Raw genomic sequence first — 288,358 nt, 5'->3', positions numbered from 1 at the left:
AACCTATATAGCCCTGTAACATAAATGTATTGGTTTCCCATGTTTCCTGCAATAGGATAATCTGGCATGGGGGTGGCATAGAATCTATGTGTGCATTATGAATCTTTGTTCCCACTCCATTTATGTTCCATGAACACATCGTCATTTTTCCCATCTCTTTTACGTTCATTGGGGGGAACTTGATTCTATTCCATCATTGATCATTATTGCTATGTAATGCCAGGGCAATCCATTTTTCATTTATTCGTGATTTTTTTTCTATTTTCCTTAGCGGCAATGTTACTCCTATTTTATGAGCAGATCTACCCCGGGCATTTTTTAGTACAGTACCCATTAGCATGTTGGTTTTTACCTTCTGTACCTGATCTATCTCACTAATGAGTGGTGTCGGATAAACCTTTGGAACTTGCTTACTAATTAATATGCCCCAGGCTTTAAATCTCTTATGTTCATTTAAAATTAGTTCTGCTATTGACATTGATTTTAATGTAATTAATGTAGGTGCCTGGAGACTATCCTTATCAGTCATAAATTCAATAGAGTCAAAATCCTCACTCACAGTTTTAGCTAGTGATGGGATTGATTTAAATAATCTAAGTATATTCCCTCTATTTAGTGTATCTTGTCTCCCTCTTGATTCGAATTCTGGTTTAAAAATAAGTTGTGCTTTCTCATTTGATCGATGGTTATCCTGGCTATCTGTTTCCATAGCTTGCTTTGTTTTGTAAGTAATTCTCTTTACCCCTTCCCGATTTTCAATAACAAGTTGATCCCAATTTGGTAATTTTGTTTTTGTCTCTACTATTTTTTGTGTATTCCTTTAATCTTCATCATTCACATTAGATTTAAAATATGTTTCTGTTTTTTCGTCAACATATTGATGTTGTTGATGACTTGTTTTTATCGTTACCTTTATAGGAGTGCTATCATTCCATCTCTGAGAACTGTAGATGATCGAGCAACTATCCTGTTCTTCCTCTTCTTTTAATGGCTTATCTTTAACTTGAGGTGGGCTAGCTATACTCCTTAGTTCCGCCGGCTCTTCTAGTTTTCTACTTTTTACGAGTAGCGGCGCTTGCTCTATAATCAGCCCTTCACCCGATGACTTTATTTTTCTCAGATTGATACCTTTCTCCATATTTTTTTGTTCCATCCCTATTTGGGTTGTTTTAGCACATTTAATAGCTATATTTCTTTGGGCCCTCATTTTTTCCATTGATGGTTCTCGTCCAAATATAGCAAAGTATTTATTATTCCCATTCTTAGTCGTTGATGAGATCTTTTTTTCTTCTCTTGGTAATTCATTTCGTAAATCATATCCTTTCGTGTCTATAGTTGTTATCAGGTCTTCATCCGATTGTATTACTACGCAGTTTTTGGATTTTACATTTTTCCTTGCTTTGCGTAATTTTTTCCTTTGGCGTTTTGACATAGTGAAGCCATGGGTGTCCTGGTCTTTACATTCCTGATCTACCCTTGTTTCTATACTGGTTGTTTCATCCCATTGTTTGGTCCAATAATTGTACGTCTATTTATGATATTCTTTCGCCATGTACATTTGATTTTGTCTGCGACTTTCTTGGTGGTGTTAATTCTAGCTCATCAATACTTTCAATGCAACTATTATACTCCTTATCAATCTTCATAATAAGTTTAGATTTGTCTTTAGTTTTTTCATACTCATTTCCATTTTCCTTTTGAATGGTCTTTTTGGTGTCTTCTATTATGGTATGCAAAACCTCTGGTACTGTTGCTAGCTTGTCTATAATAGGTGTACAGATACAGTCTGTGGCCATTTTTTCATTATCATTTTGAGCTCTAACTATCAGACCATTAAGCTGAGCAAGTTTATTGTCAATCCCCGCAACTGCATTTGCCATCATTTTAAGAAGATCAATTTGAATGTCCATTTTATTAGATTGACATTTTAGTGCTTCTAATGTGAGAGTCAAGGTTTGGTAAAAAATATCCCAACTCATCCCAATATCTTGTTCTTTTGTTCCTATTTGGTTATCTTGTATTGTCTTTACATTTTGACATTTATTGGTAGTGGAAGTTGCATATTCTGCCATGAAGATGTCATTTATTTTTGAGTCAGTATCTTCATTTGTTTTATTTCCTAAATTAACCCCCCCATTTAGATTGTCTTGCCTTATTCCATGAGGGTCATCGTCTTCTTGGATGACACTCCCAGTATTGCAACTTTGATTACTCAATTGTTTGGGCAATATTTCCTCAATTACTGTCTGATATCTTTTTTTGATTTCTACGTTTACTTCTATAGGAATCATTGACAGTTTTTGTTCCATCATACCTCTCTGGATTACCTGATTGACATGGGGATCCTTAGTTAATGCATCTGATATATCTGATACATCCATTTCTTTTGGTTTATCTTGATGACTTGTCCCGAAAGGTATAGTTACACCTAGTATATCCTGATCTGTGATTTGGAATTCATTATCCTTTTGTTCATTTATCTTAATTTGTGAGTTACACTCTCCTTTTTGCAGGCTACTTTGTGTGACTTGCATACTGGATTTCTCACTACTAGTCGGTTTGATTGGGGTTTGTAATTTATTATTTTCCGTATCTGTTTGCATTGTCATCAGAACTCCAGTTGGATCCCTCATAAATTGAAATTTGTCCGGGATTTTACCCGATTTCTCAAACATCCTTGCTATTGGAGAAATTAATGTCTGATTCACTCCTACGGTGTTTGCTTTAACCTTTTTTAACACCTTCGGTTGTTGTATTTTCTTTGTACGCCTTGCAATTGTTCCTGACGTCCTCTCTTTACCAGAGCGCATAATTCTCCTCTCTATTCCGTACGACTGAACCCTTTTCGTGTTTTTGAAGCGTGATCCTTGAAGAGGTACAAGGGTATATGGCTCAACACTGTTTAGATAATCAGTTAGAGGGTCCAAGCTCCAGCTAGATTTTATGCTATACACCCCCTCTGTTTTCCTCCACTCTCTTACTCTCTTACTCAGACCAACTGCTCACGAACTCCGGGGCTCAGTAACTTAGTGTCTCAAAGGTTCAGGGGACTTAAACGGTTCAAGAGGCTAAAAGGATAGTACTCTCCCCCCGTATTTCACTCAGCCACAGTTCCAGACATTTTTCTCTAGCTGACCCAGTAGCTCAGTTAGAGAGAGGGCTCCGCTAACCGTACAATCAGTCGTCCAGCTGACGGCTAACCATGAACCATAAGTCGCCACCAACTCTAATCCCCGGGGCGGGCTATCAGTAGCGCATGCCAGTCCATGCCTGGCTCCACATCTCCTAAACTCTCAAACTCCTGCTCCACTTTCCGGGCTCCTTGCTCCAAGCTACACGGAGAGGCGGGAGGGGGGTGCTCAGGCTCAACAAGCAACCCCAATAACTCCGCCAATGCCACTTCCAATATTACCCACACCGATACAGTCAGGTCTCAAATCTAAGGTCTCAATAAAAACGTGGCAGTTCAATCCATCTACTGTAGCTGTAGTCACAAGCCTCTGTCTGCCTCTGATCTACTAGTTTCTCGTGAGTTTCTCGTGAGTACAGTGAGTGCAGTGGGAATAGAGGGAGTAGAGGTCGGGTTCTCCGCTTATTTCAACACTCGCAGCTTGTGGCTCCGGCTGCCCTCTCACGGCCCCCCCTCACCAATCCCCACGGCACAGCTGCTCCCACCTCGCAACTCCACTGCCCCCTCACGGCTTTTCGCGGCCCGCGGCTTGCCTCACTGCTCCGCCGCCGCCGCTTACCATTTGCCTTCTGCCTCCTCGCGGCCCGCAGTTTGCTCCACTGCCGCCGCCTGCCGCTGTCTGCTGCCGCTTGCCGTTACTGTTTCCCTTTGCCGCTGAGAAGGGGGATATAATATCGGCTTTGTTCACTGCGGCCCCCCCCTCCCCGCAGATCGTAGCTTTAGTACTTCGGCAGCGGTGGTGGTACGCACTCCTCTCACTACTCTCGTCGCGGACTCGTCTCAACAGCGCCACCCAGTGTTCCCTGAACAGAGCAGGTCAGAACAGGATCACAGAGGGTAATATAGGGTTAGGACAAAGTTCCTCTCCGACTGGAGCAAGATCCCTTCATGTACGAAATATGCCGGGAATGACAAGTTTTACACAAATAAAAGAAAGGAAAGGAAATAGTGACTTGACACTCAATAAAACAGTAGCGAAGGGAGAAAACTGTTGGTATAATGTTGTCCCATTTACTAAGAACCTTGTGGGTGGGGTGGACAGAAGGTATGGTACCGCAGATGAAAGTGTGACCAAGAGCAGGATTCTTTGACCCTGAATTGATATATATGGCTGATTTGTATATTTTTCAAAGTTCTGGGGACCCAGAGTGGGATTATGAATCCATGCAACAATGTCTATGTGTGTGGAAGAAATATGCTATAAGGTCTAAGACACCTTATGAGGGATATGGTGGCAGGAATACTGCTGTAATGCGGATGCCGCTGGTGTATAAGACACAGGGAGCATAACCTGTCTAAGTTCCATTGCAACACATGGTTAAGAAAATCTTTAAAAAGGCCTGCCTCCATTACATTAAGGAGCAGTGAAATGAATAAAAACATTTGAAAATGCAACAGCTGGATACCTTTAGCTCTTGCAGATGTAAAGAGCCTGTTGAGCTCCATAGTAGGTGTTGAGGTGGACAGAATAATGAGAAGTGCAGGGATATAAGGAGTAACTATTACTAAAGGAAAACATGATGGGATCAGCTTTTGGAGTAGCACGGTGTAGGGTGTGGACTGAATTAAGAAATAGGTACCCAGACCGACCAGACATTGGGGTATTGATGACACAAACTACGTCTCCAGGACAGCCCTGTGCAGACTACATAACAAGGATGAAGAAAGAGTGTGAAGGGGTTGTGGGACCTGGAGACATGGGAGGTAGTTGTAGATTATTCTCGTTTTAAAACAGGGGCTACCAGGAGAAATATAAGACCATTTAGATCAGGTAGTGGCCTTTGATGTAAAATGCTGTGCAGAAATACAAGCACATATTATACATTTTTTCTCAAAGGAGAAAATGAGAGGAAAAATAAAGAGCAAAGTGACAGAGCCCAAGCCAAACTGGTGACCAAAACAATACAGAAAAATGAGAAAGAAAAGACAGGCAAAGAAATGACTGTGCAGGTTCCTGTTGCAAACTAGGAGCAAGGAAGGGGTCAAAGGAAGGGGAGACAGATGCAAGGAAGAAGACATTTTAAATGCCATTACTGCAGTAACATTGGACAATTTATTGCTGAATGCCGCTTTAAGAAGAGTGATGAAGCACTGGGAGTGATAGGAATAGGGAGAAGAAGGGGACAACAAAATGTGACACGTCAGGGTGAGCACCCCAGTATGGTCGCTATCAGTTTGCCCCCTACCCTCAACAACAAACAACCCCACTACCACAGTTTTATATGCCACAACAGCAATTTGCTAATGTACCTGTTCAAGCGACACAAGCACCTGTAATACAGACAGGAGGTTAACCTCAGGTGCAGACTACTGCAGTGGTGAGCACAGGGAGTCAAGGACAAGGGGGCGTGGTTGTTCAAGGTGGAAACCCCTTATATCATACAGCATGATGGGATGCACCAGGGAATCCCAATTGTTCTGTGGTAGCTAGGACTCTAGACCCAGAGGAAGAACTAATGGTAGAAATTATTATAATGCGAAGGAGGTATGCTTTCTTGGCTGATACAGTGGCAACACAATCTTGCCTCTCAGAAGGAAATGTTTCATTGTCTTCTGCCACCATGGATATGCTGGGATTCTGTGGTGAAGTACAGCGCCTTCCATACACAACACCTGTGCCCATAGAGGTGGCAGGAGTGCGAACGCAGGAGCGTCATCTTTATTCTCCAAATTCACCAGCAAATTTATTAGGAAGGGATATCGTGCCTAAATTAAACATGATAATAAGGTTTTCCTCTGATGGGTCCATGACATGTGAAATACCAGGTCAAGCAAAATGTGAGATACATCTGCTAAGAATACCAGAGACACATTTGGTTGGAAGGGCTGAGCCAGTGCATTATAAATTTCTAGCAGATGCAGTATTTCAGGTTCTGAAAACTGAGGAAATACTTTTAGGGAGATGGATGGAATTGCCACCTAGACTAATTTTCAGGAGGCAAGTTGGTGGTGATGAACTGGGACAGGTGAATACTCTTTACCTTGAGTGCATGGAAATAACCAGGTGGGGCACCCTGGTGGCATCAGATAATGATGGAGGAATTTGGAAGGTCCTGATTTTTCTTCTGCCTGGTCTGAGACCACGGGACATTTCTGACTCAGAACTCTCTTCAGACGATCCCACCAGGACAGAGATAGTTTATACACACACTGCACCCATGTTAGTGCGTGTTTATTGTGCACATACCATGTTACCAGTTGTGCCATTTCCCTCCCATGATATTGAAGTGCTTGCAGCGGTCCGCCTTATTTCTAGACATCAGCTCTGTAGTGTAGTTCCTATATTCCCAATAGGCTCTGCGCATTGGAATAGTATATACTATAGATTAGACATAGGACTGAGGTCGACTAGGTCTCTATCGAATATACTAAACTTAATAGTGAGTGCCAGCTAGCTCAGAGGTCACTAGAAACTTTCTCGAATAAACAAGAAGGGATTAGTTTCTGACAACCGCATAAACATAACAACTTTGTTTCCCAAGAATAAGAAATGTATCTCTAGAGACGTGGAAACAATAGATAAATATTTTACTCAGTCAAGTGCATGCTTCGTTTCATCAGAGGTGCAGAGAAATAGAGAAACGGGCATTTTCAATAAAAGTATTTATTGAACAGTCTTCTTTCTCATGCAGAAGAAATGAACTGCTACAATCGTAATACTGGCTGCAAAGTACAATATGTACAGCAAGAAAAGTATTATAAAATAATACTGTAAAAGCATGGTATGGTTTCTAAGCCATAAAATACATACATAAATAACAAAGACTAAAAGTACTCAACTGGTGCTTCTAAAATACGCCTACCCCCATGTACCTAACCTAAGTCTAGTACGAGGGAAGAAGTAAGTGTGGTGTAGCATAGGTTTAGTATTTTTTGGCAAGAATCTATCCAGGATTTCCCTTAGGGTCTCATCAGCTCCGTACCTTGGTTTTAGAATGAAGGAGGTCCAGTATCTCTGTCTCAAGACTCGATTTCACAACACCCCGCAATGGGAGCTTGGAAACACTGGAACTGGATTCTCGCCAAGAGAAAGGCAGCCTCTCTGTCAGTGCGTCAGCTGAAGGGTCGACGTCCTTCGGCACTTGCTGTAGAAAGCTGCGTCGGGCAAGTAGATAGTCGAACTGCTCCGGAACACCGTGTCTAGCTAGAGCAAGTGAAGGCATATTTATACCTTGAAGGTGTCTAGTTTGACGTAAAGTTGGACATAATAACGTCATCAAAGAAGCCCATGGGAATGGTATTTCTTTGAAAACTCCATGAGTTCTTGGACAAATCAATATTCAACAAAGGGAGGTTCCCTAGCAGCTTAAGCTGATTTTCCAATAAATCGTTGTGGCTTTTCGAAACTGGTGGAAGTAGCCATGCCTGAATTTGGACTGCATGGCCTATGTCTAAATATGGGTATGATTTCTATGCCTATATAAGGGCAAGGTGATTTGTACCTATATAAGGGCATGAATCGGGAAAATTATACTAGGGTCCTAAAACGCTATACAATACCCACTCCACTTTAAATATGTTTGACATTACTAAATTCTAAGCATTTAAAACATATCTAAAGCATGTGTTTACAACCCCACCCAAAATACATAAAATGCATTTGAAATGGTTGCACACGAAAAATGAACATGTGTGCTGTACGCATTTTAAAAGCAATGTTTTTCATTCAAGGCATATAGTATGGCATTTGCTATCCGAGGAATCACGAAATTACATTCATGAAATGGCTCTTAAATACAGAAGAAAAGTCGAGACCACTCTATAGCAGAATATATAAACTGTTTTGGTTTGTGGACAACGTCAAATATTGTCTCTAGGAAGTATTCAAAGAATTCTTGTTCTCTAAGTATAGTTCTACTTTAAGCAGATTACTTTGTGCCCCAAAACAAAATTCAATTTTGGATAAAGTCAAATCGTAGAAGTTTTGTTTTGAAAAGTGAAGGTCGAATACAGAGTTCATAGAACGCTGCGTGCCAACTTTTATAAGTCAGTTTCATTGTTAGGAGAAAACATCACATCTTCTAAGTCTGTGAAGAATTTGTCTATCATTGTAGGTGAGAGTTGGATTACCTCGCTTAGTAGACCGATAGTACACAGATGAGAAGCATCGCCGTCAGCGTCAGTCGCGTTAGCAGTGCTTGAAGTTGATGGTACCTGTGCGCCTGTTGCCTCACGTATCTCACTGGCAGTAATTTGCGTCTGTGAGATCTCAACGAAAGCCGTCATCATGATTGGTAGCCGCTGGGGACAACACAGTGCATGAGCCGTTACTGGTCCAAGCAAAGTATCAACATCTATAGGCATGACCGATGGTAGCGTAGGCCAGATGTCTAACATGCATTCTTCTCCACATAGCAGGCAGCGCAGAACAGGTAGGATGCAATCTTGCCAGATTGGTCTGAATGACAAAAACCATATGGTATTCAGCTCTCTTAAACGAGTTAACCCCAAAATGTTCAAAATGTTGATAATGCGCTCACGACACTTCATTGCTAGTAGAGTGTTCTCCACTGTGAACTGGGTGTCGTTGGTGAATTGGCTTGCCATATCGGAGCAGAAGGAGCAAAAACAGTATCCCTGCTGCGAGTCCCAAAATTAAAGGCAGTCCGCCAAACACTGAGTGCACGAAGTTTGGAAATATTCCGAGGACTGCTTCAAAGGATGCTAACAGTCCTGAAATAACTGTCTTAAATACATGTACAATACTACTCGTATCAGACATGTTAAAGATACGACCTAAAATTCCTGCGAAATGTATGGGGCAGTTTGTCGATAAAAGCGCTTGTATCTCTGCAGAAGTCCTTGCTTTTAGGAAACAATACTTGCATACAGCAACTGACCCTGGCTGACACAGTTACAAGATAGGCTATTCTTGGCCTCATTCCACAACAGCTGAGATCATTCAACATTATGTAGCTCCCATTGGAAAGCTGCCTAAAAATTGGATCTATCACCGCTGCCGGAGGAACTTGCAGGTGGCAGGATAAGTTGTTGGTAGAACCATCACTGGCTCCATGTAAGTTAATATCCTGACATAAAAGTGTACCACTTAGTGCGCTTTTGCAGTTTGTACCACTAAGAAATACTTATTTTCCCCCACTCCAACATCTGTGTGTATATGGTAAATCCCAGGTTGACTTGATGTATTCTTTACCCAACCTTTCATACAGGCCCGCTGGTATGTGTTTCAAGCAATACTGAAACTCGAAAATTGTCACTGGCAAGCTAATGGTGCCATGTATTATCCATTCTATTGCTGGTTTCTCAGAAACGGTCAATGGTAATCTTTCCAGTTTTTCCATGCTCAGCACCGTATAGTCTGCTCCCCTCTGTGCCAAAGAGATTTGTTTATCTGTAAGGTTAAAACAAGTAAACAATGACGTGGTGTTGATTAGATGCCAAGGCACATAGCCTGAACGAAGATTTTGTAACGTCCAGCGTAGCAGCATTATAGAACGCAATTGAGACTGTCCATGTTGTAACATGAGCAAGTCCTGTTCCATTATGTCTATGGCAGAGGATACAATACTGTCCAAAGAATAAATTCTGGAAGACAGAGGCGTTAACCCATTGTCAACTACAGAGAGTGTTTTCTCTAAATTAATACGATCAATTTCTCGTATTCGTTCTGCAGTTTCCATTTGCGTGATTTTCCATGCTTCATTATAAGCAGCATAGATACCGGCGTATATGAAACGTTTATGACGTGGTTTACAAAGCCCTAGTAAGAAGTCTCTTAAATCAACGCCATCTTTAAGTAAAGTTAAGTGTTGTTTTATATCTGGTAGTGTGGATTTTTGTAGCCACTCAAGGCATAGTTTTTCTATACTGTATGTTGTTACTATCCCTGGATGTTGTCTCTGGACATATCTTGGATCTGGCCTAGTGAATGTAAACCCTTGTGTCTTGTTCAGGAATCTATCTTGACAGTTGTTTATGTCTGTGGACCAGATTAAACTTAACATGTGTGTTCTGTAACTACAGGACACACTCCTTCCTTGCACTCCTTTTGCTTTTCATACAAATTTACTCCAAACATGTAGGTGACAATTCGTAGAATTTATTCAAACATCATTCTGTAGCGAGTTTTCAATTCATCAAAATTATATTTCATTCATAATTATTTGCATGATTATATCTCATCCCAATGCATTTCAAGCATAACGCTCTTCTTCAGGGGATTTGTTAGTCTGAAATCATAATACACAAAGTAAGTACTGGGGTCTATTCTTACCCATACATTCTAAAACAACATTTTGGTACGTTTCACCTTAATTGTACAATGTCTCAATGTGTACGTTCTCCATAAATCGTAACTTCGTGCACTATTTTGCACCTTATAACCCATAGCCACCTATTTGTTTATATCATATCCATTTAAGATTATTCACTGAATGCTTATGCCCTTATACATCTGTAAACCCACTGGTTCTTGTGATCGGAAACATGTGCAAACATTGCACCTTATAACCCGTAACCACGTTGTGTTTACTCACAAACCTTCATTATTTTTCTTTGCTATTCACGCGCTGTAAACCAAAAAACGACAAACCGTCAGTTTCTCCGTGTTTTTACAAAAATGCGTTACGCATTAAGGAGTTCTATATTCTAAAGCTCTGCTCTTACCCGATATGTCTTACTGCTCCTCTCCCCTCGCTACTCTGGCGTGCGTCGCTCTAGCTCTACATTCGTGTGCAACTCTATATCCTAGTTCCGATCACGTGACCACATCTGCGTCCGTGTTTACAATAAGGTAAAAAAACACCCTCAACCTCGGGCGTCTTCTGCAAACATTTATGAGCACCATGTAGCCTATGTAAAGGTTTTAAGGTGATTCCTACTGTAATCATGATACTTTGCCTAAATTACGGTGTGCACATACATTGAGTGACAGTCAAAATTTACATATCAAAAATATATATACATATCAAAAATATCAAAATTGTAAAGTCAGTTTATAGAAAACAATTAAGGTCCATCCTTTCATTAAGACCTTTTGGCTGTGTGGTGCACAAAAAATTAATCCAGAAGACTTCTCTCCTTAGTAACTGATTGTTATTGTCTCTTCCCGGGGTAATTTTCACTGTCTCCAATATACAAAATTTGAGTTGGCTCACATTGTGATTAGCTTGGTTAAAGTGGGTAGCTACTGTAGATTTCAGGTTTTTCAATCGTATGTTGCTCTTGTGCTCTATTACACGTGTTTTTATTTTCCTTTGCGTTTTTCCCACATAGGATAATCCACACGGGCACCGTAATAAATATATAACATTCTCTGTGTTACATGTTCCAGATACTTTCAAATGAATAGGAGTGCCTTTAGTAGGATGGTTGATAACATTTCCCTTAATAATAGCTGAACAATTTCCACAGTTGTGACAAGGTAGCGTTCCACTGTATTTCGTGAATTCTTGCGTTTTTGGTTGATTTAGTAACCCTTTGAGATTCTTAGTTCTTTCATACGCGAAGATTGGAGGTTTAGAAAAAATTCCTTTGAAGTCTTCTTCTAGTGCTAGTAATGGCCAATGATTACGAATGATCTTTTTTATCTTAGTGCTTTTCGTGGAAAATTTTGACACAAATACACATCTTTTTTCATCAGGTTTGGTTACTGATCTTAGTAAGTGTTGGCGCTGTAGTTTGTCTGCTCTGTTGGCAGCTGATTCCAGAATGGGATCAGGATATCCCCTCTTTTTAAACTTCTGTAATGTCTCCTGTTTGTGTTTTAGGTATAGTTCATTCGTGGATGCTATCCGTTTTATTCTCAAAATTTGTGAAAATGGCAAATGATGTTTGAGTGAAGGTTGGTGAAAGCTGTTATAATGTAGCAAATTATTTCTGTCTGTATTTTTGGTGTACACACTTGTTCTGATTTCACCATTTATATTAGTCAACAAAACGTCCAAGAATGACAATTCTTTATTGCTCATAATACTTGTGAACTGTATTCTTGCTTCTATTGCATTCAATTTGTCTATGGCTTCCTTCAATGTTGTTTCGGTACCTTTCCAAAGAACAAAGATGTCGTCGATGTATCTTTTATATACAATTGTGTTCTTCTTCGATATTTCATTCTCAAGTATGTGTTGTTCCTCAAATTTATGCATAAAAATATTCGCATAGGTTGGTGCGGCACAATTGCCCATGGAAGTTCCAGAAGCTTGTATATAGAATTTGTCTTCCCATTTAAAATAGCTGTGAAACAGCGTAAAGTGTAACAACTCCATTATAAATATTTTGAGATCTTCTGTTTTTTCTGTGGACCAGATTAACCATTTTTTCCAATCAGTATTAGTTCTGTTCTGTTGTAAAATATATTTCACGTCTACCTCCTCATCTGTAGTGTCATTACTATCAGGTGTGGATTTAGGTATGGACGGTTTGTTTAAATCTTTTATCTTAGCTAAGCCAAGGCAAGATGTTTGTTGAACAGTGTCATTTAAAAACATTATTTGTTCTGGGATGATGCAGGCTCTACATAAAGCTTCTAATCCCTGCCCATGCCTGTCTTTTGTGCCCTAGACAGTTTTCTTTTCATTCCTGTTTTGTTAACATTTTTAAAGTACAATGTTTCTGCATTTGAGACTTTAAAACCGGAGAAGTATGAACATTTTTCATACAATGTTTTTGAGCTACCCTTTGATGGCGTTAGACAATGTTCCCATTGATTATAAGTATAAACATTTCCAGGGTTTGCAGATTTGTGCAAATAATGATGACCATAATGATTATAACAATACATTTGTTCATAATCTGATGAACCTTCTAAGTATTCATGTTTCGTAAATTTTGCAGACATCTCTAAGTCTGACATCATATTATTAACAGTCTCAAAGTCCCAATCATCAGAAAATGTGCTGGGTGAAACAAAGTCACTCAAGGAAACCTTGAATTGATGTTGAATCTTTAACAGCTCCGCAGGACCGAAAATGTCATAATCAGTTCTGTCCCAGGCTATGCCACCAGGTATAGGAATGGCAGTGGTGTTCACTGATGATATAAGTCTCTTTGTTCACGATGAGATGATTTATGTGGCTTCAGGAGCAAGTTGAGGTTTTTACTTGCTGTGTCCATTTTATTATACTTTCCATCTATCAGCATTCCCAAAGTTAATACAAGAATTAGCCAAAGTAAGAGGAAATGTATGCCTAACACAATCCAAAGTTCAACCCATGGTGAAACCAGATACGTTTTTTCAAGTTGATGAAAAAGTTCTGTTACTTGTTCTTTAAAAGTCTTATTTGCTGGCATTGTTTCAGGCTCACTGGGATCCTCGGAAAAGTATCAAAGTTGATAAAATATCCAGAGGCAGTTCTGTCAATTGTAGGGATTGCATCAGGATTAGTTGAAATCGCTGGAGCTACCTGATCACTTGTCATATTAGTATAGTCAGATGCTATATCATTGTAGACAGGCATTTCTTGACAAACTGTTATTTGGGTTTCAAGAGGCACAAGTTCCATGGCTTTCTTGCATAGTCCTTCTTTTCGTACTGCAGATTCTTCAAAGGTGTTGAGTCTCTCAATTTGAACCTCTTGGGTAGTAGCCAGATTTGGTCGTCTGCTACAACTTTGGAGTCCACTGGGCCTACTACTTATGATCGGCCACATAGTGTGGTTTTACCAGGTCGATGGACACAAACCTGTTCTCCTTTCTTCCAGCAAGGGGCCGTAGCAACACTGTTCTTGATCCATGGATTGCTAAGACAGGTACTGGTTTTCTGTAAGAAGGCCCAAATTCCTTCTTGTCCGCGATCTTTTCTCTGACTAGATCCCCAATCTTTGGAATCCAGGCAGGTCTTGCTGGGACGGGTGGTTTTTCTTCAGTGGTCGTTGGCTTTTGTATTGTGTTGCTTAGACTTCTTTTTGTTTCATTTAAGTCCTGTAAAACAGCCAAATGGTCTTTGATATCAAAGCGTTTTTGTTCTACCACTGAAGTATGACAATCGAGGTCTTCGACAATCATTCTAGTTCCAAAAAGCATTTCATATGGAGTGATTCCACCCAGAGAATTTCTTGGCAGATTGTTTAGACTACGTTGGACACTTAGATGTTTGACCCACCCGTCACCCGAGCCTGATACCCTAGCTGTTATAGATTGTTTTATGTACCGTTTCTTTCTTTCCACTACAGAATTTCCCTCAGGATGGAATGGACTTGAGTACCGCAATGCAACGCCCAAGCTAGCCATGGCCTCCTTGTAAGCCTTTGAGCTAAACGCAGGACCCTGGTCAGAATGCAGTGTGCCGATTGCATATGTGCCGATAAAGAACCCAAATCTTTTATAACCGTGCGGGCGTCAGCCGAGCGCTGAGGCCACATCCAAATGAATCTGTCCTAATAATTGTGGGACCGCATTCGTCCATAGTGACGTCCGCGTGTAGAAAGTCTAATGCTGTCTAACAGTGGTATCTGAACTGGGCTGGCTACACTGTAGTCAGGTATCTGGCGGAGTTCTCTGCTGCGATCTTTATTACAGTCATGGCAATTAAATGCAAATTCGTGAATGTGGGCATTTATCCCTGGCCACTAGTATGTCTCTTTTAATTCTAGTATAGATTTAGAGATCCCTTGATGTATCAGACCCTCTCCCAAATGTGCTTTGTGTATTAAAGCTACTCTACGTTTCCTGTTTGGAATTACTCTATCCCCTACTCCAGGGATTTGAGCAAATGGAACGGAGTTTGCGTCAATTATGTATGAATACTCAAGTGGATATTTTAGAGATAACGCTGCACCGCTGCCTTTGCTTGTGACATTGACAGCTAGCATTATTTTGCGGTCTATTTTCGTTTTTGAACGAGTGATTGCAGCTACGGAAGCCGTTTGCACAGCTGCCTTCGCGGCTTCAGCAGCCAATGAATTCCCTGCAACATGAACGCCATCACACTGATGACTCAGTGTATGGATCACGCAAGTCTTTTGAAGTTCTATCTGTAATTGCACTACTTGTTCCCAAAGCAGCTTATGCTTGATTGTGCCACCTTTTGCATCTTTGAAACCGTTTTGAATCCAGTTCTGCAAGTATTCATTGTAAGATTGAATGCAGTAATAAGAATCGCACACTATGAGTGTGGGGAATTCGCGATCAGTATTTTCAAGCGCCATCTTGAATGCCTGTAGTTCAGCTCGCTGAGCTGTACTGTCTCCGAGAAATTGTGTTTTTGTGACCATAGGTCAGAATTTACCATCGCGCCAGTGATCTTTAACAATCGCACATGCAGCACTTTAAGCCTGTTTACCCCCAATTGCGGGCTGTGCTGATCCGTCTGTATAAATTATACATCTGTACTGTTCTAGAGGCAGAATCTCAGTAGGCAGAGGACATTCTTGTTCGTATTTTAGAAATTCTTGTGTTTTCAAGTAAGTGTCAAAAACCTATTCAACGTCTGTTGCAGCAAGAGAATTAACCCATTTTATCCATCTTGGATGTAAAGCCTTAGCATTTGGAATGCTTGCTTTTGTCACTGCCTCTAAGGCAGGTACAGGAGTAACGACCATTATGCATTTTCCCTGTGCGAGGGCTCTCTATTTTGCTACTGCAGTTTGAACCGCTGTGAGAATTTTTTCTGTAGAAGTGAATTTCATTTCAGCTTGTGTGTACAAGTGTGATTTATAAGCTATTGGTACTTTTTCTCCTTCATTAGAAGTTAAGTACGTGAATCCGCATCTCCCTGGGATGATTTGGATTACAAGGTTGCGTACGTTTACGCAAGTTTGTAAATGTTTTGTTGCTAACATGTCTGTTTGCACTTGTCAAGAACTAGAAGTGAAATTCTTACCACGGGCTTGCACAGGAACAGAAGTTGCTAATTTCCCAACTCTCTCCAAAAGATACCCAAGAGTCCATTCAATAACTAAACTCTCAAAAATCTCTCAGGGGGAGGGAGGAGTGGATAAAATAAGAAACAACAGAAGAGACTGGTCTGGAACTGTTCTATTTGCTTCTCTCGCCTTGTCTGTCCCGCAGACTGTATGCTTCCGAGAAACCTTAAATGATATCAAAAGACAAGAGTTAATAACTCCCTACCTACTCTAATTAGCTATTCCTTATTCAATTCTAGTCATACCTATTGTTCCAGAAAACTTGCTTCTCTTCTTTCTTTACTCTCTTCCACTATTCTTTGAAGAGATGCTTCTATTAAACAAAAGAGTTGTTACCTTATTGTCTATTTCTAATATTTTATACAACCTTACTGTGTTAATTTGTCCTTACCATTTCCTATTTCTTTTGTTGTTTTAAATCTTCCAATTCTTCCTGTATGTAATTTTAATATCCTATTCTATGCTAACTAAATGTATTATCTATCCTAACTATACTATATTCCTATAGCCTAATTGTCTTTTTATTTCTTGCAGGTTGCAACCTTGAAACACAATATCCGGTAAGTTTATTTTCTCATAAGTTCTTCTTTCTTAGATTCAAATATCACCTTTTATTCTCAAGTTCATTACAGTCACTTATTGCTCTTTCTTCTCCTCTGCGCAGGCTGCTGGTGAAATTCTTCGAAGAACGAAGCGCCCAGAATGGCTGTCACTCGAGAGGAAAGGGCGGAGCAGAAGAAGCGCCTCTCGTCTCGTCTCGTCACACTCGTTACCGCTGAAGTTCAGAATAAACACCAGGGTAGCCACAAGGATTTGCCTGCGTCGGAGGATACAGGGAACAGCTACGGAACCCGACGCGAGTCTAGGGAAACAGGGTTAATTGAGTTTGTAACGGAGCACTACGTACAAGGGTCCGTTCACGGATAAACTCTAGTGAAGTGTACAGCTGTCATTAAGCGCGCGCTTCACCAAGAATCCAGCACCTGTGGAGAGTCAGGCAACTAGACCGCAACTCTACTTTCGGAATCAGCGGCCATCCTCGAATTCCGCTCGTGATTCAGTGAACTCCATTGATTGCGGAAAAGGTAATTCTTTTTGTCAATAACACGTTGTTTGGTTCTCAGGGCACACACAACGTGAATTGCTTTACCAGGAGGTCTGACAGTACCCCCCAACAAAAGAGGTCCTTCCATTCTTGGCTTGGTAGGACATTTTTTATGAAAAGCCTTCACCAACCTGGGAACGTGAACATCCGACATAACCTCCCAAGATAGTTCCTCCGGACCATAACCTTTCCAATCCACCAAATAGTACAGTTGACCCTTAACCTGTTTAGAGACTAAAATTTCTTTCACCTCAAACTTTACTCCAGACTCAAATTGGATAGGTTTTGGAGGTACATTTTTTTGTAGATTCGGTGCAGTCTTTTTTATGAGAGAAACGTGAAAGACAGGGTGTATTTTCCATTTGGTAGGTAATTTTAAACGATAGGTCACTGGATTTATCTTTTTCTCGATTGGATAAGGCCCTACAAACCTAGGTAGAAACTTTCTATTTCCTTTTATCCTCAGGTTTTTAGTGCTTAACCAGACCTCATCTCCTTCTTTTAAATTAGGACCTTCTCTTCTTTTTTTGTCTGCATAAATCTTATACCTTCCTTTTGCCTGTTTTAAATTTCGAGAAGCAGTTTGATGAACCTTGTTCAAATGATTTACCAATTCTTTAACTGTTGGGACTGAAATTTCTGTGCGTCTTACTGTGGAATTTGGGTGCCTACTTTAGTATAGGTAGAAGGGAGAGTAACCTGTAGAGACATTTCTAGCATTGTTGTGTGCAAACTCCGCTGCCCAAAGATAATCTGGCCACTCCCCATCTTGCTTCAAAAGGAACAACCTTAGGTACTGCTCTAATTCTTGGTTCACCCTCTCGGTCTGCCCATCTGTCTCGGGATGGTAACTGGTGGAATATCTACCCTCAATTCCTAGACCAACGAAAAACACCTTCCAGAAATGGGACAAGAATTGGGAACCTCGATCTGAGATAATAACCTTAGGAATTCCATGTAACCTAACTATGTGAGTACTGAAGTAACTGGCAAGCTGTTTAGCAGTGGGAACCCCTTTTAAGGCCAGAAAATGCACCATCTTTGAAAATGCATTTACCACTACCAGAATTGTATTAAACCCTTGACTGGAAGGTAAGTCAACAATTAGATCTAGGGTAATTGTGTGCCAGGGACCAGGAGGGGTGGGCAGTGGTTGCAATAATCCTTTTGGTGCTTGCCGTTCCGGTTTTCCCTGAGCGCAGATTTCACATGTTTTAACATAGTTCTTTATATCTGTGGACATTCGAGGCCACCAGTAAAGTCTCTTCACCAATTCTTCAGTCTTGGATTCTCACTTATGTCCTGCTAAAAGGTTGTCATGACATTCGTGCAGTACCTGATCTTGTAGTTCCTTGGTGGGTAAATACAATACTCCTTTGTGATATGGCATTTGGTGTTGAATTTCTCTGCCGGCTTCTTCCTTGGCCCATTGTTGCATGTCTTCTGGTTTCATGGTCTGAACAATCTGTTCTTCTAAGGAAAGAGATTTAGATGCACAAATGATTTTTGAGGTTGGTATTGTCGTTTGACTTTCTGTCTGTGGTCTCTGGTTTTAAGTTCCTATTCTGGACAGAGCATCTGCCTTTCCATTCTGAGCCCCTGGTCTGTAAGTGATTACGAAATCATATTCGGCAAAATAGAGTGACCATCTGTGTTGTTTGGGTGTCAGAGTTTTAGCAGATTTTAAAAATGTTAAGTTTTGATGATCAGTAAAATCTGTCACTTGATGTCTGGCCCCTATAAGATAGTGTCGCCACTCCTTAAATGCATCCTTGATTGCTAACAATTCTTTTTCAGTTATTGTGTAGTTGATTTCTGCAGGTGTTAGCTTTCTCGATCTGTAGGTGACTGGATGCAATTGCCCCATTTCCTTATGTCGTTGCGACAGTACCCCATCAACCGATTGGTCAGAGGCATCGGTTTCCACGTAAAAGGGTTCTGACGGATCAGCATGCAAGAGTACTGGGGCCGAAGTAAAATCTTGTTTCAACTAATTAAAAGCTTCTTCAGCTTCTGTCGACCACAAACTCCTTTCCTCAGCAACCTGGTGAGAGGTAATATTTTTTGCGAGAACTCACTGATAAATCTCAAGTAGAAATTTGCAAATCCAATAAAACTCTGAACCTCTTTAACACTAGCTGGGGACTTCCAATCCACAACTGCCTTGATCTTTCGCTCATCCATGTTCATGCCTGTCGGTGAAAGAATGAATCTCAAAAATTCCACCCTTGAGACATTAAAGACACATTTTTCTAGTTTTAGAAATAATCGGTTTGCTCGGAGTCGTTGCAAAACTCCTCTCACTTGTTCCTGATGTTTACTCCTGTCATTGAAATAGATTAAGATGTCGTCAATATATACTATTGCACATTGGTCTATGTATTCACTGAGGATATCATTGATAAAGTGCTGAAAAGCAGCCGGGGCATTACACAGACCACATGGCATTACTTGGTACTCGAACAATCCAAATCTTGTTCTGAAAGCCGTCTTCCACTCATCGCCCTCTTTCATCCTGATTAGATGGTAGGCTCCTCTCAAGTCTAAGTTTGTATATATTTGTGCTCCTTTGACTTGATACAATAGAACTGAGATGAGAGTGAGTGGGTAACGATTTTTCTTGGTAATTTTATTTATGGTGCGGTAATCTATGCAGGTCCTCAGATCTCCCTCTTTCTTCGGCACAAAAAATAAAGGCGGCGATACTGGGGACTGGGACGGCCGTATAAAACCGTTGGCCAAATACTTATCAAGGTATTCCTTCAGGTGCTGGTGTTCCTTTTCCGTTAATGCATAGACTCTACTGCATGATAGATTAGCACCTGGTTCCAAATCTATTTTACAGTCATACACCCGATGGGGAGGCAATAGTTCCGCCTCTTTCTCGTTGAAAACGTCTTCGAAGTCTTGGTATTCCTGAGGTATTTCCTGAGAGATGATAATGCACACTGACACGCCGGTCAGACATAGGGAGTGAGCAGGATTATCCTCAGAACCTTTTACCTTATTTCCGAAACAATTCTCCTTGCAATAAGTAGAACTCATCGTTATCGCTCGAGTACTCCAGTTTATGGCTGGATTGTGTTCTGTTAACCACGGTAATCCTAAAATGAGTTGGAATTGGGGTGCATCGATTAAATTAAATTGGATTATCTCTTCATGCCCATCACTCAAAATCATTTGCAGTGGTTCTGTATGGCTCACAATAGGTCCCGATGAGAGATTGGTGCCATCCACCGCTCGCACAGGCTCACTTTTGGATTTTTGAATTGCTCTCAACCCTACTCTAGTTGCGAATTTTATATCGTAGAAATTTCCCGTGGCTCCGGAGTCGACCATCACAGATACTTCAGTCAAAGTGGTTTGTTGGAACTTGATAACCCTAGACAAGATCAAATGGGGTGAAGAGGACTGTAAGTATTGGCCAGCTGGTGCTCATTTGGAGTTGATTCTTGATTAGCATCCACCGGTCCAACTCCTCCTACAGGTGGTGCTGCAAGTTTTCCTTTGGTTTAAATGACGTCTTAGGCTTCTTTGGACAATTTCTTACAAAATGTCCATTTGAACCACAATACATGCACAAATTCCCAGCTCTCCTTTTCTCCTTCTCTTCCTTAGTTAAAGGCCCTCTTATGGTTCCAATTTGCATCGGTTCTGGGTTGGATGATCCTTCCAAAGTGCGATTACCTTCTGACTTGGCCCTATTGAACCTTGGTACGGCTGGTTTGAAATGTCTTCTTTTCTCGCCTCTTCTTTCTCCTTGACGCAAATCAATTTCTAATACCAAGTCTACTAGCTCTGAAATTTCTGTGGGTCTATTGGGGATTTGTGCTTGTACGTTCTTGAGCTCGTCACGTAACCCACGGTAAAAAACTGCAGCTCTTTTACTCTCTGGCCAGTCCGTTTCAACTACCAGTTTGTTAAACTGGGCCAAGTAGGCTACTAGGTCTCGATTTCCTTGACGTAGCTCCAATAATTCGTTGTCAACTGCTTGAGAGATTCTTCGTCTGTAAAAAATGCGAAGGAATTCTATTTTAAACTCATCATATTTCTGTAGTATGGGGTCATCTCTGGAAACTAGTGGCATTGACCATGATGCAGCATCGCCCCTCAAGTACGACAATGCAAACGCCACTCGTGACTGTGCATCGGGAAACATGGAAGGGCGACACATGAAGTGAAGGGAGCATTGGGTGAGGAATATTTGCGCCTTCTGTGGGTCTCCACTAAAACTTTCAGGAGGGACTAATGGAATGACTGGGACAAGGAATACATTACTTGAGTTGCCAGTCTGTTTGAAACTTCACCCAAAGGATTAACACTTTCTCTTCCTGAACTTAATGACTGCCCCATTCTCTGCGCCAACTCCGCTGTCTCGTTTCTAGAACTTGCCATTTCCTGTCTAAGACTCCGATTGTCTTCTCTAACGGCTACCAGTTTTTTGGGGATTGCCTCCAAAACTGTTCCCAAGGTTTGCAAATTGATGCCCTCAGCCATTCTGCTCGGGTGCAAGTATTGCTACGTGGGCACTTCACTCTGTCAAGAACTAGAAGTGAAATTCTTACCATGGACTTGCACAGGATCAGAAGTTGCTGATGTCCCAACTCTCTCCAAAAAATACCCAAGAGTCCGTTCAATAACTAAACTCTCAAGAATCTCTCAGGGGGAAGGGGGAGTGGATAAAATAAGAAACAACAGAAGAGACTGGTCTGGAACTGTTCTATTTGCTTCTCTCGCCATGTCTGTCCCGCAGACTGTTTGCTTCTGAGAAACCTTAAATTATATAAAAAAAACAAGAGTTAATAACGCCATACCTACTCTAACTAGCTATTCCTTATTCAATTCTATTCATACCTATTGTTCCAGAAAACTTGCTTCTCTTCTTTCTTTACTCTCTTCAGGAAATTATCTTACTCTATTCTTTGAAGAGATGCTTCTAATAAACAAAAGAGTTGTTACCTTATTGTCTATCTCTAATATTTTATACAACCTTACTGTGTTAATTTGTCCTTACCATTTCCTATTTCTTTTGTTGTTTTAAATCTTCCAATTCTTCCTGTATGTAATTTATTTTAATATCCTATTCTATACTAACTAAATGTATTATCTATCCTAACTATACTATATTCCAATAGCCTAATTGTCTTTTTATTTCTTGCAGGTTGCAACCTTGAAACCTAATATCTGGTACGTTTATTTTCTCATAAGTGCTTCTTTCTTAGATTCAAATATCAACCTTTTATTCTCAAGTTCATTACAGTCACTTATCTCTCTTTCTTCTCCTCTGCGCAGGCTGCCTGTGAAATTCTTTGAAGAACGAAGCGTCCAGAACGGCTGTCACTCGAGAGGAAAGGGCGGAGCAGAAGAAGAGCCTCTCGTCTCGTCACACTCGTTACCGCTGAAGTTCAGAATAAACACCAGGGTAGCCACAAGGATTTGCCTGCTTCGGAGGATACAGGGAACAGCTACGGAACCCGACGCGAGTCCAGGGAAACAGGGATAGAGCACTACGAACAAGTGTCCGTTCACGGATAAACTCTAGTGAGGTGCGCTGCTGTCATTAAGCGCACGCTTCACCAAGACTCCAGCACCTGTGGAGAGTCAGGCAACTAGACCGCGACTCTACTTTCTGAATCAGTGGCCATCTTAGAATTCCGCTCGTGATTCAGTGAACTCCATTGATTGCCGAAAAGGTCATTCTTTTTGCCCATAACACGTTGTTTGGTTCTCAGGGCACACATAACGTGAATTGCTTTACCAGGAAGTCTGACAGCTCTGAACGAAAAATGTCTGTGTGTTTTTGAGTCTAATTAGTTGTTTTGAAATCAGGTTTGATTAATTCGTAGAGAGGTTTAACCCTTTCTGTGTAATTTAGAATGTAAGTTCTTCTGAAGTTTAGGAAACCTAGAATTGACTGTAAGTTTTTCAGCGTTTTTGGAGGTTGGAGCAGCGCACACTTCTCTAAAAAGTTTGCTGCCAGGCTTTTGCCTTCACTTGAAAGTTCGTATCCTAAGAATAGGACGTTGAGATGGGCAATTCGTGAATTCTTAAAATTGAATCTATACCCTTCAGAGGCGAAGCCAAGTATTATGGTATTCACTCTGTTCAAGTCCATGTCCAAGTCATCGTCTGTTAGATAGATGTCATCAACATAAGATAATGCCTCACCATCATACGTTTGTAGTAGCTCTGTTACTCTAGCTGAAAATAACCCTGGACTATTCTTGAATCCTTGGGGGAGACGACAGAAGTGACGCTGTGTCCCCATAATTGAGAGAGCAGTCAAATACCTGCTTTCAAGTGCAATATTTTGGCAGAAGAAACCATTAGAAATATCTAATGTGGTTTTATATTTTTGTGCACGATGTTATTCATCAGTGCTGCACTGTGTGCATTTTGTACTGCAAAGGTTTTGCAACATGATTTTAAATGTCTGTAGTCCAAAACTAAACGATATGTATTGTCTGGTTAGGAGACAGGAAACAAAGGATTGTTCATGGACGAGGTGCATGTTTCAATCACCCCTTGGTATTCAAGTTGATATAAGATCTCCCTGACCTGTTTTGTAGCTTGTTGCGTAACTGGGTACTGCCTCTGAGCAGTTGGTTGAGTTTGTAACTGGATTTTGAGGTGAGGGGAATCCTCATCCCATCCTACATGATTTTTATATAATGATGGAGCCTGGGCTACAGCCCATTTTCTGGCTTTGGTGTATTTTTAGTAAATCAAAATATGATTCGAGAAGGCTGGCATAATGATTGTGAGAAGTTGGCCTGATATATGATGCTCACTAGTTCTAGTGATCACCTTGTATCAGTCCAAACGACCCTTATGGTGATTGGTTGTAAGTCAACCTTATAGACCAGCTATCCTAATGGTAGCATGGACAAAGCAGTCTTAGGCTAAACTCTTTTGGCATGTGAAGCCAGCTGTTTTACCACAATATAACCCCTTGAATACCAAGTGAAAGGACACCACACAGGTTGTTATGAAAATAAACAGTATATTTATTAATAACAACACCTCTGAACTCTTTATGAGGTCAGAGGGCTAAGCACATGACAATCTCTTACGAAAAACACTACAAGTTGCACAAAATTACAATGGTGCCCTAGGGGCACGACAAACCATATACTAAGTAAGTGGAATGTGAGAGTCGATAAAAGGAATGGAGCTGTCCAGAGGCTGTAGGATCGAGGGGACCACGCTATACTAACTTCAGGTAAGTACTAGGCGGCCCACGGAACGCGTGTGCAGAGTGTGAACTCACACGCGAGATGCGTAACAACGTCTATGGACAGTACAGGTCAAGAAAAAGGTGAGTACGGACAATCCTGACTAGATAGGACGACAACGACTGTGGAACTGGACACTAGGACAGTTAAACTACCCTTGAGCACCGAAATGCTCTTGTTACCTCACCCACGGGCCGCGGGTGCATAGGGTTCAAAGTGCGTCGGGTTCTCGCGTTGAAGTCAATGGAACCTGAAAGAAAAGATGCTGCAGGCGACCAGGAGGAAGATGTCCGGTGCAATCCAAGGGTGGATTGTTGAAGAAGGAGACCTGAAAGCAGAGGGGGCAATGTTCACAGTCACTAGCCAGTGACTGGAGTGGAACCAGGAAGGAACCAGATGTCGACGTCGCGATCAGGTTAAGAGTGGACGCTTGACTCTGCAGCCACGTGGACCAGGAGGTGTCTTCGACGACCAGGATGGAGGCACGAGCTGTCCCACGCAGGCTCTCGCTGTCGGCAGTGTTGGATCCGGGATTGGAGGCAACAGGCCTTGGCAAAGGCAACCCACGCGGTGAGGAGGAAAAGCGTCTGGTGCGGACTAGGAGAGTCCGGGGTGCCCCTCTTTTGGAAGGGAGCAAGGGCCAATCTGGAGCAACCAGATCAGCAGTGGAAATTCACAGGTTCGTCGTCTGGGAGGTCACTAGCCAGCCGGCAAGTGACCAGACAACGCATCGAGCAGCAACAAAGCAGAAGGGCCCCACGCAGGTCTCGTGGATGCTGGAGGGCTGATCTTCGGTGCAGGGGCTGCTCGGGGTTGGGGCTTCTCAGTCCCCAGAGCACTTGGTCGAGTTTACCTCGGGAGTCGTGCTGGAAGCGAAGTGCAGGTTCGTTCAAGATGGCCGGTCCCACGTGTCTCGTCGCACCCACGGGTCTCAGCTTTGCTGCAGATGTAGGTAGAGGTCGGAGAGGTCTGGGAATCCGGGTCTCGTCGGGCTCTGAAGTCTGGATCCTCGAGGGAAGACGACAAAGTGAAGCCGCTGGACGCTTGATGGTGCCTGCAGTTGCAGGGTGGACATTCCTTGTCCACAAGGGAGATTCTTCAGTCTTCTGTGGAGCAGAACGTCGAAGGCCAGAGTTTCTTCTTGTTGAATAGTTCAGGATAATCTAATTTGGAATGGGACCAGCTCCTACCTTTATTCTCCTAAAGGGGGCTGCACTACTGACTAGGGCCCAGATGTAGGTAAAATAGATTTACCGATTTTAAAATACCGATCCGTACCGAATCGGTATTTCAAAATCGGAAAACGATATGTAGGAAAAAATAGTCGGAAAAATACCGAATCGGTAGCATTCGGTATCGAGAGTCGATACGTACCGATTCGCCAAGTACCGATTCGGTATAGGCCGGGTCGGACACGTCCGAATCGGTAATAAAAAAATGCGGAACCAACCGATTCGGTAAACGCCGAATCGGAAATATAAATACGCCCCATGGGCCGAAAGGCCAATAGGAAGGCATTATACATTCCGATTCGGTATTTACCGAACATAATCGGAAAATACCGAATCGGAAAATACCGATTCGGAGAATGCCGATTTGCCGAGCAGGTTGAGTGACACTGAAGACATCAGCCAATGAGCTGTAAGCACCCTCCCCCACAGGGAGTGGCAACCCAGGCAGGTGCAACTCATCAGAACTTTCTGGAAAGCTGCCTGAGCTGAGCAATCACAGAGAGAGCAGCATTGTGAGCAGGATCCCTGTGAGACATGGATACCAGCACAGAGAGCCAGAAGGCAGCGCGTAAGCGCAATCCAAAATTCAGCACCATGGAGCTGCAAACTTTGGTGGAGGAGGTGGTGAGGGTGCACACCCAGCTATATGGAAGGCAGTCCCTCACTGTTCCGGAGAGCACCAAGAGGAGGCTGTGGATCGACATCGGGGAGAAAGTGAATGCAGTTGGTGTCACCCACAGGAGCCTAGACGACCTCAAGAAGAGGTTTTATGACATCCGTGGCGTGACCAAGCGCAAACTGGCTGACCTGCACAAGCAGGCTGGACTCACTGGAGGAGGAACAAACCGTGCGCCACCCCTCACCCAGCTGGAGGAACTAGTGGCGACCACCATCGAGAGGGCCAGTGTCGTGGGAATTGGGGACCTGGATAGCTCATTCCGAGCTACAGCTACAGGTAAGAAGCATGCGCAACTTGACACACCATACCAGACACCTCCCCTACAGACCCAATGCACAGCCAAACCCCAGGCCAGTACTGCTAGCAACAGACATGAGCAATGCATCTTGCTACATGTACTCTGCAAAAGTTACCAAAAATGCCACAGCAGAAGCATAAGATAAATAACAGTAATACAGCATCAACGTGTTTGTAATGAGATGTGCAATGCTTTAATAGTAGTGACTGGAACACATTAGCACCCACTTGACAAATGCTTCTTTATACCTAGGGGCACCATCAGGCAGGGGAGCAGCATCAGCTCCAGCACCAGCTCCAGCACCAACAGCCAGTGCGGCGGTGGCAAGCACCAGTGCAGCAGCACAGGAGGAGGAGGACAACAGCTGTGCCCTGGCAAATGAAGAGGACACTGGACATTCCCTCACAACTCCACACTCCCCCCGACTGTCTCAGTCTCAGTTGCCCTCATTGCTATTCTCCCCGGAGAACACACCACCACAGAGCCACCCTGCACCTGCCACTTCCCCGGCCCGGAGGAGAATTGTAGCTCCATTAGTCATCATGGAGGGGGCAGCGGGTCAGGCTCCTGCACAAGACCCCGTGACACCAGCGTCACCAGAGCACACACAGCAGGGCAGCAGAAATCCACGTAGGCCACGTGCAACCAGCAGCCCAATACCAGCACCGGGAGGCAGCGTCTTCGCAGGGCTGGAGACCAGCATGGTAACGATACAGAGGATGCAGGCAAAATCCATCCTGGCCTGCCATCGCCAGTTGCGTCTGCACAACCTGCAGATGGGTGAAATGACACAGGGCTTCAAGACCTTCGTTGACAGCAACAAGGAAATAGCGACATCTATTGGCCGAATGACCACTGCCATCACCCAGCTCTGCAACAGATTGGATGACCATGAGCTGAGTCGTCGCAGGGATGCACGAATACAGAACAGGTCACTCAACCGCCTTGCAGCTGCGACTGCCCAGCTATGCCAACGTGGGGCAAACATGGAGGCCAGCCTCACACAGAACATGTCCGAGGTCACTAGGGGCATGGGCCGTATTACCACCGCCATGGAGACACTACTGATCTCCAACACCGTAGTGAATCCCGTCCTGGGCGAGGCTGGGGACAGCAGCAGCCGCAGCAGCCCGGCCAGCGCTGCGTCAGAGCCGCGCCGGAGCAGCAGGCACTCAGCTGAGGCTGCAGGGCATTCAGAAGGGGGTGAGGCTCATCCTAGTGGGCCTGCTAAGCGCAGCAAAAAATAAGACTGCCACTGCGGGTGAGGCTACCCGGACATTGGACATTTCTACCCCTTCTTGTTTAACTTTTCTTTTGTTGCACATCAGTGCAGTAACGTTGATGCAACATTATTAAATTTAATTTCTGAAAACATACATTGACCTGTTTGTGCATCTGTACTCACTCAGAAATAGTTGTCTGTTATCTCCTGACGCCTGTATCTGCCGTCAGTTGGTGCAGGGACTCCAGCAGGTAGTGGTAGTGGCACAGCATTGTCATCATCAGGGTCCTCGTAGTCGGATAGCTCTACCTCAGTGCCTTTCCTGACTGCAAGGTTGTGCAACATTGCACAGACAGCAATAATCTTGCAGCAGGTGATGGGGGTATATTGCCTTGCACCTCCGCTCTTGTGCAGACATCTGAACCTGCTCTTCCAGATGCCAAAGGTCCTTTCCACTACGTTCCTCGTGCTTTTGTGGGCACGGTTGTACCTCCTTTGGCTGGGTGTTGAGGGGTTGAGGTAAGGGGTGAGTATGAACGAGCGTAGGGCATATGCACTGTCGCCTAGAAGGAGAAGGGGTAACATTACTCACATGCATACATGTACTTCACACTGCAATTTTGGTTATGGGGGTCTGACACTGTGTCTTACCTAGGAGGTATCCTTCGCCAAATTCCCCTGCCATCAGCCGTGCATAAATTTATTTTATTTATTTTTATTTATTTATTTATTTTTTATTTTATATGCTTATAAAGCGCCAGACTAGACTCCCGAAGGGGTATCTCCGCGCTAAAACTGCAGATGTGAGTGAGAATAAGAGTGTAGCCCAATGTAATATGACCATTAGTTGGTAGGAAACAGGTAAGTTTTTAAATTTCTTCTAAAGTTCATATGGTTGGTAATGGACCTTAGTTCCGGCGGCAGTGTGTTCCAGAGTGTGGGTCCGGTATGAGCCAATGCACGGCCACCCTGCCTGGCTTTCTTAACTCTGGGTACCATCAGCAATTGCTGGTTACTGGAACGCAGAGAGCGTCCTGGGATATAGGGCTGAAAGATGTCAGTGAAATATTTGGGGCCCATCCCTATTAGGCTCTTATGTATAGTACATAAGGTCTTGAACTGAACTCGCTTCTTCACAGGAAGCCAGTGTAGATGAGTCAGTAGGGGGCAGGAAGGTGTCCTTGGTGGAGCATTCATGACAATCCTTGCTGCAGTATTTTGAATAACCTGCAGTTTCTTGATTTGCTCCTCGTTGGCTCCAAGGAGCAAACCATTGCAGTAGTCTACCCTACTGATAACAAGAGCCTGCACCAGTGTCTTTCTGTAGTAGTCCAGTAAATAGGGGAAGACACGCCTTAACATCCCGATAGCCCGGAAGCAGGTGCCAGCTACTTGATTGATGTGATCCTTAAAAGTGAGTTGTTGGTCAAATAGTACTCCTAAGTTTTTGACCTTGCTATTAGGGGTGGGGACAGGACCTAGTTCTTGGGGCCACCAATCTGATGACCAAAGTGCCGTTGCTTGACCGAACAACATAACTTCGGTTTTCCCGACGTTACACTGCAGACAGTTTGATGACATCCAGTCTGCAATGGCTCTCATGCCATCTGCAAAAGATTTTTTTATAGCAGGTGTAAGATTTTTAAAAGGAAAAAGGAGTTGGGTGTCGTCAGCATACGACACGGGGGTGAACCCGAAAGATCTTGCTAGGTTGGCTAGGGGGGCCACATATATATTGAAGAGTGTAGGGCTCAGACAAGAGCCCTGTGGCACTCCCTTATTGAGCTCCCTGTGGGTGGATTTGTGGGAGCCCAGCCTAACCTCTTGGGAACGCCCGGCCTATTCCTACCTCCCTTAGGCGATGGAGAAGCACCTTGTGAGACACCGTATCAAAAGCGGCGGAGAGATCCAGCAGCACCAGAATCATAGAGCAACCATCATCCAGTGCCATTTTGATGTTGTTGGTCACTGTTTGAAGTGCTGATTCTGTGCTGTGGTTCGGCCTGAACCCGGATTGAGAATAGTCCAGGCCTTCCGTCGCTTCAAGATGTTGAGAGAGATAGGTGTTCACGTGCTTCTCCGTGATCTTGCCCAGGTAAGGTAGGAGAGAGATAGGACGTAGGTTGGAAAGGTCTGTCCAGGGAGATGATGCCTTTTTCCTTATCGGGTTCACCACTGCCTTTTTCCAGTCTGCCGGGACTTGGCCTGTCCTGAGGGAGATATTGACCACTTCAAGTATGTGAGGGCCTAATAAAGGGATCAGAGGACCAACCATTTTAGCTGGAACCAGGTCATTAGGGGATCCTGTTTTTATGTGGTTGCAGAGAGTAAGGAGCTCTGTGTGATCAATAGAGGGGAAAGACGTCAGAGAAGGTTCATTATGTATAGAGGGGGTTGTAATTGAACAAGTTTTGATGTTATTTTTGCTGATGTCATTAGCTACTACTATTCTCTCATAGATGATGTTGATTTTGTCTTCAAAAAATAGAGAGATTTTGTCACACAAATCCTGTGAGAAGTCGTCAGAACTTTCACATGCCGTGGGCTTTATGAAGTTTTGCAGAATATGAAAAAGTTCCCTAGAGCTGTTGCCTGCTTCTGCTATTTGTTGTGTTAATTGTTGTTTTCTAGCCAACTTTATATTTTTGTAGTACTCTGCTTGAACATTTAGAAAAATTTTCCGACTGTCTTCGGATTTTGTTTTCCGCCAAGCTTTCTCAGCTCGTCTGCATTTTTGTTTCTCTGCTCTCAATTCCTTCGTATACCATTTTTCTTGTTTTGACACTGGGTGTTGTTTATGTCTTTTTAGAGGAGCTATAGTGTCGATGGCTTTTTTGATAGACTCATTCAGCTTGGCTAAAGCTATGTCTGCTGTGTCGGATTTCAGAAAATTGGGGTCTGTCCATGCTTCTTGGGCAGTATTGATATTAACTTTATGCCATTGGCGTCTCCAGGAGGGGGGGGAAGGAACATTCTTTGTGGGTCTTACAGGGGTTATTAGTGTAAATTCCAACAAAGAGTGATCTGTCCAAGATATACTTTTAGCCGGTGAGCAGAATATTTTGGGAGAATTTAAGAAAATTAAATCAAGCATATGTCCTCCTACATGAGTAGGTCCCTGATTTTTCAGTTCTAAGCCCAGGTTCGATAAATCTGTGATTAGAGTCATGGATTCGGTCAACATAGGCTTGTCTGCATGTATATTAAAATCACCTAGAAGCAAAAAGTCTTCTTTAGATTTTATGTGCGGGGCTCGTATTTCTTGGAGAGTAAGTGCAAAATTAGGGTTTACTCCTGGGGGACGATAGACCAAGGCACCCTTCCAAGTGAAAAGATTAGTAAGGTGAATTTTAAAAAGCAGTATTTCTAGCTGCGAGTTTGAGTGTTGTTCAATAATAGTAAGTTGAATATGGTCCCTATATATAATTGCCAATCCACCTCCCGTTTTAATGTCCCTGTCTAGATGTTTAATCTTATAGCCAGAGGGAATCCCCATTGCAATGGCTGTAATTGTATGGGGTTTCAACCAGGTTTCCACAAGGAAACATATGTCTGGTTGAATGGAATGTATTGCGTCCCAGACCTGATGTTGATGTTTGGGTAGGGAGCGTACATTTAACAGAAAGCTCTTCAAACCCTTAGTAGAAGTGTAAGAATCGGGAGGGTGCGAAATGACGTTGGAGAGGCGCAAACACTGAGGACAGGAATAGGCATCCTCAATACGGTGCCAAGGTATGACTGTACTGCAACATGTAGGTGGTCTGAGACTACGTAGTGTAAGAGCGGAGTAAGAGAGAGATTGGTAGCCCTTACCAGTACAGGCTCGTGTAGAGGGACCAGGGTCCATCGCCCCTCGCCCCGTCCTGTCGCGGACGGGCGCAGACGGGCTTTTCTTCGGCGCTTCTTAGGCGCGCTCGAAGGCGCCCCCTGCGCGCAACCGCTGCGCGCTTGTAGGAAGGGCGTGGCTAAATAGCCCGGAGTGAGGTAGCCACTAGAGCGCTAACCTCAGCTCCGGCGAAACCGGAAGTGCAGCCTGGCTCTTGCCTGTCCGCCCTCCGCACAACGGCACTGCTTGCCGAGTCGGACCGGGGCGGGCAGGCTGCAATATTGAGCCCAGGTGTACCAGTGAAATGGGAGAGAATGCGGTATTTTTAAAAGACACGTTAATCTGTCACAATTTAAAAACAAGCGACTATTAAAATCTGTCCGCTGTTATTTGATATTATGTTGCTTCTCGCAGCCCAACCACTGGCGATGAACACACTCTGTAAATTACTCACAAATGCAGCAGCGGGTCCGGGAGAGACTGCCACCGTCTCCCTACCGCGTGCATCCGAGAGTCAGGGCGGCCTAAATAGCCCGGAGTGAGGTAGCCACTAGAGCGCTAACCTCAGCTCCGGCGAAACCGGAAGTGCAGCCTGGCTCTTGCCTGTCCGCCCTCCGCACAATGGCACTGCTTGCCGAGTCGGACCGGGGCGGGCAGGCTGCAATATTGAGCCCAGGTGTACCAGTGAAATGGGAGAGAATGCGGTATTTTTAAAAGACACGTTAATCTGTCACAATTTAAAAACAAGCGACTATTAAAATTCCGCTACTCTGGAAGATATAGGAGTCGTGGGTACTCCCCGGAAACTTTGCAACCAGGTCAGTGATCACACACTTGGCATTGCATATCACTTGCACATTTATGGTGTGCCGTGATTTCCGATTGCGGTATACGTATTCCGTGTCAGCAGGGGGGCAAATCGGTATGTGTGTGCCATCTATGCAGCCGATGATGTGGGGGAATCTTGCCATCTGATAGAATCCAGCTTTTGTCTGTGCCAGTTCTGCATGGGTGGAAGGGAAGGAAATGTAGTGGTCCATCCTCTGGATCATGGCATCAAGGAACTTGTGGAAGAACCTTGACAGGCTGCTCTGGGTCACCCCTCCTGCCACAGCAACTACACTTTGATAGCTGCCAGACGCCAGCAGGTGTAGGCAGCATAGCACCTGCACCTGCACAGGGATTGCGTGTGCCCTTGGGGTGGGGTGCTGCAACAGGGGTTGGAGGTCCCTGATGAGGTCTCTGACGGTGTCTGCCTCCAGCCTGTACCTCTGTAGGATCTCTGGATCTGTCAGCATGCACAGGGTGACCCTCTGTCTATAGACCTGCTCCTCTCTCTGCCATTCCCTCTCTCCTTCCTGCTGTAGCCGTAGCCGTCTTGCTATGACATAGAAAGCTGCCATGTTGCAAGTAGAACTGCATTTTGGGTCCTTTTTTATAGGTTGCACCTGGTTACCACCTGATTCCAATCCATGGTAATGTCCGACTCTGAAATACCGAATTTGAAGCAAATTCGGTATTTCAGTGCTTACCTACATCTCATTCTTCAGCTTTTCGCATCGAATCGGATTTTAACCGATTCGGAATTTATACCAAATCGGCGAATTTACCGAATCGGAAAGTCACCGAGTCGGTAGAATTCCAATTCGGAAAAAGGTCGGAATCGGAAAAATCTCCGATTAGGTATTCTACCGATTCGGAGATTTTCCCGAGTCCAATTTTTTTCCGATTCGGATTTCTACCGACTCGGTGACTTTCCGATTCGGTAAATTTGCCGATTTCGCAAGATTTCGGCCTCCTACATCCCGTTGTCTCTATTCCGATCGGTAACGGCCGAAAATACCGATTTTCGGCCGTTACCGACCGACCTACATCGGGCCCCTAGGTCTCTCCCCTGGGTGGAACCAGGAAGGGGGGTGGCTACACCCCCTATCCTTTGTCCGGTTTCCCGCTAGAGCTGGGGCTGGGATGCCCCAGCAACTGGTTTGAACTGGTGTATGCACAGGGCACCTTGTGTGCCCCAGGCATGTCTCATTCCTTTCAGGCCTCCCTACCTCAATACACAAAATCCTGTCTGGGGTGGTGCTAGCACCTCCCAAGGCAGGAAACCCTTTGTCCAAGCCATCCTCGCTGGAAGGACTCCCAGCAGCAGGAGGTCAGACTTGTGTCTGTGGTGGCAGCATCCATTTTGTGATGCTGAAGCTCGAGTTGACTTTAACCGGGGTTCACAGTTACATACATGTCGTGTCCCTCTAGAAGGGTGGAATGCTACCCCCGTCGCCAGAATTGGCGAGGGGGTAGGATTCGAAATTGTATGACACCTTACTCGACATGTTTTGATAATGTTATACCAGAGTTAGCATTTAACCGCGAGGTTGATAATGCCCTTAAGAGTATATGGTATAGCGTTATCATGGAACAGCTATTAGGACTTGGTTCCGCAAGCTGCAAACGGGCTCAGCTCATGCCAGAGCACCATCTCACATAATTCCAAGCACTCTTCCTTCAGGATTGTTAAGGCCTGCCATAGGAGTGACTGATAGGAATATATGTGTCTATTTTAGGGTTAGATATAGGTATACTATATCTACAGCAAAGGGTGTTTACACCACCTTGCCCCAGCTGTCATGCAGCCAGTTGTGTCAGATTTAGATGGCCAGCCAGGGGTGGCATAATACATGCTTCAGCCCCTGGTAGGCCCTGGGTACACCTATGCCCTGGGTACAGGGACTGATAAGGTGGCCCAGTACCAATTGGTAAATGCACCTAAAGTACATGGATGTCAATTTATAGAGAGAACAGCTAGGCTGTGGGTCTGATTAGCAGGCCCAAGCCAGGGAAAGTCGTAAACCAGTGAAGCAAAAAGCAAAAAATCTGGGGTGACCCTAGGATTGCAGACCCCACTCTCCTACATAACCCCCCCAAATTTAGGGACATTAAACTAACCTTGACCAGGTGAGTCTTCCTGTTCTAAGTGGAAATACCTGGAGAGACCATCTGCATTGCCATGGTCAGTCCCTGGTCTGTGCTCTACTGTAAAGTCCATCCCCTGTAGGGAAATGGACCACCTAAGAAGTTTGGGGTTTTCACCCTTCATCTGATTTAGCCATAAGAGGGGCTTATGGTCGGTCTGAATCTTGAAATGAGTTCCAAACAAGTATGGCCTCAACTTCTTCAGGGCCCAAACCACAGCAAAGGCCTCCCTCTCAATAGCTGACCAACGTTTCTCTCTAGGGGTCAGCCTTCAGCTTATAAAAGCAATGGGCTGGTCATGACCATCAATATTCAGTTGAGAAAGAACAGCTCCCACACCCAACTCAGATGCATCTGTTTGGACAATGAAGGTTTTGGAGTAGTCAGGACTCTTGAGAATAGGTGCGGTACACATGGCCTGCTTTAGGTCATCAAATGCCTTCTGTCCACTGAACTTTCCTTGGCATTTTCTTGCTTGTCAAGTCATTAAATGGTGTCACAATGGACCCATAATTTTTGACAAACTTCCTATAGTAACCAGACAGGCCCAAGAAAGCTCTGACCTGTGTCTGGGTGGTTGGAGGAGCCCAGTCCTTTATGGCCTGTATCTTGCTCTCCAATGGTTGAACCTGGCCTCCACCCACAAGGTGGCCCAGGTACACAACCTGACTCTGCCCTATCTGGCACTTAGTAGCCTTGATAGTGAGGCCTGCCTTTGCAGGGCCTCTAAAACTTTCCTCAGGTGGATCAGGTGATCCTCCCAGGTGGAGCTAAAGACAGCAATATCATCTAGATATGCTGCACAGAAGTCGTCCAACCCAGTGAGAACTTGGTTCACCAGCCTTTGAAAAGTGGCAGGTGCATTTTTCAAACCAAAGGGCATCACTAAAAATTGGTAATGACCTCCTGGGGTAGAAAATGCTGTTTTGGCCTTGGCATCCTCAGCTAACCTGATCTGCCAATAACCAGCTGTTAGGTCAAATGTACTTAAGAAAGTTGCAGAAGCCAACTTGTCTATCAGTTCATCTGCCCTAGGTATTGGATGGGCATCTGTCTTAGTGACAGCATTGAGACCCCTGTAGTCTACACAAAACCTCATCTCTCTCTTACCATCCTGGGTGTGAGGTTTAGGCACTAGAACTACAGGACTAGCCCAAGGGCTCTCTGAGGGTTCAATGACTCCCAATTCCAACATCTTTTGGACTTCTTTCTTTATGCAGTCCCTGACGTGGTCAGGTTGCCTGTAGATTTTACGCTTGACAGGCAGACTGTCACCAGTGTCCACCTCATGGGTGCACCAGTTTGTCTGACTGGGGGTCAGTGAAAACATTTGCCTAAAGGATTGAAGAACCTGTTTACAATCCTCTTGTTGATGGGCAGAGAGGCTGTCAGAAAAGACCACACCATCTAATCAATCAATCAGGTCATTTGTAGAGCGCACTACTCACCCGTAGGGTCTCAAGGCGCTGGGGGGGGGGGGGGTGCCGCTACTGCTCGAACAGCCAGGTCTTGAGCTTCCTCCTGAAGGAGAGGTGGTCTCGGGTCAGGCGCAGATTGGTCGGAAGTGAGTTCCAGGTCTTGGCGGCCAGGTAGGAGAAGGATCTTCCTCCTGTTGTCGCTCTTCGGATGCGGGGGACGGCAGCGAGGGCGTGGTTGGTTGATCTGAGGAGGCGCTTGGGAGTGTAGAAGTTGATCCGGTTGTTGAGGTAGGTCGGGCCTTGGTCGTGTAGGGCTTTGTGCGCGTGGGTGAGGAGACGGAAGGTGATTCTCTTGTTGACCGGGAGCCAGTGCAGATCTCTCAGGTGTCCGGAGATGTGGCTGCGTCGGGGGATGTCGAGGATGAGTCTCGCCGAGGCGTTCTGGATCCGCTGGAGTCTCTTCTGGAGTTTGGCAGTGGTTCCGGCGTAGAGGGCGTTGCCGTAGTCCAGTCGGCTGGTGACGAGGGCTTGGGTGACCGTCTTCCTCGTCTCGGTGGGGATCCACCGGAAGATCTTCCGTAGCATGCGCAGGATGTTGAAGCATGACGAGGAGACGGCGTTGACTTGTCTGGTCATGGAGAGGGAGGAGTCCAGGATGAAGCCCAGGTTGCGTGCGTGGTCCGTCGGTTTGGGTGCGGTGCCCAGGGCGGGGGGCCACCAGGAGTCGTCCCAGGCGGAGGGCGTGGAGCCCAGGATGAGGACCTCCGTCTTGTCTGAGTTCAGTTTCAGGCGGCTGGTCGTCATCCATTCGGCTACGTCTCTCATCCCTTCGTGCAGGTTGGCTCTGGCGGTGGCGGGGTCGTTGGTCAGGGAGAGGATCAGCTGGGTGTCGTCAGCGTAGGAGATTATGTTGAGGTTGTGTTGGCGTGCGATGGTCGCGAGGGGGCTCATGTAGACGTTGAAGAGGGTGGGGCTCAGTGAGGATCCTTGAGGGACGCCGCAGATGACTTTGGTGGCCTCTGACTTGTACGGTGGTAGGCGGACTCTTTGTGTTCTTCCGTCGAGGAAGGAGGTGATCCATTCCAGTGCCTTCTCCTGGATTCCGATGTTGCTGAGGCGCTGTACTAGGGTGCGGTGGCAGACAGTGTCGAAAGCCGCGGAGAGGTCCAGGAGGATGAGGGCCGCTGTTTCTCCGTTGTCCATCAGAGTTCGAAGGTCGTCGGTGGCGGCGATGAGGGCGGTCTCGGTGCTGTGGTTCGCTCGGAAGCCGGACTGTGAGGGGTCGAGGGATCCATTCGTCTCGAGGAAGGCGGCCAGTTGTTTGTTGACGGTCTTCTCGATGACTTTGGCCGGGAACGGGAGAAGCGAGATGGGACGGTAGTTCTTGAGGTCGGTGGGGTCTGCTGTGGGTTTCTTGAGGAGAGCGCTGAGTTCGGCGTGCTTCCAGCTCTCGGGGAAGGTGGCGGAGTCGAAGGAGGTGTTGATGATGTCCCGCAGGTGGGGTGCGAGGACAGCGTCGGCTTTGTTGAAGACGTGGTGAGGGCAGGGGTCGGTCGGAGATCCGGAATGGATGGAGTTCATGGTGCGGATGGTGTCTTCGGTGCTGATCGGGGTCCAGGTGCGGAGGGTGGTGGTGGGTGGCGTCGTTGCGGTTGTGGCTTGCGTTGGTTGGTTGTTGAAGCTGTTGTGTATGTCCGTGATCTTGTTGTGGAAGTAGGACGCGAGGGAGTTGCAGAGTTCTTGCGACGGGGTGATGTCATTGTTTCCGGCGTTGGGGTTGGATAGCTCTTTCACGATGTTGAAGAGTTCCTTGCAGTTGTGTGCGTTGTTGTCCAGCCGGTCCTTGTATGCATTTTTCTTGGTGGCGCGGATCAGTTGGTGGTGTTTCCGGGTGGCGAGCTTGAGGGTGGTCATGTTGTCCGTCGTTGGTTCCCTTCTCCAGGCTTTCTCGAGGGCTCGACAGTTCTTCTTGGAGCTCTTGAGTTCGTCGGTGAACCATGGTGTTTTTCTGCTGCAGGATCTGCTGGGTGGGGTTCTCAGAGGGGCGAGTTCGTCCGCGCAGTCGTTGATCCATTTCGTGAGGTTGTCGGCGGCCTGGCTGGGGTTCGCTGAATTGGCGGGAGGGTGCTGGCTCAGGGAAGCGGTGAGCTGGTCGGCTGTGATCTTATTCCAGCTTCTTCGAGCAACCTGTTGCTGGTGGTGGTGGATCGTCGTTCTTCTGAAGGTGAAGTGGACGCAGCTGTGGTCCGTCCAGTGGAGTCCTGTTGCGTGGCTGAAGGTGACGTCTTTGCTGGATGAGAAGACGGCGTCGAGTGTGTGTCCGGCGAGGTGGGTGGGGGTGGCCAGTTGCTTGAGTCCGAGGTTGTCGAGGTTGTCGAGCAGGCTGATGGTGTTGCGGTCGTTGTTGTTCTCCAGGTGGAAGTTGAGGTCCCCCAGGAGGATGTAGTCGGCGGAGGGGAGAGCGTGCGGGCTGACGAAGTCGGCGATGTCCTCGCTGAATCGTGTGCGTGGACCCGGGGGTCGGTAGATCAGGGTGCCTCTGAGGGTGGTCTTCGGGTTGGTGTGGATCTGGAAGTGCAGGTGTTCAGCGGTGGTGAGGGTGTCATCGGTGTTGGTAGTGATGCGGATGGTGTCTCTGTGGATGATGGCGATGCCTCCTCCGGTCTGGTTGTCGCGGTCCCTCCGGGTGATCTTGTAGCCCTCTGGGATGGCGATGGCGATGTCTGGGGCTGAGGAGGCGTTCATCCAGGTCTCGGTGATGAAGGCAACGTCGGGGGCGGTGGTGTCGAGCAGGTTCCAGAGTTCTACGGCGTGTCTGTGGACGGAGCGGGTGTTGAGCAGGATACACTTGAGGTGGGTGCTGCTGGAGTTCGGCTTGGCGGGTGCAGGGAAGGTCCGGATGCAGGTGAACTTGCAGGCGTGGCAGCTGAAGGGTCCGTGGGTGTGCTTCGGGGCGGCTCGGTGACATCCTGGGATGTGGCCGGTGTTGAGTGCGATGAGGTCGGTGGCGCTGTAGGTTCGTCGGGTCGGCTTCCGTCGGTGGGGGCCAGGGGTCCTGGCACTGGGCGCGGTCCAGGCGCGGACGGGCGCAGACGGGCTTACCTTTGGCGCGCCTTCGGCGCACAATCGGCGCACCCGCTGCGCGTGACCGCTGCGCGTTCGCACGGTCGCCATTTAAGGCGAAGTGCGCGGGTGGGCGGAGCAGCTGGGAGGCGGGAGCGGGGAGGGAAACAGAAGAGAAAAGGGGCGGGGCTAAAGGCGGTGGCGGGAAGCGGGAGCGGGGGGCGGCGAGGTGGGCAAACGACGAGAAACGGCAGATACAGCAAAACAAGCACAAATTTAAGTAAAAACGGGGGAAAATACAGTGATACACGATCTGGGGCACAGGAAGAAAAACAAGCACAAATTCAGGACAAAAGCGGGGGAAAAGACAGTGATACACGATCTAGAAAAACAAGCACAAATTCAGGACAAAAACGGGGGAAACCAAAGGAGAGCGCTCAGGGCGGCAGCGAGGCCGGCGCTGAGGCAGAGGCAGGCACTGGGGGCACACGCAGCAGATGGTGGCCGTGCGGCGCGGGGGTGTCCCACAAGTGACTCATCATCAGGGTTCTGAGTGAGCAGGTCTGGGAGAGGGTCACTCTCTTCCTCCTGCCCCTCATCTGTGGGCATGAGCAAGCCCATGTCCTCCCTGTTGACAAATGCTTTGAGCCTATTCACATGAAGCACCCTGTGGGGGCTCCTGGGAGTTCCCATGTCTACCAAGTAGGTGACTTCTCCCTTTTGCTCAATGATGGTATGGGGTCCAGACCATTTGTCTTGGAGAGCTGCTGGGGCCACTGGCTCCAACACCCACACCTTCTGTCCTGCATGGTAAACAGTTAGGACAGCCTTTTGGTCATGCCAAGCTTTTTGAAGTTCTTGGCTGGCCTCAAGGTTTTTAGATGCCTTCTCCATGTACTCTGCCATCCTGGAGCGGAGACCAAGTACATAGTCCACTATGTCAAGTTTAGGCTTTTTGAGAGGTAACTCCCATCCTTCCTTCACCAGACATAGGGGTCCTCTTACAGGATGCCCAAACAGAAGCTCAAAAGGGCTGTAACCAACCCCCTTCTGTGGGACCTCTCTGTAAGCAAACAGGAGGCAGGGTAAAATGATATCCCATCTTCGCCTGAGCTTCTCAGGTAATCCTTTTATCATCCCTTTGAGGGTCTTGTTGAATCTCTCAACAAGCCCATTGCATTGTGGGTGATAGGGTGTGGTGAATTTATAATTGACACCACATTCCTTCCACATAGCAGTCAAGTATCCTGACATGAAGTTTGCACCTCTGTCAGAAACAACCTCCTTAGGAAACCCCACTCTGGAGAAAACTCCAAGTAGGGCCCTAGCCACAACAGGAGCTGTAGTGGTCCTAAGGGGAATAGCTTCTGGATACCTGGTGGCATGATCCACTACCACCAGTATAAATCTGTGCCCAGATGCTGTTGGGGGTTCCATTGGTCCAACAATGTCAATCCCCACTCTTTCAAAGGGAACCCCCACCACAGGTAGTGGTATAAGGGGGGCCTTTGTTGTGCCACCTGATTTGCCACTGGCTTGGCAGGTGACACATGAGCGACAAAACTCTTTTGTGTCTTCAGACATATGAGGCCAGTGAAAGTGTGGGGCAAGCCTGTCCCAAGTCTTGTTCTGGCCTAAGTGACCTGCAAGGGGAATCTCATGGGCTAAGGTGAGAAGGAAAAGAAAGGGGGGGTGATTTTCACGGCGGAATCCATAACTTTGTGGGGCACTGACCTGCTGGACGCCTTCCTGCTCCTGGGGCCCTGACGCTGTAGGTCTCGCCGCTACCGCGTTCCCACATCTCGCGGCTGGTGGCGGCTGGAGACTACAGCTCCCAGAGGGCCGTGCGACCACTTCCTGCCGCTGCGCGCCCGGAGGCGCTATTTAAACAGGACGCTCCCTCGGTGGAGCGGGGGGTGATTTTCATGGCGGAATCCATAACTTTGTGGGGCACTGACCGGCTGGACGCCTTCCTGCTCCTGGGGCCCTGATGCTGTAGGTCTCGCCGCTACCGCGTTCCCACATCTCGCGGCTGGTGGCGGCTGGAGACTACAGCTCCCAGAGAGCCGTGCAACCACTTCCGGCCACTTCCTGCCGCTGCGCGCCCGGAGGCGCTATTTAAACAGGACGTTCCCTCGGTGGAGCGGGGGGTGATTTTCACGGCGGAATCCATAACTTTGTGGGGCACTGACCTGCTAGACGCCTTCCTGCTCCTGGGGCCCTGACGCTGTAGGTCTCGCCGCTACCGCGTTCCCACATCTCGCGGCTGGTGGCGGCTGGAGACTACAGCTCCCAGAGGGCCGTGCGACCACTTCCGGCCACTTCCTGCCGCTGCGCGCCCGGAGGCGCTATTTAAACAGGACGCTCCCTCCGCGTCGCGGGACGCGCGCGGGCTGAGCCCGGGCAGAGGGCGGGCCGTCTGTGGCCGTCCGGGGACGACCAGGGACGGGACGGGCCACTCCCCTTATTTCTACTTGTGAGTACTTCCAAGTGGTATATAGTGACATTAACTACAATTTTATATATTCATTGCTGACTGTCTCCTGATTTATCACCCATTATGTCTATTCAATCCACCTTACCTGATAACTATCTACTGAAGGTAGTTAATAGAATAAATACGGACAGGAGGAAATCTCTTGGGAAAGGCACTTTAGAAAACTCCCCTTTGGTTGTACCACCGGATCTCAATATCATGGACAATAGTGTTGTATAGCTCCTATATATCCTTATATCGTGTTAAGTTAGCATAGGTACATTTGAGATTTAAACGCCATTTTTCCTTTCTTGCAACTTCTGCACACGACCCTTAATTGTTGACTTAGCTTTCAACCTAGTGGTTTGCCGTGGTGTATGTGAGAATAATATGTTATTGCTCTGATATCAGTTTTGTTTGTTAAACCATGTCTGCACGGAGAGTGCTGAAGTTTCAGGAGCAACACGATATGGAATTGTTATGAGGTCTGATCTCCACGCCTTCATAGTCATAACACAAGTGCAGCCTTTGCCAACTTGGGCTTGAGGCGGGATTGATATTGCTTTGCACGAGAATTGTTAACACACTTGATGCGGTGCACATGCAGAGAGAGCTGGTGTATGCTGATGTGATTCCTTCATGCTAGGACACTAAGGTATGGGCCCGCCCTAAAACAACCCAAAGAGACCTTCTTAGCTAATAATATAATATATGTGTTAGGGAGGGTGAGATATAAGTGTTGTTAACTCTTATTCATTACAGCATGTTAACATGCTGTCACCATTCGCTTTTTATGTCTTAGTAACTATGCTGGTAATTTTGATACTGATAATAAGTATACTTGTATTATCTAAGATACTGCGCCTGAGAAGACGGCATTAGTAAATAAACATTTCAAATGCACATGTGTCTTCTTTACTCCATGTTCTGGTTTGTAATGATAATATAACGAAAGAGTGTTCATGAGTCCCACGTACCCTGAGGTACTGTAAGTTCATGTTCTGGTTTGTCTAAACATTGGGAGTTTGATATGTTCAATGAGACACTGTAGCTAGCTCGGTAAGGGGTGAGTTGGTTGCTAAGGTAAGTTTTGGGACACCCTAATTTGCCGAGGTTCCACTCCTCTGTGCACAGTTCTGTGTGAGTACAGAAACCCTGCTACATGGCGCCCAACGGTTTCGGTGGTCTTATATCATGACACTCGAGTAGTTTATCGTTCATGCCTTAACCCCTTCACATCCGTTTCCGGAAAACGGGGTGTCGGTGAAACCTACCTATTTTTTGAAATAGGTCTTTATTCAAGCTTGATTCTTTCTTAAACGGTTTCTTTGAATTACTACCCAGTTGTGCTACAAAGTATTCTTTGTGTTTTCTTGTTTCCAGTGTTGTCATGGCGGCGGTGGCTATTGCGCAGCATAGTCGCGTAGCGGTACGCAACCATCTTCAGACGTACCAAGTCCCAGTAGATGGGATGGCTGTGATTTTCGTGGTATGTGCAGATCCGGCGTTTCCTTACGAGTTGTTTTACTCTTGGGTTACGTTTCCGGCTGTGGACGCTAATTCTGGTTTGTTCCACTACTACACCGCCTCGGATGTCCCGGCTGAATATACGCCGTACAGGGCATTGGAAATACCTATTGATCATTGGCAGCATCGAGTTTGGTTTGATGGCGCCCTCCCACACTCTTTGTCCGCTGCGAGGTTAGGTCCACTCTCAATTCCAGGTACAAATTGGCCTGCGTTGGGTGGCTTTACCCCGCACCCGAATCACGGGGCTTGTACCCTAGCAGAAATACGCAGGCTACATGTTGTTTCCATTTCCGTGATTCGTGCTTTAGTGCAATACATCGGTCGACATCTTCCTGGTGGTCCCCAGGGGGGTGCGGCCGCTCCCATGGAAAGAGGCGGAATGCGTCTCAATCCAGTGATGGTTAATTCGGTTTTTGGTGCGCGTCCAGTTGACAACGATGACTTTCCATTCTGGCTAGCAGAGAAGTTTGATCAACTGGAGGCGGTTTTTCCGAATTCTACTCCTGCTGATAAACATCGAATGTTAACGATTACTCTACCGAAGGATATAACTCCTGAACTTGTTGACTGTGAAAGCTGGGGAAAAACATTTGCGGCAGTTTATACGAGGTGCTTCGGCACCCAGTCTATGAATGCCCTGCCTGAAATCATTAGACGTGTTCAGAATGATCACGGTCCAGAGGCAGCGGTTGAATTGGGTATGCGCCTGTGTGGTTCATTTGAGATTGTAAGTGATCTCATTCTCTCCAATGTTAAAGGAGATGCAGTTAACTTTCAGGTGTCGAATGCTTTGGCTGCTCTGCCCGATGCCGACAAACCCCGCCAGTTAGCAAAGATTGTGGTGGCCGCTTATAAGACAATTGGCCGCACAAGTAGAGGTCTGAAATATTTTCCAGTGAAGGATAAAAAACAACCTCAGGGACAATCTGCAGTGACAGATGTCCAGCCCAAGTCCAAAAAACAGAATTGGCCTAAAAAACAGACACAGGGGAAGCAGACTAGGCAAACTCAGGATTCTGTTCCTGCTATACAAGCTCCTGCGCCGGCAGACAGAGTTTATGATTTGCGCGATCGCGCGATGATTAAATCACCTGATCGTTTTCAGGGTTCTGATCAACGCTCTCCTCGTTCCTTTCAGGAAACATCGGCCCAGAAGACCGGTGGTGGAGGAGGGGGTGGACGTGGACGTGGTGGCCAGCAAGGACGTGGTCAGTCCCGCCAGACGGACGGCGCAGTGAAGCAGGAGGATTCTACGCCTAAGCGTCCGCAGTTTGCGAAGAAGAAAGTCGCGGCCTTAACAGCGCATAGATATGCCACAGATAGTGAGAACGCGGCTTCGGAATCTGACGTGGGCTCTGACCTTGCTGGACAGCGCGGCGGAGATTACCATAGTCAGAGAGGCGCTCCGTCCACTACTGAGGGTGACAGCGACTGAAGTGTTTGTTGTAATAGAAACAGCTGATACGAGATTAGCTCCCCCTGAAAGACTTTTTGAAATTGTCCTGTTAATTGAAGGTGACATACAGCGTACTGTCAGAGGGGTGTTTTGGGAGAACCTTTCGTCTACGTACGACATTTTGCTTTCCGAGGCTGACTGGCCCCCACCTTTTGTGCTCGCAGCGCCGCGAGGGGAGGAGGTAATCCTTCCCAGTTTCGCGCACACTGTCTCGACTGAGCATGCGCAGCATTTTGCAGAAGAGTGGGCTCGGGCTCTTGCACCGGCTCTCTACCGCAACCAATGTGGTTGGGACAAATTGTCCCCATGCCACGAAATTCCTTTGCGGTCTGAGCCGCAGCCTCAGCCTCAATATCCCATACGGCGTGAAGCTAAAGCGGCCGTCGCAGAAATCCTTGATCAATTGGAATATCAGGGAGTTATTGAAACGTGTGTGTCACCAATGAATAATCCCCTTTTTACTGTGACCAAACCTGACGGATCATATCGTTTGGTATTGGATTACCGGCATTTGAACTCGCATTGCCGTAACTGTGCAGTACAGAATACTCACGGCTCTGCCCTAGTGGATAGTCTAGTGCGTAAGCGTTTCAAGACAACGCTTGACATTTCCAATGGTTTTTATGCCCACAGACTGGATGGCTTTAGCTCCCAATGGACAAGTTTTACGTCCGCTGGGGTGCAAAAATGCTTCCGGCGACTCCCAATGGGCTACAAAAATAGTCCTGGGGTCTTCACCTCCAGAATAGTCACACTATTGGAGGGAATCGATCCGGATGCATGTTCTTATGTGGATGATATTTATCTCACAGACGACGAAATTTGGATGCATCTGTGTCGAGTGAATTCCATAATTTGTACCTTTGCAGACATGGGTTACAAGTTTAATTTTGCAAAATCGCACATTGCAGAACACACAGTGTTGTTTTTGGGCTATGAGCTCAACAATGAAGGTAGAGGTTTGGCTCCTCACTTCTTAGAGAAGTGCGCACAATTGCGCGCTCCAACAACTCTGAAAAAATTACAGTCTTTACTGGGCTTTTTGAATTTCGGCAGAACTTACATTCCGGATTATGCCCAGCGTATCAAGCCTCTGTATGCTTTGATACAACCAACTTTCTCAAAATCATGCTGGCTGCCTGAGCATTCAGCCATTTTGCAATCCTTGCAGGCTGATCTGCTCGCTTCTAAATATTTACTGACTCGTGATAACCACACCAACCTGGTAATAAGAATAATTCCTGGGACGGTGGGTTTCACATACCTCACTTTTAATGAAGGTGACACAGTACCTATTGCTTACAAGTCACACTTGTACACTTCGGCTGAGATGCGGTTTCCCACAGTAGAAAAGGTTTTAACTGCTGTACAGATGGCTATTCTAAAGGAACGAGCACTGTCTCAGGGGAAACGCATGCTAGTGGTAACACCCTGTCCTCACTTGGAGGCAGTCACGAAAGCCAGTGTACCGAATTCAAAGGCTTTGCACCCTCGGTGGATTCAGTGGGCAGCGTCATTGTCATCCACGGATGTCATGTTTATTTTTGACGCTTCCTTACGGTCGCAGGAGTACTTGCAGTATGAATTCGTTCATCCTGCTCCTCTGGCTATGCGACCTTTGGAGGACTTCCATTGCATCATTTACACTGATGGGTCGGCGCAGGTTGCGCATGGCTCTAAACATGCCTACGTTTCCGCATGCGCCATTGTGGTCGGTGCTATGTTGAATGATGAGTTCGTTTCCAGGGAAGTGCACACGTTGCCCCTGGGCGATTGCACCGCACAATTGGCAGAGCTTCGTGCTCTCTTACTAGCTTTGGAGTACGCAGATCCAAGTGTTACTACTCTAATTGTAAGTGATTCTTACTACTGTGTCCAGTCTTACAATGAAAACTTGTTCTTTTGGATTCAAAATGATTTTCATGATTCCAAGGGTAGCACAATAAAACATAAAATGATCTGGGTTCGAGTGGCAGAGCTTAAGGCTATGTTGCCACTCGTTTATGTGATTCATACTCTCGGTCATCAGCGCGTAGGAGTTCACGCTGTTGGCAACTCGCTTGCTGATGAAGCAGCGAAATCAGCAGTATCTACATACTTAGTTGCAGCAGTTACTAGGTCTAAAACCAAGATTGATAGCGACATCTTGGCAGCGATTGCTGCCTCTGAGAAGGGAAGTAAACATCCTGCGGGATTCCCTTCGAAGTATAAATACCACTTAAGTCCCGAAAAGGTTCCTTTTGTGACAATTCCTGATGTTGGGGAACGGCTGATTCCCAACTCGGATCGCAGAACAGACTTGATTACAGCGGCTCATGAAGGTGTGGCGTCTGCGCATGCGGGCGTCTCAGCCACTGTAACGCAACTACAACAACGTTTCTGGTGGCGGGGACTGTACAAACAGACGCGTGATTATGTCCTTCTTTGTGACATATGCCAGCAGATTAAACCTTCAACTGCTACGCGTCCGCCACAGACTCAGTTGTACATTTCTAATAAACCACTAGGCTGTGTTTATTTAGATCACTGCGGTCCTTTTTCATCTGATACTGCGTATAAGTACATCTTAGTAGCAGTTGACTCATGCACACGCTTTGTGTGGGTATGGCCACATCGCAGCGCTGATTCACGGACTGTCATTAGAGATTTGCGTATCTTTATAGGGATTTTTGCCTGTGGTACCTTCCATTCGGATCAGGGTCCGGCTTTCGCCTCTAAGGCGTATAAGGATGCCATGACTTCGATGGGGGTCCAAGTCAAGTTTTCGTCACCCTACAGACCTGAGGGTAATAGTGTAGTTGAACGAATGAACCGTGATTTAAAGCAATCTTTGACAGCCCGAGTTATAGGCACTGGCAGAAACTGGCTGGCTCACCTCTATGGCGTGCAGCGTGCTCTTAATAATCTCCCTAGAAGGTCTCTGGGTGGGCGGACCCCATACGAAATGCTCTTTGGCATCAAGATGTACGTCCCTGACCTTGACGGTCTAGACTCTGTGGTTCGCGCCACTTCCTTTGACGCAGATGAACATTGCAATGTTTTACAGAATCTACAAAAGACCAGAGACAGTCTTGCAAAGGAACATTTGCCCTCCACATCGGATGATGCGTTGCAGATCCCGGTAGTTGGCTGGCTACCCCAAGTTGGAGAACTGGTTCGGGAGAAGATCGACAACAAGAAAGAGTTTGGTCCCTCCTATCGAGCTCCAGTCCCAGTGCTTGGAGTGAAGGGCACAAGAACAGTCATTTTACCACCACTTCCAGGTCGTAAGGAAAACAGGTTTATTTCTATTGACAATGTCAAGATACACAGAGTGGCCGATTCTTCTTAGCATGACACCAGCTGTTTCCTGTCCTTCCATTGTGAGAAATTCAATTATGCCCACTGCTTCTAATAATGAACCTGAGGTGGCCATCGAATTACCTGCTGTTTCCAGTCCATTATTGAATAATTTACCAGGAACTAACCTTGATGAGACAGACTATACATACCCCACTGATTTGTCCATGCCTGACCTGCAAGCTCGTTTAGCCACGGAATCCAGATTTTCATTTGACTCTGCTTCCCTTGCCTCGAAAAAACCCTCTCAAATTGCGGTATATGCTAGCCTGTTTAAAAAACATTTTTTGATTCCTCCTTGGATATACATTTGGCTGGTCCTTTTTTCGGTTTACCTTTTTATGTCAATTGGTTTTGTGTTTTATTTTTTTCGGATTATGAATGGACACTATGTCGAGGAGAGAACTTGCATTACTCATTTAAATGGAACATTGGCCCCACTTTCCTCTTCACATTCTACACACAGATTAAAAAGAGACTTGACTTTGGTTAACATCACAGCATGGCCTGTTCTGGATGGAATCGCGTGGGATGCAGTTCGTTTTCAGATTCATGGCCCAACGGAAGTCGTTAATGTTCCTAATGTACTAAGAGTTAATATGGGGGATGTGGTGAAACAAAACATACGTTCTGATGATTGGGATGTTAATGCTGTGGAAAGTTTGTTTTCTGATTTGAAATACTATGCTGCTTTTGATGCTGAGGATTTATATTTAGAATCTGCTAATTATGGTGAATTGTTCTGTTACCAACATTATGGCAATCACTTCTTACACAAAACATCTTCCCGAAGGGATGCTGTTAATTTTACTCAGTGGGAACATTGCCCAGCTCCTACACAAGGGAGTTCAGAAACGTTTCTTAAAAAGTATACTTATTTCACTGACTTTAACCAGTCCAATCCCGAGTCCTTTTATTTTAAATTTCACAAACAGCCACTGTCCAAGGTTAGACTTACCGATAAAAAATTGTTGTATTCGAAGGCCTTCCTAGGTCAATTAGTTACTGGGGGCTATGAGTTATGGAAGGAAACAATAGACCTTAAATCGGTTTGGGGTTCAAGGGCCTGGCAGGTACGAGGCACTGAGGCTTTGCACCGTGCATGTCTCATCCCGAATCATATGTTGTTTTTAAATGAAACCATTTCCCAGACCACATGCTTTGGATTGGCTACATCTAAAAGGTTAAACACCCCGTCTTTCCCGGAGTTGGAGGAATATGAGGATTGGAGTAATTTTACTCGATTGTCCATTAAAGATATACAGGCTCTGCTTCTTAATTCCTCCTTTAACATTTCCAGTATGAATCCCAAGGGTTGGCTGCTTTGGCACCGTAGTGCTGATTCTTGCCAAAAAAGATTTTTAAATATAACTGACGGTTTTAAGACTGTTAGATCTGATCCCCGGTTTGATTTGAGTCATACTGTCACCTCTTACTCTGTGGGCAAGTTGTGTCAAGCTTGGCTGAAACATTCAACTTTACCTGCGGTTAAGTATCACCTTTCCAAACTGAATGCAGACGTGGATTTGAATGATTTCATTAAGGGCCCAGCTAGTGGCAGGTCGAAACGGTGGTTATATGGGGTTTACAATGAAATTTGGAAACACTCACAGATTGAGGCTGCTTCACGCCTTAGGGCTATTGATCAGGCGAATCTTGAGAAAGTGCTTGCAGTTGTTGACAATAGCATTAACGTGCTTTCCTCTAGAATTTACACATTAGATAATATTGTGTCGTCTGTTGTTGATATTGTGCATGATGAAGTGTCAGTATTATACCATGGTCAAAATCAATTACGGTCAATCATGCAGTTTGCATGGACACTTCAGACTCTGAAAATGGGTAAAGTTCCCTGGGGATACATGAACGTTTCCTCTTTATTTTCACCGTTTAATTTGACAGATAAACAACGCTTGCTTTCAATGCGTGATGCTTCCTTTTCTATGCTCCATATTGAAAGGTTGGAATCTTTACCTTTTTCTGTGGCAGAAGCCACTACTGCTACGTGGCTTATCCACGGTTTAATAACACTGCCTTTTGCTTTATATAAGTTTTCAAATTGTATGAAATATGTGCCAATAGGTCGTTTTGAACCCTTAGGTAGCGGTTTTCTTCATGAGGTCTGGTCACTCCCATACACATACAGATGTTTCAAGGATGAACAAGAAGTTTATCTAACAGGGGATGAGTGTACTGAGACGCCAGATCATTCTTTAATGTGCAGACACATACAGTTACACGGTTCATGTAACAAGGACCGACCGAATATGGCTTGCGTTTTACAGGGCACGCCTGTTCCTGCTATCATCCCCACGTTTAAATTGTTAGAGAATGGTAGTTATTTAATGCTCAATAATGAAAACTGTTGTGGTTTAATTAAAGGTATAGCTTTCATAGTAACAGTTAGTGAGCGAGTTATTTGCTGCAGAAATGTTCTTTATCCTCCCACACGTGAACATAGGGAGTCTTCCATTTGGCCACAGATACCGACCTTGGGAGCAGAATTCAGCGGCATGGCTAGAATAAGAGCTCTATTGTCCCAGAAAGAGGTGGCCTTGAGCTCGGCCCGTGAAACTTTCGTGCTTCACATTGCTAACACCCGTACGGAGGTTCAGGCTCTTTTAAACACTGATTTGCCTTTGCATTTCGGAGCCATGGTCCGTTCTATCTTTAACGCATCCTCCACAACGGGCCTAGCGCATTTTTTTAAAGTTGTTAGCGGTGGTCTCGTGACTTCCTTTGAGAAGATTTTTGGAGTCATCCCTGCCTTCTTCCATTCTATTTTTTCGTCCTTATTTGGAGGGTTCCCGTTTTTACTTGCATTAGCGGCTGGCGCATTGGTGGTTTTCTGCCTTTTTAAATATGGATGCCCTTCCTGTGCAAGACCACGCTCAGCTGCTACTGACGCGGTTTCGCAACCGCATGCTTGATTATTATGGCACACTGCCGTTGGCGACTCTAAGCACGGCGTTTGGATTATCTTTTCGGTTCTCCTATTTCACCTGTGTCCAGCCTGTATTTCGCTGCCTGACCTGTGATTTCCTTTGGGCCATTGATTTGTGTCTCTGCGGACCAATATCTTCTGACGTCGATTTTGATCAACTGATGAGTCCTATCATTGCTCACGAGTTGGTTTGTTCTGACGAAAGGATTATGGCCTTGGCGGTGGCACATGGACTAATGGGTCCCTGGGATGTGTTGTCGGCAGCGCAAAATTTCTTGGAACGAGGTTTTCTTGAATACCCACCGAGCTGTCCTCTGATGGTTCTAGAGGATCCGGTGCTGGAAGATCACGTATGTTCCTTTCATCTTTTAAATTGGATGGCTGAACTGTTTTCGGATGAGGACAGTGACTTCCTCCTGGAGGCTGTTGCAGCTTACTTTTCATATACAGTCTTATCATAGACACTGCCTCAAATTGACATGCTGATTGATAGCATTTCCTTGATTTTATTGACTTTTAGTCAAGACATTTTTTTTTCTTGCCTATTGGCTTGAGCCACATTATACTTGTGGGCTATTTTTTAGCATTAGTTTTTATAATTGAATTTTTATTCATGCTCGTTTATAATTGGATTCTGCTCTCATGTGATGGCACTTCTGTTATCTTATTTAGTCCGTTCTCGGATCATGGGGGGGTGTTGTATAGCTCCTATATATCCTTATATCGTGTTAAGTTAGCATAGGTACATTTGAGATTTAAACGCCATTTTTCCTTTCTTGCAACTTCTGCACACGACCCTTAATTGTTGACTTAGCTTTCAACCTAGTGGTTTGCCGTGGTGTATGTGAGAATAATATGTTATTGCTCTGATATCAGTTTTGTTTGTTAAACCATGTCTGCACGGAGAGTGCTGAAGTTTCAGGAGCAACACGATATGGAATTGTTATGAGGTCTGATCTCCACGCCTTCATAGTCATAACACAAGTGCAGCCTTTGCCAACTTGGGCTTGAGGCGGGATTGATATTGCTTTGCACGAGAATTGTTAACACACTTGATGCGGTGCACATGCAGAGAGAGCTGGTGTATGCTGATGTGATTCCTTCATGCTAGGACACTAAGGTATGGGCCCGCCCTAAAACAACCCAAAGAGACCTTCTTAGCTAATAATATAATATATGTGTTAGGGAGGGTGAGATATAAGTGTTGTTAACTCTTATTCATTACAGCATGTTAACATGCTGTCACCATTCGCTTTTTATGTCTTAGTAACTATGCTGGTAATTTTGATACTGATAATAAGTATACTTGTATTATCTAAGATACTGCGCCTGAGAAGACGGCATTAGTAAATAAACATTTCAAATGCACATGTGTCTTCTTTACTCCATGTTCTGGTTTGTAATGATAATATAACGAAAGAGTGTTCATGAGTCCCACGTACCCTGAGGTACTGTAAGTTCATGTTCTGGTTTGTCTAAACATTGGGAGTTTGATATGTCCAATGAGACACTGTAGCTAGCTCGGTAAGGGGTGAGTTGGTTGCTAAGGTAAGTTTTGGGACACCCTAATTTGCCGAGGTTCCACTCCTCTGTGCACAGTTCTGTGTGAGTACAGAAACCCTGCTACAATAGTATACCCAGTGATCATGTTACAGTAATTGAGATGGACAACAACGGCACCGCTGTAGATTCTAATGAGGTTACTAATAATGTGACTATAGCGGAAGATGATGAAGGTGACACCCGTGAGGGTACCCCTCAACAGTCAATGAGGGCCACAAGATTAATGAGAGCTTGTAGGAAAACTGTACCTAAAAGGGGAAATTATCACTCAGGTAGAAAATATAAAAAGGATTCAACTCATAAAGAAAATTCAGAGGATATAGGGACACTAATTAAAGACAGCTGTGTCTCCATTGCTCCTGACCAATTAGATTTGTTGATAGGCACTATAGATAAGAAAATCAACACGATTATAGAGCCATTACTTGCTAAAATAGAGGGTTTGTGCGGTGAAGTTCTAAGATTAAGGGACGCGGTTGACCATCATTCTATTACTTTGGATAAAACCGTGTTAATGATTAAAGATATAACACCACCAATCTTAGTATCTTCACAGGAAAGGGCTCAACCACGAAACATAAATAGCCCCCCTGTTATTGTTACCACCGGGAAACAACCATCCAAAGAACGACCTGTATCGACAACTTCTGTTGTTCAGGATATTGTTACCACCGGGAAACAACTATCCAAAGAACGACCTGTATCAACAACTTCTGTTGTTCAGGATAAGCGTAGACCCTCTCAGCAGCAGAGAGTAGTGACATCCAGTATAGGACAGGTCATTCCGAATCAGGATGTAAGACCAACATTATCTTTAAATGGAGTGCAGACTGGCCCAGTGCCAGCTGTGACAGTTCCAGTGGCTGCCACAGGGGGAACAAGTAGGGGCCCAGTAAGAACAAGTAAGCGCCATGCAGACCTCCCACCTGATTGTGTACCATACGTTGTAGTTCTAACGAATGTCCCACCAATCTCACAGGCCTCTATTACCCAAGAGTCGGCAGACTCATTAAAAAATAAAGCTATCTCTTGGCTAAGTCGACACTGTGGTTATCCAGTTGGCTACTCTGATCAGATTATTTCTATCAGAAGAGTCAACTGGATTGGTAACACTAGAAAAACCTGTGGGGGTGACTGCGTGATTATTAATTTTAAACATCCGCAACACGTTGCGACGGTCCTCCTAAGAGCGGCCTCAATCACTCAGTCAGAGACAGATGTCGTTGCAAGGCCACTGGGATATTTCTACAACCATTTGAACAGGTTGCACTCAGTAAATAGTTGGGAGGGGCTTTCGAATAATATTAACAATCATTCTACTGCAAACAGACCAGGGCCTCACACCTTCTGTTTTGGTCCACAGGATGGCCCTTTTGTTACGCCAATGCATATGTCGAACTCGGTCCATGGTGGGAATAGATTTATAACACATGCATCTAATTTCCCATCAGTATGCGACAGTGTAATGTCACCTGTTAATGGGATGTTATACCAAGTCCCAACTCAGAATAGGTTTCAGTCACTGAGTTTTTTGGACCAAAATGATTGACATAAGAGTAATTCTGTCCAGGTGAGAGACGATGCTGGAGAGTTAAAAATGTCCTTAATTGAAAAGATTAATATTGTGAATATGGATTGTTTGCCTAATGGGGACGAGGAGGAGCATCTAGAGTTTAACATAGAGCATTTTTATGTAAATAATAACGTGTCCGTATCTAATGATGAAACGCCCATTGTCAGCCTAGAAAGGGTAAAGGCAACCTGCCATATTGCTAGCTGGAACATTGCTGGTCTGATGGCCAAAGAAGAAATGTTGGGTTGGAAAGATTTTATCGGTTTATTTGACATTATTTGTCTACAGGAAACATGGTGCAGAGAATATAAGGGGAGTGATGGCTTTGTTTCCTATGAGCTTCCCGCATTGGCCTCACCGCACGGCAGATCTAGAGGAGGTCTGCTAGTTCTGATTTCAGTAAAGTTACCTGTTTTAGTAAAAAAGTATGTAAAAGTGGGGGCTTATTCCCAAATCCTTTGGCTTGCACAGGACGCTGATAGAAATGTACTGTTGATTAATTTCTACAATAATATATTCGATGGTACTAGGCACACAGCTGTAAATGATTTACACAAAGCAGTGTGTAATCTTGTAGAGAATTTTAATGGTGTTTATGAATTTATTTTTGTGGGGGATTTTAATGTTTCCATTTGCCCCTTATCATCCCAGAATCTATGTGGTGTCTATAATCATTCAGGGGATGCTGAAGTTCATTTTCCTCATCATTTGTATGGTGAAACCCTGAATAACTTTTTGATAGATTATGACATAGAAATCATGGAAAACGTAAAGAATGATCTGGGAGAAAGTATCCCAACCTTCAAAGGGAGGGGGGCCAATACGGTAATTGATTTTATATGCATGTCTACCAACCTAATTTCTATGTGCTCTGAGGTCAAGGTGGTTGATGTAATGTTGAGTGATCATAACTGTCTAACCACTGAAGTTAAGTTTTGGAACCCTAACACCACCCCCAACTCGGGTTCAATCGTTAATATTGAACCACACAGAACTAACGGAGTTAGGTTGAGGTGGAAGGGAGAGAAAGCCGACGAAACATCTGATTCTATCATCAATAGTTGTTTGACGGAAATCTCGGCAATTCTCGAACAGGGGGAGACAGTTGTTGCCAGTATTGACCACTTTGATAAAATTAATTCAATTATTAGTAAGAAGTTTACTAAAGAGGTGGGGCACGTGAATAGACAAAATAGGGGCTGGTTTGACCATGTTTGTTCCAATGCCCGGAGAGATCTTAAAGAAGCTTTAGCAGCCAAACCAAGAGACAAGTGTTTAGTGATCCGACTTAGGCAGGATTTTAAATTGGTCCTTAAGCGCAGAAAGGCTGAGTTACAGCAGGAAGCGTGGGACAATTTAAGCCAAGCAGCAGAACTAAGGAACTGTAATTTGTTTTGGTCTACGGTAAATAGTCCATTCCTCAAGGATGAGAAGGCTCCAGTGCTCACATCTAATGTGAGCATGAAGTCATGGATCCAACATTTTTCGACCATATTTGATTCTGGCAATAGTATAGCCCCCCTTGGAAAAGGATGGCCTATAGTTGCACTAAATATTACAGTAGAGGAAGTTATGGTTAGTATAAAAGGTAGTAAGGGAGGGAAGGCCCAAGGACCCGATGGGGTCCCTATAGATGTTTATAAGATCGCCCCGGAGATCTGGGGCCCCCTATTGGTTAAGATCTTTAATGCAGCAGTCTGCTCAAAAATACCATCTACCTGGGCTGAATCAATCATAATCCCTATCTATAAGAAGGGAGACCGGGACGAGGCAAAAAATTACCGACCAATATCCCTACTGGACTCATCAGTAAAAGTCATGAGTCGTGTTCTATTAGCCAGATTAGAGGAATGGGCAGAGACGAATGAGATTTTAACTAATAGTCAGTTTGGTTTTAGAAAAGGACGTGGTATCATTGAGCAGTGCTTAAATCTAGAACTTTTGGTCGGGAAATATACCCAGGCCAAAAAAGGGTCATTGTACTTATGCTTCGCCGACTTAAGCAGTGCATTCGATATGATACTGTGGGCCAAATTGATTGAAATGGGAGCTCCAGACTGTATAGTGTACTTTCTAGCTCGCCTGTATGAAAAACTTAGTACTAGCCTCCTATATGGGCCAAATGGGGAATGCACAAGTAAGTTTAGGATTGGGAGAGGTATCAGGCAGGGGTGTGTTTTAGCACCCCTGCTTTTTACTCTCTTCATCAATGAGGTGGATGCTGTCCTGCAAACAGTTACGGCGGATGTCCCAAGAGTTAACAGCCTTAACATCCCTGTGTTACTCTATGCGGACGACGCTGTGCTGCTGTCTAGGACTCCCCTGGGTCTCCAACGGTTGATGGACAGGTTTGTTCAGTTCATCAATAATAGGAAACTGGTGATCAATAGGTCAAAAACCTATGTGATGGAGTGTTCAGGCCGAGCTAAGACAAAAACAAAAGTTAACTCCCATTATTGTATAGAAGGTGAACAGGTTCTAAAAGTATGTTTTTACCAAGAAGGGGTAACCCTGTGTCCCTCAGAACCTGGGTATGTATGGTTAAAGACAAAAATGGTTCTGTCGGGTGAAGGAATAAATTGCTTTTGCGTGAAGTCTAGGTTAGCTCATAACAAAATATAACCAATAAGAATGAGAAGACCTCTCTGACAACAAATATAGTTCAAAACTTTTATATGAAAAACAAAGTCACATTAAAACACCGGAATTACTTCATTCCATTTCAGTTTCAAATATAAGTGAAAAGTGACTATTGGTGAGCAACGTGAATAGTGCAACAAGTTCAGTGACACTTATTTACAATTATATACAAAGTTTATACAAGGAAGAATGGGCGGGGGGAAATTTTTTGGCGGTCAGAGTTCTAAGTTAGTACTCCAAGGAGACAGATGGTAACTGTGCCCGTTCCCGGAGGGTTCTTGACCAGTATTGTGCGTCGACGTTTCGATCCTGATGTGCCCCGATTGGTGGTCACGCGGATCTTTATCAAGACAGGGGGGGAGGGGGGTCTGGAAAGAGAGGTAAGTATTGGGTCAGAGAGGTAAGGAACAATTATTTGTACTGAAACAGTCTGGTGAGTGCATTATACTCACAAGAGGGGGGGGGGGGTGTTGTTTTTCGGATACACAGGAGGCAAATGTCACACACTGTGGGGAAGGCCAATAAGTCGATCTGGGAAAAATAATAATAACTGAAATCAGTCCATTTTCAATAACTGACAAGTCAGGCGCTACGTGGAAACATGCAATGCTTGCATGCAGGGAGTGATCACACCAGGAATCAAGCGATGTCCTCATCCTCAAAGTATTGTTTATATCAATAAAAGGTGCCAGGATGAGCGGCACTGAAATTAACATTAAACATAACCAGCGCTCAGGGTACGTTATAGGTGTTGCAAAGTATAAGGCCACCCGGCATGCGAGGTGAATAATTTACTAGCGCTCAAGGTTTTGGTTACAAGTCCTATGAACGAACACCAGACGTGCATGAGAAAACAGTAACACTGGGGCAGGATTCGTGAGTTCACCAGGGCCAAAACCGGGTGCACCACAAGCTTGTGTTCCAATGCGAACACTCTTCGTGCAATTTCGATAGCTTACCTAACGTGGAGGAACGCTTTTCATAAGAGCGGGGTATCGGCTGTCATTGTTCGCGGTCGCTCGATCAATCGAGATACTGGGCGCGAGGACGTTAAGCACGTCGGTCGCATAGCAACGCCGTGACGTCAGCATAGCGCGTCATGGAGCCGGCGATGTGCTAGGCCATCATTGGATGAGGATGGCGGGCCCCTGGGTGACTAGGCAACGCGAATGCTGTAAACTATCGCGTTAGGAACTGTGTCAAGAGACTGTTTGCGAGCAGGAAATTATCGTGTGGTTTAGGGAACAGATCTTAATAATTCCATAATTCAGCGTGTGAATAAGCAAACATTTAGTAACCACATTATAAACACATTGTAAGTGAACACAGTACGGACAATATTGCATTTGACTGAAGCTGGAGAAGAAAAGTGAATAAGCAAACATTTAGTAATAATTCAATACCTCACTGTGTGATTGAAACCACATTATAAACACATTGTAAGTGAACACAGTACGGACAATGTTGCATTTGACTGAAGCTGGAGAAGAACAAACAATAACAAAACATACACATTGCCCTCCTTGACAAATTGCAATACCTCGAACGTTATTTACATCATTCTATGTCCATGTGACAAGCCGTATGTGGGCCAAACAACGCAGAAGGTTAAGACTCGCATATTGCAGCATATGAGTAGAATCCGCTGTAAAGTCCAGGGGGCCCCCATGGTCGATCACTTTGTTAGCCAGAATCATGACCCAGACAGCATACGCTGGCGTATACTTGAAAAAATCAATGTGAATCCACGTGGTGGCTCCATTACCTCTGCCCTCAATAGAAAGGAGTGTAAATGGATCCATATTCTGAACTCTGTAAGCCAGGGATTAAACGAACATGAGGAGATTTCAAAACAAATGGGACTATTATGAGTATGAGTTTATTTACCAACCCTGAACTATCTGCTCTTTCATGATATGCTGAAACATACCTGCATGTGGTCCTATTGCTTGTGTTTTTCTTCTCCAGCTTCAGTCAAATGCAACATTGTCCGTACTGTGTTCACTTACAATGTGTTTATAATGTGGTTTCAATCACACAGTGAGGTATTGAATTATTACTAAATGTTTGCTTATTCACTTTTCTTCTCCAGCTTCAGTCAAATGCAATATTGTCCGTACTGTGTTCACTTACAATGTGTTTATAATGTGGTTACTAAATGTTTGCTTATTCACACGCTGAATTATGGAATTATTAAGATCTGTTCCCTAAACCACACGATAATTTCCTGCTCGCAAACAGTCTCTTGACACAGTTCCTAACGCGATAGTTTACAGCATTCGCGTTGCCTAGTCACCCAGGGGCCCGCCATCCTCATCCAATGATGGCCTAGCACATCGCCGGCTCCATGACGCGCCATGCTGACGTCACGGCGTTGCTATGCAACCGACGTGCTTAACGTCCTCGCGCCCAGTATCTCGATTGATCGAGCGACCGCGAACAATGACAGCCGGTACCCCGCTCTTATGAAAAGCGTTCCTCCACGTTAGGTAAGCTATCGAAATTGCACGAAGAGTGTTCGCATTGGAACACAAGCTTGTGGTGCACCCGGTTTTGGCCCTGGTGAACTCACGAATCCTGTCCCAGTGTTACTGTTTTCTCATGCACGTCTGGTGTTCGTTCATAGGACTTGTAACCAAAACCTTGAGTGCTAGTAAATTATTCACCTCGCATGCCGGGTGGCCTTATACTTTGCAACACCTATAACGTACCCTGAGCGCTGGTTATGTTTAATGTTAATTTCAGTGCCGCTCATCCTGGCACCTTTTATTGATATAAACAATACTTTGAGGATGAGGACATCGCTTGATTCCTGGTGTGATCACTCCCTGCATGCAAGCATTGCATGTTTCCACGTAGCGCCTGACTTGTCAGTTATTGAAAATGGACTGATTTCAGTTATTATTATTTTTCCCAGATCGACTTATTGGCCTTCCCCACAGTGTGTGACATTTGCCTCCTGTGTATCCGAAAAACAACCCCCCCCCCCTCTTGTGAGTATAATGCACTCACCAGACTGTTTCAGTACAAATAATTGTTCCTTACCTCTCTGACCCAATACTTACCTCTCTTTCCAGACCCCCCTCCCCCCCTGTCTTGATAAAGATACGCGTGACCACCAATCGGGGCACATCAGGATCGAAACGTCGACGCACAATACTGGTCAAGAACCCTCCGGGAATGGGCACAGTTACCATCTGTCTCCTTGGAGTACTAACTTAGAACTCTGACCGCCAAAAAATTTCCCCCCGCCCATTCTTCCTTGTATAAACTTTGTATATAAGTGTAAATAAGTGTCACTGAACTTGTTGCACTATTCACGTTGCTCACCAATAGTCACTTTTCACTTATATTTGAAACTGAAATGGAATGAAGTAATTCCGGTGTTTTAATGTGACTTTGTTTTTCATATAAAAGTTTTGAACTATATTTGTTGTCAGAGAGGTCTTCTCATTCTTATTGGTTATATTTTGTTATGAGCTAACCTAGCCTTCACGCAAAAGCAATTTATTCCTTCACCCGACAGAACCATTTTTGTCTTTAACCATACATACCCAGGTTCTGAGGGACACAGGGTTACCCCTTCTTGGTAAAAACATTCTTTTGCAAGTGCTGTCTTGCGAGGGTCATTTGTTGTTCATTTGTTGTTTATTTAATTTTTTCGTGTAAAATTTCTCAATGTACAAATACCTAAGATTGTATAATGTCTGACAAAGAAACTCTTGCATACAGTAAGGAATACATAGCGAAGTTAATACAAGAGCAAAGTTCCTCTAGTTTCCTCTTAGGTTCAGATAGATCAACCGCTGATGTAACACTAAATGAAAAATTGTTGAAAATAGAAAGACTAGAAAAGAAATTGATTCGTTCTCGCCTGCATGGGCACGTCCTCACTAAGTATCTGGCATCCAATATAATTCCCAAGGGCTTACAAGTCAGAAACGAGCCTGGCATCTTCATCGATGTGCCAAAATTCAGGGAAGGATTCAGTTTTGTGGCCAATAACTGCTCCAGGCACTGGATGGTGCTAGGGGTGGAGACAGCCATCGACTATGTGAAAAAACTAACACAAGAAATTGCGGATCTAAAGAAAGAGATACTTGAAGACGGGGCGCTTACAAACGCCAAAGAGGCATTGGAAAAAGCTGAAAAAACTCTGGCTGAGTTTAACACTGTGACATTAAACAGAAAATTGGATAAACTCACCAAGGATATCCGTAACTACGACAAAAAAGTCACCTATCCCTACCTAGCCGACGAATACTACCAGCAGGACGACCAAGGTTTCTTCACAAATAGAAACAGACAAGGACCTAGAAGGTTCGCAACTTTCTCTAACTCGTCAGCAGGGAGCGGCTCGGAATCCGAACAAGAGGGAGCTTCCACGAGTAGGCAACCACCTCAGGCCCCAGAGCATTTTTTAGACCAAGGCTACCGCCAATCCAACCGAGGCGGCACTGCCCATCAAGGTTGGACGCCGAGAAGACCATGGAACAAACCAAGAGGAGCGGCGAGAGGGAACACGAGAGTACGGTTCTACCAGCCGGAAGTACATGGCGAAATTTCCACCAGGAAACAAACCTACAGGTGGTAACTCAAATCAGAGAAGAAACTACCACCAATACAGTGATGGGACATACGCCGACTGGGGAAAGATTTCTCCACCAAGAAATGAACCTTCATATGATAACTCAAACCAGAGAAGAATATACTACCAACACATTGATGGTAGAAACACCGGCTGGGGAAATAGATGTTGTGAATACTTCAGAGGAAATCATAACAACAATTAGAGGAGAACCAACACTAACGGTTGTTGAACAGCCCGCTGTGGTGCAAGACTCTGTCCAACCCAATGTTCCCCCTACAGATCCCATCATTAACTTGTCTAACCACTGTATCTCTGAGGCTGAAAGAAGTGTTCTTAGTAAGGGACTATCATTTGTTCCTACCAGCAGACCAGATGCCTTTACAACTAAATTGGAACTACAAAAATTCTTTCGAAAGATTAGGCTCAAATACCACTTTGCCAAGAATGACTATACTCCAAAAACAGCAGCCACGCCATTCAAACCACAGTCTACCTTCACTCCTGGCGCCCACTGTATGAGCCAACGAATACTGGCTTTTGAACAAATAGTCATGCAATAAGTGATGATGGGTTTAGAGGAAAGGCATTATATCAAATATAATATCACGAAGGATGAAAACCTTGCATTGAAAGGCCTTAGTAGCAATACCTCTATCATCATCAAGGCTGCGGACAAGGGAGGAGCGGTGGTACTACAAAACACCAATGATTATGTGGCCGAAATCAAACGTCAACTTGACGTAAAAGAAAGCTACCAACCAACCAAGAGAGATCCAACATCAAGTATCAGAATTCTGATTGAGACCTTGGTGGACGATGGTGTCAGAAAAGGCTTCCTGAGTCAGCCTGAAAGAGACTTCCTAATGAAAAAGGAACCCCGCATTCCTACCATCTACACCTTGCCAAAGGTACACAAAAGGATGGATAATCCACCAGGGAGACCTATTATTTCCGGCTGTGGATCCGTTTTGGAACCTGTGAATCAATTTATAGATCATTTTCTCCAACCATTGGTAGCGGAAACCAAATCTTATGTAAGAGACTCAATGCATATCATCCAACTGCTGGAAGGCCAACCCTATGATGAAGCCACCCAACTTATGGTGACATTGGATGTTGCCTCATTATATACATCCATACCCCAGAATGAGGCAATTAATACCATACGTGATGCCCTGGATAAACGGCCGTCACCTCACTGGATACCAACGGATTTTCTTACCAATCTCTTGGAAATTGCGATGAAACGCAATTATTTTGTTTTCCAGCAGCAATTCTATATTCAATGCAAGGGAGTGGCTATGGGCGCGACCTATGCACCCAGCCTAGCGAATCTATATATGGACGAATATGAGGAGCAACATCTATACACAGCAAGGAATCCATACGTCAACTCAATATCAATATGGAAAAGATATATTGATGACGTGATCATGATATGGACTGGCACTGAAGCTGATTTAAAAGACTTCTTCACCTGGCTGAACACCAGATGCAACGATATCCAGTTCACGATGAACTACGATAAAAAGAACATTGCCTTTCTGGATCTCCTGTTTAAGGTTGAGGATGGATTGATCATTTGTGACCTATACAGAAAGCCTACAGAGAGAAACACCCTGTTGAAGTATGATTCTAACCACCCACGTAATCTACGTGACAACCTGCCCTTTGGGCAATACTTACGTATGAGACGCAACTGTACAAAAAGAACAGACTTCTTCAAAGAGTGTGAGACACTTACCAACCGCCTACGCGAAAGAGGCTACCCATTGGGACTACTCAAACGTGCCAAAAAAAGAGCATGGTACTATCCGAGAGAAGAGTTGCTTGCCCCAAAAGAGAAGAAAGTGGTCTCCCCCAATCTAGTCTGTGTTACTACATTCCATTCCAGGAGTAACATCATGAAAAAAACAATAAAGAAATACTGGAATCTGGTTGCATCGGAGATCAATACCAATGAAGACCCGTTGTTTGCCTTCAAAAGAGGCCGGAACATAAAGGACAACGTGGTAAAAGCATTTCTGGCACCCCCAAAACCGGTAACCTTGAGGGATCAACTGGGCCTGCCTGCAGTGAAAGGACACTTCAAATGCAGCACATGCAAAGCATGTCCGCTATGCATTGATGGACCATCTTTTTCACACCATAACAAAACATACACATTGCCCTCCTTGACAAATTGCAATACCTCGAACGTTATTTACATCATTCTATGTCCATGTGACAAGCCGTATGTGGGCCAAACAACGCAGAAGGTTAAGACTCGCATATTGCAGCATATGAGTAGAATCCGCTGTAAAGTCCAGGGGGCCCCCATGGTCGATCACTTTGTTAGCCAGAATCATGACCCAGACAGCATACGCTGGCGTATACTTGAAAAAATCAATGTGAATCCACGTGGTGGCTCCATTACCTCTGCCCTCAATAGAAAGGAGTGTAAATGGATCCATATTCTGAACTCTGTAAGCCAGGGATTAAACGAACATGAGGAGATTTCAAAACAAATGGGACTATTATGAGTATGAGTTTATTTACCAACCCTGAACTATCTGCTCTTTCATGATATGCTGAAACATACCTGCATGTGGTCCTATTGCTTGTGTTTTTCTTCTCCAGCTTCAGTCAAATGCAACATTGCCCGTACTGTGTTCACTTACAATGTGTTTATAATGTGGTTTCAATCACACAGTGAGGTATTGAATTATTACTAAATGTTTGCTTATTCACTTTTCTTCTCCAGCTTCAGTCAAATGCAATATTGTCCGTACTGTGTTCACTTACAATGTGTTTATAATGTGGTTACTAAATGTTTGCTTATTCACACGCTGAATTATGGAAATATTAAGATCTGTTCCCTAAACCACACGATAATTTCCTGCTCGCAAACAGTCTCTTGACACAGTTCCTAACGCGATAGTTTACAGCATTCGCGTTGCCTAGTCACCCAGGGGCCCGCCATCCTCATCCAATGATGGTCTAGCACATCGCCGGCTCCATGACGCGCCATGCTGACGTCACGGCGTTGCTATGCGACCGTCGTGCTTAACGTCCTCGCGCCCAGTATCTCGATTGATCGAGCGACCGCGAACAATGACAGCCGGTACCCCGCTCTTATGAAAAGCGTTCCTCCACGTTAGGTAAGCTATCGAAATTGCACGAAGAGTGTTCGCATTGGAACACAAGCTTGTGGTGCACCCGGTTTTGGCCCTGGTGAACTCACGAATCCTGCCCCAGTGTTACTGTTTTCTCATGCACGTCTGGTGTTCGTTCATAGGACTTGTAACCAAAACCTTGAGCGCTAGTAAATTATTCACCTCGCATGCCGGGTGGCCTTATACTTTGCAACACCTATAACGTACCCTGAGCGCTGGTTATGTTTAATGTTAATTTCAGTGCCGCTCATCCTGGCACCTTTTATTGATATAAACAATACTTTGAGGATGAGGACATCGCTTGATTCCTGGTGTGATCACTCCCTGCATGCAAGCATTGCATGTTTCCACGTAGCGCCTGACTTGTCAGTTATTGAAAATGTACTGATTTCAGTTATTATTATTTTTCCCAGATCGACTTATTGGCCTTCCCCACAGTGTGTGACATTTGCCTCCTGTGTATCCGAAAAACAACACCCCCCCCCTCTTGTGAGTATAATGCACTCACCAGACTGTTTCAGTACAAATAATTGTTCCTTACCTCTCTGACCCAATACTTACCTCTCTTTCCAGACCCCCCTCCCCCCCTGTCTTGATAAAGATCCGCGTGACCACCAATCGGGGCACATCAGGATCGAAACGTCGACGCACAATACTGGTCAAGAACCCTCCGGGAACGGGCACAGTTACCATCTGTCTCCTTGGAGTACTAACTTAGAACTCTGACCGCCAAAAAATTTCCCCCCGCCCATTCTTCCTTGTATAAACTTTGTATATAATTGTAAATAAGTGTCACTGAACTTGTTGCACTATTCACGTTGCTCACCAATAGTCACTTTTCACTTATATTTGAAACTGAAATGGAATGAAGTAATTCCGGTGTTTTAATGTGACTTTGTTTTTCATATAAAAGTTTGTAACTATATTTGTTGTCAGAGAGGTCTTCTCATTCTTATTGGTTATATTTTGTTATGAGCTAACCTAGCCTTCACGCAAAAGCAATTTATTCCTTCACCCGACAGAACCATTTTTGTCTTTAACCAGGTTCTAAAAGTAGACAATTTCTGCTATTTGGGGATTAATTTCTCAAAAAATGGCAGCTGGGATACCGAACACAGAGCGGTTAAAACTAAGATGATTAGAAGTGCTAATGGGGTTTTCGTTTTCGCTAAGAAACTGGGAAATAGACGCATAGCAGATATGCTAAAAATCTACCAATCTAAATGTCTATCTGCAGCCCTTTATGGGGCAGGAGTTTGGGGTGTGACATCTGCCGGGTGCCTACAGGTAGAGGAGAATAACTTCTTGAAAAGGCTCCTGTGTTTACCCAAATCTACCTCTAATATCCTGGTTCACAAGGAAACGGGGTCCCACTTTTTGAATGATTTAATCATGTTAAGACCCCTATTATTGTGGCGATCTGTTTGGTTGAATGAAGGCACCTCACTAAACAGAGCTATCATTGAAGATTGCCTCACTTTGGACCAGCACTTGAAGATCCCCTGGATTAAATATAATATTGAATATTTTCAAAAGGTCTTTGGATATAATGTGATCAATGATCGGTTTTGTGCATCTGACAACTCCAAATCAAATATGAAAATCATGTTTCTGAATTTCTGTACAGAGAGGCGTGCCCTGGAAGATTCAAAACTCTCTACCTGTAATCTGTACAATGGCTTGAATGAGTTTATTGGATTTCATCCTTATTTGACACAGGTGACCAGAGTCTCCCACCAGTTTGTACTTACTAGAATGAGGATGGGAATTGTACATCATCTGGTTGCGTGTCCTAATGTAAAAATACGCCCTGTGGGACCCTGTCCTTGTGACTATAAGAGTGAACAGAGTACTATGCACTTTCTTTTTTCTTGCCATTTGTATAGTGAATTACGGAAAATCTATTTAAAGCCCATCCTGAAAAGATTTGGAGTAAGAACAATCACAGATTCTATGAAATTGCTTTTTAATATGCATCATCCGGACATTTGTTTTTTTACGGCCACTTTCCTACTCAAGGCTATTGGTGTAAGGAAAAGTATGTGTTTTTAAGACTGTTTTAACTTATTTATTCCATCCCGCACTGGATAATTAATGTAATATGTGTATTTTTCTTCATTTATCTTTGCTTCTTTTAATTATTGAAATGTCTGCTTATGTAAATGTATGTGCTTTTATGGACATGTTTTTTATGTTCCGAATAAAGCTCTATGAAATGAAATGAAATGAGAAGGAAACCTCTAAGAGACAAGGGGATGACCAGCCTCCTGGTAGCACCAGGCTTGGGGTCTCTTGCCTCAGAGTATAGGAGTCCATCTTCCCAATAAACTTTATGGGCACCTGTAGCATTCCCTGCAGCCTCAGCAGCAGCCTGCTGTCTGAGGGGTTCAAGAGGGGAACAGTCTAACTGTGCCTGTCTCAAGTCTGCCCTGGAAGGTCCCCCTGTCCCAAGAAACTCAACCTGTTCAGGCTCAGGCTCTTCTAGAACAGTTCCTTCTGGGGTCTTGGGGTCAGTCTCCTGAGAGAGCTGATCCTCAACCTGAGGCAGGGGGGAAGGCTCAGCTTTACCCCTACTGCTCTTTCTCTTGGTTAGTGTCTGGTCCATTCTTCCAGGATCCAGCACTAGTTCAGCTGGGCATTTCTTGGCCTGTGACCTAGTCACAGCAAGGACATGTGAGGAGAGACCTAGCATTTCTACATGAGTCCTGTACTCCACATCTGACCACAGTGAGGATTCCAAATCATTGCCCAAAAGACAATCTACTGGGAGGTCTGAACTAACTACAACCCTTTTGAGGCCAGTTACCCCTCCCCAGGAGAAATCAACAACTGCCATACTGTGATTGGTAGTGACATTGCTAGCATTGGTCACTAGGTAATCTGAACCTAGCATGATCTGGTCAGGATCCACAAATGTTGGTGTCACCATGGTGACACTGGCACATGTGTCCCTGTAGGCCTGAGCCATTTTTCCATTGATTAAAGGCGTTTGTCTGTATTTGCCTAGAGTACTAGGACTTACAGTAGGGGTCATATCCATGTCCCCAGTACAAACAAGAACTGCCTGAGTAGGAATTCTAACTAAGTCAGAACCCACCTCAGTTCCCAGGGTTAACCCAACTATAGCCTTGGGAGGTACACTACCACTACTAACTGTACTAGGGGGTGCAGGTGTCTTAGGGACAGTAGTGGTAGGAGTTTGGCCTTTCTTTGTGCACTCACTAAACCAGTGAGTCTTATTTTTACAGTATTGGCACCATGGTTTCTTAGGACCATCATTCTTCTTCTTTTGGGAATTCTGGTACCCACCCTCCTTAGGTTGTTGGGGCCCTTTTGAAGACTTCTGGTCATTTTGCTTATTCTCATTACCCTTCTGGTCTGCTTTCTTCTGGCCACCACCCTGGTTCTGGTTCTGCTGCTTGACCCTTGTCCTGACCCATCTGTCTGCCTTCTTTCCCAATTCTTGGGGAGAGATCAGATCTGAGTCAATCAAGTGCTGATGCAACAACTGGTTCTGACAATTATTTAAGATTTGCTTTCTCATAATTAGATTATACAATCCTGTGTAATCAGTAACTTTACTTCCCAGTAACCAGCCCTCCAGAGCCTTAGTGGCACAATCAACAAAGTCAGTCCAATCTTGAGCCTGAGCTTTCTGGGTATCCCTGAACATTAACCTGTACTGTTCAGTGGTTAAGCCAAACCCATCAATCAGAGCAAGTTTCGAGACTTGGTAATCATTAGCATCCTCATCTCTAACAGTGAGGAGCTTGTCTCTACCTTTACCTTCAAAGGAGAGCCACAATATAGCTGCCCACTGACTCTGGGGTACCTGCTGTACTTTGCAGGCTCTCTCCAAAGCAGTCATCCACTTGTGGATATCATCCCCTGTCTTATAGGGGGGCACTATTTTACTCAGGTGTCTATTATCAAAACTCCTGTCTTTATCCTTAGGGATATTGCTGCCACCAGTGGGGCCTGCCCCACTCAACTGTTGCTCTCTAGCAAATGCAAGCTTTTCTTTGGCAAGGGCAAGTTCTTCCCTCTGGATCCTCAGATTAGCTTGTCTCATCCTTGCTTCATGCTCTCTCCTCTGAGGGGAAGTCATTCTCCTCTGGGGAGAAGTCATTCTCCTCTGAGCAGATGCATGAGAGTGCACAGATCTATTGGAGTCCCTAGAATGAGACCTATTTCTTCTAACTCCAAAGTTAGGCCGGCTCAGGGTCAGTACTGGGGGTCCCCCAGATCCTTCCCTATGTAGGTCTAAGTTGGCCCTAGTAAGTCTGCTGACTAGCTCAGGACCTTTGTCTGCCTCATCCCCAGAGGTGTCCTCTTCTTCCTCCTCCTCTTCTACATTCTCTGTTTCAGGGAGGTCTGGATCTCCAAGGGTACCCTCTAAGGCTGGCATGCTCCCATCTGTATTAGAAGCCTTTCTAGCATCATATGTCTCTAAGAGACCTAACAGAAAAGGAGTGGTAGGGTTAGAACCCTGTTTCAATTTCCTGGAGGTACACAATTGTCTCATCTCCTGGAAACTGAGAGCTGCATATCTGGAAAGGACCTGTGGAGGGTCACTAACCACTTGGGGAGTCTCTGAAGACTCTCCATGGGTAGACATGCTTCTAGTGAGGTGTACGTGATGCACCTACCTACACTATGGGTTTTCCTACTGATCCCTTGCTAAGAGTTGTAGTCAGGGTGTGCTAGGCCCTTTCTACTACAACAGCTGGTTCAGTAGAACTCAGAGTATTTCTAAGCTTGTTATATGTACCTAGGTACCTTATGTGATCTTTCAAATGATATTTCAAGATTATATGTGGTAAAAACAACAGCAAGCTCAAATCCCAACCGCTGCACACCAATGTGAGAAGTTGGCCTGATATATGATGCTCACTAGTTCTAGTGATCACCTTGTATCAGTCCAAACGACCCTTATGGTGATTGGTTGTAAGTCAACCTTATAGACCAGCTATCCTAATGGTAGCATGGACAAAGCAGTCTTAGGCTAAACTCTTTTGGCATGTGAAGCCAGCTGTTTTACCACAATATAACCCCTTGAATACCAAGTGAAAGGACACCACACAGGTTGTTATGAAAATAAACAGTATATTTATTAATAACAACACCTCTGAACTCTTTATGAGGTCAGAGGGCTAAGCACATGACAATCTCTTACGAAAAACACTACAAGTTGCACAAAATTACAATGGTGCCCTAGGGGCACGACAAACCATATACTAAGTAAGTGGAATGTGAGAGTCGATAAAAGGAATGGAGCTGTCCAGAGGCTGTAGGATCGAGGGGACCACGCTATACTAACTTCAGGTAAGTACTAGGCGGCCCACGGAACGCGTGTGCAGAGTGTGAACTCACACGCGAGATGCGTAACAACGTCTATGGACAGTACAGTTCAAGAAAAAGGTGAGTACGGACAATCCTGACTAGATAGGACGACAACGACTGTGGAACTGGACACTAGGACAGTTAAACTACCCTTGAGCACCGAAATGCTCTTGTTACCTCACCCATGGGCCGCGGGTGCATAGGGTTCAAAGTGCGTCGGGTTCTCGCGTTGAAGTCAATGGAGCCTGAAAGAAAAGATGCTGCAGGCGACCAGGAGGAAGATGTCCGGTGCAATCCAAGGGTGGATTGTTGAAGAAGGAGATCTGAAAGCAGAGGGGACAATGTTCACAGTCACTAGCCAGTGACTGGAGTGGAACCAGGAAGGAACCAGATGTCGACGTCGCGATCAGGTTAAGAGTGGACGCTTGACTCTGCAGCCACGTGGACCATGAGGTGTCTTCGACGACCAGGATGGAGGCACGAGCTGTCCCACGCAGGCTCTCGCTGTCGGCGGTGTTGGATCCGGGATTGGAGGCAACAGGCCTTGGCAAAGGCAACCCACGCGGTGAGGAGGAAAAGTGTCTGGTGCGGACTAGGAGAGTCCGGGGTGCCCCTCTTTTGGAAGGGAGCAAGGGCCAATCTGGAGCAACCAGATCAGCAGTGGAAATTCACAGGTTCGTCGTCTGGGAGGTCACTAGCCAGCCGGCAAGTGACCAGACTACGCGTCGAGCAGCAACAAAGCAGAAGGGCCCCACGCAGGTCTCGTGGATGCTGGAGGGCTGATCTTCGGTGCAGGGGCTGCTCGGGGTTGGGGCTTTTTAGTCCCCAGAGCACTTGGTCGAGTTTACCTCGGGAGTCGTGCTGGAAGCGAAGTGCAGGTTCGTTCAAGATGGCCGGTCCCACGTGTCTCGTCGCACCCACGGGTCTCAGCTTTGCTGCAGATGTAGGTAGAGGTCGGAGAGGTCTGGGAATCCTGGTCTCGTCGGGCTCTGAAGTCTGGATCCTCGAGGGAAGACGACAAAGTGAAGCCGCTGGACGCTTGATGGTGCCTGAAGTTGCAGGGTGGACACTCCTTGTCCACAAGGGAGATTCTTCAGTCTTCTGTGGAGCAGAACGTCGAAGGCCAGAGTTTCTTCTTGTTGAATAGTTCAGGATAATCTAATTTGGAATGGGACCAGCTCCTACCTTTATTCTCCTAAAGGGGGCTGCACTACTGACTAGGTCCCTCCCCTGGGTGGAACCAGGAAGGGGGGTGGCTACACCCCCTATCCTTTGTCCGGTTTCCCGCCAGAGCTGGGGCTGGGATGCCCTAGCAACTGGTTTGAACCGGTGTATGCACAGGGCACCTTGTGTGCCCCAGGCCTGTCTCATTCCTTTCAGGCCTCCCTACCTCAATACACAAAATCCTGTCTGGGGTGGTGCTAGCACCTCCCAAGGCAGGAAACCCTTTGTACAAGCCATCCTCGCTGGAAGGACTCCCAGCAGCAGGAGGTCAGACTTGTGTCTGTGGTGGCAGCATCCATTTTGTGATGCTGAGGCTCGAGTTGACTTTAACCGGGGTTCACAGTTACATACATGTCGTGTCCCTCTAGAAGGGTGGAATGCTACCCCCGTCGCCAGAATTGGCGAGGGGGTAGGATTCCAAATCGTATGACACCTTACTCGACATGTTTTGATAATGTTATACCAGAGTTAGCATCTAACCGCGAGGTTGATAATGCCCTTAAGAGTATATGGTATAGCGTTATCATGGAACAGCTATTAGGACTTGGTTTCCGCAAGCTGCAAACGGGCTCAGCTCATGCCAGAGCACCATCTCACATAATTCCAAGCACTCTGCCTTCAGGATTGTTAAGGCCTGCCATAGGAGTGACTGATAGGAATATATGTGTCCATTTTAGGGTTAGATATAGGTATACTATATCTACAGCAAAGGGTATTTACACCACCTTGCCCCAGCTGTCATGCAGCCAGTTGTGTCAGATTTAGATGGCCAGCCAGGGGTGGCGTAATACATGCTTCAGCCCCTGGTAGGCCCTGGGTACACCTATGCCCTGGGTACAGGGACTGATAAGGTGGCCCAGTACCAATTGGTAAATGCACCTCAAGTACATGGATGTCAATTTAGAGAGAGAACAGCTAGGCTGTGGGTCTGATTAGCAGGCCCACAGCCAGGGAAAGTCGTAAACCAGTGAAGCAAAAAGCAAAGATCTGGGGTGACCATAGGATTGCAGACCCCACTCTCCTACAATGATGTCTTCGCCATGTGGGCACTCCCTGACAAATTTTGGTGGCGAGTCTTTTTCAGCTAGAAGAATGTCATAACCCTTAGAGAGCTTTTCCCAAAAGAGTGCTCTTATTTTTCTAGTTATGTCCCCCTCCATTCGGAGAGTTATTTCATATAACTTATGGGGTACACTAACCCTGGTATCGGCCGTTTCAGATATCTATTCTGCCCTGGAGCTACAAAAATCACTTATGAGTGGACCCCCTGCTGCAGGGGCTGTAGTTTCCGCCATGGTTGAAAAGCCCCCCTTGGGAACTTTAGACTCCTTTCCCCCCTCTCTGTGGAGATGCTGGATAACCTCCTTAATAAAATTAAATCAGGCTCTCCTTTGGACGTGTGTCCCCTTCGGATTCTTAAGCAGTGCAGGGAAATTCTCCTGCCTTCTCTAGTGGACATTATGAATAGAGCCATGAGAGACGGATTCGTTCCCACCCAATGGAAAAGTGCGGTGGTAAAACCTCTTTTAAAAAAGCCCTCTCTGGATCCGTCGGTCTTAAAAAACTTTAGGCCTATTTCATTACTTCCAGCCCCGGCAAAGTTGCTAGAGGCGCACCTCAATGTACATCTTGCCGCTTTTGTTGAGAGCTCGGACTGTCTCGATTCCTCTCAACATGGTTTCAGGAGGGAACACAGCACTGAGTCAGCCCTCACCATAGTGCTGGATGGTATCCGCACGCGTGTTGATGAGGGCCAGACCACCCTCCTGATCCTCTTAGATCTGACAGCGGCCTTTGACACCCTTTCTCCCTCAGTATTAACATCCCGGCTGAGGGAGATTGGGGTGCGAGGTGCAGCCCTGGACCTACTCACGTCTTTTCTCACCCACCGAGTTCAAAGAGTGAAGCTGGGGAGTTTCTATCTCCATCCCTCCCTGTGCAATGTGGGGTCCCTCAGGGGTCGGCACTCAGTCCGACCCTATTTAACATCTATGTGACCCCACTTGCCAGGCTTATTAGATCTTATGGGATGGAGATAGTCTCCTATGCGGACGACACCCAGATCCTTGTCTCTCTCTCCCAGGCTAGCGCCCCGACTGCCTCCAATTTTAGATCTTGTATGGAGGCAGTCGGTCAATGGATGATGCTTAATTAGCTTAAACTAAATGGAGAGAAGACGGAGGTGATGGTGTTCGGAGGGAGAGAGGACATATGGTCATCCTGTTGGTGGCCAGACTCACTAGGAGCCTGTCCCACCCCTACCTCCTCCGCAAAAAATCTGGGGGTGGTGATTGACCCTTCCCTTGATATGGGTAAGCAGGTCAGCCATACCATCTCCACTTGTTGGGGCATCATCCATGTCCTGAGGAGGATCAGATATTATTTATCCTTACAGGCAAGGAAACAGCTCGCTGTTGCCCTCATCGGCTCCAGGATGGACTACTGTAATGCGCTGTATGCGGGCATAAATAGGAGCCTACTGCAGCGCTTACAGGTAGTCCAGAATGCCGCTGCCAGGTTTGTCTTGGATCTTCCCAGGCGCACCTCAGCTACAGCGGCCAGAAAGCTGCTGCACTGGCTTCCTGTCGAGTCCCGCATTCACTTCAAGACCCTTTGTATGACTTACAGGGCCTTGGCTAGAAACAGTCCCACTGGTGTAGGATCTATCTTGTCCGCTACACCCCTGTAAGGGATCTGCGGTCCTCGGGCAGACTTCTGCTATCTGCCCCCCGTTTCAGGAGAGTGAAATGGGGTGGCAGGGCCTTTTCCACTCTTGCGCCCAAGTGGTGGAATGCTCTCCCTCTGGAAATAAGATCCTTACCTACTCTTCAGGCTTTCAAAAGGGCTTTAAAAACATACCTCTTTGTGCAAGCGTATTTGCAGTGATTTAGCGCTTTTCTTTTTTGATCTGTTTTGTTAGGCGCCTTGATGCCTTCGGGTTATTGTTTGCGCGGTATAAATGTTATTATTATTATTATTATTAATGTATTCCTTCAAGTCCACTGTCTCCAGATGATCCTTCAGGATCTTGCGAGCTATGGTGACTTCTGCTGCGCTGTCTAGCATTGTCTGGGCCCACTCCCCATTCTTGAGTTGTGTCCTCAAGATCCTCGGCATGTCTGATTTTTAGACCTGCTACCTTCTTTTTGGTGAATTGAGCTTTCTTATTTTTCTGAACGTGTTGATCGTCTTTGGACTTCACTCGTTCTTCCTTGTGTTCTGACCATCCTCTTCTTTCCGATTTCTGTGAGGAAGTCTGAAAGGTACGAGAGGAACGTGTATCAGTATCTTGATATCTATCAGGTTTTCTCAAATTATCCCTGTTCCTGAGGTTATACCTCTTTTTAGAGGGCTCATTTTGAGGAGACCTACCTCGTGACTGAGAACGCTTCTCTTTAGGAAGTGTCTGTTTAGTATTCTCCCACTTTTTTTAGGAGTAGTGAGAGTGTTTTTAATAAAAACCTTTTCAGGATTTTCTGTTAGATGGAGTTTTACTGGTTTCCCACCCAAACTATCTCTACCTAGTTCTTCGGAGGATTTTTCAATTATTCTGGCCAGTTCATTTGGTTGCTCAGTTACATCAAGTTCCTTTAGTTTTTGGCGGATCGCCATAGATGCTGCTTCACCTTTAATATTATTGCTGAGACCTGTCTGAAATCCTTCAGTAATTTCATACCTAAATTCAAAGCAGGCTCTGCCCCGTATTCATTTTGAATCTGTTTCAGGACGTCTGGTATTACCGCCATGGACGGAACACCATGTGTTTTTGTGTAGATTGCAGCAAAGACTGTACCCCAAGTGTCACAGTCCTCCAGGTGTGGTGCGATCCCCATTTGTAAACAGATTGTTAGAATTCTGTGTTTCTCATGAGGTGTACTATCAGGAAATACTGCCTCTATTTGAGTATTTTTTTAAGCTAACCAGAATAGAGTTTGTTCCCGTTTTGCAGGCAATTTACCAATGACTGATTGTATAGTCTGTGGTGTATTTTATTTGTGTTCCCCTGGTGAGGGGTTTGCTGTGGAATCCTTATAGGAGTTTGGACTGTTAGTGTCCGCATGACATATTGAACCAATTGTCGATGTATTTTGATTAATTGTTTTAGTTGAACTAATAGTTCTGGACCTGACATTTCTTCAATGGCAGGATGTGGTGTATAGCTCGCTAGTACCGGCCATGTGGCTCCTGGTCTACCTAGTGGACCGAGCCTGGTAATGTGATTTTGATGTTGTAGGGCGCCTTTAAACCAGAGCGCATGCTCTTGGTATGCTAATGGAATTTCAACATCCTCGAAAGGAGTGTATTCCGTTGGAGGTTCCACTATTTTGTAGAAGTGGAACACATTTGTGTTTGGATTAACTTCAGGAAAAGCAATCCATGAATAGAATACCTCTGTCTGCCGATATTCATGTACCTCTATAACAAAAATGACCCTACCACCACTTGCTGATAGGCCATTTGTTATGAGCTTTATAGTGATGGTTTTCCTTAGATTTTCTGGGATGATTATAGCATCCGCATCGGCTTCATCAAAGCCTGTAACGTCAAGACCTGTGGCCATATTTCCTGAAGGTTCACTGTTTTCAGTGTCACTATCTGACATTCATTGACTGAAATTTTTTCAAAGCAAGTTTCAAGGAAACAAAGATAAGGTGCACAATATTTTGGAACACTGTATCCGTCAACGTTGAACAAACCAAAAACTTCGACCCACTCAGTTATGGCGGATATTATCCTTTCACCCACTCCAGACGTCTATTGGAGTATTTTACGGGAAAAATGGGTCTCTGTGAAAAGCACAACTGAGTTACTCTAGTATCTAGCCTTAAATTAGTGCCTTACCAAACGTTGGGCGCCATGTAGTGTAGTTCCTATATTCTCAATAGGCTCTGCGCATTGGAATAGTATATACTATAGAATAGATTTTTTATTGAATATACTAAACTTAATAGTGAGTGTCATCTAGCTCAGAGGTCACTAGAAACTTTCTCGAATAAACAACCGCATAAACATGACAACTTTGTTTCCCAAGAATAAGAAATGTATCTCTAGAGTCGTGGAAACAATAGATAGATATTTTACTCAACCGTCATGCTTCGTTTCATCAGAGGTGCAGAGAAATAGAGAGACGGGCGTTTTCAATGAAAGAATTTATTGAACAGTCTTCTTTCTCATGCAGAAGAAATTAACTGCTACATTCGTAATACTGGCTGCAAAGTACAATATGTACAGCAAGAAAAGTATTATAAAATAATACTGTAAAAGCATGGTATGGTTTCTAAGCCATAAAATACATACATAAATAACAAAGACTAAAAGTACTCAACTGGTGCTTCTAAAATACGCCTACCCCAATGTACCTAACCTAAGTCTAGTACGAGGGAAGAAGTAAGTGTGGTGTAGCATAGGTTTAGTATTTTTTGCCAGGAATCTATCCAAGATTTCTCTTAGGGTCTAATCAGCTCCGTACCTTGGTGCTAGAATGAAGGAGGTCTGGTATCTCTGTCAAAAGACTCGATTTCCCAACACCCCGCAAGGGGAGCTTGGAAACACTGGAGCTGGATTTGAGCCGAGAGAAAGGCAACCTCTCTGTCAGTGCGTCAGCTGGAGGGTCAACGTCCTTCGGCACTTGCTGTAGCGAGCTGCGTCGGGCAAGTATATAGTCGAACTGCTCCAGACCACTGTGTCTTGCTAGAGCAAGTGAAGGCATATTTATACCTTGAAGGTGTCTAGTTTGACATAAAGTCGGACATAATAACGTCATCAAAGAAGCCCAAGGGAATGGTATTTCTTTGAAAACTCCATGAGTTCTTGGACAAATCAATATTCAAGCAAGGGGAGGTTCCCTAGCAGCATAAACCGATTTTCCAAGAAATCGTTGTGGCTTTTCGGAACTGGTGGAAGTAGCCATGCCTGTATTTGGACTGCATGGACTATGTCTAAATATGGGTATGATGTCTATGCCTATATAAGGGCAAGGTGATTTGTACCTATATAAGGGCATAAATCGGGAAAATTACACTAGGGTCCTAAAATGCTATACAACAGCTCCAGACGAGGTAGGACTGATACTATCTGCAGAACCAGTTAAGATAAAGTTGAAGCCAGGTGCACAATTGCCCCGTGTAAAACAGTGTTCACTGTCCAAAGAAGCAAGAAGGTATTAGGGGGACAATACAAAGACTGAAGGATCAGGGAGGCCTGTATTTCTATCCATCACTTTGGAACACTACAATTTCCCCTGTAAAAAAGCTAAAGGTACTACTTGGAGGATGGTTCAGGATTTTCGCCCTCTTAATGATATAGTATTAGCAGAATACCCCATAGTGCCAGACCCATCTGTGATATTAACTAATATACCAAGTGACAGCAAATTGTTTTCTGTGGTGGATCTAAAGAATGCTTTTTTATCATACCTTACATCCTGACGATCACTACTTGACAGCCTTCAGTTTCGATGGTGAACAAATCATGTACTCTAGACTCCCACAAGGCTATTGTGAGTCTCCATCTGTGTTTAATAGAGTATTGAAAGATGATTTGTTAAATTTCCAGTCAGACAGTGCAGTCTTGCAATATGTAGACAATGTATTAATATGTAGTAAAACAGAATCTAAATGTGTTTTGGACACTGTCTATCTCTTAACGCTACATGCTACTAAGGGATACAAAGTGGACAGGAACAAATCTAGTTTGTGCAACAGGAAGTGCTGTATTTGGGCCAAGTGTTGTCTGCAAAAGGCAAAAAGATAGCAGATTCTAGAATAAAAGCAATACGTGATCAGGCTCAGCCCAAGACAGTAAAATACTTGCAAACATTTCTAGGCCTTTGTAATTTTGTATGTCAGTGGGTATTTGAATATGCTACTATCATACAATCACTATTATATGCAATGAAGCAAGCTAAAACTGACAACACAGACATACAGGGGACTGATGATAGTGTAAGTGCATTTCAGACATTAAAAGAAGCAATCACTTCAGCCCGAGTGCTAGCAAATCCAGACTATACAAAAAGATTTTTTTCTGTTTTCCGCTTCGACAGAAGATTCCATGATATCAGTCCTTACTCAAAAATACCTGACGTTTCACAATTTCGTCGCCTTTTTGAGTTGACTATTAGATCCAGTAATGAAAGGTCACTTTCCTTGTGAGCGAGCTCTTGCAGCTGCAGCTTTTGCTATGGTAAAGAGTAGCACTATTATGGCAGGATGCCCAGGAACACTTATGTTGAGCACTCTCCATTTGATATGCTGCAGAAAAGTAAAAGTACACTGACCATTCAAAGAGCGACAGGTTATTAAGTAATACTGTCAAATCCTTCTATCTGGATTGAGCGAGTATACTCAGTCAATCCTGCAACTTTTTTAGTGCACCCACTAGAGCCTACTGATCATGACTGTAGTGTAACATTAGAGGTAGACGATCACCTGGCACATGAGGACCCCTTGTCTGATGGCGGACAATTGTTTATTGATGGTTCCTCATGGATAGACCAGGAGACAGGCAAAAGGCATGCATGTGCAGCTGTTGCTGAGGCTACTGGTACACCTACTGATTATACCTTGCACACATTGCACCACTTGCCCTTGCCATCCCAAGACTAAGCCCAGGTGGCTGAATTAAAAGCATTGATAACAGCCCTACAGGCTTGTCAGGGTCAGCCAGTATCAATATACACTGATTCAGCATATATAGCTTCCACAGTTCACTCAGGGCTGAAGAGATGGGAACGACAAGGAGTTCTCAAATCTTATGGGACCCCAGTAGCGCACCAACATCTCTTAGCTAACCTGTTTACTGCATTGCAAATACCATGTCAAGTAGCAGTGGTTAAGTGCCAGGCTCATACAAAAGGAACAGTTTTTGTGTATAATGGAAATGAAGCTGCTGATACAGCAGCAATGGAAGCTAGTTTATATGCAATGAAAACATGCAGTATGCACACTTTAGATGCAGATGATGATGTTGAGATAAATCACTATGAGAATATTGTTATAGAGACATTATTAGACATTCGAAATACAGCACCACAACATGAGAAAGATCTCTGGAAACCAAGGGGGGAGTGACTGGATTTCCAGATCTTCTTTATAGAACAGCAACTTCAGGTAAAGTTATAATTGCAAAACACACAAGATGATGGACGGAATGTTGCACAATGGCAAAACATTCACCACCAGTCACGTATCTGGGTTTAATCCATCGTTATTTTGCTCACCAAGCCACCTCAGTTCAGACATGGCCAGATGCAAATCAGTCTTGACCCTGTGCCTCATGGGAACAGTCCAGACCGAACTGCCAAGCCATTTCTTCCCTGGACTGGAATCAAGCATCCTAGGGCCAGTTTCTGGCTATCAGCCGTCTTCAGCCAGGATAGCTTGACTCCAGTGGCTTAGTGAGCAAGGGACCCACGTCTGGGCATACCCTTCCCACATTGGGTAAACAGCAAAACACACAAGATGATGGACGGAATGTTGCACAATGGCAAAACATTCACCCCCAGTCACAGATCTGGGTTTAATCCATCGTTATTTTGCTCACCAAGCCACCCCAGTTCAGACATGGCCAGATGCAAATCAGTCTTGACCCTGTGCCTCATGGGAACAGTCCAGACCGAACTGCCAAGCCATTTCTTCCCTGGACCGGAATCAAGCATCCTAGGACCGGTTTCTTGCCCAGTCCCTACTTATAACACCCCTTCGACAACTTCATTTACCAACACTCAATTCTAAATGAGTAATGATGGATGGATTAAATAAAAGCTGGTTTATCCCTAATCTAGGACCATTAGTTGATGTATTCCTAGCTTCATATCATGTGTGTTATCAGTACTCTAATAAGAGATCACCAAAAATGCCTACATCCTTTATTCCAAGACCAATAAGTTATTTCATATAGTTACACATAGACTTTGTAGATATGATACAAAAATGTAACGGATATAGGTCCTTGTTAGTAGTGGTGTGTCCATTTTCACGGTGGATTGAGGCGGGACCCTGCTTCTGGTGTGATGCTGACCAGGCAGCCAAATTCCTGGTGATAGACGTCATACCGAGGTGGGGGATTCCAGCGGCAATATGCAGCGATAATGGCAAACCGTATTTCAGCAAATTACTAAACTATTAGGAGTGGAACACCTGTTTACCTCAGTTTACCACCCAGGTAGTAATTGAATAGTTGAGAGGATGAATGGCTTATTAAAAAGCAAAGTATCAAAAATGTGTGAGACACTGAAAAAGAATTGGCTTCACTGCCTTCCCCTTGCTCTGTTTGCTTTTAGAAATGCCTCTTCAAAGGATCATCATGTGACCCCTCACTAAGTAGTAACAGGGAGGCATTCTAATTTTTCCTTTAAACATAATCAAACGATTCGTTATGATACTAAGTCTGCATCAGAAAGTGTTTGGCAAGTAATGAATGCATACATGTCTGCCTTAACACAAGCTGTACAGGTTTGTTCTAAACAGGTTCAGCTGCAACAGGCCAACAGTACTGCACCACCCCTGTCTTTGTCTACAGCCATAAGCATCGGTTCCTGGGTCTTCGTGCACAACTTCGTGAGGACATGGAAAGACTCCAAGTTTCTAGGCCCCTACCAAGTAACACAGAGCATGCCAACAGCAGTAAAAGTGGAGGGGATGCGGAACTGGGTGCACGTAACAGACCTCATTCCATTTTTTGCCTCACTCCCACAGAGAGGGGAGGAGGCAACGGTACAAGAATAAATGATACAATGAAGAGACAGTTCAATTATATTTTTCGTATTATAATAATGAGTTCAGTGATTGTGATTATTACTCTGATAATTTGCCATTGTATTATGTGTTATGTAGATGCAAAAGGTACGAAATATTACACTTTTGTATAGCTGTTTTCAATGAAACAGATATACATCCTTTGCATGATTCTTTACTTGATAATTTGTGGTATAAAAGTATGTATGATATAGGTACCAATACACAAAATGATAGTTGTTATGTATGTTCTTTTATTCCCCTTGCCATAGAAAAACGACCTTTAGTGTATCCTAAAGAAGTGCCTGTTATTATAGCGAACTGTTTATTGCATGTTTTCTTGTGTAGGATAAAAGCACAGTTACGGCCAACTCAGGTTAGTGCTGCCCGAGTTAATACAACTAGATTTGATACAGCCCCTGAAATTTAACAAATTCTAACAAATAAAACAGAGATAACGAAAGAGATATCCAGAATGAATGGAGCAGGCCAGAAATATAGTTAAGTAAATTGGGAGGAAGCGGTATTGGAACAAGGTATTCTAGGGAGATCTAATCCACCATCTCACTGTGATAATTATTCTGCCAAACCACTGCCCCCAGATTGTACAGCCAGGCCAGTATTGAGTATTGATGCATCAGTATTTGCCAATAATAAATGGTTTACTGGAGCTAGGTTTACACGTAGGGCCATATCTTTATGGAATGGCACAGAAACAAATAGTCATTTGAGATTTGATGAGATAAAAGGATCATGTCAGCAGGTATTGTATGAAAACATACAGAGATATACATGGCCTGGAACTAAACATCATCCTAAGCTGGCTGTGAAACTAATGAGATTTTCTCTTTGCTTTCAGGGGAAATGGGATTGCTAAAGTGTGACGGAATCTCAAGTGTAGCTCAACTATTTACAGTGCCGATATGTAGGGCAGTACCTCCAGCCTTATGGAATTTTTCTGGCAGTGTGGCGCTCGAATATACACTCAACTACCTCCCGACTGGAGTGGAATCTTTTCATTGGTGACTTTGCATACCCCATCTATGGTAATACCACCAAAAAAAAACAACAAAAAAAAAGATTTGCATTTGCATCCAGTGAGTAAGGCATCAACTATGCTGCATCATCACAGAAAAAAAGGGATGGCTGAGTACTTTGGAACTTCATCATGGCAGGATGTTCCCAAAAAGTATAGGCTGTTTAATGACGACCAAACATTTGTTGAGAGTCGGTTACCTATGTTTCAAGCAAAAGCAAGTGCTTGCTGGGTCCAAATTACCCGGTGGGAGCTAATGAAGACCATTAATGCAACTGAAGTTGGCTTTAATGCCATTGAAAAGGAGCTGCGTTCAATCAGACTTATGGTAATGGAGGATCGTAATATTTTGGACTTGCAATCAAAGGAGAGGTATGTAAAAAGATGAATTCCGTATACTGCACTTTCATACCAGCAATTGATGAAGATGATTGAAACCTGACTCAGACCATATAGACTTTGCATACACAGGTGAAGAAAGAGGGGGGTGCTCCTGATGAGTGCTTCACTAGCTGGTTCAACTGGGTGCAGTCCTGGATATCGGGGTTGTCTACGGCCTTGTTGTCTATAATAGTTCTGTTGCTATTGATGCGCCTTGTATTTCAGATTATCTTAGCATGGTGCAAGAGGGTTACGGCCACAGTGGGAGGTATGTTTCCTATAATTAGAAATAAAGAGAGGCAAAATACAGAACTGGGAGAAATGTACAGGGGTAGTGAAGAAATAGTTGAAGAGTTGGCTAGAGAGGGGAATGAAAGGAATCAAAACCCAAATTTAGCTTTAGGCCCCAATCATTCTGTTAATTATTCTGTTTTACCTATGTCTGTCCCAAAATCTGTGAGCATTATTATAGTGTAAAGAAGGACATTTTGTATGAGGCTGTTTAAATGTGTGGTTAAAAGTGCAAGTTTAAATTGCACATTGCATCTGGTAATCTACAGCCTGCTTCCAAAAAAGGTCTAAATGCGGTCACACTGAAGTGTTTTTCCTCCTATTCAGGGTCGGATCGGTAAGTCGGGCACTCGGGCAATATCCGAGGGGCTGGTATCTGAGTTCCAGCTGTTGGCTGCTTTTTTGGGCAGCCTGTGGGGCCCATTTGGGCGGTGTCTGTGGTGTTCGGATGCCGTCAGCGGCCCAGTGGGTGCCTGCGTGGCCTTTCAGGATACAGATGGGCGTCCATTACCTCCCTTCCACAAACGGGGCAGAGGTGTTACTCCCTTTCTCTCGCTGTGCCGACCCATTAATGTATGCATATTGAGCGGGGCAGGGGGCCTGCATAAGTGGCCACACTTGCTTTCAGGTGTGTTTCATGGCAGGGGGCCTGGGCAGAAGTGGCCTCGTTTGTTTTCATGTGTGTTTCTCCAGTGTAAACTAATCTGTGCATTGTTTTTTATCTAAGTGAAGTTAAGAAAAAATGCCTGTCAGAGGACCCCCACCACCAGCCCTTCTTTTCATAAAACTCCGCCGAAGCAGTGTTTTGTGGAAAGGCTATATGCAAATGTGGGCCACTTTTTTTAGCGTGCGAGGCAGATTTTTTATCCCAATCCAACCCTGCTCATATTGTGTGTCTCTGGAACCTTTGTGACTTCAATATATGTTGCAGGAAATTCAGAGCAGCGGAGGATGTGCCAAATATAGTTCTGAATAGTTAGCGTGACTGTTAGAGTCACGAAAACAGAAAAAAGCTGCGCTTTAAGGAAATGTTTGCAGTCTGGGTGGGATACAACGGAAAAGTAGGAAGCTTTTTCTATTGTTAATATTGTATTGAAGTTATGGGTATTTGCCAAATTTAGTATTATAAAGATTGACTCGCAGCGTGTGTAATTTGAGACTGACTTGTGCAGGGCACAAGTCGTAAAAAAAGAAGTGGGGGGACGCTGTCACCGGAAGTGACGTCACGACAAGAAGTGACGTCACAAAAGGTGCCGAGTTCCTCGTCCCAGAGAAGCCAAAGAGTGAAGTCCAGCTGTTTGGCAGAGGGGATGATGTCCCCCCGGTAAAATACGTGGGGGGACACCGTCCACCCGTGTGGTACCCCGACTCGAGCCCTGGACTTGTGCTTCTCTTATGGTGCGGCCACTCTCCAGCTGTCTTATTCTGTGCAAATGGAATTACCTGTTTGTGCTCCCTTTGTTGCAGGTGTAGTGATTAATGATTTAAGCTACTTGTAGGATTTTTTTCTGACATATGTATGATGGCCACACTCCTGTACCAGGTATGTGTATAATTTGGACTAGCTTTTGGCATGGGCGAGCTGGGACCAGGGTGCTCATTTTCAGAGGGGTGCAAGCTATCTCCATTAAGGTCATGCAGATTTTATTTATTATTTTATTTTATTTATGCGTTTATATATAGCGCTGACTTTACCCGAAGGTGTCAGAGCGCCTCACAATAGGAACAAAACTTATACATGAGGAGAACATAACACGTGAACAGATTACAACAAGCATTGGAAATGCAATAGGTCTCGCAGCATTAGAGTTAGTGCTTTTAGAATTGTTTATGGTTTTTTTTTGTAAATCTTTAGCATTTTTGTTTCCTGTAGCCAATGCTAAAGAATTACAAATAAAAAAAGCCATAAACAATTCTAAAAGCTCTAACTCAAATGCTCCGAGACCTATTGCACTGTGTGAGGGTGAGGGGTTGAGGGTGAGTGAGGGTGAGGGTGGGTGAGGGTGAGTGAGGGTGAGTGAGGGTGAGTGAGGGGTTGAGGGTGAGTGAGGGGTTGAGGGTGAGTGAGAGTGAGGGTGAGTGAGGGTGAGGGTGAGTGAGGGTGAGTGTGAGTTAGGGTGAGGGGTTGAGGGTGGGTGAGGGTGAGGGGTTGAGGGTGAGTGAGGATGAGTGAGGGTGAGTGAGGGGTTGAGGGTGAGTGAGGGTGAGTGAGGGTGAGTGAGGGAGGGTGAGTGAGGGAGGGTGAGTGAGGGTGAGTGAGGGTGAGTGAGGGTGAGTGAGGGTGAGTGAGGGTGAGTGAGTGAGAGTGAGGGTGAGTGAGGGTGAGTGAGGGGTTGAGGGTGAGGGGTTGAGGGTGAGGAGTTGAGGGTGAGGAGTTGAGGGTGAGTGAGTGAGGGTGAGGGGTTGAGGGTGAGTGAGGGTGAGGGGTTGAGGGTGAGTGAGGGGGAGGGGTTGAGGGGGAGGGGTTGAGGGTGGGTGAGGGGTTGAGGGTGAGTGAGGGGTTGAGGGGGAGGGGTCGAGGGGGAGGGGTTGAGGGTGAGTGAGGGTGAGTGAGTGAGAGTGAGGGGTTGAGGGTGAGTGAGTGAGGGTGAGGGGTTGAGGGTGGGTGAGTGAGGGTGAGGGTTTGAGGGTGAGGGGTTGAGGGTGAGTGAGTGAGGGTGAGGGGTTGAGGGTGAGGGGTTGAGGGTGAGTGAGGTGGAGGGTGGTTGAGTGAGGATGAGTGAGAGTGAGGGTTAGTGAGGGGTTTAGGGTGAGGGGTTGAGGGTGAGTGAGTGAGGGTGAGGGGTTGAGGGTGAGTGAGGGTGAGGGAGGGTGAGGGGTTGAGGGTGAGTGAGGATGAGTGAGAGTGAGGGTGAGTGAGGGGTTGAGGGTGAGGGGTTGAGGGTGAGGGTGAGTGAGGGGTTGAGGGTGAGTGAGGGTGAGGGTGAGGGGTTGAGGGGGAGGGGTCGAGGGGGAGGGGTTGAGGGTGAGTGAGGGTGAGTGAGTGAGGGTGAGGGGTTGAGGGTGAGTGAGTGAGGGTGAGGGGTTGAGGGTGGGTGAGTGAGGGTGAGGGTTTGAGGGTGAGGGGTGTCCCCAAACAGAAAGTTCCAAACTTTGCCATTGGCATATTCTAAACCTCACTCTTAAACATTACATACCAACAGTCACTATGCAATGCTGAACAAACCCGGCAATTGGTGAAAACGGCCAACTTTCAAAATCTAGAAAAGTTAATGCCCTGTAACAATTTTGTAAAACCCCGGTCAAAATCGCCCAGAAAACAACCCTGAATAAAAAATAAAACTGACAACTAAATAGATTCCTACTTGCCTCCCTACTGGGTCCATAGACTGACACCAAAGGACATCATCAGAAATAATAGTGACAGTACATCAACGAGTCACACTTAACCAGCTGCCGAGGGTACTGGCATCTTGGTCCTAAGAATCCTTTCATTTACCAATCTTAAAACGGAGGGAACAGTCCAGTTATCCACTAACAAGCATTTGTCACAAACCTGATCAAACGACCGATCTCCGGCAAATCAGCGCCAACAACTAACACGCCTATATTGAAGTCAAATAAAATCCCATTCTGCTCGAATTCTCAGTAAGTTTGCTGCTAGCAGCCAGTAGCACATTAAGGCCTTTTTAGTTTGATGAGTTGTACACAATGTTGTTCATTTTTTGGTTCTTAGCTCCATGTTTGCCTTTAAGTAAGTCTGGTCCCTTGACAACCGCACATAATTTAGAATGGACCCTTGAAGATAAAGGGACTTTGCCCCGCACAAATGGTTTCATAGGCAGGCCTTGCGTGTATTATTAAAACACTTTATACTAATAGAGGAACCGTGATTTTAAGCAATTTACCACGGTTGGGTTCAGCACAGTACACTTAATTAAAAAGTGTATCCACTATTAAAACACTACAGTAGTTTTGGGCGCCTAGATGCTACATCTGTGTCCACTGAGCATTTACAGTTCCCATCCCAGCGGGATTGACTCAGCCTTCCAGGCTTCAGAGGTCGATATAATGGGTACAATTGATTTGGGCAGTAATAACACCTATTATTTAAGAGCTGGACACTTTTAGTCTGCTGTGTTCTGTATGATAAATCGATATTACATTTACTCACATGCCCGGTGAGCCTGAAGGACTGGCCGGCAGCTCTGCTGTGCCATGTCTCTGTGCCGTGGGCTTCCAGGCGCCTTCTTAGCCCGAAAGAGTCTCTGTAGCTCCAACCATTGGCTCTGTCATTTCAGGGAAGTATCTTAATAACTATACCTTTTACTTAACTTTCGAAGTCGAGAGGGAAATCCCGTGGGATCTCGCCAAATGTCACAGCACCCTCGAAGGGAACACGAGAGCAAATAAATCCGGATTATACAGAGACAATGGTAAATCATTTCCACCGTACAGGAGCAGAGCACTGCACTGCAGGCAACTCAACCCGAGCATGTCGGGATTTGGGACCCGCTGAGAGGATTCGGGAAGCCAGCACCGGAGCGGAGCACGAGGGCCTGCGTCTGTCAGCAGTGATGGCGGATTAGACACTGATTGCTGCAGGGGGGGGCACTCGCGGGAGGCACGCTATTAAACTGAGTTTTAGACCATATAATTGTTTCTGTGCTGAGCACAGGCGCCGGCATCATCTATGGAGTGAGCGAGGAGAGGGAGAAAGGCGGGAAAAAAGAAGGAAAACCTGTGACGCGAGGCACGGGGTAAGCAAGAAGAGGGAGGAAGCACAGGAGAGATATGGTGGAAGCAAAAGGATAATAGAGAAAAGGAGAAGCCAAGGAGACATGAAGCAGAGGCGAGAGGGGAAGCGCAGGGCAGAGGGGAGGGGGAGGTAAAACAAGGTGAGCTGAAATGAAGCAAAAGAAAGAGGAATTAAATGAGGAGAAGAAGGAACTGAGTAGAGAGAAAGAAAAAGCATTGTCGAGGCTTTCCAGGCCAGATAAGAAGTAGAATAAACGTGAATGGGGGGAGGAGGGAGGAGAAATGCGTCTCGGCCGGAGCAGGGGGCGGAGCAGGGAGAGCGGGCTTTGTAATGTAATTGACACGGCCGGCCGGTCGTGAAACTGAAAGCATGGCCGGCCGGCCGTGAAAGCCTTTGATGCGGCAGGGGAAATGCGAGACGGCGGGGAGGGGGCGGAGCGGGTAAACAAAGACGGACGTGCACGCGCTTTTAAGCTCAATGCGCATGCGCATTGAGCTTAAAAGTCACGGGCACTGCAAGGAATCGCCACGATTCCTTGCAGTGTGGATAAAGAGTGGATAAGTCCCAATACTCTCGCTTGCTCGATGCGCATGCGCATCGACAGGCGAGACCTAAAAACAGACGTTAAGTTACATGAGGTAAAAGTGACAATTGTGAGCAAACAAAATACACGAGGTAGCAAACAGTGCACAGGAGGAGAAAGTGACAAGTGTGCAGGTTACAAGAGAAAGCAAAGTACAATTAGAGGTATAATACTGCAATATATGCTAGACACTCAGGCACAAGAACAAACGTTACATATGCAACGGTGGCACTTGTGCAAGTATCAAAGGCAAACACAATTTGAGAGATAGCAAACAGTGTGTTACAAGAGAAAATTGGTGTGTGCATGTTACAAAAGAGTACCAAACACAGGTACAGGGTTCCTCACCTGGCTCAATTGGTGCTAGGGCTGTTTTTAACACCCCATCAGCCTGCTTTCTTGCACTCTCATCTCCACTCACCCCCTGCTGCCACAGACTATTAACACATGCATCAAACAATTTGGCACCAGTGTGAGACGCTAATCTGTGCATAATTTAGGTGAGTGGAAGGGTGCAGGGTGTGTTCAGAGGCCAGTCACTACTCAGATAAATTAAGCCAGGTGCCGATTTATGAACACAAAAGGGGCTCCACTGCCTCATTGTATTCAACAGCAGCGAGGGATCCACATGTATTTCCACGCGCCACACTGACAAAGGATAACTCCCTACACAGTCGCTTGTTACTGAACAGGGTTGGAGCAGCTTGTGTCCCGCTTTTTTCCTGACACCCAACCAGCCTGAAATGACCTGTAGCATATCTCTAAAGCTGACTCTAAAGTAACACTGGTCTTTTGACATTCGTTAAAATAATATTATTAAATGACGTTTTATGAGGATATTTTGTTACCCGCTACTGCCATTTACAGGTTGGGTTTGAGTCAGGCTTTTTTTTTTACAGCAGATTGGGCTTGCATTGAATCTCTAATCTACGCATGGAAAACAGAGAACGCGCATGCGTGTATCCCTATTGGAGTCCTGAGCCTATTGATAAGAGCCGTTGATCCTCCCTTGTCCTCCGTAGTGGACTCTGTAGTGTTGGGGCCCTAGGCCCGCATGGTGAAAGGAATGAGACACAGGACACCAGTTAGGGGATCGTAGATCTGGCCTCGAGCACGTGCGCTCAGGGTCTTTTTATTAACAGCGTCACCTGACCCAGTGACGTCTGTGGTGGGTGGGTGTTTAGTGTAGGGTTACACATGAAACAACTAGACTGTGTCCTAGCAGGACACTACATTCCTCCCAAAATCTAATGAAAGGAAAAGCGAATGTCCAACCTGCAAGAAAAACAGAATAATAACATTTGATAGCCCCAACAGATCTTCTTCAGGCGATCAGCTGGGAGAATGTTGAAAGTTCCAGGACTACAAAGTCAGTCAGATGAGCTTCACCTCGGTGGTGTACTTCAGATCATCCTTGTCTTGCTGTGTTGACGCTTATATACAGTGTTCATCACTTGGAGTATCGGGAGCAGAATGGGTGTGACCCTTGAGGGGTCTCGCAGGTGTTCCTAGTCCAGTGGATGACAACGCTAGTTGGTTGTTGGAGACGACTAAGGCACGAGAGGTCTTTCCTTGGATTTGCTGATCTTGATGCCTTCACATCTCCGTCCGGCCAAGTAACTTCCGACTTGCCTTCCTTGCCAGACTCCTCTCTCACTGGAGCCTCGAAGACTGGCCTCTCCTGCTTGGACTCTTCTCTCACTAGAGGCGCTGGGAGGACCCTCTTGCCGGACACGATGGGACCGGGTGGGCCGTGCGGGCTTCGCATGAGCCGCGCAAAGGCGTCGCTGCCGAACTGCCAACGGACTCACCGCCAAGTCTCTCATGATGTCCTCGGGGGTGTTGATGTCATCCGCCAGGATGGTCTTGCCGTTAGGACATGGGTTCAGTGTCTTCGACAGACCGTTTCTCGGTGCCAGGTGTTTACCTGGGGCCTTCATGCTTCCTGTTGCCTGTCGTGGAGCTGCCGCTGCTGCACCTCTCCCATCCGGATTCCTCTCTCACAGGACATGCGGCCGAGGCCCTTGTCCCCTGGACTGCCACATGATCGCGTGGGCTGTGCGGGTCGCTGCGGAACTTCGGACATGGCCACAGTCGAGTCTTGTGTAGTCCACAAGGGTGGATTGTCTAGTGCTCGGGTATGCTCTGCTTCGGCAAGCTTCAGGTTCACGGGGCACCCATGCAGTTCTTCAGTGGTTGGTCTCCTCGAATGCATGTTGTAGGGATTACTGGGATCCACACGGATGTTGCGATGTTCCTTGGCCAGCACCGATGTTCCTGTGTGCTGACTGTTACGATGCTCCTTGGACAGCACCGATGTTCCTGTGTGCTGTGGTTCTCTCTCTTCCTCTGTGGAGTGATGTTGTGATTCTCCATCCTTCCTCTATGTTTTCTTCCTCGACGCGGTCCGGTCTTCTTTCTTGCTTACGCATGCTAACCAGGCTTCTCCATGTAGCGGGCCCTCTACATGTCGTCCCCTTGGTCTTGTCCACGTGGTAGGACACTGTCTTCACTTGGCTTGGTGATTAGACCTGTCGTCATATCTTCCTGTCCCTTCTTCCTTTTCCTTATGGCGTCGCGCCCTTCCTTTCCATGTTCCCTCTTGCGACGTTGTCTGGTCCTCTTGCTGTCGTTGGCCTTCCCGACCAGTCTTCCCCAGGCGGCGTGCACTCCACCTGTTTCTTTCTGGTCTGGGCCTAGCTCTCCGGCATGGTGTTCTTCTCTTGTCTGACTGGACCAGTTGTCGCGATCTTCTCTGTTGCTGCTTTTCTTTCCTTGGTGACCAGACTGGGTGGTCGGCTTTCATCTTGGGCATGAGTTGTCATGCTGTGCTATTTTCTTTGTGGTCGCTATTCACCGTCACGGTGTTTTGGCGTTGGCGCGCTTTGTCTGCGCGGAGGAGGGTTGCGTCACCGCTCCTGGTGCAACTCTGGTGCATGCTGCAATGCGTGCTGACGATGGCGCTCCGGTTGCTGCGAGACATCGCTGTCTCTGTTGGGGACCTTTGTGTGCTGTCCCGTGGCGTTGGCATGTCGCTGTGCAGCGTCACTCTGGCACTCCTGATTCCTGGCACGTTCCGGCGCAGTGCTGCGCGGTCCTGGCGTGCGGGTGTGGAGTTCTTGGACGCCTGTTGCGAGTCGTTGGGTACTTGCTGCTTTGGCTGTTGTCAGGGACTTGCTGCTTTGGACCGTTGGCGGGAGTAGTTGAGGCTGCGGTGAGTGCTTGTGGCCACAAGGCGTCGCTGCTCTCTCCGTCCTTTGGACGTTCTTCCAGTGCTTGGCAGTCGTTTCCTCCAGACGTTCTGTCAGTGCTTGGATGCTTAGTGAGGCGTTCGTGCCTCTTCCCACGTCGCGCTGGAAGTGGCATCTGCCGACTCCTTGCTGGTGTGTATGGGTGTCTTCTGCGCTGTTGCGCACTTACTTGCTGCGTGAGATTGGATGCTTTCCTTGGGGCGTTACTCAGTCTGTTGCCCCTTGCTGCAGCTGACCCATCGTGGGTTCGTGCAGTGCTTGTTTTTTTTTTTCTTGAATGGCAGGTGCGCTTTTCTCCTCCGGCCACTAGATGGCGGTAGACTTCAATTTAGCAGCAGCCTGCCTTGTGGCTCTTGTCTTGCCTGTGTTGTGCACTCTACTGTCTGTCCCTCACCGGCTGCACACAGGGGGGCTGGAGCTGCTGCTGGGCACCGGGTCTCGCGCTGCCTTCCTGGTAAGTCCGTTCCCTTTATTTATTTACTGGTGGGGGCAGGAGGCATAGGCATCTAGCGTGTGTTGCTGGCGGAGAGAGGCATTTCTCCGGTCTCACGTGGGGTGTACGGGGCATGTCAGAGTCCCTGCTGGGTGCAGCTTTCCTCAATTTCTGCGGCGCTGGCCGCTTGCAGGCGTTTCATTATTCTGGCAGGTGGGGGCATATTTGTTTTAGCGCCAGCGGCGTTCAGCTTCCCTTTGCGCTCACAGCCCACCCCCGCAGCTCCTCATTGCACACGCTGCGCGGGGTGGGGAAAAGTCGACATTGCCCTCGGAGCCTACTAGCTCTGTTCCGGAGCTGTCCTGCTGCCCTCCGGGCGCTCGGGAGAGGGGCTGGATGATTTCGGCAGTGTTGGGTGTCACTGTGCGGGGTGAGCACCCGCTTGTGGGACCGTGAAATGTGTAGTCTGGGCGCTTTCACGCGGGTGGGCTCCGCTTATCCACAGCGCCTCTTTGGACTGCCTACACTGCGGGCAGGGTCAGGCCGGGCCGCGTCTCGCCCGGCAGGGCGCCATTTCCATGCAGGTGGGCTCCGCTTCCAGTTAGGCTTCACTCTCGTCGCGAGGGGGGGTCGGGAGGTGGTTAGCTACGCCACTCCCTCCCCTCATTGTTCAGTGAGAGTCACGGAGGCGGGGTGGACTCCCGCGGACCTCCGGTCGCCCTGGTGACCGTCGGGCAGCCTGCAGGCTCACCTTCGGAGTGGCTGGCGTCGCTGCTGTCGCGGTTGGGCTCCGCTGTGTCGCGACGACCTGCTGCTTCTCTGCTGGGCACCTTGATGCGGGTAGGCTCCGCTCGCTCTTCTTCCCCAGGCACTCTCGGGCAGGGGCGGCTCACGGTGGGCCTCCGAAGTGTAGGGTGTGCTTCCGCTCACTGCGGGCTGCAGGATTCTAGAACTAGACTGTGTCCTTGCAGGACACTACAGACTCCTCATCCCCCAACCTGTCAGGTGAGCAGATAACAGCGATTTATTCTCGTCCGGAAATTTCATAACGTGTCGGTATTCATTTGCGCATGCTATCTTTGGGGCCTTTCGCAGTTTATTATTTGAAGGCCAGTGCTGTAGAACTATTCTAGAGGCTCGGGTTGTAATATTTGGTGTTGAATCTGCAGGTTTACCTGTGTTGGATGGCTGTTAGTTCTGATTTCTTGGACTAGGGGGAGCTTTGTGGGGTAATATCGCGGGGATGCAGGGTATGATTCCTCCGAGGGTTATTCTAACCAGACCTTTAGGAACTGATTGTATTGGTGACTTTTACCGGTTATGCTTTTGAGGTTTATGGGTTGTAATATTAATGGGGACTGTCTTTTTATTTGTGCAGCTTGAGGATCGCCGTGTGATCTGAGGGCGAACTCGAGTGTGACTTCTGGGGCAGGGGTTTGCTATCTGGTAAAAAAAAAAAAAACGGTTATTTTCAAAATTTTGGGTCACCCTAGCCGTGTGGGAGCGGAGACTTGTTTAATTGTATTAAAAAATTAAGTCTCTGTTTTGTTGTGGTAACCAAAGGCTACCGACCGGACCAGCTGCTGTTGGTCCTGTAAAATTGCACGCTTGCTACAGCTTCCCATTGACATGCGCCAGTGACGCGTCATTTTCTGCTCGATAACTCATGCCTAGAGGGTCTAACTCTGACACTTCTGTTTGCTTTATAGTGATAGGTCCCAAGCCTGTACGAAACCTTTTCGAAAAATGGCAAGTGCTGGATCTGCTGAAATGTTTGCAAAAATGTTGGAAAACCAGATGGTGCAGACGGCCAACTTAATGGAACAGCAGTTGGATGCAGAGATCAATAAACTGGACCAGATGGACGATGACGAGCTAGACCGCCTGAAAGAAAGAAGACTTGCTGCTCTAAAGAAGGCGCAGCAGCAAAAACAAGTATGTTTCCCAGCATAAATCTAAATTTGCTGCCTTTTTTAGGTTTAGCTTATTTGCACAGTTGTCTGTTTATGTATTATTACTAATTCTTTAATATTAAGTGCAAAGTATGACACTGCACAAGTAGTAGTCAAGTAAATTTAATTCCAATGGAACAACACAAGAAGTGGCACAAAGCGAAGCACCTCCAATTCAATCTTGCTCAACCAACTTCCAAGTAATAGTTCTAACAGTCTAGAATGCAATGTTACTAGGAAGCAAGCAATAAGCCTTCAAGGAAAACGTGTTTACTCATTACTAACATAGACATAACAAAGCTTCCCCCTTTAATAATACCAAAAACTTTTTTTAAAACTTCGCACTAATCACTTACTACATCATATTCAAAATCCGATAACCACTTGTGTTTACTTCTAACATGTTTATCTACCTTACTGCCAGTACTCTCTCCATACTGTATATTAGTAGAATCTTGCACTAAAGTGGTGGACCCCTGCACATCTGCAATACCATCCTCTAGTTCCAATCTTTCTTCAAGGTTCCGTACATCACCACTCGTTCCACCGATATAACCTTCCTGTACATTACTTCAGGACCAATACCCTCATTGCTACCGCCCTCTTCAGTACTTCCAGCACTAACATCCACCTTACTTCCACCAATGTCCCAATAATCACTGGTACTCGTACTTGCCATATTCTTTACCCTTTGCTATCTCACTGTCAATTACAGCAATTCTTTTTAAATTCCAAACTTTACCATCACTTAGCATAAGAGAATTGCGCAACACTTTAAGCGCTTTCAATGGTTCAGAAAATTGACTTTCACCTTCCATGGTTTCCTCACTTTGACCATCATTCCCACTTCTACCTGAGTATCTTTTAGAATTATTCCTAGCGTCATGTTGACTTTTATACTTCCTGTGGGTTTCCTCCACATTTTTCCTAACTTTATTTAAAGAGAGACCAACGGAATCCTGAAATCCGTTCAGGATTGACCTTAGTTTTTGCCTCTCTACCTCTCATAACCTCAAAAGGTGAAACACCTGAAGCATTATGTATGCCAGTTCTGTATGCCCACACAGTTTTACCCACTTGGACTTCCCAATCTTCCTTGTTCTTTACAGCTAGCTGTACAGTATTTTTGATTGCTCTGTTGAAGCGCTCAATCATGTCATAGCCACTAGGATTGTACAATGAAGTGGTCCTATGCTTGATTACCAACTTTGCAAAGTAACCCTGCGCTTTACCAGACATGAATTGCACACCATTGTCAATGATAAATTGTTTTGGAAGACTCTCATTACAAAACACTTCATCTAAGAATATTACTACCGCATCAGTTTCAACACGATCCACTATTTTAACAGCAGGCCACCTAGAAAATGTATCTATTAGGCAATCGCATACTTTTGTCTCTTTCCTATAAGACCCATAATATCAATAGCCACCGTCTCCCATGGGCTATGATGAACTCGCACAAACTGGGTTTTAGAGTCCTAAGAGCCATGTCAGAATTGGCACAAGTGAGACATTCTCTGACCATCCTTTCCACTGTTAGCGACTTCATCTTGTCTATTCCCAGACCCCCCTTTTAACTTCCTTAATGCAACAAGATATTTCCGCCTTCCTTACAATAGCAAGTATATCTTGCAAATCTGCATCCCCATTAATCCATAATCTTTCTTGGATTGCAGGATCTTTTGTGTGCATAACCACTTAATCTCTAATTAGCTGCTCTTGAAGCCCTTCAAATTTACAGTCAAGTGAAAGCTTGTGCAGGGCAGCTACATATTCGTCTACACTCATCTCTGCACTGTTTCCTTTTGAAAAATTTGTATCTGACAATTAAGATACAAACATTAGGTGCGAAATATTTATCAAATGCAGCTATGGCCATATCAAATACATTAGCATCACCAACTGTTAAAGTTTTAGGTAATTGCTCAAACAGTTTTAACCCTAATGGCCCCACAGAATGCAAGAATATGTGCTTTTTTTGCTCCGGTTTCATTTTGTCATCGCAGTCAATAGTATCTAATGAAATTTTGAAAATTAGATTTCCATTCAGGCCATTTCATACAGGGTTCCACCTCTGCAGGCCAATATGCTTGTGGTGATGTCAATGAATACATTTGCACACTCATTTTGTAAGCACACACACAACACTTAAATCAAGGTAAAACTGAAGAAACAACTCATTTAGTGAAGAAATAGCTTTATTCCTCAGGAGCAGTGGTGGATGCTGCCTGCTTCTCATCCACCTCGCAACTGTCTACCAGCATTCATAGAATCCAAATCTACAATTAACTCAAAGCATTCTCTCAACTAGGTTGCATCTGCATTCGCATGCAACCTAGTTGCTAAGCAACAATACAACACTTCCCCCCTCTGTACAATAACAAAAAATGATTTTAACAACAATTAATAAAAGAAAGGAAACTTTCTAAAGAGGGGAAAGAAAAAAAAAAGAGAAAAATATTTATTATTCATTACATAATCTTTTAGACACGCAGGAGGCTTTTTGATACGTAAAGGTTTGATTGTGAGAGACCTCACTCGACTCAACCTCAACAGAAGATGAATGAGTATCAGGAAGAGTACCATTCCGCGGAAGAGTACTATTTCGCGGAACTGCCCCTTCTCCCTCCTCAAGAACAAAGGAATCAGAAGTTAGATCTTCTCTAGGAAGAGAAACGGCAGGAGAAGAAGTTCCTTCTACATCATCCTCCAGCCTTTCAGAAGAACCAACGTTGGCTCTTTTTTGATGAAAGGAATGATCCATGGCAATCCTTTTTAAATTCCGATCTTCTCCATTACTCAATCTAACAACATTCTGTAAAACTTCAACAACTTCTTCAGCATCAAAAAAGGCACTTTCACCTTTGCAAACAAAACCTGTTTTTTTGACTCTAACCCAGTCACCAACCTCCACTGTCACTGGTTTGGTGGAATGTTTAGCATTAAAATAATCCTTACTTTTCTCGTGCATTCGTTGCATTCTGTCCCAAACTTCCTCCTTGGACCAATGAACAACACCTGAAGTACATAATCATTCAGGATTAAATTTTGACCTGGGTTTGCGACCACGCATAACAATAAAAGGAGGTAAACCTGTTGCCTCAGTAGCAGTCCGACGATAAGCCCAAAAAGACTTCCCAATTTGTGAGATCCAATCAAGGGAACCACTAGTAGCAATTTGAATAATCCCTTTCAACACACGGTTGAACCTCTCAACCATACCATTTCTGCTAGTGTTATATAAAGAGGTGGTGCTGTGAATTATTCCGAACTTTGCCAAGTAGTTCTTGGCTTTAGTCGAAACAAATTGTACACAATTGTCACTAAAGTAGCTGGAATACCTTCAGAAGAAAAAATATCATCCAAAAACTCAAGAATAGCAATAGTATCAGCTTTATCCCCAACTTTGACTGCAGGCCAACAAGAGAAAACCTCCATAAGAACAATAATATACTTTTGAGAATCACTACATTGATCTCTAATTAGCCCCATAATGTCAACGGCTACAGTATTCCCAGGTTCCTTAGCAACTAAAGTGTCACACATAGGTGGTCTACAGGTTTTCAAAGATTTGTCAGAAGTACCACAAGCTATACAGTTCCTGACCACTCTTTCAGTTTCAATGTCCAAACCAGGCCACCAAAATAACTTCTTAAGGACAGACTTTGTTCTAGTAATGCCAGAATGTCCCTCATTACATAATTCAATAATACCTGATCGGAGGTTAACAGGAGGTATAATTCTCTCTCCTCTCAACAAAAAATCATCAGAAAAGGTAAGTTCAGACCTAATTTCCCAAAAAGGTTTAATGGCATCTGGAAGACTGTCCTTGCGAGGCCAACCATTTCACACAAAGGTCAAAACCTTAACTAGAACTTCATCACTCTTAAATTCAGTTCTCCATTCTACTTTGTTGATAGCCGCCCTACCAATATCATGGACCAAAGCTACTTGGAAATCATTCCATTTGTCCTCCTCTCACTTTTCCAGCATAACCAGCATTATGGACAGAAAGTCAGCCACAAAATTATCCTTGCCCGGTGTATAAACAATTCTATAGGCCAGGTTTTGCATGCGCATAGAGATCCTTGCAAGTCTTGAAGAAATATTAGATGAACTATCGCTAGTCAACATTTTAACTAGTGGTTTGTGATCACACCTTATAGTACATACTTTACACCGGGGAACAGACTTTACAACGCGGGCATTACCACGCGCTGCCATTACTACGCTGCTTTTACACGACTTGCGCAGGAGAGCGCTGTTGGACAAGGAATAGTTTAATTTTCTATTCCAACACCTTCCCTACTGTAACGTGGGCTGGAGTTGGAATAGAAAATTAAACTATTCCACTATCCAGCGCTTGCAGCGCAAGTCGTTGTAACGACTTGCGTTGTAGAAACAGCGTTGTAATGGCACGCGTGGTAATAGCCCGCGTTGTGCTGACATACAACTCTTCACACGACGTGAAAGACTTGAAATGATTAAGACCCCAGGCACATGCCAATGCCTCTCCATGATCTGATATTTTGCTTCACAAGGAGAGAGACCTTGAGGCAAAAGCAATAATGTGTTCTTTACCATCTTGACCCGATTGTGATAACACAGCCCCCAGACCCTTATTACTAGCATCAGTAGTCACAATGCTTTCAGCACCCGGATCAAAACTACTGAGGCTGATGGCACCAGCAGTAGCAGATTTAATGGTCTTAAAATCTTTTTCGCACTCGCTAGACCATGCAAAATTAATTTTTTTTAAAGAACATTTTTTTGGGGCAAATGTTGAAGCATTTGGCAGAGAAATTAGGAACATACTTAGCGCAAAACTCTGCCATTCCTAAGAATGACCTGACATCATCCTTACTTGTGGGGGTTGGTGCATCTTCAATAGAAGAAATCAAAGAAGAGTTTTGTCTGACACCATCACAATCTATGACATGACCCAAGTAAGTTACACTGTCAATAGCGAATTTACATTTTGAGAATTCAATGGTGAGTCCTCTATTTTCTAAAATGCTCAAAACTTTGACAACTATGGCATCATGTTCTTCCTTAGATTTTCCATGTACCAAGATATCATCTTGGAAGAATTCTACTCCTTCCAATTTGTTAAACAAGTGAAACATCAGACGCTGAAAAACAGCTGCGGCCAAAGCGAGGCCGAAGGGCATGCGGGCAAACTGAGTCTTGTGATAGTGAAATCTGATGATAGGCAGACGAGAGGTCAATTGAGGAAAACCACTTCGCTCCCTTGAGGCAACTGACCATCTCGTTAATTTTGGGAAGAGGAAATCTATCGATTAAGATATTGTCATTAAGATAGCGAAGATCAACACAAAATCTTATCTTGCCATTAGAGCGCTTGGCGATTACGACCGGAGAAATCCACTCCGAAGCCTCTATTGGCTCTATCACTTTAGTTGAGACTAGTTTCTCCAGTTCCTTTGCTACATCGTCTTTAACCAGAATGGGTACTTTGCGACAACAATGTACTTTAGGAATGGCATTCTTCTTGAGGCATATTTTGTGTTCGAAACCCCGTAAGTTACCCAAATTATTACTGAAAACTGAGGGAAATCTTTTCCTCATGTCTTCTCCCCCAAAGATGACCCTTCGTCAACAATCAAGACTTGTTCTTTACTGTTGGGATTTAGAATAATATGCAGTAACTTCTGATCCAGCCAACCTAAAACAGGTGGACCATTCCTTGCCACGTAGTTTCCCACGACTACGTTTGCCGTTAAACTCAAAAATAAACCATCTATAGCCAATGAGATAAATTTTTTCGCCTCCATACCCTTCAGGGTGAACATCTTGTTCCAAAAGATGTTCACCAACCTTATCTACAGACTTACTTTTCCATAGTTTTTCCTCAATATTTGTGTATGGGGAGCCGGAATCAGCATTGATATCTACGTTCACACCTCCAATAATCATGTTACAAACAGGTTTGTTGGTGCAAGCAACACAATCAATGTTTAGCATCATGTTGCTTCTGAAAATCATGGATAAGTCATCATGAGAAATAATATCATGAACAGTAGTTGAGTTGTCCACGATATCACTAGTCATTGGTATCGACTACAAATTTGACTTTAGAATTTTTCCTGTTACACTCTTTCAAAAAGGGACCAATCAAACCACAATTCAAACATTTTTGCTTAATAGCTGGACAACTTCTACTGTGGGCAAGATGATCCAGACTCCTACATCCATAACATCTGGCACGCGCTTTAGTAATAGGGGTTTTCTCTCTGAACCTAAAAGTACTTTTACTGTGGTCATTGGATGCATTGATTTTACCTACAAACGCAGTTTCTTGACTTTCCTTCTTTAAAGCTGTAGCACAGCGACCTGCCTTTCTCACAATAGCCAGTATATCATCCAATGGAGCATCACCATTCACCCATAATCTGTCCTGTATTGCAGGATTGGAGGCATGCATAACGACCTGAACTCTGATCAAATCGTCATGCAAGACCCCAAACCTGCAGTCAAGAGCTAATTTTTTCAATTCAGAAACATAATTATGAATGGTCTCAATTTTAGCTTGTTTCCTTTGAAAAAATTGAAATCTGGTGACTCCGATACAAATTTTAGGCTTAAAATAGTTGTCCAACTGTAACAAAGCAACTTCAAATACGTTTAAAATCCCCTGAGGTTACAGTATTAGTTATTTGATGGAAAGCCTTAATACCCATAGGACCAAGAGCATGTAAAAGTAATCTCCTTTTTTTTGTTTTTGTTCAGGAGCCATTTTTTGGGCTTCACCAACTGCTTCAATATAGTTCACGAAATAGGCTTTCCATTCTGTCCACTTAAGGGAGAGTTCCGTACCAGAAGACCAAAAAGGCTGAGGAGATGAAATGCTGAAATTAGGAGTGTTGATAGAAACAGCATTTGAACCTTCAGAAGTCATGTTACGAATGTAAGACAAGTTCCCAAAATAATACAAATAAATGACACTAGTATAGTTACAGATCCAATTTAAGAATTCAAATATTGAGCAGTTCAAAAGGATAACATATTGTGCAGTACATAAATATGGCAGTTCAATGAATACCGGTAACCAAGGTATGATTCAAATCCAGGATTGTGCAGTTCACTGAAGAGTAGATAACATATTTTGCGGTAAATTATATTTGAATTGTCGAGTTAAATACCTAATTATGCCGCCTTGCGTAGGGAAGAGAAATATAGTTCCTCCAAATAACATCCGATGTGATGAAGAAATCAAATTCCAGGATCGGTAAAGTAAACTTGCTCCGTGCAAGCTAACTAGGCAACACCCACCTAATAATGGCTGACTCGCGTATCACGCAGCGTAACATGCACATTGACGCAATTCCGCTGACGGTGAGGAATGACTCAAGCGGAAGACGTCATACGCGCTACACTCTGCAGAAGATTCTGAACACCGCAATGAACTCCGGTAAGCGGTGGAATGTTGATCAGGGTTTTAAAGATGCATCCGACCCAATGCATCAACAGACTCCAAATTTCGGTCAAAATACCGCCTCGACGAATATACAGATAGTGATCTGCCCAAACCGGATATCGTACGTTCAACGTTAGGCTGCACTGATCCATAGCTGCCAAGGTTCCAGATGGGCATGTGTGACATTTTCATAATTTCAGTGTAATTATGAGTGACATTTCAACGACTATGAGTGACACCTATTCACGAGCAAAATCAAGCATTGAAGAGATGGGAAACATCTCATATATACTATAGCAAATAAACAGGTAAGAGCAGTCGGCCAGAAAGTCATTCACAGAGAGAGAATCAAAGAGCAGCTGGTCTGTGGACTGATGCTGGGTGATTAAATATAATGGGCACTGTTGTAAATAGCTTCTTGTGCATGTATTTAACAAGAATTACTTTTCAAAACGAGACATTGCAAGGTACTGGGGGGTTGCGCCCGTCCCCACTATGGAGGAATGGAGAAGAGGTTTGGACCTCTACATGGCGGCGGAGCGAGTGACCTATAAATCGAGAGGTTGCCCAAAAAAGTTTACAAGGGTCTGGTCGAAGTGGAGACAGTATCATGGGCTGGAGAGTGAGTCGGGGGGAGGCGAACTGGGTGCGGATGCTAGGAGTGGGCCTTGAAGTGTATGTCACGCATTACCTGTTTGAAGGTCTTTGGGCCACTTGCACACTGGGACATGGGGGGAGGGCTGGGGCTGGCGGGAACTGCGTATACTATTATCATGACTGTACTGATGAATGTTGATTGCGGAGATATTTTTGTGAATTTCCCTCGCATAGTTCTGTTTGTTATGGGGGGGAGGAATTCAGAGAAAACAAAAAAGCAGATGCCCAGATGATTACTATGGACACCCCCTATGCTGAGGCGGTGCGCCGCCGAGACAGACTTGAGGATGCTGATGTACTGACGGTTGCCTTGTGCACTGATGAGAGCTGGGGGATTCTGTGATCTTTATTTCGTTCCGTAAATGTTTCTCGACTGTATAACTTCTGAGAGCCGGAGAGAGCCGGATACGCAATCAAAATTCCACATCACCGTTGGCGACACATTGGATGGAGAAAAGACATACGATTGCGCAAATCAAATGCCAGATCATTGAAGTAGTACCTCGATATGAAGGCAGAGATAATGATCAGACCCTCCTCCGAAGAGAGGCTTTCTGGATTAAAAAATTACAGACTTTGACCCCATCCGGGTTAAATGATAAATTGGAAATGAGCTGTTTTTTATAATATGTTTAGGCAGGCTTGATGACCGTTCTAATAAGCCACCATGAATCCTTGTCAAATAATACTAGGTAAACACATATAACTACACATTAGTAGTTTATCATCATAACACATAGGAAGATTCATCATGTGTTGTAACTAAAAAAATGTCAGTGTTGTGAATGCATAAGGTGTAAATAGCAGGCAGGTAATCTACATTTGGAATTGACGTTATAAAACTGCATAGTAATGTGTAATTAAAAGGCATGTTTGTAAAAATTACTTCAGATTAGAACACATGTATAAATTATGTACATTTTTCTTCAGATAATATCAGATGAGTTTTTATATTTGTGAGAAATTAATGTCACTTTAGGTTTTTGTTCGTCGCATAGTTATAGGCGGTTGAACTATGACGCTTTGTTTATAATTTTAGCGGTAGTTTTCATATTATTTTTCTATATACTTAACGTTACAGTTAACACATCTGTAACAGAGCAAACGGTGACTACACATATATTTCCAATATTCGTGGTACTTTTACATCAGTAAGAGTCACTAGCTCATAATAAATATAGTCCGTCGTCAATTTTTATGTTTTTCACCCGGAAGTCGTGCATATAAACTAAGTATGATGACACGGAAGTGCATCATCGAATCAGCCAGGCGTGTTAGTTTTTGGCGTCTCCGTTTGTTCAAGAGGTAAGCGTATGTGTCAGTCGCTTCGGATTTATAAACAAGTTATATTCTTAAAGGTACTGATGTTACCTTTACTTTTGTAGGTACGGACAACTTTTAGACCGCTTCGAGACGGTTGATACAACTTCGTCTTGTTAGAGGTGAGCCTTTTTACACATCGGCTACACAACTTTTGGTGATATACTTCGTTGACGCTGACAGTATAATCTTGTTTCTTAACAGTCGGCTATAATTAAAATTTCATGGTTACTCAACCACGACGATTGTCCTCTTTTGTTGAGGTGAGCACGCATTTTTTAACGTACATGTGTAAAGTACATGTGTAAAATTCAGCAACTAGAGTGACTGGTTTATTCACATCTCCTTATGGAGACAGAGGTTTTCAAATCTTTGCAAGGCATACAAGTATGATCACACTGATAAAAGTTTAACAAATTAGTTTTGTATAGGTTCTATGATTGAGAGTCAATATACTTGTTATTTACAATGGATAGCGAATTTGTACTTATGTCCTGACTTTTCTACTAATGACTATGTGCCTACTATGAAATAACACCAAAGTTATATGTGTAATGAAGGAACGGTAATAATACACTGCTTAATGTTTGATAGGGTTATATAATTGTTTACTCTAAACATGTGATAAGGCATCGTTTATATATTGTTTCCTTGTTTTTTCAGTCTACAACAGGAACCCCTGACGAAGGGACAAGAACGTCCCGAAATGCATTGGGTGGTTGTTCATGAAATACGAACAGAAATGCATATTGCAAGTGTAATATGATTTGTTGAAATGAATATTCGATTGAATTGTTGGTTGGTTGGAAAATATATTGAATATAAAGCTGATGAATTCAAAAAAAGTTTTGCATGAATGTTTATAATTCAGACCAAGTAGTGCGCACTGTAGTCCTAACAGCCCATGTGGTGGTAGGCCTCTTTTCATAGTTCATTAAAAATGCTTGGCAGGCATTAATACAGAGCAGCACACATACCGTACATATCCTGAATAAATATACAGAACTGTGTGCGACATTCATCTACATTTAACAATCTCGGACTCAAACAACTTGTTGACACCCCCACCCACCTTGCCGGACACACGCTCGACCCTATCTTCACCTCCAGCAAGCACATCTCCTTCGATCAAGCCACAGCTCTCCATTGGACGGACCACAGCTGCGTTCACTTCAACTATAAAAAGACCACGACCCACAACCCCCCCACAACCTATTCCTCGAAGAAATTGGTACAAAATCACCACCGACCAGCTCTTCACATCGCTTCACCAAAACCCCCCTGCCAAATCATCGGACCCAAACCAAGCAGCCACCAACCTCACACAATGGATCACCCACAGCGCCGACGAACTAGCACCCTTGAAAAACCATCTAATCAAGCAAGGTAGCAAAAAAGCCCCCTGGTTCAACGATGACCTTAAGAAATCCAAGAAGTTCTGTCGTTCTCTCGAGAACCTGGAGAAGAAACCCAACCACTGACAACCTGACCACCTTCAAGAACGCCACCCGCAAACCCCACCAACTGATCCGACTCACCAAGAAATCAGCATTCAAGGACCGACTTGACGACAACGCCCAAAACAGCAAGGAACTATTCAACATCGTCAAAGAATTTACCAACCCCACCGCCGGCACCAACAACATCACCCCCTCCCAAGACCTCTGCGACTCTCTATCCTCATTCTTCCACAACAAATTCGCCGAAATACATAACCGCTTTGAAAACCAGTCCGGAGACCAGTCCACCCCACCCACCTCCGAACCAAAAGCGCACTCTAACAACCTTTGTGCCTGGAACCCAATCACCACCGAAGACACCATCCGCCTGATGAACTCCATCCACTCAGGATCGCCAACCGACCCATGTCCCCACCACATTTTTAACAAAGCAGACTCCATCATCGCACCCCATCTCCGCGATGTCATCAACTGTTCCTTCAACTCCGCTACCTTCCCGGAAAACTGGAAACATGCAGAACTCAGCGCCCTTCTGAAGAAACCCACAGCAGACCCCATGGAACTTAAGAACTACCGCCCCATCTAGCTCCTCCTATTCCCTGCCAAAGTCCTTGAGAAAGCCGTCAACAGTCAGCTCGCCGCCTTCCTTGAATTCAACAAATCCCTCGACCCTTCACAATCCGGCTTCCGAGCCAAACATAGCACCGAAACCGCCCTCATAGCAGCAACAGATGACATTCGAACATTACTGGACAACGGAGAAACAGTTGCCCTCATCTTACTAGACCTCTCCGCAGCCTTCGACACAGTCTGTCATAGCACCCTCATACAACGCCTCAGCAACATCGGAATACAAGGAAAAGCATTGGTCTGGATCATCTCGTTCCTCACCGGAAGAACCCAGAGAGTCCGCCTTCCCCCTTTTAGATCAGAGGCCACCGAAGTCATCTGCGGCGTACCACAAGGATCATCACTCAGTCCCACCCTCTTCAGCGTATACATGAGTCCCCTCGCATCCATCGTGCGCCTACACAACCTCATCATCTCCTACGCAGACGACACCCAGCTGATCCTCTCCCTCACCAAAGACCCAAACATCGCCAAAACCAACTTTCACGTAGGAATGAAAGAAGTAGCAGAGTGGATGAAGAACAGCCGTTTAAAACTCAACTCTGACAAAACTGAAGTCCTCATCTTAGGATCACCCCCCTCTGCCTGGGACGACTCATGGTGGCCACCGGCCCTGGGAACTGCACCCATACCTACGGATCACGCACGTAACCTGGGATTCATCCAGGACTCTTCCCTCTCGATGACCAGACAAGCCAACGCCGTCTCATCATCATGCTTCAACATTCTACGCATGCTCAAAAAAATCTTCCGTTGGATCCTCAGGGATCCAAATCCTTGAGTTTAGTTTCCAATATTCCGAGTCAGCCCCTAATTGCTTTCAGCACCCCTGCATGCTTAGAGATAGTGACTCCCCTAACATAGTTTAAACGCCTCCCAGACAGCTTGAAATGAATCAACCAAACCCACATTAGTTTCAAAGAAGACTTCCATTGCCGTCAACAATTCCTCCTTAAAGGGGGAAAACGCCAAGCAAAAGGCGGAATCCGTCGTGCGGGTATGGTGCAAGTCATCAAGATAGGCGAGTGATCTGAATAGGTGCGCGGCATGACTACGCAGGATCGCTCATTAGGAAGAAAGCGAGTCGACACAAACCAGTAGTCTATTCTCGTATGTATGTTATGGGGGGGCCGAATAGTGAGTAAACCCACCCAGCGCTGGATTTCTATGGCGCCAAACATCGGTCAAGTCCAGATTGGTGAGCTGTGTAGACCGAGCACGCGCAGAGGCCGATGGGTGACGTGTCGGACCATCCGATCTGTCTAACCCCAGGTGCCGCGTCCAATTTAAGTCCCCGCCCCAGCAAACTAGCCTGTCGGTATGCGAGGCAATCTTTGCAGCTAGTTCAATGTAAAAGTCAGGAAGGTCAAAGTTGGGGCCATAAGTATTCACAACCCACATGTCCACGCCTTTACCGTAGCAGCCAGTAATCGTATATCTCCCAGCACTGTCCGTAACCAACGGGGCCCACCTTAGAGAGGACTTCGGATTGAACCATGTGAGGACACCCCTAGCATGTGTGGTGAAACCTGCCGCACGTATGTTACCCCCAATCCCTCTATATCTAAGAATGGGACTGTCAAGTGGAAGGTGTGTTTTTTTGCAGGATCGCAATGTCTATCCTATGTCTAGCTAAATACTGCAGGATTTTCCGCACCTTGCTGTGGTCAATCAGACTCCGTACATTCCAGGTCAGGAACCGCAAAGTGTCAGGAGATTCGTCCTCAACTGTCATTGCATCCACCATAGTGAACGTGTGAAGTCCATCATAAACATGTTAGTTCTGTGCATAATAAAGATAACCGCTACAGTCATGCATGTTCGCATAGCACGCTTTCCTGCCGTAAGCAAAAGAGCCTTTCCAAAACATCAAATAAAAACAATTCCATTAGCATCCCCTTCCCAAACCCACGCCCCGCGGCAATCAGACTCCGTACATTCCAGGTCAGGAACCGCAAAGTGTCAGGAGATTCGTCCTCAACTGTCATTGCATCCACCATAGTGAACGTGTGAAGTCCATCATAAACATGTTAGTTCTGTGCATAATAAAGATAACCGCTACAGTCATGCATGTTCGCATAGCACGCTTTCCTGCCGTAAGCAAAAGAGCCTTTCCAAAACATCAAATAAAAACAATTCCATTAGCATCCCCTTCCCAAACCCACGCCCCGCCTGCCCGACCCCAACTAGGCCGCGTCCATCCCTCCGCCCCACCAGACACCTCCCAGCCCCCCACCGCAACCCACCCCAATATGAAACTAATCAAAATCCAATACCCCAAACAGCACAACCCCCCCTCCCCCCCCCACCCCCCTGTACGCACATAGGAATTCAGTGATTGTCACACGGGGGCAGATGGAGCCTGCAAATACAAAACAAATCTTCAACTCAAAAATATACAATGAACAACGCCCACCGTCACCCCGTCTCAAAAAACAGAAGAAAAAGGTGTAGATGAAACACAATTAGGAGTTGCAAAGAATCTTAACCATCAGGATAGAATGCCTCAAAGTGTAGGAACAATCGGATACAAAGGGCTCCCAGAGCGAGCAGAACGTGTTCCACATAATGAGCGAGGCGACTTCAGCAGAACTGCCAATAAGCAAAAGCGAAGGAAATCTAGTGGGACATGTGAACAGAATTTTACCTCCCACTATCAGAGTTCAAGATAGCAACTAGGTCGTAATAGTTTAAAGGATACATGAAGAATAATCGTCGTCGCCTCCGGTCGCTGCTGCCAGTCCAAAGGCAGAGCCCCCCAGCAAATAGTCTGCCAGAAAAGAATAATAGTGGACATTCACCCCATCACCCCCGCACCCACCCAGACAACCCAACAGCATGTATCTGGAGTCGTGCAGCTAATCTATAGCACTTCATTTAATCCTGCTCCTCCAAGGAACCCCCCGCCGAAACCTCTGCATCATTCCTCGGCGATCGTTTCTCCTTCTGCCATTCTCTTAGAGCCTTTTGCAATGCCTTGGGGTCTGTGAAGATCATGGACCTTCCCTGTCTGTTGATACGTAGCTTTGCTGGATATAGCATTGCATAATCGGCTCCCAGTTCTCGTAGTTGGCGCTTCATAGGAGCAAACTGCTTTCTGGCCTCCTGAACCCTTGTCGTGAAATCTGGGTACAAGGACAGAACCGAGCCCTCGTACTGCAACGGTTGCTTGTCCCTGGCAAGTTTCAAAGCCACGTCGCGGTCTCGATAATTTAGCAGTTTGGCAATTATAGGGCAGGGGGAGCCCCCGGCTTAGGTCGTGGACGCAATGAGCGGTGCGCTCTCTCCACCACAAACATGGACGAAAACGCAGTGTCCCCAAGAAGCTTCTTCAGTAGACCCTCAACTAACAGCTCCATGCTGCCAGTCTGTGTGGTTCCGGAAGGCCCGTGATGCGGAGGTTGCACCGACGAGAGCAGGCCTCCAAGTCCTCGGTTTTGTCAAGGAGGGATTGCACGGCTCTGCCAATCTGCTTGTTCTCCGAATCTGCATCTCGCTCATGGATTAACACAGAGCCCTTCACCGAACTCATCTCGCTTAGAAGCCGCCTACCTTGAATATTTACGATCACTGTGCAATTTTGTTGCCGCTTAAATCGACTCACCCTGCAGAGCATTAAGCCTGCGACTGCCGACTGTGCAATCCTGTCCAGCGCCATCGGATGAACGGCCGCCATATGATGCGGCTTTCATCCACCTGTTTTTAACTCACGATATTCGCCATCCGAGAGCCACACAACAAACAGACTTGCGGTCCTTTGCCCCCACCCCCTGGTCCTGATGAAGACCCTACAGCAAGGTTAAAACGATCCTGCAACTTCAAGAGGGTCGAAACGTCGACTGTTTGGTTTTATTGTGGCAACTACACACCATTATTGTATATATGTTGTACCTGGTGTAGTATGCTGTTTTTCAAACGAGTTATTTTGTGATATACAAGTTGTTGCCACCACATTGGTGTCACGTATATATGCCTAAACAACTGATTTTACTGTCACCTAATCCCTTCACTTCACGTTATCCTCACCATCACGTTCCTTTTCCTACTTTGGGGCACTGTATGACGTTAAATACAGTTTATTGCATTCTATTATGTGTATATGATACTCCATCCCACTGTGAATTAAACCGTGTGGATCTGAATACATTTGTCTTTTGAATGATTACGTTTCAATGATTTAATTAGTTCCCTTGATACACTGGGACCCCTTCCTTCTAGTACATATTCAACCCAGGTCCCATTGACTTTATATGGGTATACCCCCTTGTGCATACTACACTGTTCTCCGAATCAAGCGTAGTCTGTGCTTCCTCTACTTCAATAAGTCGGCGCTCCGACATATCTATCCGCTTCGCATGCTTGTCGAGCATACGGTCCATACGGTATGTAAGTGCGTCGATTTTCGTGCCCAGGGTAGCCATCCCCCTTGCAGGTTCTTTTCCATGGCAAGGAGTATCCCACGCAAGTCCTGCTGCTGCGTCTCTTCTATTGCGTCGCGATACGCCGCTCCGCCGCCTCCCGTGGCCTCCATTGTCTTGGTTCCTCTGGGGCCAAAGGAGAGCTTAGACTGCGTTCTATCTGAGCGTTCTATATCAACAGTCAGTGCTCTCCCTTAGCACAGGGATAAGGCCTCGGGCACACAGCACCGCAAGGCAGCCCACCTCGCCCAGGCCCCTCTGCAAATATACCCTCGCCAGGGCTCACCAATGGACTCAGTACAGGACCCCGCGGGGGTAAGACTCCAAGCGTGGGCAGTCAGAAAAAGGAGCTCCAGGGACTACAGTCCATACAACAAGGGGGGGGGGGCAAACGGCCCGCGTCAGCAACACACCCAACAAAGTTTAATAGGTACAGCAGAGTGAATGGATGACCGCAATCCTCAGATTCTAGCAGCAAACGGCCGAGGTACAGGACTAATCTCCGCCTAGAACGTCGCCAAGATGTGCGGCACCGGCTCGTGCAGCAAAGGGGTAGCGTCTGTGATCTTTTCTATTGGGCCTCACTCCCTTGCGTTCACCTGTGCACCTGGTGAAAAGTGACAGCTGTTTGCGCATCAACAAGGCCCAGTGATCCCTTCAGATGACATTAGTGGGAAAAGAAAATGGCGGTCTTCACCTCCCAGATAGAACGGGTCAGCGGCCCAGGCCCATTGGGGAGAGGGGAGAGCAGCAACAGCCCGGGCAGGCGCGCCCCACGTCGGGTGGTGGCTCCACAATATAGTCCTATACACCTGAAAGGGATCCACACCCGACAGGTACTCCAGTCTAAGGCCGGGCCCCCCTCAGTCGGCACTCCCAGTGGTATCGGTGTCTGCGGATCTGGCCTCGCGGTAATGTGCACTGGGTGGGAGGGGGGGTAGAGGGAGGAAAGACCCGATGGCCAGTGCCCCCCCACTGCAGCCGCTCCGCGCCCCCTCCGTTTAAATCGCCACGGCTCACCATCCCTCCCGTGCTCCGCAGCTCGGATTGCGGCGTCCGCAGCATCACCTGGGTCCGCGGCAGTAGAGGTCACGTCCCTCGTTGCGGAGATCGCCAAACTTGAGGCCGCGGCTTCACAGGCCCACTCCGCGCTCCGGCCGTCACCCTCGGATTCCGGCACGCCGGGCAGCGCACTGGAGCAAAAAAGCAAAATATCGCGCCCCCAGCTTTGGCATTCACTCCGATAGCATAGGACAAGGCAATATCTGCTCAACTCCACAGGATATATGCAGGATCTTTCAATGATACGGAGGAGCTCCGGACTCAGGCGGCCATTTCAGTTGCCGGCTAGCTCCGCCCCTGCGTGCAACCTAGTTGCTAAGCAACAATACAACACTAACCCACTAAATGCAGTTATAACAAATACAATTCACTAACTAACCCAAAATATAAGGATGAAAGAAAAAAAATGTAAGTCCTGGTAAGACCTTATGATTGATATAACAATGAATTTGGAAATGTAGTTGTTAATGTCAGTTGTGCGCATCAGTGAGAAGGAAATGAGCAAATACACAATTCTTCCCTCGCAGTCTTCAAGGCCTCAACTGCGTTGATTCCTTCCTTGTAGTCAGTTCAGGATGGAAGGTACCGGAAGAAATATCTCCGTTGCCAAGGTTGTTTCCTCAATGTTAATTACACTACGTTGCTAGGAAATACACGCTGAGATGACTATTTCGGTATCCTTACACAAGAGCGTACTGTCGTCCAACGTCGCAAAGAGCAAACGTCACGTGGAGCGGCCGAATAAGAGTTCCACAAAAGAAAGTGTAGTGGAATTGCTGAAATGCCGATTTGAGCGTGCAGAGTTTGAAGAAAAATAAAGGCGGTAATCGTTAGCTCTACAACTTGCATCGTTGGCAGGTTCAATTAAAATTCATAGCGATAATTAATTCCCGTAGTTTGCACAATGCCTCAGTAACTTGTAACACCAGTAAGGGCACGGCACAATTCAAAGGAAACAAGGACAGGCTCCCATGCCTCCGGAATAATGCAGGGTTTCAACTTCGAAATCCAATCAAGTGAACACGGTTCCATTGGCTCCGACTGGAACTTTTTTTTCCTTAAGGGCTGCCAATTAGCCGCGTAAGCAGTTATTCCTCAATCCATTGAATTAATCTTTGCACACCTGGTTCTGCTGCTTTATGGTGTTCCAGCTCTTCGCCACTTTGTAAAGTCTGATGCTACTCAAGTCGTAGTTTCAAGTAAATTTAATCCTCATGTAACGCCACAAGATGAGGCACAAAGCGAAACACCTCCACCTTCGATCTTGCTCGGCCAGCTCACAAGTAACAGTTCTAACCGTCTAGAATGCACTGTTACTAAGAAGCAAGCACGGGCAAAAATGTTAAAGGAAAACATGTTTGCTCTTTACTAACATAGACATTACAATAAGTGGAGTTTGTTTCAACCAAAGAAGTATTAATCTCTCCTTCAACCAAAGAAGTATTAATCTCTCCCCACGTGCCCGTGGCTACTTGATGTATCATTCTGCTTACCAGAAAATGCGTCCTTTGGCATGCTTGAGGACCATTTTTATAGATGAAAGGTCCACTCCTCTGTGACAGTCCCATAATGTAAATGTACATCTTCTCTAGTTTAAATGTTTTAAAACATTGTTTTCACAATGAATACCTTCCTTCCTTTCTTCCTCCTCAAATGTGAATCCCTCTTGTATTTATTATCTCAGAAAGCACATTTTCAATACCCTTTTATGAAGCGAGAGATCAGAAATAGGTGATATGTTCTGAAATTGTATTGTATTTTGAAGGACCACTAAATCAATATTTGATTTTTACTTACAATTGGGTACTCTTTAAGAGTAAACTTCTAATAACCCACTCGGAGTATTTGTTTTAAGCGTAACGGAACATTATCCTATAAAGATCTGTACATAATGTGGTGACTAATGCAGATGTAGAATTCATGTGTTCAAATTTTGGGCAACGTGCAGCCAAACAAGCTGTTTTGTGAAGCTGCTTTTTAATATTACTTTTTATGTTTATAGAGGTCTGGATCAGACCAAACGTTAGACATTGACCAGGAAATGGAAAATAACCCTTACCTTTTTATAAAAAAAAAAAAAGGTACCATTAGTAAAAAAAAAAGGTACTATTGGTAGTGAGGAATGTTGAGGCTCTCTCTGCCTTATTTATGTGGTCCCCAAACCATTATGGGCCCTAAATCTTTTGAGCACCCATTTCTTGTTTCCCTACCCAATGTCATCATTTATATTGCAGGCAATACTTCAATAGCAAATGTACGTATATGATGCTTGACTCTCAAGCGATCATAAAGTTACTATATACATAAAGTTACTTGTATTAGTGCAGTTTTCTAAGTCCTTCTACAGCCCTGTGCAATACATTCTGAGAATCAACCCCCTGGCTCCCCTGCAAGGTTTGTTCCTAATTTGAAGGAAAATAAACGTAATGAGTTATCGGACACCCCTGAAAACAGAAATCTGATGCAACAATATTTTGTAGTCCTTGATGTACACTTCCCCATTATTACTAGTTAGGTGATTCTAGTAGGTCATTTGTAACCTTTACCAATGCAGATGTACCAAGTGACAACATGCCTACAGAGCACAGCCATATGTTTTCTGGACTATTAAAACATTCATTGCGCTAGTTGGATAAAGAAATTGATAAACACACACTTTAGCCCATCCAATCAGACTAATCAGAATCATGGGTATTTTAACCCATCATGCTTTCATTCCAGACTGATCTGCCTGCTGGGGGAGCAAAGATACCATATACTAAGTGTAATGCTGAAAAGCCTTCAAGGCTAGATTCATAAGAATGTTTTATAGTTTTCCTACATACGGTTCCTCATGAACGGCCTGTTCAAGGGTAGGACTGAATGACAGTCAATCTAAGGATTGGTTCTGTTCCTTCTTACTGAACATTTCTAATATCAACAAGCCACTATTTAACTTGAAAAATCATAATTTTACTTGTAAAACATACCACCTTCAAAAGATACTTCCTCCCAAAAGCTACTCTGAAGTGAGTTGTTACACATTTTGGCTCACTTATGACTTTGATTTGAGCGTGATGGTGAAGACCAGACTTTTTGATTTTGAGTGCTATTAGATGAGTCTTATATGCAGCGCAACAGTTGTAGGTTTATAGTCTGGAGAAAGCAATGGTGATTTGAATAGTCAAGTGGTCTAGTTTGTCAGTGGTTTTGGTTATTGGCAGATGCTTGTTGACTAACTTGTAAGGTGTGTGTTGCAAAACATATTGTTCCTAGGTAAAGGCAGCCCACGGTACAAAAACATTCAATAAATGATTGGGGTTGCCAATGTTTTTAGCCATGTTGCACAGCTGTGTGGCTGAAAGTTAAAAACACAAAAAAAACAACACTGTGATCCTAGCCATTTCATGAAAAAGAAAATAATCCTTCCTCGGCTACAAGTGCATCCATACAACAGGAGAGGGACAAATACACGACGAGGAAGGAAGCCAATGGAGCTGATCACTTAGAAGCAAGAAAACAAGAGTGACCATGAAACCAACCAGTGGTATGCAGTGAACGGGCATTAACCCCAATGTTGGAAAACAACATGTCTAGAAGAGACAGTGTATGCGTTGTCAAGGAGAATCTTTAACAAACAAGGTTTTTCATTGTGTATAAAGAAAATCTACTCAAGGAGCCATAGTTGAAGGCACAGCTATTCAGCTTTTGAAACCCAGTACAATACACCAGTGGCCCCCTCTGCTAGATGTTGACTACCACTAGAAGACTTCCATATATTCTGACAACTGAGCTTCTCATGCTTCATAATATCACATCAATAGTGCTTGCTATCAAGTTCAGATATTTTAAACACAGTTTAAATGAACTCCGTGCTTTTTTATTATGGGCAGATAGTTAAACTTTGACTGATGCAGAGCACAAAATCAGCACACTGGTGTATGTAATAACTTTTGAAAATGTTTGATTATTTTATTGATATTTGATGTTCTTGAAGAAGTTTCGCCTTATTGCCCAAATCTAGTCTAAAAGTACTGACCAACATATAATGCCTTTGGTAAAATGGTACAACCTTTGTCAAAATGTATATAATTGATAGAAGGCTCGCATAACGATGGCAGTAATCTGGGACCTGAGTTTAATTGAGCTGCAAAATGGATCCAACAATTTTCTTTTCCTGTTGGTTATCATTTGACTTAAACATCTAGGGAACTTCACATTTAACAACTGATGTTTCAATAGGTGTTGGAGCCCTCCTTCAATTTGTCAAGTTTCTGTCTTTTGAGCTGAAGACTGTTCCATTTCATCCACGTACCCAAGGCACAAGACACTTTAACACAATGCTTTTTTCTGCATCCTGTTTGTTGTATGCGTAGGAGTAGAACATAACGCTGTACTTCTGAAATATTGGCATTAGATTTTGGTTATACTTGATAAATACCGGGGGGGGGGGGAATGAGGGGAGGAAGATCATGGAAAGCCACGAGGGACACCATAAGGGTCCACAACAGGTGGTGAAATAAGGTTCTCTATTCTCCCCAGCTGACAGTTTTTGAAAAAACTTTGAGACATGCTCATGGCTTCCTCACATACACCAGCCACACTTACCAGCTGTCTCGAGCCCCATTATTCATAGTGTGGAAGGTGGTAGACCAATGCCTCAAGATCAGCGTGCCCAATTAGATTTGAACCAACCCTTTGTGAAAGTTCATCCTTTACATTTACTAAAGCCGTTTTTCTAGGGCTGGCATGAAAACCCGAGATGAGCGTGAGCAAGGCGTAAGCCGAAACGCATCGTTTGGAGCCATTAAAAACTTTTTGGGAGCATACAAGAGTGTCCGGGCATTTCTTGTAACAGCGAAGAAATAAATGTGCGATTGTAGGGTTTCCGGCAACCGGATCTCCGACCGGCCGCATTTGGACGGCCTCTGAAACCTAACCGGGATCGTTGTGACATATATATTTCATTTGTCTACTTACAATATGATCTTTAAAATATGTTGAACAACTTTTTGCATTAGTGAAAGATAAATTAACTTGCTGTTAATACATCTAAAAATAATTTGCACACTTTCTAGGTAAGGCAGCATAAGCAATACCCTGTGATTCTTTGTTTTAGCTTTAGTGCGTCAATAAAAGAGGAGCTCTTCATTATGTATGTCTAGCAGGGAAAAAAGGAAGCTGAGAGATGCAACTTATAAGTCAATAGCATTAGGTGGGAGTGGAATATTCCACTAGCTTGTTCGGCAGAGTGATCGAACAGTTCATGCTAGAAAGAGGATGTTCGGAGAAAGCCAGTTTTTGAAATGGGCAGACCAGAGGCCCACTCTGTGTAAATTGGAAGCAGTAAGTCCGCTTGACCGCTGTTGCTGTGTTTACATTGATAAATTCATGCCACTTAATTGAAGATTTATTTTATTATCTACCAGAATAACTTTGTTAGCTCTGATAATTGAGGTAAGCGAGTAAGATATATATTTATATGTATGTATTTTTTCTGAGTTCAGCCCTAGCGACCTAAAAAGGAATACAATAGTAGTTAGACCTTTCTGTTGATTTTGCTCCAATATTAATATTCATTTCAAATGGCACAACCACATTTAAACATTGTCTTTTACTGCAGGTAGGTTGAGTCCTCTGGGTGACATCAGAATCTGTAAAGTTTAAGAATACCAACAAGTTATCACCCTCTCTTATGAAGCTGGAATTTATAGACCAAACTGTGGAAACCTTAAACTTGGTTCGGCTTGGACAGGAATCAAGTGTGCCCTTAGGTCGCCACCCTTCAAGCACTGCCAATTGTGTTGCTATACAGTCTGCTTCGGAATTTTACCTGCTGTGACAGACATCTTTCATGAGGAAAGAAATAAAATAGAAGTGTCCACTTTGAAAGAAGCAGAGCTCCAACATAAAACTTCGTAGATTCAGACCATAAATCAAATTTGGTGTCTGGTAAAGGACTATAAGAAGGGGAAGTTGAGTTACCAAAAATCTGCCAAGCAGCCATACAGGCTGTGTGAGAAGGGAAGCTCTGCAAGACTTCTGGCTATAATCCGGAATGGAGGGCAAAGCCTTCTACTCTTCTTGCTGGGTGAGTGGGCATCACCCAGGGAAACCAAGATCACCTGCCCTTGAGCACCAACACCTGCTTGCTTGCAAGACTACTGTGCCCTTTGAGGAAGAGGGGTCCTACCAGAGTATTCGGCTGTGCACCAATCGGGCCGTAGACAGTGTGCAGGAATGCTTTCGGCAACCCCTGTATGCGAGAAGAGTCCTGCCGTAGACTAGGCCTAGTATCAAGCGCTGTGCGAAGGGCAACAAGCAGACACAGTTTGTTGCGGTGACCCTGTATGCCAGAGGGGCCACCATTGAAATACTTGTGACCTTTTTGCCACGACTCATGAACGCCATGGCAACCACCCCGCATTCCAGTAGGAGCTGTAATGGTGTGGGACATTGTACTTGAGGAGTCTACATTATCTCCAGAAGATACCGTGGCAACCCCTTGTGTCAGGAGGGGCTGCGAGATCCAATCACCAAGGACGTCGGGCCGTCTCCTGGGACTGGAGTGAGGCTGCAAACAGCAGTTCTAGCTGCACGTGATACCTACCCTAACTGACCCCAAGGACCAGGAAGATGCCGAAAAGGACGGCATGCCCTCGTGGGACTTCAGCCTGGAGCCAAAGAATTGAATTACTCCGCTGGGGAGATTTTGACCTACCACATCTATGCGTGCTGGAAGCTTCTTCAATCACGGGGGAGAGCTGGCCAAGTCACTGGAGAGTGAGCCTATGATGCCTCACCATGACGCCTGTACAGCAAGCAGCCAGAACTTCTGCAAGCAGGATCTGATCTTGCGAGTGCCTGCGCTCAGGGCACCGGCTGCAATGGCGTACACTCCTGTGCTGCAGAAGCGGGTAAGACTTGAACTGGGCCTTTCGGCCTGTGGGATTCACTGGTGAATGGCTACATAATCATGGACACTTTTGACTACAATCCTAAAGGTTCAAAGGGAACTCTTGAGTACTGCCTCATAGTGTGCATTCCTTGGATGTGGTCACCAAGATTACGTGAAGGGGGGTGAGATGGGGATTTGACTGACGATTACTAGAGCCCCAACCTCAAGGTGGTTTGTGTTGCTTCTGAATGTCGTATTCCTTTGCATTTGTAGAGTTAGAAACAAAATACGACTTTTTCTTAAAAAAGCAAGTACAATGCTGGACACTGATTTAGTGTTTGCACGTTGAGTTAGGAATCGTTTTCACTGACAGTTTATCAACATTACGTCCCCCCTCCTTGCGCCCACAAGCGAGGGAGCCTTGACTGCTCAACCACCGCTACCACCGACAGTCAAGTGCAGTAAGGGTACTTGGCCCACTTAAGTGGGATCCATAGTATGTTGGGCCCTGGGAACTTCAGAAGTAAAAGGCCTCCACCACCACAGTTGGACCCAGTAAATCCTGCATGCCCTGTGGCGCTCTGAAAGGGTTTCCTGATAGAGATTTATTTATTTAATATATATCATGTCGATTCTGCCACAAGATCTTATAGTATCATGCATGCATGTCCATGCATAACCAGCCAGTGTAGATGAGGAAGCTGTAAAGCCTTGCTTTCCTTTTCATGGTGGATAAATGTCCAGGGAACTTGGAAAACCCTTCGCTGGACCATTTGCTTTCAGAAGTGCGTCTGATGTTGCTGTGACCAGCTCATTGATTTTACTGGGTCCAGGCAGGTTGTAAAGGAGCTGGCATATAAGTTTTAGTGGTGCAGAGAAAAATAATGAAGTGAAGAGTTAATGGGGGTTGAGGTTTCTTTGGTCTTGGAGGTAGTAAGGCCAAAAAGACTGATGAATAGTTACAAAGTCTCCTGGTTCCTGTGCATAAGAGTTAGTTTATGCAGTAGCCTATGATAAGAGCAATCATGTATTAAGAGGCAGGTTTCTGTGATTAAGAGGATATCCAGTGTGTGACTGACATCTCTGACGATGCATGCAGTGACATCGCTTATATTTGTGGCAAAGAGCATGATGTATAGTGTATATATATGTTGTTGGCTTGAGAGTTGAATGAAAGTGGATGTTGGGGTAATCGATGCATATTAGTGGGGACGTTTGTGGAAACTCTGTGGTGATTGTAGATCAGCAGGCACATAGCTGTAGCCTAACTGAGTTTTGGAGGTGGGTAGAGCAGAAGATTTGGTTTTTCTTCTTTATAGGATCAAATAGTTGTTACAACAAAAGTCACCTTTTGTCTTTGTCCTAATTAAAGAAAGGAGAGAAATGTATTGAAGGACAACGGGTTTGCCAACAACCTGATTTTAATATTTAAGGAGTCCTAACGATAGAAGTTGGTCCTCTAGCTCCTGTTTCCCACCAATAATCAGGAAAATAGTCTTTATTAAAAAAAATAAAAAAAAGGCCTGTCTCTCACACACACACACACACACACACACACACAGCTATTGTTGCAAGAAGGGCTCAATCCCACTCATAGAGGGAACAGTTTAATGGTAGTCTCCAAGACTGGAAGAGATCTGGATTTTGAAGATTAAAATGGTGTTCTGGTGTACCCAGAATGCTTTTACTCGTAGGGCACCCATAGCCATTTAAAAACATGATGCGCTGCATGGGGAGAAGAATCTAGAAGCCGACATCCACAGGTCATCATGATTCAGCTGGTTAATTGTAGCCCAAGAGGTCACCCAGCTTTTATTTGGACCATACGGATGTTATGTTATTTTAATTTGTATCGCACACAGATACTCTCAAGTGTCCCGGCGCGGAGCAGAGAGAGGCAGCCTTCAGAGAGTTAGGCAAAAATACAGGTTTTCAAGCTCTTCTTGAAGATCAGCGGGTCCTGGATATTCCGCAGGGTGAGAGGGAGAACATTCCAGGCAACAGCAGTTTTTCGCTCTAAAGTGCTGCCTCCAAGCCTCTGACGTTGGAAGCGGTAGACCAGAGCGGGGCGCTGGGACAGTGAGTGCAGCTGGGATGTAGAAAGCGAAGCGTTTCAGTAAGTAGATGGGACCAAGCCAATGAAGAGCGCGATGGGCCATGACCAAGGATTTGAATTTAACCCGTTCAACCACCCGGAGCCAGTGCAGAGATCGGAGGTGAGGTCTCATTCTAGTCCTGGCCGGAATTTCCAGAAGGAGTCTGGCTGCCGCATTCTGGACCACCTGGAGTTTTCTCAGCAGGTAGCCCATAATACCCACATACAAGGCATTAGCGTAGTCCAGTCGAGACAAAATAAGGGCGCAAATGACGGACTCATACGTCTTCCTAGGCAGGAGAGGGAGACATCTTCTCAAAGATTTCAAAATACCAAAGCATGTCCCTGCAAGTTTCTTAATCTGTGTGATGAAGGAGAGATTTTCCTCTACCCACACCCCCAAGTTCTTAGCCGGCTTCCCTGTAGAAGTGGGGCTGGGGAACTCGGGGGGGGGGGGTCCAGAATCTCTAAAGTTCTGAGGAAACTTTCCGTAGAGGAGAATCTCTGATTTTATCTTCATTGCACTTGAGTTGTGCAGCGGCTAGCCAACGAAAAATAGTGGACAGACCGTGTTGAGCAGAGGAGACCGAGTCCACATTCTTATCCCAAGTGAAAAGGAGTTGGGTGTCATCAGCGTAGGCCATGACCTTTGCCTCAAGGTCCTCTGCTAGGTACACCAGAGGTGTAAATAGATGTTAAAAAATAGGGGGCTAGGGGAGGAGCCCCAAGGTCCGCTGCTAGGTACACCAGAGGTGTAACATAGACGTTAAAAAGAAGGGGCTAGGGAGGACCCCTGCGGAACTCTTGTGGTCACTACCTGGGAAGAAGAAGAGGAGGGTGGAAGCCATATCTGTTAAATCCGTCCTTCCAAGAAGGATCTGAACCATCCCCACACCGGACACCCCAATCTCTGTTAAACGCAATAGGAGGAGGGAGTGGGGGACAGTGTCGAACGGCTCCGACAGGTCAAGCAAAATTAACGCTGCTTTCCCGCCGGCGTCCAGGCACACCCTAATTTATTCAGACACCTCCTCCAGGGCAGACTCGGTGCTGTGGGAGGCTCTAAACCCTGACTGGGCTGGATGCATTAGTCCCTCTCTCTCAACAAACTCCGTGAGTTGTCTGTTCACCTTCTTGCATACCGTGGCCAAGCTCGGTAGCAGGGAGAAGGGCCGGTAATTCATTAGGATAAGTGGGTCGAGGGACGTCTTTTTTAAAAGTGGCAATATCTTGGCCTGTTTCCAGGCCTCTGGTACGCAGGCAGCCAAAAGAGACAGATTGATGATACCATTAACCTCGTTATTAATGGTCTCAGCAACAGCTGCAAACAATCTAGCCGGGCAGGGGTCCGAGGGGGAGCCCGACTTCAGGCCCGTGAGAATTTTAAGGGACTCAGAAAGGTGCACAGGCTTGAAGGTGTGCAATCAATCAATCCGAGTACTTGTAAAGTGCGCTACTTACCCGTGAGGGTCCCAAGGCGCTGAGGGGAGGGGAGGGGTGGTGCTGCTACTGCTCGAAGAGCCAGGTCTTGAGGAGTCTTCTGAAGGCGGGTAGGTTTTGGGTCTGTCGTATGTGGGTAGGGAGGGTGTTCCAGGTCTTGGCGGCGAGGTAGGAGAAGGATCTGCCGCCGGAGGTCGTTCATTGGATCCGGGGGACATCGGCGAGGGCGAGGCTGGTGGAGCGGAGCTGGCGGGTGGGGGTGTGGAAGCTGAGTCTGCTGTTCAGTTAGGCTGGTCCGGCTTTGTTGAGTGCTTTCTGTGCGTGGGTGAGGAGCTTGAAGGTGAACCTCTTGTCAATGGGGAGCCAGTGTAGGTCTCTCAGGTGGGGGGTGATGTGGCTGTGGCGGGGGACGTTGACGATCAGTCGGGCGGAGGCGTTTTGGATGCGTTGTAGTCGTCGTAGGTGTTTGGCTGGGATTCCTGCGTAGAGTGCGTTGCCGTAGTCCAGTCTGCTGCTGACGAGGGCCTGTATCATCGTTCTTCTTGTTTCGGTCGGGATCCACTTGTAGATCCTGCGGGACATGCGGAGGGTGTTGTAGCAGGAGGAGGAGACTGCGTTGACCTGCTTAGACATGAAGAGGGAGGAGTCGAGGATGAATCCTAGATTGCGTGCATGGTCGGTGGGTGTTGGTGCTGTTCCCAGTGTGGTCGGCCACCAGGAGTCATCCCAGGCTGAGGGGGTGGGTCCGAGGATGAGGACCTCCGTCTTGTCAGATTTCATCTTCAGACGGCTGCTCCTCATCCAATCGGTGACGGCCTTCATTCCCTCGTGGAGGTTGGTTTTGGTGGTGTGCGGGTCCTTGGTGAGGGAGAGGATGAGCTGGGTGTCGTCAGCGTAGGAGATGATGTTGAGGTCGTGATGGCGGGCCACTTGTGCGAGGAGGGCCATGTAGACGTTGAACAGCGTTGGGTTGAGGGATGAGCCCTGGGGGATGCCACAGATGATGTCGGTGGCTTCGGATCGGAAGGGTGGGAGGCGGACGCTCAGGGTTCTGCCGGAGAGGAAGGAGGTGGTCCAGTCAAGAACCTTCTCTTGGATTCCGGCTTCTAGGAGGCGTGTCTTTAGAGTGCGATGGCAGACCGTGTCGAAGGTGGCTGACAGGTCCAGAAGGATGAGGGCTGATGTTTCGCCGTTGTCTAGTTGGCGCCTGATGTCGTCTGTGGCGGCGATAAGGGAATGATGCAGAGAATGATCTGGATCAGCAGGTGGTGATGCCATAGCTTTCATAGTGTCCGTATTACAGGGTACAAACGCCGCCTGAATGAGAGAGGATTTTATCCCGCTAGAAATTGGAGAGGCTCTCGCCCAGGTGCCTGTGGTTTTAGACTCCCTAGATAGGGCGGCAGGGGACGTGAAGCTCTGTACAATAGAAAATATTTCTTTAGCTTTGGTTTTTCCTGATTCAATACGAGAGGCATAGAATTGCCTTTTGGCCTGATTTATTGCATGATAGTAGATCCTTATAGGTACTCTGATTGCTCTTCCTTTTCAGTTTTGTATTAATGTTGTGGGTGTGCGCCACTTGCTCACTCCAGTCATACATTCACAGTTAGGGTGTCCTACGAGTAAAACCATTTTGGGTTCACCTGAAGGCAATTTTAATCTTAAAAACAAGATCCGTCTGTACCAGACATAGGACTCTTTGATGAAGCATGCCACACATTTATGCGAGCGACTGTTTATAAAATAAGGACCATTTTTCTGATTGTTAAGAAATAGTTGGTAAATGAGCAATTCCTATTGGTGAGACTTCTCTTTAAATATTCACCTTTTTGTCTTCATCTGCTCAGTCATGCATACATGCCAGCAGAAGAATATTTGTTGGGAACCAGGATCTTGCCTTATTAGCTGACGGTAGGACGAAGGCTGGATATTTTGGGTAACTTAGCTACTGCAGCTGTGCTTCAATTAATCCTTTATGATGGGGTTGCAAAAAGTTGACTAGTAACTACTAATTTTTGTTGCTACATACTGCCCTCCCCAACACTTTTGTTTTAAGTGCTCTGAATTATTTATACTTTATGGATATCCATCGTGTTGTCATCTGGTGATTTCTTTCTCCTAATCTAAAATTGTTACTGTTTTCACCCTTTTCAAAATCAGGACTGGCTTTCAAAAGGACATGGGGAATATAGAGAAATTTCTAGTGAGAAAGACTTTTTCCCAGAGGTGAAGGAGAGTAAAAATGTAATTTGCCATTTCTACAAAGAGTCCACATTCAGGTAAAAGGCATATTTTCAAAAAGTTGTTATAATGTATTTCCTTAAAAGCATGCTCTGATTCAAAGTATACTATGACAAATCTAATAGAGGCAAGAAGTATGATTACCTACCTTGTACAGTTCTCCTTCTCTACAAAAATAAACTTGGGGAATCCTCTGCAAGGTTATTAGTTAAGTATGCATCCGAATGATTTTGAAATGTATGCCAGGCTGCTCTTCAGCACTGGGGTGATCTACTTTCCCCAAAATGTAGTCCCCTCTTTGCCTCGTTATGATTTATAGTTTAGAGCACCTTCATTATCACATCAAAGGGTGTGAATGGACCCCACCGTATGAGCTGTTCTGTATTTAGACCTGTAAGAGGGAATGTATGTTTTATTAGGAGAAAGGTGGCTGCAGACAAATAGATTATTTTGTTTTGGTTTATATGGACTATTACATCCGGACATCTTGACATTGCAAAAGCAATAAGGTTTTTTCTCAAAACACAGCAATGAATGTACTAAAAGTAGGCTACCTAAGCATCAGTGTATAAAAGATGCACGGGTAAAGAGCTCTGCTGAAAACACTCAGGCTGTGTCCGATCCTGTTCTGCCCGCCAACGGGTAGATGGGGGTGTTAAACCAACCGTAGTGGTTGAGTTTTTTTGCTACAGGTGTTGTGGGGTTCATCTTACTATGGCTCTGTAAAGTGGGCCAAGTACAACCTTTTCTGTGCTGAACTCTCAGGGTAGAAAGGCTTCTCAGGAAAATAGTGTGGGAGGCTGAAAAAGTACTTGAATCTCACTGCAGAGCATGGATACTCGCAAACCTTCTCTTGGAGGGCGGGGGGTTCAGGGGGGGGGGCAAAACTCCAGTCAGAAGGACCTGTGGGCAGGGGTGGGGGTGAGGCTAGACTAAAAACAAAATCATCACCTTTTCAAAACATTACTAGACAATGCTTTATTTCAAAAGCAGATGTAACTACAAAGAGGACATTTTGATAATGCATTTTTATTATCAAACCATCCTCACTGGATATTTCGGGGTTGTCGGGATGTAAATAAAATCAGGTGCATTTCAATGAAAATTAAACTATTTTATACTACTCCGTGTTAATAATACAGGAACTCTGTTCCCTATAAACCTCTCCCAAAAGAAACACAACATGCTTTGTAAACCGTTGTAATAATACAAGTACTTCACAGTGGCTCCCTGGGACATTACTCCAATACCATCAGTCATGAAATCTAATGGGAACACCTTTTCTGTCTCCTGTGGTAACCATAGTTAAGGCATTTATCTAAAATTCCGCAAGCAACCTCTTGAAGAGGCCCAGACAGGAAAGTAAGGTGAAAGGAATGAAAAAGGAAGGAAAACCAAGTAGAAAGCACTCAGAAAATAGGGGGTGGGGAGGTAAAGGCCAAAGCTTTGAAAAGGGAGAGAAAGAAAGTACTCTGCGATCCTACCATGAATGTAGCACCAAGTAGCTCTGCTAGTGGCATGAAGGGAAGCCGGCTAGCATGATCCAGGGAGGCCCTCTGCTGCAGTCCTTGATGGCATTGGAAAGTGCAGGCAAGAGCAGGAACAAAGATGTGATTTGTTTTATGCATTTATAAAGCACACAAATGCCCAGGGGGGCTTCTAGGCGCCGAATTCAGGCGGACCAGATAAGGTTGGCAAGGTAGTTGTACAGAACATGTTAGTTGGTGAAGAGCCAAGTTTTTAGCGCCTTCCTGAAGGATAGCACTGTAGGGCTGTTCTTTACTGCGACCAGTAGAAGGTTCCATGTCTTGACAGTCCCTAACAGAAGGCTTCATCTGCCCCAGCGTGCCTTCTTGAACCTGGGTGCTTGTAGGAGTTTACTATGTGCAGATCTTAAACTTCTTGTCGGGACATACCACTTCAAATGAGTCCTCCAGAATAGAGGCCCGGCACCGTGTAGTGTTTTGAAGGCTAGGCATTGCGATTTTAAACTTAATCATTTTGTCCACTGGGACCAGTGAAGGGCCCTTAGGCCGTTGGAAACAGTCTGGAACCTAGGGATATCCAATAGTAATCTGGCTGCCGCATTTTGAAGACGCTGCAACGTTTTTAGGTGCTGTGCTTGGATCCCCATGTAAAGGGCATTACCTTAGTCCAACCTGAACAAGGCTAATGCTGTAACCAGTTTTTTTAGGGAGTCTGATGGGATGAAAGGGCGTAGTTTCCTTATCATTTTTAGGAGAAACAAATGGATGAGGTGAGGGTATTGATCTGATTTCCAAATGTCCGCTTGTCCTAAAAATTGACCCCTACGTTTTTGGCCTTATGCATTGGAGCTGGGAAGTCGCCCATACTGGAGGGCCACCATCTAGGTGACCAAAGGATGTTTTGGAGCCCAGCAGCAAGACCTCTGTCTTTCTGCCGGTCAATTTTAGGAAGTTAGACTGCATCCACTGGTTTACTTGCGTCATGCAGCTGTTAAAGCGATCAGCTGTCTCTTCAATGTTACTTGAGACTGACACCACTTACTGGGTGTCGTCAGTGTATGGAACCACTGCGAAGCCAACTTGTCTGCTTATTGAAGCCAGTGGGGTCACATAAACATTAATAAGCGTAGGGCTAAAAAATTAACCCTGTGGCACGGCAGCAGGGGAGTGTAACGTCCTCCGATGAAATGGCTCTGGATTCTACTGAAAGGGTACTATTAAAAAGAAAAGATGTCCACTACATAAGAGCTATGTCTCTGACCCTCAACTCAAATAGCCTGGTGGCTGATATTTCGTGGTTTACTGTGTCGAAGGCAGCCAAAAGATCCAACAAAATCAGGGCGGCCTTACCCCCCATGTCCAATATTGCTCTTAGTTCTTTTGCACCTGTGATCAGGGCTGTCTCAGTTCCATGCCCCTCTCAAAATCCATATTGTGAGGGTTCTAAGAGGCCCACCTGAAGACATTAATGCAGCAGGAAGCTTTCTGAAAGGCCCCCAAAAGTCGGCTGTAAAAGCAGAACAGCTGACGTTTTCCCACCAGTGCCCTGCGTGTCATAGAGGCTCTCAGTAAACACAGAAGAGGAAAGCTGGAGCAAGCGCAGTGAAACTGCTATCGCACATGCTCCAGCGGCCCTCTTTAGTGTTTACTGACGCTCCGTTGTGAAACACTGGTACATTGACTGCAAGGTCTGTGGGCCGTCAAGGAAGGTCTGCTGAGGCACTGGCGGGCCATATTACTAGCACGGGCATATAGTGTTGCATTTTAAGTTGTGTTTAACTGAAGTGTTATTGCCCCTTCTTTCCTATGTCCTCTTTCTTTACCTTCATGTTCAATGTCCTGTGGCTGCAGTCCCCGTCACACTATTGGGATAAAGCAAAGGGGCAGATGTTTCTGATACTTTCACTGATCAAATGTGCTACTCTGTTTTAGTGTCTTTACCCCTTTCAGAAAAACTATTAAGCGTGTGCAGCAGACTTGTCTGCATGCATTAGTCTCTTTTCTCTGGGAAAGACTAAGCCCTGCATTTACCTGCTGGTCATTGTTGCAGTCCAGGCTGTTTTTTCCATAGGGTTTACTCTTCCACACTTACAGCTGCTCTTCTTCTGTGAGGGTCTCGCTCGATATGATGATCATCTAAGGTGTATCAAGGCTTACCTCCTCTGCGACAAAACCGCTTTCACTCTCATTCGGCAGTGGCAGCACCAGTCTCCCGCACCTGCGCCAGACTGTTGGGCAACAGTTGAACACTTAATAAAGTCTTATTGTACTTACATGTGAACTATGCTGAAAGAGCTGTTGGGAGGGGGGCTTCATGGCACAGTTCGCTCCTTCCTTGTCTCAGGAGAAGGACTACTTTCTCTGGGTGCTCCTCACACTAGGAATACACTTGACTTCTCCTCCTGGAAAGTATCTCCGGTAAGACAGTGCACACACCCTCCTTCTGTCAGCACCAAGGCAGGCTTCAGTGCACTTCATGCAGACCCTCTGCTCCTCCAGCAGAAAGTGTAGGCTTAAGGTGATGTCCTCTCACTTCTGGGAAGCTGACTTTCACCAACCCTGTTGCACAGCAGCTCTTCAAATACTTTGGCGGCGCACTCCCTTTCTTGGTCAATAAGAACTTGGAACAAGGTGGGGCAATTTCGATTTCACTTTAGTACCTTTTTTTTCCAGCTGAGGGGCGTGAATCCACTGACTAAGGCCTCAGAGTTGTGTGGGTTAGTTCTCCTTCATATGTCCTTTTCATGCTGCTCCTCCGACACAGCATTTGTGCAAAGTGATGTTTCTCACAGTAAGTAGGAGTGAGACTGGCTCCAAGCAGGAGTATCTAAAACAGGGTTACAGTGAAGTAAGAGATCTCAGCACCTGACTGTCATCTGGTTTCATGAAGCTGTAATCTGGAACAGACAAAAGGGCAGACTCTGGCCCAAACATTCTCACCTCTAACAACTTCCTTGAATTCCCTCCCACCACTGTTTTGATGTTCTTGAAATAATCAGCTACCCTTTGCTAACATTGGCCTCATTGAATTTCTAAGAAAAGCCCTGTCTCATTCTCCTTCCCTTCATTGCTTGGGTCTCCACCTTCCAGCCTCAGGAATCTGGCAATGCCCTACCACTGTCTACGGAAGCAGTCCTCATCTTCCAGCTTGGGCCATACTAAGGACATCCAAAATTAAATGTTCGAGGCATGTGGGCTGCTAAATTCATATCTTTAGCATAGATCGCCGCCTAGTGTTGGGTCCGGATGATTGCACCTTGTTGTCCTGGAAGAGTCTTCGAAGTATCACGAGATAGGTGGCTCCTCCCCTGGACTCCAGTGCGCATGGGCATCGACTCCATCCCCAGATTGTTTTTTTCCGCCATTGGGTTCGGATGTGATTTCGACGACTCCTTGTCGGAATCTAAAAAAAACTCACTTCTTAAGGCCAAAAGGCCTTCGTTCCCTGCGTCGGTATTGTTAGCGTGCGGTCTCGAGCATCATCCCACTCTTCGAGTCGGATTTCTGCGGAGTCAATCATCTCTTCGGACATCGAGGCCCTCTCGTCGCAGCAAGACCCCGACGACCTTACCATGGACCGATCTCCATTCAAGTTCTGCCCCGTCTGTGGATCTAAATACCCACATATCGACGTGCATCCAGTCTGTAACAAATGCCTCTCGCCGGACCACAACGAGGACAACTGCATGGCCTGCTGAAAGTTCAGGTCAAAGAAAACGCTCAAGCTTCGGCGCGCCTCGAGGCCCGGCGAGCGGCTCCGGCACCCGACGACATATTCGACGACCCCGCAGAAGAAGGCCGAAGCCATCATCTTCAGATTTCACCACCGTCGACGGAGGTCGAGGCCGATCCCGATGAACAAGTCGAGGAACAGAGCCAAGACCTTGAATACGTCGAGGAGGTAGGGGACGACGAAGAAGTCTATGGGGCCGCGGAAGATAGCTCAGAGGAAGAGCTATGCCCCGAAAGTTACATGATTCAGGCTCAGGTCACGGGATCGCCACTCGGCCTTACCCACGACCCTGCACCGCTATCCCCGGCCCCGCCTTCGGGCCCTGCCACGGACACAACAGCGGAGACGCCATTGCGCGTATCGAAACCGAAACCTTCGGATTCGGCAACACCTAAGATGGCAGACGTCCCATCACAAACGAAACCGAAACCTACCTGACCAGTTTAAGGAGGGAGCAGAAATGCTCATACAAGAGGGAAAACTGATTTCAAACGCAGCAATAAAGTGTGCGCTTGATGTGGCTGATACAGCGGCTAGGGCGATTAACACTAGCGTCATGTTAAGGCGCCAAGCATGGCTTCGCATATCAGGGTTTAAGCCTGACATTCAAACAACAATACTCAACCAGCCCGTCAATCCTGACAGACTGTTTGGCCCTGATGTGGACACCACCCTAGAGAAAATTAAAAAGGACAATGAGACAGCTAAGTCCATGGGGGCGCTTCAGTCTCAACAGTTCAGGGGGAGCACTTTTCGTCGCTCAGGTGCACGCGGTGTTACCAGAGGACACTTGGGTCAACAAACACAGTTCACGAAAGGTGGTGCACAATCCTCGTACCCCAAACAGAATAGAGGGGGTTACAGAGGTAATAGTTCCAAGGGCCGAGGCAGAGGAAACAAAAACAACTCCCGTTCCTCTGCCGGAAACAAACAGTGACTCTGTGTCACTGCCCCCCGACCATCCAACACCTGTCGGGGGGAGACTCCAGCAGTTCCTGCCAGTCTGGACATCCATCACCACAGACAGGTGGGTAAGACAGCTTATCCAGTACGGTTATTGTTTGGAGTTGACCTCCACTCCACCCAACATTCCCCCAAGGCAACGTCCTATGTCGGCAGAGCACTTGCACTTATTGCAGCAGGAAGCAGTGGTGATGCTGCAAAAAGGCGCAATCGAGCTCGTACGGATGGAGGAGGAAGGCACAGGGGTTTATTCCCTGTATTTCCTTATCCCAAAGAAGGACGGTTCCCTCAGACCCATTCTGGATCTACGCCCCCTCAACCTGTATATACTGTCGGAACATTTTCACATGCTTACACTGCAACAAATTCTTCCCCTGCTAAACCAAGGGGACTTTCTACCAACCTTGGACCTCAAGGATGCTTATTTCCACATACCACTCCACCCATCCCACAGGAAGTACCTCAGGTTCACCATACAAAACAGGCATTATCAGTTCAGGGTTCTACCCTTCGGAGTGACCACTGCCCCCAGAGTGTTCACAAAGTGTCTGGCGACTGTGGCGGCGCACCTCAGAAGACAAAACATACATGTCTACCCTTACCTGGACGACTGGCTCGTTCAAGCCAAGTCGGCTCAGCAGTGTGCCGCGGACATGTCCCACACTATTCACCTCCTTCACAGTCTGGGGTTCTCGTTAAACTATCCGAAGTCGCACCTACAGCGAGCCCACGTGCGTCAGTATCTGGGCGCGACAATAAATACGCTGACTGCTACGGCTCAGCCGAACCCTGTGAGGATCGACAGCATCCAGTCGCTCATTCAGAGGTTCAGACCGCAACACTCACTTCCAGCGAGAGCGTTTATGCAGTTGATAGGCATGATGGCCTCCTGCATCTTCATAGTCCCGCACGCGAGACTGCATATGCGTCCGCTCCAAGAATGCGTGGCACATCAGTGGACCCAGGCTCAAGGACATTTGAACGACCTAGTGTTGGTGACCGGTCGGGCATACAACTCTCTGCATTGGTGGAATCCACACAACCTTTGCAAGGGCCGACCGTTCCAAGAGCCTGTGCCACAGATTACCCTAACGACGGACGCATCTCTCCAGGGGTGGGGAGCTCATGTGCTCCACTACACGGTGCAGGGACTATGGACGACACAGCAGAAGAGAATGCACATCAACTATCTAGAGTTGATGGCAATCTTCATGGCACTCAAGTCCTTCAAAGTACATCTGTGCAACAAGGTCGTGTTGATCCGGACGGACTACATCCAGAAGCAAGGAGGTACTCACTCGCCACAGCTGTCTCATCTGGCTCAGAGCATGTGGAAGTGGGCCATTCAGAGGAACATTTGCCTCATGGCAGAACACCTCCCGGGCAAGGACAATCAGATGGCGGATCTGCTCAGCAGATACAGCCATCAGATGCACGAGTGGGAGATACATCCATCGGTACTCCGCCCGTACTTCCAGCAGTGGGGTCATCCAGAGATAGACCTGTTTGCCACAAGGGAAAACTCAAAATGCCAACACTTTGCCGCCAGGTTCCCTCACCCACAATCGCAGGGCAATGCGATATGGATGAACTGGTCAGGCAAATTTGCGTACGCTTTTCCCCCAGCACCTCTCATACCGCTGGTGGCAAGAAAGCTAAGGCAACACTCGATGACGCTCATCCTGGTTGCTCCAACGTGGGCTCGCCAACCATGGTACACCACGTTTCTAGAACTTTCCGTGGTACCGCATCAAAGGCTGCATCTCACTCCAAGGCTCTTGACGCAGAACCATGGCGACATCCAGCATCCAGATCCGCAACAGCTCAACCTGGCAATCTGGCTCCTGAGGTCCTAGAGTTTGGCTACCTCAACCTGCCTCCTGAATGCATGGACATAGACAGGGAGGCAAGGAAGCCCACTACCAGAGCTTGCTATGCAGCAAAATGGAAGCGTTTTGTCATCTACTGTACAGAACATCACATTGACCCGCTAGATGCTTCAATTCTTAACATCATCTGCTATTTGTTACATCTTTACAAGTGCAATCTAGCGTACGCTTCCATTCGGATACACTTATCCGCCATAGCGGCTTATCTACAAAACAGGCAGCATCTCTCTGTTTTCAGGGTGCCTGCCATTAAAGCCTTCCTAGAGGGACTGAAACGAGTCATTCCTCCGAGAACACCACCAGCTCCAGTGTGGAACCTCAATGTGGTCCTCACTAGGCTGATGGGCCCACCTTTTGAGCCACTGCACTCCTGCGAAATTCAGTTTCTGACATGGAAAGTGGCTTTTCTCATTGCTATTACATCGCTCAGACGTGTTAGTGAGCTGCAAGCGCTCGCAATCCAGGAGCCATTCATACAGATTCATTCAAACAGGGTAGTACTACGTACGAACCCCAAATTCCTTCCAAAGGTGGTGTCACAGTTTCATATCAACCAAACTATTGACCTGCCCGCATGCTTTCAAAACCCACAAACAGTAGCGGAATGAATGCTCCATACATTAGACGTTCGAAGAGCGTTGATGTACTACATTGATAGAACACAACCCTTTAGGAAAACACAACAACTTTTTGTTGCCTTCTCTGCACAGCACAAGGGCAACCCTATTTCCAAAGCAGGAATAGCCAGATGGATTGTTAAGTGCATTCAAATCTGTTATCACAAAGCTAAGCGTACTTTAACAATACCCCCAAGGGCGCACTCCACACGCAAGATGGGGGCCTCCATGGCTTTCCTGGGAAACATTCCTTTGGAAGACATTTGTAGAGCAGCCACGTGGACTACACCGCACACATTTACCAAACACTACTGTGTCGATGTACATTCCAAGCAGCAAGCAGCTGTAGGACAGGCTGTTCTCAAGACACTCTTTCAGACTTCTGCAGCTGGCATGGGCAACCACCGTTAATGGAGGGAGTGCTATGTATTCTATGCTAAAGATATGAATTTAGCAGCCCACATGCCTCGAACTGAATATGCTACTTGCCAGTATGCATCTGTTCTTGGCATGTAGGGCTGCTAACATTCATATCGCCCACCCTCCTCCCCGGTGCCCGTAGCGGCTGCAGATACTCTCTTGCATTCAACCATTTGCATGGACATCCTTTACACTATTTCACTCCATCTCTGCCACAATGGCTAAAACCAATCTGGGGATGGAGTCGATGCCCATGCGCACTGTAGTCCAGGGGAGGAGCCACCTATCTCGTGATACTTCGAAGACTCTTCCAGGACAACAAGGTGCAATCATCCGGACCCAACACTAGGCGGCGATCTATGCTAAAGATATGAATGTTAGCAGCCCTACATGCCAAGAACAGATGCATACTGGTAAGTGGCATATTCAATATTGACTCCACTGTTTTGATTCGATCCAAACATTGGGTCCTACTTCCATATATATGTCGTCCACTCACTGCACATACACATGCTCAACACACACAGGGTGTCCGCGCCAGATGCTGGGTTTCAGATAAAAGCAGAACTTTAATAGAGAGGGTTTATAGACCACCCCTCACAGACAAAGGCTTGGTCACACTACAGATTGACAATACTCAGCCAAGCAACACCACTAAATGTGAGACTTTCTTGTTTTGGGGGCTCTGATAGGTGGGAGAAGGCTGAGGGCAGACTAGGCCAGGTCTCATCAGTCATAAAATCACAAAGATGATGATCTATTTAAAACCCAGATCAGGACCACTCCAAAGATGAGGCAGGAATGCAGGGGAAAACAAGAAAAAGAAAGAATGGAACAGAAACTATAGAAGATTTGAAAGAGGGAAGATTTAGGAATGGAAGAGAGAGAAGGTGTATTTGTGGATCCCACAATTTAAGAAAGGCTTGGTGTATTACAAGTACTGAATGAAGAATATAGACTTGAAACATACTGAAGAAATACACATGTGTAATGCAAGAAACATGCAACAACCCCTACATTTTGGTACCATAATTTCTACAAAGAATTCTTTGGCACTGGGCCCTTTGTGGCTGGCATGGGAATCTGACAGTAAGCAATCACTTTTTGAACAATAAGATAAGAAAGTAACAGATACTCCTAGTTAGAACTGGGATTCCTTGTTTGTTGAAGTATGCATCCAGGCCAGGCAGGTACCAACACTGTAGTCTGGGTGAGCTAGATACACAGTAAGATTACTTGCTATGGTGAGTCAGATTTAATCAGGACTAGCTATTTTTAGGGACTACTTGCCTGTTCTGGCAAGCTGACAACAGATGTTCTGCTTGCTCACATAGTGAATGAGCAATAAAGATGCCTTTTAGATCCTGCTATTTTGTCACAATTGCTCGGCTTTCGGAGACTGAGGTCAAAAGTCAGTTTGTCTTCCTACATTTATTTTCTTTCTGTGACTGAAGTTGGAGGATTTTGTAAAGTGAACTGTGACAATCGTGCTGTGCAATGCATGTGAAATGAAAGGCTATAAGATGACGGGCTTTTTTGAAATAGCTAATATTTGAACTGTTCAAACATTTTAAATGTATTTTTCTAGTTATGAAGACCAATTTTTGTAATTCTTGTGGTGAGATTTTTTTAATATATATATATATATATATATATATATCCCAATTTCCAGACATTGTTTATGCACTATATAGTTTTATGAGTAAAACTACATGTTAGTGGGAACGTTTTTTGGCCATTTTACAATGCACTACCACATCATGCTTTAATATGTTTATGAAAAAGGAGGTTTTAAAGAGGAACTGGGAATGATTCCTGTTCATGCCCAGATGACAATGTGATTAGTGAACTAAGCGGTAAGCCAGGTATCATGTGTACCCTATATGTGGGCTCTATTCTTATACTTTGAGCAACTATTTAGTCTAGTAAATAAAGATGTTTTTTCTACAGCAGAAACCGTGAACTTGCATATTTGAAGGTGCTCTTTTATCGGATAATCGAGAAAAAGGCTGCTCCATAAGACAAAATATTTGCCTAGGAGCACACAATTTGAGACCAGTTCATGGGTCAAGTACATTACAGTTAGGTCAAGTAGAGTATTCAAGTTACTAGACCTGCAGGTCTAGTAATATTTATATGATTTTTCGAGCCCTGTTTAGAGTTCACCTGTCAGAAGGCCGCATCCAGCTCTCCTTCAACAGAGTCTGAGAGCAGCAAGTCAACAAGCAGAAACGCAGTCCAGTTGAGTCCTTGAGGCAGCACAGCAGTTCTTCTGGTAGAGCTTCAGTTACAAGTCCAGTAGTTTTTGATTTTAGGGGGTCAGTCACCCAGTACTTTTACAAAGTGGGGACTTTGATGTGCGCAGTACCTTCAGTATAACTCTCTGAAGTGCACAAAGACCTCTTTAAACTCAGTCCTGTCTGCCAGACTATCTGTGAGGGGGTTACCAGTACTTTGTGTGGGGACATGACACAGCCTATTCAAGTTAAGTGTTAGCCTCTCTCTTCCATCCTGCCCTTTCAAGGCCACCCGAATGCAGATGTATGTAGATGGGTGCTCGGACTCACCTACCGTTCCTGTGTTGTGGCTGTCAAGAGGGAATGAACTAACTCCAGACCTGTATTGGAGACAGGCTGTCGGGCACACAGAGCAAGAAGTGCAGAGAAATGTCTGCTTTCTAAAAGTGGCATTTCTAAAAATAGTAATATGAAGTCCAACTTCACCATTAAGTAGGATTAATCAATACCTTTCAAAACATATGAAATATGAGGAAGCTACTGTTCTCTGATCAGGAATTACAGCTTTACCCCCCCCCCCCCCCCCCTATGCTACCCTGTGAGAGGAGTAGGCCTTGCAGAGTGAAAAACGAAAAAGGGTGTTTATCACTAGCAGGACATGCAATACATAAAAGTACATGTCCTACCCTTTACTTTTTTGTTTTTGTTTGTATTGAGTTTAGTATTAAATCATTTTTATTAAAGAATTGTCACACAGATAATCACACATTTCTGATACAGCCAACACACTCGTAGGTGCAATAAAAGCAAAAGATCAGAAGGCCAATGAGTCCATCAGTACTGGTGTAAATTTAAACTAGCGAAGGGCTAGTATGCTCAATCCTGCAATTGGAAGGAAAACGGAGAAAACATATAACCAGAAACCCCCCCCCCTACCACCACCGATCCCTGCCCACCCACCACCCATGTTCAATGTCCACCGCCTATCTTCAACCAAGCCCACACTGTCCCTATCTGGGCCTCAGCTACTCTGTGTCCGAGAGGCGCAATAATCGGAGATATCTAGTGCAAGTGACCTCATGAAATTCCGAGGCCAGTAAGGACAAAAAAGGTTGCCATAGCTCCAAGTATCTGGTCCCCTCCCCAGCCATTGTCAGCGAGAGCTTTTCCATACCAAGGACTAGCCAGAGGCGCTGGAGCCACCCATGAAATGTGGGAACGTGTGCGGTTTGCCAGTGTGCGAGTATATTCTGCATCGCCGAACCCAGCGCAATTGCGATCTACCGACCCCTGCGGGAGTGCAGCGGGTACGTTAAGGGGTTCGGTAGCCCCAACAAGACGTATGATGGAAAACTTGGGATCTCCGTGTCAAAGTGCATCCACCTCATCTAATATCTGCTTCCAATACTCTTGGAGCTGCGCGCAATACCAAAGCAAATGCACCAGTGTGCCCACCTGTCCGCAGCCTCGCCAGCACATTGCATCTCTAGTGGGATCCATTTCATGGAGACGCTGGGGGGTATAGTACCAGTAGGTTGCAATTTTAGTGAGGGTGTCTGTGAGCCCCATGTGATATGCAGAATGCCGCACCCTGTAGTATATTCCCTCCCAGTCTTTGTGGTTAAGTGTCCTGCCTAGTTCCCTCTCCCAGCGCGCCCTGGCAGCACTCTAGGTGTGTATGTATTTGCCCTGTAGCATCTTATAAAAATCTAATATCAGTTTTGCGCGTGATTAACCAACGTTCATAGAATGTGAGGCGCCTATCTGCCACAGGGCGTACTTGCACGCTAAGCGCCCTGTGTCGTGCTTGCAAATACCAAAGTCTCTCCGTTTCTGGCAGTCCTAATTCTTGCTGAAACTGAACGAAGGGAATGACTCCTTCTGCCGTGTACAGAGAAAAAAGGTACCGGCAACCCGCAGTCCTCCATTTCGCATAGGCTACAGAATCCGTCCCTGGAGTGAAGTCAGGGTTATCCATAATAGGGGTAAGAGGAGACGGAAAAGTGGTGAGTTCATGGCTAACATTAGTCCGGTCCCAGACTTCCAAAGGCACCCTCGTAATGTATGAGGCGTATAGATTAGGGGGTTTATGCTGTTTACGGAGAAAGGGGATTTCTTGCAAGGGTCTACCAGCCACTGCCTGGTCCTGAAACAACGTGTCTTTCAGACTCCCATCTACTCCATTCCACCAAGAGGCGTAATCGAGCAGCCTGAAAGTATGCCATCAAGTCTGGTAGTCCAATTCCTCCCTGTTCGGGAGGTAGCATCGCTAGCCGCAGCTTCAGGCGTGGTTTCCTCCCGTTCCATATGGACTGAGCCAAATCTGATTGTGTCCGCTTTATCCAGCCCAAGGGTGGCCCAGGGGGAATAGTGCGGAAAAGGGACAAGATCTGTGGAAGAACAGTCATCTTGACTACTGCAACTTTGCCCAACCAAGACAACGGGTAGTGTTTCCACCGCCACAACTCCCGCTGAATCTTTTGACGCAGCTGGGCTTAGTTGATATTAACAGTATCTAGCAAGGAGGGGGCCAATTGAATCCCCAAGTAGGGAACTGCTTTCGTCACCCACTAGATGGGGAACGAGCCCTGCAAAAGAGCCGGAGTGGGCTTCCCTATGGACAGATCGAGGGCCACCGACTTGCTCATATTAACCTTGAACCCGGCAACACGACCGAATCGCTCCAGGTCCGTAAAACATGCCGGTAGAGAGTCCTTCGGTTGAGATAGCGAGATCAAGACATCATCAGCTTATAAGCTGATCGTATGGACATAGCCCCCTAATTTGACCCCCGTTACTCGCGGGTTGAGCCTAAATTTCTGCGCCAATGGTTCCATGTAGAGGGCGAAGAGTAGGGGCGACAATGGGCACACCTGCCTTGTGCCTCTCCCAATAGTAAACCGGGGGGGATGTATAGCCGTTAACTCGTACCGTGGCCGTTGGGAGTTTGTAGCAGTTCATTACAAATGTACGGAACTTCAACCCCAACTTCCCCAGCACCCTTTCTAAATGGGTCCATTGGCCCCATCGAACGCCTTCTCTGCGTCGATAGCCAACATCATATATTCCCCTTCCATGCGTGTCGCCTTTTCAATAAGGTGGAGGGCCCGTTTAGTATTATCAGAGGTTTGGCGTCCTGGGATGAACTCAGTTTGGTCTGGGTCAACAAGGCATCCCATGTGGGGTGCCAGTCGGGCAGCCAAAATCCCCGTGTACAACTTGAGATCTACGTTAAGTAGAGAAATAGGACGGTATGCCCCGCACAGCGATCGGTCCTTTCTTGGCTTAGGTATGACAGCTATGGAAGCCGCTAAGAGATCACCTGGGATCACCCCCTGCTCCGAAAAGGAATTAAAGAGGCGCGTGAGCAGAGGGGCAACCTGAGCACCGAATGTCTTGTAAAAGCTCGCAGGACAGCCGTCCGGTCCCGGCGTCTTCGCCGTTTTAAGGCGTGAGATGGCAGTCCTAACTTTCTCTGGCAGGATGTCTTGCTTTAGGTGTTCCGCCTGATCCTTTGTGAGGACCGGGAGAGGGATGGAGTCCAGAAAGGTATCCTGATCCCAGTCACCAGCATGGTCCCCGGAATAGAGATCGGCATAAAAGTCACTGAAGACACCAGCAATCTCATAGTCATCCGTAACCCGCCTACCGTCCCCCCGAAGGATTTCCTGCACTGTCTGCTGTTGCTGCACTTCGCGCAGTTTGTGCGCAAGTAAGTGCCCACACCTGTCAATGCCAGTATAATATGCATGACGCAACGGCAAAGCTGCAAACTCTTCCCGGTCTTGATCAAGAGCTGTAGTTGTTGCCGAATCGCTTTCAACTGCCTCCATACCCTAGGGGCCCCGGTCCTCTGGTGCATCTGCTCCAGCTCCCTGGTCCGCTGGGTGAGGTCATCTCTCTTACTCTGGCGTTCAGCATTATCCGTGGCAGAGATTGCAATGAACTCCCCTCTTATGACGGCTTTCAGCGCAGCCCATTGTGTCGCGAGCGTAGTGTCCGTGTTTCTATTGTGTGAAAGATGGGGAACATCCTTCACAACGCAACTTTTACAACGAATTGCGCTGGGGGGCGCTCTAGGATAGGGAATAGTTTCCAACACCTTCCCTACTATCCACGGGGGCTGGAGTTGGAATAGTAAATTAAACTATTCACTATCCAGCGCCCCCCAACGCAAGTCGTTGTAACGACTTGCGTTGTAAAACTTGCGTCGTAAAGGCATGCGTTGTAATAGCATGCGTTGTATCCTCATACATCCGTGAAAGATAGTTTGATATGAGGGCGCACAAGCAGAATGGCCGCCTGGTGGTGAGGCTCCTGCTACCTGGGCCACTTATCCGTAAATTATCCTGACAAACTGGACCCACAACCTGCTGTATTTGCACCTGCCTGCGCCTGAACACACTGCCTGCCCTCGGTGAAAATTTTATGGCGATCCGGGGTTCCGCGGCTGCTTTATTTGGTGTTTGCGTTTCCCCCGAGGACTGCGGTGGAGCTACTTGACTCGCTGCGTGCGGCTGCTGGCGGCAGGCGAGGCTGGGGATCGCCACGCGGGAGATAGGCCGCGGTGGACGTGGACGCGCTCTGGAGGGGCCGCGTCCGGCGGTTCTTCCTGGGGGCGGTCTCTGGACATCGCGAAAAATCGGTGACGGTAGGGCATGTGCTTGAGAACCGCCCGCACACACTGGAGGCCCCATTGACCTGTCATTTGCTACGGGAGCCAATTTACTCGGCTCTGAGATTTGGCCCTGACATCCCCCATCCTACAAGCTAAGAGCATGGGCGCCTGGGTGGTAGCGCTGTGAGGCGCGAAGTGGAGCAGGACATCCTACTAATTATTACAGTCCCTGGGAGCGGCGCATGCGGGGGCTGCGTGGCCTGCATGGACCCGAAGATCTGGGGCACCCACTGAGATGGGCTTATTGCCGTGCTTTGGCGTCTCGCACCACGGGGGCTAATACTTGTTGAGAGGAGTGTTACAAGGATCCCTTAGACGGCGCCTGAAATGACACACGCCGTTGACGAGGGCCTGATAATCGTGGGGTCATCTATTGGCGGTGACACTGCCCTGGAGGGCGGGAAGACGCGGGTAGCGATCCCGCAACGGACGTGGTTGCCAAAAAGGGGGTGCTGCAGGGAGAGTGCTCCGTACCTATATACACTGCCTCTGGGATAGATTCTGTCGCCCCTATCGCACTTTCGCATTGCTGGGGACGGTCAGTGTGATACCAACGAGGAGCTGGGCCCGTGTGCCGCCGGCTGGCCCTACGGATACCGGCGATATGGGGAAACCAGACACCCGGCAACCAAAGTTGAACTTTGAGGCTGCAAAGAAGGGGCCCAGGCCGAACTCCGAGGCTGCTACCTCAGACTAGGCGATGATGCTGCATCCCGAGACCTAGACCTAGACATGCGACAGATCTTGCAGGAAATGCGCCAGGGCTTCGCCACTGTCGTTGATAAGGTGGACCACATGTCCTCCAGAATGGATGCTATTGTGCATAAGGTGGACCAACATGAGGACCGGCTAAAGGAGGCTGAGAGGAGAATTTCAGACAATGATGATGCCACCGCCAGCCATCACCACCCCTTGTTGTAAATAATACCGCCAGCCATACGGCGCAATTGGCCAGAATGGACAAGCTCTTACATGTCATTGCCGCTAAAAATGAGGATTTGGAGGCCCGTGGCAGACGCAACAACATCCGCGTCACGGATGTTCGGGAATCCACAGACACTGGGCGCATGGAGGACTACATTGAGAATCTGTTGCTGATCTCCATCGGCTCTAAAGCATTTTCCTCGCAGTTCATTGTGGAGTGGGCGCATCGTACTCTTTGGCCCAGACCGAAACCAGGCGCCCCTCCAAGGCCTATCATGGCACGCCTTTTAAACTATCGAGACCGTGATGTGGCCCTGCGGGCTGCACGTACTAAACAAACACTGGTGTACAACGGAGTGTCGTTTTCGATCTTTCCAGACTTTACTCCGCTGGTGCAGGAGGAGCGACGCAAATTCATTGAGGTAAAAAAGAAACTGCGCACAACCCAGATCGATTATGCCCTGCTGTATCCTGCACGCCTCCGGGTGACGCACCAGGGGAAGCAGCACTTCTTTACCAACCCATAGCAAGTGGACGACTACCTGCGGTCATTGAAACGGACACATCGGGGAAGAGGTGCACGTGATGCGGAGCAGCGAGAATGTGAGCAAGGCACGGACGAAGAAGCTTGAAATGTGGCATCTGGTGTTGGACTGTAATCTTTGAACTGTCCCGATGTCACTCGCTGGTTCTGGAGGTGAACTGTGTTTACATACTGCCACATCGATGTGGGACCGAAGACATCAGCAAGGGTTCCAGTGGTAACGTATTCTAGGACCAGCTATCCTCCCTCAGTTAGAGCCTAGTGGTCGTACAGGTCCGGAGGCTAGAGGTGAGCAGGGCGGACGTGCTGCTCTCTAGAATGCCCCCCTTCGGGTATTCCCCTAGGATGGGCTATGCTTATTTGGGGGGAAATGCATTGTTGTTTGGAGCTGTGGGGGGTGGTTGGGTAGATAACTGGCAAGTTGGGGCTGCTTCAGTGGATGGGGGGAATGTTGAGTGGGGTGCACGGGGTTGGGGGATTGGATGTTTGTCACAGTTTGCACAGCATTAACGCACGGTTTTTTGAAAACATATTTTATTGAAGGTTTATCTTCATGCAGCATCATTATAAAGCACAACACCCTCATTCGCCAAATACATCTTCATTTATACCCCAACATATTCAGATACCCCCCCCCCCCCCCCCCCCCCCAATGGTGTGGGCATGTAACTTCCAAAAGAATACATCGTATGATGTGCAGTTGTCAGTGACGGGTTCTCAACGTATTGTAAACATTAGGTGTTATTTGTGCATTCCTAGTGCCCTAGCTTCCCTTGTCCGTCTGTAGGTCTGACAGGGCCTGTACTAAGGTTTCCCATGCCCTTGCGTGCTCCAGGGCCTTTTCCTGTGAGGTACGTTGGGCTTGTCGCAGCCGAATAGTGCTCTCGCTCCTCGCCCATTTACAAAACTCCGCTCTCCAGCGCTTATAGGATGGCCCCTCCTTCGATTTCCAGTGTAGGGTGATTTCCCTCTTCGCTAATATGAGCCCTAAATCTATAAATGTACTCGTTATTTTTGTTTTGGGTGTATGAGGGAACCAAAGCAGCACGCACGTGGCCATATCATAGGTCAGATCCCTGCTCGTGATGTCATTCAAAAGTGCTCCCACTTCTATCCAATAGTTCCCTATTCTTGGGCAGTCCCAAAGCATGTGCTCCAGTTCCGCTCCTCCTGCCAAACATCTGGGGCATGCTGCATCTTGCGCCTGGAAGTACTTCTGAATCTTCCCCGGCGTCAGGTAAGCCCGGAGTACTATGAAAAACTGTATCAGTTGAAGTCTCGCATTGCGAGTGCCCTTCCAAGCTCGTCTAAGGACATGCCCCCATGTTGTATCTGGTATCGGCCGACCTATCCCTGCCTCCCATTTCGATTTTAGATCAGCCAATGGTTGCAACCCTCCGTGTAGCATCCTGGAGTGGAGGCACGTAACCGCTTTAAAGGTCCCTGCTGCCATTACCACATATTGGCATGCCATTGTAGTCTTAGGTTCTGCCTGCCCCTCCATCCAATGCCTTCGAATCACCGCATCGTGAATCAGGAAGTCACCCATCGGGATGCCATATCTCTCCTGTAATGCCTGAAATGATGAGAATTTCCCCTCTTCATATAAATCCCCTACCATCTGGATTCCCAATTGCTCCCACTCCTCGAGAGCAGACCAGTCGCTCCCATGAGGAAGTGCCGTCCGCATCCCTAACGGGATCTCTGGGGCATATGGATGTAGAACTCCCGCCCTGCGTTGGCTACGAGTCCAACATGACCTCAGAGTGCTCTCCTCTAGTGACAAATCTCCGGGGAGAAGGGCCTGTTGTAAGACTATGTATGAGAGGATATGCCTTTGCATCCCTGTGCCTCTCATAGGGTCAGGGCCCCGAAACTCCATTGAGATCGCCTGAGTGAGCACCTGTAGCTGTGCCGCTAAATAATAAAGTTCGAAGTCTGGAACTGCCAGTCCCCCCTCCAGCTTCGGGCGCATCAGCTTGTCCAATGCTATTCGTTTCCTACCAGTACCCCATAAAAAGCCTATAACCATTGTCCTCAGTTCCTTGAACATCACTGGTGGGATCCAAACCGGGAGCGTTCGGAAGTAATAAAGCAGCCTTGGCAATGCCACCATTTTAAGTAAGGCTATCCTCCCCATTACTGATAGCGGGAGCGTGGACCAGAATGCCATACTCCCCCTTTAAGGCCCTTATGCAGCGCCCTATGTTCCCTTCCAGGATGTTCGTGGCGTTGTGATAAATTCGGACCCCAAGATAAGTGAGGCACCTCGGTTCCCATTTTATCTCCTGGGGAAGGGCTGGTGCCACCTCGCATGGTCGTACTGGGAGCAGGCATGTCTTATTCCAGTTCACTCTGAGTCCCGATAAATCTCCGAATCTAGTCAACAAAGTGACCGCCCCCCCCCCCGCAGTGCCCCTTCCGTGTTCTCTAAGTATAGGAGTAGGTCATCTGCATACAACGATATCCGGTGTGGTATCGCATTCTGCCATAGCCCGTCAAAGCTCAATCCTAGTCTCACCTGCACAGCTAGGGGTTCTATTGTCAGCGCAAACAGCAGTGGGGACAGGGAGCATCCCTGTCTCGTTCCCCTCCGCACCGGGTATTGGGTAGATATCAGTTTCCCCAATCGCACTCTCGCCACTGCTGAAGAGTATAAAACTTGAACCCAATTTCCAAATAGCGCACCCAGACAAAACCGCTCCAGTACTTTATAGAGGTATGTCCATTCTAGGGTATAAAAAGCTTTTTCTATGTCCACTGAAAGGACCGCCGGCGTGACGAGGTCATGAAGGTCAGTCCCCATGATCCTCATGGTCCTTCGTATATTCGAGGAAGTGTTTCTAGTTGGAATAAATCCAGCCTGGTCGGGATGCACTAGGGTGGTCATGTGAGGTAATAATCGGGTTGCCAATATCCTACTCAGGATCTTATAATCTGTTGTCAACATGGATAATGGTCAATAGAATGTTACTTCCTCCCCGTTCCGACTTGGTTTCAAGAGGGGAATAATCAACACCTCACGCATGGAAGACTGCAACCGACCCGACTCCCTAGCCTCCCTGTATACTTCAAGAAGACGAGGAGCTAGCAGATCAATATACTGAGCATAGAATTCAACCGGTAAGCCTTCTACTCCCAGAGTTTTGTTCCGAGCCATGTGCTTCGGATCTCATCTAATGTGACATCCCGTCCTAATATTTTAGCCTGTTCCTCTTCTAAGTGCGGTAAGTGGAATTCCTCCAAATATTCATCTATTGCCTCCTCCTCCATCCTCAAGCTACATCGGTACAATAACTCATAGTAGCCCAAGAACCGTGCCAGGATCTCGTGTTGGGTGTACGCTATAGTGCCTGTTCCTGTTTCCATAGCCAAAACTGGGCAACCTCTCGGCGTTTGATCAGCCAGCCATGCCAGCAACGATCCAGCCTTATCCCCCTCCGCATGTACCCTTGCTGTATAATTCTTGTAATCGAAACTGCTCAGTCTCCCTACCTCTGTCGCTGCCTGTTCCTTCGCCTCTAGCAGTTGTGTGTGTAAAGCTGGCTGCTCTGGTCGCTGTTCTAGCCCCCTCAGTTTCTCCTCCGCTTTATCTACGTCAGTTAACACTTTTCTTATTCCTGTACATTTGCTGACACAGAGCCCACGTATCGGCACCTTGAAGGCGTCCCACTCCACCGCTCTAGAAGACGCCGTTCCCTAATTTTCTGCGAAATATTGTTCTATGCCTTCCTTTATCACTGTCTGGTAGACCTGGTCCTCCAGCGTTTCAGGGCGTAAGCGCCATGTAGGTATGGACGATCTGGCCATCTCCCAATTAAGAGATATCAACAACTGATTGTGATCGGATATAGTCCTGGCCAAATATTCCGATCGTCCCACCATTGAGGCCATTGACCGTGAGCACATAATCGCGTCTATTCGAACATGGAGCTCATGCAGGGCTGAAAAAAAGGAATAGTCCCTATCCCTCGGGTGCTGGTTACGCCAGATATCTACTAAGCCCCATCTTTCCTGCCAGTTCAATCTACTCTGTGTGAGCCGGTGTACCGGCGAGTCCCCCAGTGGAGGGTGCGATCTGTCCAGCTCGATATCCGTAAGTGAGTTAAAATCTCCCCCTGTTAGTATCGGATTAGTCAAATAATGTGCTAGGGCCCCCGACACGTGCTTGAAGAAGTGTGCCTGATCTGTGTTTGGTGCGTATATACTGCAGAGAGTGATGTCCCTTCCATTCAATCGTCTCTCTACCGCCACATATCTGCCCCCCCGGATCCACAACATGTTGTGTAGCTTGAAAAGGAACCCCAGCCCGCACCCAAATCAGAGCGCCCCTACCAAACGCCGATCACGACGTACAGAAGATCTGACCCCTACACCTACTCTGCAATGCTTGTCCCTCTGCTTTGGTGAGATGAGTCTCCTGTAGGAAGGCTATTTGGACTCCCCTCCTGACTAAATACGCATGGACTTTGTGACATCTCGTCATTGTATGTAAGCCTCCCACGTTCCAGGAAATGCAAATCAATTCAGGTAACGTGCCCATCGTTAATGAACCGCCTACCCCTGACTGTTTCCCACCATCTGCCCACACCAAATGTACCCATCTTCAGAACAACATCCCCAACTTTCTTCCCCATCCACCCCCCCAGAACAGGACCCAATATCAGTCTATTAGCCCCCATCCAAACTCAAAAGAAACAGCCAAAACACTCCACTATATCCCGCAGTATTAATGCACATGTTGACGCTGCAATGGATTGTGGTGAATGTGGAGTGGTGACAGTGCCACAGTACCTATTGAATTGCTTTCCTTAGAATGTTCTTTCTAAATGGTTGAAGACCCGCCTAAAGAGGCTTTAACTGTAATATCGTGGAATGTCGGAGGCCTTAATGATGCACGCAAGTGTTGACAGATTCTATCATATCTAGATCGGCACCAGGCACACCTGGTATTGCTACAGGAAACTCATTCTCCCCCACAGACTAACCCTCCTTTGCGAGCAGATGGGCTGGATGCAGGTACTTCTCTTCCTACTCCTCTTACGATAGGGGTGTTGCTATACTTATTAAGAGATCTGTTCCTTGGCCACATTGTTGATAAAGCTGGGCGATATTTGATTATATAGGGGAGGCTGGGAGATGACACGGTCACAGTAGTAAATTGCTATGCTCCCTACACTGATGCGCCAGACTTTTTCGTACTCTTATGGGGCAAAATATTGGATATTGGCTCTACGCATGTGATTTGGGGAGGTGATTTTAATGTGGCATTGAGACCTGCATTGGGCAGATGGCTTAGCATACTATCATACTAATGCCAGAGAGGCCCTGCAGGGTATAGTGGAGGAGGGATTGTTGGTTGATGGCTGGAGACACCTGCATCCCGCAACACAGGAGGGCACACATTTCACCTCTTACACGGGGACATGGGCACATTTAGATTATTGTTTCCTCTCGCGGGGCCTAGCGGGCAGTGTAACTACTGCGACCCACTTGGCCCGTACCTTTTCGGACCACTGTCCTGTGCGAGTTACACTGAAGATGCCTGGCTTTGCCTGCCCTAGGCCAAGATGGCAGCTACAGCCCACAACCTTAGTGGACACGGTATTCAGAGAGGAATCGTGGGGTGACATACTTGATTTCTTCCCACGCAATAAAGGTAATGTCGATAGCGTAGAAATTATTTGGGAGGCTTTCAAAGGTACCGTTCGAGGTTGGTGTATAGCGAAAGGCTTTGGGGTTTTCCGTGACATACAGCGCACGATCCGTAAGCTGGAAGGAGAATTGAAAGGCCTAGAGCGTAGGATGCAAGGGGGAAACAGTGCCGCAGAGCAAGAAGAATTTAGAGTTAAGCTGTCAGAGTATGAAGCAGAGGCGGATCGAGAGACGAAATTCCGAGGTAAATATTGGACTGCTAGGAGGTATGGATAGGGAGAAAGACCAGGAAAGGCTCTATCAATGCTCATACGAAATGACCGAGGTACTAATACTATCCTTGAACTTACTCGTCCCCGTGGGTAGGCATGTAAGGACAATGCCCTTATCGACATCCTCCCGACCCATTATGAGCGCCTATACACCACTCGGGTCTCTGGAGATCTGGATTTTGACGTTTTTCTGGGGGACGTGGCCTTATGTTGGCTGAGTGATACACATAGGAAATTTCTGAGCGCCCCTCTAGAATTGGACGAGATCAGGGAAGCAATTATGTCCCAGAGGAATGGGAAGGCGCCGGGCTTAGATGGTATACCAGCGGAGTTCTATAAATGCTATAGAGATATAATGGCGCCGGTACTACGCGAAGTGTGTGAGGAATCCTTGGAGGTAGGTATTTTACCACACTCCATGCGCGAAGTGGAGATCACTTCTCTCCTGAAACCTGGCAAGGACTCCACAGCATGTGATTCCTACCGTCCCCTGTCACTTATCAATTGTGACGCGAAGATCTTGGCCAAAGTACTCGCCACTCAATTGTCACTGCTCATGACTCAAATAGTGCTCCCGTATCAGTCTGGGTTTGTCCCGTCCAGAGCAACAAGCCATAACCTCCGTACTCTCTTCTCCCTAATACAAACTGTGGCACTGGAGTTTCCTTTATCTGCTGTGTTTTTAGATGCCTCCAAGGCGTTTGACTCAATAGAATGGTGCTACCTCTTCACGTTGCTGCAAAGGATGGGTTTCCCTCCCGTTTTTCTGGCATGGGTGAAATTACTGTACAATACCCCTACCTCAAGAGTATTAGTGAATGGTCATCTCTCCCCTGCTGTATCCATCACCAGGGGCACCCGGCAGGGATGCCCATTCTCTCCCCTCCTTTTCGCTATTGCAATTGAGCCATTGGCCTGCCGTCTACGGCAGCTGCATCAGGACAGTGCGTTCCTCTGTCTACAGAGGCAGATCTCGGTGTCGCTTTATGCGGACGATGTGACGCTATACGTCAAGGACCCTCAGACCAGGCTTAATGCTCTGTTACGTGAATTCTTGGTCTTTGGCAGACTGTGTGGCGTAAGTATCAATTGGGGTAAGTCTCAACTTCTCCCATTTACGCCTGCGGTAACTGACTTTCCCCTGGATTATCCTGTTGAATGGTGCCACTCTGATATAAAATACCTGGGGATTCAGGTCTCGAGATAGGGAGGAAACGCTGCGGATGAATTATGGTACGGCCATGATGACGTTTAGAGACGGCATCACACGCTGGATCCAACTTCCCTTGTCAATGGCTGGGCGCGCTTCACTTATTAAAATGATTATACTACCGCGCTTCCTGTATTTGTTCCTTAACATTCCATATCCTCCGGGAGCTTTTTTTTCAAGACCTTGAAGACAGAATTGATCAGACTAGTATGGGGGAGGGGGGCGACAGCCGAGGCTTAAGTGGAGTGTTATGGTACAGCCATATAGTAAGGGGGGCTTTGACATCCCAGATTTCGAAGCCTTTTTCCTCAGCGCTCAGGCGCATTTTCTATATCACTGGATTAGGCCCACACGGTATATGCCTCAGATAGCTGTAGAGGACTGGATTGCACAACCCTTGCCCCTGAGTGTTATTGTTCATGGACCATTAACTGTTGTGGATACACCGCCGACAACAGTGTCCTGCACTATCGATGCGTGGCATAGAATACTGCGCATGTTGCAGCTCCCTCTGCTTTATGCACCGTGCATGCCCTTGACCTATCGCCCACGTTTGCCGGTTCTACATGAGACTGGCTTTCAAAACATGTGCAGGCGTCTTCAGCTGACAATGTGGGGAGATCTGTTTCTTAATGGAGTGTTCCGTACGAAGGAACAGTTTTTTGGCGAGGCTATCCCTAAACCCCTTGACATTTTCTATTACACACGTCTCCGGGAGGGAATTAAAGGCCTCATCCCTGACTACCCGAGAGAGCCAGACGCAGTCCCTCCCTTGAATGTTTTGCTAAATAGCACAGAAGGTGCACATTTAGTCTCCAACATATACAGTAGCATCCAAGCATAAACCCCAGAGGTGGAGGGAACAGCCAAGAGTCATTGGAACGCTGATTTTGGGAGTGAGATCACTGATGAACAGTGGACATACTGCTGTGCTGTGACTGGACATATCACCTCGAGTTGTAGATTTAAAATTATTCATTATAAATTCCTGCACAGGGTGTACTACACGCCTGCCAGGAAATATAGATTTAAATTAGCTGACACTGATTGCTGTGAAAGATGTAGGCACCCAGGGGCGGATTTTTTCCATTTGGCATAGACTTGTCCACAGATCTGTCTATACTGGGGGCAGGTCCATGCTGCGTTGGAACGTATGTTGGGTAAACACTTTGAGTTGGACCCCTTGACTTTCATTCTCGGGCACACGGCACATGTTCCTAAGAGTAGCAGAAAATTTGCAGATACTGCTTTGCTGCTGGCTAAACTAAGATTTGCATGTCGATGGGGGAGGGGGAGAGCCCCGAAGTTTAAAGAATGGCTGTAGGACATGCTATATTGTCAAGATCAGAGTGGCATATATTCTGAGACACAGCCCATGGCTTCTAGGCCCAAAGACATATGGGGGCCGCTGCAGGACTATATGTTGCAACAAGGAGAGTCTGCTGTAGAGGGTGGGGAGACGACAGATGTAGGGGGGGAGGTTGGGGAAGCAATAACCCGTTCTTAGATACTACAACACTGCCTGCTTAATTGAGTAGTGGAGATGAAGGTGCAGTTTCTGTTTGTGGTATTTTTTGTGAAGACCTTGGGTGATGTGTAATCGTGATGTGCCTCATATATCACTACTATGTCTTCGTTTTGATTCACATATGCATGAATGTAATCACATATTGCCGCTGTATGATTTTTATATTTCTGTATGGGACTTTACGCCACTACTCATTGAATGTCTAGGCAGACTTTATGGTTTGTGAACATCTCGTCATTGTGCTACTTATGCTGTGTTTCTTTTTCTTTACCCTGTTTTAGAAAATGTCAAAAAAAAAGTAAAAAAAAAAAAAGATAGTTTTATTATAGCGCACTGTATCCGAGTAACCACCTCCGTGCGGTGTAATAATGTCTCTCTGAGGCGCCAAGTCCATTGCGCGCGCTGAGTCGCGGGGAGGGAAAGGACAACCGTCACTGGGGCATGATCAGAAAGAGAGACAACCCCTATCTCAACCTTCGTAGCTAGCGCATGTGTAGGTGTGGAGGCTGCATAGAGTTTATTAGCATTTCAAGGACAAAGAAACATACATTAACTTCGGGGAGCCATAATGTTGAATCTCAACTTAATGGTACATTACATCATATATTGACCACAATTGGCTTCCATACATTTGCCGGAATTGAGAGCATAATGTTACATCTGGAGAGAAACAAAAGCAAACTACTCAATGTAAGGTCCCTTGCTTTGGATGAATTTCTTCACAACTTTTAAGGTGAAAGGAGTGGCAGTAATGTCAACAGAATGCTCACCTGCAGTATCGCCCTAACAGACCATAGTGTATTGAATCACACTGTACCTGAATATAAGTAATTTTAAAAATGGATATGGGGCTCATGAATTGGGCTATGGCATAAGAGATTGTCTTTTGATTTACAACTGCTGCCCTGGCAGCCTGAAGAATCAGCTGGAGATAAACGTTACAAAAACTAAAGCAATGATTAGAAGTCGAGCCATCCATAAAAACCAAAATCATCATTTAAATTGAGCAAAGTGAATTTGGAAGTAGTTGGTAGCTACAAATATCTAGGGATACATTTGGGTAAAAGACTAACTTTCCAAAAACCGAATGAGGCGATAGGAAAAAAAGGGAAATGGCCTAACATTTGCATTTTGCTCAATAGCAAAAAGTTTAAAAGGTTCCTCCTTCACACCACTACTAGCTATCATGAATGCAAAACTTCTACCCACTTTAGCATATGGAAGTGAAGTTCCACATGGAAAATACGCTGCAATGTTAGTCTCCAAACACGAGCATATAAAAAAGTATTCTCACTTCCACAGAGCGCCTCACCGTCCCAGGTCTGGTTAGAATTTGGGCAACAGCTGTCCAGAAGATATGTCGGAACAAACGCCTGGTATAAAGTCTGGTGCAACCGAGAAAATGGGATTAATAATGCACTTTGAAATGCGTTACAAGATGCCTATTTTAAATACCTTCAAACATTTTTACAGTCCACTAGGATGGTAGACCTTTGGCAGAAGAATATTCCATTTACCACCTTTCAGCAAATCTTGTAGGAGTCAAAGCAACACTCAAACTGGAGGATCAAGCCATCCTAAGTAAGCGAGCCCACGCATGGATGGTCTTGCAATCCTATATAAAATTTTAACCAGCGTCATATTTGGGTCAGCCATTTTCTTCCTATTTAAAGTCCAAGTTTTTAGCAATACGTTTTGGTAAACTGCCATCTAATGCAGACCAGCCAAGTTGGAAATATCAGGGCCCAAAGTCATGTAATCTTTGTGGATCAGCAACACAGGATTTTATTCATTTAGTTTGTATCTGCCCAGCTTTAAGCCAGGATCGCCGGAAATTGCTAAAGGGACTACTCCACATAAGAGGCATTTGTTCCTGTCAAACTGCAATATTAAAATGTCTCGATCCGGAAGATCCACAGCTGAACAGTTGTTTAATAAAAACTGTAACTAATCACAAGGAAGAATTGAAACAAGGCTAGTGGCAAAACGGCCAGATTTTCCATCCACTAAGTTAGATCTGTGCAAATTTAACTGATAATTTAACACGTTATCGCATAATGTTGAGAGTAGCACAACCGCACTTTAGATACTAGGTTTTATGTGTTAGTTAAATCTTATCAGATGATTTGTTTATTTGTAACAGGATTGTTAGACCAGGCACCATTGGCGTGCGTCTCCCTTCCATTTTTTGCTGTTGCCTCTTGTGTTTTGCTATGTTTTGCTGGTCTAGATGCTTTGGGCTCTTTGCCACTGCTGTTCAGTGCCAAAGTGCAAATGCTTCCTTTGTAAATGGATTAGTGATTTCATGATTTGCTGATTTGATTTTCTTGTCGGACCCTAGTAAAGTGCACCATATGTGCCCAGAGCCTGTTGATCAAATGCTGCTGGTGGGCTTGCAGCACTGATTGAGCCACACACAGAAGCAGCTGTAAAATGTGGCTCAGGCTGGCCATTGCAGAGCCTGTGTGCAGTCTGGGACTGCCATGTCGACTTGGCAAGTGCACACACTTGCCAGTCCCTAAACCTTCCCTTTTCTGCATGTTAGTCACTCCTAAGGTAGGCTCAAGGTACCCTTGTGGCCAGGGTGCATTGTATGTGAAAGGTAGGACATGCCGTGATGTGTGGCATGTCCTGATAGTGAAGTACTGCCAATTTTGTTTTTCACTATTGCAAGGCTATCTGTTCCCAAAGGCCACAATGGGCAGTTTGATTATAACATCTAATAAACATAACTGCCCCAGGGAACAAGATCGGAAAATAAAGTTTAGTATGCCTGAATTCAGAATGTTAAAGTGCATCTTTTAGTGTGGGTGATCTTAACATTCTGTGTCTGAAAATACCACTTTAAAAAGTAGGTATTTTATTGCCCAACCATCCAGAGTGCCTCTGCTAGGTTTGTATGTTGCATGTCTGGCTTGTGAGTGACAGGAGCTGGGAGAGAGCTGCAGCTCCAGCAGTCTAATAAGTCTGGGCTGGTCTGAATGGGACCTGGGTTGAATTTAGAGTAGGGGGAGGGGCTTCCTTTCACCTGCCCGGGCCAGGTCTGCTTTCAACAATGCTGTCTCCACATCCTGCCAAGAAGTTGCACCAGAGAGGACAGAACTGGTTTTGGCTGGGTACAGACACTCTCTGCCTTCAGAGACAAAGGATTTGTGTGTATAAAAAGGGGGACCATGACATTTAGGTCACTTCTGGGAATCAAGAGGAACCTTTGCCAAGGAGAAGAGCCGGAGAAGCGGAAGGAGGAATACTGCCCATGTGCTGTTTGCTGTTTGGGGTTGGCCTACAGTGGCTGCTTGCTGCCAAGGAAAGGAGAAGAAGGACTTTGCTGTTTGCTTTGTCACCGGCTTGAAGAAAAGATCTCCAAGGGCTTGAAAATGAGCTTGCCTCCTGTCTGAAGTCTCAGGGACACAAAGACTTCACCACCAGCTCCCCTGAATTTCCTTGCTGGGAATTCTATCCTGCAAAGAGATGCCTGCTGCTGTTTAGGACCTCTAGAGACTGTTAGTCGCTGGGAGCTGAAAGTGCGACGCAACGAGGAAGAAGCGTGTCGCCGCCACAGCTGTTGCCGTCGCATCACCGAAGAAGCATGCCGCAGCTGTTTGGCGATGCATCACTGAAGAAGCGTGTTGCATCGCCGGAGAAGCGTGTCGCCGCCGCAGAGGTTGCCGTCGCATCACCGGAGAAGCGCGTCGCAGGGCCTGTCGTGTAGTTCTGAAAATTCTGGACTCGAATAATCATTCTGGACTCGAGAATAAAAACTTCATCATAACATGACGAATTTAGTATCAAAAGACCGAGAATGACGAGTGCATCATGTACAAGCATTTTCAGCATATTCGAGTGACTATTTCACCTCGAAATCCTCCATTTCGTTCAGAACCCTTGACTCCCATTTTATGTATGGCAGCCATTTTGTGAGTTGCCCTTTACATAGGCCTTAATCCAGCTGAATTCGATTCCCAAAGGACACGTACACCTTAATCGACTTTCCTATGACCTGTGCAAGTTGGAACCATTGCCCCAGGCCGAACTCGTTAGGTCAGTTTCCCTCCCAGTGGCCGAACAAGATGGCATCAAGGCTCAACAAGCCATAAAACCATTTCAGCGCACCCACACCTGCCGTATCTTGCTCGCATCTGTCTCTACTCTTTTTCTTCACTGGCTTTATGGTGGGGAGGTGCCCGTTTTTATTGGGGGTCCACTGATATCTGATGAAATGTTGGGCCTTACCGGGTGATTTGTTGTAGGCAGCACGAAGTGAAATATGGACATGTCATCATGATTCTTTGTATTGAAAATATGTTAACGATTTACTTTACAACCAAGAATGTTTGCCTGAAGCTTAAAATTCTGTATAAGAAGAGAAGCCTGACTTTGTAAATTCGAGCAGTCTCCTGAGAATATACTTCCCCGTGTGTTGTACTTCTAGGACACTTGTTACCTTGGTTGCAGCCAATAAAATCGATCCTTGACTTCACCTAGAAGACTCTGAGTTTCTGTGGTCTGAATCAGGAAGAACCCGAGGTCTCTGGGTGTACCCTGACACCGCTGTGTTGCCGGTTCTGAAAAACCCAGTACCTCAGTTGGCGCCCAACGTTTGGGGCGATTCCAGCGGTACCAGCCCAGCCAGAGGTTTGTGAGGAGCTTAGTGTGAAAATTCCGGAGGACGGCCAACCACTTAATCGACCCCTGCATGTCGACGTGGTCCGAAGGTCTTTGCTGCAAGGTTCCCCGCTTCCCGACGGCTAGGAAGGACTGCTGCCCTGGCTATCGCCCTGATTTGGACCCTTGAAGTTTGGTAGAGCGAAACACTAAGACGAGTCTTCTGGTGACGTCATCGATATCTCAGTTAAGTATAAGTGGAGCGTCTCCCAGTCCTTAGTTGGTCTTAGTCTTGGGTATCCTTTGGGATAATTGTTGGTACTTGCAAGCACCAAAACCGAAGGACTCGTGTATTCACGAGAAATATCGTAATCGATAATCCTTTGAAGTTTGGAACGAGACTAGAGAGCGAAGATGCCTAGTCTTCGACTTGGAAATTTGTTTTGTCTTGGTTGTAATAATAGGGACTCCCGATTGGAGGACTCATGTCCGGTTCCTCTGGTTGGAACTCCAACCTACGAGTTATATGTCAAACACGGAGTAGGCCCCATCACATACAATGAAGTGTGGATCAAATACACCAGAAAGGATGATGTTTTAAAATGGCCCCAATACGGTAGCTTTGATACTGAAATCCTGGATAACCTTGAAATTAAACTGTTCAAAAAGAAAGCCCGGCCGGCGATGTTCGACTCTTTCCGCCTATGGCGTAAGGAGGCCAAACAGAAGGAAATCAAATTAGCTAAGAAAAATATGAGAGAAGGGTGACTTTCAGTTATGCAAGCTGCTATGCAGTTTAAAGACAATGAAGAAGAGCAGATGAGTGAGCAGTTGCACAGGCAACATAAAATGGCAATGGATAAATGCTATCCAGTTTTGCCGTCTCTTCAGCGAGAGGCAGCAAAAGAGCGTGAAAAAGATCCCTTAATCTCGCATTTATTTAGTTCGCCACCCCCCCTATGCGCAAAATGCCACGGCACCCCCTCAATCTTTAGTTGTGCAACCTGTGCCGCCTGTTCCTCCGCAGCACCTACCAGCTGTTCTCCAGCTGACTCCTGTCTCTATGGTGCAGCCTCGTCAAGGCCCACCAACCACTTCTGCTTCACCTGTGCTTTCTACTATTTTGCCTAGTGTACTTTCTACTTCTCCTAATGCTCCCTCTACGATTTTGCCTAGCGCTCCTTCTATTTCTCCTGATGTCTCCTCTGCTATTGTCTCTGCCCCTGCCTTGTCTCGCCCCGTTTTTCCACCCGTTCTTCCTTCAGTTTCACCTTCCATTCGGCAGAAAATGGCCAGCACTGTTACTAACCTTTTCTCACCTCTTTTCGGGTCGCCTACCACGACCCCTAACATGGGACACAGACAGTTGCGGAGTGGACTGCCTGACTATCAAGAGAGATTCACTGAATCGTTTAGCGCGTAAATGGGTTATGGACACTGTAAAGTATGATGTAGAGTCTGTCATGGAAGTCTTCCATCAATGGGAAGCACCGACGCAGAGATATGTTTTTGAACAGATGTGCGTTTTCCTTTGTGAAGATTTGGAATACCATGATCTGGAATGCAACCCGCAAGAGTTGTTGTGTACGGTTTAAGTTTGGAGAGGGCATGATTGTAGGTCTCGATGTGGAGAAAGCGGTTGAAATATTGTTATCCTATCTGAGTAAGGGGAGCAGTTCTGGGTCACAATCTGAGCCTGGTGCATCTAGTAGGAAAAAGGCGCGACAATACCCGATGAGAGAAGTTCCCCCACAATGGAGGGAGGGCGACACAACTGTTAACCCACCTATTCTGCCACACTTTCAGCGTGTATGGGTACATGTCCCATGGAAGCGAGCTGAAGTTCTAGCCTTCAAACAGACACTATCTGATCCGCGTAAAAATCCTGCAGGGTATTACAAAGAGTTGTCACAGACTGCTGGGTCATGTATAATGAATTTAGCCGATATAGATATGCTATTTGGGAATGTTGTTCTACAACCATTATGGAGTAAGATTCGTCATACAGATCACGATCAGGAATTAGGTGACTCATGGGCTAATATTGCTGCTGCAGATGCCCGACAAGTTGGTGGTGCTAAGCCTGAGCCTTTGATAGCAGAACTCCCTGGTAAAATAGTTGATTACTTGAAAACGATAATGCCTGCAATACGTGTAAATTGGGATAAGTTGTCTGCATGCAAGCAGAAGAAAGAAGAAACTGCTTCAGATTTCTTCACCAGGTTCGAAGAAACATTTGTCGACCACAGCGGTCAAGATATGACCACAGAAGGTGGTCCGAGACTGTTCGTCGATAAATTTGTGCACAATCTGCTTCCAGAATTGTGTAAAAAGTTAAAGGATTCAGAAAGTTCGTGGGCTGTGTCGTCTTCAGCCCAGATATTGGCTACTGCACAATATTACGAAAATAGAGACCTGGATGAGAAGGATAGAGCAGAAAAGAAAACTAAAGAGCTGAAAACGAAGGTTTTGTTACAGCAAGCCTATCCGCCACGTGGTGGTGGTGGTAATCAAAATAATAGTGGCCAGAATTACTACCAGAATAATTTTCAACAGCCTCAACAGTATCAGAGGAACTCGCAAAGAGTCGAGTACACTCAGCCACGTGTCCCTGTAGGCCCCAACCAGTGTTCGTATTGCAAGGAAGAAGGTCATTTCAACTATAGTTGTCCTATTTTGTTACAGCGTGCAAATGGTGCTTCTGGTGTAAGAGGTCGTGGTGTTCAGCAAGCGCCTAGAGGTAGAGGACGTGGAAACGTCCCCCAGAACGCACGTCCCCTTCCACCACAAAATTCTATGAATAAATTCGATCAGCAGAATATTGCATCTGATAGGACAGCTCAATACTACGTTGATGATTATTACACAGAAGATGAGCATTGGGAAGGTAATGATTGCTAGGACAGCCATAGACAAAGAGAGGGAGTTGTTTCAGTTCCAGTAGATCAGAGTGGACCATACGTTGAGGTGATTACATCAGGTGTGTCAGAACCTTTTCTGTTGGATACTGGTGCTACAAAGAGTTCTATTATGCACTCCAAACTCCCTAGCACACCTTTGTCTGGCGAAATGAACGTTTCTGTCGGTTTTTCAGGCGCCCCAGTTAGAAATCCGATTTCTGACCCTTTGTCTCTTTCTGTTGGTCCTTGCGAATTCGAAGCACCCCTTATTCTGATAACAGGTTGTGGCGAAAACTTGCTAGGATTAGATTTGTTAAAAAGATTGCATGCGACTTTGTACTGCTCTCCTTCAGGAGTACAACTTACTTTAGGTAAGAAAGTAGTTTCTCCCATGTATTTGTCGAGGGATAAACTTCCAGCAGAATTGTCGTTTCTTCCAGATATCCTTTGGGCCGCTGGTCCTAATGATGTGGGTCTTTTAGAAATACCACCTTATGTTGTAACATTGAAAGCCAATGTTCAAATGCCACGAATTCCCCAATATAGGATATCTAGTGAGGGTGAAAAAGCTTTGCTAACGATCGTTTACGAATTGATTGAAACACGAGGCAACGTTTGCAATAGTCCTGTTCTGCCTGTTTTAAAACGAACTGATCCCTCTCAGTCACCTGTGTACAGATTCGTGATTGATCTTCGAGAAGTGAATAAGATAGTTGTGCCGCAATTCCCAGTTGTCCCTGACATTACCACATTATTGACTATGATTCCAGCTTCTGCCTCTTGGTTTTCGGTGATTGACCTGAAGAATGCTTTCTTCAGCATCCCAATTGCGGAGGAGAGCAGGGATATTTTTTCCTTCAGTTTAGGAGGTCGCAGCTTCCGCTCTAAACGCGCTCCTCAGGGCTACTGTGAAAGTCCATCAATATACAGTCAAGCTCTAAAAACACAGCTTGATACGATTATTCTACCTGAAGGTGCAGCTCTTATTCAGTATGTGGATGATTTGCTCATTGCTGCAGACACTGAGGGAATTTGTAAAAAGGCCACGCTGTCATTGTTGCGTCATTGTTGCGTCATTGTTGCGTCATTGTTGCGTCATCTGTGTGATTTCCATCATAAGGTGTCACTTTCCAAACTACAATATTGCCGACAAGAAGTGACCTACCTAGGTCACCTCTTATCGAAGGAAACTGACCCCAGAAAGAATTCAGGCAATAGCGAAATTGAATGTGCCAAGAACACAGAGAGAAGTGCGTGCTTTCTTGGGCATTACATCGTACTGTAGACAGTGGATTCCAAATTTCTCGTTATTGGCCAAACCCTTGGTGGCATTAACGTGTAAAAATACGCCCAATCCTATTCTTTGGTCTGAAGAGTGTCAGAAAAGTTTTCTCGAATTGCGCACAGCATTATGTTCGGCTCCTGTGTTAGGTACCCCCAACTACAGTAAGCCTTTTTACATTGTATGTCCACGAGAAAGAGGGCTGTGCATTGTCTGTGTTGACTCAGTTGTTTGGAGGTAGGCAGCGTCCATGTGCCTATTTTTCGTCGACTTTGGACCTGGTAGCTAAAGCATTGCCAAGTTGTTTAAGAGCCACAGCAGCAGCAGCTGTTTCTATTCGACAGTCTGCTGGTCTAGTAATGAATAACACACTAGTCGTGATGGTCCCACATGCAGTAGACCCGTTGTTAAATAGAACCAAGACACAGCACTTAACTAGTGCTCGGTTGTCCGGTTACGAATTAACATTATTAGCAAGTCATGTGCACATAAAAAGGTGCAACACCCTAAATCTAGCTACATTGTTGACAATTGTAGAGGAATCCGACGCTTCAGAACAACATGATTGTTTCCTTAGAACAGAAGAAGAGACGAAAGGAAGAGTTGATCTTTATGACACTCCTCTTGCTGAATGTGATGGTACATTATGGGTGGATGGTTCATGCTTCAAGCTCCCGAGTGGTGACACGACTGCAGCATATGCTGTCACGACTTTGCTTACAATTGTTGAGGCTGCACGTGTGCCACATAATTCAGCTCAAGCAGCAGAATTAATTGCACTCACAAGAGCATGTGTGTTGTCTAATGGAATGAAAGTGACTATCTACACTGATAGTCAGTATGCGTTTGGACTGGCTCACAGTTTTGGACGATTGTGGAGAGAACGTGGGTTCCTGACTTCACATGGAGCTAAGATTCAGCATGGTCAGTTGGTAAATGAGCTGCTTGAAGCACTGACTTTGCCTCTGCAAATGGCGATTGTGAAATGTAGTGCTCACAAGAAGGTGACTGATGATGTTGGTCGTGGAAATGCATTTGCTGACGAAATCGCGAAAGAGACTGCAAGGAATGTGATGAGCCGAATGTATGTTGCAGGCCCTGCAAGATGGACTGGTGATGTTGGAATGTGTGAAGACACGATAGAGAGTGTGAAGTCCATCCAAGCTGAGGCCACAGAGAAAGAGTTGAGCACGTGGAGAGAAAGTTTTGGGTAGGATGGATGCAAATGGTTGCTGGATTGAACTATCAGAGATGGTTGTTACCCGATGCATATGTGCTTGCAGTGGTTACAATGGCTCATGGAATGGCTCATATCAGCATAAAAGGGATTTGCGAGTTGTTGGCCCCAGTATGGCAGAATTGAGGGATTCCCAAATGTGCGGAGAATGTCGTCAAGAATTGCATGGTATGTCTGAAACACAATCCTGGAAGGGGAACCCCAACTCCAGCTGGTCATTTTGCGCCTCCTACGTATCCGTTCGAGGTTTTGCAGCTAGATTTCATCCACATGGAGAGGTGCAACAATTTAAAATACGTACTCGTTGTTGTTTGTGCCTTCTCAAGATGGGTAGAAGCATATCCCTTAAAAGAAAATACTGCCTTGTCCACAGCAAAAGCCCTTGTGAAAGAGTACTTCCCCAGGTTTGGAATGCCTAGAATGGTCTGGTCTGACAATGGAAGTGAATTTGTGGTTGTGTGATGAAGAGTGTGTGTGAAGGGCTAGGTATTCGGCAGAAGTTCCACGCTGCAAATCACCCCCAATCAGCTGGATTAGTAGAATGCTACAACAGCACTTTAAAACTTAAACTGGCCAAAATCCAAGCGAGCACAGGTCTTAAATGGCCTGACGCTCTACCCTTAGCACTTCTGTCCACCAGAATGACTGTGCATTCACGAGTGAAACTTAGCCCTTACGAGATCGTTTTTGGCCGGCCAGCCAACATATGGGGAGTGCCTAGACCCACTAAGTTCATCGAGCTTGAACACCCTGTTTTGCTTGATTATCTGTATGAATTGACGGCTAAATTGCGTGTTTTGCATCAACAGGTTCACGACACCCTGCCTCCGGTCTCTGAGACTCCAGGTCACACCATCGACCCTGGATCTTGGGTGTTGGTCAGAAACTTCCAGAGAACTAAAAACGACCAGCCCAGGTGGACCGGACCGCACCTCGTCCTTCTTTCCACAAGATCAGCCGTTCGGGTGGAGGGGAAGGCCAATTGGGTCCACGGGATCCATTGTAAGAAAATCCCTTTCCCTCTGCCTTATGACCAGTGGGTCCAGAAGGGTGCTGCTGACTCAGAACCTGAAACCGTGCCCCATGTTGTACCCTTCATTGATGCACGAGTAAAAGGAACATTGACTGAACAGGAGAACGATAAACTTTTCCAACCAACTGTATCACCGTCAATTCCATTGGACACTGCAGAACCTGAACTCTTGTTCCAAGATAACACTATACCAGGAAGACAACGGTATAATTTGAGACCAAGAAAAACGAACTAATAAAAACGATTTCTTTTGCAATTTGAGACCAAGACCCATGGACTAATAAAATATTCTTTCCTTCCAAACCCCATTTTTTTTTTAAAGTGCAGCTCTCCCATCTGAGAAACTTGCTTATTTTTGTTTTTCGAACCGCCATCCGGGTTCCGCTGCTAGGGCCGCGGTTGCTTAAAAGTCTTTGGGGTGCAGCTGACGACGTTAGGTCGGTAGTTCTGGTTGGTCCAAGGGAGTTGCCCTAGACTGACAGAAACATCCCTTAGCAGAATCAACCTCCCACCGCGGGCAGCACTTTGGAGAGGATGGAGTTTTCCGAGGTGGAGAGACCTGCCAAACCAGCGAACTTAAAACGCAAATTATGCACAGTGATGACAAAGAAAAGCTTTTTAATATTATGCATTTGTATGTTATTCAGTATGATGATATTTTTAATAAGTTATGTTCTATTCTCTTTTCGTGTAACATTTGCACCCACTACATCACCCATACCTCCTTCTACTGTTTCCTCTCACTCTTTCCACCCTCTCCCTGACCATGAATCCAATAGGAGATTGGAGTTCATTAATAACTCCTTTGTTCAGCTCTTGCACCAACACCAACTTGTAATGAACACGACTAACTGTTGGGTGTGCGGTCTTATGCCTCACACAACGGATAAAGGTATCCCATATCTGGTTCTGCCATTCAGTCACAATGGTTCTGTATGGGCATATAGGACAATGTTCATATATGCACACGAAATCTACCCCCTACGCTCTGTAACAGACAATCCTAAAAAAAGTGCTCTAGACAAGGGTATAGTAGATATGATTAAGGAAGGTATTTCTTATGAGACTATCCCGAGAGATGAGACACTAGTATACATAGGATGGAATATGACTGGATATGGAGCCACTCTGAGTGAGAAACAGCAAACCAAGAGATCTTCCCCGATTTGGATTGTACCCCATCAGGGTCATCTGTGTCTGCAAGGTAATGGCACGAATCACAGGGCTCAGTTAGGGAAGAGTATCTGCACTAAAACGTATGTTTTTGGGTCTCAGACTTCCCCCGCGTTTTTAGCACCTAATGGTACTTATTTCATCTGCCATGATAGAGCCTATACATGGTTGCCCCCTGACTTTTCGGGCTCATGTTTTGTTTCGTTCCTGTTGCCCCCCACCTACACAGCAGCGGCAGATTACCACAGGACAAGGATAGTTAGAGGTGTCTTGAGTAAAGAAGACACTGCAGGTCAAGAATTTGGGGACTTTGCAAAGGGTTTTCTGCCGTTCTGGGGATCCATGGCTAACAGCAGGAACATAAGGCAATTGACAAGGGTAGTTGAATCCACCGTGATTGAAACTGCTGGTACCCTTAGTAACTTGACTGCTGAGCTCCAGTCGGATCGACTTATGACCCTTCAGAACAGGGTCGCTTTAGATGTCATACTTGCAGACCGAGGTGGGGTATGCAGATTGATCCAATCGAGTTGCTGTGTTTTCATCCCAGATAACGCTCCAACGGTGTACCAGGCCATCTCCAAATTACATAAGATTCCCGAATCTATTCATGTGGATAAAGGAGATTGGTCGTTAATGGGATGGTTCTGGGAACTGATATCCGCTTGGGGATGGAAAATTCTGATGGTCATTGGGATGGTCTTAGCCATTCTTTTCCTGTTCTGTCTATGCGTGCAGTGCGCTCCTGCAGTATGTGGCCTTTGTGTCTCATCATGTGTGAGGAAGCCTGTATCAAGAGATGAACTAAGTACTAGAATGATGTTACAGCAACATCTCAGTGACTTTAGGAATATAGATCTGGACTCCGATTAGTATGTAAGGATAGATTAATTGCCTATGTAAGGGCCAAAGGAGGGTTTGTAGTTCTGAAAATTCTGGACTCGAATAATCATTCTGGACTCGAGAATAAAAACTTCATCATAACATGACGAATTTAGTATCAAAAGACCGAGAATGACGAGTACATCATGTACAAGCATTTTCAGCATATTCGAGTGACGATTTCACCTCGAAATCGTCCATATCGTTCAGAACCCTTGACTCCCATTTTATGTATGGCAGCCATTTTATGAGTTGCCCTTTACATAGGCCTTAATCCAGCTGAATTCGATTCCCAAAGGACACGTACACCTTAATCGACTTTCCTATGACCTGTGCAAGTTGGAACCATTGCCCCAGGCTGAACTCGTTAGGTCAGTTTCCCTCCCAGTGGCCGAACAAGATAGCATCAAGGCTCAACAAGCCATAAAACCATTTCAGCGCACCCACACCTGCCGTATCTTGCTCGCATCTGTCTCTACTCTTTTTCTTCACTGGCTTTATGGTGGGGAGGTGCCCTTTTTTATTGGGGGTCCACTGATATCTGATGAAATGTTGGGCCTTACCGGGTGATTTGTTGTAGGCAGTACGAAGTGAAATATGGACATGTCATCATGACTCTGCTTTTTCTTTGTATTGAAAATATGTTAACGATTTACTTTACAACCAAGAATGTTTGCCTGAAGCTTAAAATTCTGTATAAGAAGAGAAGCCTGACTTTGTAAATTTGAGCAGTCTCCTGAGAATAGACTTCCCCGTGTGTTGTACTTCTAGGACACTTGTTACCTTGGTTGCAGCCAATAAAATCGATCCTTGACTTCACCTAGAAGACTGAGTTTCTGTGGTCTGAATCAGGAAGAACCCGAGGTCTCTGGGTTGCCGGTTCTGAAAAACCCAGTACCTCAGTCGCGCTCAAGAGTCTGCCGAGTTCGCCGCACTGCCGTCGGGTGTGCACGCATCGCATCCAATTCGTCGTATCGCATCAAAGACGCCATTTTGTGGCATCGCACCGGATCTTTACATCGCCTCGAGGTGCCATCTTGTCGCATCATAACCAGAATGCAGTAAGAAACCGACGCATCACCTCCTCTCCGGTAAGGAACCGACGCTTCACCTCACCTGCGCTGCAGTAAGGAATAGATGCATCACTTCCCCCGAAGCAAGGAACCAACGCATCACCTTCCCTGCGACCCTTTTGTTTTGTTTGGCGTGACGCATCTAAGGTACTTTGTTGGAAAAGTGTTGCATTTACAACTTGCATTGAACTGAACTATTTCTACCATTTGAAAGTCTCATTTTTAACACTATAATGTGGATATTTGTCGTTGGACTTGTTTAGATAAAGATTAGTTTTTTTTAAAACTGGTGTGGTGTTAATTTGTAGTGTTTTCACTGTATTTACTGTATGTGTTCACAAATGCTTTACACACTGCCTCTGAGATAAGCCTGTCTGCTCGTGCTAAGCTACCAAGGGGGTGAGCAGGGGTTATTTTAGGAGTGTATCCCCCTTTCCCTGACTAGAAGCAAAGGTCTCCATTTGGACACAGTTGCAAACCATTGCCAACTAGAGACCCCCATTTCTAACAAGGATGTAGTGCAAATTTCTGTGATAAGTAATTGTTTTTCTCTTTTAACAAGCATGACTTTTTTTTTTACTGGCTATGTTAAATGGTGCTATGCAGTGCGACCTATCGTCACGTTGTTATGGTTTTAATTAACTAAACAATAAACTTTATTCTGATTCTGACGTCCTGTAATACTACTAAATATTTGGCTGAGCCAGTTTAAATCTTATCTACATGGAATATGACTTTTTTTTTATGTTAAAACCAAAAATACTGCGGCATATTATAACATAAATTCGCTTTAAACGTTATTTGTGGAAAACTAAAAAAAAATAAGGGTAAGGACTCGCTGTTGTTGAAAGTTCTGTTTATTATTGTCATGATTTATTGTTTACTTTTTACAAAAGATGGAGGGAAAAAACAAGCATTTGCAATGCAATAGGTCTTGCATTTACGCGAGTTTGAGCCATGGGCACTGCAAAAGACAATACCTTTGAATTATGTTTGGGTTTTTAAAACCCAAATAAACGAGCATTGACATAGCCAATAGGTCTAGCTTTTGGGACCTTATAAGTGTTTAGCCATGCAACAGTTGCTGTTGAAACAAGGATATTGTGCAGCATAACTAAATACTGATAAGGTCCCAAAAGCGAGACCTATTGGCTATGCCAATGCTTATCAGTAGGGTGCAGCTCTCTGCCATGATCGTGCTCTTGAAAGATTGCACATGTCCTACGGAACAAGGCAGCGCAAGATCAAGGCTTGCATAAGAAAGTTTCTTTAGGACACACACAGCCATGCAGAGATAAGGGCCTTAGTTATTAAGAGCTGCCTGTGCTGCAGAGACCTGCTGTGAAGGAGATGTCCACAGAGGTCTGTTGGTGCTGTCGAATGGCGAAACTTACAGAACCGGGTAACAAAACCAGGACATGCGTACAGAGCAAATTTGAGGGAAGAACGAGACATAAGTGCTCCTGAGTAATGATGAAACACAGTAGTGAGAGAGTAAAGAGACCCATACGGGGATCTAAAAGTGCGAGGAGGTAGAACTCTGTGAGAGGAAAGAGACACCTAGGGCTGCGTGGGAGAAAGGAGACTCTAGCTCTTAGGGCCGGGAGACGCTTGCAGAGCTTTGTGAGAGCCAGATGTATACAGGTCTGGAGGAGTGGGGGGGGGCTCCTTGTGAGCAAAGGGGCACACCCAAAGCTTAGAGCGTGGTGGGGCACACAGATGGAGCAAAAACGTTCATACATAGGTCTGAGTGAGTACATGTACGGACCTAGCAAGTGCAATGAAACTCATGGCACAGATGTTAGGGAGGCGTATACAGTTATATTATGGAGGAAAGAGTGGCTCATTTAGATCTGAGCGCATAGTGACTACTACAAAGCTCTGGGAGTGCAAGGCGAGACAAAAATCAGGGTAAGGAGTCTCTTCTAGAGCCCTGAGGGACCAAAGTGAGGGGAACAGGGCATCAACGCAACAAAGAAAAAGCAAAGCAAATCCCTGAGCGAGCAGGCATGCGTTTACAGAACTCCGGTAGACCAATGAGAGGACGCTGACTGAGCTAGGGGATACCTGCTGAACACCGTGGAACTAGGGGGCATGGTTCAGAGCTCGAAGAATTAAACCATCAAAATACCACTCTGGGAGCACGGGGGACACATCCATAGCTAAAAGGGATTGAGGGGGTCCACATACAGAGCTCTGAGAGAGTGCAGAAACCCATTGAGTTGTGAATAAGCAAGGTGGCACAGACCGGAGATTTGGGAGAGCAAGGAGATATTAACAGAAGTTTGAGGGCAAGCAAGAGTCTGAGGGAGCTAGCAACGGAACAGATCTCCAAAAGAAAAGGAAGGATACTTTGAGAAGACCGTACAAATCGAGAGGACAAAGGAGATTTTCAGAGCTCTGAAGGAGGAATGAGAACAAAGGTTGTTGATGGGGGAGGAACATTATTCTGAACTGAGAAAGAAAACTCGTCTCTTCTGTATCGAACAATACACGCGGCAGTGAAAGTGATCGCGATCAAGCGAGGCGAGCGATGCGCTTAATGAGCATGACGAGGAAAGCCATATGGCGCCTCTGCTCATAAGCGCGCGCCAACGCACATGCACGCAAACTGTAGGCCAGCCATGGTAGCATTGGTTGAAGCCCTTACTAAGTCTCGCCAGATCAGCGCATGCACTGGGTCAGGCGAGACCTAAAAAGGCATTTCCATTTACAATGCCATAACTTAAACTCATGTGAATGCGAGACCTGTCTCATTGCAAATACTTGTTTATTTGTGTTTTTAAAAACCAAAACAAATTCAAAGGCATTGTCATCTGGAATGCCAGTGGCTCAAACTCGCGTAAATGCGAGACCTATTGCATTGCAAGTGCTTGTTGTGTATTATTTATTTATGCATAATAAAACAGCGCTGATATTACTTAAAGGTGCTGGAGCACTATAAAAGAGGAATATTTTGTTGGTGGAGGAAAGGGTTTCTAGGTCTGTGGGATCTGGATTGTGCTAAGAGGTATAGCTGGACCGAAAGATTTGGTGAGAGGTGAAGAGTCTGAAGGGGGGGGGGGGCAGGAAAGAGACCTGTAAGGGCAAGGGAAGAACTCCAGGAATGGAGGGGAGAGCTGTACTGCAGTTGGAGGGGTGCAGCCAAGACAGGGGGTGCAAGCTGGGGGGGCCGGAGGAGGAGGGGAGAACTGTACTGCAGTTAGTGGAGGGGAGAGCTGTGCTGCAGTCCGATGGGTGCAGTGAGGGCAGAGTGGGGGCAAGCAGGGGGTGGAGGGGAGGGCTGTGCAAGGGGTGCAGCCAGGAGAGGGGGTCAAGCGGGGTGGAGGGGGGAGCTGTACTGCATTTTGAGGGGTGCAGTCAGGACAGGGGTACAAGCAGGGAGGCGGGAGGGAGCTGTACTGCAGTCCGAGAGGTGCAGCCAGGACAGGGGGTGCAAGCAGGGGGTCGGGGTGGAGGGGAGAGCTCTATTGCAGTGTGAGGGGTTCAGCCAGGACAGGGGGGTCAAGCATGGGGGACAGGGGGGGCGGGGGGGGAGAGCTGTACTGCAGTCCGAGGGGTGCAGCCAGGACAGGGGTGCAAGCACGAGGTGTGGGATGTGTTCAGGGCAGGAAGGCACTTTAGATGTCCTTACAGGAGGCGGCACCACAGACCATAAGGAGGAGACGGTGGGTTAGCGCCTTGTTTCAAGTCCAACTCAGACGAGTCGGAGGCTGGGTGTGCTTCTTGAGATGCATACCGTGTTCTCCCTTCCGAGATGAGATGTAATGGTGTCTATATTATTAGATCGATAACTCTGGCTCTTCATGCCAGGCTGTCATATCAATAGTTTACACGTGTGTGGGGGGCGCTAGAGGGCGCGCAAGCGGAATGGCTGCCTAGGCTGGTAGCTCCCGTGCCTCGACAAGTGATCCTACACGTATCCTGCGCCACAAGGTGTTGTTCCAGACTATACAGCCAGCAAAAGGTGTGGGACGGCGATCTCCACACTCGACCCGAGTTTGACGCTGCTGTGAGCTGTGGGGCCAGAGATATTGCCGCTTCTGTCAGCACCGGAGATAGCCTGGTCCTTGAGAGCGCCTGGACCCGGCTGCAGTGCACTACGAGACACCGCGGCTGGCCACGAGGGGCTGGGCCGCGTCTTTCACCATCCGCCCAGTGCTGCGACTGTGCCTGGACGAAGGGCCGACGGTTGGGGACAAGGTGCGGAGGCCTCGTCTACCCCCCTCTCCTGCCATCACGGCTGTTGGCCATCGGCGCCTGGACCGCGGGTAAGCCGGCTTTCCCGCCGGGAGCGGGTTGAGCTGTGTAGCGCTTCTCGCGTGTCTGGGGGACGGGCGGTGCTCCGGGCCTCGCGGCAGAGGAGCGGAAGCCGTGCAGTGATTTTGTGCGGCGGTGGAACTCCTCACCCTTACTCCCCGGGCAGAAGGAACCGCAAAGCCCGGACTAACCGGGAGACGCCCGGACTTCACCCGCTGCACCCGGTGTGCTGCTCAGCCGTCGGCCCGCCTCCTAGCTGCATTGAGGCTTGGGCCGGCTCCCTCGTGACTGCTGTCTCCTAGATATTCTGACCCCCACTACTCGTTGCGCCCCAGCATTACAGAGAGGACACTGAGGGACCGGAGAGAGGCTGGAGCACTGCGCCCTTCCCCCGACAGCGGCTGCATTCTATCCTCGACGTCCTCGTCGGGGGCCTCCATAAATCTCAGTGTCTGGCTGGCCCACCGGCTGTCTATCTACTTACCTGCCTGGACACTCTATCCATATACCCTACTGAAGGCGATAGCGACAGCTGGATACCACGACCATCATGGGGCGCCCGGATAACCGCCAAGCCAAATTGAGTTTTGAAGGCGCCAAAAAAGGCGCCAAATCAGTGCCCACCGGTCCCGGTCCTAGCGGGGCCCCTTCGAGGGCCGTTACGCCCCCGTCAGCTGACTTGGACCTCCACAGCCTTTTTCAGGAGATGAGGCAAGGCTTCGCAACTGTTGTTGAAAAGGTGGACGGTGTCACTGCATGGCTGGACGCGCTGGTCCACAAGGTGGATCGCCATGAGGAGCGACTGACGGCCGTGGAACAACGTGTCTCTGATGATGCGGATGTTTCCGCGACACACACAACGCAACTAGCCCGAATGGACAATTTGCTTCGCATTATAGCGGCTAAAAATTAGGACTTAGAAGCCCACAGCCGCCGGAACAACATACGCATTACGAATGTGCCGGAATCCACAGACCCAGGCAGAATAGAGCTATACGTCGAGAAGATGCTTAAGGGATCAATCGGTGACTAAGCTTTCTCACCCCAATTCATTGTTGAGCGAGCACACCGGTCTTTAGCGCCTATGCCGAAACCTGGATTGCCACCCCGGCCCATCATAGCCAAACTGTTGAACTATCGAGACCGGGACACCGCATTGAGGGTGGCCCGTACTCAGCGCTCGCTGAATTATAATGGTATTGCGTTTTCCATATATCCGGACTTTACCCCGATGGTGCAAGAAGAACGACGCAAATTTCTCCCAGTGAAAAAGAAGTTGCGTGAGGCACAGGTGGATTATGCTCTCCTGTATCCGGCAAAGCTGCGGATCACGCATCAGGGCACACAGCGCTTCTTCACGAATCCGCAGAAGGCTGAGGACTTCTTAAAATCGCTCAGGAGAGCACGCAGAGAAGAACGAGATGCTGAGGCGGAGGTATCTGACGAGGACTTGCCGCCGGCACAGAATGCTCCTTGAATACCCGGACAGACTATGTTGGATATTTCCTTTCTACGTATTGCATGACGTCCATCATCCTACCTGCGGACGCTGCGATGAATACCTGCTTCGGACCTGCGCGGATGCAACACACCTGTGGTAACGTAAATCGAGGCCCACTCTCTAGGCCCTATGCTCCGCCGAGGGCTGTACAGATGGGAGCTATGGACCGAGAGGGTGCTGTGCACACTCTATGCCTAACCCCTACAGGGTGTTCCCCCTGAGACTACTACTGTTTTTGTTGTTGTTGTTGTTGCAGAGACTGGGAGGGGATGGATGGGGGGGGGGGAAGGTGGGGGGGGCTCATCCGCTACTGGCATGATTGGGATGCTGGGGTGGGAGGGGGGGTTGGTTGTTTTAAGACGAGGCAACTATCACTCGGACTGGGTATGCAGACTGTGCGACAGCTTATGCATCTGGCTTGGTGGAATGCTTTTGAACTGCACCTATTGCATTGGTTGGTACTATCATTTTTACTATTGAACTACTTATGGTTACTCTGAATGTTAACTCTCAATTGACGATTATGTCTTGGAATATTCGTGGTCTAAATAATGCTAAGAAGTGTCGCAGTGTACTAGCCTATCTGGATAGACATCATGTACAGGTCGCCATGATACAGGAAACCCACTTGCCGCCACGTACTAAACCTACTTTTGCGAGTAGATGGGCTGGAGACCGAGTATTCTCCTCGTATTCCACATATGCGAGAGGGGTAGCTATTATTGTAGCCCGCAATGTTCCGTTTTATAAATGTGGGGAACTGGTGGATGGGGAGGGGCGGTATGCATTAATGTGGGGCAGGCTGGGGCGAGATACCTTCACATTTGTTGTTGCATATGCACCGAATACGGATGACCCTACCTTCTTCTCTACACTATGGGGCAAGATCATGGCTATAGGATCACGTCACGTCATCTGGGGAGGTGATTTCAACCTGGCGATAGTGCCTCACCTAGATAGGGCGGATGGGGTGTGCACTTACAAACCTAGAGCGCGCGAGGCGTTGGAGGGGGTGCTTACAGAGGGCGAGCTGCTTGATGCTTGGAGACACTTGCACCCATTCAGGAGGGAAGGCACACACTTTACGTCTCACACAGGAACGTGGGCACGCCTGGATTATATTCTTGTCACCAAAGAGATAGCATCAACATTGAAAGGGGGAATGCACTTACCCAGGACATACTCTGACCACAGCCCTGTCATGCTTCAACTACACATTCCGGGGTGGGATAACCCTAGACCACACTGGAGACTCCGCCCTAACATATTGCTTGACACTGTATTCCGAACTGAACTAGGTGAAGAGATAGCTGCTTTTTTCCCTAGAAATAAGGGCTCTGTAGACTCGGTAGAACACATATGGGAGGCTTTTAAGGTCACCATCAGGGGATACTGCATTTCTAAGAGTTGTGGAGTCCTACGCGACATACTTCGCACTATTGGCACATTGGAGGGAGAGCTGAGGGACCTGGAATGCCGGATGGGGGAGGACACTGACTCTACACTACATGCGACTTTCAGGGAGACACTTTCTAGGTATGAGGAAGAGGTCTCCAGGGAAACCAATTTCCGTGGTAAACACTGGCAGGCCAGGAAATACTGCGAAGGGGATCGACCTGGGAAGGTACTTGCAATGCTCACTCAGACTCCTAAGGGTCGCAATGTTATTGTTGAACTCAAGGATACATCCGGCACCACAATTAGGGACTCGGATGAAATCCTCAACACGTTCACTACACGCTATCACGCGTTATACACCTCTGTCACGGGCTCCGAAGCGTCCTATACCAGTTATTTAAAGGATGTGGCGCTCTGTTGGCTCAGCGATGGGGATAGAGCGTTCCTGGCGGCACCTTTCGAACTTGACGAGATCCGCGATGCCATTATGTCCCTTCAGAATGGTAAGGCCCCTGGGCTAGATGGCATCCCTGCCGAGTTTTACAAAGCCTATATTGATATAATGGCTCCCGTATTACGCGAGGTATACTCGGAGTCCCTTAGTGATGGCATTCTTCCTGGCTCCATGCGTGAAGTGGTCATCACTTCTCTTCTGAAACCCGGTAAGGACCCCTGCTCCTGCGACTCTTATCGCCCACTTTCCCTTCTGAACTGCGATGTAAAAATTCTCGCTAAGGTTCTGGCTACCCGGCTGTCCTTACTGATGACTCGAATCGTGCTACCGGATCAATCTGGCTTCGTGGCTGGCCGGTCTACTTCACACAATCTTCGTACCCTGTTCTCTCTCCTGCGCACGGTTCATCCTGACATACCTGTCGCAGCCATCTTCCTGGATGCGACTAAAGCCTTCGACTCTGTCGAATGGCCCTACCTATTTTCGGTGTTGGCTAGCATGGGATTCCCTGTTGCTTAGAAGTAACTTTGAGCACTTAGAAGCTGAAGTAGAATTGCATTAGGCACTCAACTATATTTTCATGACAAGCACAGAGTTTTTAGTTCACACCTTCTTTTAGCCCTACTGCGTGTTGTGTAGCAACTGTGCCTTAGGCCCTAATGCAAACCAAAACAGTCCTAATTTGGATCTAGATGGCCTCTCAGGTTCCGGGGCCACTGAACCCGGCGCATTACTGATAGCTAGGTCCCTGCCTACAGTCTCGCCACTCTCTCTCTAGCAGATGAGAAACTGTCACGTTCTGTTCTTTTCTGGGCCTTTAAGTGACAAATGTGATATTCTGAGAAACAAATGTCATTGGCTAGAACTGATTAACCAATCGGCGAAAAGAAAGTGCATGGTTACAAAAACAGACCAAAGGCCGGGCTGCTTATTAGGGGAACATCAAACCCCTTTAATCGATAAATAAACTGAGAGCAGACTGCCTGGTCTGGGAGGAAACCAAGCAACAGGTTGTACAAGGAATGACTTTAAATGCAACTTGACTAATTTGGTCATATTTCTTCCCCTGGAAAGAGGCCCGACAGTGACAAATGGCACCTGAAGGCTGCTTTGATCACTGTTGCATCATCCATTTGACTGGAAAACAAAGAATGAGGTTAGCCTCGAGCTGACACATTTTGCACCAGAGGCGGTAAATGTTCCAGAGCGCCATTCATATTCGGTTGGACGAATGGAATGGGAGCCTGCTGCCATTGCGCCTAGTGGCATTTTACAGATAGTTGCTCCACCAGTTTTTTGGACCTGGTTCTCTAAGGTTGTCCATCACTAGAGGTGCCTATTGGGATGAGAGATGATTGATCAAGAGGTTAGTTCCATTTAGAACACACAAGCAGAGTCAATCTCGTGATACGCTGACATGCTAAAGATACCTCTATTTTACTCCGGCTTTCCAGAAGCACAGCTTGTTAGGAAAATCCTGACAGGCCAGTCCAACTCTGGGTACCCAGCCAGCTGTTGGCATGGACGCCAAACCGGATATCAAAACAATCTTCCAGGATTTCGTCACTTTGTTTGAGGTTCACAACAAGATTCAAAATGGACAATTGGAGAAAATTATTTGGCTTCCTAATCTCTCAGACACAAATTCTCTCAGACTCAGTAACTTAAAAGGTTATGTTGAACCAGAGCTCTTCAACAAAGTAGTAAAGGGGCCTAACAAGGGGGCTAAACCAAGTTGTGCCTCCTGACTGAGTCACTTGGTGTGGTGGTGATTGGTCAAAATTCCTAGATCTGTCTAGAAAACATTTCTGACCATTACGTTTTTGGTCTGGGACACTTTAAATATTGCCACTGGAATTATGGGAATTCACAGCTTCTGAGTTTCCCCTCATAATTTTGGATTGGGCAGCACTTGCCACTTAATCTACTATTTGATACATAATTTGTGAATGTCAATACATACCTTGTTTCTAGCTCAAAATATTCAGCACAAGGTGCACTGGAGCGTCCAAAGCTCAAAAGGTTAACTGGGCAACTTTCACCTGCTGATTGGTGCTTTCAGAAATGAATGGCATGAGAATTTTGTTCAAAAGGTGTATACCCAATCAATGGACTGGGGTGGGTGGAGATTAATTGTCTGCAATGGGAAAGGAAAACAAACTAAATTTAACAAAATAGAATGACATCCCTTTTTGTCACAAACCATTTGTTTGTTTTTCTAATCATGGAAATTAATGTCTACATCGGTATTGCAGAGCGGAAATTCTTTCATGAGTGCGATCCAAGTTTGGGAGAATTCAAACCTTTTTGCATCTCTTCATGGATTTGAGTGTTTTTAAAACAGGCACCTACATGTATATGCCATATACACCATGCGATCCTTTTATGCAAGGAAGGCTCTGGAAGCTATACTGACAACATTGCCATACCCTGAAGTGCAAAAGTATACGAGAGGTGCGTGGGATGTTAAAAGAATACTAGGCTGAAGAATTCATTGTGGTTAGTTTAGTGTGTCCATCCCCCTTGTCTTGATAAGTCTCCATAGATGAGGTGTATGCGTAGACATGAGTCGCGGGTTCGCCCAGCTTAGCTCAAAATGTACCTCTGGCGCGAGGCCTTGTCAGGCCAAAATCCTACAATGCTGATTTTGGGTGATATCAAGGCTGGTTTGCAAATCATTAATCCAATTCTGTAACAACATAGACAAGCTACAAACAATGGAATGGAATGCTGGCGAGTGGAAGGGCGCTTGCTGAAGCATTTGCATCCATCGCTCTTTGTTCCTTGGGGCAGTAGGAGTGCATGAAATCAGCAAGGGCTTCTAGTCAGCCCATCACCAGCTGACACCTCTCGCTGGCACTCTTCCTGACACACAGATGAGAGCTGCAGATAGATCATCTTCAAGGGGTTGGCTCGGCCGGGGGAGAGCTCCACCTTTTCCTTGTAAACATCTCAAGCCGCTCCAAGGAGTAGAGAGAGGCCTGGCCGGCAGCCGCCAGTTAAACTCTAATTATTCCGACACGCTGCTTCACTTTAGTGTTATGTAGTCATCCAAAAGCAATGTTCCTAAAATACTTCACCCTTTTCCCAGGTTAGGTTCGGCATTCTTCTACTTGCGAGCCAAGTTCTATCCGTAACAGATGGCCATCTGTCTGCAGGTCTGGCGCTGACCGAGGGGGGACAAAACCCATACAAACGTAAGAACCCTCTTACAATGCAACGGCGGGGGTCCTGTCAGCGTCTCATCGCCTCAACCAGCAGTCTGAAGGAGCAGTGCGTCCCAAATAGGACATTCTGATTTTGGCAGATTTATGTCACCTGGTTCTCCCGGACCTGCACAGATAATTAATACCACCCCACCCCTCTAATATACCAGCTAAAATATGCAGCAGGGCAACTAAAGTGTTTGTGAAAATGTGAAACGCGATAACAGCGCGCCCTGATTTTCCCTTTCCTAATTCACAAAAGGGCACTTGCCAATCCACAGCATGGTTGGCGTTTGCGCTCACTGAGGTGCGGTTGTATGAGGGTCTTCGCCTCATTGCTGTCCTTATATGACACATTCCTGTAGGCTTGCAAGCAGGGCTAGCTCTTCTGTGTCCAGTCTGGTCACGGGGAGAGAGGGGAAGCCCTGCTAGGGAGCCAGACAAAGGGCTGCTTGTGAAACTGGAAGGGCCGGGGCAGCCTCCACCCTCCAAGCCCCAATAGCTGCCATGACGGATCAGCGTAACATTTTCTAATAGGCGCACACGTGATTTGCTGCTGCGGAGAAAGTAATGCCTGTTGGCGTGCGGCCAGGCCCCGAAGCGCTGGACATTATCACCATTCCCCCTTGTGGCCGCGAGAATGGAGCGTTCTGAGGAACACGCTTCCTGCCTGCACCTTCGTCTGAACCTGTAAGATTTGTTTTCAATTTTCCACCCATTTCCAGCAACTTTCTCGTCATAATATGATTTAGAAACTTCTTGGAAGAAAAGGCAAGACGCAAAAAGGTCACAACGTGGAAGGCAGAAGTAAACAAGCGCTCGCCATCTGTTTTCACTCGGCCGCTTGTTTATATTTGCATCACACTTTCACTTTAAGTGAAAGCGCGATGCAAAAATAAACACTGGGCAGAGTGAAAACAGACGGCCCCCATCAAGATAAGAAATTGTTTTGCGACACCAGCAAAGCAGAAGACCCTGTCTGGATCGGCCGGACTAAAGGGAGAAAAGGCAGTGACCTAAAAACCTAATTTCCAATGGCAGGCCACCGTTTAGCATAAATAGTGACGCCAGCCAATGAAAAGGAGGGGCGGGGCTTCAAGTCTCCTTCTCAAATCTACTATTACAATATCTCTCGCCCAGCGACAGCGCATTGCGCTGCAACGCCAGGCGAGACTGTAGGAGAGTTGGATCTGCTTACTATGGTTACCCCCACTTTTTGCAGGTGTTTCACTGTTATTGACTTTAGTCTGGCTCGGGCCCTGCTATTCAGGAACCCAGCCTAGCAGCTTCCTCTCTACATTGATTGCATGTACTTTAGGTACACTCCAGTTTGGTTACTGGGGTACCCTTGTGAGTCCCTAGTATAAGGTACCTTAGGTACTAAGGGCATAGGTACCCCAGAGGCTGCAGCATGTATTATGTCACCCCTGGGAAGCCTTCCAAAATGGCACCACAGGACTGCTACTGCAGCCTGGGTAAGTTGGTGCATGCATCCCGTACTAAGATATAGGTTACCTATAATCTACCTTTAATCACTGACATATAAACCTATCAGTCACTCCTATGGCAGACTTTATCAATCCCGAAGGCAGAGTGCTTGGTTTTGTGTGAGAGGGTGCCCATGCATGAGCAGGACCCCTCTGCAGCTTTCAGATTCTATTCTCTGAAGCTGTTCTGTGATGCAGCCAGACAATATACTCCTAAGTGCATTATAACCTCACGGTAAATGCTAACTTTGGAATGACTACATGGTAACATGTCGTGTTTGGTGTCAGACACCTTATATTTCTTCCCCCCCCCCCCCCGGCAGGCCTGGCGGCGGGGGTAGAATCCTACCCTTCCAGAGGGAGATGGCATGTACACACTGGTCTGCCCGGTAATAGTTTAACAGAAACCTAGCATCACAAAATGGATGCCACAGACACAAGTCTGACCTCCTGCTGCTCGACGAAACCCCGGCAGGGAAGGCCTGGACAATAGGTTTCCTGTCACAGGGAGGTGTAACCACCTCCCAGACAGGCTTTAGTGTTTTGGGGCTGGGTGGGTGCATTCAGAGAATGTTTTTCAGACAGTGCTGGGGGCACACTTGGTGTCCCTGTGCATACCCCAGTTCAAACCGGTTGCAGGGGCACTTAGCCTTTCTCTGGCACGAAACTGGACAAAGGGAAAGGGGTGTAACCACCCTTCTCCCTAGACCCTCCCATAGGTGGGTCCCCAGAGTATATCCAACCCTTTTCTTTAGTATAAGTAAGGGATCCCTGGCAACAGGACTTTAGATTATACGTGGACGAAACTCAAGCTGAATCCTGGAACTTCGACACACTATATCGATTGGAGGACTGCAGAATCTCCCTTGGGGTCAAGGAGTGACTCCACTGCCCAAGCAGACACCAAAGAAGCATCTTGCCGGTTTGCATTTCCGAAGCTCCCGCCGGACTCCGAAGTATTTGCGACTCAGGACACAGACTGCCAGACTTCTCAGAGGCCGACACGAGATCCCAGCAAAGCTGAGACCTGCAGCTCTCACGAGTGACGTGGAACTGGAACTCCTGGACACCGTGCACATTTGCTAGTGCATCGACTTCCCGAAGTTGTACATTGGGCTAATTGTAGGCCGAGCCTCGAGCACCATCTGCACCAAAGATTGTAGGCCTACACTCCACGAGTGTTCGTGAGCCTGCTTTTGGCATTTCTGCTCGAGGCCCCTTCGCGATCCCTGGTCCGTCGAATGGTGGGTTCCCTCGAAGGTAACTCTACTTTTCCTTGGGCGTCCCTGGTTACTCCATACGTGCCCTGACTCTCCACCGCGTGGTGAGTCCCTCAGACCTTGCTTGTCTGTACTGTAGCTGATTTCTACTTCCTGCGTGGGTTGCTGTTGCTAAGGCTTGTTGGGTCCAATCCGGAAACCGACACCGCAGCACTCAACATCCTTTCCAGCACCTGGTCGTCTTCGACACCTCCTGGTCCTCGTGGCTGAAGAGTCAAGCTACACCTTTCTTCACCTGGAATCACCCGACCTCGGTGGGCATCTGCTCATCTCCTTCCTGGTCACTGGCAAGTGACCCAGACTCTGTTACCTCTGCTTTCGGGTTCTTCTCATCCTTGATCCAGGTTTGTATCCACCCGGACACTTTACGCTTGGACGCCAGCAGCATTTTGCAGCAGATCGCCATTGGAAATGACGACTAAACCCGGCACGAAAAGACACCTATACGCCCGGCTTCCCTGGGTGAGGTAACACGAGTATTCCAGTGCTCCTGTGGGAGTTGACTCTAGAACCTCCTAGTTCTAAAAGGGTTTGCTCCAAGTCCTCTTCGAAGTGTCCTTAACCCCTTCGCTGCGGGCCGATTCCCCCGCTGTGCTGGGGGTGAGGGGGGAGCGCACAGCGACCCCATGCTCATTACGAGCTCAGCTCGTCTTGAGCCACGGTTATCGTGTGCTCATGACGAGCTGAGGTCGTCATGACCACGCCCGTTCATTAGAACGCCCAGCACAGCAGGGGAATTTAGCCCCGCGTGTGAGCGTTCTAACGGTCATGACGAGCTCAGCTCGTCATGAGCACACGAGAACCGTGGCTCATGAAGAGCTGAGCTCGTCATGAGCGTGGGAGGGGTTAATCTTTAAAATTCAGACCACGACTTTCACTATAGAAGCAATGGTGATTCGCGGCTGTGTTTAGACCCTGCACGCGTCCCCTGTGGGTCCCCTGTGTCACTACCTTGTGTGGATCCTCGTGGCCCCAGCAGTTCTACAGGCTCTAGGCCTTGTGTCTGACAGTCGTGGTTCTTATACCACTTTCTTAATATATGGTTTGGTACGCCCCGAGGGCTCAACGTATATTGTGCTAATTTACTGTGTGCTAATTAAGTTTACTGAGTGTACTTTTGCCTCTAGCCTCATAAAGAGGCTAGAGGGATGTGTTTAGAATAAATACATGTATTTATATATACACCTGGTGTGGTTCTCCTTTCATTTGGTCATTCACGAGATTATAGACTGTTAAAACGAGCTACTTCACATTCCTTCAAGACTTAGCCTGAAGGCTGCTCTCCACACCTACCACTAGGATAGCTTTCTATAAAGGTTGTCTTAAACCTACCATCAATAAGGGTCATTTGGACTGGTGCAAGGTGCCCACTAGAATAGTGGACAGCATATGCCAGGCCAACTTCTCACAGACATAAAAAGGCTACTATTTGGTCATGAAATGTTTCTAACATTGATGTTTGAACTGTTAATGCATTATAACGTTGCCTTTTTTACTGTAGTGAAAATCGAATGTTAAAAAAAATATTACTTGCAGCACAGGTTTATCTTGGACTTATGTTTTTCACGGTCTCTGATGGAGTCCCTGTAAGGCCTTTCGAAAGTGTTCACCAATATGAAAAACACTTCTCTCCCCTAGCAGTTGAACATGGCCATCTCTAAACTAATGGGACCACCCTTTAAAGCCATATGAAGATCAAATGTCCAACATTTGATCTGGACAGTTGCAATCCTCTTGGTAATTATCAAGCTAGAGGTTTTCCTCTTTGAAAAGTCTCACATCTTTCCTTGCTTAGGTTATCTCAGAATTCCATATTGGATGACTTTCTTTCCTACTGTCTTTCTGCACACTGCATCCCCAGCCGTGGGGGTTCTCCACCCATTAGATGCTAAGAAATCATTGAATGAGATATTGGTCGAAAAAGACGTTATCTGTGATAATCCAAACTTCTTTTTGTCAGTTATGGGGCTGCTCTCCCAGATTTGTCCTCTACAAATAAGACCGTAGAGAGAAAGCAACTGCTCTGAGAACGACTCACATCCCGCACATTAGTGGGGCTACCACTTGGCTATCAGTTCATACCTGAACCAAACATTATGTGTTGTTTCTGACTCCTTGACCCATGCCATTTGACTTATTTGGTTAACTGACTTCATTTTTTAAACCAGAAAGAAAATAATGTGTTCGAGGCATATGGGCTGCAGATGGTACATTTATGAATAGATCGCCATCTGGTGTTGGGCTCGGATGATTGCACTTTGTTTTTCTTCTGGAGAAGTCTTTGTCGTCATAGATGACTCCTCCTCTCGGTGTTAGTGCGCATGGGCATCGGCTCCATCCTTAGATTGTTTTTTTCCGCCATCGGGTTCGGATGAGGATCGAAGCGCTCCGGACCGACTTCAACAAAGAAGGTTATAACCGGCGCGTATCCATTTCCAAATCGACGGTATCGTTATCGAACGCGACTTCACTCCATACCGACGCGGTTCGAAGGACGACGAATACGAGAAACTCGACGTAGTCCAGCCCGGGGTCCATGGAAAGGACTCCATTCAAAAAATGTCCAACGTGTGGTGCTAAGTTCCCACACAAGGACCTACACGAGGTGTGCAACCTCTGCTTGTCCCCTGAACACGAATCCAGGGACTTTGAGGCCTGTGCAGCGTTCTCTTCAAAATCGACGATTAGAAACCGTCGAGCCCGAAGACACGAGGTATCGAGAATGCAGTCACAAGCAATCCCGGAGCTGTTTGAGGACCAGCACTCAGAAGAGGAGGAAGAAGAGGCCGATGAGGCGGGGTCTGAAGCGGACGAGTCCGACGTCGAGGAAATCGACGTCCAACAAACCGTGAGTGACGACGTCCCTTTACCAAAAAACAGACCCCACACGGTATCGACCCCGCCTTCGAGCCCGGTCAGACAACCGAAAAAAGTTTTCAACGCCCCGCCTTCGAGCCCGGCAACGAAACAGAAACCGAAACACTCGGTCTCCCATCATGGTGGTTCCGGTTCCGATAAACGGACCACATCGACACCGAAGCTCCAAGTCAAGGACAGCTCGAAGTCGAAGCAGTCCATGTCGACACCGAAGCACGTTTCGGCGTTGAAAACACCCTCGACACCGGGGACATCTTCGATACCGAAGAAATCGGATCCGAATAAAACCTAGGTACCGAAAATACAAATGGACATTCAAAAGAAAAAACACCTTTCGGACCTGAAAAATGCAGTACCGATACAGGAACACGGGACTGATCCTAAACAAAAGACTCTGCTTATTGACCCAAAGACTGGCAAGGTAGTCACAGAACTACCTAAAAAGAGGAAGAATGAACATTCGGACGACAAGACTCATCCGAAGAAGAGAACAATGGGGACGAATACAACTCCTCCCCCTTCTCCCAAACCTAGACACACACCATCTTCTCCTCTTCCTCACAATAGGCCAAATATTCCTCCCACACGACCATCTACACCAACAACAGATGTAGAGAGTGACACAGGGGAGGGGGAACATCCTGGGGATGATGAAGACACAATCCCAGAGGAGGCAGACCCATGGGAAGAGTATAATGTAGGGTCAGATAATGATAACGACCCTGAATTGTATCCCTCAAAACCTTCACCTCCTGATGATAACACTGGTTTTGCACAACTCATCAATAGAGCTGCAACATATCATAAGGTAGAACTACATGCAGAACCTCAAATAGAGGATTTCTTATTAGAAACACTACCTACTGCACAAAGAACATCAGGAACACTACCAATGCTTAAGGGCCTTCTCAGTCATACATCAGAGATATTCAAAGACCCAGTGAGGGCTAGGGTACTGAACCCAAGAATCGATACAAATTTAGGGCAGCTCCAAAAGACCCAATATACATTAAAGGGCAAATTCCTCTAGACTCACTAGTGGTCACTAACGCTCGTAAGAGAGCAAACTCTTTATCTACAGGAGAAGCTCCACCTCCTGACAAAGAGTCTAAACTAATAGATGCATCTGGCAAGAGAGTGGCATCTCAAGCGGCAAACAGCTGGCGCATAGCTAATACGCAAGCACTACTTGCAAGGTATGACAGAGCGCATTATGATGAGCTAGAGAAACTCATCACACATCTCCCTAAAGAACACCAAAAAAGGGCAGATCAACTCATACAAGAAGGGAAGTTAATTACTAACACTTCAATAAAGTGCGCCCTAGACGCAGCAGACACTGCGGCAAGATCTACAAACACAAGCATCATGTTAAGAAGACATGCATGGCTCAGAGTATCAGGGTTCAAACAAGAAGTACAAACATCGTTACTGAACCAACCCTTTGATGGGAAAACACTTTTCGGCACAGGGACAGATGAGGCCTTAGAAAAGATGAAGAAGGATACCGAAACGGCTAAATCAATGGGAGCATTGCAACAGCCGACACAGAGGTTCCTTTCGTAGGTCCACCTATAGAGGAGGATCCAAAAATACAGGTACAAGCCAGCAACAAACCTCTTTTACACCTACATCACCCAGAGGTAATTCTAGAGGTGGCTACAGAGGTAACAACAACAAGGGTAGAGGTCGCGGAAACAACAACAACCGCAACTCTCCAACCCCAAAGGAGTGACTTCATACAGCTCCCCCCAGACCATATAACACCGGTCGGGGGACGCCTATCACAGTTCCTACCTGTCTGGGAAAACATCACATCAGACAGGTGGGTGAGACAAATTATCCAACATGGTTATTGCCTGGAACTCACATCTACCCCACCAAACATCCCCCCCAGACAGCGTCCAATGAAACAAGATCACATAACACTGTTAAAGCAGGAAGTACTATCCCTGCTAGAAAAGCATGCCATAGAGAAGGTTCCACACCATCAACAAGGAACAGGAGTATACTCCCTATACTTCCTAATTCCCAAAAAGGATGGGTCTCTAAGGCCGATACTGGACCTAAGACCTCTCAACGCATACATAAATTCGGAACATTTCCACATGGTCACGCTCCAACAGGTACTTCCTTTACTGAAGGAAGGGGACTTTCTTTCTACACTGGATCTAAAAGACGCTTACTTTCATATCCCAATTCACAAAGCCCACAGGAAATACCTCAGGTTTGTGGTAGAAGGACAACATTATCAGTTCAACGTCCTTCCGTTTGGTGTCACAACGGCACCAAGGGTGTTCACAAAATGCCTAGCAGTGGTGGCAGCTCACCTAAGAAGACAACAAATTCATGTCTTCCCATACTTAGACGACTGGCTAATAAAGGCCAGGTCACAAGAGGAATGTCTTCAAAACACACAAAAGACAATTCAGCTACTACACCAGCTAGGGTTCACGGTGAACTACACAAAGTCACACCTGCAACCAAACAAGGTTCAACAATATCTGGGGGCTACTATAGACACAGAAAAAGCCAAAGTATACCCCAACCCAGTCAGGATCCAAACAATGCTTACAATAATTCAAAGATTCCAGCCACAACACTCACTACCAGCAAGAGTGTTCATGCAGCTATTAGGGATGATGTCATCCTGCATACTGCTAATACCATATGCCAAACTACAAATGCGTCCGCTACAAGAATGCTTAGCGACACAGTGGAATCAGGCTCAAGGGCAGATTACAGATCTGGTGTTGGTAGACGACCGCACACACCGCTCTCTGAAGTGGTGGAACACAACAAACATTGCCAAGGGGCGGTCGTTCCTAGAACCAATTCCACAGGTGACAATAACAGCGGACGCATTGCTCACCGGATGGGGAGCACATATGGACAAATACACAGTACAAGGAAGGTGGAGTGTGCAGGAAAGGAGACTGCACATCAATCATCTAGAACTACTAGCAGTATTTCTAGCATTGAAAGCCTTCCAAATACATGTTACCAACAAAGCAGTCCTGATCAGAACAGACAACATGACAGCAATGTATTATATTCAAAAACAGGGGGGGACGCACTCTCTCCAACTATCCAGACTAGCACAGGAAATTTGGAGATGGGCCATTCCTCAAAACATCTATCTGTTAGCCGAACACCTACCAGGAGTCCAAAACCAGATAGCAGACATCTTAAGCAGACAGTCGGAACAAATACACGAATGGGAACTGCACCACCAAATACTGCAGCCATTCTTCCAAAAATGGGGACAACCAGAGATAGACCTTTTTGCCACTCATCAGAACGCAAAATGCCAAAGCTTCGCGTCCTGGTACCCACATCACCTGTCGCAGGGCAATGCGTTATGGATAAATTGGTCGAACAAATTTGCATACGCTTTTCCCCCTCTCTCACTAATCCCATTAGTGGTCAGGAAACTGCAACAACATTCAATGACCATGATACTAGTAGCACCCACGTGGGCAAGACAGCCGTGGTTCACCACGCTCCTGCAACTCTCACAAGTGCCACATCAAAAGCTACGAATTCTACCCATGCACCTTACACAGAACCATGGAGAAATAATGCACCCAGATCCAACTCAATTGAACTTAGCAATCTGGCTCCTGAAATCCTAGAATTTGGGTACTTAGATCTACCCCCAAATTGCATGGAGATAATTAAACAAGCGAGACGTCCAACCACCAGAGCATGCTATGCAGCCAAGTGGAAGAGGTTTGCTATACACTGTACTAATAACAATATTAACCCTCTGGACGTATCAACAAGGGAGATTATTTGCTACTTATTACACTTACAGCAATGTAATCTAGCGTACACATCTATCAGAGTAAATCTAGCAGCTATAGCAGCGTACCTACAAAACAGGCAGCACATATCCCTGTTCAGGGTACCAGCGATAAAAGCATTCATGGAAGGCCTTAAAAGAGTCATTCCACCAAGATTACCACCTTCCCCAGTCTGGAACCTCAACGTAGTACTCACCAGACTAATGGGGCCACCCTTCGAACCTATGCATAGGTGCGAAATACAATTCCTTACATGGAAGGTGGCTTTCCTTATAGCCATTACCTCACTCAGGAGAGTAAGTGAATTACAGGCATTGACAATACAAGAACCATTCCTACAGTTACACCAGAATAAAGTGGTTCTTAGAACAAACCCAAAGTTCTTGCCTAAAGTAATTTCAGCATTCCACATCAATCGGCCAGTGGAACTACCAGTCTTCTTTCCAAAGCCACAGACGGTGGCAGAAAGGGCTCTACATACACTAGATGTCAAAAGAGCCATTTTGTACTACATAGAAAGAACACAAAACTTCAGGAAAACTAAACAACTATTTGTAGCATTTTCCCCAACACATAAGGGCAATCCTATCTCTAAAGCAGGCATCGCAAGATGGATTGTAAGATGTATACAAATATGTTACATTAAAGCAAAGAGAACATTAACTGTTCCTCCTAGAGCTCATTCTACACGAAAACTAGGAGCATCTATGGCATTCTTAGGGAACATTCCCCTAGATGACATATGTAGAGCAGCAACTTGGTCTACACAACATACATTCACAAAGCACTACTGTGTTGATGTACAGGCTGCACAACAAGCCAGAGTGGGCCAAGCTGTATTAAAAACTCTATTTCAAACAGTTGCGACAGACACTGGTGACCACCGCTAGGGAGGTAACTGCTTTACAATCTATTCATAAATGTACCATCTGCAGCCCATATGCCTCGAACGGAATATGCTACTTACCAGTATGCATCTGTTCTTGGCATAGAGGGCTGCAGAGTGGTACATGCCCTCCCTGCCTCCCCGGAAACCTGTGTCTGTCCCAACATTATCTTATTTAGATACACTTACATGGGCATATCTTTATGTACTATACTACACTACTCCATCTAACCCTACTATGGCAATACAATCTAAGGTTGGAGCCGATGCCCATGCGCACTAACACCGAGAGGAGGAGTCCTCTATGACGACAAAGACTTCTCCAGAAGAAAAACAAGTGCAATCATCCGAGCCCAACACCAGATGGCGATCTATTCATAAATGTACCACTCTGCAGCCCTCTATGCCAAGAACAGATGCATACTGGTAAGTAGCATATTCCTTCCTCTTCGTGGCTTGCTTTCTTCATATTGATGCATTTTTAGGTTTTGCCTGCACAGATGCTTGTGCTGTGGTTGCAAAATCTCCTGGATTTAAAAAAAAAAAAAAAAAATCCATCTTAAAATGGGTTCATAGCCTTCCCATTACTTACCTTTGGCCGACTCCCACATCACTCTTTCTCTCAGTTAAAATATTTATTGTTTGATTAATTTAATCATTACAATCCACATATAAAAAATAAAAACTTTAAAAACATTAGAGAATATTTTTCGCTGAGCTCCTCCCATCATGCTCAATACAATAAAGCAATACAATTGTTAATATAAAATTTCTTCTGGGACAAGTTAACTGTTGCTTAAGTGAAACCACATGGCGGCATAGTATCAATAAATACATAGTATCAATAAATACAATTAGTAAAAAATAGGTTACTTCTAAAAGCAGCAGGTAGAGCACCAACTTGAAAAAGAGCATCCCAAAGTTAATGTACAATTCAAAGTAACAATAGTCAATGACAAGTTGTTGAATTCAGGTTCTATGTTGTGAGGCATTGGCTAAATACACTGGTTTTGTTGGAGAGCAGCTTCAAAGATGCACCATTATTTTAACCACCTGTCCTTGTTCCCTGGTTTTGACACTGGACCTGGAATTTACTAATTAAGCTTGCGATATGCAAGATGGATAAAGAGTGTGAAGCTAATATTTAAAGCTGTGCTCTCTGGATTTAATGCCTCGATGATACCCTGCCTACAAGAGCAGACTCCCAATCTGTTCCACTCTGGCCTCAGTTTTGATATGTGCAAGGACCGCAATGCTGGGCAGAGGCATACAACATGCTCTAGAGACTCAACCGATTCCCCACAACCCCTGCACAGAAGCTCATCTGATGGGCCCCCCAAAGGGGTTGATGTTTCAAAAAATGCCACTCCCCCAGTCTAAGTGGCATAAACCCGCAGATATAGATGCAGGGGGTATTTTCAAGCCAGATATGATGGGAGAGAGGCCAACTGATAAGAGTTGATTACTGCCCATGCGTGCTTGTGTTTGGCAAAGGTCACTTTGCCAGAAGAATAGGAACATATTCGGATGCGCTTCTTAATACTTATTTTAAAATCTGTGTTACTTGGGTTGAGGTTCCAAAGGTCACTTGCTGATAATTGCTGTACGCATTTGTGAAAAAAACGACTGTGTGACCTGCCAAGATTGCTAGAGCCGATATCTGACCATAACAATGACTTGAGGGAACCAGCTCCAGCCTGCCTTAGTTGTGGCACATTTTTAGATAAGCGCCTGCGCTTAATAGATCATAATTTAGAAGTCCTAGTTCTAATCGAATCTGTGCAGCAGATTCAGATTTTGGCAGCTGAAGGACCCTTTTGTAAATCTTGGTCACATGTTGGTTTAATGTAGTACTGAGTTTACCCAGGGAGATTTTGAAGCCGTATGACAACGTGGGGCCTATTTTAGCTCTCATAACTTCCAACATTGGGGCTAGTTTCGGACCTGTACTTTTTTTAGAAAGTTTTGAAAGGTTCACTTGAAGGGCCATGGCTTTCATAGTGATGTTGCTGCGATGTTTGAAAAAGGTGCCCCTAGAGTCGATATTGATCCCCAAGGATTTATGTGATTTTCCTATCGAGAGTCTATAGTTATGACCAACCACCACCTCCATGAAGCTTCTTGCCAAATATGACCACTTGAGTTTTCTTTAAGTTTACCTCCAGGTTGTTCATGGCAGTATAACTATATAATTTATTTAGCAGTCGTTGCAGCCCAACTCGGGTAAGGCTGAAGAGGACAATGTCATCGGCATATAGAAGGTTGCTTAACTGAACACCGCCAATCTTGGGGGGATGACTATTTATTGCGTCTAGCTCCGCTGAGAGGTCGGCAATGAACAGATTAAAGAGCAGCAGAGCTAGCACGCATCCCTGTTTGACTCCCCTTGTTGTCGTTGTGATTTTTCGAGATAGGTGTGAGCCGGTACCAAGCTTGACTTGTATCCAGGTGTTGGTGTGTAATTGGACTATTGCGTTCATGAGTTTGACCGGGATTCCCCATTTCGTTAGCTTGGCCCAAAGTGCTTCCCTTGGAACCCGGTCAAAGGCCGCTTTGAAATCAACAAAGCAGCAATAAACTAACTTGGATGAAACTATTGATTATCGATAAGTATTGATAGGGCCAGTAAGTTAGACATGGTGCCAGAGTTTGCAGTGAAGCCTGTTTGATTTACTTGGGATCAGTCCTTTCAGGTCACCCCGAGAGCTCAGTTCTTCGAGTAGAATGCTCGCAAAGTGCTTCGCCTAATTGTCCAGTAAGGCTATCAGCCTGTAGTAGTTTAGGGATGAATGAGAGCCAGACTTGTAGATTGGATGAATTTTTGCCCCTCACCAAGAGTCTGGTATAATTGAGCTCCTTAGTGAGTAATCAAAAAGGATTGCTAGCTGCTTTGACCAGAGAGGGTTGTTTGTTTTAAACAGGGCCTGTGGCCGGCCATTTGGGCCTGGCGCTTCATCTGATCTTGCTTTAGATCGTATTTTAGCCAGCCTTGTTTGGGTGATAGAGGTTTTCTCGCTTAGATGTTGCAGCAACTCTTGTCAGCAATACTGGCACTGCTTAGGGGCATCTTTAATCAATGTGTTGTTGATTGCTATAGATTCTACTCCTCCATTAGCCCGGAAACGACCAGTCAACAATGTTACTTGAGTTCCGGTTTTTACTTTGCCAGAGGAGCATGCAGCAAAATTGTTCAAGGTGGTGGTGTTTAACCTTTTCCTTGCTTCCTGTTGGTCAGCACTCCTCCTCTCCTCCTTCTTCCTAATCTTCGTGCTGATGTGTAGACTGTTCCAAGTGCTGCTTCCGGTTTGTAGTGCCCTTCCAAAGCAGGTTCCTACAGCCTGGTACTCCTTTTTTTTTTTTTTTTTTTTTTTTTTAAATGTGTACTTTTTGGGTCACACATGCCAAACAGCTGTAGCTCTAAGAGCTACCACTATGGCACACATGCTTGTGGGTATTCAATACCATCATTATCCTTTTATAAACTACTAAAAATCGAGCACGGTACTACCCTTCAATGTGTACAGAATATTTTCTGGGTTTCCTAATCAATTACAGCTTTAATGAGCTCCCCACTCCGTCATGAGACTGGCACAATAGAAATAAATTCCACTTCTATCAGTAATCTTTCTGTCCTCTCTAACATCCATCTCGCTAATGGCACGTGCTAAAACATGTTGCACAGCGGCACAAGCTGCTATGCAACATGGCTTAAAGTAAAAAAACATTAGAAACAATATGACGCAGCCAACATTGACCACGTCATAGTAATTCTCTCCTAAGCGTTCATTGTTGCTTAATAGCCATAATGATTGAAGGATGCTACTGCTATGTTCACATGATTACGTACAAGCTCATACCTGCAATTCTAACTCTACAATGTCTTTTTTTCTTACTTTTTTAGATGCAAAATATTCGATAAGCATCTAACAGTGTTGGCAAAAAAACATATTGAGACGAAGTTCATCAAACTAAATGTTGAGAAAGCCCCATTCCTAACTGAGAGGCTTCGCATCAAAGTGATACCGACTTTAGCACTTGTGAAAGATGGAAAAACTAAAGATTATGTGGTTGGCTTCACGGACCTGGGCAACACCGATGACTTCACTACAGAGATCCTGGAGTGGCGACTAGGTTGTGCTGATATAATTAATTACAGGTAATACTTGCATTTGAAAACAAAACTCTTAATCCGTTATTAGTCTCTATTTTGCAGAAAGTTAAATTTTACAACTGGTGGTGTTTTATGCTTTTGAAGTCTATTTTCCAAAACATTTTGTATTTTGGAGCAGAATACCTACAAATGTTTTAGAAAGTAGAATGTATTGTGTAACTTATGTTGATTAAAAGGTATAGAAAGCTGTAATCTAGAGTGATCCTGCTAAGAAAATGCGGAGTTTATAACCCTGCAATTACAGTGTGGGTGCCAGTTTGATAGTGATCACTATTAGGCAATGTATTTTTTTTAAATTTATATTTTGTATAATATTAAACATGTATTTAGGGTAGCAGTGGAGAGGCCTACAAAGATTTCTCATAATATCGTACACAAGTGCCCTAGATTATCTTTTTATTTATGTGGTTTGCCGGATGTCAGCATTTCCTTGTTATGAAGTCCTGTGTCCTGTCTCCTTTGTGCTTTAAAGCAGACTGATCAATTGATATCTCGTCTCTTAATTACTGAGCTCTCACCTTTCCTAAACCTATTCTTTCTGTATCATTTGAGTTGAGTAATGTGCCTGACAGAGGAAGTCCAGTCTATACTCCTTAATATCTGGATATAGCATAGTGATGAACTTAGTTTTTTTGTACTGTTAGTGAAGCTTAACATGAATGCCAATCGACTGTAGATGGTAACATAGTAAGTACTTTCAATGAACACTTATTTACAAGCATTCATGATAAACATGTCATTTTGTAAAGATATGGATGAGGGTTTGACACTTTCACTTACTTTCATTTTTTAATTTTACATTTTCTAAGTAATTTCTTAATCATATGTTATAATTTACTCTCATTGGAAGAGGTTGGTTTGAGGAACTTAAAACATGACACAGATCTCACAATCTAAACGTAAACCTATTTAGAAGCTCATACAGCAATGCTGTCTAAAGTTAGAAACGCTGCAGGTTATTATTATTTATAGTGCATTCCACCAGCAAGGCAAAGTAGTATATTCTCTAATTGGGCCCACTTACTTGTGGAACTTGAAAGACTATTAATAGATTGTGTTGGATGTTTGTTGGTGTTTGTATGAGAATAATAGAGAAAATCTTCAGTGTTAAGCTTGGAAGGGTTTTGTATTGATGATGGGTCATTATGATGCAGCGTTGTTTATGCTGGAGTAATCTTTCTCTTTCTGATTGTTACTGTACTATTGGGTTGGGAGTGCTTTTTCACGTATTTGACATCAATGCTATGTTGAGCTTGAGAGGATGTATGTTTTTGTCTAATGTATGATCCTAATATGACCATTTGAAGGTGCATCTGGAATGATTGTGCGGGATGGCATTGAGTGTAGGGTGTTTTGTATCCATTTGACCCAGAATATCTGCTATATGAAATGCTGGCTGCATGTTGTAAGTGATTTTTATAATGTAATATTGGGATGGATGTGTGGCAAGGTTGGGGTGTGTGTCGGATCTGAAACCAAAAAGGAGGCCTTTACTAAACTAGAGTTGCCATGTATATATCCTTATAGATTGGGGATTCCGTCTCAGTCAAGCATGGCAGGCATACGCAAGACAACATTCCAATTTTAGATTTGTCCCTACTGGGTACAAGAGGCGCTTTATAAATTGCATTCCATTGTTCAATGAGTACTGCTGGTGTTATGACAATAGAAAACAATTCAAGGAACCCCATGTACGTCACCAACCTGCCAGGCAGGGGTGCCCGTAGCACTTGCCCTCCATAACTGCTGTTGCTTTATAGCTACTCATTTTAGATGAGCACCCAGAAAGTTGAAGTATAGTTGAAGGGCCGGTATGAAAACGTGCATGCAGGTAGTGCATGAACCTTGGTTCTGAGGCCATCCATGATACTACATGCCACACAGAGGCTTGGCAGCCTAAATAAGAAAATCTTCGATAGCCTGCTCATACCCCACCCCAGGGTCTGATAGACATATACAAACTAGTCATTCCTGTTGGGAGAACCTGATGGAGAGAACTAATTTGAAAAATGTGTCAATATTATGCCAGAAATAGCCAGAATGTAACAAAAACACCACAATATGTCAATGAATGATTACCATAATGAAGCCCTAGCCCATCCCCATCAACCACACATGAGCGAACACATCATAGCAGATGCTGCAAACATGTCTAGGCTCACATTGGTCACTCAAGAACCCTTACAGTCCTTTGCTCACTTTCATGCACAATTGAATTCATACTTCTTCCCTTGCATTCTCTCTCCTCTCTCACACAGAGTTGCTCTCATCCTAGTCACTCTTCTCATAATCAATTCTATCACTTGTTCTACTTTCAGTCACATTCATCGTGCTTGTACTTCACTTGCTCTCCATCACTCCTCCTTGTCTTCCCTCTCCATGCTCTCAATTTTTAATTACACTGACATGTAGCTCATGTGCACAATCTAGCTAATGCACTTTTCCTAGTACAGGAAATCATAACCCCTCTCTCCAACCTGCACTGATTGAAGGGCATATGAGGTCCTTTACTAAGATTCCCTCCCACCACCTAAAACCTTCAATTCACCAGGTAATATAGAGCCCCCATTAGCACCAAGTCACCATGTGAAAGGGACTTTGATCTAAGTTTTTTTTATTATACATGCATATATCTGGGGCCTGAAGTGATTCAGACTTCTCCACATCCACTGGGGTCCTGCATCAGGTCCTCTACAATCTGTCTCATACCAGGACGATGGAGAAAGGAAAGTGCCAGCTGTACACTAGAAGATCCCTCGTATTCTTGTATTCAGTAGGAAGAAGACTAACAAGAGGAGCAAGTGAGCCTTGCTTTCTTGATGGCCAGAGTAGTGGATTGAAGGCCAGAGAGAGGCCCGCACGTTGCCATAATAAATTAGTTTAACATTAGGGCTGAATATACTCAATAAAAAAGGCAGGTATTACTGTGAAAATTGTTTATCAGTTTTATAGTCCAATTTCTTTAACATTTCTTAATGTCTCCAATTGCATGGCTTAGTCAGCAGTGAGACAAGCAGGCAGGCTGAAGCACAAGTCGTTTCTGTACTTGACAATGCCAATCCCTGCCAATCTTGCATACATGGCCCTGTGCTGATGTGGTGACATTAGAGTAAACAACCCACACGGTGTCCAGCGACGCTATAACTCTGCCCGCGCCTAGACAGGTACAAAAGGAACAACAGGCCTTGGGAATCCAGCTTAAGACAATTTCTTTTTTTTTTTTTTTTTAAACCAGGCTTGCCACCCATAATTGAAGAACCTTCGTTGGCAAAAAATAAAAGCTGTGATGCCCACTAGCAACAACCGACACAAATTACTGTAGTACCTTGAGGTAACCTCAAGCCAAAAGTACAGGACGATATTGGTGCCATTTGTTAACGGGGACCCACCTTAAACTATCACTTTAATCTTTGTTAGGGGGGGTCTATAAATGAACCTGAGCTCAACCCACTCATTGCTATGGCACAGAGCAGATGGGCTTAATTTAGATGCAATGTGTAAAGTATTTATACAATGTCAAAACAGTAATTAACTTCAAATACTGGGGCGTATTGACGCCCCAATCCGGACGCACAGCTTTGAATAGTGCATTGCAATAATGCCACAGTAAGTCCATTTTCATCAATTTTTATTCAATTAATCCACTAGTTAAACATTTCAAACTCGTTAATCCGTCACATGTACGCCACTTTTTTCACCCAATGCATTTCGAGCCCCTTACGGCTCTTCGTCAGGGGTTTATCTACAAAGTTAAAACATTTCGGTTAGACTAAACATTCACAAATTCCTGTCACAAGAGTATTATCCGCAGATGCAACAATAGAGAGATATATACATACTATTTACGTTCTTCCCGCCACTAACGTTTTTGCCCACTGAAATCAATTAAACCTGAATAAATGCTGGTTCCAACTTCTTTAACTAACTCATTTCATTTTGTTTACACCGTGTGAACTTAAACACCCACTGCTTAGGTCCCATGAATGTGAATACACCACTTTTTACAACCCCCAAACATAATCCCATACCTTCAATAAGACGTTCTGGTTCCTACTCTCCATCCGATCAAAAACCCAACTCTGTACATCAATGCCTCACTCCATTTTCAACGGCTGTGTTGTAATCCCACCCCTTTCTCATCATTTAAACTCTCGCTTTAAACTCACGGTTCCTCCCCTTCAAAGCATCAAACTACCAGTCCCAGAATGCCTTACAAAAAGCCCATCAACTAATCTCATGCAAGTGTTGTACTGTTTGTTGTTCAAAAATGACTTATTTTCATTTCGTAACCCCTCTCCCAGTCATTTAAACACATTGACATTGAATTCCCCGCCCACCCGTGAATGTCACATTAAACGCTCATGGCATCGAGTATGACTAAATCACTAAACAAACCCGCTGATTTTACTCATCAATATCGCGCTTTGTGTCAAAACGTGTAGTTAACGATATGTCCAACCGCTGATGATCCCTATAGCTTTAAAATCGTAGTTCATCAAATCCACTTAGAGAAACAAGATTGTAAAAGACTGCCATGTGACCATGTGGTTAATGTAAATTTCATCGTCTGTTGTTCCTGGGTGCTACTCGTCGAAGGCAGAATAGTGATACTTCATCAAAAAACAAATGACGCCGTGCACACCTTAATTCTCCAGTTAGTCTCTATATATTGAGTTTCCACCTGTGTTGCGTGCGAGACCCGGTATCGTGAGCTGCCAAATCACGTGCTGGTTAAACCACTTCAAATACTGGGGCGTATTGACGCCCCAATCCGGACGCACAGCTTTGAATAGTGCATTGCAATAATGCCACAGTAAGTCCATTTTCATCCATTTTTATTCAATTAATCCACTAGTTAAACATTTCAAACTCGTTAATCCGTCACATGTACGCCACTTATAGATGCCTGTATTCCTTTAAACGCTGAAGGTATGCACGTGGCTTGGTCCTAAAGCACGGAATGCAACATAAGTATTTCTCCTGAGATAATCTTTTTCACCCAATGCATTTCGAGCCCCTTACGGCTCTTCGTCAGGGGTTTATCTACAAAGTTAAAACATTTCGGTTAGACTAAACATTCACAAACAACAGTAATTAAGTCAAAACGCAACACTAGAAAAATCCCAAATCAATTTAGAAAAATTGACAACATTTTAAATAAAAGAAATTGACACCAACAAAATGACAAAATCCAATAAGGAGAACCAGAGATATGAATTTTTAAAGTTTTACCGTTCAAAACAGTGGCAAGAAGCATTTAGCACCAACAAAGGTCTTTTAGTTGCGCTGGACTGGTACCTAAGCATGAGTTAAGGCCGACTGCGAAGGAGTGCAGGTCTGATGCAGAAACCACTTTGACACCTAAACCAGGTTGGAAATTTTACCTTTGTACGTAGGGCCTGATTAAGAGTTTGACAGATGGGATACGTTGTCACAAAACTTGACGGATATCTTGTCCGCTATATTACAAGTTCCATAAGCTATAAATAAATTGTAATATGGCGGACGGAATATCCGTCACGTTTATGATGGAGTATCCCATCTGCCAAACTCTTAATTAGGCCCTTAGTCTCTAAAATGGAAGTCAGATATCCTCAGAGGGGCAAACAGCAGGCTGTTGCCGAAGATGGCTCCATTACGTCAAATAGCTATTTTGATATGGTCGTGGTGAAGCTGTTGACTTTCAGAGGCAAATCTCAGGGCGGTAGGAATTTTGAATTTCTCTAGTTGTCCGGATATTTTTGGTACTTTAGTCCAGTAAAGATTTCTACTTTTGGACATAGTTGCTTTTTTGAGCTCAGATTCTTCCAGTGGGGCAAGGGTTTTGGCTATAGCTGAAGGTGGTTCCATGAGGCCAGATAGCTTCCCAGCAAGGTCCAGCTAAATAGAGTTTGCTGCTGCGGAAAAGTTCTGAGCAGAAGCAACTTGAATCTTAGGCCCAGCAGCATTGCACCTTCATCGCATTGGCTTGATGGGTTGGTCACAGTCCTCCGGAGGTCTTTGGAGCTAAAACATTTCTCTAAGTGCCAGGGTGCAGGAAACATTAGGAGGGGTACACTTTGACACAGTCAGTGCTCATTTGGGGGAGGAAGGGTGATGACTTGCTCCTGCAGAGGCTAGCAGCCGTGTTCAAGGCAGGCCCATTTGGAACTGGTCAGCTGGATAGGTGCAGGAAAGGCCACTTCTTTGAACTGTACAAGAGAGAAGGCAAGTCAAGTCTTCTAGGCTCTTTTCAGGTATCAGAAAGCATGTTCAGTACCTTTTTAATCTCCCACAGGTCCAGTGCTATGAAGATAGTAGTGTGGGTGCCCTATTTATGCCTGGCAACAACTTGCGGGTCAGAGTGACTCCTGGCCCCTTTGTTATCAATAAAAGTCCTGGGGGTACCCCTTAACCATCTTTGCAGCAACTCCTGTGTGCCCTACAGCAAATAGTACCACAATTCCCTCTGTCTACTGAAATTCTACTTCCCTTGTGCAGAGCCTGTGTGCCCACCCCAGAGGTGTAGCTAGGGAAATGAGCTACCTCTCCTCTGTGGTCTCTCAACTAGTTCTGGGGCAGCAGCCCCCTCTCTCACTGTAAGTGGTGCTTGACTAACTAGGGGAACAAAGGATGGGGCTGCTCAGATATTGGATAACATTTGCTGAGACAGGGTTAGCCAATTTGAAGTTAATCAAGTTCCCGGACACAGCCCAAATGATGATCCTGCCGTAGGAATAGAAACCCCTTTCCACACCCAAAGCATTGATCCTGCTATGAGCAGTTTTAACACCTCACCAAGTGGGGCATAGAGCTGCCAAGTGACAGTTAGAGCTCACACCGATGTCCTCCGAAGGCTTTAGGCAGGGGAAAAGTAACTTTCTGAAAGTATGCCTTTTCCTTAATAGTTGGATTTATTTTGCGATTTTTCCCATTAAATTGTTTTGAATAACTATTAAAAAGCATCCTTTACCCCTTCTACGCTCATGACAAGCTCAGCTAGTCATGAGGTACACCTCTCGTACACTCATGACGAGCTGAGCTCGTCATGAACCGCGGGTCTTCGCATTCTTCAGCGCACCGCGGTAAATCTGCACCGCGCTGATGAGGTTAACTCCTATTTCTATTTTTTTTCTGGCCAAAATTAGCATTATCAAATGCAATTATGTAACCCAGTCTTTTCCTTTGCAAACGACAGCCTTGGTACAGTGAAAATGGCTATTGCGACCTTTACACTGTAAGGACATGTGTAACATTCAAATTCTACATGTCCTACTTTTAAGTACCATGCACCCTGTCTTATGGGCATTAAGGCCTACCTAGGGCTGACCTCTATTTAAAAGGAACATTTTGACCTGTCAAGGGGTTATTTTGACAGGACAAACTTTCAGTTTAACACTGCAACAGCTGGGCTACAAGTGGTGGCCCGCCCCTCAGTCGTGTTTGTACATGCCCCTGTAGTGGATAGCACAATGGGTGCTACAGTGCTCTAGTCACATTTAACTCACAGGCCTTGCATACACAGTGTATCGTATACCAGGGAATTCTAGATACGTTAAATATGACCCAGTATGTCGATTTCATTATGTTGAAAGGAGGAGCAAAGGCATTTTACCTTTGGGGGGGGGGGAGGGGAGTGCATGGAGTTCAACAGCCAGCAAAAACAGATGGGAAAACATCTGGGGGTACACACGTAAAAGATGGTCATTTCCTACACTTATGAACAGAAGTACGTGCAAACATTGAATACACTTACAGGTTCTTGGGCAGGCTTCCGTAGCTGCATGAATATCTATCTGGACTGTGGCCACACCCTCTGCTCCAACTTCAGAAATGTTGGGACTGCAGCATTCTTGTCTGGCACTACCCAATATTTGATGCTATAGTAGAACGTGTGTTGGCCATGGCCCTAACACTGGTGACTTTTGGTAGGCAATGGATTGACATTTTGCTATATCGGTGGTCCATGAATGATTTTCCTGAAGGTCTCATTCACAGCTTGGCAAGATTGTTTTATTTTACATAGCGCAAACTTGACCTGAATCCGGTATCAGAGCGCATTACATAGCACCTGTTGCGTACATGAGGACACATTAATTTTTGTTAGGCATGGGGAGATTAAGTGCCCAGCCCAGAAACGCAGGATGTTCAGCGTCATTGCCGAGACTCGCACCCAGTTCCCCAGATTCGAGGTCGTCCGCCCTAGCCGTTAAACCAACTCCTCTCCCTAATATGGTATGAACACTTTACTATCTAGAGTTGGTTGTCAGTTATAGCTTGGGTTTCCAGGTATTAACTGGGGAAAAATGAAAACCCACCATAAAAAAATCTGGGCTTCAGAGATTTAACCCAAACCCTTGGTTACATTTCAGACTCCAAAGTTAAATCTTGCATGACAAGAATATAAGGCAATACACAGGACTATCATAGCTGCAGAAACAGTACACATTACATATTAAATAAATGATTCTGCTTTCTGCTCGGAGGTAGCATTTAAGATAATAGTTGCGGGCTGCTGGTATCCCAGAAGTGGGCGAAAAGTGTAACAGGTGTAATGGATAATATCACTAACATCAGAGCCATATTTAGTATTGATGGTGAAGATGCAGATGTGACTTCCATAGGTAATCACAGGGCCCTCCTCACATACTGAGACTTTGAATAAGGCCATAGTTAAATCCATTTTTCTGGATGACTTGAAAAAATTGATGATGGTCATGCCAACCATCTATGTCTTGATCTTCACTGGCCAATCGGTGTCAATATGGAATCTTTTTCAGTATTTACTCTAGTCTTTGCTAATGTCCCCTTCTCAAGAAGTGCTGCCTTTCTCTTTCAAAAGGTTTTATTGGAACTGTCAATTTTATTTTCTTGCCATATTAATCCAGTTGCTTTTCACCTCACTGCTGGTAAGGGTGGTTATTGCAGTTTCAGAATTCTCTGGAATTAAATATCTCTTGAGAATGTTGACTAGTGAACTTGCTGCTATTATTTTAATCAGTAGCTTTTCCCATCTGAAAAATGAGGTGCTTTTCCATCCACTGATAAAGGGGTCTGGAAATGAAGGAGATTGGTTTGTATCGTTTCTGGATTTGAGAAGAAACTGTATGGTCATTGAGGGGCTCCAGTGTGGTTTGATTGAAGTGCAGGTAGAGTTCCTGCACGGCTCCAAACTGCTGCTAGCACTGTTTAATGATTGTGTAGAATCCTTGATATGCTGCTTGGGGAAGTGGGTGTTCTTTTTTACACGTATGCTGATAATTCACATGGGTACCTATTGTTCAGTTAACTAAGTTAACTTCTGTAGATAGGAATGTAGTTGGAGTGGCAGCGGATAGGATGATGTTAAAGTTTAATAGCATGTTTCAGATCTGACGATTGATGTATTCTTCCTGTTTCTAAAGTCCAAATCCTCGGCTTTTATTTTGATGCCTCACTATTGACCAAAGTGCTTGTTAGCAGTTGCCTATATTTACCACTTGAAATTGTTACACAGCATCAGCCCTTTTTAATTTCAACAAAATCTGGTGCAGTTATGTTCAGTTATGTAAACAAGTGCCAGTTGGTGGAGCCAAGCAGACTACTCCAAAGCACTCTGAGCTGGCTACATGAAAAGATTGTTCCGCAGGCTGCCGTTAATGCACGTCCAGTCATTGCACATTGTTACCCAAACCCATTGAGATCTCAACTCTCCATATGAAATGATCTCTTTTCTAGTACATCAAAATTTGTGATCAATTGTATTAGTATATCTATTTTTATTTTTAAACTGCCTTCTTGTATTTTTTTATTCTGCTCAATAAAAAATAAAATAAAAATCTCAACTCTCTGAACAGGCACCATGTTGAATGTTATTCTCTTCCCCCCCCCCCCGCAAATGATGCTGACCTGCCTAAGTGTTTTCGTTTCTTTAATTTGTTATTCATTAAGCACTGGGCAGATTACATATAAGCAGAACGAATATCTTAGAACTAATAAAACCGTAATGTAATAGTGCTTCTCAGTTGTGTATTGTGATGATACAGGTTCTCACCAGCTCTGAGAGCTCAGCTCCCTCTCCCCGTGCAGCCAGCCTGCACTGGTATCAGTCATTTGTTCTTCATTAAAAGTACAGTGTTCCTCCGTACCCATTAGAAGTGGTAGAGTTCAGGTTACTCACCGAAACAGGCCAAAGGGTGAGAAAGCACTTTATGTAGCTTCAAGCACATATTGCACATTTCTGTATTGTATTGCTTGTATTGTCTTACATTTAATAAATGCTAATAAACAATTTCAACACAAAAAGAAATGATGCTATCACAACATACAGAAGTGGTGGAATAAACCAGTAGAGAAGAATAGCTGGATATATTAACATACATAATATTTGATGGATCTTTGCTCCATGTAAGACCTGTCCAAACCTTCTCCGGTTATTGCTGTGATATTTCAGCTTTTATTATTTTGGTTAAAGATTTCCTGATAGGGTAGGGAGTTGCAGACTTTCAGAGCACCCCCCCTTAGATTGTATTCTTACTTCTTGACAGAATTTGTTTGTGTGCTAGATAGCAGAGTACCAGAATGGATTACTTATGCTCTTTAATTTGAGAGTGCTTTAATCCTAAAATGTTCTTATACCTGCCACTAGGCTCGTCTTCAAAGAGACAAAAAGACTAGGAAGACCCAGGTTCAGTGCAAGTTAAGATATTTATTTTTGTGCTTGCCATATCGTCACGACGCGTTTCGACAGATCCCTGCCTTGATCACATGACAACAGTGTTGTGAGATACACCTAATTTTAAAGTGACAGTGCTATAATAGGCATAAAAGAAATACTATCAGTATTTTCTCACTTAACATTTTTGTAAAATACATGATCCCAATATGTCAGTATTTCTTCACCAAACATTGATGTAAAATTCATAATCCCAAAGTTTATATTCGACAATGATTAAAGTGACATCCGTGCTTAAATGCATTGGCCCATAACTCCTAAGTATCAATTGACATATATTCTATTATAAATGTCATATTTGTGAGTTGCTTATTCTATGTTGCATCCAACATTGACACCTACCCTCTTTCAGTATCAAACAGCCCACCTTATTTCGCATCAGATGTTTCAACCATCATTGTATGTATTTAATCCAATGCCTATAAAATTATAAAAAGTGTATCCCTAGAACCCACCCCATAACTAAGTTATTTCTTAAGATGTTTATTTTTTATTTTTTGTTAAGCAAACAAACGAAACAGTGCTCCCTGAATGTGTTAAATTAAATTAAATGAAATTTTATTACGAACCAATGGCCTAAAAAGTCATCATGGCACTAATGTGCAGCCAATTTACTCCAGAGACCACTATAGCTTATACTAAACTTAAGTCGTAAGAAAACAGGTTTTCCTTATTCTAGATGTTAAGATTCCATATTTATGAATGATTCCCACAATTAATCATATATACCTTCCGTTAATCCATGAATTCATCCATAAATAATTAAGAAATCCTAAAATCAAATTGCCATAATATGCCATATTATCAAAAATATATATCACTATTTATAATAAGAACATTCCTAAAAAATCCTGTATTTCATTTGTTTTATGCATAATTTTGCAACGATATAGAAGATCCAGATGGCGTACTCTTCAAACAAGTTTGTTGGGATTGGAACATTGGCGGTGACAATACCTGATCTAATCACATGTTTTTCTGTGTATCAATCCAAATAAGTGTATAGATCCTCACTCATATTCAAACCATTGGGTTGCTTGGTATCCAATAGAAGAATATAGTGAGTCTCCAACCTACGCAACATCCCCTCTCTATCCCCTCCTCTCCTCTGAATCGGTACCGTATCCAACAGGAAATATCTGAGGTCTTTAGGTTTGCCACCATGCACATCATGAAAGTGACGGGCCACAGGGTAACTCTGGTCATTGTTGTTAATCGCCCTTATATGTTGTAATATTCGTCTGTGGCCCGGCAACTTGGAACTCCCTACATATTTCAAATTACAACTGCACTCTAAAACATACACCACATACTCGCTCTTACAAGTGAGATGATGTTTAATGTTTTGTGCTTTCGTACTGAAGGCAGTAATGTAAGAGGTCCTATTCACTCCATATGTGCATGCTTTGCATTGAGGGCATTTGTAAAATCCCTTGCGTGCCAATGATAAACCTGTAGAATCCTTATACTCAGGGCTGCTCTTTACCAATATATCAGCCATGGAGGTGGCTTTCCTGTATGTGATTGCAGGAAACTTAGGAAGATGACTACCTATTATAGGGTCATCCTTTACCACATGCCAATTGCGCTGTATGATTTTACGTAAATCCTTGTGCTGTCTGTTGTAAGTCAGAATCAGCCTAGGGGGTTCTTGAGTTGTTTGGGCATTATCAATCTCTGGTTGTTTACGATTGCCCATGCTTCCTATGAGCTCCTCCCTTATTTTAACATTGGATTTGGCAATTGCAGCATCAATCACTTTTGCACCATAGCCGCGTTCTAAGAACCTGGCCTTACTTTCCTGCTGATGCTTTTTGAGTTCATCCTCCTCGCTGCATATTCTGCGCAGCCCAAGCATTACCCCATACGGGATGCTATGTATAAGGTGTCTGGGGTGTGCGCTTGTTGTGTGTAACGTGTTCCCTGCTGTTTCTTTTCTAAACAACGTTGTACATATCTTATTGTCCACTATATTTACTGACACATCCAAAAAGGATACCTGACAATTACTTATATTGTGCGTGAATTGTAAATTGATGTCATTAACATTAATCTCTCCAATGAAATCCATGGCTTCTTCCCGGGAACCTTTCCACACAATCATCAGGTCATCTATGTATCTTAGCCAAGAAACAATCTTGTGTGTGTATATGTCCGTATATTGCCTCCTAAGGACCGGCTCTTCCCACCAGCCCATAAAGAGGCAAGCGTAGCTGGGGGAAAAACTGGCCCCCATAGCTACCCCCTGAACTTGGCGATACATTTGTTTGTTAAACAGAAAATAATTATGTTCCAAACAGAAAGTCAATAGGTCCATAAGCATTCTGTTGTGTTCTGCAAACTCCATATTCCTTTTGCCTAGGAAATGTTTCACTGCTCTTAGTCCGTCTTGGTTCCTAATGCAAGTGCACAATGATGACACATCAAGGGTGATAAGATAGTATCCATCTTGCCATTTAATCTTATTAATCTTTGATAGGAAATCTCCTGTGTCTTTGATAAAAGATTCCAGCTCTACCACATGCTCCTGTAAAAAATAGTCAATGTACCTAGAAAGATATTCTAGTGGGCCATCACATGCTGCAATTATAGGACGACCAGGAGGTTTCGCACGGTCCTTATGTATCTTCGGTATAAAGTATATTACCGGTGTTTTGGGCAATTCTTTTTTTAAAAACTTAAACTCGTCATTATTTAATAACCCCAAACTCTTCCAAGCCAGTAATTTAGTACATAGGTCATCTTGCATGCGCTTGTAGTTGAGTGGTGTGCTGGTGACATAACATTGAGTATCCCCTAGATGTTTGTTTGCTTCAATAAGATATTCAGAGAGGGCAACACAATATTCCCTCCTTTGTCCGAATTCCTTATTACGACCTTATTTTCCTTTTTCAATTTGTCAACCAATAGACCATACTTAAATTTTCATTGGAACGGTGTTTTTTTGTGGATTGGATTCTCCTGTTCAGTTTTTTCACTTGTGCCACTACAATTTCATTAAAGACATCTATCGAATCCTTTATCATTGTTGGCACAAATTTAGATTTGATTTTAAAAGGTGTTTCCGGTTTGGTGTTACCCAGGCTTCTTACTTCTTGTGTGGTCAAAACTGGAAAAGGTGTTAAGGAAATCTCACTGTTCTGAGATACTAAATTGTGGGGTGCCATGTTGGATGTATTGATAATACTTTGGACCGCAGCTAGGGTTTCAAAGTCGCTTGACACCAAATTAATATTCTTGTTTCCTGTGTCAACGATGGGTGTATTTTTCAATTTGCCCCTAGATTGCAGCTTGTGGAATTTCTGGAGCTTTAATTTGCGAATGAACAGAAAGATGTCCGCTCTAGTTCTTGTGTATTGGAAGTTGGATTCTGGGCAGAAAGATAAACCCAGTGACAGTAGTTGCTTCTCCGCCACTGTAAGGGCTACTTCAGACACATTAATGATGGTATTAGAATTCGTTCCGACCTCCGCCATATTGTCTCTTCCTCCCCTCTTTGACTCTGATTTTTGTTTTTCTTTTTCCATGAACCCCGATTCCAGCTTCCTCGTACTGTCGCGTTTCTTCTGGGCGGCCCTCCTCTCCCGCCTGCTCCTCGTGCGCCGTTTTTTGCCGATTGCGCTGTTGTTGCAGAGCGTAGGGTCTCCCGCCTACTCTGCCGTATATACTCCAGCTCTTTCCCCCATCGTCGGTTTGGTGGCATTGCTGCTTTCATCACCTTCCTCTGAACCACTTTCTGTGTATACACTCGACCCTGAGACTGAAGAAGTCTCGGGTGCAGAGTTCACTGACTGTTGTGCTGCCAAAGTGGGTTGATTAGGCACCTTTCCTGCATTCTTCCTCACCACATCATATTTTCTTGAGAAGGTAAAAATCCTTCCATTTTCGTAATCCTCTTTATCTCGTCTAAATTTGTACGATTTACGCACTTTAATCTTGTCTTCTTCTTTTTGTAAGCGTTGTTCCATTTCCTCTTCAAACTTGTCTTTGATTTCTTGTGGGTCACTTAGCGCCTCTATCTCTCTGCGTAGTAAGTGAATATTGGGCAAAATTTCTTCGCGGTCACTCTCCGCATGTTTCACTAAAATCTCCACCAACCTCCTGGAGTTGTCTAGATTACATTCTGCCCATTCAGCCATTAAGCGGGAATTGGGTGTGTCGTAATTGGGGGCTATCATTATCCTGAGCCCTCGAGGTATGCGATTAACATCCAAATAGCTTTCCTTGTGATCACAGCCAGCATAGCAAAAAAACAACCAACGCGTTTCGCAACAAAAAGTCGCTTGTTCACGGTCGACACCACAAAGTATTTGGCCCACCTATATCGGGCGGACTCATCAGACATTTCCTGTATGTGATCTCACTTCCTGTTAACTACACAGGAAGTTGGATGGGAATTGTAGTTTTTTACAATTTGTTAAGGGTGAAATAACATTTTATCGTTAGTGCACTTTAAATGGAGGTGTAAATGGTAAACAGTGTAGGTTGTTTTAAAAACATTTATCTACACGAGGGCTGATACAATCCCCTGATTTTTGGTGTGGATTTACCCCCCACATTTGTTAGCTAACATCGTGGTATATTTAAAGCTAAACATTATCGCCCTCCAGTGGGCGTGTCAACCATTGCAACAATATTGTTAATATTTCAGTCGTGGCATGATTAGGAAACAGGTTGTGCTGCTAGTACTACCATTCAATACAAATCATTTTCAGCCCTCCAGTGGGCCATATTGTCCTGACTAAACAATGTTGCAAATCATATCCAGATAAGGTACCACTTAAAAAAGCTATCATTCCATATCGATTTCATAGGGAAGAGAAAAAGTAGGGGGGGGGTTTACTTGGGAAGGGGGATCATCTTGGTTCAAATATAACACCTCCTATGTTTCATCCCATCATCACAAATTTTCCATTTGTTCATGTATTATTGTCCAATTAATAGTGTCTATTCATACTTTATAGTTATTGATTTTCTCCTCTTTAAATTCACAGGACATGTGCTGATTGATTATTCCTTGTACAATTAATTTATCAAAGATGTACATAAAGTTCTTCACTCTGATTTAGCCCCCACGGGGTCATTGTTCGAAAATTTAAGATTTGTCTCGATTCCCGACATCTCAATTTCCGCTCCTGATCGCCTCCTCTCTCATGTGGTAATATGCATTCAAGTGCATACACTTTCAAAAGTTTCCAGTCGCTGTTGTGCATGGTCTCCATATGCTTTGCTACAGCATTGCTCCTGTCTCTGTTCGTTGTAGCTCTCACATGCTCCAAAATTCGCTTCTTGAATTCGTTTTTGGTGCTCCCAATATATTTCAAAGAGCATGGGCATTCAATTACGTATACCACGTGTGTGCTTGTGCAGTCAATTAGTTGTCTTATTTGCCACATTTTTTTGTTCGGTAACATCACTTCTTTTTTGTTAATTGCAATTTGACATATTTTGCAGTGCTGACATTTTATAAAGCCCTTGGTCTTGAGCCACTGAATACCCTTTTTCTTTTTTGAGTGGTCTTGATGGTGGCTCTGTATTAGTCTGTCTTTTAGGTTCCTTGCCCTTCTGAAAGTTACCAAGGGATGTTTACCCATAATTTGGCTTGTTGTTTGATCCAGATGTAATAATTTCCAATTTTTCCTGAGAATGTCAACAATTTGTTTTGATTCCCTAGTGTAGTCCAGAATCAATCTTATTTCTCTTTTTTTCCAATGTTTCCTTGTTTGATGTTTTATTCATTTCTTTTTTCGTGATTAGGGCATCTTTCCTATTTTTCGTATTAGCTCTTTGCCAACCTTTTCTTATGGTGTTAGTATTGTAGCCCCTGCTTTTGAATCTTTGTGCCATTGTTTTGCTCTTTTTTAGCCATTCACTTTCCTCTGAACATATTCTTCGAATTCTCAGAAACTCGCCATATGGTATGTTCTCTTTTATAGATTGTTTGTGGAAGCTATCATAGTGCAAGGTTGCATTGGTTGCTGTCTCCTTTCTATGTAACGTGGTCTGGACACACAATGAGAAGGTCATCTATGTACCTTGTCCATTTTGCAATTTTCTCCACATATATATCGTTGTCAGGGTGCCACGCCACTTGTTGCTCCCACCACCCCATTGTGAGACATGCATATGCGGGGCAGAATGAGAAACCCATGGCACAACCATGAATCTGTTGGTATATTTCATCTCCAAACAAAAAAACATTTTGTGTCAGACACATTTCGATCATGTCTATTAGCATCTGGTTATGCCTGTTATACTGGATGTCGCGCTCTTTTAGAAAATATGCACATGCATTTACACCACACTCATTCTCAATGTTTGTATACAATGATACAACGTCCATTGTAACTAAATAAAAATTGGGTTGCCAAGTTAACTCCTCCAGATGTTTCAAAAGGTCTGTAGTATCCCTTAAATAAGAGCTTAAATTGGTAACAAAAGGCATAAGAAAAAAATCAATATAGTTCGCAACTGGTTCCATTAACGACCCTTTCGATGACACACTCGGTCTCCCTGGTGGTTTTAGTGGATTTTTGTGCACTTTTGGCAGGAAGTAGATCGTGGCGGTCACTGGATGTTCGGTACTCAAAAATTTCCTTTCATCTAAATCAATCAGGTTTTGATTTTCCCAGATTTCTAATTTTTGATCCAATTTCTCTTTGAAAAGTTTTGTGGGATTAGATTTCAATTTTCTGTAGTATTTTTTATTGTTCAATTGTGAGTGGGCTTCCATTACATAATCCGTTGTGTCTAAAATCACGATGTTGCCACCCTTGTCGGCGGTTTTTATAGTTATAGTTTTTTCCTCCAAGTTTTTTAAGGCCAATCTCTCTTCTTTAGTTAGATTGTCCTTAAAGTTCCGATTTTTGATTTTATAGATGTCCTTTATTACTGCGTCTTGAAATAAATCAATTTTGTTACCATGTGGTAATTGAGGATAGAATTTTGATGCCATTTTCATACCACTTAGGCCAGCTCCTTTTTGTTGAACCACACCTGATTCTGTTAGATTTGTATCTTCATTTGTTATATCTAGGTTTGTTATAGCCACTAATGCAGGTAAGTCCCCTGATGTTAATCCTTCTCCACTTGTGGTTGTATCCATCCGTGTCTGTTTTTTCTTTTTTGCATACATAGCCATTTTCTCATTCTCTTCAAAAGTTTTGGCCAGCTTGATTTTTCTAATATATTTATAGATGTCTATTCTTGTTTGTGCTATGTTCATAGGTTCTGTTGGGCAAAAGTGTATTCCTCTTTTTAGTAATGACATCTCATTCTCACTGATGTTTCTTTGTGAGAGATTTATGACTACCAGTTCTCCCTCCATTGTGTCTTGTGCTGGGATATCTATTTCTGTTTCTTCTGGCGCATCGATCTTGTTTCTGTATCCACTTTTTCTGAGCCATCGTTTCCTTTGTCCTCTTCTGATTGTTTTTTTGAACTTGTTCCTGATCTGGGTACCCATCTGCGTCCTTGTCCTCTTCCTCTGGTTCCTTGATTTTGATTGTGTTCCCATAGCCGCTGATGGAGGACTAATCTCATATCCCCTAAAAAATCCTTGTTTGTCTGGTTGGTATTTTCTGTTCCCTCGTCGCTTGTGCCTGTTGAAGTCAAAGAGGTTGCACTAGAAGCATTTTGGTAGCCAAAGCCCTTTGTTCCTTGATTTTTGAAAATGTCGAATTTTTTGGCGTATGTAAAGATACGTCCCTGCTTGTAGTCCTCTTCGTCCCGCTGAAATTTGGACTGTTTCCGATTCCTCACCACTTCTTCATGTTTGTTAACATATTTTTCTAAGTCCTCTCTTAGTTTGGTTTGTTCCGGGGTTAGATCCAATATGGCTATTTCTTTTTCTAATTCTGCTAGTTCCGCTTTTACTTTTGTTAAAGTAATTTCTAGATGTTTGATTAAGATATTAATCAGGCCCAATGAAGATTCAAGTACATATTCTCCCCATTCATTTAGTAGTTCATCCGATACATCTTGTTGGCTTGGCATCAGAGATATTCTTAAACCTCTAGGGACTCTTTTTACTTCCACATACTTTTTTAATGTAATGAGCTCCCACCATTTATTGATTTCTTTTTTACTCAATTTCTCCCACAATTTTATCATTAGTGCACTTTAAATGGAGGTGTAAATGGTAAACAGTGTAGGTTGTTTTAAAAACATTTATCTACACGAGGGCTGATACAATCCCCTGATTTTTGGTGTGGATTTACCCCCCACATTTGTTAGCTAACATCGTGGTATATTTAAAGCTAACAAATGTGGGGGGTAAATCCACACCAAAAATCAGGGGATTGTATCAGCCCTCGTGTAGATAAATGTTTTTAAAACAACCTACACTGTTTACCATTTACACCTCCATTTAAAGTGCACTAACGATAAAATGTTATTTCACCCTTAACAAATTGTAAAAAACTACAATTCCCATCCAACTTCCTGTGTAGTTAACAGGAAGTGAGATCACATACAGGAAATGTCTGATGAGTCCGCCCGATATAGGTGGGCAAAATACTTTGTGGTGTCGACCGTGAACAAGCGACTTTTTGTTGCGAAACGCGTTGGTTGTTTTTTTGCTATGCTGGCTGTGATCACAAGGAAATAAAGAGGATTGGGATATAACTCCGTGAGTGCCGACTCGTTCTTCTTTCTTAAGAGGATTTGCGCAATTAATACAAGCGGGGCTCTGCTTGGGAGTCGTGCACCGATATTAGAGCGCCATTGGACTGGGCAATTGAGCCGGATTTGTTGATATATATATATATATATATATATATATATATATATATATATATATATATATATATATATATATATATATATATATATATATACAGAATTGTTAAATTAATGTTTTGTATTATTTATCAAAATCATTATATATGTTTTTTGATACTGTTTTTCCCCAAATATATTACATGTAATTCTTCCGCATGACCCACACCATCACTGTTTTACTGCTGCCTTGAAACTGGTATATAGCTTGCTGGCTTAAAAAGGGCTATTGTCACATCCCTACTTAAAAAGCAAAGTCTGGACCATCAAGAGCTCTGCAATGTTCTCCTTGTGTCAGTACACTACAGAGCTTTGTACGGTAGATTGGTTTGCTTGACCCTATGCAAGCAGTAGTAAACCTTAGAGAGTCACAGACGTGGTATCCCTGACTGCTGTCAATATTCTGTAATACGGATTAAATATGGGTGATCCTTGCTTATAGTGGATCTGTTGGGAACCTTTTACTCAGGAAAACCACCTCCTCTTGTCCAGAGGTATTTGGATGGCACCTGTTCAAATTTGGCTCTGGATGGGATGAAATGATTTATCCTGGATAGATCTTAAACAGTTTTTTTTCTCGATGTTTGTTTCTTTCTCCACTGTGAGGCTTTTTGGGTTGTCCTACAAGGGGCAATAATGTCCAACTTCCGTTTAATATTCAAATGTAATCACTGGTCACCATAAAAAAGTATCTTAAATCTAACAAAATCAATGAACAGAACCACTTTGCTTAATAAAAAATGATGTATGCCTGCCTAACCATTGCAAATAAATAAATCTGGCCTTCAAATGGGAGTCTAGTAAATACACTTTCTGTGGTCCGTCTAGGCAAATTGATTTCAGGATTTTCTCAGTAGCCTCAACTCTGCCACATCATCGATTTCCATATCTCAGCCTCTGAATTTTAAAATGTACTTTCTCAGTAGCCTGAACTCTGCCATATCCTCTATTTCCATATCTCAGCCTCTGAATTTTTAAAAGTACTTTCCTTATGCATTTTGCATTCATTATTTTGAAGGTCTCCTATCTCAAACCTCTCTGCACCATTTGCAGTACTAGCCTGTATAGTGTTTAGTTCGTTTGAATCTCATCATTGGATGTGTGGCATGAACAATTATTTGATTATTTTGTAATCTGCCAGCTTGTGACTTAGTTAACCACATTTGACCCATCTTGAATCTATCCTAATCCTTCAGGAGTTGTGGTCCCCAGAACTCCAGAAGTTGAAATAGGGCCTCTTTGCTGAAGATGCTTCTCCTGTTTGATTTTCCAGACCTTGCACCCACCCATTGTTTACCTTCTCAGGCAAAGACCACAAAATAGGAAGGTGTATGGAAAGATCTTGTATCAACAAGGAAACTCTATCACTTTTGCGGACTACTATTCATTTTCTTAAACGTAATTCTGTTCTGTGAATATTCAAGCTTTTTGCTTGTTCACTGTAAATTGTGATGCATCTCTGGTTCAATTTGTAGTAGACAATTAACTTTTTCTTTTTTCCTTAGTGGAAATATTTTGGAACCACCATCTTTGGGCCAAAAGAAATTTGGAACTAACTTCACGAAAGTTGAGAAGAAAACTATCAGAGAAAAGACATATGATTCAGACTCTGATTAGGGCCTAGCCCAAGATCACTGAAAATATTATTTTAGTCTCATCCTGTTTTTATAGACCTTTTCTGAACCCTGAATTTAAAGTGAATATAAAAAATGACTAATCAATTTTTCTATACACTTTTATAACATCGTGCAACATCAGGTACCTTATTTTGTTTTTGTTCATGTGCAGTCATGCGTGTCTGAACTTTGAGAGATCTTGTTCAAAAGTGACAGTCCAGGTGCATATGTTTTCTTTTTTCCTGACTTGTTTTTGTTTTGTACTTGCCTTCTTATTCTGTTTGGTTTCCAATAAATGAAATTTGAAAACGGACTAATGGAAAAGGAGGCCTCTACACAGGCTCGAAGGAATGGTTCGAAGGAATGGGAAATCATTTCTAGCAATGTTGCAGGACGCTTTGGGAGTGTCTTCGTAGGGTGGCATATTTTACAAGTATTTGAACAAACTTCTTTCTTTTACTTTACATATTTGAATTTCAAAAGGCGTATATTAAATAAATTGGCTTGTGGTTACTAGAGTTTTAAAAAATAGTAACTTGCTCAGCACTTCAATATGTGCCAAACTTACCATGCAATGTCATGTCGTGCTTGATTACATCCTTTAATAAGTTAATTTCAGTTTTTTCAGTCCAGTCTTTTTTAGCATGTTGCCTTCTACTGCCACTCTAATTGTGCTGCATCGATGCTAGCTACTGCAGCATTGAAAGAATAACTGTACAGAATTATGTAGATTCGTGCCACTAAATCTGCCTTGTTCCCATTCAGTTTATCTATTTGGTTATATATTTCAGATTAATTCCTATTTTGCTTGATAATAAACATAACTTTCAAACGTGAGTAGTTTGTTTTTTTCTTTGTGAAAGTTGGATATATTGTTTATATGTTATATCATGCTGCTTTCAAACCATTGTGTGCAATTGTTTCATCTGTTCCGGTTAATTTCTACATTATTTACTTCATTTTGCCAAATTGCCAAAGTTATATCTAAAGATCTATTCGCTTTGCTAATGTTTTAGGCCATACTGGAGAGCACCCCGGCTATCTGCCATGGCTTAATAAAAGGGACAATAAAGCCTGTTTGATTTGATTGGAGATTTGTAATGCGCGACTTAGCCCGGAGGCGTCAAGGCGCAGAAGATGGAAAATCGCCAGGTGCAACTAGTGAGCATAGGAGAACTAGGGATAGGCTTCAAAATGGATTGGTAAATGAAAAAAAAATACTAAGTGCAGTTTTTTTTCCAAACTGAGGTCAAAAGCGCTTGGATAAAAATAACGAATGAGTGGGTTGCAGGAATGGGCGGTGGGGGTAAAGCAACTTGGCTGGTGGGGAGAACCAACAAGAGGAAGAGAAAACAGGTGAAGGAGAGAAGTGGAGCAAGAGCACATAGATTAGAGAGAGCAACACAAGTGTGTGTGTGTGTGTGTGTGTTAGTGTTAGGGAGCGAGTGGGGATAAAAGCACACTAAGGAGACAGCTGGAAAACACATGCACTCTCAGAGTTCTTAAAACGTTTTCTAAAAGGGAGCAGCGGAAGCACAGAAGCCAGCCAATCAAAGAGGCTATGCTCCATGGAAACGGCAAACACAAGATTGACACAAAAAACATCTAATAAGAAGCAGGTAAATGAGAGTGACAGAAAAGCCAAACAGTGTTAAGCAATGTATCTTCTTGAGTAAGCCCAAGACCTAAATATAACTATTTCAGGTGGGCAACCAAACACAAAAAGAGCAGATAAAGCCAGATTTGAGATCAAAAAGTTCAAAATTAAGAAGTTGGGATCAGTTAAAAGTAGAGACTAAAACGCATTTCTTGCCATATTAGTAGTGCTTAAACAGCCACTCGCTGTTTAATACAGTATACAGCTATACATGTGATATATCTGCCCTGTTAGTGGTTCTTGCAGATGACATAGTGTACTATATTAAGTTCTGCTGAGATGAAGCTACTGAAACCCTACTTGCATCATTTTTTTTTTCCTTTGGCAGATTATCAATTAAACGTTAACCGAACTTTTTCTACTTTGCTTCCAATATACAATAGGTCCCAAATAAATTTTGGAGATTTGTAGTTTAAGATAGAACCTCTATCCGATCAGCCGCTTACATACAACACAACTCATGAAGAGCAGATAAAAGTATACAAAAGTAGATCCATTAGAGAAATGTGTACAACATAACGGTCACAGCAATTGCCTCAAAGAGTTTTACATCGTGTGTGTGTGCGTGTGTGTGTATATATATATATATATGTATATATATATATGTGTATATATATGTATATGTGTATATATGTATATATATATATATATATATATATATATATATATATATATATATGTATATATGTGTATGTACAAACACGCACATGGAAGGTGTATGTTTAGTCTCAGCTAATTGTAAGACCATAGGCTTCACACAGATCCTCTAACACAGACATGCACAACTGTATACTCCAGCCAGGATGTTGCAGATAGATCAACATGTCCGCATACAAGGACACTATATGTACTTCATTTTGCAATGGTATGACACAAAAATATTATTTTGCAGTTTTAGTGTTTGTGCAGATGATCACAAATATTGTCAGGGCTGCAAACCTGTGCCAGTCAAAATACCATCCCAAAGCAGTAATAAACCAGCATAGGGACAAGAGGCAGAAGTGACCCTTGAGTTGCTGTTTACTGCAGGCTCCATAGCCAGCGGCTACAAAAATGTACTATTTTATATAGGTTTCTCCATAAACAAATTCATATGGGGTTTATTAAGAAAAACACGACCGTTCAGTACGTAAAATCAATACATGTTCTTTCTTGCATATTGGGCCCAAAGGCGATTAGGAAAAATAATTTTTTTATTCTGTTTTTCTGGCTAAAACACAAATGTGCAACATCTTGTGCATTGGGAATGAAGCAAGCATTATGAAAACAAAACAATATGGATTTTTATAATTATTATATTAAATGTAGAAGAGCAGCACATTCAATTGGCAAACAATAAATAAAAGTAACTGAGTTATCCAACTTATGTTAAAATGTGTACATAGTGAATTGCATTTTCCAAGTGAGCAAAAGAGTGCTTGGTCCACACACAGAGTACGTAAGCACTCAACAGAAAACTTGGATTAAACATTGGTTCTGAATGAACTGGATTTTGCACAACCTGAATCGATGTTTATGGATTAAAAGTGGACTAAGAATACCTGTGATATTAAGACTATTATTGACATTGAATTACTATAAGTGTGCTCGAAAAGGAATGTGGGTGTTCAAAGAATAGAAGTATCTGATAAAATGTGGTTAAGAGCCTATACAGAGGAGACGAACTGGACAACCTAAAAGAATTAAAACCAGCAAATAGAAACTAAGCCAAGGTGAGTGACGAAAGGCAAAGCAATAGATGGAAAACGGTTCTGGGGAACCTTTCAGCATGTCTGCAATGTGTTTTCACCTGAATACCTGTGCTGGTGGGTATTGGCGTAAAAAGTAGAATTTTATCCTCTGACATAAAAAAAAAAGCTGCACCTGTGATGCACAGAACGCCTCTCCTCACCAAGATTACTGTTTTCATGTTGAATGTGCCCTCAAACTAGGGCCTTAATGGTACAGGCTTATCAGTGCACGGGTCAATATTAAATACCGTCAATGTCTGTTAATTTAACTAGATAACTGAGGACTAACTGTGACCTGATTTGTAGTCACCAAAATGTTTGGTGATGAGGGTTCACTCTGCACATCTTTTGATGCCTAAGCCACCTCAAAGCCCATCTCCATGTATGGGCTGCAAACAATGCGGAGTTCTTGCTTCAGTTGATGAGTGTAGTGTGTCCTAGAAGCGGAGGGGACTCATTGGAACTGTTGAAGATTCATCCCACTAGGACATGGGATGCTTACAGTCATCCAACACTCGTTGAATAACTTCCACATTCTAAGCACATCCAACAGCCTGATTGGTGGCGTTTACGAACCTGCTCCATTGCAGTGAGGTAAAGTAACCCCTATGAGAGGTCAAAGAAAAAAACTTTTTACCAGTATTTTTAGTTGCTACCAGGCCCTGCCTGGATATAACAGCCCAGAATATTGTTAGGGCAGCTAAAGATATATTTCACTCTGTTGCGCAGTTCAGATCTCGGCATGGAGTTCGAAGGTTATTGACAGGGCAACACCTGCTGAACCTCCAGAGCACGGGTGTCTGGCTCCATCCCTCCATGTTGATGTGCAAACGCAATAGTTGAACCTATGCCACCTGTTCTGAGAAAAATAGCAATAAGCTTCCAACTTGTTGCCCAGAGAAGCAGATGAAAACATTTACTTACATACATCTACACCCAAAGCCAGAAGTGATGAGGTGGATTGCAGTATGTGTTAAAAAGTTGAAGTTGACTAACGGACGACTGTGTGAATGTGACTGCAAACTTAATGAAGAGAGAGGTTATAAATGAGAAACTGATTAGAGAAAATCTGACAATACTGAGGGAGTAAGGCTGTTTTGGCTTGTAGAATAACCATTTAAATAAATGACTCAAATGTTAAGCTGTAATTTGGATATCTGTTCCTACTTTCACTTCAGAATTCTGTTTAAATTCCGATACCCATGCAGATGTGCAAGAAATACCAAGGTGCACTAGTTAATTAATATATCTTTCTTGTTCCTTCTCCAACCTCTTAATGCTTGGTGCTCAAACAATATTAAAGATCCCATTCTAAACAAGTGTTGGCAAGGCCAGTAGGTCTTGCATTTGAGATCTAGTGCCTTAGCCAATGCCTTTTAGCCATACTGTGCAGGAAAGCAATAGGGCAAAGTGGGTGAGGGAAGCAACGGAGTGGAGGAGCATGTAACCAACAGGGCTTGGAAGCAACATGGAGAGGAGCAGACTGGTTAGAAGAACAACAATGCGGAAGGTAAAGCACACTGGGGAGACAACTGGGAAAATATACCCTTGTGGAGTGCTTAAACTAAAAGAAAAAATGTAGCGCCTGAAAAAACAGTCTGAGGACACAGTAATGCGTCCATGCTCCAGGGGAGGAACAAAAGCTAGAAGAGAAAGAAAAGCCCACCAGTACAAACATAATATGCAAGCACATGTGAATGACGAAGAAGCCAACCAGTGGAAGTAATGGGCAGGCTCTAAGCCCCCTTTAAGCTAACGCTATGTCTTTCAACAGACAGCACATTTACTGTAGATTAGGCGAGACCTAAAAAGAGTAAGCTGCTTTGACTTCTTGGTTGTCTTTCAAATAAATACTTGAACAATTTCACACAAAAAATCTGTGTAACAAAGCACCACCTCTGTTCATTCAACCAAGGTGTACACCAGAATCTCTTCCTCGTTTCCTACTGAAGCATGTTGAGACTTTCCTGTCTAAAGACCTAGGCTATGAAGGATTCCCTCTTCTCTGAGCTGTCGTGTATTTCTATAGGTTCTGAATCGATCCCCCTATTCCTGACCCTATTCTGGTTAAACTAACAGTCAGCCCATGAGGCAAGAAATCCCCCATGATGCAGATACCGTTATCTGACGCAGTCACACTACGGCACAGGAACGTGTTATCTGATTAGGTCATAACGCTTGAGATCTAATTAGACAAGCGACATTCCTCCAGCCCCTGATAAGGCATACGACGTTCTCATAACAAATCAAACCTATGACAACCTGGATAATCCGTGCGGCCATTGTTTTGATTTGACAGAGAACTTTAGTAAAGAATGTGCTAACGAGCAAGTCGTATGACCTCTTTATTGACGTACCTATGTCCATCCTTACGTCAATCCCGGCACCTTTAAGGTATAAATATTGCCGACCTTGCCCTATGCAAACACACGCGTGGTGACAAGACGGAGCAGCCATACTTGCCGAAGCCGAGAGCAGAAGCAGACCCCGCAGGCAGCAGCCCCGCCTTCCTGACGCGCTGAGAGACGCGCTGCTATCTCAAGCCGAGAGACCCAGCACCGGCGCTTCCGGGTAGCCCTCGCAGGCAGCCTGGAATATCGAGAGCAGAGAAAGAGATACCATTCCTCATTCATCCAAAATTCCAGGTACAGAACTGAATAACCCCTCACAGAGAATTCTTTAGTTATTCACTTGGCAAAAACAAACTTAACTTAAACTGTAACTTTCTATTCCCGCCCACGTATTAGACTTAGGTCAGGTACACGGGGTAGGCGTATTTAGAAACACCAGTTGAGTACGTTTAGTCAAATGTATATGTGTATGTAAATATATTTTAATCATTTTAAAACATCATATGGCTCAGAAACCATATCAATGTTTTTACAGTATTATTTTATACTATTGCTTCTAATGTATGCACTTTACTTAACTATAAGTATTGCAATAATATCGATCCATTTCTCTTGTACGAGAAAAGAGACTGATCAATAAATAACACCTTTTTATTGAACACGCCCGTCTCTTCCTTTTCTCTACATTCTGATGAGACTAAGAATGCACGTACTGACTGAGTAAAATAATTGCCTTGTGCTCACACGACTCTTGAGATTGACTCTTGATTAGGGGAGAGCAAAGTTGTCATGTTCTATGGTTGTCAGAAACTAAATCCCTTCTTGTCTAATCAGGGGAGTTAATCCTTCCTTGAACATTCGAGAAAGTTTCTAGCGAACTCTGAGCTTAGCTGGCAAACCCAAAAATTAAGTCTAGTATCGACAGTAGTAGACCTAGTTAACGTCTGGCCTAGGCCTTTACTGCTGTAGGTACTATTCCAATGCGCAGAGCCTATTGGGAAAATAGGAGCTACACTACATGGCGCCCAACGCGTTTGGAAAGGGCGATAAAACTAACGTAAGACATTTAGAGTAACTCAGTCGTGCTTTCTCACTCAGACCCCTTTTCCCAAATACTCCAAAGACGTCTGGAGTGGGTGAAAGGTTATTATATCCTCCAAAACCTCGCAGGAGGGAACTCCTATGTATGGTTCTTGGTCTAGTCAACGTTGAAGGATAAAACAGTTCCAGAATATTGTGCATCTAATCTCTGTTTCCATAAAGAAACCTGATCTGCAAACATACATAATACCATCCTGTCTGTAAAATGGCAGAGAGTGATGAAGAAAGAGAAGCAATTAGATTAGCTACTGAAATAGCAGATGCTGATGCTACCATGCAAACAGCAGACCCGGATATAATACTCATCCAGGTCGCCAAAAGGAGATCTATAACTCTAAAACTTATAGAAAATGGACTGACACCTAGAGGTGGCACAGTCATATTCGTAATTGAGGCACACGAATATCGGCAGACAGAGGTATACTATACATGGATACATTTTCCAGCAGCAAATGCTGTAACAAAGTACTTCCACTATTACAAAGTAGAGGAACCTCCTGAAATGTACACTCCTTTCGAGGAGGTGGAAGTACCACTCAAATTCCAAGAGCATTTGCTCTTATTTGATGGCGCCCTAATACATAACAATCACATTACAAGGCTCGGTCCTTTAGGAAGACCAGGAGCAACGTGGCCGGTTCTAGCCGGATACACACCACATCCAGACATCGATAGGATGCCTGCAGCTGAACTATTAACACAGCTGAAACAATTACTAAAAATTCATAGACAATTAGTTCAGTATGTAATGCGGACTTCAACAATTCAGCCAGCGATTAAACTTCCACAGCTGACCCCTCACCAGGGGAACACAAATAAAATTACACCACAGAACATCCAATCCTGCCTAGGTAAAGTTCCAGCTAAACGGGAACAAATACCATTCTGGTTGGCACAGAAAATAACCCAAATAGAGGCGGTGTTTCCTGACACCACCCCGCTGGAAAAACACAGGATTCTGACTATATGTCTCCCAATGGGAATCGCACCACACATTGAGGACTGTGACACTTGGGGTACAGTCTTTGCTTCCATCTACACAAAAACGCACGGTGTTCCATCCATTTCGGTAATACCAGATGTGCTAAAACAAATTCAAGATGAATACGGTCCAGAACCTGCTTTAACTCTTGGTATGAAATTACTGAAAGACTTCAAGCAGGTTTCGGCTATATTACTAGCCAACATAAAAGGTGAAGCAGCAAACGTGGCGATCCGCCAGAGGTTAAAAGAGACAGATATAGCAGACCAACCAGCTGAAATTGCCAGAATCATAGAAAAATCCTATGAGGAACTAGGCAGAGATAGTCTAGGTGGAATACCAGTAAAACCGCAACTGACTACAAGTCCAGAAAAAATATTTTTTAATAATAATAATTCACCAAAAAAGAACTGGGATGGAAACAAACAATCCAATCCTAAAGAAAAGAAATTCCAGTCCAGAGGAAGGTCTCCTAGGCGAAGAGAGAAATCTCCAAACCCGAGACAAAGGTCACCCCAGAGTGACCCCTCTGGGAATAGATATAACCTTAGAAATAGGGATAATATTAAAAAACCTGATAGATATCAAGACATTGATACACGTCCCTCTCAATCTTTTCAGAATTCCTCGCAGAAATCGGAAAGAAGAGGACGATCAGAAGAGCACGCCAAGTCCAAAGACAAGGAACCTGCTCAACTGAAAAAGAAATTACAATTTCCAAAAAAGAAGGTAGCCAGTATCAAGGTAGTTAACAATGCCGAGAATACTGAGGACACAACTGAAAAACGGAGAATGGGCTCAGACAATGCTAGACAGCGCAGCAGAGGTGAGCATAGCTCGCAAAGTCCTTATGAATCATCTGGAGACAGTGGACACGAATGAATATCTTCAAGTGGAAACTGCAGATACCAGAGTTAGCAAGCCCCACAAGATATACGAGATAACATTACGTATAGAGGGAGATAAGACTAGGAAAATAAGGGGACTATTTTGGGATAACCTCTCCAAGGGCTATGACATCCTTCTAGCTGAAAAAGACTGGCCACCAGAGTTTGTCAGGGAGTGCCCTCATGGCGAAGAAATAATTATGCCTGCCTTCTCGAATCAAATCCCGATTCATAAAAAATATACACTTGCTAGAAAGTGGGCAGTGGCCTTAGCACCTGCTTTATATAAAAATCATGTAGGATGGGATGAGGATTCTCCTCCTCACAAAATCCAGTTAAAATCACAACCAACTGCACAAAGGCAGTACCCAATTAAGCAAGAAGCTAAAAAACAAGTAAATGAAATACTAGATCAGCTAGAATACCAGGGGGTGATTGAAACTTGCACCTCACAAATGAACAATCCTTTGTTTCCGGTCTCCAAACCAGACAATTCGTACCGTCTAGTTTTGGATTACCGACACCTTAACACATGTTGCAAAACTTTTGCAGTACAAAACTCACACAGTGCTGCACTAATGAATAACATAGTGCGCAAAAAATACAAAACAACCTTGGACATCTCCAATGGATTCTTTTGTCAAAACATAGCACCAGAGAGCAGATATTTAACTGCATTCTCAGTAAATGGCACTCAAAAACAATTCTGTCGGTTAGCCCAGGGGTACAAGAACAGCCCGGGGGTATTCTCAGCGAGAGTAACGGAATTACTACAACTATATGATGATGAAGCATTATCTTATGTCGATGACATTTACTTAACAGATGATGACTTGGAGACTCACTTGAAAAGAGTGAACACCATAATACTTGGTTTCGCTGCAGAGGGTTACAAATTCAACTTCAAAAAGTCCAGAATTGCCCATCTGACGGTCCTATTCTTAGGATATGAGCTATCGAGTGAAGGCAAAAGCCTGGCAGACAATTTCCTAGAGAAATGTGCCGTAATCCAAGCTCCTAAAACACTAAAAAACCTACAGTCAATTCTAGGCTTCCTAAATTTCGGAAGAACTTACATTGCAAATTACGCAGAAAGGGTCAAACCCCTTTATGATCTAATTAAACCAGACTTTAAAAGATCCAGTTGGACTCAAACACACACAGAAATTTTGAGATCCTTACAAACAGACATGCTAATTAAAACAAAATTAGAAACCCGTGATAATACACGCAACCTTGTGATCCGAGTCATCCCAGGGAGATGCGGATTCACATACCTGACCTCCAATGAGGGAGAAAAGGTACCAATTGCATTCAAATCACACTTGTACACTAAAGCTGAAATGAAATTTAGCCCAACGGAAAAAAATCTTACAGCAACACAGACAGCTATAGCAAAAGAACGAGCCCTGGCACAAGGTAAACGAATAATAATCGTGACACCAATACCAGCCTTAGAGGCGGTAACAAAGGCAAGCATTCCAAATGCTAAAGCACTCCATCCGAGATGGATACAATGGGCTAACTCTCTTGCTGCAACAGACGTGGTGTACGAATTTGATCCTTACTTAAAAACACAAGAATTTCTACAATATGAATTTGAATGTCCTCTGCCAACCGAAATTCTGCCTCTAGACCAATACGGCTGTATAATATATACAGACGGATCAGCACAACCCGCAGTAGGGGGTAAACAAGCTTACAGTGCTGCGTGCGCGATTGTTAAAGGTCGTTGGCACGAAGGGAAATTTAAACCAACCCTAACTAAAACACAATCTCTAGGAGATTGTACAGCTCAGCGAGCTGAACTACTAGCATTCAAGATGGCGCTTGAAAATACCGATCGAGAATTCCCCACACTCATAGTGTGCGATTCGTATTATTGCGTTCAATCTTACAATGAATACTTGCAGATCTGGCTTCAAAATGGTTTCAAGGATGCGAAAGGTGGCACAATCAAGCACAAAATGCTCTGGGAACAAGTAGCTCTTTTACAAAAAGAACTACCAAAGACTCACGTGATACATACACTGAGTCATCAACGTGATGGCGTTCACGTTGCAGGGAATTCATTGGCTGATGAGGCCGCGAAGGCAGCTGTGCAAACGGCTTCCGTAGCTGTCGTCACCCGGTCAAAAACAAAAATAGACAGCGAAATATTACAAGCTGTCAGCGCTTCAGAAAAGGATTCGATAGAACCACTCCCTAAAGGCTTTCCAGTAAAATACTCATACATAACTGATGCAAACAATGTTCCTTTTGCTCAAATCCCTGGAGTGGGGGAGAGGGCAATTCCAAACATGGAACATAGGTTAGGACTGATAATAGCGGCACACGAAGGGCTTGCTTCTACCCATGCTGGCGTCTCAGCCACTGTATCATTATTAAAACAGAGATACTGGTGGCCACAAATGAGAAGACAAACAAGGAACTATGTTCTAGCATGTGAAATATGTCAAAAAATGAAAGTATCAACTGTGAGACGTCCAGCACAGACGCCCCTTCTAATCTCGGATAAACCATTAGCCTGTGTTTATCTAGACCACTGCGGTCCCTTACAAAGGGATGGTAACTATAAATATATCTTGGTCGCAGTGGACTCATGCACGAGATTCATATGGATGTGGCCCCAGCGAACGGCTGACGCCAGAACTGTTATAAAAGATTTGCGGGTCTTTATCGGCACATACGCAATTGGCATTCTGCATTCGGACAATGGTCCTGCTTTTAGCTCTCGGGCTTATAAGGAGGCCATGGTCAGCATGGGCGTGCAATTGCGGTACTCTTGTCCATTTCACCCTGAGGGGAACGGAATTGTTGAAAGAAAAAACCGTGACATAAAGCAATCTATAACGGCAAAGGTATTAGGTTCGGGAGCTGGGTGGGTCAAACATCTAATAAGTGTCCAACGTAGTCTAAATAACTTGCCAAGAAATTCTCTGAAGGGATTCAGTCCGTACGAATTATTATTCGGAACTAGGATGTTGATCTCTGACCTTGATAGTCAGACTTCAGTGGTAATAGAAAAAACCTTTGATGTCAAAGACCGTTTGGCTATTTTGCAGGACTTAAACAAAACAAGAAAAGACCTGAGCAACATACAGTTGAAACAACAGCCAACAACCACTGAAGAATCACCACCTGTCCCAGCAAGACCTGTCTGGATTCCAAAAGTCGGGGATCTAGTCAGGGAGAAGATCGCGGTAAAGAAGGAATTTGGGCCTTCTTACAGAAAAGCAGTTCCTGTCTTGTCTGTCAACGGGACAAGATCAGTTGTACTACCACCACTTGCTGGAAAAAAGGAGAACCGAGTTGTATCCATCGACCTGGTAAAACCACAACATGTGGCCAATAACAAACGGTAGGCCAAGTGGACTCCCAATAAGTAGCAGAACACCAAGGTTTGCTACCAGTACAGAGGTTCTATCAAAGAGGCTCATCACATTCGAAACGCCTACAGAAGAACAACAAGGACTATGCAACAATGCAATAGAACTAAGACCTCTGAAAACCCAAATAAAGACATTTAGCAGAGACACACCAATCTATACTGAAGTACCAAGTGAAAATGCAAAAAACAAAAATCCTGAACCAATTGGAACAATTGACAGAACTGCATCTGGTTACTTCATCAACTTCGATGATTCCTCTGACGGCTTCAGTGAACAAAAGACACGGCCATCATCAAAATCCTTTAAAGACAAAGCGAAGGAACTTTTGAAACAACTAAAAGAAACATATCTGATTTCTCCATGGATTGAATTTTGGGTGGGTTTTGGTGCATTTATCCTCATACTTTGGCTCATCATGGTATTTACTTTGGGACGCTTCATTGAGGGAAAATATGCTAAAATGGACACAGCAAGTCAGAACATCAACTTGGTCCTCAAACCACACACATCTTCACACGTCGAGAAAAGAGAACTTTCTTCAGAACTTTCTTCAGCCAACTTCACAGCCAATCCTATACCTGGTGGGGTAGCCTGGGACAACACTGACTATGAAATTTATGGTCCGGTCGAGATCCTGAAATATCCACACCAAATCAAGATCTCCTTGAGTGACTTTGCAAAACCAAACTCATTTGCTGATGATTGGGACTTTGAAAGTATAAACAATATGATGTCTGACTTAGTAATGTCTGCTAAATTTACAAAACATGATTATTTGCAAGGTTCTACAAATTATGATAGTATGTATTGCTATAACCATTATGGTAACCATTTCTTGCATAAATCTGCACAACCTAGAAATTTTTTAAATTATAATTAGGGCTCCCGGTTTTCCGTTTTTACGGATTTTTACACATAAATACAGACGGAAAACAAATTTTCCTTTATCTGTATTTATATATAAAAGCGGGAAAATACTAGTGGGTTAAGAGGTCTCAGCCCAGGCTGAGGCAGCTTCCCGGGCAGACACAGAGCTTCCAGCCGCACCCGAGTACTTCACAGGTCTATAAAAGACCATTGACTTGTTGATGAGTCCTTGTTGTTCTTTCACCCCTTCTAAGAGCCCCTGCCAGAGTCAGATTAGGGGCCTGTATTCACACCATTGTTGCTCATCTTTTTTCCCAGTGGGTCGGCGAGTCAGTGTGAGCCTGAAGAAACGCAGCTCGCTCTGGGAAGTGTCTTGGAGAGAGGGTGTTAAACCTTGGGACACCATGAACACCCTGAGGGCAAAGCTATTGCCTCGTGGGTTGAACTCCGCCCCCTGAGGCGTTTGCTATGAAGTTAGTCCCGGGCGCTTTAGCCAGAAGCCCTGCAGTGCAGAGGGCTATCTGTCAATCAGGGGATTTAACCTTCGTCACGCCGCCTTTTCACAGCTCTTTACAGGGTAGAGTGGGGTTAGCCTCACTGCACTGGCCCTTGGCCCAACTCATCCCTGTGACAAATGGTGAAGGGGTGGGGTATGAGGGTGCAGGCAGGAAGTTGAGCACTACGTCTGCTGCGTAGTTTGTCTGTGCAAGTTTGATGTTGATGGCATGGCACACTGAACATACTCCAGTAGTGAGCTTTCCCCTCTGTGCTTCGAGTGCCTGCCATGCATTTCCAGGGGCAGTTAATTTACGTTAGTGGACAGATAAATGCTTTACAGGCGTGCGCACTACAGTGCACGTGAGTTTAGCACTGTGTGCACTGAGAGGTCAGCCACTTGAATTCCGAGCGGTAATCTCTAGAGTGTGCTCTGTTTACGTTTGCAAATCATTCGGTACCAGCTGGTCAGTGCTTTAAATGAGAAAAAATAAGTGCAGGTACTCTTAAAATGAGCTATGAGTGTAGCAATTGGGCGGGGCTAGGGGCGGGGCTAAAGACAAGACATATAAGACACTTCTACTATGTGGCCGAAAACTTATATATTCTTGACTGCGCACTCACAGCAACAAGCAGCAAAGCACACACAAAACATTCCAGAATGTCCTTTAAAATCCCTCCCTAGTGTCTGGATTCTCTCCCTCTTTCACTCGCGTTTCTCTCACACACACACACACACACACACACATGCACACACAAGCAGGCAGTCACACAAAAGACTCAGGTGGGATAAAGGCCATTTTACACTCCTTATCTCCCGTGGCTTTCTTAATTGCTGCTGTCAGCGGGATGCCTGGATTCAGTGTGTGCACAAATGCACACCATGGTGTAAATGTGATTGACAGCGCAGGGCTGCCCTGAACGGACCCTGCTCTGTCAAACACAGCGTGGTTGTGAACACCGGACATTATGTAGATGAGCCCTGCTGAATAGATTGAAGGTGGCCTCGCTTGGGCTACAGAGGCGCTTTGGCTGTCAGACAGCCTCGTTCGTCCACGTGAGCCAAAGCAACAATGAGCCTGTCTTTGAGTCTTTGAGTACCGGTACTCTCCTTGGCAGCGGATAAGTGCTGGTACTCAGAGCAGTAAACATGAGAAGTGCCGGTACTCAGTACCGGTGAGTACCGGCCCATTTAAAGCACTGCAGCTGGTGAATATCTTGCACACAAAACGTCTTTTTATGTGCAGAGTACTAAAAGCAGAAGGGCAGACTTTCTTCAGAAGAGTTTCACATCAGGCAACCAAAAGTCACCGATAAGATCGGAGAGACATCACCAGCTCTAGTTCACAAATAAATAAATATGGACAAAGTGCGCCCGTTTCCCATCTTTTTGCTCTAATGTGGGTACACCTTCGCCAACAAATTATTAACGAGTCACAATTCCTTGTCTGCCATTGCCGCGGCTGACATACTGATACTTCCATCCATCTCCGAACTAATTTCGGATTTCAAACCTTTACAAATAATTCCTTTGTGTGTGTGTTCTAGAGTAGGGTGTTCCCTCACGTCTAACTTTCATTACATAAGGAGTATTTGTAAAGGTTTGAGTTTGGTGGTCAGTGTCACATTCATGGACACTGCCGAGCAGACATATGTGATGTGTCGTGAAAAACACAGTTTGTATTTGGGGTGGATAAACGTGGCATTACAAATGTTTATTTATGCCAGCTTTTTGTGCAATGACTTTTGGTAGATTTGTTCCTCATTATGGCTGGTGTTGGCCCTCCCACCTCAGGTTCAGTTTCAGTTACTGTAAAATCGTCCCGAGCGTGGCCGTGCCAGCATCTTTCATGCCACAACAAAGTTTGTAATAACAAAGCTGGCATGCGTTTTGTTAACTACAGAGAAGTCCACCACGACACTAATTTTACGCCTCACCACTTTTAAATGTCACCAGCCACCACTGCTTGTGATAGCACTTTTAAGCATATTTGGGACATTCTGCAAATGGCATAGTTTTCAGATGAATGTATAGTGTTGATCAATAACAACCGAGCGCATGTGTGCAGTGTCACTTTAAATAAATGTGGAAAAATACTAGCTGTACCATCGTATTTTGCCTGTGGCAAAAATAAATGTGGATAAATACAGAAAAAATGTCCAAAAAATAAATATGGATAAATACAGACGGAAATGGTAAAAAAATAAATACCATAAAACCAGGAGCCCTAATTATAATCAATGGGAACATTGTGCTACACCTCCAAAAGGGAGCTCTAGAACCGTTTATGACAAATATTCATATTTTTCAGGTTTTAACATAACTAATGCTGAAACATTTTATTACAAATTGTCAAACAAGACAGGGATGAAAACCATGATAACCAACACAAAATTGATATATTCAGACATATTCTTTGAAAAAATGAATACCTTTGGATTTGATTATTGGGACAAAAATGTTGATTTGAAAAGTGTTTGGGGTACAAAAGAATGGCAAGTACAGGGTTTAGAAGCTTTGTTTAGAGCCTGCATGATCCCAGAACAAATGATATTTTTAAATGACACTGTTCAACAAACCACCTGTCTTGGCTTAGCCAAAATCAAAGATTTAAATAACCTGTCTATTCCAAAGCCAACAATGTTTAGCAATAACTCTGATACAGATGAAGAAATAGACATAAACCATATACTTAACCAAAACAGAACACATCCTGATTGGAAACAATGGTTGATCTGGCCCACAGATACAAACAACTGTCAAGATAGATTCCTGAATAAAACACAGGGGTTCAAAATGACCAGGCCAGACCCTAGATATCCCCAAAGACATCACCCAGGGATAATAACAACCTACAGTGTGGGCAAATTATGCCTTCAATGGCTACAAACTTCCACACTGCCTGAAATTAAGCAACACCTAACTTTACTTACTGATGGTGCTGACTTGCGTGATTTCATACTGGGACCACGCAAACAGCGTCATAAGCGTTTCATAGCAGCCTCTGTATATGCAGCATACAATGAGGCCTGGAAGGTTACTCAAATTGAAACAGCAGAGAGAATACGTGAAATTGATCGTATTAATTTGGAAAAATCACTTTCTGTAGTGGACAATGGGTTAATGACTCTGTCCTCCAGAATTTTTTCATTGGACAGCATTGTGTCTTCAGCAATCGACATATTATCGCAAGACTTACTGTTATTACAACATGGTCAGTCACAATTGCGTTCTATTGTACAGCTTGGCTGGACGCTACAAAATCTGCGTTCAGGCTATGTGCCTTGGCGTTTAATCAACACAACGTCACTATTCCAAATCTTTAACCTTACTGATAGACAAATCGGTATGGCGCAGAAGGGTGCTGATTATACAATCTTGAGCATTGAAAAACTTGAAAGATTACCAATGACAATGTCAGAACGACCTGTCAGTGAATGGATAATCCACGGAATCAAAAATATTCCAATCTCAACCTTCAGGTTTCAATACTGCCAAAAATATATACAGGCTGGCATGTACGAGAAATTGGGAAAGGGGTACCTTAAAACAACTTGGAACCTGCCCTATTCACATGCATGTGTCAGTAACAAAGGACAGAAAGTGTTTCTTAGTGGCAACAATTGTGCTATGTCACTAAGCGGCACGCTTCTGTGTAAGGGTATTAGTTTGCACGGAGCCTGTGAAGGGAATTCATACAACCTTTCATGTCACCAGCAAGGCGCACCTGCAACTGAAATAGAACCATTCTTTCAAAGACTCTATAATGGGAGTTACATTCTTATTGTAGACCGCAGATGTTGTAGTCTTATGCCCGGGACTCCTTATCTCGTCACTACGACGGCGAAGGTCAAGTGCTGTGGACGTTCTTTGTTCCCCAGCTCCTTTCCAGACAGGGAGGCAAGGGCATGGCCCAGTTTGAAAATTACTTCTATTCGAATAGATACTTTAAGCAGAATGAAAACAGTGCTTCTTCAGACGCCTACAAGGCTCACGTCATCTAAAGAAACGTATGATCTACAAGTCGCAAGGACGACTGCAGAGATACATACATTATTATCAACTAATTCCCCCGTACATTTCGCGGAAATCCTAAGCGAAATCTTAAATATTTCTGATACCACTGGGGTCTCAAAGGTATTTAAGACAGTATTTTCGATGGCATTAACACCATTCAAAGCCATACTGGGTATTTTTCCAGATTTCGTCCATTCGATTTTTGGCGGACTTCCCTTGATCCTGGGACTAATTGCAGGAATCCTATTCCTAGTCCTTATTTTTCGTTATGGCAACCCATGTCACAGATCAAACTCTCACGACAATGGAAGAAACGATCCTAGCCATTGGATACCGGGACCGGATATCAAAAATCCTGGGACTCTCCCGGCTTAGAGACCTGAACATGACTTGGTTTCTATCATTTCGACCAATGTGGCAAAGGTGTGTTTTACCTGTACTAAGGTGTCTGCTATGCGGAGAAGAATGCGTGTTAGACACCTGTCTGACGCTACAATCGGATGCGCCGGTGGATGCAGATACACTGCTGGTTCCTACCAAGGTTCACGCTTTGTGCTGCCCTCAAAGGCTGCCAATTTTGATGACGGCATTCCTGGAATCTTCACCACTGCGATTGAAGGGTAGTGAAGTTCAAGATGAAAGCAGCATCGAACAGGTACGACCTTCTGTCAGCAATGCAAATCAGAATGTCAATGGAGACAATCATGCGCATGAATGCATGGTTACCCCTATTTCCGACTTAGTGGAACTTTCCCATGAAGCTGTTGACAGTTTTTTCGAAAGCCTGAATGATATGATGTTCTCTCCTGAACAGAAATAGAGACTTTTGAGTAAACTCGCACACGGCGTTCCCTGAATTCGGCCTTCAACTTTAAAAATAAAGTCACATGAACAATTACAATCCAGTTCACGGACAGCGATTTTTTCAGCAAGCCCCTAAAATATTTTTCTATATATTTTTTTCCGGGACACTGATCTTCTGCTTAAAGTAAGAAACTATTCCTAGAGAACTAAGATTTCTATTTTTAGATACTTTATAGACTTTAGCTGCCCGCTGGTATGTTCACAAAATATTTTATGTGATGAAATGGTTTCGACTTTCTTTCTGTATAGCCATATTAAGAGCCATTTCATGTGTATTTCTCATATACCAAAAAGCAATAATGCATAACAATGCGTGTTTACTTTTGCATTTAATTCATAGCTTAAGTGCATACAATATATATGACTGCAATTTTTCAGTATATTTGAAAATTTCGAAATGCATTTATGTATTTTGGGGTGGTAAGGTATACACTATACTCTATAGTATGTTGTACTATGTTATACTATGCATAGATTAGTAGATATGACCATAGTTAGCGTGGAGTGGGTGTCGTGTATTTCTATAGGTTCTGAATCGATCCCCCTATTCCTGACCCTATTCTGGTTAAACTAACTATCAAGTTAACTAACAGTCAGCCCATGAGGCAAGAAATCCCCCATGATGCAGATACCGTTATCTGACGCAGTCACACTACGGCACAGGAACGTGTTATCTGATTAGGTCATAACGCTTGAGATCTAATTAGACAAGCGACATTCCTCCAGCCCCTGATAAGGCATACGACGTTCTCATAACAAATCAAACCTATGACAACCTGGATAATCCGTGCGGCCATTGTTTTGATTTCACAGAGAACTTTAGTAAAGAATGTGCTAACGAGCAAGTCGTATGACATCTTTATTGACGTACCTATGTCCATCCTTACGTCAATCCCGGCACCTTTAAGGTATAAATATTGCCGACCTTGCCCTATGCAAACACACGCGTGGTGACAAGACGGAGCAGCCATACTTGCCGAAGCCGAGAGCAGAAGCAGACCCCGCAGGCAGCAGCCCCGCCTTCCTGACGCGCTGAGAGACGCGCTGCTATCTCAAGCCGAGAGACCCAGCACCGGCGCTTCCGGGTAGCCCTCGCAGGCAGCCTGGAATATCGAGAGCAGAGAAAGAGATACCATTCCTCATTCATCCAAAATTCCAGGTACAGAACTGAATAACCCCTCACAGAGAATTCTTTAGTTATTCACTTGGCAAAAACAAACTTAACTTAAACTGTAACTTTCTATTCCCGCCCACGTATTAGACTTAGGTCAGGTACACGGGGTAGGCGTATTTAGAAACACCAGTTGAGTACGTTTAGTCAAATGTATATGTGTATGTAAATATATTTTAATCATTTTAAAACATCATATGGCTCAGAAACCATATCAATGTTTTTACAGTATTATTTTATACTATTGCTTCTAATGTATGCACTTTACTTAACTATAAGTATTGCAATAATATCGATCCATTTCTCTTGTACGAGAAAAGAGACTGATCAATAAATAACACCTTTTTATTGAACACGCCCGTCTCTTCCTTTTCTCTACATTCTGATGAGACTAAGAATGCACGTACTGACTGAGTAAAATAATTGCCTTGTGCTCACACGACTCTTGAGATTGACTCTTGATTAGGGGAGAGCAAAGTTGTCATGTTCTATGGTTGTCAGAAACTAAATCCCTTCTTGTCTAATCAGGGGAGTTAATCCTTCCTTGAACATTCGAGAAAGTTTCTAGCGAACTCTGAGCTTAGCTGGCAAACCCAAAAATTAAGTCTAGTATCGACAGTAGTAGACCTAGTTAACGTCTGGCCTAGGCCTTTACTGCTGTAGGTACTATTCCAATGCGCAGAGCCTATTGGGAAAATAGGAGCTACACTACAGAGCCTCATACGGAGATCAACCCAATCCCCTTTAGTGATCTGCGTCTTCATTCCATAACTTCTCCCAGTCCATTAACAGAATAGGACAGTGCACATCAAGGATCTCAAGACAGTCTTTCAAACACAATAACATGTATTGTTTGCAGTTGTAGTCTATTGAAGTTTGTCTAACTCAGTTCTTGTAGCTGGTGCCATGTCTGGCCATGACTCGACCCATACATTCACCGTTCCTCAAAATTTGTATTGTGTTTGAAAGACTGTCTTGAGATGCTTGCCCTTGATAGAAAACAGAGATGTACACTATCCTACCTGTACATGGACTGGGAGAAGTTATGGAAAATTATGTCAATTAAAACACATGATCAAGTTAATAAAGTTTCTTTGGCCCTGAAGAAGCCCAAATTGTGGACGAAACTCGTTGACTGTACAGAACTGCTATTTTATGATCAAGAAGACCTTGAATAAAAGAATCATAACCAGCCAGGAACAGACCTCGCTATTCATTCTTTTTGTTATTAACACATGCTTCATGTTAAAGAATTTCAGGTGGTTAGTACCTGCTCATTTAAAGCACTGGCTACTCAAGGCATTACTTCCGTTTGTGGGAGTGACCATGAGATGAGCTTCTTGTCAGGTTAAAATGTCTGCACAATTACATGAGTGCAATTTACAAGCATAGGTATTTGTTTGCATGTGTTTGTACAGCAGTTAAGCAGACAAGTTGTCTTAATATGACATGAATAAGTCTGATTAAAATGGTATACACCTGTTACAACGCATTTTTTACTCCGCACTACCATTACAACGCGACTTTTACTCCGCATACCATTACAACGCATTGCGCTGGGGGGCGCTCTAGGATAGGGAATAAGTATAATTTACTATCCAACACCTTCCCTAGGGTCCACGGGGACTGGAGTTAGAATAGTAAATTATACTTACCACTATCCAGCACCTCTAAGCGCTATGCGTTGTAACGGTATGCGGTGTAAAAGTCGCGTTGTAATGGTCTGCGGAGTAAAAGTATGCGTTGTAACGTCATACATCCGATTAAAATGGTCTACGGGTTGTAGACTAATCAGGCTTCTGATGCACTTCATTTTGCTAACCTAGAAATAATTTTTGGAAATGTGTATGGCATTTCAGAACTAAAGTGTACTGAATGGCTAAACAAGTTAATAACTTTTTCCTTTTTAAAAAAAAAATAATAATTTGTGCTACAAGGCTAGATAGTTTGCAATGTTTTACAGAATGAACACTACAAAGATACACATGGATACCCCCAAAGGAATTTTAGTGATACATATAAACGTTGACCCAGTCTGCCTGCTTGCTGGATAACACTCTTCTAAAGATCAATGCTTTTCATGAAGTAATTTAACCTCTCTGCCTTTCAGTACAGCATCTTTGTGTAAACCATTCCTATTAGAATTTAAAATTGTCTTCACCTAGACACTTGTGAGACTCCTTAGCTGTCTGGTTGCAAGAGTCATATTGTGGTCTTACCAAGAACATATAGGGGTTTGGATCCATCCATTCATTACTATAGGTTGGCTTTCCTGCCTCTCATTTGCTGCTTTTTATTTGTGTCCCAACTTGTCAATCTTTTGTTTCTCTCTGATGGAGCATTGCCTCTTAACAATTTCTTTTGCTTATGCTGGGTTCTGTGCTTATACTGTTTGCTTTACAAGCACAGCTTTTTTCTTTTGGGTTAAGAACTCCATGAGAATGCATGTGATTTCCTGCTTTTTCACTTGCATACTTCTCTCGCCCTTCACTCCACGTTGCTCTCGATCACTAGGGTGCTTCTCTCTGTGTCCCTTCCATGTGTAATTCACTCCTCTTTTCTACCCCTCTATTGTTTTCTTGCACATGTGCTTCTCCCCTGCCTGCTCCACCTTGGTCTCTCCCACGGTACTTCTCCTCCCTACCCTGACACTGCATGTCGCTTCACCTACCTACCCCTCTTCTCTTTCTTAATGCTTCTCCTTGTCACTCGCACCCAATATTGCTTCCCTCCATGCATACCCTCCTTGTTTCTTCTCTCTCAGACTCTGTGTTATACCCCACCCCACAGTGCTGTAGCGCATGAATGGTGCATGCGTCTTCAAAATGACTAGACTGCTTTTGGATTATAGTGCCTTTTTTTGCATTACTTTGTTTTCTTTAGCCAGCCTGCTCTACTTCAGGTATACTATATGTTAGACCTGTCGGTCTTGGGGTGGTCTTTCCCCAAATTTTTTGCCTGCTTACCTCCAATTTTGCTGAATTTATTTTTGTTGGCCTTAGGATTGTTCGCACTTTAGCACTTGTGAAGTGCCTATTCTCAGTACCCTAAACATGATTTGATTGACATATACCTACATTTGCATATTTAATTTACTTGTAAATCTCTTGTAGAGTGGTATACCATATACCCGGGAACTCTAAATTAAATACTACCAGTGGGCCAGCACCAGATATTGTGCCTCCCCTAAGTAGCCATCTAAGACTTGTCTTTGGCCTACCATTGCAGCCTGAATGCAGCATTAAACTGCCATGTCGACTTGTCATTTAAAACCCTAAACTCGCCTTTTATTGCATATGTCACCCCTAAGGTAGTCTCTAGGTAGCCCATAGGGAAGGATGCTATTTAATTAAAAGGTAGGACATATGTTTTTACGTTTTACATGTCCTCGTGGTGATAAACTCCCAAACTTGTTTTTCACTGCCGTGAGGACTACCCTTCTCATAGGATAACATTGTGGATTCTATATTACATTTAATAAGCTATCATTTCTAACTGAGAGGAGGTAGATCTGTCATGTTTAATACCTTTGGAATGGTATTGATAAGTCCTCTTTAATGGCAAAGTCTGATTTATTGCTTCTATTTTGAAAATGGCACTTTTAGAAAGTTAAACATTTTCCTGCTCCTAGCCATTTGATGCATGCTGCCTGTCTCTGATCACATGTCTGGGGTGGATGACAGCTGGGCTTTGTCTATTCCATCTAGACTGCCACACACTATGGGAGCTTAGGTGGGACCTGATGGGCCATATGGGGAGGATTAGAGGGAGGAGCTGGGCACGGCCTCACGTTTGCACCTGAATAGGTTGTGTCCTGTCCCCACACAAAGTGCTGCATGCACCCCTCCCCCCAGTAGTCAGTCTGGAGCCAGGGCATGAAGGGAGGACCTCTGTGCACTTCAAAGATTCTTTGAAGTAACCCCCATTTCAGAGGCACAAGTGGGTATAAGTCATGGATCGCTGACACCTTGACTTCAGTACACTTCTGGACCGGTTACCAGTTTACCAGAAAGAAGAATTGCTGTGCTAAAGGATTGCCACTCTGGATGAACTGCTGCCTTGCTGTTTTGACCAGCTGCCTGCTGCTCTCTCTTGCCTGGGTAATAGACTAGACCTACATCACTTGAAAACAGAGTCCAAGGGCTAGCTTACTGACCTCCTTATCTGAAGTCTCAGGGAAATGAGACTTCCAACCACCATGCTCTTGGACCATAGTAAGTGGGACAGAGGTGGTTGCTCCAGCGGAACCAAAGAATACTCTACTACAAGAGCAGAATTATTTCATCGCCGCTGTTCTAGAATGGGACCCTGGCATTGCCCTCTGAACCAGCACATCGCCTTTGGAACCGCAGCTTCAGAATCAACACATCGCGCGGTCTTCTCCATGCAGTGGCAGCATCACCTCTACTGCGTGGAGAAACCCAGCATTATAGGAACCGGTGCATCGCCGATGTGGCGTGGGCTAATTGACTTCTCGCCCCTACTGCGTGGGGAAAATGTATGCATCACTTCTGCTGCGGGATCAACACTGATGCATTGCTCAGCGGCACCTCACATCTTTGCCAACGCAACCTACATTAAGGTACTTTTGTTCAGTGGGCCTCACAGGGTCCCTGTATCCGGGCTGGGGCAACCGGATATCCCAGGTAAGCGTTTATTGCTTATATGCGCTATTTTACAGTTTATTCTTTTAAAATGTATACATCAAGTTCTACTTATTACATTTTTGTTGTTTTGGTCTTGTTTGATTTATTAAATTAAGAGCTATTTGTCCAACCTGGTGTGGAATCTTTTTGTGTGGTGTTTCCACTGATTTACTGTTTAAAGTGTTGCAAAAATACATAACACATTACCTCTTAAGTTAAGCCTGACTGCTCTGTGCTAATCTAGCAGAGGATGAGTACATGTTCATTTAGAATGTGTTTGTGACTTACCCTGCCTAGGATTGTGGTTACTGTTTGACCAGGGCTTCTACCCCAGTCTACCAAGAACGCAGTTTCTAACACTGTACAACATTTTTTATTTTAAATATTTCTTTATTCATATTGCTTCAAACACAAAGGCAGTTGCAGCTGGCACGCCTCATCATAGGTACGCAAAAATCACCAGCTGTAAAGTAGTCATATGACATTGCCCTCTCCCTTCAAAATTTACAAATAACTACAGTGAGGGCAGGCGCTCTGCACATCATGATCAGCATTGCCCTTGCTCCACCCCGATTGAGCTTCAATGTTGCAGCTCGATCCCACATAGGAGGAAACACCCATAGAAACAAAAAACTAAATGGAGAGAATAACCCAAAACCATGACTCAAGCCGTGGCAGGAACACACAAGTACATATAACATTTAATGCTCTAGGTACAGCAGAAAGGGGGGACATTGGAAAAGAAAACCTCTCAGGAAAGCAGGAAGAGGAGCATGTCCCTGTCATCTAATGGTTGCACATACGGTGTGATTGTCCTCACGGCAAAGGTGGTGATACTTTACTCTAAAATGTTTCCTGCTGAGGCACTCATGTGCCATCATGTTTAGAAGCTAGACTCTTCTAGTAACAAGCAAGAAAGACTGCCAACACTTCCACCCCGAGTCCTGCAATAGATTGTCTCTGCACTTCCGTCTCTTCTCACTCCGCAGAACCGCAGTCTCTGCCCTGGCCCATAACTCCAGAGAGAAGCGCCACAGAGTGTGTGGGGGGACCTTACGGCATCCTCCAAAATAGGGCAATTTCCTGTTTCGTGAAGGTCATGACTAGATCAAGAAATCTGTCACCCACTCTATGCTTTATTTTAAGTGGGTAAATGCCCATCAACCAAAGAGTAATGGTGCCAACATTCCCCCTACCCACCGCACGCTCCACATCAGTTATCACAGCACTCTAGAATCGCCAAATCTCGGGGCATTCCCATACCATATGTAGAAACTCCTGGATCTCTCAGGGCACATCGTAGGCACTGCATGTGATCTGTCTGTTACATTATATTTATTGTGTGTGTGTGTGGGGTTCAGATAGGTGGTATGTATGTAATTAAATTGTGTATGTTTAAAGCGAGTGTTACGTGGGACTTTACAAACTTGCTCCATAGCCAACTTCCACTCCCTCTCCTGGAGCCTCCTGTCCAAGGCTGTCTCCCACCACTCATGCCTATGTGAGAGGTCATCTGTGACCATTTCTAGCGCTGTTTTATAGAGCCACGAGACCAGCTTACGCCCATTGCCAAAGGTCAAAACCACCTGCCAACTTGGATACGCGGCCTAAACGACCTGCTCACCTTTAGGAAAGCCAAGCTTGTGGAAGGACCACCATCTTGGTAAGAGCAACTCTCACCATAATGGGAAGCTTAAGAGAGCGCCAAAATGTAACTTGCCCCCTTAAGTCCTTATAGCACAGCTCCCAAGTTAGCTACCCTCGTGTCCTCCTCACCATGAAACGCACCCCCCCCATACTTCAGCTAAGTGGTGCCCATTAAATGTGTCGGTCTGTTATGGAATAGGGTGTATCAATCCAGCCTAGGAACAAGGGGAAGACGTATTTTGTTCTCCCAGCTAGTTGTAAGACCTGAGACTTCACGCTGATCCTCTAACATGGACAGGTACCACTGTATATCCAAGTCGGGATGTCGCAGATAGATCAACATGTCCACATACAAGGACACTATATGTACTTTACTTCAATTTTCAACAGTATCCCCTAGGGGATGCCCTCAATCATCATTATTCCGGCGAAAGTTTCCACTGCCAACACACAGAGAATTGGGGAAAGGGGGCAACTCTGGCACGTTCCCCAGAATACCCCATAGGACTCAGAGATGCCTCTTCACCTGGGCCTGTGAAGCTGCATACGAAAGGGCAACCCACCGGCACCAGCGTAGGCTCATGTTCATTCTCCGGATGTACGTTGTTACAACGCATGCTTTTATCACGCATGCTGTAACAACGCAAGTTTTAAAACTCATTCCATTACAACGCATTACACTGGGGGGTGCTGGATAGTCAATAGTTTAATTTACTATTCCAACACCAGTCCCCGTGGATACTAGGGAAGGTGTTGGATAGTAAATTAAAACTATTCCCTATCCTAGAGCCCCCCCCCCCCAGTGTAATGCGTTGTAATGGTTTTCGTTTTAAAGTCTGCTTTGTAATAGCACTGCGTGCTAAAAGTTGCGTTATAAAGGTTGTTCCCCTCATTCTCCACATCATCTGCAAATAAAACCAGCCCAGCGTGTCACAGGCTTTTCTCAAGTGTACAGAGAGGGCCAGGGCACCTCAGGCATATTCCTCCAGTGTCTCATCCAGGAGGTGAAACAATCTACAGATGTTGTATGAGGTGTTGAGTTGTGTAATTTAACCTTTCTGATCACTATGGATAAGAGTGGCCAGATGGTCATTAAACGACTCGCCAGTATTTTACTCAGTATCTTAAATTCGATGTTTAACTTACATAATGGTCAATATGCTCTTATTAGGGCACAACCCCCTTCTCCCAATTTGGGCACCAAAACAATAGGAGCCTCCTGAGTGGTGGTCTGAGGCATCCCTCTTTCAGCGAGTGGTCAGAGAGTGCAGCAAGTCTAGGGGTCTAGTCCCCAGCATAGGTTTAATCGAATTCAGTGGGTAGGTTGACAGTACCTGTTTTTTTCCATTCCGCTAGGTCCACTATGGTGACTCTGATAGCCTCCTCTAGGATAGGACCCTCCCAGAGCCTCCTGATCCTCAGCCTCCAAGCACAGACGTTGCCCTCTAACCCGGAACCGTTCCAGGACTGCGGCAGAGGGCGCCGGGCGTGCACCTTACAAATCTTGATAGTAAGGTGTGAAGACGTCTAGTATCGTCCTGCAAATATTCAAGTTGACCCTGGCTATGCCTGATGTGGGTGGTGGCGTAACCGCACTGGTCCTTACATGAGATAGGAAAGGACAGAGCTAGTTAAATGAAAGAAGTGTTGCCTTTTCAGACTATTTTTATTTTGCTCCTAGTTTTTCTGGTAAGCCAGAGTGAAGAACAAAGATAGGACAGCCAACACATGTTTCACCCCTCTGTGACGCGCAGGCCAGGCTGGGGTGTAATATGTATGTTCCCTCACGGGCGTATGCAGCACTTGCCAAATGTCTAATAACCCCCAGTGGGAATATCAACCTTGGAATTCAGCAACAACTCTAATGGTCTGAGAGCCTGAAGGGGAGTGGTAGAACAGTCCAGAGCTGGGTCTGCTATGTCATTATAGTCTCCCACCAGGAGCATTCAGACGACTGGTGGATGTGCCAGCAGCCAGGCTAAGGAGTTCTATAACTGTTTGCTGCTTAGATACTGCCCAACACCAACTCAACTCTCTTTAGCCATCCCCCTAATGAAGACGCACCTCCCAACTCAATCGAAATGGTCAGACATGACGTCCCCGGCCGAATTCACACCAATACACCACGGGCATAAAACAAGATGGTTGTTGCATAATCCCTCCCCCCTCTCTGCCGCAGAGCATCAGTCTCTCCATTCCTAAGGTGGGTTTCCTGCAGGAGGCCCACATCCACCTTTCTGCTCCACAAATCTGAGAGAAATTTGTACCGGTTTGCAGCAGAACCCATACCCCACACAGTCCAACTAAGGAGAGTGCAAAGAGTGTTTTGTGACATAGTGATGTATTAAAACCATGCTCATTACCCTCCTGTACCCCCCTTTCCAGTACAACCACTATGCCACCCAGCGTATGTCCAGTCCAGTGCTTTGAATTTTGTCCCTGGCCACCTGAGTCAAGAATTCCCAACTTCCAATCCCAGGACAGTGCGACGATAGCCACCCATCCAAACAATCACCCAAAAACTGTTGTCTGCAATACAAGCATGCACAATAAACTCCACCGTCAGGGAGGAGTTGACATGAGGATGGCTTGTAGCTGTGCTCCGCTATCGGTCCCCCACCTTCGCCCTTTGCCACAATACTAGTAGTGAATACTTGTGGAGGCAGCAACAGGGGTACAGCAGCAGACAGTCCATGATTAATCCAGGGTGTCAAACACTGTCCATCGGGATATAGTCCTGGGATAAAGGCTGAGGACACCCAGTCAGTGCACCAAACGTATGCTTCTCATGCACCCACGTTGGGATGCAGCAATCTAGAGGTAATCCACCGAGCCATCGACAGTGGGGTTGGATCAATATCTTGCTCACCCTCTGAGTCTGTACCAACTGGGCTCGACCCGGATATGCCTCCACCAGTGTCTGATTGTTTCAATGCAGCAATAGTGTTAGCTGTCTCGAGCGCCTCCCAGCGACCTCTGTGTGCCCTGAGCCTCTGATGGCCCGACCACCCTCGAGCAACTGGATCTTCTGCGCATCTTCCTCCTGTGCCAGGGTCCGCCATTCATTCCTGCTGTATGCATTTCAAGCCACTCCTAGGCACCCGCAGGGGTACCACAGAATGTGTTATCACTAGGAGTTTGAGCCGGGCCATTAGCATATAGCGAACATTCGCCTCTCTGAGAGCCCTTTTCACCACCGCTGCATCTCCACAGTGTAGTTTGGGAAAATAGTCACTGGTACATTGTCCACCTGAAGTCTGCACACTTCTTGGGATTGTTGCAGGATGAAATCCTGATCTTGGTTATGCAGCAGGCGTGCCACTACTGGATGTAGCAGGCTCTCCGGGGAGGAGGCTGAGCTGTGTTCTAGTGTGTCCTCTCCAGGCAAGGTATTTGGGCACTCTCCATGGGGCCACCATCACCTCAAACCAGGCCTCCATGTAGCAAATCATGTCCTGGTCCTCCACCTTTTCCGGGAGCCCTACTATATGCACATTTGTGCATGGGCTGCAGCCTTCGGCGTCCTCCACTCGTCTCAAGAGTATCCACCTTCTTAGTAAAGTCATGCACTCTAAGGGCATTCTGGTGCGGCTGGGCCAATACAGAGGCCGCCTCAGTCTCTGCTACTCTGGCTCTCAGCGTGTGATGATCATCACGGAGGATTACTTGTTTCACCACAAGCAATTCAGGAAGCCTCTGGATCTGTTGATGTCCTCCAGGATCTGCTCTAGAATGAGGTCTGCTGTGACCCAAGGAATGGGCCCCCAGCACTCTTTGCCATCCCATCTGGTGGTTCGTTCTGCAGCTTGCTGGACTCTGGGTGGGACAGACCTAAAGTCCATTATGGCCTCTCGAAGTGCTCTAGTGTGCCTCAAGCAGAATGAGACCAAGTCTGGGGGGAAGACACCCTTCTGAGACCTAAAGCCCATTATCGGCTCTTGAAGTGCTCTAGTGTGCCCCATGTGGAATGAGACCAGGTCTGGGGGAAGACACCCTTCGGAGGTCAGGTAGAAGGTCTTTCACAGTCAGGGTAAGCTCCAAGAAGATGCCCCGCAGGCAAAGATGCGCAGGAGACACAGGCCCCTAATCCAGGTAGGCCTTGGCAGCAGGGTGCAGGAATCCCCAGTCACTCTTTCATATCCACAATCCAGGCATGAGTGCAGCTGTAGTTCATGCGCAGGCAGGGGATCCCCGCAAGAGCAGTGGTCACTCACCGGGCCAGTGGCAGGAGGCTCCCCACAGTGACATGCTGCTTGAATCCTCAACAGCTGCTGGCTTCAAACTCGCCACCCTCAAAAGAAGCAACTGTTCAGGAATGAGCTAGCTAGGTCATCATGATAGCCTCCAGGTGTCCAGGGCCGGGTTCCTAAACAGGGAAAGTCAACTCATGTGCCCCTCAGGCCCAGGGAACCCCCGGGGCCCCCACCACACAGCCTCCTCAGCCGAAGCCCTCCAGTGGGTTCACTGGTCGGCAGAATCTTTCGGAAGAGCGGACAATTAGGGTAGGTGCACCAAGCGGCTCACACTCAGAAACCATGAGTACTGTGGCAGACACCTTTTTAAACCAACGAGCCATCAGCTCACGCTCTGCCGTAAACCATTTCTTTTTGGGTAAAGTTATCAACTCCGTGTCTTTTCCCCTTCTCCGATCCACCACCCCCTCCCCCCCGTTTTCCAGTTTAGCACACCAGTGTGCTGCACCTCTGCCTAGTCCCATGAGGCTTTTTAACATGCAGTCTTAGGTAAGGCAGCAGCTTTCTTGTATTATTATCATGCCAAACGGGGAATATGATCAATCTTCCGATCAAAGCATGCCGCAACCACTTCTATTTACTTTCTCACTTACTAAGGTTGCATGTGGCTATCACCATCAGGGTATGATTCACTGGGCAATACTTTGGAACTGCACAGTTATAATGGCTGAACGACTACTGCTGACGCAATTTGGGATTTGATAACATTACTAGATAAAACAGGAAACTGAATGCGTATGACCTCATGTGCGAGTATGCATCCACACAATTTTATTTTATTCTACTTTCATATATGGTGTACGTGTATCTGTTTGTCTGTCCACGTCTGGTGGCCACTTCAGTTCCAGACACACATATTGATCCATGAGAAGGGACATTCTGGTTAATAAGAAGTTCTTGTGCCAGAAACATTATGAATGTTGTTATTTCTTCATGTACTATTTCCTCTTTTACTAACTGGGTTGGCCATCCAACGGCAAGACAAGTAGGCACCACTATTAGGGTACTTTCCTTTGATACGATTGTGGGGTAGGAAATTCACCCATATTTATTGTCCCGAAGAAGCACCATGGATCCCCCTACATACGAATTGGTAAGCATGCAGTACTTAATGGGGAACGGAAGTCATTTAACCAAATGGTTATCCCACGGGATCCGAGCACACAAGGCAATACCATTGAGGCTATCCGAGATAAGTGGCATACTGACATTGGGACAGCGCTTCAGATGAGGAGTGGGGTGCAATACTTGAATATCCGAGGAAGGTATCACGTAACCCGAAGTTTAAATTAATTCAACTTATGATATTACACTGTGCTTACCTGACTCCTCGCAGACTAAGTACTATGTTCCCAGACATAGCAGATGAATGCCCAAGATGCCAAGAATCTAATGCTGACTTAATGCACATGCTATGGGCCTGCCCCAGACTGTTACCCTACTGGTCTACGATTCATAAAATATTGCACACTATAGCTCCGGAATGTAGGAGAGTCTCACTAGAGCGATATATACTAGGCCTCAGTCCTAAAACAAAAAGTGGAAACCCCATGTACAGATTTGTCAACCTGGCGCTGATATTAGCGGAAAGAACCATAACCATGAGATGTAAAGCGAAAAAAGCACCTAAGGTGTCGGACTGGTATAATGAGATGGTTAGATGGGGCAGGGCGGAGAGTGCAGAGCTACAGAGAGAGGAACACAGAGGTATACGTAAAAAACCTATATCACTTGAATGGAATGTGATGCTGGAAGAGTTTATAGCGACGGAGATTCAAACAGTATAAACAGGGCAAAAATATTCCCTTAATGTGATTAAAGTGTGGTATGGGCTGAGGCCTACTTTGCGTGCATGTTATGTTAGCATGGCTTTTTAGAAGTTTAAACGCCATTTTACCTTTTGCTGCTTTTGCACACGACACTGCATATAATTGTTTTTGCAAGTTAGGCGTTGCTAAGGTCTATGCATGAGAAAAGTTTTGTTTTCAACATCTCTAGACTCACATCGTGCCCCTAATCTGTACAGTGAGTGCTGAAGTGTCAAGGTTATCATAACAGGGTTGATGTTGTCCGACATGATCGAGTAACGCGGTTAGACATAACAATTGGGCAGCTGTGAGCCAATGAAGATTCTGGCGTCTTAATTATCACACACTTGCCATGAGTTCAGACACTTGGAAGTTTTCAGTTTCCAGGGATGCAGAGAGCTTTTTTTTTTCTTTACCTTTTTGTCCTCATTCTCCACCCAACTAGCTCCATTCTACCCTAGAGATATCCACACACTGCCTCAGCATACTGGATATGTAGGCATCTGGAGGTTATAGCCCTCGCCTACCAGTGTTAATGGATACTCAAAGGCTTTTATGAAGACCTATGGTGAGCCGCCTTACCGGGCTTGACCAACACAGCTGTATCAGGGCGCAACCTGATGTCTCCGGATGTATTTGCTCTGGGTGGCTGTCTGCTGTGAGCCAACGAAGATTCTGGCGACTTTATTATCACACACTTCCCATGATTTCAGACACTTGGAAGATTTCCGTTTCCAGGGATGCAGAGAGCTTATGCTGATCCAGATGTAATATACTCTAGCTGAGTGGAAAGGTAATGGGGTACCCCAAAACAAGCCTAAGAGACCTTCTTTAGTTTATAATACATAGTTCCTATATAGGGAGGGTGTTATACTAATTGTTTTTCACCAGCATTATAATATGCTTTCTCCTTTTGTGTTTTCTGGAATTATAACCATGCTGACAATATTATTTTTAGGTCTCGCCTGTCGATGCGCATGCGCATCGAGCAAGCGAGACTATAGGGGCTCATCTACACTTTATCTAACTTGCAAGGAATCGTGGCGATTCCTTGCAGTGCCCGTGACTTTTAAGCTCAATGCGCATGTGCATTGAGCTTAAAAGCGCGTGCACAGCCGCCCGCATTCCTCCGACACCTTTGAAGTGAAGCTTAGCTTCACTTCAAAGGCCCGGCTTCTTCACACCCACATGCCGCTCTGCCCCGCTCCGCCCCCTCCCCTGAGTCATCCTGCCTGCCCCTTCCCGCCGTGTCGCATTTCTCCTCCCCCCTCCCCTCTCCCCTCTCTTCCCTCCGTCTTGTTTTCTTTGATGCTGGTATTTCCATATCTGGCAGCTTCCTGCCCTCACCCCACGCACGCTGTTTATTTATTTATATTTAATATGCAGGAGATCTCAGTTTATTTAATTTATAATTAATGATGCCGCCCACGCTGAGGCTCGAACCCTGTTCTCCTTCTCCAAAGTCGGCATCGTTACCCTGTTCTCCTGCTCCAAAGTCGGCATCGTTATATGTTGAGCCACCTCTTCGCACCGTTTGTTTGTGCTGACTTTCTTGCTCTGCCGCTGCTGGCAGCGGCATTGCGCTTGGAGGGAATATGTCAGGACACTTAACAACGTGGCGAAGTCCATAACATTTTGACTTTTTTTAAACGTTGCTTTCGGTTCCGGACCCTTGCTGTTTCTGCCTTCTGACCACCCTCTGACAGAAGCACAGCATTGCCAATGTAAATGCTATGGTGCTGGACACCAGTTTGTTGTAATTGACCCGTCTCGCTTCTTTTCATTTGAATTTTTTTTACATTGTCTCCTTCCTTCCGCCCCTCGCAGTTTGTTTTCCTTGCACCGTCCCTTCTTACAGTCCCTTTAACCATTTTGGTGTTGCTCAGCCCCAACTAGCATGTTATTGTCAAGCCTCCAAATATGCAGCACAAACACGACGTACAAAGAGATTAACGTGTTGCCTGGAGCACATTTCGGGAATAACATTAAATGAAAGCCCAAACCCGCTTTACCGCAACTTGCTTTCACTTGTTGTCTTTGTTTCCAGTGCTATTTTAGAGCTTTGTGCAAACTACACTCTCGTTATTTTGCTGGTAATAACTTTGAGGGAATAGCGTATTTTTGTTTTTTAAATAGCATGCACGAAAACAGTATAATTTCAATTTGCACCACTTATTTCCCATGTTTGTGTCAATGTAAAAATCGACCCTGCACACCCAGCACCAGGGCCGTGTGCCTCAATGATGCAGTACACGCACCAGTAACTGAAATATGACGAAAGACTGAAAGGAGTAGCTACAAGCTGTGCTCTAGTTCTGCTCTCCAAAAAATCAGCAAAGAAACAAGCAATTAAGAACATTTCATTGAAGAAACCATTGAGCAGGAAACAGAAGGAAATCCTACAGAAAGAATCCTAGAGAAAGAAGCTTGAGGTATGTAAACACTTTTATTATGCAAAGGACGTCAATTTCAGGATGCTCAGATGCTCTCATTGGAGTGAAGCGATGGCTTACGTTGAATGAAGAAGCAGCTCTGAGCACTTCAAGAACAGCTGTAGTTTACCACAAGGCACAGAGGCTCTGGCAAGCTTGCATAATGTGGCGGTAGTCCACATCTCGTCATCTAGTGCCCCTCCCTCTGACCACATTATAACACGTTTGTGCCGAGTTGGCTCTATGGTTTATGCAGGAATGAAAAGAAACAAGTAAAATGCATCAGAGATGAGAAAATAAAAAACAGCGAATCTTTCGTACTAAAAAGATGTATGTGAAATAGTTACGAATCTGTTAAAATATGAGCGACAATCCTCAAGTCATCCACAACTTACACTGGTGCTGTTCACTGAAGGGTTCACACTCTGCTTATTCAATTGTTGGCCTCTTGCTGAGATGGTGAATAAAAAGCTATTTAGTGTTCATTTGTATTAGAGCATGAATTACAAGATCAGCGAGTAGTAGTGAGACCACCCAACAATTCTCCATCAGTTGGCAAGTAAGGGGCCATTCTAAAATGGCAACACCCAGATCCTGGACTGCCTAACTCTCGGCCCACCCATAGTATAGTCTGGTAAAGATGATGCTCACGAGTGCCTGTGCAGCAACAAAAAATATCAAAAATGCATAATCTCGCCGGCGCTGAACTATGGATCGATAATTATTTGTCAAATACATTTTTAAAACATAAATGTTCCTCTAAGGCACATGGCAGATGCTATCTGTAGCCTTGAAAGTCCATAGGCCCTGAGAACAATTCTAAAAGCACTAACTCTAATGCTGCGAGACCTATTGCATTTCCAATGCTTGTTAATCATATGTTTGCTTACGTTGGCTAAGATACTGCACCTGAGATCACGTCGTTAAAATAAATATTTTAACCTTGCTGTGTCTCTTCTTTACTCCTGTTGTGGACTGGTATGAGAGTATAACAAAAGAGTGTTCTCACTTCCCACCATTCCTGAGATGGTCCTAAGTCGCATTTTCTAGGTTGTCTAATCATTGGTTACTTTGCTATAGGACGAAGAGCTAATGAGACACTGATGCTAGCTGGTTGGGGGTTTTCTAGGTACTGAGGTGAGTTTTTGGTACACCATAATTCACTGATGTCCTGGGTCTCTGTGCACAGTTCTGTGTAGGAGCAGAATCCTTGCAACAATAGTTACAGCAAAAGTGGTAAGGAAGTCCAGGATGCGGTAGTGTTATACCATGTACTAGATATTTACTGTTGGTACTGTGTTCTTAATTGTCCAGGTGAAAGAATGTGGGGCTAATTGTTCTAACCGACGACGAGAAGCAGGTCTGATTACGCAGGGAGGTGGGAGGAGGGAGTAATGATTAATTTAGGGTTCAATTTGAGAACAGGACAGCTCTGTGCAATTCAGTAATATATATATTCACAGAAAAACCATAGGTTATAGACCATATATAGTTAGGAATTAGCATTTACAAAACCTTGAAAATTCACTGAAAAAACCATAGGTTATAGACCATATATAGTTAGGAATTAGCATTTAGAAAACCTTATTTTACTCACACAAAACCATTGAAATTCCATATATAGTTAGTTGCACTAACTATATATCGCGCATCCGCAATCCACTGCTGATGATGTCACATATTACATCATTCATGACATGGTCAGTGACATCACTGATGACATCACTGATGACATCTCAAATGACATCACTGATGACAACATCCAGTGACTGTATGTTTCTGTAAAGTTAAAATATGTTTTACATATTGAAGAATGAGTAGATGTATAAGTGTCTGAATGAAGGTTTTAGTAGGTGCGTGGTTGACTGTATGAGTGAGTGATTAAATGCGTCCTACTGAATGCATAGGTTAGTGACTAAACTGTGTGAAAGTTTGCATCAGTATGTCTGTTGTTGTGCAAGCTGCTGCATGTGTTGATCAGTAGCTATATGAGTGGCTATATGGGTTATTGATTGGTTGGCCAAGTATTTGTATGGGAGACTGAGTGTGTGTGTGGCTGGTTGGGAGGTGTGTGACTCTGTGCAGATCAATGTGTACTTGTATCAGTGATTGTATAAGAGAGTAAGTATGTGTTAGTATATGTTTGAAAATGTAAGGTGCTCTATGTTTAACTGTATAGATTAGAAAATGGAGGTGTGATTGATTCTTTGCATGACTGACTAGGTGTGTGAGTAACTCCATGGATGAGCAACAGAGTGTAAATGTCTGTATAGGTGTATGAGTGCATATGATAGTGTTGTAAAGATGAGTGATTGTATGTATGAATGATTGTATGGATGAATGAGTGAATGTGTGTGTAGACGTAGGAATCAGTGAGTGCGTATGTAGTAACTAGTATTGGTGTGTCAATGGTTTCAAAAATTATACTCTGTATTTAACACTGGTTGTAACAGAGGTTATATTAAAATGTGAGGAGAAGCATTGTATTGTCACATGAATGATATCATCAGTGATGTGGTCATTGATGTCAAATGAGATGTCATCAGTGATGTCATTTGAGATGTCATCAGTGATGTCATCAGTGATGTCACTGACCATGTCATGAATGATGTAATATGTGACATCATCAGCAGTGGATTGCGGATGCGCGATATATAGTTAGTGCAACTAACTATATATGGAATTTCAATGGTTTTGTGTGAGTAAAATAAGGTTTTCTAAATGCTAATTCCTAACTATATATGGTCTATAACCTATGGTTTTTTCAGTGAATTTTCAAGGTTTTGTAAATGCTAATTCCTAACTATATATGGTCTATAACCTATGGTTTTTTCTGTGAATTTCATTGGTTTTTTAACAGCTAATATCTGTAGCTGTCAAATGTATTCTTCTTTAAATCCAAAAATATATTTTATATGTTTATGAATAATTTTTTTTTTTAATATTTTTTTTTCTTCGTTCCCGCTTCGCGAATCGGGAAGCTTCCCGTTAGCTGACCTTGATGCCGCGAAATAGACCGCGAGCCGGTAAACGTTTCTTTACCGCAAGTGCCGCGTTAGAAAACAACATCGTGACGCCTCCCGTCCGCATGACGTTTCACGTTGTCGCGTAATACGTCATATGACGTGCTACGTTAGCGAACTGGTACGCGAAGCGAGTCGCAAAGCGCAGGTTTCTGGAAGCAAACCGGGAGGCCCTGCAAAGCGCTTAACGTAAACACAGCAAGTCATGTGACTTGGTAATAACACTTTTCATTGGTTCATTTCACTTTTGGTTTCCTAATGATGTAAGACTAGGTCATATAATCTAAAATGAACACTTTTGATTGGTTGAGAACTCTTGTTTTTCCCAAATGATGAAAATCCCTCCTTCTTTCCTCACTCTGACTTTCATCATTGTGAGAGAAAGACCCTTTGTGATCACTGAGCAATGGCTTCTTTAGTAGCTTCAGCTGGTGCTTCCCCACCACCTCCACCACATCCAAGGAAGAGTGGACCACCTGCTCAAGTTGTAATTCAACAAGAAGAAGAAGAAGAGGAACAGGAGGACGAGCACGAAGAGAGGCAGTTTTTGCCTGAGCAGCCCAGGACGTCTCACCGGAAAGAAAACTTCATTTGGCAATTTTTTAAAATTCCCAAAGGTCAGAAAAAAGTAAATGCAAGATACGTAACTTGCCTTATATGTCAAGATAGACTGTCCAGAGGGACCGACAAAAAATACAGTTTCGGAAACTACACAATGCATCGCCATATGACTAGGTGGCATCCTAACAACTACAGTGCTGCACAGTTTCGGAACGACCTAGATAATCTCCCTATTATGGCCAGAAGATCTGTTGTACCGGAAGTAACGGGACCAGAGGGCAGGGAGATGGTGCCAAATATACAAATGAGATTTGGTGATGTAAAACACATCTGCGCATTTTGCGATGGATTCATTTCCTACGGAGAAAAAAGCATCACTCTGATCAACAGAGCTATTGACTATCATATGCAAGTTTGTCCGAAACGCCCAAAATAATAAATACTTCTTTTTTTTGTTTTGTTGCTCCTGTTGAGCCCTTTACAATGAATCGTTTTCATTGCCCCCTCCAAGAAAAACCCAAAAAAATATAAAACTGTTCCGAAAAATTCAAAAACAGTAAAAAAATGTTCAGAAAAATAAAAAAAAAGTTCTTTTCAGAACTACCTCCCCGTTATTAAAAAATTGGTACAATATTTGGAACTGTGCCAACCTCTATTTCTCTTAGTTCGCTTCCCAGTTCGCTCGCGGGTACGCGAACCGGAAGCGACCCAAAAACAGTAAGTATAAGGGAAGGAAACAGACACTTATGTTAAAAGAAAGACAGCTATAAGGGAGTAAACTAGAGATACCATTACCCGTAATCCACTGCTGATGATGTCACATATTACATCATTCATGACATGCTCAGTGACATCATCAGCAGAGGATTGCGGGTTTTTTGGCAACATGCCTTATCCACGGTTTAATAACGCTGCCTTTTGCTTTATATAAGTTTTCAAATTGTATGAAATATATACCAATAGGTCGTTATGAACCTTTAGGTAGTGCTTTTCTTCATGAGGTCTGGTCGCTTCCATACACATACAGATGTTTCAAAGATGATCAAGAAGTTTATCTGAATGGAGAGGAATGCACTGAGACGCCAGATCATTCACTAATGTGTAGGCACATACAGTTACACGGTTCATGCAACAAACACCGACCAAATATGGCTTGCGTGTTGCAAGGCACGCCAGTTCCTGCTATCATCCCCACGTTCAAGTTGTTGGAAAATGGTAGTTATTTGATGCTCAATAATGAAGATTGTTCTGAGTTAATTAAAAGTATTCCTTTTATCGTAACAGTAAGTGAACGGGTTATTTGCTGCAGAAATGTTCTATTTCCTCCCACACATGAACATAGGGAGTTTTCAATCTGGCCACAAATACCAACCTTGAGACACGTTTCAACGGCATGGCAAGAATAAGAGCTCTTTTGTCTCAGAGAGAGGTGGCCTTGAGTTCGGCCCGTGAAACTTTCGTACTTCACATAGCGAACACCCATACAGAGGTGCAAAACCTTTTTCAATTAACATTTGCCTTTCAATTTCAGCAACATGTTTCCGACTATCTTTAACGCATCCTCCACAAAGTCCCTGGTGCACTTTTTTAAAGTTGTTACCAGTGGTCTCGTGACTTCATTTGAGAAAATCTTTGGAGTCATCCCTGCTTCCTTTCATTGTATTTTCTGCACTCTGGTTCGTGGATTGGCATTTTTACTTGCATTACCAGCGGACGCTCTTGTGCTTTTTTACATTTTTAAATATGGATGTCCCTCCTATGCAACCTCCGACCCTGCAGCTGCTGACACTGTTCCGCAATCGCATGCTAGAATATTATGGCACAATGCCGTTGGCGATATTAAGCACGGCATATGGATTATCTTTTCGGTTCTCCTACTTCACCTGTGTCCAGCCTGTATTTCACTGCCTGACCTGTGATTTCGATTGGGCCATTGATTTGTGTCTCTGCGGACCGGTTTCTCCTGACGTCGACTTTAATCAGCTGATGACTCCTATCATTACTCACGAGTTGGTTTGTCCTGGCGAAAGGATTATGGCTGTGGCATTGATGCATGGACTACTTGGTCCCTGGAATTTACTGGCGGCAGCACAGTCTTTCTTGGAACAGAGCTTTCTTGAAAACCCACCGAGCTGTCCTCTGATGGTGATAGAGGATCCGGTCCTGGGAGAGCACGTATGTTCTTTTCCGCTTTTAAATTGGATGGCTGAACTGTTTTCGGATGAAGACGGTGACTTCCTATTGGAGGCTGTTGCAGCTTATTTTGCATACACAGTTATGTCATAGACCTTTTTCATGTTTGATATGCTGAGTACTAGCATTTCATTGACAATTCATTGACTTATTTGTCAAGTTTTTATTATTTACCTTGCCTATTGGCTTAAGACTCGATAAAGTACTTGGCTGTTTTATTTTTCTTTAGCATTAAATTTTCCTAGTTTTTAATGCTTTACCTTGCGGACCGTCCACATATAAACTTGCAATCTGCTCTCATGAGATGGCACTTCTATTATCTTATTCAGTTCGTTTCCGGATCATGAGGAGGTGTCATCTAGGTCCTGGATATCTTTACACCGTGTTAAGTTAGCATGGGCTCATTACCGGTTTAAATGCCATTTTTCCTTTTTTGCAACTTCTGCACACGACACTTAGTTGTTGCTTTAGCTTTCCACCTAGTAGTTCATCGTGGTTTACATGAGAATAATATGTTATTGGTCTACTATCTGCTTTACTTGTTAAACTATATCTGTACAGCGAGTGCTAAAGTTTCAAGAACAACACGATACAGAATTGTTATGAGGTCTGATCTCCACGACTTCATATTCATAACATAAGTGCAACTTCTGCCAATTCTGGGCATGAGGCGGGTTTTATATTGCTTTGCCGAACACACATACACAACAGTTGATGCGGTTCACATGAAGAGAGAGCTGGTGTATGCTGATGTGATTCCTTCAAATCTAAGACACTAAAGTATGGGCACGCCCTAAACCAACACAAAGAGACCTTCTTAGCAAATAATATAATATGTGTATTAGGGAGGGTGAGATATAAGCAGCCGCGGGCTGTGGAGGGAGTTACGATGGGGCAGGGAGGCGGGGAGGGGGAGAAGCAGGGTGGAGCCCTCTCTACCTTGCCCCTCCCCCTCCCCGCCTCCCTGCCCCACCGTAACTCCCTCCACGGCCCGCGGCTGCTTATAAGTGTTGCTAACTCTTATTCATTTACAGCATGTTAACATACTGTCACCATTCGCTTTTTATGTACTAGTAACTATGCTGGTAATTTTGCTACTGATAATATGTGTACTTGTATTCTCCACCCTGCTTCTCCCCCTCCTCGCCTCCCTGCCTCACCGTAACTCCCTCCACGGCCCGCGGCTGCTTATAAGTGTTGCTAACTCTTATTCATTTACAGCATGTTAACATACTATCACCATTCACTTTTTATGTACTAGTAACTATGCTGGTAATTTTGCTACTGATAATATGTGTACTTTTATTATCTAAGGTACTACGCCTGAGAAGACGGCATTAGTAAATAAACATTTCAAATACACATCTGTTCTTCTTAACTCCATGTTCTGGTTTCTAAGAAATCTATAACGACCGACTGTTCATGAGTTCCACGTATCCTGAGGTACTATAAGTTCATATTCTGGATTGTCTAAACATTGAGAGTTTGTTATATCCAATGTGACACTGTACCTAGCTTGCTAAGGAGTTTTTGATTACTAACGTGAGTTTTGGGACACCCTAATTCGCCGAGGTTCCAATCCTCTGTCCACAGTTCTGTGTGAGAACAGAAACCCTGCGACAGGGGCACCCCCGACCCTTGCTGGAGCTTCATCACACTTGCGATACAACTCCAGCAATGCATTCGCCGAGGTTCCAATCCTCTGTCCACAGTTCTGTGTGAGAACAGAAACCCTGCGACAGGGGCACCCCCGACCCTTGCTGGAGCTTCATCACACTTGCGATACAACTCCAGCAATGCGCCACCTTTACGGCACAGATACATCACGCATCTGTGCTGTTTTTGCCCCATGATGCGCCGCATTGTAAATGCAGCACACCATAGGTGACGGAACAGCGGCACAGAATGACTAACACATCCCTGGTGATGCGCCAGTCATCATAAATGTATCCCTATGCTTCTTATCTTGTTAGAGATGAACCGCCATATGTATCATCAAAGTTATTTGCATTTCCTAAATAGCGAACTTTAAGGAATAAATAGCGATTCTTTACCATTCCTAGTTTGCGATGAGCTATTTGCTAATTAGCCGAATGTAGCCCAATGAAGCCCAATGTAGCCCAAAGATGGCCGCCAGACACACAAAAAAACAAATGTAGCCCAAATATCAGCCAGATGTAGCCCAACTATAGCCCAGTGACAGAATGACCAATCAGCTTCGCAAACCTCCGTTACGCGAAGCGGAGCGCTGTTACAGATATATATCTTTTTTTGAACGTTAATTTCTCAAAATCCACTGGAGCACATATATTGAGACCTAGCAAAGGCACATCGGGCTACCAGTCCCTAATATTTTGCCAAGTTTCGTGCAAATCCATTCAGCCGTTCAATTATTATTATTATTATTTTTTTTTGCCCCGCGGGGCCCTTTTAAAACCTCCACATCAAACCTAGGGGGTCAGCGAGGATCTACTATGCCCCCTTATAGTTATTTCCCCCTTTGTTTTGACCTCCTCTTGTCTCTCGATCCTACCGAGAGACAAGATGGCGGCCGCTACGGACTGTTTGGAATGTTGACAGACGCCGGAGAACCAATCAGCTTCGCTTCACAAAGCTCCGTTGCGCGAAAAGTCCGCGAACCAGAGCGCTGCCCGGTCCGCTGTTACAGATATATATATTTTTTTAAACGTTAATTTCTCAAAATCCACTGGAGCACATATATTGAGACCTACAAAAGGCACATCGGGCTACCAGTCCCTACAATTTTGCCAAGTTTCGTGCAAATCCATTAAGCCGTTCGGGCTAAAAGTGAGGCCAACCGCCCTATGGAAAACTCAATGTTAAAAACACGTTTTGGGACCCCCCTTTTTTCTCGGCCCCCCCTTGACGAACCCCCCCCAAATTTTCAAGGGATGCTCAGAAACAAAATGTGCCATTTTCCTGAAAATTTCAGCCAATTCCGTCCACAAACGCCAAAGTTATTAGACATAGAATTTTCAAAAAACCCATAGAGAAAAAATCCTAACTATATATACCTACTGGCGACCGCCAGTAGGTAATGATAAGTTATATTTACATACAGAAATGACTCGGAAAACAAGGAAACGTCTGGGAATGTATAGGAAAATATACACATGTAGGCAATGTTCGTTTATTATCGTTACTGATATACATCAGCTATTGTCTAAGATATGTGTAAAAATACTAAAGATGTATACATGGAAAATTGTGCTCCGAGAAGATGTAACGTTCAGATAATCAATAAAATTTGTTTAAAAAAAAAAAGGCGCAACTGATCTTTTCTTGGCCACCAGGGGCGTGACACATGTTGTTCAGAGTTTTATCTTTTTAAGGGTGCAAAAAAACAAACTACGACGGTACATTACAAACCACTTAGTAGCACTAACCTAAGAGGTTTTGTATTCTGACAGGGAAATCAGGTATTAAAAGTTTAGGTGATATCCCCAATCAATTTTAACTCTCATCACAGCGCACTCAACACCACCCCCACTTAGATACTACTTGCATTCATCAAACGTCAAAAAAAGATCTCCGCTAACGTGACCCTTCAGGGGACCCATACGGCATTGCAGCACTGGCCTGATGAGAAGCAACTGCCCTAAGATGAAGCATGACATCCCTCTGAATGTTTGAGGGATAAAACCGTCTTGTTGACTGTCCCTCACGATCTGTCCAACTTCTAGATATTTCTCTTTCTCCTTCCTTTTTTAGAAACAGTGACTCCTACCTTTGCATTTATCTCTACTCCAGGAGCATGGGCACTGGACGTTTTTGAGCTCCCAGCCCCCCCTCTTACTGTAAAAAAATAATGATTCTTTTTATTAACCAAAAAGAAAAAACACAGTTGCTTCAGAAATCAGTACAATATACATAGGATGAGTTTGGCATGCACAGAGTCAAAATATCACCATAAGTTAAACGCCCCCAAGTGGCCTGCCCAACCAACCAGGCCGATGTAAATTGTTTCTGCTGCAGGGGAATTTCGCTGCTCGGTGGCACGCATCACCACACTTTGGGGCATCTAAATACTCGTGGGGGGGGGGGATATTTACTTACTCTCCGGTCCACCGCAATCGCATTAGGCGATTGAAGTGGAGAGAGCTCAGACAGTCTTTCTTTACTGTCTACTAGCCTGGCGGTTGGCGGTCTAGTCTCCATCTCCCCACCGCCATAAATCCCAAACCCCCGAGTGGCCGCACAGCGGGTGCGCCAAAGGAAAGCCCGTCTGCGCCCGTCCGCACCGGTACGCCGCCAGGCGCCACGAAATGCTGCCAGTTCCGCGCCTGGGCCCCACGGGGAGCCGAATAGGTCATACTCGAGAGGCCCTCCTGGCCTGTAGACAGACACTATCTTGCACTAATGGGATAGAACCTGGGAAATATAATAGTAAGAGGGCCAACAGGATCGCTAACTGCATTAATTGTGGGTTGGCCAGGACCATACAACTCCCCTCCCTCGGCGATCATCATCTGTGTACTCAGACAGAATTAAAACAACAGAGGAGAGACACCGAGGGTCGCGGGAAGACTGGGGAGACGAGGGGGTCAAGGCGTTGGTCAAACGTCTGACATCCAGGGACTGTACCTGAATGCCAGATCTATCCCTAAACATGCAACAGAAATATGGGACCTACTTGAGGAAAAAAAGCCGGATATATGCCTCTTTACGGAAACATGGCTTAATCAAGAGGTTACACTGGCCTACACTGGCAATAGCATTCCCTGACGATTATGCGGTCACCAGATTGGACAGGCCTGACAAACGAGGGGGTGGACTGGCTGTTGCCATACGCCGCCCTTATTATATTAGGACACTAGATATGTTGTCCTCTGCTAATATGGAGCTCCTAATATTCAGAGTGGAACAGTCCCAGGTTATCGAATGGACAGGGGCCTTAGTATATCATCCCCTGGGAGGCAGCAACAAGGAATTCCTGACCGCACTCCTGGACAGACTGGTGCCGCATGGTCTGAAGGCCACGAAATTTCTACTAATAGGTGACCTAAATCACCATTTAGAACTGTCCTCCAATTCAGATGCAGCCAGCCTTATCACTGTAATGGAATCCTTAGAGCTATTGCTAAAGGTCACCAACTCCACTCATATAGCAGGTCATACGTTAGATGCCAACTTTTCCAACGTGGGCGATCTGGCGGTCAAACCTCCCCAACTCCTTCATTGGTCCGACCACATGGCACTTAGTTTCTCTTTACCATCCTCTCACCTAGCAATACGGATGTGTAGCCAGAAAAACGTGCGGCGACCATGGGCAAGAGTAACCCCACTGGCCTTTGAGCAGGCGTTTATCGCCCCCGCACTAGACAAGGACGTAGATCCCAACTCTGCATGGGTAGGACTAGTTGGAGCCATTCAGGGAGCCCTAGACATCATAGCCCCGCTGAAAAGAGCCACAACGCAGGAGAGGGCAGCCCCTGCCCCATGGTACTCGGATACCCTCAGGAGGGAAAAATCTCTATGCAGGGCTTTAGAGAGGAGGTGGAGGAAAACTAAGGAGATGTCAAATAGATTAACATATCGGACTTCCCACAGAGCCTACTTAAATAGCTGTAATACAGCAAGAAGGACATATCTGGGTGCACGCATAATGGAGGCGGACAACTCCTCCAGGGAACTTTATAGGATCCTGAAAGAATTCACAAACCCCAAGGCTAGCAATGAAGCCCCCCCCCCTACGCAGGACAGGTGTGATGACATCGCCAGGTATTTTTCCAGTAAGATCGATCTGATCTACCAATCCTTTGAACCGACATCTCTCAACCAAGAGGAGGAATATCTGCCCGGAAACAGATCACAAGAACCGAACCCTGCCCTATGGGTTGGATGCCTTTACCAAGGTAACCAGAGAGCAAGTGGAGCCCCTATTAAGCCGTGTAAAATCGGGTTCGCCATTAGATCCGGCACCTCCAGCCGTTATGGCAGCGTTCAGTACGGTCCTGGCAGAGGCTCTGGCCAAGATATATAACATCTCACTGGAGGTGGCGGTCTTTCCTAATGAATGGAAGAGTGCACGGGTAAAGCCACTCCTGAAAAAAGTGGCAGCAGACCCGAATGAACTACAGAACTATAGGCCAATCTCTCTTCTCCCTTGCTGCTCGAAGGTTCTTGAAACGCTGGTGAACCAACAACTCTCCAACTACCTGGATCAGCATAACCTCCTGGACCCCTCCCAATCGGGATTTCTTGCATCACACAGCACGGAAGCTGCACTGTTGGAGGTGACAGATACTCTAAGAATGACCCTGGATAGCGGGACCCCAGTAATCCTAGTCCTCCTCGATCTGTCAGCAGCGTTTGACACCATCTCACACACAACACTGCTAGGCAGAATGGGGGAGATAGGAGTGCAGGGTAGGGCACTCAAGTGGATCCAGAGTTTCCTTTCAGGACGTACCCAGAGTATCCAGCTAGATACGTTCATATCACAAACTATTAAGCTAGACAAGGGTGTACCACAGGGATCAGTGCTCAGTCCGACCCTGTTCAATGTATACTTAACCCCACTGGCCGACATCATCAGGGGCCATGGTTTTCATACCATATCATATGCGGACGATTGGGGAGGATGTTATCTCCACCCAATCAAGGTTCAGAAGCTGCATGTCTAGCATTGCCACCTGGATGAGAAAAAAAATTCTACAGCTAAACTCATCTAAAACCGAAATACTGCTGTTCGGGAAGGCAGAGGACATCTGGTCCTCAGAATGGTGGCCCACTGAACTTGGGAATGCCACCGCACCCAGGAGCTGTGCGAAGAACTTGGGCATCAAGATAGACAATAGACTATCCATGGAGGAACAGGTCAAGTCGGTTTCAGGGGCCTGCTTCGGCACCATGAGAATGCTTAGAAAGGTCTTTCCATGGATTCCTTTATCTGCAAGGAAGACCCTCATCCAGTCACTCCTGGTGAGCCGGCTGGATTATGGAAACTCGCTGCTGGTAGGAGCAAGGGAGGACCTTCTATCTCGACTCCAGGTAGTGCAGAACATCACGGCCCGGCTTGCTCTCAACAAACCAGCAAGAACTCCATCAGCTCCTCTGCTCCCGGTGAAGAAGAGAGCTATCTTCAAGATGCTCTGCATAACCTTCAGATCTCTACTGGGAAAGGGACCAGCCTACCTCAGGAACAAAATCAGATGGTATCAGCCGGCCAGACAATTGAGATCCAGCAACTCCAACTTTCTGTGCACCCAGAAAATACAGAAGGCACGTATGGGAGGCAGAGCCTTCTCCTACCTGGCAGCCAACTACTGGAACACGTTCCCACAAAACCTCAGGTCCTGCAGGGACCTAACCAATTTTAAAAAACTGCTGAAGCCATGGCTCTTTTAATCTCACCCCCTCCTGACCTTTCTCCTGCATAGCGCCGAGAGATCCTTCCGGGGATGATTCGTTTGCGCTCTACAAATCCACAAATAAATAAATCCATCATGTCTTGCTTAGAAAGACAGAGGAGACTGTGACTTCCGGGTGACACACTGACCAGAGACGCTGAGGTTCCTGCATGCAGATGCTCCAGCTAGCAGTGGCCTAACATCCCTCGCGGGGTGTCCAACTTGAGACCAGGACGGGGTCCCATATTCTCTAACTCTCAGGTAATGAGGTTGACTAGGTCCTAGAGGGATTCTTGGCATAACACCTACACAGATGCTAGGTACATTTAGGTACATCTGGTTAGGGAGGCATTGTAGGAGTAGGCACTTTTAGGTGACACTTTTAATCATGTGTTTTAAGTACATGTATATATTAATGATTTCTGCAAGATGGTAGAATTATACCCTCCCTTTACTTTTTTGGTATTGCTAACCATATATCTCTGCTAATGTCTAGTGGTTGTTGCAGCTTATAACAACTGTTCAATAAACCCTTATTGAAACGCCCAGACTGTTTATTCTGGGTATCTCTGAGACAAACAAAGTAAGCATGAGTGACTGAGTGAAAGGAAGTATATTTTTCCCCCGATACGGATGAATCAGGGTTGTCATGTTCCGAGGTTGCCAAGAACTATTCTCTCCTCGATAAGAGGAGATTCTAGTGGCACGGTGAGCTATCTGATACAGACAGGCTAACGTATCCGGTGGGGGTGCACAGAATTCAATCGCACAGTTTATGTTATCCAAAAGTGCAGATCCTGTATAGCTAATATAAGAACTACACTACACGACATGGCACAGCCAATGTTGGTTCGGTACTTATTTAACAGTAGAGTCTGAGTAGTTCAGTCTTGCTATTCTCAGAGACCCTTACTCACAAAATACCAGAGACGTCTGGAGTGGGTGGGCACAAACTCCGCCACAGCTGAGTAGGCTAAAAAAAATCCAATTTATTGGCTGTTGGTAAATCAAGCTTGAAGGACACATTGTTCCTAAATTGTGCATAAACACCTTACGTTTGTTCCCTTGGAAAAACTTCTTCTGTACAAAATGACTGAGACGAGAGATAACGTAATAGTAGATTTGCACCTCTGAGGGGGGAGAATAAGATGCAGAAGCAATTCCGATTGCAGAAATATTCAGACATACAGTCACCCTGAAACTGTTAGAAAATGGTTTATCAGCTAAGGGTGGCTTCATAGTTTTCGTGATTGAGGCACACAAGTCAAACAAAACAGAGGTATTTTATTTGTGGGTTACATTCCCAGCAGCAAATGCAAGAACAAAGACATTTCACTCATACACAGAAGGAGAAGCACCAGAGGAATATTGTCTGTTCAAGGACATTGAAGTTCCGCTCACGTACCAGGAACACTTATACTGGTTTAAAGGCGCCCTACCCCACATAAGAAGAAGAGTAAGACTCGGCCCGCTCGGAGGAGAAGGGGCAACATGGACAATATTAGCGGCCTACACACCACATCTTGACATTGAAGCAATGCCACCAGGAGACTGACTCATACAATATAAAGATTTAATAAAAATGTATAGAAACTTGACGCAATTCGTCATGAGGACATTTACAGTTCAACCAGCAATAGCTGCAACAAATGGAACTCAAATTCAGGGTACAGCAACTAAAATTACACCACAAACATTACATGCAGTAATGGGTAAAATGCCCATAAAACGTGAACGAATGCCATTCTGGGTAGCTCAGAAAATAACACAGCTAGAGGCAGAATTCTCAAATACTACCCCGTATGAAAAACACAGAATGCTAACAAACTGCTTGCCCATGGGGATAACACCACAAGAAAAGGATTGTTGCACTTGGGGTACAATCTTTGCTGCCATTTATATCAGGACTCATGGTATTCCTTTGTTAGCCATTGATCCTAGGACCTTGCAAGAAGAAAACATACTATGCATTGTCGTAATTTAGCTATATCTGGCTTAGTTTCTTTCATACTAGGAACCATTACTACCTGTCGTGTATATAAATGAGGACATGTTTCTTTACCATACCTTTGAGCAAGGAGTTTCTCAATGCTCTGAAAATTCTACCTTTCGTATTGAAAACCTTCTTACCGTGCATATTGAAACCAAAGCCTGGAAAAATTATAGGCCCTCTTGTTGAATCAAAATATTAATGCAATCTTCAGCATCTGTTTTTTTAATGCAGCATTCCTAGTTTGCACTACATTGCCAAGAACGACGGGACAGATCAGCCTGCGTGGTCCTTTGATGAATGAATACATTTGTATACTAGCTGATATAAAAATGGTATGGGATCATGGACATCCGTGACCAGGTGGAAATCATTAGGCAGGGCTATTCCTGTTATATGTTTCATAATTGGTTTATTTGCTTTTTTGTACATTGGTAATGCAATTACTTGTTATAAATAAATGCAGAAAACATTTTTGAATAGCATTCTGATTTTGTCCCACATTCACAAAGCCCGAAGGTTTGGATTCAGTGTAGGCTGGGCACATAAAGTCACTACAGGATCTCATTCTTCTCACGCATCTCCAAAGTTCACTTAGGTCCACTCAGAGCAGTTCTACATGCTGCAGCCCGCCTAGCTACTGGTCATAAGAAATTTGACCACGTCGCTCATATCTTGCTATCCCTCCAGTGGCTTTAGAGGTGGGACCCCAATTTAAAACAGCCTGCTCCACACACAAGGCACTACACTCTTAGCTTGCATACCTACCTGAAAAATTGAACATTTGCAGCTCAAAAATGGGTTCAACAAATGCTCAATCTCTTCTCCTGGAGCCCCCACATTCCAATGAGCGTGATATATGAACCAATCATTCTTGGGGAGCCACAAGCAATTGAACTCCCTCCCTTCAACCCTCTGAATGACTGCATGCCATGCTTCCTTCAAAATGGAACTCAAAGCTCTTCTCTTTGAAAGACACTTGGATTAAATCCTTTATCTCCCGCTCACTCAAATGTCTGCTTCTCATTTTTCCTATTTTGTATCTCTAATGTACTTCTGTTTGATTGTTGGTAACTGTACTCATGTAAAGTGGTCTGATGCCTCTGGACGATGTCCAAACGCTATATAAAATCACAAATAAATAAATATTAGCACATAGACCAGCAAACCTACAGACTCGTATTTTCACAAAGTGCAACAAGCACCAGATACCAGCAGTTCTACATGTAATGTGCAGCAGAATGATAAACCGCAATGCAGCAATGGGAAATGCAGGGTGTGTTGTGGTGCATCAGCGCACCCACTATCACACCTCAGAGAAGCACGAGGGTTGAGCATCTGAAGAATACTTGACTAATGAAGAGTTCAAGGGTACATAGCTGCGTCAATGATTAGGACATAGTGCAATTTGATTTCGGAGAGTTATCCCTTGTTAGGTGTCATCTAGTAGTCTTTTTTTTTATTTGGCTCTGGCTTGAGAGCGCAATTGTCTGCATGACCTATTATTTATAATATACATAGTGAGCTTTGGCCCAGCCCCCTGAAGTCATTCCCTTGCTTGGGTCAGCCCCCTTCAACCATTGTTTTGAGAATAGTCAGTCGACATCTTGGATCAGCCCAGATAAACTACACACTTCTCACCTCATGTTCTTGCTTATCTGGCTTATCAGTCTGTTGCCTAGAAAGCATTCAATTACAATGCATGAGGGACTACTATACATCTGGACCATGTAGCCATCACACTTTTTGTCACATCATTTCATTCTCATTCATGCATTGTAGGTTTTGCTTTAGTACTTTCAAGACACATTTGTAAATCTTATCACAAAATGAATTGCTATGGATCCCAACGCGCGGTTCTTATAATGGTTTGTATAAGAGGAACCCTTGACTACACATTCAGCCACTGGGCTGCTGGTGAGATTCAGCATGATTGGCAGCTCTCCTGCTCCTGCTGAAGCACAGATTCAGTGTGCCTGGCAGCTTTGGCAAATCCTGTAGGTGTGTCTTACACTGGGAAATGCAAGCCAGGCTATTGGCAGATAACTCACAGGGAGACATATAAATGCAACATAACGCCCACACGGCACACCTGCATACCTGAAAGAGGCTGTGGGTGATGGGTGTTTGGCTAACAGTGTGTGTAGCAAGCTGCAACTTCAAAACATACATTTGTAATAACAAAAGAAAAATCACAAGCTCCAGTATGCAGCATTCTGTGGCTAACCGCTCATATTTGACATGTCTTTTCACAAAACACCACCCGGCAGTTGTGTACATGTATTGATGAACTGAAATAATGCACAACAATTGACATTTCCTCTAAAGCAGGAATACTCCCATTAAGATGTTTTTCCAATGGGGTAGTTTCTATACATGGTATCATGCTGGGAAACAATGACCTAATAAATGAGTAAAAATTTCAGTGTTTGAAGTCACAGCCTTAAACGTATTTACACGCTGTAGCACACCGACTGGCTATTTGCAGTTGGCAGAAAATGAAAAGCAGATCTGCACTGAATAATGCATGCAGTTTTATGATCAGAATTGCATTCAATGAAGTGTGCTATAGGATGTGCAGAAGAAAAGAAAACTTTCGGTTCAAAGGAAGAATATACCGTGTTGCAGCGTTATGCTTTAGAGAAGTCATTCAAAATCTAGAATAGCTGGCTCTGACGAATTTTCATATGAACCACACAGTTTGTCTACCATTGTTTTTCTCATAATCTTTCCTCTAGAGCATATTTTCGATTTACTCTAATGCAAAAAAGGTCATTTATTTTAATCTTAATATAACTGAAGACGGGAGGAAGTATCTTTGCGCACACAACAAGTCCCATTTTCACAGTTTGTAGAGTGGCCAGTTGGAGATCTGTGCACACCTCTGTCTTAACACCGTCGCTTGGATCCGGCTCATGTTGGCCAGGCTTCATTGTGTAATGTGTTTGCTTTACCACTCATTTGCACTTGTTTTCATCCATCCTACTGCCATACCGGCCAAGTAGTATGGGGGCTGAACTTGCCCTGTATTCAGTTTTTATACATCTACATGTCAATCCCATTATGCAGAAGGAAATGTTGACCTCTTGTAATACTACTTCTCTGCCTTTGGTATGTGCGTTCAATTCTCAACGAACTCCTCAACTCCCCTATAAAGTCTGGAGAATGGATGGGATATAATGAATACGTTCTGTTCTTTATCTGGCTCTACATGTTTAACTGACTACCACTTCCATTACACTCTTTAATTCTATCCACCTTAAAATGAAAGTGCAAATTTTCTTTTATAAGGCTGTGCTTATCGGTCTTGTTGACTATATTTAGGTCGAGCCTGTTCAGCACCTGCGCTGCTCAGCGAGGCATGCTGCATTCGAGTATGGCCTCGATACCCTGCCCACTCTCTGCCCATATTTTTCATTGGCTTATGTCATTGTCCTCTGTAAATGCTGGCTTCTGATTCGTTGTTAGGCTGGTTAGTCCCTCCTTAGTACCGCCTTGTCTTTATTTGTAACCTCCCATGAGCACGGGCCCATTTACTTCTGTTGTTACACGGTATGTCTTGTTTAGCACTATTTTCTTAAATGAGTTTCTCCTACTGCAGGCACGACATGCTTTCCTGCAACATTCAGCGCGCCATGCATGCTTTCACTTTCCAAGCAGCTTTGGACAATGGCGGCCGCTTCTTTGAAAGGAAATAGGTCTCGCTTTTACAAGAGTTTGAGCTATTGGCATTGTAAATGAGAATGCCTTTTATTTATGTGTTTATATATGCATAAAAGGTAATGTCATGTACAATCCCAAATGCTTAAACTCTCGCAAATGCGACACCAATTGCATTGCAGATGCTTGTTTTTTCTTATTAAAGGGTTAACTAAAGTCTTTTCAGCTACTTTAAACTGAATTGTATTTCTGAGAGGAATTATGTAAAACTAAAAACAATGACTGTTGCATTTAAATAGGACTAAGATTAAAGAACAATTTCTGCTTCTAAAAATTGTTTATAAGAGATGTTATGTTGTTTTCTGACTTCATTTCGAACTCTTCCCTGACTAATCTTCAGCCCCCTAGTCTAATCAGTTCAGTCTGTCCTCTTGTTTTGCCTTACCTTCTCTTTTTGTTCAATAGGTCTTTATCATCTGTATAGTTCTCTCGTCCTATAAATGAGCTACTGTCATTCCCTTATTGAAAAAACCTTCTTTTGATAATTTGCTTCACTGTGCCTATCACACGGGTTCTTGGTTACCTTCTCTGTCTAAAATTCTCAAATGTGTTTTACACTGACCGCTGTACTGATGGTTTTCAGACTATGCTATTAGCTCTTTCGGTGTAGTTTTCGACCAGCTCAATTTATAGACACTGCCTTGCTCTGAATTTTATCCTTCACCGTCACCACCACAGACTATTGTCTATTTCATATGGATCACCCTTTTTGTCTTTAGTCTCAACACTTCTTGGTTATTTCTGCTCCTCTTCTTTCATTGATTAACTCTTATTTATCTGATTCTTTTTCTGTTTCTTGGAAAGTGCTCATGTATTCTCCAGTACCCCTCAATGACTGCCAGGCTCTGTCCTCGGTCAAAAAGATACTATTTTATTTTCAATTTTGTAATTTTTTTTTACTGGGACTTGTCTACTCGTGCCACTCTGTTTAAAAAAAAAATATTTTTTTCGTAATGTTTTGCTCATGTTAATTTTTGGTGATTTTCCGTTACTTTATAATGCGTAATACCTTTCCAGTGCTGGGCATAAACGCACTCTATAAATTAAAATAAATGAAGAACGTGTTCCGGGAGCTTGCACAGGAGGGGGTGTTTTACAGTTTTTCGAATTTAGTGAAGATCCCCATGATGGATCAACATGATTACCAGTATGCAACGTTTCCTCTGTAACACAAGTACATTGTTCATAGTAGTTAGTGGAGATGTTAGTTCCTTGTAAGTTCAAATTGTTCAGAAATGTAAGATTTCAGGAATTTTATTTTTCCAAGCAACATAATGCAAGCCTTAAGACATTACTAAAATATGTGCCAAGAAACCCCACAATCAGCTTACGAGTGGATCTGTTTAGAATACATCTTTTTTTTCAAAAACATGAATCTAAATTACATTGGATGTATATTTTCGGAATACTTCAAAGAAATAAACGTACATTGAAAGGTTTATGGGAGCTTCGTGTTCCTCATATTCAGTCCATATATTTGTTTGCAGCATATGCCACCCCTTACCAAGAAATTTGGGCATCACTAAATTGTTCATTATCCTGTTTTTGTGTGGTGACCAGAGCGCATAAGTGAAGTTTGATGCAGCATGCTACAATTAATCCAGCCAATATCAGTATGAACCAGCCCTATTGGCTGCCAACTTCCTATGATTCCATTTCCCCTCTACCCCCATGGGTAGATCAGAAGGCTAAGAAGAGCATCTTTGCCTCAATGGCAAACCTCTTTACAACAACACCTTCCCTACGAATTCTCTGGCCTCTCCTGAAGGCAAGATGGTTAGGGCTCCTGGTGAGATTTAGTGGCTGACCTCCTTCTAGTAAGCTGACCCAAGCTCTATGGCTTTCATTCAGCATTTCTGGTAACCCTCCTTCACCACATCAAGGCACAGGCTAAACACCCCTTACCCCTTTTAGATGCCTAACACTAGACAGTCAGCTCTGGTGGTTGCCCATTTGAAAGCTATTCCACCCCACACATTCAATTTGAAAGCCTGACCTTGTATTTATTTTTGTATTTAGTGGCCTCTGTGTAAAGTGGGGTTTCTGGCAAATGTTGTGCATAGGCATGGGCCTGTGTCTATTAGTTTAGGATTACTATAAGATAACATGTCATGCAGTGGAGCTGGAACAATTTTCCGCATGGCAGTGCTGACCTTTCGGCAACACCACAGTAATTACCAAACCTGGTATCACGGAGTATGTGACCATAGCAAGGTAACCTAATGGATTTTCAGTGCCTAAAAGTAACAGTGTAACTGGATCTTCAAAAGTGTGGCTGTGTCCATTAGACACATTTTGAGCTGTCTTGATCCTACAAGATTCCACCCAAGCCTCACTGTGCCTTGTGCTTTTTTGCCCAGTCTCCTAACTGTACTAGAATGGAGAAAGAAGCAGGTAGTTACTGGAAGGTCGTAAGAGGGTGATGCTGGACAAGCTCGTCTGCTGTTCGGCTAGAGCAGTTGTGTCTGGTTATGGAAGGGAGCCACCTGCCTGGTGTTTTAGCTTCATGGACAGCATTGCTATGTTATGCTCAGTTAAAGATAAATGTGAAAAAGGTAAAAGTCTGCAAAAGGAGGTATTTTTCACATTGAAATTTATATTTGAAATATACAAGATAAAACACTTCAAAAGTATTTAAGATATAGTTACAGTAATCCTAAATGGTTACTAATGCAAACAGATGCCGAAGTGAGGGCTAAAGCATTTTTAGAGGATTTAATTTAAAATCAGTGCCAACTCCTGGCTGCGTCAGGATTTCAAATATGTACAAATTCCTATTATTTTCTCAGAGGTTGGCAACCCTAACTCTGATTTTTTTTTGTTTGAATTTTTTTATTGGGTTTCTACAATTTTGATGGTTCTGCGACTCAGTACATCAGTGCATAGAAAATCAATAAAACCAAATGAATTTACATCACACATGTGGACATCAACAAACATTGTAATATTGCGGTTTGCCTGAGCTGGTGAGCATACTTCCCCGTACATTCCAATGCTTCACTATGGTAGATCTGAATAACCCATGGTGTCGGACTGTCAATAGGGAGTCAGCATGCCAGTCTTAACTCACCAGTGGGTCTATCTGCTGTGCGAATGTGACTTGCCGCTCATGGGCGGATGCAAATTTGTCGCTGTAATGGGTGGTGCCTGACGCTGTCTTGCTTAGCCTTGTGGATGTATGTTCCCCAACAACTGTTGGCGTAACAGCCTGCCAACAGAACCTTGCGAACTATCAACTGTTGGATTAAACTAAGGGAGAAAAGGAAGAAGGGGGAGGGGGGCTCTGTTTCCCGGTACCTGCAGGGGATGATGTGCCCATGATATCATACCTTTAGTAGTGTGTGGAGGCGTGTGTGTGCATGTGCGGATTGAAGGTCGGGGCTGTTCAATTCTGGGGTCCGGCCAGCAATGTTCAGAAGGGCATGCCATGCGCGTCCAGTGCCTGTGGCTAACCCTGTGGTGGCTGGTTCCCATGTGGCGTGTCTGTATTGCGCCTAGCTAGGAGGGACGGAATTGTCCCGGGTTGTGTATCCACCGGATTCTCCGGCGGGTTCGTCTCGTATGTGAACGTATGTAGCAGTTGCGCCCACTCCAGGGAGATAGGATGTTTTCGGGTTCCCTTAACCTCTTCCTCTCTGAGTCTCTCTTCTTCGGCCTTCCCCCACTTTTTTAGAGCACCTACCCAGGCTGCATCTGGAGGGCCGGTTGGGATTCTCCAGTGCATGGCTATCCCCCTTTTCACGAGTAGGATGGCAAGGGACATGAATCAACACTGCACTTTTTCGGTCTTCCGCCTGCGGAAGATCCCGAGTGCACAGGCTTCCCACGTGGACATTGTTGTGATGCCTGTTGTTGCCATAAGTGTCCTATGGATTCCGTCCCAATAGTGGTGAATGCTGGGGCAGTCCCAGAACATGTGTTTAAAATCTACTGCGGGGGCCTGACATCTGGGGCATGCAAATTGTGTGTCTGAGAAGAACTGACTGAGACGGTGTGGCGTGAGGTAGGCTCTGTGAAGTATATTGAATTGTATGTTACGAAACCGCGCGTTCCTGGAGACTTTTTTTGGATACTCTCAGGCCATTTACCATTCTTTATCATTGACGACTCTTACTATGTCCGTTTCTCATTTTTGGCGTAAGGGCTGAAGAGAGGGAAGGATCAGTTCTCACACAGCTTTATAGAGCCAAGTGGCAAGGTGACGCCCCACTCCCATGTGGAGGATGGTATGGATTACTGGGTGCGTCTGGGGTTCCCCTGCGTTTGGGTTCCAATATCAGCGGCTACTGTCTATCAGATATCTATGCATTAAAAATTGGCCGGGTGGAAGATCATGTTGCATGATCATCTGGGCGTACGTTTTGAGCTGACCCTCCTCGAATAAGGACCCCATCTCGGTGACTGCTAAGTCCGTCCATGTCCGAAGGGTGCCCGCTATGTAGTATTTCTCCTTATTGGGGAAACCCACCAACGGTAGCAGAGGGGAATATGGAGGTCTATCCTTCGACATACGATGTATTCTCATCATGCATGTACGGGCAATAGATACTGGTAGTGGGTGGGTGTGTGTGGGTTTAGTGCCCGGCAGCAGCAGTCTGTGAAGGGCCAGTAGTGGTATGCGACCTTCCATGGTAGTGGTCTCCCCGGTGTGACGGCCCGCTGTCCAGTAAGACAGACACTGTAGCTGTGCCGCCAGGAAATATGCCTCAAATGAGGGTGCTCCCAGTCCGCCGTCCTTCGTGGGCAAGTATAGTGTTGATAACGCCACCCTGTGTCGACTTCCCCCAGATCAGCTCGGTAAGAAGGCTATCCAGTTCCTTAAAGAAGGAGCGTGGCGCTATAACCGGGAGGTTTATGAAATGATATAGTCGGGGGACCATTATCATTTTCGCTAATGCCACCCGGCCAATGGGGGCTAGAGGTAATGTTTTCCAGAATCCCACTGCCGATCGGATTCCTGCTAACGCCTTACGATGATTCCCCTCATATAGATCTTCGGGGGTGTGATATAGTCTTACCCCCAAATACCTGGGCGCCTCGGCATTCCACGCGAGCAACTGAGGTCCAATCTGTACTTCAAATGGGGCTAGGTGGGGACTCAACGGGTATAATGTAGATTTCCCCCAGTTCACGTTGTGGCCAGAGGCTTCCGCGAAAACCTTGAGTGTCCTCCAGATAGAGGTCATGTTCCGGGTGGCGTCACAAACATATATTAATAGGTCGTCTGCGTATAAGGACACGCAGTGTACTGTGTCTGCCAATGGAATTCCCCACTCTTTACCCTCCTGCCTCAGGCGTGTCGCTAAGGGCTCTACCACGAGGGCGAATAGAAGAGGGGACAGCGGACAGCCCTGTCTAGTGCCTCTTTATATTGCGAACTCTGGGGAGATGTATTTGCCGAGTCGGACTCAAGAGGTAAGGCGTGTGTAGAGAAGCTTGGTGTACGCTGTCAGGACTGGGCCAATGTTGAAATGACGAAGGACCTCGAATAAATATGGCCATAGGAGAGTATCGAATGCCTTTTCGAGATCCAATATTAGACACGCCACGTTGGGAAACTGTCTCCCCGATCTGTCTTGAATGTGGAATATTCTGCGTATGTTTTGGGATGTGTTGCGTCGTGGGATGAAGCCGCATTGGTCTGGGTGGACCAATGGTATTAGGATCTGGGCGAATCTTTCTGCCAGTATTTTGCCTAATATCTTACAATCCGCAGTGAGTAGGGTGATTGGCCTATACGAGGAGGGAAGCATTGGGTCTCTATAGGGTTTCAGAAACGTGACTATGACTGATTCCCCGAGGGATGCCTGCAATTCAGCCCTATTCAGTGCATCGTTATACACGGTGACCATATGGGGGAGCAATTGAGCTGAGAACGTACTGTAATATTTGAGTGGAAAGCCATCCATTCCCGGGGCTTTGTTTCGCGCTAGCGCCCTGATTGCTTGAGTCACATCTACTGTTTTAATCCTCTTCTCTAGCGTTTTCTTGTGGCAACCCTAACTGATAGACATGAAAGTGTGTCAGCCCTTTCAGTTTCAAGTTAAAATGATCATCAACAAAAAAAAGAAGAGGTAGGTTTGATTTTACGGGAAACATCCTTTACAACGGAACCGTTACAACGCGGTACCGTTACAACGCAGGATTTACAGCGAAAGTCGTTACAACGACTTTCGCTGGAGGGTGCTCTAGGATAGGGGATAGTTTAATTTACTATCCAACACCTTCCCTACTATCCACGGGGACTGGGGTTGGAATAGTAAATTAAACTATTCACTATCCAGCGCCCCCCAACGCAAGTCATTGTAACGACTTGCGTTGTTAAACCTGCGTCGTAAAGGTACGCGTTGTAACGGTACACGTTGTACCGTCATACATCCGATTTTCCCAGTAATGTATTTAATCTATATATTTCAGTAGCATTTTACGTGCCTTGGATCGCTCTTTCATGGGTGGGTGCACACCCCTCGCTAAACACCGCCTTACAATTTAGTAGCAAGAATGCCCCTTTTTTATAACTGCCCCTTGTTCAGCCCACATTTATCACTAATAAGTCGAGTACAATGCCATGCAGAAGGTCTCCGGATTGGATTTGGGTTTGCCGAATCCGATTCGGAACCCTTGTTTCTGACCGAATCGCACACAGCTCCCAACGACAGATTACGATGCCCAGTAACCGTTATAGCTATCCGAATCAGTTTTGAAAGGCATTCGGACAGGTCGAGTCTTTCACAGCCAAATCGTACAGCTCTATGGACTCGGTTTCAATGCAAGTGATTACGATGAACGATTTGGATAGCCGATTCGATTTGGTTTGTCCCAAAAAACGGCTGTAGGAATCTGTCTTTGGGGGCACGTAGCAGGCCCTCCTTCACCAGGGGGCCTTCCGAATCGGGCCCAAGGAGGTACCCAAGGGACCCCCCTTTGAGACTATGCACAGTGTGGCAGGCACCACGGGATGCCTGCCACAGGGTGCACGATTTTCCCCAGCCACCCCTTTCTTCAATGGGGGCCTGTGTTCTCGTTCGGAACACAGGCTCCCATTGAAGTCAATAGGAGTTCAACCGAATAGTATCGGGGAGTATCCGGATGTATCAAAATCGCTCAGACAGACTCCCCCGATCCGAGTCGTTTGGAAAGCATTCCAGAACCGAATCGTTCGGATTGCTTTCCTGACGGGATCATAATCAGCCCCTAAGTAGGAAACTTTCAAATATGAGGATCTCCCCATAGGAAAGATAGGAGAGGTATATATTTACTCTCGTGGGTTTGTGAATAGCATTTTGTAGTACTATAGTAGTCTTATTGCAGTACTACTAAACGCACTATAAAATGTACTTTGTGAATAGACACCTTAATCTGAGTGAGGGTGGTTGATTTGCACTTCTGGGTGTTGTGTTATTATATTCACTGGCCTTTCTTTTTTAGGTTGAGCCTAGCGTTTCAGCGCATGCGCTGCTCGCTTTGCGAGGCATGCTGTATTAGGGTAGGTTTTAAAAGTGGTGTGGAAGCCCCGCCCATATTTTTCATTGGCTGGCATCATCGTCCATGGTAAACGCTGGCTTCTGATTGATAATGAGGCCTCTTAGTCCTGCCTTGTTACCACACTGTCTCCTTTTGGGACCGCCCATCAGGACTGGATCTTTTACATGCGGCGTTATCCTGTCTCCTTCAATTAGTCGGTAAGCACTTTTTTCCATTTGCGCAATGGTAACAGATTTTTTTTACTGTAATTCAACTGCTGTGGACACTGGATGTGCGTGAGGCAAGTTGCACGCATTAATGAAATGTACCCAAACGGTGGCTACCACACTACTTAGATTATCACGGCGGCTAATACATAACGTCACTGTCGAGAAGATACGATTAAAGAGAGCGCAAGGCGCGTGCTGCTACCATCCAACTGCACACTAATCAGATGCTGCCTGCTGTGTACCCGTATCTCAAGACCAGGGAAGTCCGTTTAGATAGGAAGTGAGGAGGGCGGGGGGAATGTAGAAAATAGAAACCTTCTCAGGGGTCCCACTGATACTTCGTCTTTTTAAACCAACAAAGAAGAAATTGGCATAGAAGCTGAAATATAAAAATAACATCCTCCTTAACCTCAAATGAGGGAGACTACGTCACACAGAAGCCTTAGCAACTGAATGAGGCAGGCTGAGGAGTACAGAAAACAGAGGCCTTATATATGCTTAGGGTTACATAGTCAGCATAAGACCAAGGGGCAGTCCTGGCACATGTAAGCCTGCAAAATGCCTAATATGGGTATACAAGATCTGCTTGCTCAACAAAGTGGAAGGAGAGTTACTTCTCCATACAGCAGCAAAAATAGCCTGACAATTCTACAAGAAGAGCAGGTGCATTCTACTAGCTAGGCCCTTCTGAGCCTGTGCGAAGGTGGAAGATGCTAAATATAGTTCCTTTCTAGGCAGATTACAAGAGCAGTCAACACTGAGGGAGGACAGAGCACATGGCGAGCACGTGGCAGCACATGGCAAACAAGATGGCTGCCAGAAATACAAAATGGCTTTCAGCTCATGCTAACAAATCCCTGCAATATTTAACAGGAAGAGGCGGTCACCTGACAACAACTAAGCTCTAGTCTCTCACCAAGACATTTCAGATAAGCTTGCCGCCTCATCAGACCGATCCATATGGTGTTCACAAAGTCACTTGCTTTTAGGTAAAGGTACAATAGTGTTTATCTCACTAGCGTCTTTGCTCTAGCTCATGACAGGTGGCACAGGTGTTATGTTTTCGGACGGAGGAAGGTGAGGAGGTTTGCTTTAGATTTAACCACCCCCCCATCAAGCCTCTGGATTTAGGGAAATGTAATGGTTTCTTCGTAGGAGGATAACAGAACCACACTGAGTCCTAGTCAAGCACAGCATGGATAACAACAACTACAGCAGAACTTGTATGCGCTGTAATGCGTGGCCTGTTGCAAATGCAGGTTTCCCAATACAATAGTAGATCGATGCAGCTGCTAAATGTATGTAAAAGTCAAACATTTAGCCAAAGCAGTAAAACAACCCTGGAAAGGACTGTAACATTTGGGTAATTTATTAGATCTATGAGAAAAACTAGCCTTGCAGTGCTCAAAATGAAAGATGTCTAGGCGTGAGGTGCTGGATTACATGAAGCAACAAGCATTTGCAATGCAATAGTTCTCGCATTTGCGAAATTTTAAGCTACTGGCATTGTAAATGACAGTGCCTTTTATTTATCTGTTTTCCAAACCAACACATAGATAAAAGGTTTGTCATTTACAATGCCAGTAGCTCAAAGTCTTGCAAATGGGAGACCTATTGCATTGCAAATGCTTGTTTGTCAATGGCATTATGCTAATACATATGGCCATTTTATGGGTCCATCAGCTAGATGAGTCCACTTAGGAATGGACCTTACATTTATAATGATCCTCAACAAAAAAAGAGAACAGGTAAGTTTTTTTTACCAGTAATGTATTTAACTAATATAATTAAAACAGCTGATTTAGTTTTTAGTTTGCTGAATCCGGGAACTCTTTTCAGGAATCTTTAGCATTTTTCTTTGACCAGGCATTTTAAGCAGTATGAGTAAAGATGATGTTTCGATTTCTCAAGAGCAATTGAAGATGAGAAGAGATCCAGGAGGCAAATAATGATGGATGGAATCTTGCCTCTGATGACGGGTGTACCCCAAATATTCCATTCTCTAAAATTATAATTGATCATTCTGCTTCACGTTTCTATGTTCCTGAACCTTCTCCTCTCTTTATTTATTTCACAACCTTTTGTGGGGCCCCTGATACTGAGAGAAACCTAAAGCTTCACATTCATTCCCCTTATGGTTACTCTTTTGCGGTAACCTAAGAGGAAAGACACTCAGCTAGTCTCCCTAACCTGCATACTTAAAGGGGTGATGTAACTGATGTCCACATAGAAAGTAAAAGTCTTCAGGTTTATTTTGAAACAAAGCATAAATGGAATTATCCACACATGGCTGCCTCAATCACTACCCAACCGCTAATGAACCACGTCACAATATTGAGAATATAGAACACAACCATTACATGGGTACCATGGCTAGATAAATAAGATAAGCATAAACTATACTATTCCAAACTATAATCCATCTCTGCCCTTAAAGTGAAACCTAATAATATATGCATAAAAATAATTGAGTATCACAAATGTGTATGGCCTTGAATTGAATACAGATACGAAGCATACCAATTCTATGTCAGGAGCGGAGGCTTCTGATTAGGCTGTCACTTTCTCCTTTATTTTCTCCAGAAGCCATTAAAAAGGTATCAACACAACTCAACAAAACTACATTTCCCATGAACATCAGGGAAAATGGAAATAGAAAATGTCTCTGCAACTGTCCAATCCCAGTCCAGGGTTTCACAATATCCTTCCCTGCTGGCACTCTATCCTCCTCTTTCTTCGGTGCTCCAGCAACATACAGATGAGTGTTTTCCTTTTCTGACTAACTGTTTACTGTTTGCTGATTTATATGCTGGAGCGCTTAATATCGCGCTGATTTAACGCACGGCGGGTTCTCCCCGGGGGTGGGGGGGTGGGGGGGGTGCCATAGCGTCTTTGTGCGTGAGCCACGGGAGCGTTTTTCCGCTCCTTTCGCGGTGTGTTGTTCTGACAGGCTCTGTGCGCGGGCGGCCTCCCGCCGCTAGGGGACCGCGCTTGCCTCGCTGCCGCTCTGAGGAGCTTACCCCCCGATGGGCGCGAGTCGTCGAGTTCCGCTTCTTACTCGCGTCGGGAGAGGCGGCTCAACGTACTCGCGCACCGCGGGGAAAGACTGGTGTGGGTCGAAATTCGACATTGTGCAGCGCTAAGGTGTTTTTCTGAGATCAGAGCTCCTGCCTGGAGCCTGAACACCCGCGAGGCGGGTAGGATATTTATCAAGCCTTTGGGACCGGCCCGGGCAGGTTCTTTTCACGTGGTGCCTCATAGCAGAGGCTGTTGGTCCCACCTTGAATTTGATTACCCCGCTGCAGTGGGAAGACATACTGCTTGTTTCAGGGCTCTGCCCTACCTTTAACCCCTATTATGTTGGCTCCTTGGTGGCGCAAGGGCACTATGGAATATGATGAGTACTACGAGGAGAAAGAGGAGCAACAAGGCATGTACCTGCCAGTGGATGACCACTTCTGCCAGGTTATGGACGCTTCCATTCACAAAGCGGTGTCGCGGGTGGTTGCACCCCTAGAGAAAAAGATTGACCAGCTGCAGGCGCAGTGTCAGCAACCCGGGCAAGGGGCAGACCTTTCAGGGCACACGAACCCCATACCCCAGAGCCAACCGTTGGCGGAGCCCTCAGATCCTAAGAGGAAGCGCCCAGCAGATATGGACTCCGACATGTTTTCGAGATTAAAGAAAGCCTTTTTAGACGCGAAGACTGCAAATACCCCTTCCCCCTCTATGGAGGCATCGACTAGCGCTTTAGGGGGAGGCCGGGACGACTCGACCACCGTTGACCCGGATGAGTCACCCCAGACCTCGGATGGTGATGGGGACCCAGAGCATTCGTGGCTTCCCGACCAGCCCACTCAGGAGTCCAGCTCAGATTCCAGCTCTGACATGCTTAATCCTGACGAGTTGCTTCACCCGCGCTTGTCGCACTGGGTTCCCGCTCCTAAGGTGGCGGCCTATATGGCAGCTAGGCTTCGCAAACCCTTGGACCAGGAGGTACGTAGTTGCCTTCGGGCAGAGTGCCCGCGTCCCACCTTGGTGGGTAAAGTTACGGTAACCCCTGAGATTGATTCAAAAATGTCTACCTTCCTAACTAAGTTTGTGAAGGATCCCAAGAAGGGCATTGACCGTTCTTGGAGGGCCTGCCAAGATAAGCTCTTGGACACGGCCGGGCCGTTGGCAAAAATTTTAGATATGGCCGAAGACGCCAAGGCCTCGGGATCCTTGATCTCCCCGGAGACCCTTTCTGGTTGGGCGCAGAGAGCGATAATTCTCCTGGGAAATGCAAATGTAGCCATTTCGACGGAGAGGAGAAGATCTATTTTAATTAAGATAGACCCGAAGTTGGGGGAACTAGCCACATCCGAGGCAGGTCCAATGGCGGAGGGTAACCTCTTCGGAGACCCGTTCGTAAAGGAGCTGGGCAAATTCGTGAATACCTTCAATTCTTTGGACAAGGCCCAGACGTCCGTCAAACGGATCTTCACGCCACGTGTTTTTGGCGCAGCCAGTCGTGGACGGGGCCGCTCGTCTGGCAGACCATACAACAGAGGCTCCTATAAGGTGAATCCCACAGAGGTCAATACCAGGACCCTGACAAGTTCGGGAATTTCTACCAAACCAGAGGCTATCCCCGCCGCCGTGGTGGCAGAGGAAGAGGAGACGGCGGCTACAATAATCACAAAGGTGAGACTCCAGAATGTAATGGGCCTGAAGGTGGGGGGCAGACTCCAGTTTTTTCTTCAGGCATGGTCTTCGCTCACCTCCGACGCCTGGGTCTTACAGACCGTTGGTGGGTTCCAAATAGAATACTCAGGGCTCCCCTCCCCTCCCCTCAACCCGTTCGTCCCAGACCTATCAGCTTCACGCCAGACCAATGCTCTCTGATAGACAGGGAGGTAGCGGATCTCCTGAGGAAGGGGGCCATAGTGCAGACGGAACTGCACCCGCGAGGTTTCCTCAGCAATATTTTCATTGTAGAGAAGCAGGACGGTGGCTATCGCCCAGTGATAAATCTCAAGGAATTCAATGGCTGGCTCATCTACCGCCATTTCAAGATGGAGGGCATTCACCTCCTGCGGGATCTGTTGCAGGAAGGGGACTGGATGGTCCGGTTGGACCTGAAGGACGCCTACCTAGCAATCCCCATCTTTGCTCCCCACAGACGCTTTCTTCAGTTTCAGTGGGGTCAGCAGATCTACGAGTTTGCCTCCCTTCCTTTCGGACTGTCGTCCGCTCCGTGGTGTTTCACCAAGGTGCTGAAACCGGTAGTGGAGCGCTTGCGTACGGAGGGCATCCGTCTTATAATTTATCTGGACGACATGCTCCTCCTGAACCAATGCCCACGGACGTTGCTGGCCCACCTTCAGAGGGCGGTCGACCTTCTAGAGTCCTTGGAGTTCATAGTCAACCAAGCCAAGTCCGACCTCCTCCCTTCCAGGAGAATGCAGTTCCTAGGGTTTCTGATAGATTCAGTGGAGGCCACCTTGTCCCTGCCTTCTCGGAAACTTTCCAGGATCAGGCACGAGTTGCGACGTACCCTGGCACGTCCAACGATTCTGTTGCAACACCTTGCCAGGGTCGTGGGCCTCTTATCGTCGTCCATTCAGGCGATATTCCCGGGACCCCTTCATTACCGGGCCCTTCAACGCCTCAAGGCGTTTCACCTCCGCAAAGGTCTCACTTACTCCCAAGTCGTTCCCCTTATGGAAGAGGCCAGGACTGAGCTTCGATGGTGGATCGAACATATGGATGCATGGAATGGTCGGGCGATCTTCGGTTCCAAACCAGACTTGGTGATAGAATCGGACGCCAGCGGCCTGAGATGGGGAGCGCGTTGCGGCGCTGTTTCTACAGGCGGAGTATGGTCATCCACAGAAAGAGACCTTCACATCAACTGTCTGGAGTTGATGGCGGGATCGTTTGCGCTGAAGTGTTGGACGAAAGACAGAGTTCAATGCTGTGTCCTTCTAAAGATGGACAACGTGGAGGCGGTGCGCTACATCAATCACCTGGGAGGGACCAGGTCCAGGGCCTTATCCGATCTTGCCCGGAATCTTTGGGAGTATTGTCTATCCAACGAGATATCCCTGTCGGCGGAGCACCTCCCAGGCTCAGCCAATCAGGTGGCGGACTGGTGGTCTCGTCATTGGAGGGACACCAGTCTATGGCAACTTCGCCCGGATGTGTTCAAGGCGATCCAGGACAAATGGGGTCCGTTCACAGTGGACCTCTTTGCTTCCCGTCTGGACGCCTAGCTGGAGCGATATTTCAGTTGGCGACCAGACCCGTCAGCAGCGGCGGTAGATGCGTTTCTGCAGGATTGGAGCATGGAGAGGGGCTACGATTTCCCTCTTTTTGCGATGATCATGAGAGTGTCAACCCAGGTACGAAGACACCGAGTGGATCTGGTGTTGATCACCCCGATCTGGAGGTCGCAAGCCTGGTTTCCAGTTCTGATGGAACTTTCCTGGGATTTTAAAATCCCTCTACCCCGCGTTCCAGATCTCCTCAAGAATCCTCAAGGGGATCCTCACCACCTCCTGACCACAGGCAACCTGTGTCTGATGGCCTGGCGGGTTACAGGCAACGTTGGCAAGTCCCGGGGCTTTCGGAGGACGCTGCCACGCTGTTGGCCAAATCCTGGGCAGACAGTACCAAGAAGAGGTACCGATCAGCATGGTCCCGGTGGAGTAGTTGGTGTTTGCGATTGCAGATTGATCCTGTGGGGGCAGACATTGTCCACGTCCTTAATTTCTTAGCCTCCCTGGCGAAGGACGGCTTAGCGTATAGGTCAATCAATACTTTCAGGTCGGCCATATCGGCTGGGCATATCTCGTTGGAGAACCACCGGATAGGGGAACACCCTCTTGTCTGCAAACTGTTGCGGGGGATTAGGTTATCAGTTCCTCCGGAACCCCGCTATTCAGTTTTATGGGATGTGAATAAGGTCCTTCACTTATTTCGAGAGTGGCCGTCCAACAAATGCCTGTCGAGGAAGCAGATTTCAGCGAAGCTGGCAATGTTGCTTTGTCTGATCTCCTGTCGTAGAGTCTCCGATGTGAGAGCCCTGGACCTTACAGGCCGTGTTTTAACCCCGGATGGGATTACCTTCCATATTTCCAGGCGTACCAAGGGGGATTCCCGGTCTATCTCGTATCCTGCATTCCCGGATGTCCCGAAGTTATGTGTGGTTAGGGCACTGAAGGCCTATGAAGTGGCGACGATTGATTTACGCCCACAGGGTGTCAAACAACTGTTTATTGCTCTTACTAAACCACACAGGGCGGTTTCATCCCCTACTATTGCGCGATGGGTACGATGGGTTATGCAGGAAGCTGGCATAGATATTTCCCAGTTTGGTGCTCATTCTGTGAGGGGAGCAATGGCGTCCAAGGCATATTCCCTGGGAGCTCGCCTGGAAGACATTCTGAAAGCTGCAGATTGGTCTTCAGACTCCACCTTCAAGAGATTTTACTTTAAGCCAGTAGCTTCTCTGGCTTCATTGGTGGTGGAGAAGCTTTAAACTAGCCTAATCAGAAGCCTCCACTCCTGACATAGAATGAAAAATTTCCTAGCTAACGTACAGGAAAGTTTCAATTCTATTAAGGAGGCGAGGATTAGCCCACCCTGTCTTCATTCGAACCCGCCCAGAATTTCTACGTTGGGATCGTAAGTAAAATCTTTATGATGCAGTTTCCTAATGTGCTGTTGACGGTGATGACAGTCTACGTTTTTCTATCCTGTTTAAGGATGTTGTTATGCTCATATGTCGATTATCTTGTTAACTAATGTGATTGGACGTTCCCTTCATGGCGCCTTACGCAATCTGCTTGTGCCATAGGTTCTGAGAAGGGCAAGCAGGAATAACGGAGGGAAATCTGTGGCAGAGTCGCAGGAAGAAAGAGGAGGATAGAGTGCCAGCAGGGAAGGATATTGGGAAACCCTGGACTGGGATTGGACAGTTGCAGAGACATTTTCTATGTCCATTTTCCCTGATGTTCATGGGAAATGTAGTTTTGTTGAGTTGTGTTGATACCTTTTTAATGGCTGCTGGAGAAAATAAAGGAGAAAGTGACAGCCTAATCCTCGCCTCCGCCTCCTTAATAGAATTGAAACTTTCCTGTACGTTAGCTAGGAAATTTTTCATTATGTAATCCTTTTCACAGGGTACCCACACAGACTTATGTCAGATTTCTCTAACTCATCCACTAGTGTGTACCAAAAGCCTCCCTTCTTACCAAATAGGGTTTAAGGTGATCCGGAACCCGATGAATCTTGACTCCAACCCCATCAGGAAGCAGTCCATACCTTGTCCAAAAATCTGAATTATCAACTGCTGAAACTTACAAGACCACATTTTTCATTTATTATTGTGTCTTCTCCACATAACTTTAAAATTCCTACACATTTGAGCATAGTTCACTTTTTTGTCACATTAATGTCTTTCTTGCAAAACAATTCATGTTATTTGAGGTGTGCAAACCATTTCACACCTTTAACATGCTCATTCACAAACTTTCTTCTCGCAACTCTTTTTAATAAAAAAAGTTTTTATTGAGTTTTGACCTTGTAATACACCCAGGCATGGTACAGAACCAACAGTAACTTAAAGCAGAGTCCCCACAGTTTACATTACATTGCCACAAAGTGAACACCACAGACTCGACCCCACTCACGGCTAAACACGAAACTGTAAGCATCAAACATAGCCCCATGAACCAATCTGAGACGGCCTTGAAGGACCACCTCTCACCTTCTAAGGACCACGGTCAGGGTGGACATGGCTCTAGGTGTATCCCTCTGAGTCAGGCCCAGTGTTTTAAAATGTTATAGTGTTTCTGTTAGCACCCCCCCGCCAGGTACACCGGCCGTTCCAGGCCCATGCAATAATTCATAACCTAGACCCACCTATCCATGAGGTGGGGTGGGGCGCGTCGTCCTTCCATACCCTTGCGATGTCATGCTTGGCTATCAGCTGACCCAACCAGAGCAGCGCCCTCTTACATCTATCACACCCTAAGTTCTTTGTTATGTGTAGAAGAAACAATTTCAGTTCCCTATGGATCTCCCAGCCTAATATTATCTATAGGGTCCTCAATACCCCTGGCCAAAAGTGTGATAATGCAGAGCAGCACAAAAATGTTTGTGATAGGTCTCCCATGGGATCCCTACACCGCAGTCAGCATCCGCAGCTTACCAGCCCCATTTTTCACAGCCTTGTACTTGTGAGGTATGTGCGAATTACCAGTTTGAGCTGTATCAGATGGAGCTGAGAGGCTGTCACAGCCTCCCTAGGGGCAGCCACCACTTCATTCCAGTCCTCGACATTCAGCGGCCACAAGTCCCTCACCCATGCCTCCCTCTCCTTGACCATGGGATCCTGCTGGTTGTGCAGCAATGTCTGATAGAGGATTGACATCTTGTGTTCCTTATATCTGGTGGGCAGGATTTTCACCTCTAGGGGAGTGTATTTGGGAATGAACCTGCTGGTCTGTAAATATGGCATGAGTTCCTGTTGGAGCTGGAGGTAGTAGAAAAACTGAGTGAGGTGCAGGTGGTACCCTGTCTACAGCCTTTGAAAGAACTTAAGTGACCCTTTGTGGACTTCTCTCAGCTCTTATAACTTTGTGAATCCCTATACTGTCCTCATTTTACTATTTTCACTTCACAAATATTCACTTCCTACTTCTCTAACCATACGTCTGTGTTCCACATCTTCGACGGACACAGTAGTTTTTTTTTTTAAGTTTGAAAAGCTTTATTGAGTAGATAAAGACAATGTAAAACATCAGTGCAACTGCAAAAAGACAAAATACGGTATAAGAAGAAACAAAAGTAAGCTTTGTGTATAAATAAAAACCTCAAGGAGGTAATGCATATACCAAGGGAAAATGCTTTTATAACTTTTAGAGTTTTGGGGAGGGAAAAGAAAGAAGAAGAAGGAAAAGAGAGAGAGGGGAAAGAGGAAAGGGAGGGGGAAGAGACATCAATAGTAGAGCAATAATAAAGCTATTACATAATATAATTATAATAATAATAAAAAAAAAACAAAAAAAAAAACATCATATGGCAGACAAATGAATATGAATCTAAATGGCACATCTGGATAGGTAATCTGTTAAAGGGGACCATAATAAATCACGTTTAATCAGAAGGGAAGTGGATGAGGCATATGCACGATCTAATCTATGGTGATGACAAATTAAATTCCACCATGCAGCGTATTCGACATTCTTGGTATCTTTCCAATTGGTAGTAATGATTTGAAAAGCAATAGCAATAGATAAGTCAATGAATTTGCGAGTATAAGGTGGAACATCCCAGTCTGGAGCTAAACCACCCAGAAAAACCAGAGAAATATCAAAGGGTATATTATTAGATACAATTTTGTTCAGGGAAGACCAAATTCGTGACCATAACAATTGTACTTTAGGGCATAAAAAGAAAATATGTTTAAAATCACTTGTAATACAGGAACAGGACCAACATTTTTTTGAATGTATTAGTTTAAATTTAAAAAGATCACAAGGAGTGTAAAACAATCTATTGTAAAAATAGTATAGGGTCTGTGTGGTACTAGCGGAGCGGGAAGTTGAATGGAGTTTAGACCAAATAGAATCCCAGGTGGACTCGAGGAAGGTTTCGCCAAGGTCTGATTCCCAAGAAAGTTCAAGTTTTGTTTTAGGCCTCGCTAAAGGTGGGGGAGAAAGTAATTTGTAGATGGCTGAGGCTTTGAGGGGAATGTGAAAATTAGGAGGGGAGGATAAGGGAGGAGGAGTACAGGAAGTGGGTGTTTCTTGTATGATAGTTGAGTGTAGAGAAGGAATAAGTGTGTGAAATTGTGAAGAGAATTTATTGGAGATACCAAAAGAATCACAAAGTATCTGAAAAGTCGCTAGAGAATTATTAAGAAGAAGATGATTATAAGTAAGGATTCCTTTATCAATCCATTCCTTCCAAAAAAGGGCACGGTTACGAAATTTAAGAGATTTATTGTACCACAGTGGGGTATTTAAGTGAAGAGTAGAAGACAAGGAAAAGGAGCGGAAAAGAGCAAGTACAAGGGCTTTTGAATGTTTGAAAATAGGCGAAGAATATTTTGAAGGTGGCTGAGTGAGGTTAGAAGCGGTGAGAAGAGAGAAGGGGGAAATTTGTGCTGATTCTAAAGAGTTCCAGGATGTAATAAGCAGCGAAGGAGAGTCAAGTAAAGAAGACCAGATTTGCTTAAGGGAGAATGCAGAATGAAAGCGTGAAATATTTGGAAAGTTGACACCACCGAGATGTTTAGGCTGTTGAAGACGGGATAAAGCAACTCTGGCTTTACGATTATTCCATAGAAATTTAGAGAAGAGACTGTTGATGGATTTAAAGAAGAAATGAGGAAGGGGAATGGGAAGCATAGAGAGATAGAAATTCACAATGTGAAGGAGCATCATGTTAATAGTGGAGAGACGACCCCACCAAGAGAGAAAAAGAGGAGGCCAGCGATCAATAAGTGAAGAGAGTTTTTTAAGAATATCAGAATGATTGATTTTAACAGTTTCTCTAGTGGAGTTAGCATAAAGAACACCAAGACACTTGATATGGCTAGAGGTCCATTGGAAACCAGAACCATGAAACATATGTGGGAGACAAAATTTATTGAGAGGGAGAACTTCTGTTTTGTCGATGTTCAATTTATATCCAGAAACAGAGGAATAGTCGTGTAGCAAAGAAAAAAAAGTTGGAAGGGAGACCGAAGGGTTGGAAATGTAAAGCAAAATATCATCCGCGTAAGCGGTGAACTTAATTTCCACATCCTTAAAAATAAAACCAGAATAAGAAGGGGATTGACGAATCTTTACGAGGAAGGGTTCTAACTCTAAAATGAAAAGAAGAGGGGAAAGAGGACAACCCTGTCTGGTACCTCTATAAAGGGGGAAGTATTTGGATTGCATGCCGCTGATCCAGATAGAAGTAGATGGAGCGGAATAGAGGAGTTGGACATATTTAAGAAAAGTGGGGCTAAAGCCATGCCAACGCAAAGCACCAAACATGAAGTCCCAATTAACTCGATCAAAAGCCTTCTCAGCATCAAGAGTAATTGCAGCAAGTGGAGTATTCATTTTAGCGGAGAGGTGAATAATATTGAGAAAAGTTCTAGAATTATCGGTGATGGATCTATCTTTAACGAAACCGGATTGATATATATTAACCATTTCAGGAATAATGGAATTGATGCGAAGAGCCAAGAGTTTCGCAAAGATCTTGCAATCAGTATTAATTAATGATATAGGCCTGTAATTTTTACACAGAGAGGGATCTTTATCTTTTTTGGGTAGAAGGACCAGCATAGCCTGTGTGAAGGAACCTTTGGACCCACCGGTGATGAAAAAGTGAGTGAGCAATTGGAGTAAATAGGGAAGTAAAATAGATTTGAAATGAAAAAAAAGCGAACTGTAAAACCATCGGGACCAGGAGTTTTATCTTTGGGTAAGAGGGAGAGGGCAGCAAGAATTTCCTTTTCTGAAAGTGGAGCATCAAGAGAAGAAAAATCAATCAGTGGAGTGGAGGGATTGGGAATTGACTGAAAAAACGCATCTAATTGGTCAGTAGAGGGAGTGGATTCAGGGGTGTAAAGAGAGGAATAGAACTGTACAAAGCAGTCGAGGATTTTAGCATCAGAGGAGTGAATAGAACCTTGTGGGTCTTTGATGGAGACTATTTTAGATTTTTGTTTTTTGATTTTAAGATAATTCGCAAGAGCTCTACCGGCTTTGTTACGACCACCGTAAATTTTTGCATTAAATTGGAGAAGTTGATTAGAAGCAGAGTCCCAGGTGTGTTTATTGAACTGCATTTTAGCGGAGATGAGAGAAGATAAAGAATCGGGGGAATTGGAGGTATAATAGAGATGTTCAAGCTCCTTAATGTGTGTAAGAAAGGAAGAAGCTTGGGAAAGTGTTTTCTTCTTTTTGCGTGACACATTATCGATAATATAGCCACGAGCAGTAGCTTTAAAAGCATCCCAAAGGAAGTGAAAATCAGAGGAAGTGTGAGAATTATTTGTAAAGAATTCGTCCATAAATTGAGTGAAGTGTGTTTTAAAGGCAGGATCTAGTAAAAGGGAATTATTAAAACGCCATCGGGAAGATTGAGGTGTGGGGGAAGGGTAGTCCATATCCAGAATAATGGGGGCATGGTCAGAAATGAGGATGGAGCCTATTTCGGAATTAGTCATGAATTGAAAAGCGTGATGTGTTAGAAAGATATAATCGATACGGGAAAGGGAAGTATGTACAGGAGAAAAAAAAGAAAATTCTAGGGAGTCAGGATGAGAGATTCTCCAAGAATCTATGAGACCTCTGGAGGAGATGGATTTATGGAAGGATTTTTGCATTTTATTTGGAACATAACGCGTTTGTGATTTGCGGTCTAAAAATGGGTCCATCAATTGATTGCAGTCCCCCCCAACAATCATGTCTTCATTAGCATTGGAGGAGAGGAGGGAGGAAAAATCGTGCCAAAAGGAGGGATCAATACCATTTGGACCATAAACATTACAGAGGGAGAGATGAACATTATTTACAGTACAGTCTAGGAATAACCATCTACCATCAGCATCAAGAGTTTCTTTTTGTATTTGAACAGATAAAGTCTTATGAAAGAGTATAACCACACCATTTTTATGATTAACAGCAGGAGAACAGAAAACTTTGCCAACCCATTGTCGACGTAACATTGATAAATCTTGTGTAGAGAGATGTGTCTCATGAAGGAAGGCAATTTGACATTGTAGCCGGGCTAGGTGGGATAAGACACGTTGTTTCTTAATAGGGTTCCGAAGACCCATAACATTCCAAGAAATGAATCGGAAACCTTTCATGAGGAGAGAGTAAAAGAGATATAGGGAGAGGAAACAAGACAAGTAAGAGGAAAAGGTAGACAAAGGGATGATTGGAAGAAATGTGTGGTGTACAAAGTAGGAAGGAAGACTAAGTAGGTAAGAGGACAAGCAAAATGGAAATAGGAAAACCAATGAAAACAAAGCAGGAGTAGCAGATAAATGTGCAAAACGAGGAAATATGTACGAAAGAGGAAAAGAGTGGAGAATTTATTGCCATAGTGCCAGGGTGAGAAGGGGGAAGAAGACAAGAAAAAACATAAAAGAGAAGGAATAGTCCAGAATGATGAGCAGTGGAAAAAAGAAAAGAAGAGATCAAGGAAAAGAGAAGTAGAGAGAGGAGGGAAAGAAGAGAGGGAAAAAGAAAGGAGTAAAATGGAGGAGAAACCTCCCGAGAAAAAAGATAGAAAAGAGAGGATGGCTAAAAGTCGGAGAGCTTTAGCCATAGATTGTGCACAACGAGAACAGAACGAACAATAGAGTGAGAGCGGGAGCAGCCAAGAGAGACAGCCGCGTAAAATAAGTGTAATGTTGGAATCTGGGCTCAAAGAAAAGCTAGAAGTAAAAGAATAATAGAAAATGGGGAGAGAGACCAGACCCGACAATTTAATACAAATGAAGGAGACTTACCAAATAACCATGGAGGAGGTCGGCATGCTGGGGTAAAATAGAGACAGTCAAATAGCGACATAAAAAAAATGAGGAAGGGAGATGTCAACAAAACAGGACCGGAACACCCTATCTAAAAAACAAGAAGGGAGCAGAACATCACATTATGAGAAGAAAAGGAAATGGGCCACAGTAAAATAGAATCAACAAAACAAAAACAAGAGAAACATTAAGAGCCACTGTGGTCCATGATGTCCATCTTATGTGTATCGATGAACTTGCGAAGGTCTGTAGGATCGTCGAAGCTGTAGGTCCTTTCTTTGTATGTAACCTTGAAAAAACATGGGTGAAGGAGTCCATATCTGGCATTCATAGCACGAAGTGTTGGTCTTAAGTCCAAAAATTCCTTGCGACGGTCGGCTGTCGGCTTTGATACATCCTGGGTGAAAAAAAGTTTATAACCAGACCACATTAGCTGCTTATGTTGTTTAGCAGAATGGAGGACTTCCATGAGGTCAGAGTATAGAAGAAAGTACGCTATTATGCCCCTGGGTTTCGAGGAAGCAGTAGAGTGTTTAGGACCAAGGCGGTGTGCTCTCTGTATGTTTACGTCCATATCTTTGGGGATGCCTGTGATTGGCAAAACTTGAGATTTCAGAAAGGCGATAATATCAGATCCCTCTGAATTTTCTGGAACGCCATAAATACGCAGGTTGTTGCGCCTATTTCTATTTTCCAAATCCTCTGTGTTTTTTTTAAGTAGCACAACTTCCTTAGTGAGACTTCCAACCTTAGTAGCAACATCTTGAACATCACTAATCTGTTGTTCAACATCAGTCATTCTTTTGTCTAAGGAAGACCATTTTTCGTCGATTTTCTGTAATGTGGTAGTAGTGTCTGCCATAAAAGGCCTAATAAGGTGAAGTTCCTCCATAATATCCTCAAGTGTTATGGGGAGAGGAGACTTGGAAGGCGAAGGAGGATATATCTTGACGCGTTTACTGTTATTAGCAGATTTTTTGCGAGGCGCATGAGTCACAGATGAGGTTTTAGAACTCTGCGCGTGTTCCATTGTGAAAAAGGCAAATTGTTTTTTTTTTTTAAACCACACAGAAATGCGCTTTTGCTGAAAATGACAAGAGAGCCACTGAAAAGAGATTAAATTGAAAGCAGTCTGAATTAGGCGTGTAGTTAAGGAAGGCAGGTAACAACTAAAGGAGGGCTTGTGTCGGGATTGCTTGCCAGTAGCTTTTACTTTGTCTTTAGGTTATTGATGAACTCGCAACCTGTTCTCTAAATCTCTTCTCCACTCTCATATTTCTTTACCTTATTCCTTAGGCTGCCTTTATAATAATTACCAAATCTTAGTTTTTCTCTTGGATTCTGACAACTTTGCCGCTCTCCAACTACAACCCCTGCTCAAAGGGACTGAAGTATCTTTCCAGTCATATGATGAATATCATGGGCCTCTTCTTCTCCAATTGCTGGCTCAGGAATACTCTCATAGATATTCGGGGCCTCAGAGTCTAAATTGTAAAGTAACACATTCCTGTGTCATAACTGGCATAACCTTTTCACCCCCCAATGGCTAAAAGATGCAATTCCAAAAGTTGTTTCCATCGTTTCATTTGGAAGTATTGATTCGCCAACCTCTGGGAAAAAGAATGGTGGCTGAAACATACTTGCAGCAGCCAAGTCAGCTTAAAAGTAAAAAAAACTAACACAACCTGCTGGTTAAAGGATGCAATAAAAAAATAACCAGGTGAGGATAGAAAATACCAATTGCAGTATCAATCTGCCCCTTTTTTTATTCTCTGGTGAAGGACACTCAAGAAAAAACATCCAAATCTTGATTCAGTCCAACGCTCCACGCAATACCAAATTCATCTGTGAAAAACCAATAGATAGGGGCAAGGTTTCAATGTTTACATGTGGACAAACTACTGTCCAGTCACAGCTATTTAGTCACCTCCGAAGATAGCACTTCTTCCATGTATAGTGGACACGCCTTCGGAAAAGTTGGTCCTGCGCCCTTGTCTACCTACTCCCAGCTCACTGCATCAGCAGATGACAATTGGTGATTAAGCCTAAAAAATCACATCAATGTTGATGTGTCTTGTCTTGATTACATAGAATTGAGACTATTCAAAAGCATAGTATGGGTCAAAAGTAGCACCTATGTTGTTGCATGTCATGTAATGAAGCTCATGCATGTCCGTCATGTGTTCATGCGCACTGTGTACAACCTATGCATGAAGGAACCCACGCGCGAACGACCGGTTCGATTGCTGTATCTTCACATTAAAAGACCACCATGGAATCATTTTTCTTTCTACTTAACCTGAATAAGTAGATTGTAATATACTAACCTATAGACCTTTTCTTCATCAGTAGTGTTAAAGTGTTTCTAGGCCCATATCAGATTTTTGTATTTTGTTTCAGTATCTGAGCTTCACACTTCTCCCTTGCTCTTGGCCCTCCGACAGATCTTATTTTTGCAGCGATGGTGTTGGATATAAAGGGTCCCAGTAGTCATCCAATGAGAACCAGGAATTAACTGAACTACAAGCTAGAAATAAAGATCGTATAGATTACTCTCAACACAATACTATAAAGATAGAAAATTATCACAACCACTTCAAATCTCCTGAAGAAACGTAGGCGAGCCAAAATCATACACACAAAGAGTTCAGTCAAAGGTATACAGAATAACAGCATTAGTTACTACTAGTAACTTTTTACACACAGTCAGTGTCACCAGGATGAAGAGTTCCCTTCGGTAAATTTTAAGAAAAGTATTTGAATGTCAAATATTAATGTAAATTAATTTCACAGATTTATTTTGGAGGTAGAACAAAATAAAAAAGCTACAGCACTATTAACTTCATTTTGAATCAAACTGTGATTAATTTAAATATATTACATTTTATGGGATTGTTTAACAAGTGAGTCCCACCTTAAATAAAATGTTTTTGCTTATTTATTATTTAATAAAAATTACTAAAAGTTATGTGTAGAACTCATTTAAACGCATGCATTTTGTAATAGTTACATTTATTTTTTAATAAAATGGTTATTAAAATATTTTATAGTTTATTTTAGTAGTTTTGTATAGCGCTAGCTGGACCAAAGGGTATCAGAGCGCTTCACACCATATACAATAATGAACAGACATGTGATACAGGAGAGTGGGGGAACATGGGGGTTAGGGCAGGCGAGGGACTGGCATATGGCAGCAGGTTAGACGAGCAGAGGGTAGGATCTGATATTCATCCATACATAATCGGTAATCAAAAAGTTTATACACAGAAGGATTTCTTGAACTGCGTCAGAAGGTAGGGTCTGATA

At 44.9% G+C, this 288,358-nt stretch overlaps 1 protein-coding gene across 3 annotated transcripts; it reads left to right on the top strand.

Annotated features, from left to right (window-relative positions):
• The first annotated feature begins 91,257 nt into the window (after window positions 1–91,257).
• Window positions 91,258–210,498, top strand: TXNDC9 (thioredoxin domain containing 9). 3 transcript variants are annotated; one of them, XM_078658010.1, is made up of 5 exons: window positions 91,258–91,331; window positions 93,020–93,245; window positions 122,826–122,944; window positions 188,305–188,559; window positions 209,551–210,498. In XM_078658010.1, the coding sequence occupies exons 2-5, from the start codon at window positions 93,057–93,059 to the stop codon at window positions 209,660–209,662; spliced, it is 675 nt and encodes a 224-aa protein (XP_078514136.1). In that variant the 5' UTR covers window positions 91,258–91,331; window positions 93,020–93,056; the 3' UTR covers window positions 209,663–210,498. The 3 variants fall into 3 exon arrangements, with proteins under 3 accessions (XP_078514136.1, XP_078514134.1, XP_078514137.1); XM_078658008.1 differs by lacking the exon at window positions 91,258–91,331 and adding an exon at window positions 91,429–91,523; XM_078658011.1 differs by lacking the exon at window positions 91,258–91,331 and adding an exon at window positions 92,007–92,315.
• The last annotated feature ends 77,860 nt before the right edge of the window (window positions 210,499–288,358 follow it).

The sequence above is a fragment of the Lissotriton helveticus genome, chromosome 8 (genome assembly GCF_964261635.1).
Source record: "Lissotriton helveticus chromosome 8, aLisHel1.1, whole genome shotgun sequence".
In the NCBI taxonomy this organism is placed as follows: domain Eukaryota; kingdom Metazoa; phylum Chordata; class Amphibia; order Caudata; family Salamandridae; genus Lissotriton; species Lissotriton helveticus.
Note: the sequence above shows the minus strand (reverse complement) of the source record. Positions and strands in the feature narration are given on the sequence as shown.

Coding starts and splice junctions, on each gene's coding strand:
- TXNDC9 (XM_078658008.1), top strand. CDS start 91,444: ATGTCAGAGTCCCTGCTGGGTGCAGCTTTCCTCAATTTCTGCGGCGCT. Junction 91,524..93,019: donor GCGTTTCATTATTCTGGCAG/GTGGGGGCATAT, acceptor TTTGCTTTATAG/TGATAGGTCCCAAGCCTGTA. Junction 188,560..209,550: donor GCTGATATAATTAATTACAG/GTAATACTTGCA, acceptor TTTTTTCCTTAG/TGGAAATATTTTGGAACCAC.